General features: G+C 38.2%; 1 protein-coding gene and 1 long non-coding RNA gene across 4 annotated transcripts in view; one reads left to right on the forward strand and one right to left on the reverse strand.

Annotated features, from left to right (window-relative positions):
* Nucleotides 1–14,697: 14,697 nt before the first annotated feature.
* grm7 (glutamate metabotropic receptor 7) lies at nt 14,698–236,118 on the reverse strand. Of its 3 annotated transcripts, XM_082137816.1 has the most exons (12): nt 234,798–236,118; nt 176,682–176,898; nt 132,236–132,371; nt 131,658–131,812; nt 120,519–120,662; nt 110,774–110,911; nt 96,672–96,872; nt 88,755–88,894; nt 66,589–67,524; nt 30,634–30,880; nt 28,790–28,811; nt 14,698–16,108 (listed from the first exon to the last, which is right to left on the reverse strand). In XM_082137816.1, exons 1-11 carry the CDS (start codon nt 235,275–235,277, stop codon nt 28,807–28,809), a joined length of 2,799 nt encoding a protein of 932 aa, XP_081993942.1. In that variant the 5' UTR covers nt 235,278–236,118; the 3' UTR covers nt 14,698–16,108; nt 28,790–28,806. The 3 variants fall into 3 exon arrangements, with proteins under 3 accessions (XP_081993942.1, XP_081993941.1, XP_081993943.1); XM_082137815.1 differs by lacking the exon at nt 28,790–28,811 and having other exon boundaries at nt 234,798–236,117; XM_082137817.1 differs by lacking the exons at nt 28,790–28,811; nt 120,519–120,662 and having other exon boundaries at nt 234,798–236,114.
* Nucleotides 236,119–255,486: 19,368 nt separating this feature from the next.
* Nucleotides 255,487–288,358, forward strand: part of LOC309475250 — a 394,252-nt gene continuing 361,380 nt past the window's right edge. Inside the window, exons 1-2 of the long non-coding RNA XR_014197578.1 lie at nt 255,487–255,700; nt 255,735–256,290. This is a non-coding gene — a long non-coding RNA (uncharacterized lncRNA). The remainder of the gene's footprint in view (nt 255,701–255,734; nt 256,291–288,358) is intronic.

Consider the following 288,358-nt stretch of genomic DNA (forward strand, 5'->3'; position numbering starts at 1 on the left):
GCTGCAGCTGCACACACAGCGTCTGTGTCATGAGACGGTCAAAGAAAGACGCTCTCTCTTGAATGCCAGTCTGGGGTGTTGAAATGCCATCGATGTCATAGTTTGTGACATGTGGCTTCTAACAATTCAATTGTGGGATAAATACAATGCTAGTAAAATAAAACATGGCTTGGAGAAAGTCCTCTTTTAGAAATGTAATGTCTTATACACATAAAACACACATGAAGGCATTATACATTTCTTTGGTTAAAATGCTAAAACTTAAAGTGGTACTTCAATTATACATTTTTAATCAGCGCTACCTGACTAGAGAAAACAGAAAAGGATGTTGTCTTCCATTTTGCCAAATACACTATATTGACAAAAGTTTTGGGACGCCTGGCTTTACGTGCATATGAACTTTGATGACATCCCCTTCTTAATCCGTAGGGTTTAATATGGAGTTGGCCCACCTTTTGCAGCTATAACAGCTTCAACTCTTCTGGGAAGGCTTTCCCCAAGGTTTATGAGTGTGTTTATGGGAATTGACCATTCTTCTAGAAGCGCATTTGTGAGGTCAGACACTGATGTTGGACAAGAAGGCCTGGATCGCAGTCTCCGCTCTAATTCATCCCAAAGGTGATCTACCGGGTTGAGGTTGCAGGCCAGTCAAGTTCCTCCACACCAAACTCACTCATCCATGTCTTTTATGGACCTTGCTTTGTGCAATGGTGCGCAGTCATGTTGTAAGAGGAAGGGAACATCCCCAAACTCTTCCCACAAAGTTGGGAGCATGAAATTGTCCAAAATGTCTTGGTATGCTTAAGCATTAATCAGAATCAGAATCAGAATCAGAATCAGAAAGAGCTTTATTGCCAAGTATGCTTGCGCATACGAGGAATTTGTCTTGGTGACAGTAGCTTCCAGTACACATACAATACAAAGTGACAAGACAAGTGACAAGTAACAGGTATAAATAAAAAAAATAAAAAAAAAATAAAAAAAAAAAAAATAAAAAAAAAAATAAAAAAAAATAGAAAAAATAAAATAAAAAGATTATAAATTATAAATATATATAAAGTTATAAGGTGCTATAATGAAATGTCTGAGGGAAGTATTGCACATGTTTGTTCCACAGTAGGGGAACATTTAAGTGTTCATGAGGTAGATGGCCTGGGGAAAGAAACTTTTCCTGTGTCTGGTTGTTTTTGTGCTCGGTGCTCTGTAGCGTCGACCAGACGGTAACAGTTCAAACAGAAAGTGTGCTGGGTGTGACGGGTCCAGAGTGATTTTGCGAGCCCTTTTACTCACTCTGGATGAGTGCAGTACTTTGAGTGTGGGAAGGGTAGTGCCAGTGATTCGCTCAGCAGTCCGAACTATCCGCTGTAGTCTACGGAGGTCGGTTTTGGTAGCAGAGCCGAACCAGACGGTGATGGAAGTGCAGAGGATGGACTGGATGACAGCTGAGTAGAACTGTACGAGCAGCTCCTGTGGCAGGTTGAATTTCCTCAGCTGACGCAGGAAGTACAGTCTCTGTTGGGCTTTCTTCACAATAGAGTCTATGTGAGTGTCCCACTTCAGATCCTGAGAGATGGTGGTGCCCAGGAACCTGAATGACTCTACTGCAGTCACAGTGCTGTCCATGATGGTGAGTGAAGGGAGTGCAGGGGGGTTTCTCCTGAAGTCCACGATCATCTCCACTGTTTTGAGCGTGTTCAGCTCCAGGTTGTTATAACTGCACCAAAGAGCCAGCTGCTCCACCTCCTGTCTGTACGCAGACTCGTCACCGTTCCGGATGAGTCCGATAACAGTAGTGTCGTCTGCAAACTTCAGGAGCTTGACAGAGGTGTCTTTAGAGGTGCAGTCATTTGTGTACAGGGAGAAGAGCAGTGGTGAGAGAACACATCCCTGTGGAGCACCGGTGCTGATGGTGCGGCTGTCGGACGTGATTTTGCCCATTCTGACTAGCTGTTGTCTGTCTGTCAGAAAGCTGGTGATCCATTGACAGATGGAGCTAGGGACAGAGAGCTGGGTCAGTTTGGTCTGGAGCAGTGATGGGACGATGGTGTTGAAGGCAGAACTAAAGTCCACGAACAGAATCCTTGCATAGGTCCCTGGTTTGTCCAGATGTTGTAGGGTGTAATGCAGTCCCATATTGACCACATCATCCACAGACCGGTTTGCTCTGTAGGCAAACTGCAGGGGGTCCAGCAAGGGTCCAGTGATGTCCTTCAGATATGCTAACACCAGTCTTTCGAGTGACTTCATGGCCACAGATGTTAAGGCAACAGGTCTGTAGTCATTGAGTCCTGTGATCTTTGGTTTCTTCGGGATTGGGATGATGGTGGAGCGTTTAAAGCAGAAAGGGACTTTGCACTGCTCCAGTGATCTGTTGAAGATCAGTGAGAAGATAGAGGCCAGCTGGTCAGCGCAGGTTTTCAGACAGGCTGGTGAAACACCGTCTGGGCCTGGTGCTTTCCTTCTCTTCTGTTTCCTGAAGATCTGACGCACATTATCCTCACTGATCTGAAGTGCAGGGAGGGAGGGGAGGGGGATGGCTGGAGGTGTTGATGGCTGTGTAGAGAGATGGTCAGGGCGGGTATGGGGTGTCTGATCGGGGGTCTCAAATCTACAGTAAAAGACATTCAGCTCGTTCGCAAGATGCTTGTTGCTGTCGATGCTGGGGGATGGTGTCTTGTAGTTGGTAATGTCTTTCAGGCCTTTCCACACTGATGCAGGGTCGTTGGAGGAAAACTGGTTTTCCAGCTTTTTGGCATAGCTCTTCTTAGCCACTTCAATCTCCTTTGTCAATGTGTTCCTGGCCTGATTATACAAGATCCTATCCCCACTCCTGTAGGCATCTTCTTTGACCTGACGAAGCTGTCTGAGTTTTGGTGTGAACCATGGTTTATCATTGTTGAATGATAAGTAAGTCCTGGTAGGGATGCATAAATCCTCACAGAAACTGATGTATGATGTTACAGTCTCTGTGAGCTCGTCCAGATCGCTGGCAGCAGCTTCAAAAACACTCCAGTCAGTGCATTCAAAACAGGCTTGTAAGACCTGCTCTGTGTCGTTGGTCCATCTCTTTACAGTCCTTATTACTGGCTTAGCAGTTTTAAGTTTTTGCCTGTAAGTTGGTAGAAGATGAACCAGGCAGTGATCGGAAAGTCCTAGAGCTGCTCTGGCGACGGAGCGATATGCATCCTTTGTTGTGGTGTAGCAATGGTCCAAAATATTATTGTCTCTGGTGGGGCATGTAATGTGCTGTTTGAATTTAGGCAGCTCACGTGTGAGTTTTGCCTGATTAAAGTCTCCGAGAATGATAAGAACAGAGTCCGGGTGTTGTTGTTCTGTTTCTGTGATCAGATCAGCCAGCTGTTGCAGCGCCGTACTCACGTGTGCTTGCGGTGGAATGTAAACACTGATGAGAACGAGCGAGGAAAACTCCCGCGGCGAGTAGAACGGCTTACAGTTAAGGAAAAGCACTTCCACATCAGGACAGCACATCTTCCTTAACACAGTTACATCAGTACACCACCTTCTGTTGATGTAAAAGCATGTCCCACCACCGCGCGTTTTACCCGTTGACTCCATATCGCGATCCGCTCTGAACAGCTGAAAGTCCGGTAGATGTAACGCGCTGTCCGGAATGGCTTCGTTCAGCCAGGTTTCCGTGAAACAAAGAGCAGCAGAGTTGGTAAAGTCCTTGTTTTTGCGTGAGAGCAGAAGTAGTTCGTCCATTTTGTTAGGGAGAGAGCGGACATTCGCCAGATGGATGCTAGGCAGCGCCGTTCTGAATCCGCGCTGCCTGAGCTTAACGAGTGTGCCGGCTCGCTTCCCACGCCTGCGCGTCTTATACTGTTTCCACAGTGCAGCGGCGCAACCGACGACAATGTTCCGCAAAACGCCAGAAGAATCAAAAACTGGTTGGTGATCAGTTGGTGTGCACTGCCGAATGTTCAGCAGTTCGTCCCTGGTATAACTGATAGCGTATGACAAACATAAAACAGGACAAACTAACAAAAACAGTGTAACAACTGGAGAGCTCAACACCGAGGCAGCCATCCGCGGCGCCATCTTGGATATTCCAGTGAAAGAGTTCCTTTCACTGAAACTAAGGGGCCAAGCCCAACCCCTGAAAAACAACCCCACACCATAATCTCCCCTCCACTAAACTTTACACTTGGCACAATGCAGTCAGGCAAGTCCCGTTCTCCAGGCAACCGCCAAACCCAGACTCGTCCATCGGATTGCCAGACAGAGAAGCGTGATTCATCACTCCAGAGAACACGTCTCCACTGCTCTAGAGTCCAGTTGCTGTTGTTCCCAATTGCTTCCACTTTGTTATAATCCCACTAACAGTTGACCGTGGAATATTTAGTAGTGAGGACATTTCACAAATTGACTTATTGCACAGGTGGCGACCTATAACAGTACCTCACTTGAATTCACTGAGCTCCTGAGAGCGACCCATTCTTTCACAAATGTTTGTAGAAGCGTCTGCAAGTCTAGGTGCTTGATTTGTACAACTGTGGCCATGGAAGTGATTGGAACACCTGAATTCAATTATTTAGAGGGGTGTCCCAATACTTTTGGCAATATAGTGTAGGTAGGAAAACTTCAATACCCATAATACACTGGACATGTTGCCATCCAAGGCCACTCCCTCCAGTCTGTTATTGATCCGCTGACCAGAGTCAAATACTGGTACAAAAAAAAAGTTGGATTGTTCATGGGTGCAAGAATTCAAAGAGTAGCGGGTACCTTCGGTTTCCAGTGATCGGATCCAGCGCGTTGTAGGCAGTGGCTAAAGGCGTCAAATTGTAAATACGGAGAGAACGCCGTGACAAACAATCTGCAAAACCTCAAATCCATCCAACCATCGAGTAAAACGCCGTCACGTTCAGGTAAGAAAGCTGTTGCCTCAGTGTTCTGTCTTTACCTAATGCTGTTTAAAGAGTAGACATAGTACAATACAATTTTCAGTGATAAACTTACCATTACAATAACTGTTTTATTAATAACTCTCTGCCGATCTGACTGTCCGTAGGCGGGGATGCAAAAACGCAGAAGTATAATCTGTAGTTTAGCTGTTTAAAGTACTTTTGCTGACAAATAAACCTAAATTTCTTGGTCCAGGAAACACAGAGAACAATTAAACATTGTTAATTTACGATACATATACTACCGACATTGTATCAATACAAAGCGGGTTTAAAATCGGCGAAGTTACACTTTAAAAGTAAACACTTTAAATGTTGTATTAGTTAGTTAGCTGTTAATGTATGCTAATTTGAGACGACCATACTAAAACTAAATGCTATGTAACCCCTTAACTATCACCCCACTTTTTGAGAATGGATGTGAAAATGCACAATCCAAACCTAAATGGTTGTAATTCAAGAAGAATGCTTTGGACCTAAGACCTAAGTTTGGTCTTGCTTTAAAGGGTAACTCTCGCCAAAATGCAACCTAGAGTCTTTTTGTTAATCTACCCGAGGCAAACTTTCGTTTAAAAGCATAATTAGAATGGAAACGCCACTTTTAAGTTTGACCATATTTTCGTTTTGTCAGTCAAAAATAGTCGATCTCCGAATGTGAATGAACTGACTCTGAATTTTTGTTTTGTTTCTTATGAGGATCCTTTTTCAAAAACAAGGTCAATATTGATTTTCACTAACGACAAAACATTCGGAGATCGACTATTTTTGACAGTCAAAATGCCGGCAGTGAGTTTTTCTAAATTTTTCTTTTTAGTAAACTCTGTGTACACAAACAATGTTCTCAATGCTCGGGTTCATGTGTAGAGCCTCTGGTGATACTTCGAGCAAAGTTTCATGTTGTGTCGAGCCTTCTTGGTGTTTTAAAAATAGTGATTTTTGATGCTATCATAGAAGTGCCCCTAGCACTCCCACTCAACAGGCAATTTGACCGAAAACTTAAAAGTGGAGTTTCCATTCTAATTATGCTTTTAAACGAAAGTTTGCCTCGGGTAGATTAACAAAAATACCCTAGGTTGCATTTTGGCAAGAGTTACCCTATAATGAAAAGGACAATCTCTTCAATACCCCGTTAACACAGGAAAAACATTGTAAAGAAGGCGGCGTGACTGATCCAGACATTTTAAGGTTACACAGGGAAAGCCTTGCTCAACAAGGCTGTAAATACACAAGACAACCTAGTTAATAAATGGCTTTAGCATTTAGGCTGAGATAAATATTCTTGCATTGCCTGCAGAAAAGTAAATAAATAAATACATTTAGGATCATGCAACTTTCTAAATTGCCAAGCTACCAAGAAACCCTCATTAAACCAAACACATCTGGTTGTGCTTCTATAACTGCACTTTATTGCCTCGGTGCGCAATGACAAATGCTGGCAGTTCTCTAAATAGAGCTGGTAATTATAGCCCGAAGTATCAACCCCAGATGAGATTAAAAAAAGGTGAACGGTTGCCCCCTCCGCCCCAGGACAGATGAACAACGCTTTCACCTGCATGAGCAAAAAAAACCTCTGTCCACTAAACTTTAGGCAACTGAGATTTTCATTTTAAACGGTAACCGTCTCTGACATGTGCCTCTAATGGAATTTTCAAGCACTGGGGCATTTTGCCCCCCTCGTTTCATTTGTTAAAGTCAGGCCTATAACGCACACAGGTTGTGCTTCGCGGAGCAAAGAGGATTTCTAATCTTTAAACAAGGGAAGTTAAAAAGCTGAAGAAAAGTGATACATACCTATGGATCTTCTGACTCTTCCCCCGCTGCTGTTAAATTTTACCTGTAGCTCAAGCATAGCTAAAAGAAAACTAAAAGCACACCTAAAGGGAGATTTCCATCTAAATCCCATTTAAACTGCAGTATCACACCTTGGCATTTGTCTAGCTCATGATTTTTCCTGTGAGCGCCTTCCCAGAAGAATGCTTGTTCAGACAATTAAATCACATATATTCACTGTCATATTATCTTCTAGCATGGCTGCCATCATGGGTCCAATGAGACCATATGATAACAACCTGACTTTTCAATTACTTCCTTGACAGTAGTTGATTTAGGGCACCTACACGGGAGAATGCTGCAAATACATTGGTTTCAATGGGGATTTTGCTTCACAAGGAAAAACGCAAAGTGACACTCTGTTATGAGACTAAGATTAATCAAATCTGTGGTTCCAATTCATTGTAATCCCTCTAGGTTTCATATTGAATATGTCAGTTTGAAACAGTTCATTTGCATGCTAAAATAGCTGATTAGCCTGCTAAAATAGCTTTCAATGCTAAAAAAAGAGACAACGAGGATACTATTTTGATTACCTTACAGCTAGCCTCCCAGCTTAGTATATGCTAACTGATATCTGCAAGATTAGCATACAAACAGCTGATTAACTAGCTAACATTCTAAAAAAATTATAACTATTCACTTGTCTGCAAGGTTTACAGATTGATATGTGCACTTAGGTAAGTACTGGCCAAAATAAACATCTGTCATTCAGTTTTTAACAGTTGGTTAAACAGGTTAGCCGATGATAGCTTTGGATTATCCTGCTTGTTTAACTGATTAGCCTTTCCTACCTTACAGTTAGCCTGATAGCATAGCATACTGCTAACTGATTCATCTGTTAGATTGGCATACAAATGTCTAATTAGCCTGAAAAAATAGCTACAACTGCTAAAAGAGGATAACAAAGGGCTATTTTGTGTACCTTACATCTACCCTGACAATAACTCACTGCTAGTTGATGAACTTGCAAGATTACCATACCAATAGCTGACTAGCCTGCAAAACAAGCTAAAGAAAGTTATTTGGTTTATCTTACAGTACACCTGATGGCAGGGCCGGACAGGGACACAATTTCAGGCCGGGAAATCCCACACCCATCCAGGCCATCCCATGGACCCAAATAAAATTTAGAAACACGGACAACCCTATTTTTTCCTAGATTACATTTATTGGTCTAAATCCTTAGGCTGGGGCTGTGTAAAATAATTAAAGGCTTTCTCTTGAACAGTATCCTCACTTCCTTTTTCCTTCTCTTCATTTACCCTAATATCTCTGTCTCTCACTTCCACCAGTATCATCAGCCTCATACACTAAGTAAAGTGGAGTACTAGTGTTATATATATATATATATATATATATATATATATATATATATATATATATATATATATATGTGTGTGTATGTATGCATGTATAAAGTGTGCATATTTTTCTTGTACCTGTCTCTTCTTCACCTGTCACTTGTTCTGGCCTCATGTTACAAACAGAACTGTCCTCCACAGTAAAACAACCACCTTATTGTAATTTGTTTGCCCAGAATCTACATTTATGTTAGTAAAAAATCAAAGTATTATATTTATGACAAAATGTTGTTGTTTTCATCTTAAAATTACTTAAATATCCAACATTTAGCAACACTAGGCTATATTTCATACAATATGTAAAAAAAAAATGAAATCTTATTTTGCTTCTACTGTACATGTAATCTCACTCCCTGGCTGAATGTGTGATCATTGCACCACAGCTAGTGCTAGGTTGACTGTCTCCACCTTCATTTGATTAAATAAATAAATAAATAAAAAACGGAAAAAAGTTTTGAACCTCACAAATGGGCAGACATAATTTTCTAAATTGTCTTATAAAATGTTATTGCATTATTTGTTGTTGATGTCTGCACTATCACTCCTGTCTCCCTGCTCCCAGTACCACATAAATGTTAATATTTGTCTGCTAAATTACTAATGTAACTTTACACTAAATAATATTAATCTCCTTGAGCATACAGTATTTTGAGTGACGATAGTAATAGGGGCGCTACCGCTAACATTTGCTAGCATTTCAATACTAAGTTAACAAAGAAAAAAGTACAGTATTTACAGATGAAACTGACCTGCACTTGAAGCCCTGAACAGGTCATTCATTTTGCAACATTTTGCTGCTTGATCTCTGAGTGCTTTCTTTTTCGTTGTCCTTTCCCTCTCTGCTCCACCTGACCGTTTTCTCTCCATCACCAGGTGATGCTCGCATTTTCTGTTTAACCGTTTGGCGCTGATGCTTAAAGTGGAATCGTAGCCTTGCCAGTCAAGACTAACAGATTCATGATTTTATTTTATTATAATAATTTTATTGAATGACAAATTCGAAAATGATCACTGGACACTGGTAAAGGTAGTAGTATAAAAAAAATATATAATAATATATATTAAAAAAAATAAACGCTGGCTGGCAGCAGGCCAAATTGGTCGGCAGGCCACCGGGAATTGTCCCGGTGCTCCCGATGGCCAGTCCGGGCCTGCCTGATGGCTAAGGCTACTAGTTGATGAACCTGCAAGATTACTATAGCAATAGCTGATTCACCTGTTGAAACAGCTAAACAACTACTATTTGGTTTATCTTACAGTACACCTGATGGCTAAGGCTACTAGTTGATGAACCTGCAAGATTACCGTACCAATAGCTGATTAGCCTGTTAAAACAGCTAGCTGCTACAAAAAAATAACTAGAATTACTATTTTAATTACCTGACAGCTTAGCATACTGCTAGTTGATGAACCTTGCAACATTATCATATCAATAGTTGACTAGCCTGGTAAATTTCCTCTTGATTTTATCCCCCACATGCAGTCTCAAAATGAATCATACTCATTTGTATCCATTACACTACTTGTTTGGCTCTTTTTGGCCAGCGAGCTCGATCAAATGCAGGCCCATACCTTCATTTAAATGCAACTTACTTAAAAAAAAACATATGTATATATCCTTATGTAATATTTATCATGCCATTATTGTGTGCTACTTGATTCAATTAGGAGTGTTATTTGCATGAGAGATTTTCCAAACGAGTCATGTGAATTAATAGCGGATCGAGCAATCCACCGGGGATCTGAATGAGCGTAATGATCCGTGCAATTTCCATCTGATGCATGGCATGTAAATTAGGATGTGACACCTTTTATAAGTGGGGAAATTTGCATTTTCCCATCATTCAAAACGCCAAGCTTTATGGCTGGTCAATGTATAGCAAGGTAATTGCGTAACTACCTTGCCGTACGTTCATGTGTAATTTCCTCAAGTATAAGGCCATTCATTTATATTTTTTCCTGTAGGTCATTGAAGCTGCAGCCTTCAGGATTGACAGAGATTCAGAACATACCAATAATTATTCCTAGGTAAATGTTAGTGCTCAATTGAAACTCATAGAGAAAGTTATGCAGTACCTCATCAGCATTGAGGGCAGCTCACCCAAATATTATCTTGTCATAATTTGCACACCCTCATGTTGTTCCAACCCATTTTTACTGTATTGTATTGATGATGCCTGCAATTACCACACTTAATGCTGGTTTGGAGGTTACACGAGTGTGCTGAATACTAAATAGATACCATGTTAATAAGCTTTCCAGGAATCGTTATTGTTTAACAATTACAGCTAGTGTAATATTACAGATCATTACCAAGTATTACTGAATATCCCACATCCTCCTGTCCTGCTGTTTGCGCTTGTCTGATTTTAAATTGGTTCATAACTAAATTACTAGGCTGTCACATTCACAATTTGATACAGTCTCCGTACTGTGTGCTTTTATTATCATAGTGAGCCAACATTGTCTATGAAGGGTTAGTGTGGAGCAGTCTGAATGAATTACAGTAATAAAGACCCTTAAATTTGAGTTGAGATTTCAGGCATTGTGAGTAATTGTGAATCTTCTGAATGTGGAAGCCCATCTTTGTCTCCTTGGATTACAGATGAAAATAGAATCTTTTATCCATTAATACAATCATAAAAATTCATGCCGAGGGGTCGCCTTGACATTTCCTTCCGTTTTGTGGATCCCGCTCATAACCAAATGTGGAATATCTAATTCTGGAAGGAAGGAGTTAAACATGTTGCGCAGCAGCCTGAAATGCCTGAGAGGAAATGTCAAATACTTACTTAAGATGCAGCTGAAATAGATCAATGTGTCCTGATTCGTATCTCAATATCCTGAGTCCCCCCACTACCAAATGGAAAGGCCAAGACGCAAATACACATTCCCTGGCAAGCAGGTTAATAACTTCCATTCCCGTGGATTGTATAAATTGGGTTCCACTGACACCTGCTATTCCTTGCTTGATAGAGGGAAAGACCTCATCAGATCGGAGACGTATCAATTTGTGACCAAGTCTGTCTTTTTAGGTCTCAATTTTGCTTAGTTTAAGCCCCCATGCCGGGTGGAAATGAAGAGATGCATTGGTTTTACTTCCAAACCTTTGTGAGAATAATCATTTCGATCATGTTCGTGTTCCGTTCCTTGAGAAGGAGGTTACGGGTATCGTTTGATGGCTCCCTTACGTCGATAAACTAAAAAGTCAATAATTTCAGTCGCAGACAGCATGTCCACGGACCACCACGTTCTCAGGCACATGAAGGCAAAAACTTGCTGAAAAAAAGCATCTACAGTCTAAATGGCTGGCTTTTTGCACAGGTTGTTACTCGTCTGCCTGCTAACAAAGGTAAAGAAAAGGATTTTATTACCCCATTATTTTGTATACTAATAACACAAACTTTAAATGATCAAATGTAATGTTTGTTGTTCTGTTTAATCAGTCGGTTTGTAAGATAAGCAAGTGCATTAGCTTGTAAGCTAACTAGTGAACCGACTAGCTTTGAATACAACAAGAAGATTCGCTTTTTAACTTAGCATATGGTTAATTAAGCTTAACATATAGCTAACACCTTAGCCTGTTAGCTTAGCACATAGTTAGCTGATTAGTCTGCTTGATTAACATGGCCATTTGCCAATTAGCCTGCTAATAAAGCAAATCCTAATAGAAACAGTTAATAAGAATGCGATTTTGTTTATATTGAATAAGAAATTGATAAATTAGCATTAAAAATTAAACCAAATTATGACCAAGATTTTACAGCTGACTTCCCAATCTGATTGGCTGGTTGTATGTGTAAGTAAATAAATAAATAAATATAATAAGCAAGTGCATTAACTTGTAAACTACCTGGTTAACACACCGACTTCAGTAGATTAGCTATAGCCTATAGCTTAACGCACAACTAATTTATTAGGGGCTGTTTACACGACACCAGCGTTTTAAAAACAAACCATTTTTTATGCAGTGTGGCCGTTCATTTACACGACAGCGTTTTGGGAGCCTGAAAATGCTAACTTTTGAAAACGGGTTTCAAAGTGCACGTTTTTGAAAATAGTCTCTGTGTAAACAACAAAAACGTGAATCTCTGAAGACGATGACGTGATGCACATGCGTATTACATGTTCAATCTATAGTGTTTCATCGCCATCTAATGGCCTGGAGCAGAATACAGCGTTTTTAGTCGTTTTCGTGGATCTGTGTGAATGGGGATCGTTTTGACAATGGTGTTGTCTGTACGCGGAAAACTCAAAGGTCGTGTAAACATACCCTTAAAATACAACTCAATAGCCTGTTCGCTTGGCACACAATTAGACTGCTTGATTAATATAGAATTAGCCAAATAGCCTGCTAACATAGCTACCTCTGGTAAACAACTAAGAAGAGGACTATTTTGATTACATAGAAGGTGAAATTCATGACCAAAATGTTATTTATCAAATGTGTAATGACCTAATATGCATCAATGTCCTCAGTACATGCTGAGCCACGACATTTGCTGCGGCATAAACAAGTCAAAGACACGTTAGCAAACAGTTGAGCCATGACAGTGGTTTAGCAAATGTGTTTTGCAAGCCACACAGATTTTCTTCCTTCAACCCCTCACTTTCAGAATTAAAGACACTTTAGACTTTCGCTCTCCAGCTGTGATTGAAAGACGTTTCTCTGCCATCATCTGACAGGCCTGAGCTTCCAGCACACAACGCCTTCTGCTGACAGTGCAGTGCTTGTCAACCGCGCACACGCTTGTGCGCTAACGCACCGCCAATCAAACACAGCTTTGATCCCATTTTATAATTCAGAAGATGCTTTCCTACTAGAACTTAAACAGAAGTGTTTCCATCACTGTCCCTTGTGGGATTGTGGTCGACAAGGCTTATGCAAGTAATAGTCTGAACTGAATCTAAATTATAGGGGGTTGCTATTATGCTTTAAAAAATGCAACATTCTTTAGTGTGTGATGTTTCTGTTTGAGCATAAAACAAAGGGCTGCAAAGTTACTAGAATAATATACTTATTCTATATCAGTGTCACTGTTTCTGAACTCCCTGAAACGCCTCAGCTGTAGTCTTGAGTTTTCTTCTTCTACACAAAATAAAGGGGACGAGGCCTGGTTGAGTTGGCTAGTAGTGTGTTGAAATTCACAGTTATGGTGAGTGGCGTGACATTTCCCAAACACACTAAAATCAGTTGACCAATCACAACACATTGGTCCAGGCGACCAATCAGAGCACATTGCACTTTTTGGAAGGAAGGGCTTCATAGAGACAGAAACTAAACAGGGATGCGTTTCCCAAAATCATTGTTAGCCAACTATGGTCGCAAGTTCCATTGTTACCAGCATAGTTCAATGATTCTGTTTTCACGAAACAATAATTCCAAGGAACATTCGCCATCAGCATCGCGAATGAATGAACCATCTGGAAATAAAGCAAAACAATGGAGGACAAAAATAGCGAAGTAGTCGACAGATGCCATGTTCGCTATTTACAGCAATAATCTGACATTAATTTGGTCTAGAACCGATTAATTAGCATGACGTCATTAACAATTGTTGAACAACCAACGTAGTTCGAAGGACGGATGTGCGACAAAGTTACTTTGTTTTCGGACGTGAGTGACTAGCTAGTTAGTTTTTCCAACGATGCATCGTACTATGGTGGTTAAGCAGTGAGTAACGTTGTTGTATGGGAAACATAACCAAGAGCGTTACTGACAGACTGTGAAGAGAGGTGCTGCAACAATGTAAAATATGTGAAATTCTTTTTTTGAGCATTCAAGCGTGAAACCTATTCTAGTAGAGCCCAAAAACAAAATCAAGACTTAGAAAAAGGGCATAACAAGTCCTCTTTAAGAGTTTTTGGTTAGCATAGCACATTTAGCACCTGCTGGCAGATGATGTAACTACAACATCTGAGTACAAAATCATCTTTTTCCATTGACAGCCATTCAAAACTAGCTCTTTTGTTTCTTAAAAGCCACATATATTGCTAGTATATCATTATTATAGAGATATTCCCAATTGCTGTTTCTTTTTGGAGGCTCTTAAAAGCATGAAATGGATTTGTATTTTACAAGTAATACTTAAAAACAAGAATTGTGTTCTGTAATCATTGTGGTGAATACAGTAAAGACATATTCTATAAATGATCTTAACTAGACATTAAAATAGCACAATCAAGCTGTCTGAGAGATTTTTGAAGAAAGATTCCTATGTGCATTTTTATTACAAATATTTTATGCCAATTTCCTTTTGTTCTCTTGAACACATGGGATGGAAACGCTGCTTTATTCTCAAATATTTGATGCGCTATCCCAATTTTGCACAAAGGTTAAATTTGCAACTTTGAATGGAAAGATAGTGCCATGGCTCCAATGTGATTATTTACTTGTTGTTTTAAAATAACCTGTATTTGGAACTGAGTGACTTTGAGCAAATAAATCAACCTAAAAATTGGCTTACTTTTAGTTGTCTCAAGTGGGAACAATTGTAACAAGCACATTCAAGACTAATATACTAATAATACTACTACTAAAAATAATAATAAAGTAATAAAAAATAACCAAATGGTTTTATTTCATGTTGGTACATTCTTGGACAACACCACAGTATAGTTGCATGAGTGGCCAAACATAAAAGTCTTCCACAATATCAGCACATAAGCAGCAAGGGCAACATGAATACTTAGTACAAACAGTATAAAACATACATGCTTTTTATTTTTTTTCATATATTTTTTTAAATATATATTGATATCTTTTGCACAATTTTCTCCATAAGTTCTGGGGCAGTTAAAAATTCCAAGACAAATTAAAGCCATATTCTGCCTTGAGTGAGTGAATGTCTGATTCGTGAGATAGTACTTAAGGAAAAAAGAGAGAAATCAATAAAGGCTTTAAAATTATCTGTAAACAGGCCAGTGTGAGAAAACTGTGGTGAGATTTTCATTTTCTTCAACATCAAACATATCAAGCATGCATTGACAACTGCTACGTGAACACTTTCTTTAAAAAAGAATTCTGAAACACCATCGGTCACCAGGGTTTAGTTACTGTAAAACCAATGCAACATCTCTCAAAGTCACTAACAACACAGTCGATGGTCTACGAACCCTTACAAACATGGTGGAAATGTAGAAAAATGTGAGGCATACGGTCACATTTATCACGTTAAAGGGGGAAATCGAATGGTGTCCCCCAAAATAAAGACCGTAAAACAGAAAATATTCCAGGAATGAGATCTCATAGAGAAGAATATGGCTTTAATACAATGTGCATCCAGAAAGGCAAGGAAAATGAAAGAAAAAAAACTGAAACGTAAAAATCCCGACAGCAAAGGAAAACGGAAATGCTGAAAGAACCACACAAATTTGCACGGAAAATCCCAAAAAACTTGCAGTTTGGAAGTACATGTAAAGATGAGGAGGACCTCTTGGCCCAGCATTCCAAAGCCACGTCGATTCATGAGCGCCCTGAATAAAGTCTGTGATGGATTATCAGAACAAGCGCATTGTCGAAGGTCCATCACGTCAAGTGCAACCTCAATTGTTGATTGACAGGAGGTCAGTCGTGTTGTGCCGCTGTTACACCTCCATCAGAAGAAAAAAAAACCAACAAAAATGTTTTTCTTCCGGTTGTACAATCCGTTGATTCCTGCTACTGTGTTTTTTTTGCAGATGTCAATTTATTTTTGTGTTTTTTTGGGGGGGGGTGGGGGTGGTTTTGCCTTTTTATTTTTCTTAAAGGTGTCGAAAATCAACTGAGATCCTCTGTCGTTGGTTTAGCTGAGGGCCCAGTCACTGTCCTGGCCCTCGGACAAAAGAAGGATGGAAAGAGAGGTACACCGAAAGCCTTTTTCCCGCTTTACTTTTGTGTCAAAGAGCCGAGAGAAACCAGGAACTGCCATCGATCACCTTCCTCCTGTGATGGAGGCCCTCAGATCACAAGGTCATTGTAACTCACGTATTTCTTCTTAGCGGCCGGACCTGAGAGGAGAGAAAGATGAAAGATTGCTTTTCATTTGATATTTCATACTTTTTTTCCTCACTAAAAATGAGAGGAATTCATTGATTGTCAGGAGGCCTGACAGGGACAAATTTTTTGGTATGGAACGAAAAAAGGCTAGAAACTGACTCTTAAAGACATTTCAGTTGCTAGGGTGTTCTGTGTTTGCTTGAAAGTTTTGAGTGGGTTCTTGGATGTTCTGGGTGGTTGCTAGGGTTTTCTGGGTAGCTGTTGGGTGTTTTGATAGATTGCTTGTTGGTTGCTAGGGTGTACTGAGTGGTTGCTAGGGGCTTTTAAAAGGTTGCTAGTTGGCTGCTAGGATATTCTGAGTGGGGTGCTTGGGTGTTGGCTAAAGTGTTTTAATAGGTTACTAGGAGGTTGCTACTGTGTTCTGATTGGTTGTTAGGGTGTTCTGGGAAGTTGTGTTGTGTTTGATAGGTTGCTAGGTGATTGCTACTGTGTTCTGAGTTGTAGTTAGGGTGTTCTGTGTAGTTGAATGGTGTTTTGAGAGGTTGCTATGTGGTTGCTACTGTGTTCTGATTGATTTTTATGGTTTTCTGGGTAGTTGTATGGTGATTTGAGAGGTTGCTATGTGGTTGCTACTGTGTTCTGATTGATTGTTAGGGTGTTCTGGGTAGTGGTGGGGTGTTTTGAGAGGTTGCAAGGTGGTTGCTACTGTGTTCTGAATGATTGTTAGGGTGTTCTGTTAGGGTGTTTTAGGTAGTGGTGGGGTGTTTTGGGAGGTTGCAAGGTGGTTGCTACTTTGTTCTGAGTGGTTGTTAAGGTGTTTTGTGTAGTTGTATGGTGATTTGAGAGGTTGCTAGGTTGTTGCTACTGTGTTCTGAATGATTGTTAGGGTGTTCTGGGTAGTGATGGGGTGTTTTGAGAGGTTGCTAGGTGGTTGCTACTGTGTTCTGATAGATTGTTAGGGTGTTCTGTTATGGTGTTTTAGGTAGTGGTGTTTTTTTTGGGAGGTTGCAAGGTGGTTGCTATTGTGTTCTGAGTGGTTGTTAAGGTGTTTTGTGTAGTTGTATGGTGATTTTAGATGGTTGCTACTGTGTTCTGAGTGGTTGTTATGGTGTTCTGGGTAGTGGTGGGGTGTTTTGAGAGGTTTCTAAGTGGTTGCTACTGTGTTCTGATTGGTTGTTATGGTGTTCTGAGAAGTGGTGGAGTGTTTAGAGAGGTTGCTATGTGGTTGCTACTGTTCTGATTGGTTGTTATGGTGTTCTGGGTAGTGGTGGGGTGTTTAGAGAGGTTGCTATGTGGTTGCTACTGTGTTCCGAGTGGTTGTTAGGGTGTTCTGGGTAGTTGTGGGGTGTTTAGAGAGGTTGCTATGTGGTTGCTACTGTGTTCTGATTGATTGTTAGGGTGTTCTGGGTAGTGGTGGGGTGTTTTGAGAGGTTGCAAGGTGGTTGCTACATTGTTCTGAGTGGTTGTTAAGGTGTTTTGTGTAGTTGTATGGTGATTTGAGAGGTTGCTAGGTTGTTGCTACTGTGTTCTGAATGATTGTTAGGGTGTTCTGGGTAGTGGTGGGGTGTTTTGGGAGGTTGCAAGGTGGTTGCTACTTTGTTCTGAGTGGTTGTAAAGGTGTTTTGTGTAGTTGTATGGTGATTTGAGAGGTTGCTAGGTTGTTGCTACTGTGTTCTGAATGATTGTTAGGGTGTTTTAGGTAGTGGTGGGGTGTTTTGGGAGGTTGCAAGGTGGTTGCTACTTTGTTCTGAGTGGTTGTTAAAGTGTTTTGTGTAGTTGTATGGTGATTTGAGAGGTTGCTAGGTTGTTGCTACTGTGTTCTGAATGATTGTTAGGGTGTCTGGGTAGTGGTGGGGTGTTTTGAGAGGTTGCTAGGTGGTTGCTACTGTGTTCTGATAGATTGTTAGGGTGATCTGTTATGGTGTTTTAAGTAGTGGTGTTTTTTTGGGGAGGTTGCAAGGTGGTTGCGATTGTGTTCTGAGTGGTTGTTAAGGTGTTTTGTGTAGTTGTATGGTGATTTTAGGTGGTTGCTACTGTGTTCTGAGTGTTTGTTATGGTGTTCTGGGTAGTGGTGGGGTGTTTTGAGAGGTTTCTAGGTGGTTGCTACTGTGTTCTGAGTGGTTGTTATGGTGTTCTGGGAAGTGGTGGGGTGTTTTGAGAGGTTTCTAGGTGGTTGCTACTGTGTTCTGAGTGGTTGTTATGGTGTTCTGGGTAGTGGTGGGGTGTTTTGAGAGGTTTCTAGGTGGTTGCTACTGTGTTCTGAGTGGTTGTTAGGGTGTTCTGGGTAGTTGTAGGGTTTTCTGAGAGGTTGTTAGACAGTTGCATTGGTATTTCTGGGTGGTTGCTAAACTGGTTTGAGAGGTTGCTAGGATATTGAGTAGTTGCTTGGGTTTTCTAGGGTGTGGTTGTTTGGGTGGTTGGGCGGTTGGTGGTTTTTAGGGCATTCTGAGAGGTTTACTAAGGATTCTGGGAATCTTCTAGGGTGTTGCTACTTAATACTTTAATAGTTACAGTAAGGGGATCTGATGAATTTCTAACCCACAGTGTGAACTCACAAAAAAGTCAATAGCTGTGTTCATTATATGATGAAAGAGCAACTTAAAATTAAAAAGCAGATGAATATCGCATAAGTCTTATGTAAGAAGCCCTCAAATGTCTTTAGTCATAACAGCGTGACCTTCACAAGCTGCCGATGATGTGTTTGCAGAGACTCTGTGTAACGAAATGACTCCAGTCTTAAATTACAGCGCTTATCCCCGGATGCTTGTTGTGCTCTTTTGCATGTAAATGAACTTCTAAATATTTAAAAGTAAAGGTTACCAAGTAGAGAGATCATTGTGGCCTTTAAGTGTCAGTAGCCCCTTTAGTATTTGAGTTAAATGTCACTCTGAGTGCCATCTATTCAGAAATGTGGGCTTGATGAATGTGGATCGAGGAAAGTGCCCTTAATATGCAAAAACATGTATAAATATATTATAATTATACACATAATAGGAGCTCAGGTAAGGGTGACCTAATTCACACACACACACACACACACACACACACACACACACACACACACACACACACACACACACACACACACACACACACACACACACACACACACACACACACACACACACAATACCAAATAAATACACTTATTGTTTGGACTATTGCCTCCTTTACTAGAGAGTGATGGACTAAATTCTGGCTAAAGGGAGATAGCCAGAATATGGGACTAAGTTGACTGAAGGTGACTGTATTTCCCTGTAAAATAAACTAAAGGTGATGTGAAAGACCTTGTTTGCACCACCAGCTGTGATGCCTCCAGACTACATCTCCCCTGACCGACTGCAGTACACCCTTATAGCCAGTGTTGTGCCTGAACGCGTTCACTGAACGATAGTTCATGAACTCGTTCATATTTTGGGCGAACGTGAACTGAACGTACTCTATTTCTGCCTGATGAACGTTACTGTGAACTCGTTCATTCTGGTGGCTGTGAACGGCAAGCTCTCTCAGTTTAACTTCGTTCATAAGGGTGCAAGATTTCTATAGAAATGTATTTGTCCCGTTCGGAACCTCCGTTGTCCCGTTTATTGACGCTGATCGAACCACTGATGTATGACTGAATCTGATACAACAGCAACACGGCACTTGATCACGACACCGGTCATCATCCAATCACAGTCCCACACTCACGCGCATCAGACCATACGAATAACAAACTCTAAATTGAGAATTAATTATTATTTTGGGACAAATCATTGTTTGATTTGCGCACAGAATCCTCCGCTGTCTGGTCGCTTCGATCCGGACTCGCGCTACCGGCAAATCCCTTTCATTGTCCGACTGGGTTTTGATTTCGGCAAATCAGTTTTAACGAATTCAAACAACGTGATTATTGTGAGTCCAACATACATCCAGCCACGCAAGAAAGCATGAAATCGTCCTGAGGGAATAATATACTGATGTGATTTGCTGGCCAAGAAACATTTCTGATTATTATTAATAAAAAAAGAAAAAAAGAAAAAATCTGGATTCTTTGATGAATAAAAGGTTCAAAGTAAATTTATCCGAAATAAAAAAAAACGTAACATTATAAATGTACTTGCTGAATAAAAGTAGGCTATTAATTTCTTTAATTTCTTTAAAAGTAGTGTATAATTACAAAAGCTTTCTATTTCAGATTTAAATGCTATTATTTTGAACTATGGTTTGTGTGTAATATAACTTTAATCAAAACAAATGTGTTGTCTGAAAACCTTTTAAACACATACGAACCTGAAATGACATATAGGCCTACTGTGTTATGTTGTCCTAGCCTATAGCCTACAAATATTTTGAGTGTCCCTCATTTTCCTGTAAAGAACCATGCACGATTGTCCCGCATTTGTTTAGTTGGCAACCCTACCCTCAATGCTATGTAAACCCTGGTTGGATAAGGATTTTAAAATTGGATATGAAGATGAAATCTGACGCATAGTTTCAGTGTTAAAACTGATAACATAATTGCTGTCTGTGGTTTTATATGGGCTGTGGCAATAATTTTGAAAAATAATAGCTCGCAGCAACATATGGAAAAAAAGAACTGAACTAGTTCATTTTTTGGAACTGTGAACTTTAGTTCAAAATTTTGAAGTTTGAACTATGAACTGAACTAGTTCATTTTAAAATTTGTTAACTGAACTTTGCACTAGTTCATGTAGAAAGTGAACTTTCCCAACACTGCTTATAGCACGGCACACCGAAAACATCTTAATAGCTCTTGTCTCACATCTGCAGTCTTCCTCATGGGATGGGAAGAGTGTTGGAAACATGTGTCTGACAACAGAACGTCAGATATTGATGGAAACCAGGGCATGACGAATGGGGATGGTTTTGGGATTTCTCTTATGTCTAAATGGCTGTGTTAGGCTTCTCATTTGCATAGTACTTGTTTATTATTATTTGTACTGCGCATGCCCACACTGGATTGCATAATATAAAGCAACAATTTTTTGAGGAATTTTATCAACAATAGCCTATAACAAAATTACGTAACAATGTTTGTTTTTGTTTTTTTTGTGACAATTGTGACCCTGGATCACAAAACCAGTCACATGTCGCACGGGTATATTTGTGGCAATAGCCACATACATTGTATGAATAAAAATGATCGATTTTTCTTTTATGCGAAAAATCATTAGGATATTAAGTAAAGATCATGTTCCATGAAAATATTTTGTAAATTTCCGACCATAAATATTTAAAACATTTATTTTTGTGAGTGAATGCAGCACAATCGCCAACATAAATGGACAACTTTAAAGGCGATTTTCTCAATGTTTGATTTTTTTTGCACCCTCAGATTCTAGATTTTCAAATAGTTGTATCTTGGTCAAATATCATCCAAAAAATGTACCCATGTGACTGGTTTTGTGGTCCAGGGTCACAATTATGCCACGTAATGTGGCAATTGCATAAAAATATGTTTTACAAATGATAATGTGGCTGTTACTTAAGTGTGTAAATTAAATCATATGAAAATTGTTCCAAATAATTTTACAAATGACAGCATTACAATTAATGTGCTGTTTACAGGACACCGTTTTCAACTAAAAACGTAAAACTTTTCATGTGGTCTTTTGAACCACATTTGATGTGTTTTTTTTGGCCGTTCGTTTACTCGACAACAGCGTTTTGGGTGCCTGAAAACGGTCTCCGTGTAAACAACAAAAACGCGAATCTTTGAAGACTATGATGTCATGCACATGCGTATTACGTGTTCAGTCTATAGTGTTTCATCGCCATCTAATGGCCTGGAGCAGAATACAGCGTTTTTAGTCATTTTCGTGGATCTGTGTGAATAGGGAACGTTTTGACAATGGTGTCGTCTGTACGCGGGAAAACTCAAAGGAAAAACTTCTCAGATTTAAGCATATCATTGTCATATAAACGTACCCTAAGTCACATAATGCAAATATTCCGTACAAATGGTATTACGAACAATAGCGTTATAATTACGTTGCATAATGCGACAACTGAGCAACAGAGATTTTACAAATGATAGCGCAACAATTAGGTTGCATAATGTAATAATTATGTAAGAATGGTTTTACACAATTCACATAATGCAGAAATTACGCACAAATGTTTATACAAACGATAGCGTTATAATTACATTGCGTAATGTAAGAATTATGTAAGAATGATTTTAAACACGATAACTTCACATAATGCTGAAAATACGCACAAATTGTTGTATGAACGATAGTGTTACAATTATGTTGCACAATGCGACAATTGCGCAACAGTGACTTTACAAATGATAGCATAACAATTACATTGTATAATGTGCGAGAATGGCTTTAAACACAATTCAAGCACTGCAGAAATTACGTACAATGGTTGTACTAACAATAGCGTTACAAATACGTCACTTAATGCGACAATTTGGTAACAGTGGTTTCACGAACTATAGCATGACAATTATATTGTATAATGCAAGAATTATGCAGGAATAAAACAAATGAAATGTGTACAAATAGTTTTACGAACAATAGTGTTACAATTACGTCCCATAATGCAACAACTGCGTGAGAGCAGCTCTTACAAATGAGTGTTACAATTTCGTTACATAATGCAATATTTACGTAAGAATGGTTTAAAATGAAAATTATGTACAATTGGTTTTACGAACAATTACAATTACGTTCCATAATGTGACAACTGCGTGAGAGTGGCTTTACAAACTGTAGCATGACAATTACAGTGCAAAATGCAATAATTATGCAGGAATAAATTGAAACATAAGGTAAAAACTATGTTTAAATGCTAACAAGACAGTTAAGTTGCATGATGCAACAACTTAAGAATATTTTTATGAACGATAACATGACAGTTACATTGAATAATGCAACAACTACCGTACATGTACCAAAGATACCGTGCAAAGTCTTTTGCATGATGCAATAATTGTGAAAGAGTGTTTTTACAAACATAATCAGAATCAGAATCAGAATCAGAAAGAGCTTTATTGCCAAGTGTGCTTGCACCCACAAGGAATTTTTCTTGGTACTGAAGCTTCCAGTGCACATATACAAATACAAATACAACAAGAAACATAGTAATACAAATTCTAAGAATAAAATATATAAAAAAATAAAATAAAATAAAATAGTATAAAAAGTAAAAAAAAGGGGTCACAGTTGGGTTTAGTCTGAATAAACATTTACAGATTATGAACATATTTACAGTATTTTGAGAAGTATGAATAATATAAATATAAATATCACCTGAGTTAGAGAATATTACACTAGACAGTGGGAGTCTCGTGCATGTTACAGATTATGAACATATTTACAGTATTTTGAGTAGCATGAATAATATAAATATAAATATCACCTGAGTTAAGAGAATATTGCACTAGACAGTGGGAGTATTGCACTTGCAGGCATATGCCTTGGGGGGCATGTTAAGTGTTCAGAAGGGAAATGGCCTGTGGAAAGAAACTGTTCCTGTGCCTGGATGTTCTTGTGGCCAGTGATCTGTGTCGCCGTCCTGACGGTAACAGTTCAAACAGGGGGTGTCCAGGGTGAGTGGAGTCTGTGATGATTTTACCTGCTCTCTTCCTCACTCTGGAAGAGTACAGGTCCTGGAGGGTTGGCAGGGGGGCACCAATAATCCTCTCTGCTGTCCGGACTGTCCGTTGTAGTCTCCTGATGTCCGATTTGGTAGCTGAACCAAACCAGACAGTGATGGAAGTGCTTAAAACAGACTCAATGACGGCTGAGTAGAACTGGATCAGCAGCTCCTGTGGCAGATTGAACTTCTTCAGCTGGCGAAGGAAGTACAGTCTCTGCTGGGCCTTTTTCACAATGGAGTCAATGTGATTTGCCCACTTCAGGTCCTGAGAGATGGTAGAGCCCAGGAACCTGAATGACTCCACTGCTTCCACAGTGCTGTTCATGATGGTGAGAGGGGGGAGTGCTGGGGATTTTCTCCTGAAATCCACAATCATCTCCACTGTTTTGAGCGTGTTCAGCTCAAGGTTGTTATAGCTGCACCAGACAGCCAGCTGTTCAACCCCCAGTCTGTAAGCAGACTCGTCACCATTTTGGATGAGACCGATGACGGTGGTGTCGTCTGCAAATTTCAGGAGCTTGACAGAGGGGTCTTTAGAAGTGCAGTCATTAGTGTACAGGGAGAAGAGCAGTGGGGAGAGAACGCACCCTTGGGGTGCGCCAGTGCTGATGGTGAGGGTCCTGGATGTGAGCTTCCCCAGTCTCACTCGCTGCTGCCGGTCTGTCAGGAAGCTGGAGATCCACTGACAGATTGAGGATGGCATGGAGAGCTGGGTCAGTTTGGCTGTGAGAAGATCAGGGATGATGGTATTGAAGGCCGAACTGAAGTCCACAAATAAGATCCGTGCATAAGTCCCAGGTCTGTCAAGATGTTGCAGGATATAGTGCAGTCCCATGTTGACTGCATCATCCACAGACCTGTTTGCTCTGTAAGCAAACTGAAAGGGATCCAGAAGGGGTCCAGTGATGTCCTTCAGATAGGCCAACACCAGTCTTTCAAACGACTTCATGACCACAGACGTGAGAGCGACAGGTCTGTAGTCATTAAGTCCAGTGATTTTAGGTTTTTTGGGAACCGGAATGATAGTGGAGCGTTTGAAGCAGCAGGGAACTTCACACTGCTCCAATGATCTGTTGAAGATCTGCGTGAAGACTGGGGCCAGTTGGTCAGCGCAGGCTTTTAGACAAGCAGATGAGATGCCGTCTGGGCCTGAAGCTTTCCTAGTCTTCTGTTTTTTGAAGACTCGGCTCACGTCCTCCACACAGACCTTAAGCTCAGGTTGGATGGCAGAAGGGGGGAGGAGAGGGGTTGCAGGAGGTGATGGTGGATGTGTGAAGTGCACATCAGAGCGGGTGTGAGGTGTGAGTCTGGGCTTCTCAAACCTGCAATAGAATGCATTGAGAGTGTCAGCCAGTTGTTGATTCTCCACAGATCGGGGGGATGGTGATTTGTAGTTGGTGATGTTCCTCAGGCCTCTCCAGACTGATGCCGGGTCGTTGGCTGAAAACTGGTTTTTCAGCTTTTCAGAGTAGCTTCTTTTAGCAACTCTGATCTCCTTTGTCAGTCTGTTTCTGGCCTGGTTATACAAGATTTTATCCCCACTTCTGTAAGCATCCTCTTTGGCATGACGAAGCTGTTTGAGTTTCCCAGTAAACCATGGTTTATCATTAGTGAATGATAAGAATGTCCTGGTAGGAATGCATGTATCCTCACAGAAACTGATATATGATGTTACAGTATCTGTGAGCTCATCCAGATCGGTGGCTGCAGCTTCAAAAACAGTCCAATCAGTGCAATCGAAGCAGGCCTGTAGATCCTGCTCTGCTTCGTTGGTCCATCTTTTTACAGTCCTTATTACAGGTTTAGCTGATTTCAGTTTCTGCCTGTAGGTCGGTATAAGATGAACCAAACAATGATCAGAGAGCCCCAAAGCTGCCCGTGGGACGGAGTGATACGCATTCTTTATCGTGGTGTAACAGTGGTCCAATATATTACTGTCTCTGGTAGGACATGTAACATGCTGTCTGTATTTTGGCAGTTCACGGGAGAGATTTGCTTTGTTAAAATCCCCAAGAATGATTAAAAGAGAGTCTGGGTACCTTTGTTCCATTTCAGCTATGTGTTCAGCCAGCTGTTGTATCGCCGCGCTCACACACGCGTCTGGAGGAATGTAAACATTCGCGAGAATGAATGAGGAAAACTCCCGCGGCGAGTAGAAAGGTTTACAGTTTATGAAATGTGCCTCTAAATTAGGAGAGCACATCTTCTTCAGTGTTGTTACATCTGAACACCAACTTCCGTTAATGTAGAAACACAATCCACCACCTCTCGTTTTCCCCGTTAGTTCCGCGATGCGATCCGCTCGGAACAGCTGAAAGCCCGGCAGATGTAGTGCGTTGTCCGGTATGGCTTCACTCAGCCAGGTTTCAGTGAAGCACAGAGCAGCGGAGTTTAAAAAATCCTTGTTAGTGCGGGTGAGGAGAAGAAGTTCGTCCATTTTGTTAGGAAGAGATCGGAGATTCGCAAGATGAATACTGGGGAGTGCAGAACGGAGGCCGCGCTCGCGGAGTTTAACCAGCGCGCCAGCGCGCTTCCCGCGTTTGCGTCTGACCGCGCGTTTGAACAACACCGCTGCCCCTCCGACGAGAATGTCCAGTAAAACGTCTGAGTAATCAAAATCTGTAAAAAAGTTGTCTGGTGTGTGTTTCCTAATGTCCAGTAGTTCGTCTTTGGTGAAACTGATAGGAAAAGAATGACTAAACGCAGAACAAACCAACAAAAACAACACAATAACTGGAGAGCTCCACACCGAGGCAGCCATCCGCGGCGCCATCTTGGATAGATTTGAAACATTGATAATGAAACATTTTCAAAGAAATTCTTATTGAAATTAACAAATTCTGGCCACTTTATCGCTACAAATTACTGTGAACATCACTGAAAAAGAGAGAACAGAATTTAGGTGTCTCTGAGCTCTTTGCACAGGGTTATCTTTACAATGGAAGAAAAATTTTATAGTGTTCATTTATATTATTTTATTAGGATGAGATTATAATACGGGCCATTAACATCGGTAATACTGCACACTCTCTCTCTTTATGCAAGGGTATGGATCATTAAGATATTGAATGTTCTGTTGAAAGCTCACAAACGGTTGTGTTTTGTTTTTGCATCAATTTGAAAATTAATAAATAAAATATGAATCATCACTGTTGTCAGAGCAAATCTATACATCGGTTTTGATGCAAACTGTTGCATAAAATCCAGCCGTTTTATTTGCCGTCAAAACTTGTCCTGCGTTCTTGCAGTGAAGTCCAGCGCCAGTGATGAAACTCGCATATCAACTAGACTCGAATTTGCATGTGCCACCAAAATCGTTGGGAATGAGGGCGATGATTACGGCATTCCGCTCTTGGCATTGCCATCTCGGCTCAATAGTTTTAGGGTCTATTCCCCTGGGTGTCAGATATCTCAGGGTTCAGAACATTCATATACATACATATCCATAAAAATAATTTAGAGAGTCAGAGTGTGTTAGATAGCAGAGGAGGGAGAGAGAACAGTGAGTGCACAGGGAAGGCCGACACAGATGGTTCACGGCTCTTTTGGGACCTGCGATAGAGTCTGCCATGCCATCACGGTGGCGTCAGGGGAATTGAGCTGTGGGACTTGTGTTTGAAGCTCGGGATCTTCCACGTGTCATCTGATTACCTCTGACAGTTGAGTTCACCGTTTCATAACCATGTTCAGCTTTTGCTTAGACACTCTTCTTGGACACATTAAATATGTAAAATGCTTGCTGCATGTAGATGAGAAAAACTCATCTGGTTTTGCAAATAATGTCTCCATTCAAAATCTGTTTTTCCTAGATGGCAATGAGACAGCTAAGGTTGAATGTCTATGAGAACTCTATTAAGTCTCCAGAGCTATGAATGAACTACATCTGATAAATGTTTTTTTCCCTATTGTGACATAAATCTGACTGCAAGGGATTATCAAAAAAGAAAAAAATGTGAGGCGGGGACTTGATTTTATGCATCGGTTGAGGATTATTAAGATGTAGGCGCGGCTCTCAAAAGTGGAGGCAGATGAATGTGAGCTTGCACTTTTTTTCTTGTTCAAGAAGCCGTTTCTCTTAGATATACGTCACAATAGGGAAGAAAAGTCTATCGCAACTTTCGTTTCATGCTGAGTTTAAGGTCTTTGCACCCTTTAGTAGTGTTGTAGTCCTCAAGACCAGTAACTTGGTCTTGGTCTTGTCTTGGTCTCAACTCACACTGGTCTTGTCTTGTCTTGTCTTGGTCTCAACACACACTGGTCTTGTCTTGTCTTGTCTTGGTCTCAACACACACGTCTTGGTCTTGTCTTGGTATCAACACACACAGGTCTTGGTCTTGTCTTGGTCTCAACACACACATGTCTTGGTCTTGTCTTGGTCTCAACACACATTGGTCTTGGTCTCAGCACACACTGGTCTTGGTCTCAACCCCTCAAAGTCTTGGTCTTGATCTCAACACATACGATCTTCGTCTTGTCTTTGTTTCAACCCCTCAAAGTCTTAGTCTTGTTTTGGTCTCAACACACACTGGTCTTGGTCTTGTCTTGGTCTCATCCCCTCAAGTCGTGGTCTTGTCTTGGTCTCAACACACACTGTTCTTGGTCTCTACCCCTCAACGTCTTGGTCTTGTCATGGTCTCAACACATACTGGTCTTGGTCTCAACCCCTCAACGTCTTGGTCTTGTGTTGGTCTCAACACACACTGGTCTTGTCCTTGTCTTGGTCTCAACACACACTGGTCTTGGTCTTGTCTTGGTCTCAACTTGTCTTGGTCTTAACACACTGGTCTTGACTTGGTCTCTGCTTAGGTGGTCTTGACTACCCTTCAAATTGTGTAGGGCATATTGACACTGAATTTTGAATTAAATTAAATGTTGATGTCTAACGGCACATGGTACAATAAAGATGATTTTCATTCTCTAGTTCTACTGAGAGACACTGTGGGATTGTCATCACAAGTTGTGAAACTTGTGATTAATGGCCACAAAAGACAGATTATTATTTCCACCTCGTCCTTTCGCCCAGCGTTCAAAAAGCGAGCAAGGTCATAACCAAAGGTAGAAGATTAATTTGGTCTTACCTGATAAATTATGAGAATTAGCCTGTTGGGAAAAAAACAGTACTTGGTGAGCTGTTTCTGATTGGTCCAATAGAAGCAAAGCAGAGGTTCTGATTGGTCCAAACAGTCATGAAATTTAAAATGGCAGTTTAATTTCAAGCTAGGTTAGAAGGTGGGTGTGTTTTAGCATGGATATAATTGCTAAGGTGATTTCTGACTTTGGATATGCCATTTCTCACAACTAAGAATGGCATATCTAATAATGCAAGGAAAGCATTGCCACTGTCAGAAAAAAAACCTTGACGGCGTAATTTTGAAATTGCCATACAACTTTTTTTTTTCTCCTTATGTGCTGTAGCTATTTGAGAATCCCAAAAGCAGCTGAAAGATTGCAAAGACCTGCAATTCCATTCAAAGCCGAATAAACAACACAAAAAGTACTTTTCATCTTTTGGAATTTCATTTCTTTTTCAAAGTCCCATGGCTTTCCTTTGACAGTGATGACATGCTAATCCTCTGGGCTCAAACAAGTCCTGCGCCATTACTCTCTCTCTGCGGTGTACGGACCACCATCTTGTGTTCATTAGAGGAAATGTGGTCATTCTCAGCAGACGACTTCATTCCATTATATCTGACATGAGCTCATGCTGCAACATCAACAGGCCAAAGCAACATCATTTCAGCTCATGGTGACATTCTACAATGAATCTTGCAAGCACTGCACCCTGGGACATGAGCTCGCCATTACATCCCGTGGCTAAAGGGAAAGCAACTTTAAGGGTCAAGCTTGGGGATAATGGTTACACATTTATTAGTGGTTTTAATAAAAGATAACTACTAATTTGTTCGATCTTTACATAAGGACCACGCCTGCACAGCAAATCTATAAATGATAGGAATAAATTAACTTGTAAAATAACATAATACATTCATTAAAGAGTTAGTTCACCCAAATATTTAAAATAAAATCATCAATTACTCACCCTTCTGTTGAGCCTCTGTGTACTGTATGTTCGCTGATCAATGTTTATATGTGAATACAAGCCTAAATTAAATCGGTCCATCATATAAAGCGATCAAGTCTCTTCGGAAAATGTGGACTGAACCGCTCAATTCATATAGATTAGTTTTACAATCTCTTTATGCACTTTTTGAAGCGTCAAAGTTGCATAGCTGTAAATGGAGGGACAGAAATCTCAAATCTTAATCTGTGTTTCAAAGATGAATGAAAGGCTCACGGGTTTGGAACGACATGAGGGTGAGTAATTGATGAAATAATTTTCATTTTTAGGTGAACTTACCCTTTAATAACTAACTTTTAATTATAACATTTACAAACATTATTACATTATGACGCTTAACAGATCATTTGTTAATATGCGTTATTCTTATATATTTGCTTTTTTAATTATCCTCCGAATCTGTAAACGATTAGTTTACAGTTTTAGACTAAACTTTTAGAGTTTAGAGTTTTGTTGATGGCTTATCAATTGAAGTTATTATAAATGAGTAGTATTTTATATATATCAATTTAACATTAATATATAATAAATTCCATTTAAAAAAAAAAAGGTCGAATTAAATTGGTCATCACTTCAGCCAATTTTAACAGTGCCATGATAAGTGCGAAAAGCCAGAAAACATGCATAATAATGTGAAAAATCACATTATTTAGTTTTGATAACTTACATCTGCTCATGTGATCCAAAATCCCAAAAAACAAACTAAAACTAAATTATTTGTATGATTTTAATCAGTCTTTCAGAGTTCACCAGATTTAGTATAAAGACATTAGAATTCATCATGAGCAAATGTACATTATCAACTTCCCCAATGTCCGGCGGATAAAACGTTTTGTTACTTACTGTTGGGATCCACATTTTCACACAGTTCGGTTTTGGCCTCGCCGTTTGGTCGGTCGCTGGGTTTGTGCGATAGACGCGAGGACATGGTGGCCGCCGTCACCACGGCCTTGAAGCTCCGCTTCCGCTTCTGCACGTTGAGCTCCGGGTGGAAGATGATGACGTAGACCTTGGGCATGTAGAGCATTCCCAGAGCAACGGACGCGCTCAGATTCATGGAGATGGTCAGCGTGGTGGTCTGGATGTAGAGCTTTGGAAAGAAAAAAAACATGGAACAATTTAGTTTTATATTGGCATATAACAGCAAGGGAATATTCTCCAAAGAGGCATAACAAATGAAAAACAGCTTCATAAAGATCTTCAAAAAGTGCTATAAAAGTATAATGTTGGTAGTTCATGAATGATGTAGTCCATTAGGTATTTCTGCAAACTTCGGTATGGGATTCAAGATGAAATGAAGAATAAAGTAAAATCTGAGGTCAGTACGAAAGACACTCAATGTTGATGTCCTGGTGGGAGAATTCAAAGCGAAATGGATGATAATAGTCCTTAAAAACTCGAGTAGCTGTCATTGCCTGAGAGCACAGGCTCTTGCACGGATATACTTTTCTTGAATGAAAAAAAAGGAGCTTGTCAAAGTATTATAATGAAGGCTTTCATGCCGCGACCATATCACATTAGTACTACGGCAAAGATTCATTTCATGTGGCAGTTAACGGCACTCTGGCAAGTATGTAATTACCGATATCCTCAGTGTGTTTAATCTTTAATGTTGTGCGAGTTCAAAGCCTGTTAGGAAGGTCACGGGTGTGTTTCAATTAAGGCAACAGGACCCAGTCATGAATGAATTGTGAAAATCATTAAAAATATATTTATTTATTTTCGCAAATTGTCACAGAAATTTGTTCTGCTCGTCTTTCGTGAATGAGGCCCAGCATTTCGACTGCATTTCTACCACAAACATCGATCGGCCAATGAAGCAACTCAAGTTGTGAAACCTAACTGTCTGAAGGTCAGATCCATTTTATAGCTTATTCAGATCAAAAACCATCTCCTTAGACATGAGGAAGTGCCCTTCTGAGGTGTTTCTACTGAGGGTACTTTTGGTCTGTGGACGCCATAGCACTAAATATGTATTTAGCAGGAATTCTGTGATGGAAGTAATAATGGAATAATGTCATTTCATGGTAATGGCAATTTTAATATATATATATTTAAAATAAACGGCTGTTTTCTTGCTTAATTCTAGCATTTTTGTAATCTAACTACTAATTTGACAAAATTACAGCTAGACTGGAAACTACATACATTAACTTTCAAAAAAAAAAAAAAAAATATGCACAACTGTTCATTAAATGATTGGATAAAAACAAAAACAAACCAACTATAAAAATAAAAATAAATAGTGAGTGAGTGAGTGAGTGAGTGAGTGGAATGAGTGAGTGAGCGAGTGAGTGAATCAGTGAGTGAGTGAGTGAGAATAAGTGAGTGAGTGAGTGTGAATCAGTGAGTGAGTGAGTGTGAATCAGTGAGTGAGTGAGTGAGTGAGTGAGTGAGTGAGTGAGTGAGTGAGTGAGTGAGTATCAGTGAGCGAGTGAGTGAGTGAGTGAGTGAGTGAGTGAGTGAGTGAGTGAGTGTGAGTGAATGTGAATGAGTGAGTGAGTGAGTGAGTGAGTATCAGTGAGCGAGTGAGTGAGTGAGTGAGTGAGTGAGTGAGTGAGTGTGAATCAGTGAGTGAGTGAGTGAGTGTGAATCAGTGAGTGAGTGAGTGAGTATCAGTGAGCGAGTGAGTGAGTGAGTGAGTGAGTGAGTGAGTGAGTGAGTGAGTGAGTGAGTGAGTGTGAGTGAGTGAGTGAGTGAGTGTGAGTGAGTGTGAGTGAGTGAGTGAGTGAGTGAGTGAGTGAGTGAGTGAGTGAGTGAGTGAGTGAGTGAGTGAGTGAATGTGAATCAGTGAGCGAGCGAGTGAGTGGAATGAGTGAGTGAGTGAGTGAGTGAGTGAGTGTGAATCAGTGAGTGAGTGAGTGAGTGGGTGGGTGAGTGAGTGAGTGTGTGAGTGAATGTGAATCAGTGAGTGAGTGAGTGAGTGGGTGGGTGAGTGAGTGTGTGAGTGAATGTGAATCAGTGAGCGAGCGAGTGAGTGGAATGAGTGAGTGAGCGAGTGAGTGTGAATCAGTGAGTGAGTGAGTATCAGTGAATAAATACATTTTACACCTTTAGCATAATTTGACAAAATTACAGCTAGACTGAATATGACATTAACTTTCAACACATAATTCATATTTTTATAATTAATTTCATATTTCAAGATTGAACGTAGTAAAAAGACAAGATGTAAAATAAACATTTACAAGTGGCAAAAAAATAAAGCCAGTGTAAAAAACAACAACAACAAAAAAAACATACGTTTTTAAAATGACTTCATATTAAAAATAAAAAATATTAATAAAAATCCACCCTTAGACATAAAAGTGCTAAAATCTGAAGAAAAAAAAACACACCCTCTAATCGAAATCAAGCACAGTTTGTTTTGTTTTACACTGCATTTAAGAGTTGGTTTATCTGAAATCAATCATACCACAACAATATATCACTGGAAAAATGTGTGTAGACTTTCAATGGCCCATATTTGACTTGTACCTTTTCCATTTTTAGCACCTTATGAGAGCAACGATCACAAACCCGAACAGCCGGGATAACTGAATTCCCGTGGGCTCTCAAATCACACAACCTTAAAACTTTCCTAAAGAAAAAGTGTGAAAACCTCTAGGGGTGTCACATTAATTTGCCAAATCCAAAGTGCAAATGCACTGAACTGACACATGATTCTTTCTGTGCCGGAGATCGACACCTAATTCTACAGCTTTTCATTGGCCGCTGAGATGTGTGATGCTGACCCTGGGACAGATGAGAGAACCCAGCATGCTTGACATAACAAAAACCATATTCACTTCCTACACCGTGTCCAAACGAGGTGTGACGTGTCAAAGCAACGAGCGATAAAAGCTAGGCTACTTCTGTTGCATTAATACAAGCTTCTGTCACATTTAAAACAACCCAACTGGAATGGCTTTCTTCAAGGCCCAAATGCACATTTAATGTAATTCACTGCCAAAGTTGCTAATGTATTTTTAAAATAAATTTATATAATTACATACTTTAAAAAAAAATATATATCCTTTTTTTAATATATATATATAAAAACAAGTTGCACTTTACTATAAGTCGCACCAGGTCAAAATTGCATTGTTAAAAGAATAAAAACAGATAAGACGCATCATGTATGTCACATGTATGTTATTAACATGTTATTACATGTTATTCAAATATAAACGTATTTTAGTTCCCCTCACTCCACAACAAATGCTTTAAATTTAACAGTATTCAGAACAGAACAGGAATGAAAAATGCTTTAAATTTAACAGTATTCAGAACAGAACAGGAATGAAAAATATAAGTATAAAACAAACAAATTATAGTGACATTCATTAAAAAATATATATACATTATATATCAATATCAAGTCTGTACACATTTATTTTCGTTTTCAAAAGTTTGCATTTCCAGGCCCCCAAAATGACGCTGTCGTGTGAATGAACGGCCGAGGCGCATAAAAAGCTTCCTGTTTTTAAGTTGAAAATGGTGACGAGTAAAAATAAATAAATGTTTCTTGAAATAAACGCTAACTGAAATAAAATATATGAAAACTTAAACTTATTTTATTTCAGGTAGTTGACAAGGCAACCTTTCCCATTTTCATTTAGTTTACTTGATAAAAAAAAAAAAAAAAAAAAAACGAAATAAAAATTTAATAAACCGATATAGACATATTTGAAAAAACTTATAAAAATGACAAAAACGACAACAAAAAATAAAAAATAAATAACTGAAATTAAAATGGAAACAGAAAATTCAAAATGAAATCGAATTCAAAATATTAATAAAAAACGTTAATAGTGTCTTAATTATATATATATATATATATATATATATATATATATATATATATAACAAATAAATAAATTAATAAACAAAAATACAAAATAAAAAATACAAAATAAATACAAATTACAAAGAAAATGATCTTGTTTTTCAGCTACCTCAAAGTCCTGTGAGTAATCTTATCCCATCTTGCGGTTTATTACTTTTTCAAATATGCTTCTAATTTATTTTGACCTTCACTGAATACCGTAACTAAAGCTAAATGTCTCGTTTCACTGTCTGGTGCACTTCATTATGCAGTTTGACCTCTTTTGCCGATTTTCTGTGTAAAATGAAACCAAATGACATAGACATTAAATATCAATAAGGACAGTTTGATCATAAACTTAGGCATCAGGTTTCTTAATTATATAAATAATATTATAAGTATATATCACATATTGAATGGGTTTCGTGATGCTCACAGCAAATAACCTTGTGTAACGCACGCACACACACACACACACACACACACACACACACACACACACACACACACACACACACACACACACACACACACACACACACACACACACACACACACACACACACACACACACACACACACACACACCCCTCTGGCTGCTGCTTAGCAGTGATCAGCGTTAATTACTGAGGAATAATTCTGAACACTTGCTCTCATCTGAAACGTTTGGATGTGAAGGATGATATGGCGAAGAGGGAGAGTTTTATGGATGTGATTTGGGCTAATAATGGATCAGTCAGAACCGGAGCAGTCTGGACATAAACAGCTCGATATATGAGGAACACCGATTCTACAGAGAAGAGTTTATAAAACATTGCAGAGAGATTGAAAATCGAACGAACAAGAAGTGGTCTAAAACATCCATACTACAGATTCAAGAACTGGGCTGGGCTGTATGACAATATATATATATATATATATATATATATATATATATATATCGTATATACAATGAGACCATAGAAATATGTCCACTGGTACTGATTTATGTGTCAATATGTGGAAGAACTTGTCTCGAAGGGATGTTGTCACGTACCTAGAGGTTGCAACTTGCTGCAATTAAACGTGGCTTATTTTAAATAAAAAATTTAGAGTCAGAATCAATTTTATAATATTAAACCAGAAAATACGATTATTCATTACAAATGAATGTGTGACATCAATACAAAAACATGATGTTTCCCATTATGTAACACTTGAGGATAAAAAGCAGTAAACATAATATTTTAAAATAGATTTTGACTGTAAATTTTTCTTTTGTAAATGTGATGTGTGGGTATATAAAAAAAATATATATAATAATAATAAAAAAAAAATAAAAAAAAAAAAAATAATAATAATAAATATATAAAAAATTAAATATATATGAAGAGTTCAGATGCAAAAGCCTCTAAATGCCATGTGAAATTTTCTCATAGAATGATCATTTTTATCAAGCTCGTATATTTAAATTCAATAATTTCACTTAAATGGCAATGAAGATTACCTATTAATTGTCATTTAAGTGAAATTACTGAACTTAATAATACAAGCTTGATAAAAATGATCATTCTATGAGAAAATTTCAGATGGCATTTAGAGGCTTTTGCATCTGAACTCTTCATATATACAGCGCTTCACTTTTTTGTTACAGCCTTATTCCATTACCCATAATGACAACGTGAAAAAAGTTATGAGGTTTTCCGATGCAATCCTGTCTCGGAGGTCTACAGTCAATTCCTTGGACTTCATGGCTTGGTTTGTGCTCTGACATGCACTGTTAACTGTAGGACCTTACATACACTGTAAAAAATAAATGTTGGTTTAACTTAAAAAAAGTATGTTAACTGGTTGCCTTAAAATTTTGAGCTCATTGAAATACAAAATTTTTGTTAATACAGAGAAGGAGATTGGTTTAATCAACAGAATTTCTAAATATTATGTTATCTGAACCACATTAATTATCTAAGTTGATTTGAAAAAAGAAAAAAAAGTTATAATATTTTTTTTTTACAGTGTAGACAGGTGTGTGTCTTTCCAAATCATGTCCAATCAACTGAATTTACCACAGGTGGACTCCAATCAAGTTGTAGAAACATCTCAAGGATGATCAGTGGAAACAGGAGGCAGTGAAGCGCTTTCCGGATGCACTGTAAATATACAATCAATCAATCAATTCAAAAGGTCAGCAAGGTCCTTTATTGGTATAGTATTGCGGCTATAAAAATAGTTTGTCAAAGCATTTTAACATAAAGTGTCACACACTGTCCCAGAGTCCCAATGCCCGAATTAAAAATCATGTGCCATTGCAATGCAAAGCTTAAACAAACACTGTCCCACACTAAACCGCATTCGTCAGACTAAAACCAATTCCCGCAGTCTTAAATCACCTGAAGACATCAACTACGACAACCTCATTAACACCAGTGACAGACCAATTCACAATCCACCGCCTTATGACAACATGCAATTTAAATAGATAAGAATTCAATTGGTGCGCCGCCCCCCCCCCGCCGTGATCACATGCTAATCCTGGCGATCTATCAGCCAGATCCCTGCAGTCTTTCCACTGTTCTTCCTCCATCAAACAAAGACCAAAAGATCTGGAATGCTGGAATAGGCGCTGGAGATGCATTTCAGTTTTGTGCTGGAACTGAGTCTACAGGTTTCTTCTAAGCAACGTCTTCGCCTTAAAACCCCGTTTTTGAAAATCAATCCTCAAAATGACGGCTTTTGATGCGTTCAGAGAGTCACACCTATAGAGGAAGCAAAACATCCCACGCATGCCACAAGAGAGGCTTCCCGAACGGCACACAAGCGTCAGTCGGCTTCAGATAGGAAGGGACTTATTATATAAAGTGACATACATACAGTAACAGAGGAAGTTGACTCAAACTGCGCTGTGATGTAGTTTACCGTCACACTGGATGAAGGTGACACATTTGGCACTACTGAGAAACGCAATCGCGGGAGACGTACAGTAGGCGGAAAGGCAAGATTTCCACTTGGATCACCTTACATGCAAAAGGACAATGCCTTTTGTCATCTAAAGATCCTTTTCTTTTCCTTGAGAGACTCCTTTTTTTCTAGGTTTGGTGTCAGTGGGTAATTCAGCTTGAAACTAGCAAAGGCATCTACACAAAGACACAATGAGCTTATTGATCGCGTTCTCAAAGACCCACTCATTTTCTCCGCATTCAACTATCCACTGGAAACGTCAAAAAGAGGAACGTTTCTATGGCGGAATGCGGAAAAATAAAGTATTCTGCGGTCGTCACATCAAACATGTTTTTAGCAGCATTTCAGAAGCCGGATCATGATGCGATTTGACATTAGAGTCCTAGTTAGAGCTAGGTTTTTGCATTTCCTAAAGAAAATGTGAGTGGGTTGGAAGCCCATTACTGCCAAAGTTATGACTTTGCTTCTCGTAATTACGTCTTTCTATCTTATATTGTGACTTTAAATCTCACAATTGCAAGTTTGTTACTCATAACTCAGACTTTATACATCTCAATGTGACTTTATATCTCACAACTGCGACTGTTTCTCGTATTTTCAACTTTGTATCTCACAATGTGAATAGATCTTGCAATTCCAACTTTGTTTCTTGTAATTGAGACTATATCAAAATTTGACTATACATCATGCAAATGCGACTATGCTTCTCATAGTTCAGACTTTTACTTGTAGTTGGCCCCTTTATATCTTGCAATTGTGACTTAGTTTATCATAATTGCAAATCTATATTTTACAATGTGACTATATATCTTATAATTGCAACTTTACATCTCTCAAAATGACTTCATATCTCACAATTACAGCTTTGTTTCTCGTAAATGTTACTTTATATCTCAGTGTAACATACTATCTCAACTGTGAATTTGTTTCGACTTTTTCTTGTAGTTGGCCCTTTATATCTTGCAATTGTGACTTTGTTTATTATAGTTGTAAATCTATATTTTACAATGTGACTATATCTCATAATTGCAACTTTCTTGTTACGGCGACTTTATATCTTTCAAAGTTGTAATTGCTACTTTATATCTCAGTGTAACATTATATCTCCCAACTTTGACTTTGTCATATTTCCAATATTATATATTTTGCTATTCCAACCTTTTTTTTCTAGTAATTGAGACTATATATCACAATTTGACTATAAATCATGCATTAGCGACCATGCTTCCCTTTTCCTTGTAATTGTAGTTTTCCTGTAATTCACATCTCTCAATGTGAGTTCATATCTCAAAATTACAACTTTGTTTCTCATAATTGAGACTTTATATATCACAATTTGACTTTATATCAAGCATTTATGATTGTTTCTTGCAATTTCAACTTTTTTCTTGTAATTGGCCCTTTATATCTCTCAGTGTGCCTTTATATCTTGCAATTACAAATTAGTTTTTTCTTAATTATGATTTAATATATTTCAATGTGACTTTATACTGTATTTCAGAATTGTGACTTTGTTTCTCATTACTACAACTTTATATATCAAATGACTTTACATATCGCTGACTTTGTTTCTTGTATTTTAAACTTTATATCTCATAATGCAAATATATATCTTGAAATACCAAACTTGTTTCTCGTAATTTACACTTTATATTGATCACAATTTGTCTATAAATCATCCATTTGTGACTATTCTTCTTGTAATTTCGAATTTTTTTATACAGTAATTGGCCTTTTATATCTCTCAATGTGGCTTTATATGTCACAATTGTGACTTTGTTTATCATAACTGCAACTTTATATCTCTCAAAATGACTTAATATCTTAAAACTGTGACTTTGTTTCTTATATTTTCAACTATATATATATATAGGCTATATCACAACTTGACTAATCATGTATGTGCAACTATGCTTTTTCTTGTAATTGTAGCTTTCTTGTAATTTACATCTTTCAATGTGACTTCATCTCACAATTGCAACTGTTTCTCGTAACTGAGACTTTATATATCACAATTTGACTTTATATACTCACAATCTTTTCTCATAACTGCAACTTTATATCTCTCAAAACTACTTCATATCTCACAATTGCAACTTTGTTTCTCATAATTGCTACTTTAAATCTTGCAATTGCAACTGTTTCTCTTTTTTTATATCTTACAATGAATATATATTTCTTGCAGTTCTGACTGTTATAATTGTGCCAATAATTTGCCTTTACAATGTGCCTATATCTCACAATTGCAACTATATTTCTGTTCATTTAAACTTTTTCTTGCAGTTGGGCCATTTGTTTCATGCAATTACAAGAAAAGAAGTCGCAATTGTTTCCCCCAATCGCTACTTTGTTCTTGACTTAAAAAAAATTATAAAAATATTACTTTTTGTTTGGAATAATATGCACCAAAGAATAAGACCAGCATTGTGCATTAGAAAAAGTAAATGAGGTCTCATCCAGACAAAAGGTCAGTTGCAACACTGCATTTTTCTGAAACCCACCTGACAACACAAAGCAACCCACTTAATTCAGAGTGATGGGTGGATCTATTTGGAATGCATTATGTTTCATTTACATTTAAAATATCTGTAGACGGGGATGTAGCATGTAAGAAGCGGTCTGAAATGCTTAACTGGCATGACTAATTCTAAAAAAAGAACTACGCATGCATTGCAAATTAGCTTGATTGCAATCCAGACTTCCATGCATGCTCAAGAAACAAACAAAGCTAAGCGTTGGCGGTACCAACACATACAAATGGCCCTTTCTGTATGACACACATGTATATGTCTGATCCTACGCTTTGAAGTGCATGCATGTGTACACCGCAGTGTGAAGGAAGAGACAGCATGCCACATCGCTATAAAATCTGAGACACCTGCGTTCACTGACCTAAATCCACATGGGAAGGCCACAGATGGCATAAATAAAACAGCCCCCTGCATTAAACATGGGTCAACACCCATGCATGCACAGTATCCTAAACTCAGCATCGCATGCATTTTCACTGAAACGGCATATTCATTTACAAAAAGCACCTGCTTTGTTGTAGTGTAACAGTACAGTCGAATTTGATTCATATGGATGTTTTTTTTTATTCAATGTACAGATTATTTGCAAGATAGTGGCCATAAGCAGTAAGCTGTGACAATTAATAAATCAATAATTTATATTTGGGTCATTCCTACAGTTTGGTGAATTTGGTAAACAAAATGAAATCTTTTACGGTAACACTTAATTTTACAGTGTAACATTTTTACAATTTTACAGTGTACATGTTACATGTACTTACCATAGTAATAACATTAAATTATGCATAATTACATGCAACTAACTCTCAACCAAACCCTAATCCTACCCTAACCCTATAGTAAGTACATGTAGTTCATTAATATTACTCAGTAGTTATATATATATATATATATATATATAATTACACTGTAACAATGACAGTGATTCCCATTATGATAATTACACTGTAACAATAAACAGATTTAAAACCTTTAGAATCTTAAGCGTATGAACAAAATCACATGACTTACTCAAGAAGTATTAGTCATGAACTTTCCTCTATTCTTTTTCATTTTTAGAATAATAATGATAATTATTATAAGAAGAAGTCTAATATTGTAAAACATAACATGTCCATTTTATTTATCTTTATAAAATAGATTTTATATATCCATTAAAAGTCTTCCTAAATGTTAGACTTCTGCTAGCATGTTGTTCTTTCCTAGCTAGTAACGGGCTTCTAAACTTAAAGCGTCCAGCCTGTTAAGGTCCACCTTGTTACACTGTAACAGGGTGGACAAATTTCCAAGCCCACATGTGAAATATTTGGTCGGAATTATTAAGTAATACTACTAATCTTTTCAACTTTTTTCAACTTTCCCACACAACGGTGTAACTCGCTGCTTCACTACAATAGTACGATGCATCGTTGAAGAAATCAACTAGCTAGTCACGACTGTTTCCCGAAACCGTACTGTCGCAAAGTGGTCGTTCAACCACGTTGGTTAATGATTTCACGCACGTGGTGGAGTAATAACTTCTTTTAATGAAACTGTTTGAGATCGAATTAATGCTAGATGTTTTGCTGTAAATTACAGACATGGCATCCGAGGACTATTTCTCATTTTTCTCAGTTATTTTGCTTTATTTTCAGATTCAATCATAGGCTCGTTCTTACATAGTCGAGCACGTTCACACATGCGCACTCTTCAAAAACAATGCTTTAAATCTCTTGACAAACTAAAAGATGTAAATTACATTTGTATGTATTCTAAATAAAATATTGTCCTGAATGTCAGATAACTTATTTTGCTCACGATAAGGATTTATTGACTCCACATGTCATGCAAACTAGAAACTCTGCTTCTAACCACAGCTCGAGATCTGTCGTTCCAAACACACAACTTTGCGATGCTGTTTGCGAATGTTCGTTGCACGTCAAAACAAGGACTCGTTGAACTATGCTGATAACGACAGAAATTGCGACCATGCTTTCGGGAAACGCACCTCTGCTCAGTCCCAAACCCAACAAACTGTAGGAATGACTATGTAGCTCCTCCCATAAACATATTTTGATTGACTTCAACTTCAACTTTCACTTATTTGTCGCACCTGGTCATGACACAGAAGTCTGTTTACGCAAGTTAATTCAGATCTGACAACAACACCTGCAGGTCAGGCGAACTCTTTGTCCCTTTGTCAACCTTTGTCATTTTCCCACCTGCTCTCCATGTGCATCTTACGTGACTCATCCTCAGCCCAGGTGGCCCATACATGCTGACCACCAGCACAAGCAGATACGAGGCGACTGTTGCTCAGTGGTGCTCCTTAAATCGGCAACGAAGTGAAAATTTGGTGTAGGTTAATCCTTGTGCATTTATAATTACGGATGTTCCAGTCAGAAAGCAAATGTAGGCTGGGATTATGCAAATGAATGCATAAAAGGCACATAATGAGATTTATTGCAACAGCCCGCACCTGCTAGGGGTATGATTGGCGATTATGTTCGGAATCAGTACGCAAGGAAACAAACGCTAACCAGGCTTTTTTTTTAAAGCATATTCAGCAGAGGGAAATGAGAGGCCGTGATTGAACAAATGTGTTATGATTGGATACTTGATGACTCTTTTGGTTTTTTAATAGTTATGCTTGCTCAGATGTCAGCATGGATTAGTGACTCTGCATAGAAAGGCTTCATACCGATTATGGAACGCTTTCCGCACGTTAGGGTTAGGGTTAGTAACTAATAGTTAATAACTCGTTTTTTATTTTTTGTATTTTTTATTTCAACAATAATAGATATTGCTGACACTAAAATCCAAGGTGGGGAAAATGTGATTATTCGGCTGATCGTTTTATAAATCTATATCATTATTGGTATTATTATGAATAAAAAAAAATCAAACAAATTAATAAATAATTTTTTTTTTTTTTAAACAAAAACAAACAAGATGAAATCGATTGATAATAATATATATTTTAATAATAATAATAATAAACATCATCATAAATAAATAAATAAATAAATAAATGATTTAAAGGATTGATTGTGTCATGTGCCAGTGTTTCTTTGTATTAGTCACATGTCTTCCTTTGTTCTGTTTTCCCGCCACTCATTTGTTTCCATGACAACCTTTATCAGTTCATCTGTATCACCTGTGTTTAGTTAATCATCATCATCATCATCATCATCATCATCATCATCTGTATCACCTGTGTCCTTTAAATCAGTATTCATCTGTGTTTGTATTTAGTTCCATTCTGTTCAGTCAGTCCTTGTCCGATCTCCGTCCTACTAAGTGTGTGTGTACCTGTTTGTATTATATTGTTAGTAAAAGTTTGTATTGGAACTTTTGATTCTCCCTCGTCTTCTTCTGCACCACACCGTGACAGATTGATTGATTGATAGCTAATAATAATAATAAAATGTAGATCATTAATTGCTGAAAACTTTACATTAACTTTCCCTGTGGCAAAGCAAAAATGTTCATCCGCCTACACAGCCATAAAACAACTACAAGCTCTAAAATAATGAATGAGCCCTGGGTCACTTCATCCACTCCAGCCTTGAGACCACAGACACAATAAAACACTGGACTTTAGAGAGCTGAAAGCACCGCTGAGAGACAGATGCAGTGTTTCTCTGTTCATTTAAGACAAGAGCGGTTCAGTCGCAGGCTAATGACAGTCTCGCATCTTACAGCACATATTCAGTAGCTGCTCTCATCAAAAATACATTTTCACAGTCTCTTCAAAAACATGTGAGTGATGGTGGCTTGTGTTGAAGGTGTTGCGATTGCAATGCGGCTGCAAAGGTCAGGGATCCCACACTTTATGACCAACCTTTCCAGTTATGATTACTGGATTTTGAATTCTGATTCAGACCAATTAGATAAATTAATGAAAAATGTGTACCTTTCCCATGAGAATAGTTTCCATGATTGATACTGTAAGCCCGTCTAAATCGGTCCAATGGCAGAATCCAATAGAACGGGTGAAGGTCTCTGCGTGTTACTGTTTTTTCCGCGTGGCAAAGTAATTTAGTTCCAATTAAACTTATCTGACTCCATTTTATCATGACCTCAAATTTAGGTTAGAATGCCAATTTGTTAATGGTCATTTTTATAATAGTTTAGCAGCACATTTGATCATTCTTTTCAACTCTTTACTTACATTTTACCCGTTCATATTAGGAAGCAATGTCGCTTTGAGGTCCTCACGCCTTGTTTAACGCGGGTCCCACGATCACAAGCTCGCCAGCTTCGGTCACTAAACAGAGGTAATTGGCTATATACCTGAGATTGGTCACATTCACGCTTACACAAACAGCTATACTTTGGTATAGCCCCCATGATTGCATACACTTGAAATTAAAGTAACGTTTACTTCAGTAGCGGTATGGCCACTATTTTGTGCTTTGGATTGCAGGTCAAATGATTGTGAAATAATGATTATGTTAAAACACAACCAATACCATCAGATAACCTTTTCTATTTGTTCATCTGGCTGTTATAACTCAGATACAGCAGCCAAACAAAATCTACAGTTAATGATTTAAGTGTCAAGAGACCAACTAAAACAAACACTAATCACCATAATGGTGACTTAAAATTACGTTTTTCTCCTTCAGTGATTCTGCTTGTTAACATCAGGTGTATTCAATGTTGGCAATAAAAAATAAAGAGTTCTTAATTCATCTTTGACGTCTGTCTGTTATTCAGATATTTCAGTCGAAATAAAATCAAATGGTTACAATTTATTATGTCATGTAAATGTATCATGCCAATTACATAATCAGTTCAAAGATAATACATACAAAACATCAAATGCTCTGAAATAAAGAGAAAAGATGTGAACCTGACATTAGAAAATACATGATGCAGAGAGTCTCAGCCACTCTCTGCATCACGGGCTAATTTGAGCTACAAATCGCCCTGAGCCTTCTTCAGCATCTCCCTAAATATTCAGACCAAGGCAGAAACCTCTTTTCAAATATAAACATGAGTTCAGAGAGGGAATTTGCTTTAATCACCTTCCCAGACTTACTGGGGACAGAGATTGATTTACATGGGGGCATACCCACAGCAATTATACAATATATCTCTAAATTCTCCACACCTTATTACCTTTTTGGTTTCTTCTGTGGGAATGAGACCTTTGTACCAGTCGCACTGAGACATTTCAAATGATACCAGACATGTATAATAATGTATGATACTTGTTCATATTAAACCATATAGATGTTTGGGTGAATTCAGGTAGGGATGGGTGAAGGGAATGATGTGTAAATTGGGAGGTGATCAACTGAAGTGTGATCGTGTCTCGAATGGGGATGGTAATAAAGCAAGAGAGTTCAAATGTTAATTTCCTTTGTTTTCTCAGAGAGTAGCCCTCTCTTCCAGTTGTTCCAGTTTCTCCAGTCTTACAATACTAATACTGCTATTATTATAGAAAACCAACTATCATCATTAACCTAGCTTGCACAGATTCTAAATCCAGCCCACAAGCACTTGAGTCTTTACAAAAACTGAACATCCTACAATTACCAGCATAATAGGAAAAGTGTTTATTTTGCTGGATACTGGCCGATATGGGATTGGCTGGCAATAAACAGGCAGATAAAGCAGCAAAGGAAGCACTTCAGTTGGAAATGACAGAACGTAATATACCAGCATCTGACGTTAATCCCATATTGAATCTGTACATTTACAATAAATGGCAAATGGAATGGAACGAATGCATTTAACGAACTTTATGAGGTCAATCCAGTACTAAATCAAGGAGTTATTGTTATTATTTTGAAAATAGCCCAGGTTACGAGAAGTCAAATTGGTCACTTCAAGACTCATTCATATTTATTGAAAGAATTTCTTGAATGTAAAACACATTTTAATAGAATGTCCATTTTTAAAATGATATTCGACAACATTTGTATTCAGAAAAAAACATTAATGGACAGTTTTAAAAAGACTTCTCCTGGAATAATTTTAGAATTTCTATCATATATTAAATTTAAATATTCTATATAATTGTTATTTTTACTGTTGTTATATATGTATGTTTTTGTATATTGATTGTTTTTAAGACAAAATTGTTAAATGACTGTAAACAATGTATCGTCATAAGTATTTAAAAAAAAATGTATATTGATTTTGCCATGAATATAGTCATTGCTGCAGATATGGTGCTGAATGAATGAATGAATGAATGAATGAATGAATTAATTAATTAATTAATTAATGAATTAATTAATTATTATTATTAAGAGTGCAGCAACAAAAACAACAACAATAATAATAATAATAATAATAATAATGATAATTATTATTATTATTAACAACAGCAATTATTATTTGGACAACATTATTATGATTATTATTATTACTATGATTAAGAGTGCAGCAGCGAAAACAATAATAATAATAATAAAAATAGTAAAAATAAAAAGTATTATTATTATTATTAGTAACAACAATTATTATTTGGACAACGTTTTTATCATTATTATCAACAACAACAGCAATAATATTATTAGTAGTAGTATTATTAGACAACAACAACTATTATTATTATTATTAACATTATTATAAACAGTGTAGACTGCTTTCGAGTTATCTGGTGTTGTTAATAATAATAATAATAATAATGGAAAATGTATTCAGAGTGTTTTTAAATGCATTAATATGCAGTTGCTCTGGTGTTCTGGGTGGTTTCTAGTTGCCTAATTGTCAAAAGAGTCCCCTACATGATACGGCCCGGGTCCCTCCTTCAATATCCGCCCATTTCAACACCCCTAACCCTAGCAAGCACCACTAAGACAATCAATTGTTTTCACAGCTTAAAACACAATATACATTTTATGCAGCAGTTAGATCACAAATTCAGCCTCTCCGTCTCTGCAATCGGCATCGTCCCGGAAGAGCGTCACTGAAGTGCCTCAGTCCCAAGCCCTCATCAGTGAAATCCCACACAAGACTCTATCAGTGACTCTAATCTGTGTGCTGGTGTCCCGCGTTCACAGCGGCTGATGAAAAACACCCCCAAGGCCACCTTGAGCTAAACACTCACTGTCTGAACCCTTCAGTTGCCGTTTCCCTGCACTGAGCCAGGCTTCACTGGGCCAGGGTGGGGAACTAGGACACTTCAAGAGGAGAAAAGAGACTCAAAGGAAGAAAGATCAACCCGAAATGCAAGCTCCTCTAGCTTTGCTCGGTTCCTTCTTGATGTTTTCTTGTGAGCGAGCAACATTTCTGTGTTTCATGAGTGCAGGGAGCATTGCGCGTACATTTAAAAGGTACTGGCATTGGTGTATAGAGTCCAGTGTTGAGGAAGCTGCTTTACAAACTACAAACTACAAGCTTGTCATTATTTAAAGTAGTCAAAACAACAACAAAAAAAGACACTAAAAGCTATAACTAAAAGGGTTTTATTTGACGTGAAAAAACAAGGGGATCAATTACAGAGCATTAAACTTGCTCACCTTTAAGATTTTCGTTCATTATAACAAAAACAAAATGCAACTTATAAAACTAAACATGCTTATAACTGAATCAAAAATATTCAGAAACAGCAGTTTAACTAAATTTCTATACCATACTTTTCATGAGTAATAAACATAAAAAATATGAATCTGATAACATTATTTAATGGAACTGAGCAAACATGAACCAACAATGAACAGTTATTAACAAATATTAATAAATACGGCAACAAATGTTTTTGTGTTGTTTAGTTAATACATTAACTAATGTTAACTAATGGGACCATTTTTACTAATTAGAATGACAATAATTATTCAAAATGAATAATTATTAACTTTAACACACGTTTTATTATAATATTTGGTAACACTTTATTTCGATAGTCCACTTTAGACATTTTACTAACTATTGGTCAAATGATTGTGAAATAATGATTATGTTAAAACACAACCAACACCATCAGATCACCTTGTCTATTTGTTCATCTGGCTGTTATAACTCGGGTACAGCAGCCAAACAAAATCTAAAGTTAATGATTTATGGGTCAAGAGCCCAACTAAAACAAACACTGATCATCATAATGGTGACATACATTTACGGTTTTCTCCTTCAGTGATTCTGCTTGTTAACATCAGGTGTCTTCAATGTTGGCAAAAATAAATAACGAGCTCTTAATTCATCTTTGATGTGTCTGTTATTCAGATATCTTTGTTTAAAAAAAATTTTTTGTACATTTTACTCATTTTAAATGGCTAACTAACTTTTAAGGAATTAATTTGATTAATAATTAGTCAATTCTAATTTGTTACATTTAATTAATAATATTGCTTGCAAGCTGTTGCCACAATTTTATTGAGTAGATATAGCGTATTCATTTTTACAGTGTAAGTAACTTTGCAGCTACATGTTCTCTAACTCTTATTAGAGTATTAGTAGACTGTTTATAACAATAATAATAATAAATTAAAGTTATTTAAAAATGTTCTAATAATGATCTATATTATTATAAGAATGACAATAATTATTCATAATTATAATATATAAAAAACAGTTTAAAAAGGTTTAGGATATGCTCTCTGAAAAAAAAAAAAAACCTGATTCGTTAAAATGAATCAGACTTTATCTGACTACACATGATAAAAGGCTCACTCACATCAAGAACGATAACTATATTAGCGTCCACACCAACGCGCAATAATGTCCAGTTTATTTTCAGCATGTGCTGCAGCTTTGTCGTCTGTTTTATGCTGCAGTTTAAATGCTCAAGCTCCTTAAAGCAGGATGGATTCTGATTGGCTGTCAATGTTTTTATTGTTCATCAGCTGGAAAAAAAACACTTTAGACGAGTGTGTGATTATTGCCTCAGTTCAATGTAGACTGTTTTTGCACTACAGCACAATTTGTTGGAAAAGTAGTTAGAGGGAAAGCTATGCAATTTAAAAACAACAACAACAAAACACCTGAGCTAAGCTATTTTGCATTGTTACTTTAAGCTAGTTACTCCTCAACCACTGCAGTTTTCATTTACATATTGTTACCTAAAGTTTTGTCAGTGCACAAGTTCCCTGGGAATCAAACCTTGCTACTGCTAGCATAATAGCAGTCGAGCTACAGTAACGACAAGTGTTCAAAACAAATACCCTGAGAAAAAAGAAAAAAAACTATTATCTGTATTTAATTGCAGAAATAAATGCTCATAGCAGCTTTTCTTCACATGCTGTACGTTCAAATGTCCGTATAGTCGGGTTTTAACGGCTTCTGCTTTAAACATGCTAGCGAGCGAGGGAAGCTAATGGAGGCAACGTGCGGCTAATGAATTTGGGTCACACTCCAGCGGAGACGCTCTCTAAGGTCCTCTCCGATGTTCAGAGAGTCAAATACTGAGTTCTGTTTTCAAAAACTGAAAATAAATGGGAACATGTACAGACTGAAATCTTTTTTAGGGCATCACACATCCATTTATTCAATGATGGTAAGTAAACAATTCAAATGCAATACTGTTACAGACTCATTTCACTTGAACTGCTCCTCAATTTCATGTAATACTTTTCAGTCCACCATCAAACCTTCAGTAAATATCAAACATTCATAAATTTCCCTACTTCCTCCCCCCCCCACCCACCAACCCACCCCCGCCCTTCATGCTGTTGCCATGGAGACGGTCATATAAAATAGAGAGATTGACGAGCATCTCTCTTCTACAGCAATGTCAAAGAGTTTTGTACTCCCACGGCAAACCCCTTAAGAACAGATTCTGCAACACAAACCGTTCACAAAGGTTATAGTGGCGAGCTTTTAGTCGTTTTTAGTAAGGGGAAGTGTGAGACTGCCATTACCGCACACTCAAAAAGTGTAAAGCGACAGACACGGAGCCCTGAGGGACGCCCCATTAAACTTAGCTGCTTAGCTTCACTGCTTGCCTGCAGACGCCGGCTCGCAAACAAGACAGATTGTTTACATATAAGACGTTCTTCACGCAAGGCAGGGGTAACAATGCATTTTACGAAATGCAGGGAGAGGATTTTAACAGCCAGCTGGTGACGCCAACTAGACACTTTTCAGGAGAATTCTGCCATTTGTTTCTGAAATCTCAAATGTCGTATTGTGTTTGATTGCATTTTGTGCTGGAAAATAAATGTTTTGGATTAAAATGGCTGACTCTGTAGGAATAAGGCTTATTTCACAGCTAGTATTTTTATCTTGCCACAATACACTGAGAAAATTACTTTCACAATTTTCTCTCAGATTTTGCCAGTAGAATTCACAAATAATTACAAAGACACAGCAAGTAACACATTTAAGTTAAACAAAATGTTATTTTCTTTTAAACATAGACACATACTCTTCATTTACAACTTTGTAACACACTATTATATACATACTACAATATATATATACTTTTTTTTTTTTTTTTTTGCCATAATTTGACAATTTCAGCGTGATAGGACATGACACACACACACACACACACACACAGACACAAAAAACATTTTACTTTTGATTTTGTTTTCTTTACACACACGGCTCATTTCATCTCAATGTTGCAAAAGTATTATTCGGGCAAACTTGTTTGATGTAAAAAAAAAATCTAAATGACTTTTTCATTCTTTGTTTAGATCATCATAGTTTTACATTGTAATTCATATTTTTAATATTACTTTTTATAGTTTTAGAGTGAAAGTTTAGATCTGGGACAAGGGTAAAACAATCCAATCCATCCATCCATCCATCCATACAATCCATCCATCCATTCCAACAAATCCACCCACCCATCCATTCATCCATCTATCCACCCATCCACCCATCCATTCGGGACATAATAAGTGTCTGAATTTGAAGAATAAAACATGATAAACAAACACACAAAACCCATCCATCCATCCATCCATCCATCCAGATATAAAAGTGTCTGAAGTTGAAGAATGAATATAAACAAACAAAGTAAAACAAGAATATATAAGTCTGGAGAACTTTGTGCTTTTTGAAACACTTTGTAAACAACTGAACTTGGCTCAGTGTAACTGTGATACAAATGACATCCATCCATCCATCCATCCAGATATAAAAGTGTCTGAAGTTGAAGAATGAATATAAACATCCATCCATCCATCCATCCAGATATAAAAGTGTCTGAAGTTGAAGAATGAATATAAACATCCATCCATCCATCCATCCAGATATAAAAGTGTCTGAAGTTGAAGAATGAATATAAACATCCATACATCCATCCATCCATCCATCCATCCAGATATAAAAGTGTCTGAAGTTGAAGAATGAATATAAACATCCATCCATCCATCCAGATATAAAAGTGTTTGAAGTTGAAGAATGAATATAAACATCCATCCATCCATCCATCCATCCATCCATCCATCCATCCATCCATCCATCCATCCATCCATCCATCCATCCATCCATCCATCCATCCATCCATCCATCCATCCATCCATCCATCCATCCATCCATCCATCCATCCATCCATCCATCCATCCATCCATCCATCCATCCATCCATCCATCCATCCATCCATCCATCCATCCATCCATCCATCCATCCATCCATCCATCCATCCATCCATCCATCCATCCATCCATCCATCCATCCATCCATCCATCCAGATATAAAAGTGTCTGAAGTTGAAGAATGAATATAAACAAACAAAAAAAGTAAAACAAGAATCTATAAGTCTGGAGCACTTTGTGCTTTTTGAAACACTTTGTAAACAACTGAACTTGGCTCATTGTAACTGTGATACAAATGACACTCAACTTCCAACTGGCTGTAATTATCAACCACAAATTAGAGTCTATGTAGTGCTGATTGAAAGCTGCAGCATTCTGACAAAAGAGGCACAGTTTCATGTCATGCACGCTAATTTTCACTATCTGAAGCATAGCTGACACTCGCTGATACAACTGTAATTTAAGTGGACACTTAGCCCTTAATGGAGTGTTTACAGGATGTTCATTGCATTCCCTCTCTGGCATGAGCTACGTAACATCTTTAAGATTGTGGTCTTGTTCCAAAAGTAGGCACAGATGGAGTTGGGTTTTCTTAAGTCATCATATTGCACCCAAGCCGATTCATTCTGCTCGCCTCGAGAGGGAAACCACAACCTCAGCAATGACACGAGTGTATTTTTTTGATGCCTTGGTGTCTGGTGTACCAAAATGAGTATGATTATTGTGTAATTGCCAAGTCTGGATAATTTGAGAAGCGGAGAGGAGTTCAATTCAGTCTCATTATAGCACAATTACAGTTTTCTAACTGTAATTGGCAATAAACCAAAAGTATTATGTTTAAAATTAACATGAAATTAAACCAACTTACTTTCTTAATCCATGTTCCTGCTGCTATTGTGAACGATTCACTAGTTCACATAATCCTAAAAGAATAAAGTTTTCATAATTTCATGTTGGAATATTCCAGCCTAAATAGTTCATTCAGCGGCTTTTTTTTGGCATAATGTTGTTTATAAAAATAAAATAAAAAAAATGATAAAGATTATAATAATAAAAAAAAGTTGTATAATGTATTTATCCAGCAGCCATATCACCCTGTAGCCCAAGACTGGTTGCCCACTGAAGCTAAGCATGATTTGGGGAAAATGTCATATTGCGATTACTGAGGTCAATATTGCGATTGCGATATAATAAACAAATGGTTTCATGAGTCAACTTGCTTGGTTCTCAAGGAAAATGCACACAAAATGTATTTCTCAACTCAAACTAGCAACAACAACTAAATGCACAGTGTTTTCAAATTAAAATAATATTTTCTTACGTTATGTGACACTGTTCTCCAGCTGTTTTATTGACCTCTTTCCGCGGTTAAAAAACACAGATTGATTGATATTATGTATGAGGCATAAACATTTCGTTAAGTTGTACTGTATCTTTCAACACACCTATTGTTCATTCGTGTTTATTTACTATTAACTAGTAAAGAGTAAGAGATGTTCGGTTCACGACCACGATCTGTCAAGTCACATTTGCAAGCGCCAAAACGCTATTGTTCGAATTTCGTAATAAAATTGACTAAATCTGCAGCACATCGGAAAAAGTGACTGGTCTTCTTTTTATTAGCGGTGTAGAAAATGGGCAAACAGCTCTCAGTGTCCACACATGCCTTTATTTATTTACAAAAATCGCAGCATTTTGAGTCATATAATCACATAGGCTTGACATCGCGATTGCGATATAATTAATCGTGCAGCACTAATATTAACCTTTTAAAAATAAATCACAGACAGCCGGTTTCATTGGCTTATGTAAAACATCATACCTATCCAAGAGAGCGTCTATAAATATCCCTTCTGTTTGGTTAGCCTGTGGAGAGATAAGATAATTTACCATTTAGAGCCTGGGACCCATTGACAGTATCCCTGGCCGCCGCTATGATTAATGGTGTGGTCAAATATAGCCTGCCTATTAGTCTCATGTAAAAAGCATCTGGGCACACGGTGTCATGGAGAAAACAAGGGCGGGAATAGAGAAAGCAAGAGGGTTAATAAACAGTGATGCTACATCAGGCAGAACACAGCTGTAATCTGACCACTGGGTCACATTTTAACCGTAACACAGTGTGCTGTTTGGATTCACACGCGCTCCAGGTCTGACAGATGCTCAAGGGCTTCCCCAGAGGGTGACATATCAAGACGGGGTGATCTATAAAACACCAACCTTGTCTTACCCCAGCTATTGAGATGAAGAAAAATCATTTGAATGAATGGGAAACCTTCCATTACTCTTCAAATAACAAAGTTATTAGACAATTTGAACGTGAAATTAACCTAGTATGAAAAGTAGCTAGTTTCAAACACTCCCACTCATTCAGTCCTGTTACCTGATCTAATAAATATATGTTTTTAGTTTTGAAAATTACAAACAAGACATTTGTATTTGTATATATGTCTTGTTTGTATTTTTACATCTATATATAATGGTTACTATATGTGACCCGATCTGGCGAAATGAGTCGGAAATCGCAACGTTCCATTTTAAGATATGGGCTGATTATGTGGAAAAACAATGCAATAATATTTTTTGTTTTTTTGTGCTAAATTTCAAAGAACAGACATTAAAAAACAATCTCCTAAAGTTTCGTAGTCCAGATAATTGAGTAAAGGTATTTAAATGACTATTGAAGTTTACAAAGTTTTACTAAATTCGCTGGAAATTAATATTGCTTTTCTCAACTCCTCTCGTCACCTCTGAGCATACCCCGGGAATCCCCTCAAACGTCTCTGCTCTCCAAATATGGTGTTACGCGTTGTATAGAACCAATCAAAAAGCTTAGAAATGTACACAAACGCTGATCATTTGTCAATGGGAAGCCCCATTTCGACTGACCGGCACGCGATTGGTCCAGCCATCCTCCTGTCAGACTCGCAGCGCTCTGTGTAAACAAGCTAGCAGATTTCCTCAGAAAGATTAAATATTATTAATTTGAGAAATGTCGCTGTCAAAAGAGAGCAAAGTCGCCAAAAAGTCGCCAAAAGCGTTGAACTCACTGGAGGCTTCTAACCTAAGCTCTGCTGCTGGTCATCAAGAGTGGCTAAGGCTAGTCAATGATTGTTTTGGATCTGGAGACGTGTCATCCTCTGATGACAGAGACAGCCCTGTGGTATTTATCGTGTATGGATGTGAGTGAGTGCAATTATTCTGTGAGTGTATTTATCTGCAAGGAGAATCCATTACAATGTGTTTGATTTATTTTAACCCAATATTTAACTGTTGGCAGAGGTGGGCACAAATACATCAAAAACTATTTTGTTACAAACTACAAATACTGGCTCATGAAATGTATTAAAATAAAATACAAAATACTGATGTGAAAAATGTATTTAAATAAAATACAAGTAATTAGTATTTTGAAAATACAAAAATACTCCCACAATAATCTTAAGTCTTTTTTTTTTTATTATTACTGAAAGGTCAATAACACAAATAGTAGCAATAACACAAATATGAGAAATGTGTAAATTCAAAATGGCGAAGTAGCAAAATAAAAAAGCATGGGCATTTCACCAAGGCCAAGTCCACACGGACACGGGTATTTTTATAACCGGAGTTTTTCCTCCTGCGTTTAAAAGAAAAATCCCGTCCACACATAGCCTGGTAATACCAAACTCTGCTACTTCGCTTTGCTTCGTTGACAGAGTCTGGCATGGCATAATAGAAAAGTGTTTACTTTCTCACGGGGGGGGGCTTGTCTGAAGTTTAAAATCATTGGTTACCCGTAAGCCAATCACATAACGTTTGGTTATGGCGTGTGTTATGCGCATGCTCAACCGCATCAAACTTCCACTGTAAACACATGTATGATGCGAAAACAAAACCATCGAGCGAAATACCGGAGTGAACATGGCTGTGAACGACTTTTGCAGATTATGTGAAGTAAATCTACGCATCCATGGTACAATCAGCGTCTACGTCACGGCTCTCAGCCCGCCCTCTGGTCGTTGATTGGCCGGCTGTTTTGAGGCCGGAGGAAAACGGGGAAAACGGTCGCTATCTCAGACTGAGTACAGAAGCGAACTGAAATTTAGCGTGAGTACGAAGTCTGACGTAGTCAGGCTAGTCCACACATGCTCGGTTTAAAAGAAATCTCCGCCTACATGAAAACGCAAAAACACGCTATCAAGTGCTGTCAAGAGCATGCCAAACCAGCAGGCGGCGATATAACCCTAATCGTAAAGCCACTTTGGCCAATCAGAAGCCTGAATCAGAAGCAAAAACCCCGGTTTTACTGTCTACACGACAACACTGCAACCGGCGTTTCTGAAAATCCTCACCCTGGCAGGGGTTTTCAAAAATGTTCGGTTTCAGTGACCTGATACTGCGTTTCCGTGTGGACGAACGGCCGAACCGCGTAAAAAAAGTCACGGTTATAAAAATACCCGTGTCCGTGTGGACAAGGCCTAAATCTCTACAGGGCCTGAAATAGCTCCCTCTGACGTAAATGGCATGTATAGCTAAGTTCACATCAATGGTGTGGTAGGCTGCCCTTAATAGCAAAACGTGTTTGATGTAGGCTATGTAGCCATATTATCACCGTTACTCTACTCGTGCCTTTAAGGCTTGAATAAGCGTAGAGAGACATTTCCTCACCACTGGCTAAGGGAGGGGAAACAGCTGTAAATCTATATTTATGTTATGTGCACTAACAGCTTTAATTAATGAGGGACTTTATTGAAAGGTCAATGACAGAAATAGTAGCAATAACACAACTATGCTACAAAAGAGAAAACTAAACCATTGTCATTTAGGCTAGTTGTTTTTAAGTACAACCAACTTCTACAATAATTCAGGAGTTAATCCCCTTCTATGAGGGTGGTAGACCATGCCTGCAAAAGAAAAGAGACGCTCAACTGGTGCTGATGATGGCAGAGTGGTGTTGAATCTCACGAAGAGCAGCTTGATTAGTGGATACGAGTCTAGTGAAGCCAGGTCCTTTCTGGGGTCCTCCAGGAAGTGAAGGGTCTCTAACTCTGCTTTGCTATATATGTGTGTGTAGACAGTATATTTTCCACAAAACACTTTACCTTAAAGGAGAACTGCGGTCAATTTTAACATTGAGCTCATTTTTTTGTAAATTTGGAGTGCTGTCAATACAGAGAACAACGACAAAAATCGGTGTTGCCTACACCGTGTTATCCTCTTTTTAAAATTTGCACTCTGTTGACTTCAATGGGGCATATTTTAAACCTGCTTTTACCCTCTTAACATCCTTGATGTGTCATTACAAGTGCCCAGCCAATGTGAGTGATTCCTTTAGAGTTAGCACGGGTGAATCTGACTGCAGTAGATGTGAAAGATATGAAGAAAAATGAAGTTAATTCGGCCAGCGCTCATACCTGTATTTACATCCTGTTTTCGGTTGAAGTCCAAAGTAGTCGATTGTCGAGATCACGCGCATATGTTTAGTTACCTATGATCACGCGGGTGAACTCGACAATCGACTACTTTGGACTTCAACCGAAAACAGGTTGTGAGTGAAAAAAGGAATCACTCACATTGGCTGTGCACTTGTAATGACACATCAAGGATGTTAAGAGGGTAAAAGCAGGTTTAAAATATGCCCCATTGAAGTCAACAGGGTGCAAATTTAAAAAAGAGGATAACACGGTGTAGGCAACACCGATTTTTGTTGTTGGTCTCTGTATTGACAGCACTCCAAATTTACAAAAAAATTAGCTCAATGTTAAAATTGACCGGAGTTCTCCTTTAATGCAGTTTTTAAGAGGAGCAGCGCCACTTCTTCTCCTGTGTTCAAAACTCATTCACTTCTTGGAGGCAGCCTGGTCTACAGGGTGTCACGTGATTTTCGTGCATCTAACCTGGACATTGCCATTGCCAACATCAGACCGAAAATATGGCAAAATCATTTACTATGGTGATAAGCATATGGTGATTTTTCTTAAGTATTTAAGTATTTGAAATACTCTAAATACACTCCCTCAAAATATTTTGTTACAAACTACATTTTATTTTTTCCACACCTGCAAAATACAAATTACATTTACTGCCCATGTCTGACTGTTGGTATCTCAGTTATGAATATGTTACACTGTTATTGTCAACTAGCCTACACAAAGATATGATTGCATGGGCTAACATTATTTGCTCTCTGTTTCCTTGTCTCTCTGCCTCTCTCACTTTCTCTCTCTCTCTCTCTCTCTCTCTCTCTCTCTCTCTCTCTCTCTCTCTCTCTCTCTCACACACACACACACACACACACACACACACACACACACACACACACACACACACACACACACACACACACACACACACACACACACACACACACACACACACACACACACACACCCTCTTTCAAGCAAAACTGTAGCACCTCTGTTCAATCTTTCTGATTTTAGTAAATGTTTGTAAAAGTGCCTTTTAAATTATTTATTCAAATCAAATTTTTTAAATAATTTGAGCTTCAGCCTGGCATAATAGCATATATGAATGTCTTTGGTCAAATTAAGCTGTACAATAAATAGTTCATCCCTTTAAATGCAATGGATTTTGAAAGATATCAACAAAAAACGGGCAAAAAAACTTTAAAAGTGATTTTCTCAGGTTTTCAATAGGAAAAAGAGGGCAGACGACCATAATTCAAATGTGTATATCTTTACAACCATTCAAGGTATGACTTTGACTAGGATATCAGTTGAAAGCTTATGGTCTCCTCTTTCCATTGATACCAAAATCTCAATTTAGAAGTTTGGGTCACTGTGACTCATTTTGCTGGATCAGGTCACATATTATATGCATCAAGTTCAACCATTCAAGCCTGTTAACAAAGGTATTATTTAAACAAAAGGATCTAATAAAGTTTTTATTTTATTTTTTTTAATACAACTAGGATTAATATATTAATATATATGTATTGTTTCTATTTTTCAAAACTAAAAACATATTTATTAGATCAGGTAACAGGATTGAATGAGTGGGGGTGTATATATGTATAAAGAATATGGTGACTGCATCAACCATTCAACCCTATTTACCTATATATATATATATATATATATATATATATATATATATATATATATATATATATATATATATATATATATATGTATGATTTCTTTATTTTTTGAGAAATAAAAAAGATGAATGCAGAATGACCTACAAACCAACACTTGTTCCCCTGAGTTATAGTTAAATTGGCAATCCTGTTGCAGAACTGCTACCTTTATTTATTTATTTATTTGTTTGTTTGTTTGTTTGTTTGTTTGTTTATTTAAATTTTACTTTAATTTGCATTAAATTTTTACTTTATATATATAAAAACAAAATATATGATTAAAAACTGAGGAAACCACAATCTTTGCAATGGTACAAGTTACCTTGGTATCCGGTTTACCAGAATGAGTATGATTATGCCATTTCTGGAAAATTTAAGTTGAGTTTGAGTTTGATGAAAAGTCTCACTGTCGTCCAATTACATTTTTCTAATTCTAATTGACAGTAAACAGAATGTGTAGTGCTTAAAATCAACCTGAAATGTCCCAAATTTGGGGGGCAAGGGGGAAGAATATAAAATGAATATAACATAAAAATTCTCATACAACACTCAGTTTGACCTTATGAGATTGTACATCAAATTTTCTGAAGGTAAAGCCAATTATTTGTTGATTTACATCGTGCACTGCATTCGTAGAAAGCATTCGTTATGAAAGAAACATGGAAGTGGATGTTTTGGTAGACGTGTTGGCCATTTTTATTTTGAGGTTGGGTTTCGATTTGCCCTTACAGACCTTGACTCCTTACTTTGCATATTGCAGCAAATCATCAAGGAAACACCCACTGTCAGTCCCGATCAGCATTAACGGATGCTGTCTATGGCAAATTACAGTGCCCAAAGATATTTCAATGGAGCAAAAACTCAACCTTATTGAATATTCATGAGATGGCTCTCTTCATCATTGAATATTCATCCATATGGTACTCAAGTCCACTACAAATGACCGAAACTTCACACTCAGTATTCCAATATGGAACTGAAAATTGCATAAGTAGATATCTTTACAAATTGAATCAAGTCTTTTGTGCTTCACTTGACCCCAGCAGTTTATTACACATAAAAAAAAACCCATATAATTCTGTCTTCTTAACATGCCTTTACTGCAAGATGTGATTTAGAATAAATTCTTTATGCATTTTTCATCTTCCAGAACACATTACTAATGGATTGTTGTCTCAGCAGTGTGTTTGAATTAATAACTTGTGTTGTCAATAATGTTTTTGAGGAAATTAACAATGCTAAAAGGAGCAGATATGAGACGTGATAGGCCACATGCTTCTCTCACTTCTCAGACCTTATATCCAAGCTGGAAAGGCCTACAGCATTACAGACGTTAGCATAAAATCAACAGACTGCACAAAAAGCTGCTCGGCTTCAAAACAGTCAAAGCCTGTGTGACTTGAAGGGAGAATTTTCAATGGGGGGAAAAAAAAGTCAGGGTTTGTTTGAAGACGACTTGGAAGAGTTTCCTTCAGAGGATTTTTTGTTACTGATATACAGGGATGAAGGTAGAGTGACTTACACTGGCCAGTTGTTGTTGTTTTTAACTTCCAGCGATGTCATTCATAGTATAAAAAATATTTTATTTTAATTTTTTTGCATTGAGATAATATTGAGGTGATTAAATTAAATTACATTAAATATTAAATGTTGTATTAAGACAAGACGCCATAGGTGAATATGGTAAAAATGTTAACTAACAGATACCACCATAATTGACCCTGTTGATTAAATCCCAGTGCATTAAGAGAATTGTTTTATATTAAAAGTTTTCTGAAATGTTATGATGTATGTAGCATTATCTAATTAAATATGCACTAATATGCATGCATTATTTATTTATATATACACATATATTTTGAGTCAAAGGTTTTGAATCTCTTCTTATCACTTTTTATTATCTTTTTATAGAAAATACTGTCAACAGCCAGAAACAAATAACATAATATGTTTATATATTCATATTTTTACAATCCGAGCAGAGTAGACCAATCGAAACAGACTGGGTCATCTGACCAATCAGAGCAGAGTAGACCAATCACAACAGTCTGGGAAATCTGACCAATCAGAGCAGAGTAGACCAATCACAACAGTCTGGGAAATCTGACCAATCAGAGCAGAGTAGACCAATCACAACAGACTGGGTCATCTGACCAATCAGAGCAGAGTAGACCAATCACAACAGACTGGGTCATCTGACCAATCAGAGCAGAGTAGACCAATCACAACAAACTGGGACATTTTTAAACTTTTATTTTGAAGTTCTCATAGTCATGTTTCTTGTCATGTCATGTGATTCCCTTGCCCCTCATGTAATCTTGGCATGTGCTTCCTTTGCTTCATGTGTTTTGCTCTGGTTCATTGTTTGATTGCTTTCAAACATGTCTTGTACGTCATTAGATCTTGAGTATGTATAGCCGTCATGGTGCTCTGCCATAGTCTCTTGTCTAGCTTTGCTGATGTCTTTGTAACCCGCTGTTGATGAGTTTTGTCATGTTCTGTTCAAGTCAAGTTGAAGTCTCCGGTTTATGTCATGTTTTAATCATTTTTCAATAAAACTGCACTTAGGCTTTCATCCTCGACTCGCCATCTGTGGATTAACGTTACAACTGTATTACAGTAATGAGAAAAAAACGTTCTCAATTCTCATTAAAAATAATGCTCTTATCAGTAACTTGAATAGACCTCATTTTATAAATTAACTGAAATTTCTCAACCAAAATTTATTTTCTCATATTTTCTTCATGGGATTCATGGTGATTTTCGTATCATGATGCTATACAGACAAAACTACAACAGTCCAAAATGAAGTCTGCACCCAAAAAATCTTGCCGTACTCCATCATAATGAACCATAACACTGCAGCAGATTCAGCTGCGGTTCCACTCTGCTCAATAAGATCATTTTGTCCACGCTAGATATCTTTTAAAGATTACTGTGGTGTGGATTCGTCATATGTAACAGATAGGCCTTGAGCTAAGACCTTTTTCTCTTTTTTTTTTTTTTTTTTTTTTTTTTTTTTTTTGCGATGTGCGCAGAATGCAAACCTATCACTCTTAGAGAAAGCAGAAAACCCCACATTGATGGCACGTTAGAGAGATGTGATACTGCTGATGGTAAACACACACACACACGCACACGCACACACAAACTGCCTGTTGTGAAATGTTGTGATGTTATTTTCATCAAGAGGTGCATCAATTTATATATATATATATATATATATATATATATATATATATATATACAGTATATATATATATATATATATATATATATACAGTATATATATACTGTATATAATAACACAGAAATACTCCGTTATGTATTCTGATCCACACACAGATCTGAACTGTATCTGTACTCATTCTTAAGATGATAAAGGCTTGAAAAACAATCCTAAGTGCCTTACAGCGCACACAGCGTCATCTACACACGCATGCAGCCGAGTCAAGACATTATTTTCATTTAGGTGAGATCTGGGAAGACTTGCTTACACAAAAAAACCCTTCGCTTTGTGCCTGAAACTCAGCTCTTCCTGCATTCACACACGCTTATACACACACACACACACACACACACACACTTCACAGCATCCGCGTCTCTGCCACAGCGGAAGAGCTTCATTTGTATTCCGCACGACTCTTGCCAGGTAAGTAATGACAAGCAGCAAAGGCCAGCGTGTCACAGCTCCTCTCAGCTGGGACGGCCCGCTGACGTCAGGCCTGCAGATGAGCCTGCTTCCCCTCTAATGAGCCCGACGTTCGCCTCTCAGGATTGTACATCATCTCCTGTGTCCCCTGACCGGGTTCAGGTAATAGTCATGGGAATCCATGGCTATTTCTCTTCTCTCACTGATTCCAGACTCATTTGCATTTGAAAAGCCGCGTTCTTTTGTGGGGTTAAGCATAATGAGGCTGGTGAATTAAGTGATCAAGAAAAATGGGGTGAATTGGTTCAGTGATACAGCGACAAGGGGTATTTGATTCGGCTGCAGAGAGCAACAGTGACTGCATGGCCTTGGTTTCAGCAGGGTTTTTCTCATTCATTTTCTGTAAACTCACTCACTCACTCACTCACTCACTCACTCACTCACTCACTCACTCACTCACTCACTCACTCACTCACTCACTCATGCTACTCATTCACTCTACTCACTCACTCACTCACTCTACTCACTCACTCACTCACTCACTCACTCACTCACTCACTCATCACTCATGCTACTCACTCACTCACTCTACTCACTCACTACTCATGCTACTCACCTACTCTACTCACTCACTCATGCTACTCACTCACTCACTCACTCACTCACTCACTCACTCACTCACTCCATTCACTCTACTCACTCACTCTACTCACTCACTCTACTCACTCTACTCACTCACTCACTCTACTCACTCTACTCACTCTACTCACACACTCACCCATTCTACTCACTCACTCTACTCACTCACTCACTCACTCACTCACTCACTCACTCACTCTACTCACTCATTCTACTCACTCACTCATTCTACTCACTCACTCATTCTACTCACTCACTCATTCCACTCACTCACTCACTCACTCACTCACTCACTCACTCACTCACTCACTCACTCACTCATGCTACTCACTCACTCTACTCACTCACTACTCATGCTACTCACCTACTCTACTCACTCACTCACTCATGCTACTCACTCACTCACTCACTCACTCACTCACTCTACTCACTCACTCTACTCACTCACTCTACTCACTCTACTCACTCACTCACTCTACTCACTCTACTCACTCTACTCACACACTCACCCATTCTACTCACTCACTCACTCACTCACTCACTCACTCACTCACTCACTCACTCACTCACTCACTCACTCACTCACTCACTCTACTCACTCATTCTACTCACTCACTCATTCCACTCACTCATTCCACTCACTCACTCACTCACTCACTCACTCACTCACTCACTCACTCACTCACTCACTCACTCACTCACTCACTCACTCACTAACTCACTAACTCGATAATAATTAATATCTATAATTTTTTATTTGAAAATTATTCAAATATATACAAATATCCTAGCAGATTGAGAGTGTACTGTAGTGTAGATAGACCAACTCGATTATGTTATGATATTCGCAGTGAAATTAAAATTGGAAATGTTGCCTTGGTAACTATCTGAAATAAAATAAGTGTAATTTAAAGTACTAGAATTACCATAACTAAAACAGAAATCAAAATAGAAATATTTTATTATTATTATTATTATTAAATGACAAAAGCACATAATGTAACTAAAAGCTAATTTAAATAAAAGTATTACAATAGTACATTAACAATACTAAAATAACTGATGATTGGTGAATTTGTTTTAGGGATTATGGGCAATGTAGTTTTTCACTGGGAATTGCTCATGATAGGTCTGTGCTTAAAGGTTTGGATGATACTGTTAAAACTAATTTCCTCTAAGAAAAAAAAAAAAATGAATGGGATTTCCAGAACCAGACTGTTGTGCTCTATAGCATGTTTATCAAGGCATAAAGCAGCATCCTCTGTCTTCTTAGAAACGTAATTAAAAGGTTCTAAGAAATAGGAATGTTTTGGTGTCAGAGCCCGTCATCGTATCTGACGTCGGTACAGGCTCAAATCAGCTGGCTCTATTATTTCGGTAATTGCTTTTCAGTCCCGGCACTGAGGAGAAAAACGCAGAGCCGTCCGTCTCATATGCAGATAATGAGCAAATGTCCTTATGCTAAATAAATGTCTTTTAAAAGATTGTTGTGGGACATTGATTCTGATCCTTAACTGTGCTATTAATACCTATTTGCCCTTCTGTTCCCCGAGATGGCAGCGCTCTCCCCGTGATGAAATATAATTTTTCATTTCTTCGGGAAGGGATGAAAAATGGATGATCTTAGAGGTACAAAAGCCGGATTCTAGATTGCCTGCAGCTTGCAAACAGGTATCACAAAATAGAGCCATTACGGCAACATCAGCCTGCAAATGGATTTGAAATTGAGTGGAAAACCATGCGACTCTTAGCTGTCTTGAAGGGAATTATAGAGAGTAAAACATTCACGCCCCGGGAAAATGGCCAAAACTAAATGAAAGAAGGGGTGACACTTACGCGCCAATACGTTTTCAATTGCCTGGACTAAAAAGATGCAAATCAGATTTTTACAAAGAAAAAAAAAAGCCTACTTGTAAAAGATCTACATTAATTCTGCTTCAGTTCATTTTACCTTCACGTTATTGTGCAAGATTCAATCCCCCACGGAAAGCGATTCTATTGGCTAATAGAACTCGCTTTGGGAATTTTATTTGGTGCCTGGCCACAAATCCTATACAACATCGCTGTCCATGTCTTATATGAACAGTTGATTCACTGAATCACTTGTTTCAGATGCTTCATTTAGTTGAAACGGTTAAACAGGATTCATTTCCGAGCTGCAGTATTTTACTACTTTTTCAAAGTTATATATAAATGAGCGATATCACATGAGTAGCAGTACGGCTGTGATTATATATTATATTAAATTAACTACATTCTTGCCGAAAAAACTCTTAAAACTACATTTCGTGACATAAAAACAGTAGTCTTTTTTTTTTTTTTGGGGGGATTTGCTTGACCACCATGACAGTCGCCGCAAGCGGAGTGATACAAACGGTGAAACGGTTAGAGTGCTGATACTGGGAGAATATCGCACGGCTGGAAAACGCTCTCAGCCAATCAGATTCGAGAACCAGACAAAACTGTAGTATAGAATCAAATTAAAGTATTTACAACAAACCATTGTTGTCATTGTTAACTAAAACTAAAATTGCTTTTTTTTATTAATTAAAATTAAGCTTAGGAAATAAAAGTATTACACTGGAAAAAAAAAAGTTAAAAATAAAAGAGTACATTTAACAAGCAATTACAATTTCAGTCTTTCTACTTCAAACATTTAATGTTTAATTCGATGTGTAACTTTCCATTTCTTTGTAATTATGTGTGAAATTTACAAGCAATTTCTAAGTGAAAATTGTTTCCAACACCCTTTTTTTTTCAGTCTAGATGAAAAAGTTAAACTTAAAAACATTAATGAACATTGCAAATGTTGTATTGGTAACTAACTGAAAGTTTAAGTTGAAGAACTAAAACTACTACAACTAAAAGAAAAGGAAAAAGTTTTCTCAGCAATCTTTATTTTCAATGTTATACGGTAGGGGGCGCAGTTACACATCTTCTAATGCGTTGAAGTCCATCCCACTGTCTCGTTCACTCGGATGTGCGTCATTGCTCACGTTGCACGAGTGCCCACTACTGGCGAACCCTTGTAATGGGTTTAAATGGAACGCACTAAGTCTTTGATAATTTGTGGGTAAATCAAGTGCAAGCACGGCAAGTTGCTGTTGACGTCATAATCATGTTGCATTTTGGTCTATGAACTGAAGTGTACATATGAGTAGACTCGCTCTCTCTGTCAAAATTGAGGGGTCGAGGGTCTGTTCAAATAAACCTTCCTCATCCACTTGACGAAGTAGAACGCACTACAAAATGGTGGCAGGGATTCTCCCCAGAGGAAAGTTTGTGAGTGTATGTGTAAAAGTGGAGTTAAACAGCCCAGAAAGAGCAGATAGAAGCATTGCTTACACACAAGTAATCTAACGTGATCATCAAATATTCAAAGCATAGAGATCAAAACTGCCTGACATTGCCAAATGAAAGGTCGAACCCATGAAGAGTTAACGACTGTGAAGCTTTAGGGGTGTTGATGGACGCGATCTACTCTATGATTTGATCATCGTTCCAGAACTTGTCTGGAAAAACTGTGTGAAGATTCTTCAAACTTTCTTCTTTCTCTCTTCCATAGACAAAGTACATGCATTTGGGTTTGGAACGACATGAGGGTGAATAAATAACGAAAGAATTTCAATTCTTTCTGTGAAATATCGACAAACACAAGTGACACGGAAGTACTAGTTGAAGCCGAAAAACTGATGCGTATTGTAAACAAGTACGAAATCAAGCCTTACCTTTTCTGCAGATTGTGCCGTCCCAAAGAAAATGGGAATGAAGGCGAGCCACACGATGCAAGTGGTGTACATGGTAAAGCCGATGGGTTTGGCTTCGTTGAAGTTTTCCGGAACGCCTCGCGTCTTGATGGCATATACCGTACATGTTACCATCAGCAAGATGCTGTATCCTAGAGAGCAAATGATTTGTAGGTCTGTAATGTCACACTTGAGAACCCCTCGGGCCTTGTCGGGGTTTATGGTCTTCTGCTCGTCGTAATCGATTATGGTGTTCGGAGGATCCACTCCGAACCATATGAGGACCCCTAAGAGCTGGAAGGAGATGAGGCTAGACGTGATCGCTAACTGGGACGTCGGGCTGATCAGTTTAGGCGGAGTAACCGACCTCTTCCCTTCCTCGAAGATCCGGTAAATTCGATTGGTCTTAGTGAGCAGAGCGGCGTAGCTGATACACATTCCCAACCCGAGGAAGATTCGTCTAAAGGAGCAAACCGCCACATCCGGTGTGGCGATCATTACAAAGGTGATGATGTAACACAGGAATATCCCGGTCAGCAGGACGTAGCTAAGCTCCCTCCCGGACGCTCTTACGATCGGGGTGTCGTTGTAGCGGATGAACGTCGCCATGACGAAGATGGTGGCGATGATACCGAGCATTGCCAGGAAGACGGGAATGATGGACCAGGGAGAATGCCACTCCAGCTTGACGATGGGGATGGGCTGGCAGGCCGTCCGGTTGGGGTTGGGACGCATGTTGTACGAGCACAGCTTGCAGGACGTCTCGTCGTACTGGTACTGGTAGCCGTCGCAGGGCTCGCAGTGCCAGCAGCACGGCATGCCTTTCACCATCTTCTTGCGTTGACCCGTCTTACAGGGCAGACTGCAGACCGAGCTGGGTATTTCCATCTCACCGTTGGGCCACTGCATGTCATCGATCTAAAGAGATGGAGAGATGGAGACAAATCAGCATGTTGGTCAATGACATTGTCTAGCTTTTCTTCTTTTTTTAAAAAATGAAATTGATAAATCATATACAATGACTTGAATACACCACTTTAATTATGAGTTTCTGAATTTTAAATTATTATTTTTTTATTTTTTTATTTTTTGGTATGAAGCGAACATGTCAGGGTGATACATCGGCCCTTATATCATAATAAAGAACAACAAAATCCTAATCAAAAAAGAAATTCTTGAAAAAAATTTAAATAAATGTATAAATATCACAACAAAAGAAAATTCAAAACAAAAAACTAAACTAAAAACAACAAAACTAAAACTAAATAAATAACCAGAAAACAAAACTAACACAAAACAATATTAAAAACTAAACAAAACAAAAATAAGTTAAAATAAAAAAATAAGTTAAAATAAACAAAACATAACAAACCAAAACACAAAACAATACAAAACAACTAAATGAAATACCAAAAACCACAAAACTTTAAACTAAATTAAACAAAAACAAAACAACAACAACAAAATAAACTAAACAAATAAACAAACAATAGATAAATACATCATAATAGACTCATGTCATGACTGTGTCAGGATCAAAAAGTCTCTGAAAATATCAGATAATTTGACTGGTGGTGCATTTCAAAGTCATGCAAAGCTCTGTTTTTTTTTAAGACTTTATATTACAATTTCAGAAGAAATACTTTAAGAGCAACAGAACCAACATGCCCTTTTTTGTTTTCTTAACAAGTTAATTATACACACCCATTAAAGGGCGTGAATGCTTTTAAGTGTGATCACAGGGAAGAAAAGAAAACTGCACAATTTTGAGCCTGCTCATTGCTTTCCATCCACTCCCTTATACCTCCTTTAATATGCACTTTGAATTTCATGCCTTTCATTCAAACATTGCTGATTGCAGTGTGATTACCAATGATTTCTTTTAGCCCTTCATGGCAACAATCACCATGGAGACGGGTGCATCTTAATGAAAACAGGCAATAAGAGGGTGGCGAGAGAAATGTGGGAAATGCCGCTTTTTGGGAATGCGTGAATAAATCACATAACATAATAAAAGAGCATTACAAACACTGAGTGAACTTCGCAGTGATTACAGGTTTGGATTCAGTGGAGAAAATTCACTTTCAACAAGAGGCCTGCATGAAAATAAAGAATAAATACACAGGATTAGACAAACATGAAATTGTTCATTTAAAGGAACAGTTCACCCAAAATTGAATTTGAGGCCAGGTTTTCTTTTAAGGGGGATCCGGTCCTTTAAGAGCATTCAATTTGCTTACACTTTATTAAACTATCAATGAATAGTTTGACTGAAAACAACTCTAACGCCAAAACTCTGGTGTTGATGGCTTTACCAGAGGATAGCCAGGGGAAATTAGCTGCAGAGTAACATCCTATTACACCTGGCTATTATTGGGTTGTGTCTGCTTTCAGGAGCACAGAGCATTTCGCTGTTTCCGTGGGTGTGAATGTCGGACTGACACCTGGAGACGGCGTAATGAAAAGCCACATCAATCCAGATGACGCACTCCGGAGCCGGGCTGATTGGACACGGAGAGCGTTCTGTCGCCCAAACAAAAGCAGAAAGACAGCGCAGTTAATTTAGCCACTGAATCCCATCTAGGGGTCGGGGTGGAGAGGCACGACAAAGAATGAGAGGACTTTTCGTCTCGTTCATGCTCTCTGAATCTTATTTTAAATTCCTTGCACCATCTTATCTCCTTTCTTGCTGTCGTTTTTTTCTTCTTCTTTTTTTTCGACTCTCTCGCAACAATGCGGCGATCCTTTATCGGGCATCGGGGTTGGATAGATTCAGAATTTAAGAAATGGCTCCTTTTTAATTCATGACAAGTATTTTGAATTAAAATGAGAGGAAGAGGAATTTACTAAAGAAATATAAAGAGATTCAGGGGATACACAAAATGGCTGTGATACATAGATAGACAGACATATAGACAGATAGATAGTTAGATAGACAGAACAATAGATACAACTATAGAACGATGGATGGATGGATGGATGGATGATAGAACGATAGAACAATAGATAGATAGAACGATAGAACAATAGATAGATAGAACGATAGAACAATAGAACGATAGATAGAATGATAGATAGATAGATAGATAGATAGATAGATAGATAGATAGATAGATAGATAAATTGATGCACAGACAAATAGAACAATAGATGGATGGATGGATGAATGGATGGATGGATGGAATGATAGAATGATGGATGGATGGATAGAACAATAGAATGATAGAACGATGGATGGATGAATGATGGATGGATGGATGGAATGATAGAATGATGGATGGATGGATGGATGGATGGATGGATGGATGGATGGATGGATGAATGGATAGATAGAACAATAGAATGATGGATGGAATGATAGAATGATAGAATGATGGATGGATGGATGGAACAATAGAATGATAGAATGATGGATGGATGAATGATGGATGGATGGATGGATGGAATGATAGAATGATGGATGGATGGATAGATAGAACAATAGAATGATAGAACGATGATTGGATGGATGGATGGATGGATGGATGGATGGATGGAATGATAGAATGATGGATGGATGGATAGATAGAACAAAAGAACGATAGAATGATGGATGGATGGATAGAACAATAGAACGATGGATGGATTAATGGATATTACCCAAAAATTGTAAGTGTGTGTTTTTTAACACTAATTACAGTGTCACAGTTAGCTTAGCAACATGCTAAGATCAAAATCTACCAACATCGTTCACTTATAATGTTCCATGAATGAACGGATGCTGCCTTAGAAGTCTTACTTCAGAATCTTAATAACTAAAAACTTCACTTCACGACTCTACATCATGTTTGTTACCAAAATGAATTTCAATTTAAGAAGTCCAATTCCAAATGTCCCTCAACCCTGGCACACAAACACGTGTGCAAAGATTACGCATAAATATCCGCAATTCGATGAGCCTAAAAATCGTGCTATTCCCATCAGCTCCATTAAAAAAAAGCTAGCATGATATCAGATGGCTAAAGCATGACACGTACATGCAAAGATGAAAAACGCATACATCCACACACTCATGAGATCAGCTTGCCAGGAGCAACAGTCGGAGCAGAATCAATTATTTACCCAGAACACCAAATATCTCTCTGATAGAACAGAGACAGCAGTGCTGCTCTAAATTATTGAAGCGTTCGCTCAGATGATGTCACTATCGGGAAAGCAACCTGAGAATTACTCCCCTACGTTCCCATAACACACATTCCTCTGAGCCAGGGTTTTCGTAAACTAAAACTAATGATATAAAACTCGTCTTAAACCAAATCAGAATTAATGCCAAGTAAACTAAAAACAAAGTTGAAAACAAGTTTTAAAATACCAACTGAAGCTAGTGATGAAGATAGCTAATCGAAGAAAGCGAATTGGAAACAATGCTTGTTGCTGAATGATTCCAGGCAGTGTTATGCGTCAAAAGTCTGGCTTTAACTGATCTCAAGTCAATTGTTGTAACAAAATCAGGCATTTATCTCTTTCCCCGCCAGCGGTTTAATTTTTTTTGCCAGCTACCGCTAGTAATATTTATAATTTTCACAAAATCGCCCCCAGAATATTTGATTATGAATATCCGAACATTCAATATATCCAAATAAAGAGCATACCCTCTGCTTTAAAAATAATAATAAAATAAAATAAAAACATAAAATATTTTATTCTATCTTCATGCATAATTTTTTTATCAACACTTGAATTATGGAATTTTTAAATAAAAAAGCGCAATTTTGAGTAAAAAGCTGAGAAAATCACATTTTTTCTGTTAATCGAGTAAATCGAGTCCATCAAAACCCCTAAAGCTTCACAGGTCTAGAGCTCATCCAGGGTCGACATTTCATTCAGTAACATTAGGCAGATTTGATTTATATGCTTTTTAAATGTTGATGATCGCGCTATTTTACATATTAGTGGAATTTTTATTAGAGAATTAGAGAATAATATTTTTATTCAGAATTAGTGCTTACATATGCTATCGATTGTTTCTGCTTCTTCTTCACCTGTGTTTTGATCAGGAGATTCAGTACTCTTGCAGAATATGTGTAATAGCGCCCCCTACTGTATAACAGTGAAAACACGGAATCCGGAATATTCTGTCACTGTCTGGAAAAAAGTTAAAAACTGGTTGAGATTCTGCACTGTGTATTTAAGGTTATTGTAGTTTGTCTGTAGATAAAAAAAAAAAAATTTAATTAAAAAGACAACAATTACAGTCCATATTGCATTTACATGTATTTCACCAGGAAATGTCCTGAGTGTGCATTGTCAAAACACGCTTCCACGCTTCGTAAAAGTGAATCATTTTGCGAAACATTAGTTTCAATTGATATAATGTTTAAAAAAATAAATAAAAAAATATGGTGGAATAATCTGAACGACTGACTGTGCGAAAAGCCATCCAACCAGAAGGTGGCGATATGCTGTTAACACACAGTAAGAAAAAAATCAGTACAAAAACAGAAAATATACTAGTAATTTTCTGCCAGGACATTATCCAATAAGTTTATAGACATTTCCTTTAACCTTAAAACATAACACAATGCAAAATATGCGTAAAACACCAGTGAAAAATCAATCGTAATCCGAATGTACTACATTCATCATGCTGTTGTTGTAGTTGTCATGTGACTTACAGTGGTGGACAGTAACGAAGTAAATGTAATTCGTTACTGTACTTAAGTAGCTTTTTTGCGTATCTGTACTTTACTGAAGTATTTAAATTTGGGAAGACTTTTACTTTAACTCCACTACATTTCAAAGTCAAATATCTTACTTTTTACTCTACTACATTTTCAAAATCAGTCGTTCCTTTTTATTTATGAGTGGATAAAAACTTAACTGGTCAAACGAGCCACCTACAGTATCACAGTAGCCTACAACGTGCGCGCTTTGTTTTGAACTTGCCTTGGTGGTCTCTACTAAGCGCGAACCAGAGCCGTTAAATATGAGAGTTGCGACCATAGACAGTATATAAGAGGTTGCGACACACACGGCTTGTTCGACTTGAACCGGCGCTACACAGACCGATCAGTTTATGACATCAAATTATAGAGCGAAATCGCGAGAGCGATTGAAAAGCATACAGAGCCGTCTACTCTCTAATCGCTCTTGCGGTATTTTAATGTCATTCACCGACTGGTCTGTGCAGTGTGCCGTTTCAAGACCTCGCCGCCGCGCGGTCACGTGATTCGTGTAGCTCTCAATAGTTCCAAACAATTTGTGTTGCCAATAATTTTAAGCGGGGCAGAGAGCAGCAGCTATTATTGCAGCAATTATCGGTAAATACTGACGCATAATGAACATTGCTTATTACCTTGACATTAAAATTACTTGCATATAATAGCTTTTTTTTTTTTTCTGAGGAGTAGCAGAAACACTGCATTAATACGTTTTGGTGTTTAATTTTGTAGGGAAATTGGCTGCTCCCATAATGTAGTGTGTATATATATATTCAATGGCATTGTGCAGGTTTATGTGAATGTATCATAACATTAGGATGTTTATAATTATGACCATAGACGCTTGTGCAAAATATGTACAGTAAATACTGTAAATGTATTATACCTTATGGGATCAGTCCCCTTCCGTCCAAAATTAAACACACAAAAAATGTATTCATTTCAAATATATATATCATTTTATTAATAGATTGATGTGCTAAGAGTGACTGAGTCTTCACGTAGACTGAGTTAAGCAAGAGTCTTGTGACAAAAATTATAATAGGACATTATAGCAATAAAAAAATCATAGTACTTGGATACTTAAGTACATTTGAAGGCAAATACTTTTGTACTTTTACTCAAGTGAATGTTTAAAGGCAGCACTTCTACTTTTACTTGAGTCATATTTCACCTTGAGTATCTTTACTTTAACTCAAGTACATGGTATGTGTACTTCGTCCACCACTGGTGACTTACGGCGTCGGCTGCATTTCACAAATCCTCTCCCGTGGCCTAATCAGTTCAGCACTTATTCCTTGCTGGAAATAGTAGGTATTTTCCAGGTATTTTTCAGCTATTGAATTCCGACACACTGTTTTTCATCTACTTTGTAGATGTAGCCTATATGTTGCCCCAAGCCTTGCCCCACCTTAGAAAGCAGGAAAGGTCACACCTGGAAACTGTCCAGACTGCAGGGAAGTGTGAAACTAACTAAAAGTAAACTGAAATGTACATTAAGAAAGTAGTTAAAAACTAATTTGAAAGTACAACAATAAAAAGTTCACAGCTGAAAAGCTTTGAGCCATCACGCTAGCAGGCTAACAGGTAGGAGTTGTTGTTTTCTGTACTGAAAGGCGTAGCATTATCATTAAAGCTGTTTTCCAGTCAAACAACCTGAATCAAAGCAGAACTAGGAATACATTACAACCCTCAACCCGAGTTCGAAGCACTTTTCAAACCTGAGCTTCCAGCTTCCTCTGACAACCGGTAATTTATTTTTCCGCTAGCTTGAGTTCTTTAATCTGGGCCTCCTTTCTTGTTCAAGAAAAGGTCAAAAACAAAGTTACATGTGAACAAGCCAAAGTCCCCACACTTGATTTGCAGAGCTACAGTTCTATTTAAAGAGCAATCTCTACCTCTGGGCGAATCAGATCTTGTATCATCTGCTATCATTGCTTCCAGTCGGCCGAACATTGGGGGGTTGGTGGCTAGCAGGCACTCACGAAGGAAGGCCATTAGGAGTCATTGGGAAAATGTCGGCTGAGAGATTGAGAAACTCAAACTAACTACAGCAGAACTGACACTGGTACAACAGAAGTCAATTACTTGTCCCTCAGCGACAGATTGCCTCCGCTTTTTCGAAGCATACACACCATGAGGTTCCCAGATTTGACTGATTAGCTGTCTCGCTACACATTTTAAATGTAAACTACTTAGAAAGTACACAAGATGATAAAAAAAAAATATATATAAAAAAAAAAAAAAAACTTGCCAGGCTGCAATCCAAGCAGGAACAGACTGACAAGTGTTTTTTTGTCCCTGAACCAATTTAGTTCAAGCATTTGTCGACTACTGTAACTTTCTGAGTTAGTTTAAAGTGAGCACAGACACATTTCTGCAGGTTTGAAGTTTCCAGTTTCTGGAGTTGAAAGAAAAGTGACTGTTTATAAACACTCCCCCCATCTTTCATTGGTCAAACCAACCGATAGCCACGCCTACAGTTCATCTTATTGGTTGAGCCGCTGTTGCTATGCTGGGCTGGTTGGGCCCATAGATATCATATAATAAAGGCTAGATGTCTCGTCCGTGCTGCTGGCCAATGGAGGTCGACGTCCGCACACGGCGGCCATCTTACCACAGGGCGCTCGCTCACTCGTAACATAGTGCATGTACTTTTAAATAACCATAACTTGCTAAATTTTCTACCGATTTTCAAACGGTTTGGTTTGTTATAAACGTCAGAGATGTAGTTATGACACTGCATACATATGAATAATTATAACAATGGACTTCCATATGAAATAATTATAGCCACGTTAATACCGTTTGTAAGAAACCAAACCGTTTGTAAATCCGTCAAGATTTCAGCGAGATAAGAGGATTTGTGTGCGTGCTGATCACTCACCTTAGTGCACAGCTTCCCTGTGGTAAGATGGACGCCGGTGATGCCGGAAGTGACTCCGCCGTAAGACATCTAGCCTTTATTATATGATATCTATGGTTGGGCCTTTGAAACAAACAATGTTTTGTGGCAGTGTTTACACTTTGGGGGGGATCAACTGACAAATGTGAGTACTTGAATATTTTAATATCAATAAATTATATACATTAGCTTTAAAGTTCAAATGTGGTAAAAAAAAAAGAAAAGTTTTTAATGTTGTTTATATATCTATGTGGTGTTTTTAATATGCTTTAATATGAGACACTACAGGTGAATAGGGTAAAATTGATGAACACCATGAAACTTTCCCAGTTGATTACCTACCATTAAGATAAAAAAATAAATAAAAAAATGTATTACAAGTTTTCTGTAATTGAATGTTTAAATATGCAAATTCGGCATTATCTAATTAAATATGCGCTAATTTGCATATATTTAAAACAACGAAATCTGAGTATTGGATAAAGCCAGGTTCAAAATATTGTTTTCATTGTGTTCACATATTAGATGGGGAAAAAATTACAGAGGGATTTATGGAAATCTACTTTTGTTATCCTGTAAATCAGAATATACTGTCTATAGCCTTAAAAAAAATGTTTTTTCGCCATGTTTTTTTAAATAAAATGTTATATAAATCAGGCTAGGAATAATATATTTACAAATCCCTCGGTAAATGTATTCATAATATAACTAGGTACAAGACTGGAGAGTTTGGTGTATATGGTGCCACTGAAGTGGAGATTTCGGACTTGGAGTATGAGAGAAAAGTCATTTTGAGAAAACGGGCTTTAAAGATTTAAATCAGCCAATGAGATTGCGCATTTAGAGTTAAATCCCCCCTTTTACTTTAACATTCGGTTGTTGATAAAAAGGAAATGACCATATCTGGATCAAAAACACGGTTTGAAATCGCCGGTGTTTCTGACGTCACAAACTACCTTGTAACCAATCAGATCAACGAGTGATCGTCAACGAATGAATCTCTGAGCTGGAGTGAGTGAGTGGAGGCGGGGTTCATTTGCATATTCTAAATGAGGCAAGGGTGTAGAGTTACTTTCAAGCTATTTTAAGGCATGAAGTTTTTTTTTTTTTAAGGAAAAAACGTTTAAATATGTAATTTTGGTGAGTTTTAAGGGATAAAATCATTGACTATATGGGGACTTTAAGAATGATGGCATCAGAGATGAAGAAAGAAGGTAACTACAACTTTTACAAAGTGACAATACACAATAATACGAAGGCGACATGAATGTATTTAGCAGAGCTGACGACTAATTCATATTAATGCTTAATTTTATTCGATTGACAGCCCTGGATTGGCTAAAATACTGAACTGAATGTGTCTCTTTACACATCTCACTCGCACTAAATATGCTGCAAAACATAATTAAATACACCTGACTTAGATTAACCTTGTTTACAGTCATCATAAACACTGATAAACACTGATAAACAGACATGCGTATGCTATAGCCCTATTACTATACCACGCTGCTTCAATTCTTAGGCTAATGAACCTGAACGATTTATTCTATTTATTATAATAGGGCGTCGTCACCCGGCAAGATTAAGATGCCTTTGAATCAAACAACTATCTTTATTTCAGTCTTTTTATTAAATAAATACTTCACGCTGAAATTAAATAATTCTGTCATCATTTTCTCACCCCGAAGTCATTCCAGTTCATGGGAGTTTATGAGAGATGTACTGTAGCTGCTGTAGCAATGCTCCATTCATGAATAAACTGTTTTTTTGAGTCCCAGTTCATAAAAGCAATCTGAATAATTCATTCAAGAATCTGACTGATCCTGTTCTCGACTCAATCTGTGTCGCTGCAGTTCGCCGCCGACGGCAGAGAAAGATTATCAGTTAATAATCACTTAGATTTCAGTCTTTTCCCTCACAGAAAACTGTTGGGATTTGGGATATAGCGCATAATGAGTCATATTAACTATTTTTTATCATACTTTATGGCACTTTATGTCCTTTGATATCTTACATGCACTGCCGTTCAAAAGTTTGGGATGGGAAAGATTGTTAATGTTTTTAAAAGAAGTCTCTTCTGCTCACCAAGGCTGCATTTATTTGATAAAAAAACAAACAAAAAAAAAAACAGTAATATTGTGAAATATTATGACAATTTAAAATAACTGTTTTCTATTTTAACATATTTTAAACTGTAATTTATTCCTGTGATCAAAGCTGAATTTTCAGCATCATTACTCCAGTCTTCAGTGTCACATGATCCTTCAGAAATCATTCTAATATGATGATTTGATGCTCAAGAAACATTTCTCATTATTATTAATGTTGAAAACATTTAATATTTAAGGATTCTATGATGAATAGAAAGTTCAAAAGAACAGCATTCATCTGAAATAGAAAGCATTTGTAACATTACCGTTCAAAAGTTTGTGTTCAGTAAGAATTTTATTTTATTTTTGGGGGGAAAGAAATAAAAGAATCATCAAGGATGAATTAAATGAATCAAAAGTTACAGTAAATACATGTATAATGTTACAAATATTCTATTTCAAATAAATGCTGTTCTTTTTAACTTTCTATTCATCAAAGAATCCTGAAAAAAATGTGTCCACAACTGTTTTCAACATTGATAATAATAATAAATGTTTTTGAGCATCAAATCATCATATTAGAATGATTTCTGAAGGATCATGTGACACTGGAGACAGGAGTAATAATGTTGAAAATTCAGCTTTGATCACAGGAATAAATTACATTTTCAAATATATTAAAATAGAAAACAGTTATTTCAAATTGTCATAATATTTAACAATATTACTGATTTATTTATTTATTTATTTATTTATTTTATCAAATAAATGCAGCCTTGGTGAGCAGAAGAGACTTCTTATAAAAACATAAAACATCTTACCAATCAAAAACTTTTGTGTATATTTAACAATGTATATATTTTTTTTCAATACTCAAATATATTTACAGAGGCGAAAAGTGGAAAAAAAACAACAAAAAAACAACACACTGACAACAACAGGATCAGTTCTTAATATTTCATTGGTTCTCTCTTGTTCTCCACACTATTTGTCCCATTTCATTGCGCTATCACAAGTCACTCAGGTTCAGAACGAGTAAATGACCTATAAATTACACTATTTCTACATTGACAAAAACATCCTAAACCACGTTTCCCCTAAAAATCACCAGCAGCACGTGAGAAATGAACACTGGAAAAGTGTTTGCTAGTGAATTTCACAATTTATGAAAACGGAAAATAACGCATTGAATTAAACATGAAACAAACTGTCTTCTGCGAACCTACAGGGAAACTCAATTGCCTCCTGAAGTCAGGCTGTGTGTGACATTTAAAACTGCGTTGTTTTGTCCCATGGCTGCTGTTCTGTTCTCAAATTCGGGTTTTTTCACGCTCCACCGGATCACTCGGTTCATGCCCCGGCGTTCTGGGAGTGCCGAGGCCGAACGGAAAGCTGGTCCGGAGTGTATTTAGCAGTGCAGAGAGGAGGTGAAGATGGCCCTCATTATTCCCGGAGCCTTCTTCTCTTATCGGGCCCAGCCAGGCCTTTTCTTCCCTTCCCTGCATTTAAATTGTGAGTCAAGCACAATTGTCAATAAATCATGGTGGTGGGCAGGCCAGCGTCATAGCTGGGGTGACAGCTTAAATAACGTTAGCCTGAGGGTAAAGAAAGAGCTAGTGTTTGCCCGGCGGAGAACATCCCGCAAAGTAGACAGGTGGATAATATTATTAAATGTATCCATGTAACCTTGACCTGGGGACTCACAATAGACTTCCCAATGGCTACACAGTAAGACATAATGTTTTTGCATTACATATTAACAACATTTTTATATTTGATTAAGGAAATGTGAGTGGTTTTTGTCTGTGAATGGCCCTTTTTCAGTGTAAGCTAATGATTTTTTTTTTTAAATCAAGTAAAAAGTTAAAAAAAAATTCTTGCACTTTGAATACATGAGTGTAAACACGCACAGTAAAGAAAGTATTTTCTACAAATGTTATGAATTATTCATTTGTAAATATTTGTAGGTGTTTATGGGGGTTCATAGGCTACCATATAACATTTTACAACGTGTAAAAAAAAAAAAAAAAAAAAAAAAACGTATTTATATGATTTTGACACATTCACAATTTACATTTTTTCTCTGAATTTTGAGATATAAACTCAAAATTGTGAGAAAAAACGTTTTTGAGATGTAAACTTGGAGCCGCAAGAAAAAAAGACGGAATTGTGGAATATATATAATTAAAAAAATTAAAGGTCGCCTTGTCAACTAACTGAAACAAATAAGTTGAAGTACTAAAATTAAAAAAAATAAATAAACAAATTAAAACTATATAGAATTATTTTAATAAAAAATTAGAAAAGCCCATGAGAAAATTACTAAAATGTAAATTAAAATAAAAAATTCTAAATAAAAGGTACATACTATAATAGTATATAATTAATACATATTTTTTCACCAAATATATACTTGTTTGAAAACTTGTAACTTTTTTTTTTGCTTTTTTTTTTTTAAAATAGCTGCAAATTTTAGGCGAATAATAATAAAAACAATAACAAAACTTGCTCATGCAATACTCACCACCACATTACAAAGGTGATATGGGCGATTGCCACAATGTTGCAATGCATTTTCTAAGGCGTTTTAGTAGTTTTAATCGTGTTGCCATGCGGTTGCTAGGGCATTCCGGTCTCTAGATATGGCAGGCATCCTTTTCTGTGAGTCTGTGGGATTTCTTTGTCGAATTTAGCCAATTTGAATTATCATTCATGTCAGTAGCACAAACTATTCTAGCTCCAAACAAACCCATACAGATATTGTGTGTAGTAAATCACACAAGGGAGGTTTCAGAGTTTTCCGCAAGGTGCCAAGCAGTCTCTCTAGTTGCTTAGAAACCAGGAATTAAAGCTCTCTCACTCTCGCTTTCTTTCTCATACACAGCATGCAGAAATGCGTCCACTGCGGCACATCTGTGGTCAAGGTTTTCAACTTTGACTCTGTACCTTTGTGACAACCTTCGGGGCTCATCTATTTACTACACAAGCTGGACTAAGCGTGGTTAGCATTGCGCTAACGTTCGCCTTCCTTCCATCACATCTGCAATGAAGGGGCAATAGTAATTAGCTTGATATCTGCTCCCCACCCAAAGCAATTTCCCCACCAGGCTTCATGACGCATGGTTCGTAATTTGGACTTTGGGGGCCACCATACTCGGCCCTGTTACTCGTGGCGATCCTAATGAGATTAACGGCCCTGTTGCTATGGATACTGGACGAGATCTAACTCTTTAGCCTTCGGTCTTGGTTGGTTTCTTAATTTCTTCATCAGCTCACCTCCTCCTCAACACACTCATAGAGCGAGAAACGGCATGCAGATTCGTTCAAGTGTGGGAAGCCGTGTCACAATGCTAATTACGTTACCCTAGTAGCGCTAATGAGAGGCGTGGCAATACTCTATCTCTTTTCCATCCAAACGTTGTCATTATGAGTTTGCAAAACTGTCCGCCGCGGTAATTGTCCCTGGCTTGTGTCACACGGTGCTTACTTTACCAACACTGCCTTCTTGTCAGTTGGCAACGCACATGTGATCTGACACCTCGCGTACGCTTCAGAGCTTCCTCGTTCAAGTGTTTGCTACGCTAATTAACTAGCGTGGAGGAAGACCCCTCTTTTAGCAGGTCCCTCGACACACGGGTGCCACTGCATAAATCTGCAGAGCGCATTAGCGCAACATGGCGTGATTGAAGGGGCGTGATTATGGAAATGTATTATGTGATAGTTTCTTCATGAATCTAGTCTGTTCTTTTGCTTAATGGATCCAGGTCTGAAAGAGGAATTAGCATATTTCATCCATTCTCGGCTCATACTGTTTTGGGTTTTGAATGCTGGAGGCCATGTCTAAAGTGACAGACGTTCATTGGCCTCGATCTTGCTAGGGGGCTGCGGTTGTTGTTAGACAATGAACGCTAAAGCTAATTTAACAGGCTGATATTTCATTCAACAAAAAGGTTTCACAAGAACATCCACGGCGCAATCAACAACATATATATATATATATATATATATATATATATATTTTTTTTTTTAAATAGGCATTTGGCAAGTTGTTTGGAAATATGAGCTCTGTATTGAAACTTCACACTCTACATTAGGGTGCACTTCTATTAACTACGACTTTTGCCTCAATAAACTCCTAATTACTGCTTATTAATAGTTATTAAGTTGTTAAGTTTAGGTATTGGGTGGATTTGTGGATGTAGAAAAAGGTCATGCAGAATAAGGCATTAATATGTGTTTCATAAGTACTAATAAACAGCCAAAATCCCAGTAATATGCATGCTAATAATGAGAATTGAACCCTAAACTAGTGTTATTAAGTTTTTAATATTACACTTTTCATATTTTTCATTTAAATGTCATGCGGTGTAACCGAAGACTTATTAAATAATACATAATTATATAGATAAAAAGAAAAATGAGGTTTTACAAACATAAATCATTGATGTTTTGAAAAGAAAAGTTTATATTTTAATCAAAAGTTTTAATTTAATGTCATGTGGTGTAACCAAGTAATGAGTAATTATTAAATATCAAATAATTATTTATTTAATATTTATGAAAAATGTCAAAACTGTTTTACAAACATACATTATGGATTTTTTTAAATGTAACGAGTAAAGCATTACAAGTAACGTGCGTTACATAATCAGATTACTTTTTAATGTAACAAGTAAAGCATTACAAGTAACATGCGTTACATAATCAGATTACTTTTTTGGACGTACCTAGTAAAGCATTTCAAGTAGTGCACATTATGTTAGCAGATTACTTTTGTGATGTAACTGCAGATTACATTCTAATAACCCAAATACATTTATTTACAGCCAAAAAATTACTACAGACGAAGTATTTTCAAGAGCAACAGTCACAGTAATAATATGAATTGTAGCTGAAATATAACTGCATGATGTCCAATTTAGTGGACTTATGATTAAACAGAACTTCCTCCCAATCTAAAATCAATACATGGAATGATATGATAACAATGATATGACTCCTTAGATGTTACTTGATGTTACAATATGTTTTAAGCTAAATAATTGTATAAGCTTTTTGAATAGCTGTCCACTATAGTGACCTCAGTGTGTGAAATGGTTAATACATGATCATCATAGAGCCTAGTTAATATTAAATCGCAGCATTATACAGTCAAATATGTTTGTACTGTATAAACGGTATAAATGATCTAGGCATCTGAATTAAATTTATTTGCTAATTGCCGTATAATAAGGAGGATAATGCACGGATAGGATAACGCAATGCCTTTCGTGTCCACGTCAGAGTCCAGATCGCTCTGGCAAGGTTTAATTTGAGTTAATGACCAACTGACTTAGATGACATTAACTATTAGATGGGGGGTGGGGGGAGGGGGTCTTGGACGTGATCGCAGAAGATATCCAGTGTGACTCATAACCCAATAAAGTGCAACCATAATCCCTCAAGTGACAGAAGACGCATTGGCTCTATCCCCGAGACAGACATAATTAGCTCGACGTCTATAGGCTCTATTCTCCCAGACTAATCAAAGTTTGAAACTCCGGGGAAGTGCATAATTATACCCTGTTGGTATTAGGGAAAGTATCCAATGATAAGCTAATTAAAAATGAAGAATGGCTGAGCGGTTTTGTTTTCAAACAATGCTCCTTTATATGTCACGCTTGATGTTCAATTTGTGTAAATACCTTCCATTAATTTAGTGTGAACTGAATGAAGTCAACCGAGCCTTTGTTTCCCCATGTTTTCATCGTGGATTGCCGGCCCTCATTGAGTTTTATTGTAAGGAAGGTTGGAAATATGCCCATTTGCAGCTTATTTATGCACTCTGTGACTCATCTGTCATGTTACACCAATAACCATAAAGAATAAGGTGTGTGCCAATCTGCAGGTAAGTGCATTGACATAAAAAAAAAAAAAACAGAAGCATCTCATCTTCCCGTTTTAAAATTCAGAGCTTTTTGCGAAAATGCAAATCCTAGGCAAATCAAGATTGCGTAATGTCATTAAATATTAATACTTCTGCAGCAAGCATAAAACACATTAGAGCTCTTTTCCACAGCACATCCTGATGAAATTCAATAATAACCAACTCCTCCATAATCCAGCGCCTTTTCTGGGAATGGATTCAAACTCTAGCTTTTATCGCAAGCCCACTAAGGAAGAAGGATAAACCCAACAACCCGCTGTTGTCTCCTGCTAGCATTCCGATAAGAGTCAGTAGGTGTGCATTCAGTATCAGCGTTCCCAGTACAGCTCATTGCAACATGACCTTTCATGGCCGTCTGTGCCCAGAGAGTGACGAAAAACCATTACTTGACGCTTTCTGAGACGGCGCCAAAAGCAGGGACGCATTCGTCGTGAGAAGAAAGTGAGGAAAGACAAAGAATCCCTGCAGCTTTGGCCTTGCGGCTCCATTAGCGGGGCTTTCTCTTCAATGCTCTCGGTGGGGAGAACCGGGAATGAGGCGTAAATGACATTTGCTTTGGGAGCTGTAGGCGATCCTTGGAGAAGGATCCTCATCTGCGAATCAGTGGAGTTATTGTTGTGCTAACAAACCTCAGTACTCAAGGGGGCGACAGTGTTAACTTCAAATGTTGTTGAACCAAATGAAAACACGTAAAAACAACAAGATTTTCTGCAAACTGTTGCTATCCACCTTAACGGTAGAGGAAACTGACCACAGAAGCAGACGGTTTATGCTAACGGCTATGATGGCATTCCTTGCTGCAATGCTAAGAACGCAATTAGCACAACATTTCCACCCATTAGCGAATTTTAAAAACATTGATGGATAATTTAGACTGTTTTCTATGGAAGTTTGTTTCCGCCACAGAATGACAAATAAAAAAGATAATTGCGACTTTTTATTTCACAATTCGGTCTTTTTATCTCAGAATTGCGTGATATAAAGTTGTAATCGCGAGTTATAAAGTCAGAATTGCGTGATATAAAGTTGTAATCGCGAGATATAAAGTCAGAATTGCGTGATATAAAGTCACAATGTGAGAAATAAACTCGAAATTCTGACTTTTTTCTCAGAATTGAATTGTTTCTCAGAATTGTTTATATTTCGCAATTCTGACTTTATAACACGCAATTGGGAGATATAAAGTCAGAATTCTGTGATATAAAGTCGCAATTGCAAGAAAACGTTTATATCTCGCAATTCTGACTTTATAACACGCAATTGCGACTTTATTTCACTCAATTCTGATGTTATATCTCACAATTCTGACTTTATTTCTATGTAGACTCGCAATTGTAAGATAAAAAGTCGCAATTATCTTTAAAACTGTTTTATTCTGTGGCGGAAACAAGCTTCCATAGTTTTCGGTCACTTTGTCATAAAATAAAATAATAATCCATCTTGACTATTCTTGACTATTTAGAAACATTCCCACAATATAACATGCTAACAGCTAAAACATGCTAATCTGACATGTTTCTTCACCTTCCAAGCACAAAATAAAATGTTGTGAAAGAGACACAGCGCTTGATAAAAGACAAAAAAAAAAAGTTATTGTTGCAATAAAAATACCTCAAAATTGTGTTCTGACATTTCGTAACGCAACGACGAGTCAAATAAAGCTTTCACATACTTGAGTAGTGTTTAAAATAATAATAAAATAATATAAAAAAATAATACCATTTACTATTATGGCATGAATGTATCCCAGAATGCATCTCGCACCAACCAGCGAGCGTCAATGAAGGAGGAGAAAACCCACATCATTTTCAAAATACTACTATTAGTGCGTACGAAATGTAGTTTTAAGAGTTTTTTCAGGCTAAAATGTATTTGTTTAAAGCTCAAATCTGAAGTTTATTTATAAAGATATGATTTATAAAGATACAATTATAGGCAAATTTGAAAATTTGCACCGACTGCATATGAAGAGTTCAGATGCAAAAGCCTCTAAATGCCATTTGAAATTTTCTTATAGAATGATCATTTTTATCAAGCTCGTATACTTAAAATCAATAATTTCACTTAAATGGCAATGAAGATTATCTATTAATTATCATTTAAGTGAAATTACTGAACTTAAATGTACAAGCTTGATAAAAATGATCATTCTATAAGAAAATTTCAAATGGCATTTAGAGGCTTTTGCATCTGAACTCTTCATATATTCTCTGATTTGTGTGCGATCAGAAGGTTGTTGAGGAAAGCAGTGACGTTTCCTTCGTAAGACGACGGCGGGTAAAGACACCAATGTTTGTGTTTGCGGGATTCTCTCGCCGTCTCCTGGATTTCCCCTGTGCGAAGGGCCCAGGACGGGGGGCTGAGGCGCAAATGACATTTGCTGCGGGAGCCGTAGGCGATCTTTGCAGACGACTGAGTCAGACTTCTTTTCTGTGACTCAACGGAGGCCTGAAGATGTGAATCACAAGTAGACAGCATTCGCACCCTCACTTTCTCCGTTCTTCTCTCCTCTAATAATACAGCTTTTCACAGGCTGCGCATAAAAAAGGATTCCCACAACGCAAGACAAGTCCATTTACAGCGTCATTGAGGCCAAGCGAGAGCACAGCCTGACAAATATTAAGTATGTACGATGAGACGCCTATTTCCAGCGACAAAACAATGATTCTTTGCCTTTATGGAAATAAAATAAAATAAAAAAGAGATCAAACTTTCGGATGAATTAGCACCAGATGTCAGGGAATTAAAAGTAGTTGTTGTGAATGAGATGTAGCAGGCAACCATGGCGCGGATGGCAAGTTCAGACGATGTCACATGACAACATCAAATCCTTTCATAGCATATTTTTTAGAAACTGTTGAGTTTTGGGAATGTCAATATATGAAAAGCAAATGATGACAAGGGTGAAACGGCGATCATCTAATTACAGCGAGAGTGGACCTAAACATAATAACATCATTGAGTCTGATGTGCACTAAACTATACTACTAAACAAAAATAAACATATATATATTAAAATAAATAATATGTAAAAAAATAAAAAAAATAAAAAATAAAAATAAAAAATAAATAAAATAAAATAAAATAAAATAAAATAAAATAAAATAAAATAAAATAAAATAAAATAAAATAAAATAAAATAAAATAAAATAAAATAAAATAAAATAAAATAAAATAAAATACCTTTTAGTGTTATGGCACAAACACATACACAAAGCTAGTGGGACCAGAAGAAACCCCTCATTAATATCAGTATAATCCTTTTGTGTTAATCATGTGACACTGACCTCAACTATAGACCTCTTAGTTATGGCATGGATAAACTGTTTTAATATAACAGTTACCTCATTAGAGATAATAATGTGTAATATATCCTAAGAAATGGGTCATACAAAAACATACAATTCAACCCACTTGCTTAATGACTGCAACAGGACAAAAACCAAAAAACAAAAACAACAACAAAAAACACTAACAATGCAAAGCAAAAAAAAAAAAAAAAAAAACACTAACAAAGCAAAGCAAAAAAAACAAAACAAAAAAACAAACACAAAGCAAAAAAAAAAACTAAACTAAACAAAAAACAAACACAAACAAAGCAAAGCAAAAAAAAACAAAAACAAACACACACAAAAAAAAAAACTAAACAAAAAAACTAACAAAACAAAGCAAAGCAAAACAAAAAAACTAAACAAAACAAAACAAAACAAAACAAACCAAAAAAAAAAAAAAAAAAGAACAAAAAAACAAACAAACATCAGATGTAGTTATCCTGAAAATTATACACAAATGTATTTTAATTGAACTGGTTTCAAGTAGCTGGCTATAAATATGTCTGCAGTTTAACTAACTTTAACTAACATGCTTCTCTTAAAACTGTTGCTCCATCATGACAATATTAGACCTGAAAGACAAAACTGATCATAAAAGTGTTCCTTACAGTAATGCTGAGACTGAGAGTTCATAATCAAACTGTGTATGAAATTAACTTCATTTCACTTCATTTAAACTGCGCTTTATTTATTGCTGCCGTGCACGTGCTCAATAATCCCAGGGTGCATAGGCACGAACAGATTGGTGGTATTATTAATGCACATATAATAACCTGTACACCCCAGAGCAAGGGTTTCTCATACACATTAACGTATAATCTACGGTTCAATCAGAGGTTAAGGTTTTATGAAGCTTTTGCTATTAAGATGAATCTTTGAAATGTCCCTAGCAATTATCTGGACAAAATTATATTATGTTTATCTGTTCTGCTTGGCTGTGCCCAACCGACGGGTGTGGAAAGAGCTTCCTGAACCACCAGAAGGATACTTAAATATTGATAAATTACTTAATATTAAAAATACATGAACAAACAAAGTTAAAACTAAACTAGATGAATACAAAAAAAAAAAAAAAAAGGAAAAAGAAACTTGGTGTTAAAACCATTCACAGATACAGCATTTCTGAAACTAAAAATAAATAATAAAATAAATACATGACCTATTTCGGGGTATATATATATTATATATATATATATATAATTATTTTTTTATTTTATTTTTACTATTTTTACTTTCACTTTATTTTTTACTATACGAACATTTTGAATATTTTTTTTTACTATTTTGTTGCATATATATATATATATATATATATATATATATATATATATACAACAAAATATGCAAAAAAATATTCTAAATGTTCGTATAGTAATCGTATAGTAAAAATAACAATTAAATATATATTTATAAAATCATATACATGATAAATAAACAAACACACACACACACACACACACACACACACACACACACACACACACACACACACACACACATACATACATACTTACATAAATAAATAATAGCCTTAAGCAAAAATAGATACATACAACATATAAAAGTTGCATTAAAAATGCACAGACTTTCCTTAAATTGAATGAATGGACAAATAAATAAATAAATAAATAAATAAATAAATAAATAAATAAGAGCCTAGATATATACACAATAATAATAATAATAATTATATATATATATATATATATTAAAAGTTTCAGATTTTCTGAAACTGAATAGTAAAAATTACAATTATATATAAATAAATAAACAAGCAAGCTTTAAATAATAATAATGATAATGAATAAATAAGTAAATAAGTAAGTAAGTAAGTAAATAAATAAATAAATAAATAAATAAAACCTTCAAACAACATGTGAAATTTTTTTTATAAATAAATTCACCAGTTTTTCTGAAACTGTATAGTGAGTAAATAAACAAACAAATAAGTAAACAAATACAATACGTAAAAATATTTAACAGATTTTTCTTGAGTATTGCGTATGGACCATTAAACAGGTTTCATCGCTTAATGTATGGATGTTTTCATAGTTGGGAACCAGTATAAATTAAAACCACCTAAAATGCAGGTTTCCTCTCTCTAACCTGCCAAAATCAGATCATAAACTTTTGATGTATGAATCAGAAATGCGTTATATCATGACAACTCTTTTGCAAATCAAATATACTCACGTTAAGTTGGAGAGTTTCCGTCCACTGTCCAATAACTTTATATCCGTGAGTGTTGTTGATATTAATCTGGTACTGGAAAAGATCGTAACGTCCCGGTGCGTCACCATTCCGATTGAACGTGACGGACGTTGTAGCGCTCCCTACGAAAGGAAAAATAAGTAAATCATATTTAGAAACGTACAGTCAACATTGTCGGATGAAACTACTGTGCATCAACCACACATCAAGGGGGAAAACAACAACCTGACATGCCTTGCAGACAACAACAACATAAAAAAGAGTTGCACTCCGTAGAGAAAAAAAGTTTGTTTGTTCGTGACAGAAACACAAACAGCGCGTGGCCCTCAGGCCAGGAGCGGAGACTGACACGTCCTGACACTCAATCTCAAGCGATAGTCTGAAGAGCTTTACCTGCAGGGCTTGGCATTCACCATCACAAATCTGCCACAACACAATCAACAGTGTCTTTCTCAAGCTTCCTCTCGCCACACTCACACTCATTACACTGGGAGTCGTGGCTTGTGCCGGGTCGCTCTCAGGAGGACTCTCTGATTGGAGAAGCGTTCCCTCGTAAGGGAAGACCACTGCTTTACTGCGGCCTTTAAATCAGCACTTTTACTGGTTTCGAGCGCTCATCCGTGGACAAACCTAATCGCAAAACAACAAAATATTAAATTACGGATGCCTCCGAATTCTCTCAAACGATTACTTTTCTGCGCTGATCCACAAAGATTATTAATTGGAAAGTTTAATTATGGATAATTCTGTTCATTCCGTTTACAGATGAAGAGACGGACTTAATATCACAGATTGGAGTCATTTATCAGACTACAAGGAGGACCACAGTGGAAATAAGTTTGTAACTTTCTTGTGTTATCCTCGACAGTTCTGATTAATGTATAATGTCACTGTGATGACTTCTTGATATACATTTATTTGTGTTACTGTCTAATAAATCAAATCAAAAATCAAAAAATCTAAATAGATATTAGAAGATAGAAAAATGTATATTCATCAAGGATTGTTTTTGCAGTCACATCCTGTATCTATCTATCACATGTATCTATCTATTGTCCATCTGTCTGTCTGTCTGTCTATCTATTTATCTGTTTGTGTGTCTGTCTATCTATCTATTTAACTGTCATTGTCTATCTATCTATCATCTATCTATCTATCTATCTATCTATCTATCTATCTATCTATCTATCTATCTATTGTCCGTCCGTCTGTCTGTCTATTTATTGTCCGTCTGTCTATCTGTCTGTCTGTCTGTCTGTCTGTCTGTCTGTCTGTCTGTCTGTCTATCTATCTATCTATCTATCTATCCATCCATCTATCTGTCTGTCTATCTATTGTCCGTCTGTCTATCTATCTATCTATCTATCTATCTATCTATCTATCTATCTATCTATCTATCTATCTGTCTGTCTGTCTGTCTGTCTGTCTGTCTGTCTGTCTGTCTATCTATCTATCTATCTATCTATCTATCTATCCATCCATCTATCTGTCTGTCTATCTATTGTCCGTCTGTCTGTCTGTCTGTCTGTCTGTCTGTCTGTCTGTCTGTCTATCTATCTATCTATCTATCTATCCATCTATCTGTCTGTCATTGTATATCTATCTATCTATCCATCCATCTATCTGTCTGTCTATCTATTGTCCGTCTGTCTGTCTGTCTGTCTGTCTGTCTGTCTATCTATCTATCTATCTATCTATCTATCTATCTATCTATTGTCCGTCCGTCTGTCTATCTATTTATTGTCCGTCTGTCTATCTGTCTGTCTGTCTGTCTGTCTGTCTGTCTGTCTGTCTGTCTATCTATCTATCTATCTATCTATCTATCTATCTATCTATCTATCTATCTATCTATCTATCTATCTATCTATCTATCTATCCATCCATCTATCTGTCTGTCTATCTATTGTCCGTCTGTCTGTCTGTCTGTCTGTCTGTCTGTCTGTCTATCTATCTATCTATCTATCTATCTATCCATCTATCTGTCTGTCATTGTATATCTATCTATCTATCCATCCATCTATCTGTCTGTCTATCTATTGTCCGTCTGTCTGTCTGTCTGTCTGTCTGTCTGTCTGTCTATCTATCTATCTATCTATCTATCTATCTATCTATCTATCTATCTGTCTGTCTGTCTGTCTATCTATTGTCCGTCTGTCTGTCTGTCTGTCTGTCTATCTATCTATCTATCTATCTATCTGTCTATCTATTGTCCGTCTGTCTGTCTGTCTGTCTGTCTGTCTGTCTATCCATCCATCCATCCATCTATCTGTCTGTCTATCTATTGTCCGTCTGTCTGTCTGTCTGTCTGTCTGTCTGTCTGTCTATCTATCTATCTATCTATCTGTCTGTCTATCTATTGTCTGTCTGTCTGTCTGTCTGTCTGTCTGTCTGTCTGTCTGTCTGTCTATCTATCTATCTATCTATCTATCCATCTATCTGTCTGTCTATCTATTGTCCGTCTGTCTGTCTGTCTATCCATCCATCCATCCATCCATCCATCCATCCATCCATCCATCCATCCATCCATCCATCCATCCATCCATCCATCCATCCATCCATCCATCCATCCATCCATCTATCTATCTATCTATCTATCTATCTATCTATCTATCTATCTATCTATCTATCTATCTATCTATCTATCTATCTATCTATCTATCTATCTATCTATATATCTATCTATCTATATATCTGTCTGTGTGTCTGTCTGTCCGTCTGTCTGCGGAGGTTATGCTCTGCAATGTAATGTACAGTTTTTTTATTTATTATTATTATTCTGCATGTTTATTGCACCACTTGACTCGGTTAGTCACATGACTTTATTTAGTAGACAACAGTTTGTCCTGCCCCCCTGAAGACAGAAGTACAAAAGATCGACTGTTGCGTCACATTGAGCGACATGGGCGGACACAAAAACGCTCTAGTTTACTTGAGTTCTTTCATTATCCAGTCACTTCAGCGTCGCCCGCTGCCTTTCAGGTTTATGTTGTTTGTTCGAGTTGCTGTTAAAAGGGCATCATGGGAAGAAGGAAGAAATATCTTATTCTACTAATAGACTTTGGGGAGAAAGAAGATGCTGAAAACTACAGGAGCTAAATAACACCGACACGCTAGCAACACTTAAGAGCGGATGAGGGCCTGAAAAAACAGCTGAATGCCACAAATAACAGCTTTCCAGCTTTCAGAGTTCAATGATGGATGCTTTTATGTTCCAGGTGTCGAGTTTTATCATTTATGTTTCATTTTTCACCTCACGCATGTCCCAGTTACGTCACATCACCGCAGTGCATTCTCACAAACTTCTAAGCTACTCAATATTATACAGTAATTGCACTGTAGATTAGATTTGGACAAGACCTTCATAAGTATATTAATTATTAGTATGCGAGGAGCCTCTGAATCTTTTTTTTATGTTTTCGTTGGAGGAACCCTTTGAAAAAATGCCAGAAGCGTCATTCGCCAAACTTCAAGCAGTATGTTCTCTCTCTTTTTTATTTAATTTCCATCTTTCATCCTTTCATCACAAGAGTTAACATGCCTAAATAACCAGCAGACATAAATAGGGCTGCATCATTTCATCAATAAGAGCAGTTATTAGATAAACAAGTAACTGTGTGACATACTCTTCCATCAATTTTGAATTATATCAAAGACTTTAGATATATAAAGACTGTGTGTTTGTATCACTATGAATGGAAGAAAGTGCAATGCGCAAAATGTTGGAATAAGTCCAGCCTTCTAAATAAATGAATCTGAAAAATGCCGTTTTTGGTCATAAGCGTTTAGAAACAAAATGTATGTGACAGTTGTCGTAAGATTTAATTGATGATTTCAAATATGAAATTTAATCATAAGCTTGGTGAACAGCTTTGGAGAATTTGATGTTTCCCTATTCAAAGAGATTGAAGCTGTACTTGCGTTACAATTTTTTCTTTTAAAGATGGCTGCCGAGTGAAATGACTTGCCTGGAAGGGACTTTTATTATGTCTTCTTTAATATATTTTCATATGTGGCAAACTGCTTAAACTGGCTGTATTTATATAGTTCATATATTGTTTGAATTAGATCAGAATTTGCATTTTAATCATAACCTGCGTGTCTCAATGTACAATTTTAAAGTATGGAGAGTAAAGCCAAAACCTTCTTATGCATGTACAATTTCATAGATTTACAAAGGTTTATGATTCCTCTGTCAGTGCAAATGACATATTCATATTTGTATGAAATACAAATGACACTTTTATAAAGGAATTAGCTAAATGTGTGTTAAGGAATTCATTATCATGAGCACAATAAGAAGTTTAAAGCTGAAATTGTGTAAAGTGTAGCGGCATAAATTCCATGATGATTCATGTTCTTACTGTCAAGTCAACAGTTGAACATTGCATTTCACAATAAAAGAAGTCATGCATGAATATACATTCTGGATAAGTATTTGAATTATATATGTATGCCAGAGGGAAGGTTTTCTTATTGTGTAGGCAATGGTCATAAATTATAAACAATGTACAAGTATAACTGTGCTACTGTAAACAATATCAAAAACAATGGAAGCAAAGGTACCAAACTGCCATTTTGCTTCTTTGTGTGTTTGTGTGTGTGTGTGTGTGTGTGTGTGTGTGTGTGTGTGTGTGTGTGTGTGTGTGTGTGTGTGTGTGTGTGTGTGTGTGTGCAAATTTGCATTTTTTTTTATAGATATGACCAACAATAAAATTTGGGTGAAAATGTGAACTGGAATATGTATTAAAAATATGAAATTTAATAATACAGTGTGTGTGTGTGTGTGTGTGTGTGTGTGTGTGTGTGTGTGTGTGTGTGTGTGTGTGTGTGTGTGTGTGTGTGTGTGTGTGTGTGTGTGTGTGTGTGTGTGTGTGTGTGTGTGTGTGTGTGTGTGTGTGCGTAGCTTTGATGCAATACTATTGCAAGATGTTTTTTGTTGTTGTTTCTTTTGGTCATAAAATGAAATGGATACTCATAAGACTTTTCAGTGATAGTAAACATTTGATCAAATGCTTGTTATCAAGATAAGCTCATATGTTGTTTGGCATTGTTGTGCAAACTATAAATATTAGATGTTTTACAAAAATGTAAGTATTTATACAAAACAAACAACATTGACAGCTTGGAAAACAAATATTTTTCGTACTTTGAAGTTTCACAAATAATAAATATTATTGAAAACATTAAATTCATGCAATTCGTAAAAGTATTTGACTATAGTAATAATAAATGAGGTTAACACAATTTAAAAAACAAACAAAAAAAACTATAACTATAATATAACATGTAATTCATGTTATAATTCATGTTTTGTGGTATAACATTCTTGCTGACTTCTTCATTAAAGTTTTTGCCATCATCATTTGCCTTCTAGTGATTAAAAGTAAGTATTTTGAGAATTCTGATTTGAGTATATCAGCAGGCCTTAAGTTAGATCACATATTTACCCGTACTTTCTCACCATCACGCAGACATCAAAGTTGCAGTTACACTTTGATCTAACAGTGCCCTGGTGCAGGACTACAAAAGTTTCACTTCATTAGGATGCATTAATGAGAGATTTCCTTTCTTCTTGAAAGTTTCCTCTTTCAGAGGTCCAACACAAAGGCAGGTTTGGGATATGTGAGATATAAAGAATTCAGGAAATTGGAGTCCCACATAAGAAGTACCAACAAAGGTTGCTTCAAAGAGAAATGTATACATCTGTCCACAGACGAAATCTGCTCGATATTGACAAAAAAACTGTCTGTAACGTCAGAAAAATGCTAATTCCCTCCAACAAAGGAAAAATATTTTAAAAATCTAGAACATGCAAAGTTCTTATAGTCTGTGAATTCATGTTGGTTTCATTAAACCAAGTTTAAACTCGAACCACATTTAAAGTTGTTATAGTTATCTCAAACTAAAATTAAAACCATTAAAAAACCATTAATTGAAATAAAATAAATGTTTACTGATATATATATATATATATATATATATATATATATATATAATTCACTTAGTTGCCAAGGCAGCATCCTAAAATAACTTAAACTAAAAACTTTAATAATTAATAAAAACTGCATAGACATTTTAAAATAATAATAATATTAATAATAATAATAAAAAAATGGCAAAACGCAACTAAATTACTAAAACTTTAACTAAAATTAAATTGACCGTAAAATGTCAAATTAAAAACTAATTCAAAATATTAAGAGAAACCATAGTAGTATCTCAATGATACCAAAATAACACAGATTAGAACTGATAAATTTGAAACTATTTTAAACTGTCATGTTGCGTAACCATTAAGTAAAAATTTATCATTTCTAAAAATAAACAAACAAACATTTATTTAAATATATATATTTACCTGATATTTTTAACATGAGGGTCTGCATGTGTCCTCTCTACGATATCACTTCCTGTTTTATGCCTTTGCTTTGGTCGCACCACATGACTTTGTTTTAGTGGGCAAAAGTTTTTCAAATATTAATAAGCAGTGAATAAATAAGATTTTAATAAAAATATATTTTTTTAAAGAAATAATCATAAATGATTATGCCAAACCAATGTTATGTTTTCCTTTATAGCCCAAAAAGACCAAAATGTTTTTTAATTTACAAATTAAAACATGTTAAGAAGTATTAGTATTAAGTAGTATTTTTTACTGAATTAATGGTAACACTTTATTTTAACATGACAAGGTTACACAAATCATGTACTTAATATAGAAATAACAGTAAATTATCAATCAGTACAAGCAACTAACCCTAAGCCAAACACTAATCTAAGTACATGTAGTTAATTAATAACACTCAGTACGTATTCGTGTAATTACACAGTAACAACGTCACCCTAAAATAATGCACAATATATCGGCCACCATTTCGGTATCTGCCGATATATGTTCATTTTTAATGTTATTGTTATCGGTCCGATAAGCCGATTTATTAAAGCCGATAAATAATGGATTACTTCCTTCAGCTGAGACACTTCAGATGCGCACTGTTCGCCATTTTATTTGAATTTTTTTGGTAACGAATGTTGGCCATAGGAGTGTAAAATTAATTTAAAAAATGACACTGGTTTACACTTTACTTTTTTGTTTGATTTATGTTGAAGTGCTTGGGACATGATTTTAATGGTGACACTTTTGTTTTTGTGTGTATGTATATATATATATATATATATATATGAACATTTTAGCCGATACCGATAACCGATAATTCTTTATATTTGAAAGCAGATAACCGATATATATATATATATATATAAGAACATTTTGGCTTATACCGATAACCGATAAACTAATAAAAAATCATCGGAATTATCGGTATCGGCCAAAATAACCGATAATTCACGAGTTCACACTTACATATAATTTGAAGGGTAAAGTTTAATGCGTATTTGGCGTGCTGTCCGGAGGGAGGGCTCCGAGCTCGGAGTTCGGCCCGAACCCAGAGTACTCCCCCCGTATGTAAGTGTTTAGGACTAGAAGGGTGGAGAAGGGGTGGTGGAGGGATGCTGCAAAACTGTCAATGGAATGAGGTGAGACTGCTGAGTATATATGCACCTCTTACCATTGATCGCTGAGTGCTCTCCACCTGTGTTAATTATCTGAACGTGCTCCTCCCGAACCTTGTTAATAAAACATCATTTCTTTATATTTGAAAGCATTACATATATATATATATATATATATATATATATATATATATATATATATATATATATATATATATATCGGTTATCTGCTTTCAAATATAAAGAATTATTGGTTATCGGTATCGGCCAAAATTTTCATATTGGTGCATCACTACCTAAAATAATGTGCAACTGAGTTAATAGATGTAGACAAAAATGTAATATGATGTGATGGACTCAGTATGTTGTGAGGTTTGGTCAACTCACCATTGAAGCTGACCGACCGGATGTACTTCAGGAGCTTCTTGCCACCAGCGTGCTCCATCTCCTGACAAACGCCCGACTGGTCGGGACAAAGGTCCTTCTGCATGTTGTGCAGGGCGTGGGCCATGGCGTACACCGCGTCGATCACAAACTGCACCTTCCCTTCCTGCTCGTATTTGGAGTCTGATCCTATTCGCTCTTGCCCTGGAAGGAAGAAAGAAAACAAAAAGTCAAAGTAGAGTGAAGACTTTCAAACATCTGTAGCAAGATGTGTGCCTAAATGCTCTCGCAGGAGCACGGAGAAACAAAGGAATAGGATAAATGAAGTCAACTCTGGAAGTTTTTGAAGAAAAATGTGAGGTAAAGTACAAAAGCAATGGAAGTTATCACACTTTAGGAACAATCTTTCATTTGAAAAGCCATGGCGTGTTTTGGCCGCTATCTTTAACACGGTGAAAAGTAATGCCTGAAATTGTAGGTGCTTATCTTACTTTGGTCTCTAATGTTGTCACATTCTTGCTATCTTTATCTTGGGTGGTTTAGAGATTTATTTCCAGCGATAGCTCAAAGGCAGTGTCGAGTGTAACTACCTAAAAGTAGATTCAATAACATGACAAGTTGTCAATTGTGTAGCTTTTTTTTAATAACCTTGTGAAAAAGAAGTGTGCTTAATTGTATTGAATGTGCACTTGTAGTGAACTTTCAGATAATATATGTATAAAATAAAATCCACTCAAGTGTACTTAAAGAGAGTACGCTTTCATGACAGTGTTTCTTAATACACTTTTAAAAAGTGCACTTTTAAATTCAAATTAAAGGTTACTTTAAAATACATTTTAAATCATTGTTTTAATAATATTTTGTTGTGCTTCAAATAAGTACTTATTTGAATGTGTTTACTAACATACTAAAGTACATTTAAGGCACTTAAATAATTAAATAACATTATTTTAACCACAGTGTTTTATTCAATATTATATTTAAAGTTAATATATTTAGAGTCCCACAAATAATTGTATCCCTTAAAACTCACCTTTGATCACCAAAATTACATATTTAAACGTTTTTTCCATGAAAATTCTTCATGCCTTAAAATAGCTTGAATGTAACTCTCCACCCGTGTCTCATTTAGTAATCGCGGTTCTATGAATATGTAAATGAGCCCCGCCTCCACTCCCTCACTCCAGCTCAGAGATCCACTCATTGACGATCACTCGTTGATCTGATTGGTTACAAGGTAGTTTGTGACGTCAGAAACACCAGCGATTTCAAACTGTGTTTTTGAGACTGTCTTTGATTCACTGCAGTTTTAAGGAGAAAATACTCAGCAATGCTGTCGACTTATGAATTTACACATGGTTTGTATTAAAGCATATTAAAAACACCACATAGACATTAGGGCTTGCACAGACTAGTCGAGTAGTCGAGAGATCGACTACTTCAACCACTATTCGGCACTGTCGGAAACAATCGACTACTCGAGCACCCGTTAACCATAAATGAATTCAAAATGGCGAACATCACCAACAGACACCGCACATCAGATGTGTGGAAGTATTTCATCAAGGATGACAAAAATATCGTAATTTGCCAACTCTGTAAGGAGCCGTTCACATCTCGCGTCTAAAACGCTCTCCTTCTTTCCACAAGTGCTTGCGCTCCCATGGCGCCTGTCATTGCTATGCAACCATGAACTGCGCTCTCCATGATGACGAGGAAGTATCAGCAAAGGATTAATGATTTCTAGCCCTTGCATTAGCTTTATTACCACTAGATATATTTATGGAGATGAGTAATAAAAACCCGCCCTGTACAGCTATGATCAGCTGTTCGGCCGAGCTTTCGATGATGTTACGGAAATGCAAGCTTATCGGTTGTTTTTTGTCTCATGACCTGCGCACCGCTTGCAGCATTCTGAAAAGTTGAGATGTTTTCATCTCGCCGCGGCATAGGCGCGCCTGGAAAACGAGCGCGCCGCGACTGCGTCGCTTCCATTATGAGCGCGCTTGCCACACGCCTACATTTGAAATGACAAACTTTAGCACGCAAAAAATGCGATATGTGAACGGCCCCTAAAAGCGGACATTGCGTCAGAAATGAAAGGCAAAAACGGTTATTTATTTGGCTTTACTCTGTGTTACATGAAAATTAAAATATGTAATGTCATACTCATAATTATAATGTTTTAAGAGTTTACATATGTAATTGTTGCATTAGGCTATGAATTGGAACATGTATTGATAATAACTATTTCATGTCTTTTCATTTACAGTCGCATGAACCACGAGTAGTCGAGTAACTCGAATATTGTTTTGATAAGAAATCGACTAGCAGAAATCAGTAGTCGTGCAACCCCTAATAGACATATAAACAACATTACAAGCTTAATTTCACTACAGGAGGGCTTTAAATGCACTAAATTGCAACTTCATCATTAACAAATGTGCAATTATGACATTCAAGTTTCAATAGAAATGGCATTAAAGTATATTTTAGTTTACCATAAATGATTGTCAGTACATTCAGCATTACACTTTAACCATATAGAATAAATTATGGAATTACATATAAAGATGTAAGTGGATAAAAAAGCACTATTAAGTGCCTTTAATATAAATTTAAACTATAATACATTTTCATTCAATTGTAAATAACATGCAGTTAAAGGTATAGCGGAGGATCTTTCCAAATTTTAGATAAGACCCGCCCTCTCCACTTTTTGAAAAGTTTGATTGATTCACCAGAATGATTGACAATTAGGAGGACCAATAGTTTAGACTACCAAGTGTACTTAAAGAGAGTGTGTATTTAGGAAGTAAAACATCCTCCGCTATACCTTTAAGTGACCAAAACATTATTCTTAGTAGTTTCATTTATAATGTCTTTTATATAACACTCTTTTTAAAAGTATGCTAAAGTGTACTTTTTTGCCACAAGAAAAAGTACAACAAAAGTGGCAGGCTGTTTTTATAGCATTAGCCACATTTAGCATGGTTTCCCCGTATACTGTAGAAACTGTGTTAAACAAATTATAAATATAAGACATATATATGTAAAAGGGTAAAATACATATCTGAATAGGTATTTCTTCAATGTAGCTATACAATCTACTTTTGTGAGTAGCGTTTAGTATAGCTTATTTAGCTTTTTTTTGCAGTTAGCTTTTAGCATGGAAGCTACATGGAAGTTTTACAATTTCTTTAAGTGTTGATACATTTTCTGCTGAAAAGGGAAGTTGGGTGAGGCATTTCAAAGGATTCATTCTCTTTATTAAAATATCAAAAAGGCTTTAGCTACATCATAGCCGTTAATCACGGTTTGTTAGCTGCTAATACGCTTTTGTAGGGACACTCACATTCTAGACAGCATTTGATTGGACGAAAATTTGTCTAGTGCAGGATGAGTCATCAATAGTTTGTTTTGTTTTCCCAGAAGAGACTGTCATTTATGAGAGACTGAATCTGCTAAAAGTACATTTTGTCAATTCTATGAACATGTTAGCACATAGATTAGCCTCATGGCGAATAGACAGAGTCTTTCGGTAGGATTTTTTTACTAAATGACTTTTCTCTTCAGAAATGTCACTGAGAGTCAAGATAATTTGCTATGCATTAATGGGAAATGTATTCCACACACAATCTTCTCAGGATCTGACCTAGTGAGTATACCTTTACCTAAAAATTTCTTAACAACAGTGGACAGACTTTAGGCTCACCCTAAACTGCGAGGAAAACCGTGACAGTTCTATTAAGTGCTGCTTTTCCCTGATCCACTGGTGGAAGTTCTCATGGGACATCAATGGAGTTCAGGCAATATTCTAAGCGATTTCTCTCCAATTAGCTCTGCCGTCGTCCAGATCTGACACCCACCTTTAAATGCCAGTCTGGGTTCCCCAGGGACGCTCTTATAGTCTGTCTTTGCACAATAACGCCTTTCATTAAACATACTACAGCTGGCTTAGTCGGCTCTTCTGTCCCGCCAAGCGTGGCTAACTCAAATATGTGTATTTTCGAGACAGCTTCATCATAAATGGCCCTAGTCTGATGGGGAAGGAATGGGTGACTCTAATAGTGCCTGACAGAACAGGAAAACTAGCTTGGGGAAATATCAGCTCATCCAAAAGTGCCATTAGATCTTTTCAGCGAGCTTGAGACATCCCCATCTGGGATTGGACTTCATCCACAATGATTGGATCTCATTATTTACATGATATTTACTTGAAAGATGATTGACCGACGTCTTGAAGACATCCTTTGAAAAAATACCCAACTTGCAGGACGCTACTTTTCTCTTTCTTTCTGTCATTAGTGAAGGGCTATTGAGATGCCAACGGAAGCTTTCTCCAGGTAATATAGACCTCCTTGGTATAAAAAGAAAAGGTTGCATTTCACCTAGACCTGGGGTTTCAATAAAAATGAGATTGTATGCATGTATCCTTAACCATTTGTCAAGATAGATTCTCTAGTTAAAGAGGTTTTACACTTTCTCAACATCTCGATGGCATCAAATTAAAGGTTATGACAATTCATCTCAACATGGTCAGCACAAAAACCTTGAGGGATTCAGATCAATAGACATCAATGACCCCAGGCGGTGACAAAAACCCCATTCTGGCAGAGGTTCGTTCACGCTGAAGGTCACAACAACCATTAGAAAATAATAAGCTGCTCTCATGGTGACAGATATCTTGTTCAACAATACTTCACAATTACACCTAGTTGCCATTGACAGAAATGAGTACTGAGCTCAGAAGCTTTTTAGAAAATTGCCTCAGTCTCTAATTTATCTTTTCTTTTTGTCACAAATTACTACTTCTGAAGGTATCGACCAGAAATGAATTGCGATACATTTGCGTCATCAACGCGAGTACTACATTGCGCACTAGCAGCAGCTGTTTAGCACTTTTAGCTAGGTAAGCATTCAGTAGGAAAAAAGGGCAAATAAAAAAATACAACCAAGTTTGAAGCCAAATTGCATTTAAACATAATTGACTCCACAAAAACCGTACTTGAGGCTATGCCGCTTTGGCATTGTTCACTCATGTGTACACTGTAAACAAAAATCAGCTAATTTTACGGTAAAAAAAAAAAACAGCTAAGGTTGCCAGTAAAAAAAAATAAAAATAAAAAAAAAATTTAGGGTGGAAACATAACTGATTAAATGAAAATAAAAAAACATCAAATTTGAAGTGTCACACGAGGAATTATGGGAATGTCAATTTACGGTTCTTCAATTAAAACTGATTAGATTACTTTTTCACTTCCAAAAAAAAAAAAAAAAAAAATGAAATTATCAAAATGTAAAATTACATGAAATGTCCCATTAGATGTATTACAGTTTTTCACTGTATACAGTAAGGCAACTTTTTTACAGTCTTTTACCCTTAAAATTACACACTTTTTTATTTTCATTTTTTACACAGTATCCCAGTATCCCAAATTTATTATGTTTTTTTTTTTTTTTTTTTTTTTTTTTTGTGTGTGATGAAAACAGGCCAGGTGTTAATGCAGAATAAAACAGACTTGATGTACACATGCACTTAAAAGATTTAAGCAAATGTCATGTTTAATGTCAGGTCATTTCATAATTCCATTGCGTTTAATATTAATAATTGGCTTTTATTCAAATTCTAAATCTAAAGCCCACAACATACTTCAGTTTTGAAGCGAATGCTTATACAGCCGAACGCATAGCCATTCAAACTATACTCCATTTCCCAACACAGGTGATTGACATGTGCACTAGAAAGTTACATCCTTGTTTAATATCTGCGATTTTCTCACCAAAACTATGATAGATTTCAATTCTTTGTACTCTTTTAAATTAGAGTCACGTGTTTCTATTAACCCTTTAATGCATACCTTGTTCTTTAGTGGACCAGGATGTCATTCACTACCCTCCTCCTCATTCATAGACATCAACCTTCTTAGTATTGCTCCATCAATTCATTATAAATAATATAACAAAAAATAAATAAATAAATAGAAAAGAAAGTCTGTTTTCCCATTCATTTTTTGTAAAAATTGTACAGGGTCAATAACGACCTGAGGTATGTAACAGTATGTATATTTTTTTCTGCACAACAATAAGTGAATCTTTGATGATTGAATAACTGCAATTCACCTTTATTCCTCAAGTGTTCCTGAAGTGATGTTTCACTCATAGTTACCGCAGGCAGAAAACAAATGAATAGGAAGTATCATCAGCAAAACTTGAAATGGCTCAGCGATTTACTGCAGAGCAAGTCCTGAATGCAATCAAATATTATTGTCACTGTCACTTGATGGTGGATCTGGTGAAGAAGCTGTCAGCGATCAAAATATTGATTTTGAAGATGTTAAAAATTATAGTTTTGTGAATATGTTTGAGATGGTGAATATGAGCCAGATGCTGAATGTACTGGGTAATGAGCTGATGTTATAAAACATCTGCTCAAACTGAACCCTTCCAAGCTCCAAAAGATAACAAAATATGCTTTATTTTATTCTTCTGTAATTGTTACTCTATATCAGGAGAGTTTTATATTATCGCGACAGGTCCATCCGTGATAGATATAGATGCAGTGCTAAAGACCCGAATATGTAATAATGATTGTCGAAACATTCATAAGGGTTAATGCAGTCATATACACGGGCACCAGTTGTTGTGTTTCCAGTAGTTTCTCGATTTTCCATCTTTTCCGATGTGCCCAGCCAGTGTTGCCACCTTGTGGACAAATTAATTAAACAACTAATGTGCGAGCCTAGCATACACAGTGTGTACGGTTTGAATCTGACTGCAATTTACGTCAAAAAATGTACGTCACATGCTCTGCGCACATACCCTAGCATGTGTGTAAAAAACGACGTTTACTTTAAGCTTTATGCTTATAAAGTAACCATCAAATGTGCACAATTCGTTTTTTTCAGCATTTCACGTCACATTTTCAATACAGCTTGTGAAGATAAAAGTGGTAAAACACATCTCAGGACAATTCCCTTGCATCTAGCGGTTTCCGAATGTAAAGATGTGTTCCATGAGTCTGCGTCTGCACATTGCAAAAGAAAACCGGCTACTTTTAGTTCTCCTTGTAAGAGATAATTAAGAGATGTGGACCCACTGTGGAGCCAGCCTGAGGCAACTCTACCCACAATCCTTTATTCTAAAACAAACCGATGCAGCCATTCATGAGCGCAAACAGAGCGCCTCACCATCCACCCCTCCTCGCAAAAGATTTCTTTTGATCTCCAAAATACCTATTAGGCATTTCAGAGCTAATTAGGTAGCTTGATTGTGTTTAAGTAGGAAATAAAAGTGGTAAAAGGTAACACGTCCCTCCCTATCACTATAAAAGAGACTTCACTGCTGGTGCCACTAAATTAAGGCCCTGTTTACAGCAGGTGTTAAGATGCGTTTTAGTCGATCGGATCACAAGGAGACGAGGGAGACACATTCCCGTTTACACCTGGTGTTTTAATCCGTCTCTTTTGTCCATCCGACCCCTTCTTTCCTGATTTCTTCAAAGTGGGAGGGTAAATGTGTGTGTGTTTTACATATGAACGCGACTGGAGACGACAGAAAAACACACAGAGAACATCAGCTTTAGTTTCTGTTCTGAAACCCATAAGATCACGCCGAACGTGTGTTAGGAATCAGGAATGGTTAGAGAACATTGTGCTTGGTACGTTTTTCCTCTTCAAGCCAAACTTGGGTCTTCAGTCGACAAAGTTTAAATCCCGTCTGACTGGCGCACTTCCCATAATGTTTACGCGTTAGGTCAGTAGGAGGAGAGTACACTGTAAAAAATTTGGAGTAGGATTTACTTGAAAAAAGCTTGCTAATTTTTTTCACTCTGAAAATGCTAGTAAATTTACAAAGTTTGCCAAGTAAAAACCTAAACATTTATTAGTAGCTTTAATTAGAAATCTTTAAGTTAAATTTACTTGGAATATGGAATTAAGTAAACTTTACTTAACCTAGTTAAGTGAAAGTAACAAAGATAATAAGTAATTTTAACTTGGCTAGTAAAAGGTTGATTGATATCGATTTAGTTGAATATTCCTTTGCATTACATTTCACTCAAACAATAATATTGAATTATACCAATCATTTATAGTATGTGCTTTACTTAGATTATCTAAGTAATTTATAAGACATCATGTCAGATGTTAAGTCTCATGTGAATGCAAATACAGTACCTCAATACTTCGTAGACAATACACAATGACGGTAACATTTGATGGATCATTTTTGTGTTTGAATGTGTCATTTTGAGCAGAAAATTTACTCAAAATGTCACAAAATGGCAAGTTACTAATCCTGACAACAAAAGCAATGATAAAACAGTGTAAATACAGCTGGAAAACAGTGAAAAATGAACCTCATTAATTATTCAAGGTCCAGTGCATGATGGGAACCCCAGTATCAGAAAAGTTGAGTAATTTTTACTTAATTTTATTGAGTTGATATTTACGCTTTCATTTCTACTCGCTTGAAATAAGTACTGATATGGAATTTACTTAGTTTTTTAAATTCTTGCCTGGACTAACTTTTTCATGTAAATTACATTGTTTTTTTTCAGTAGTATTTACTTCACCAAAAAATCATTTTTTACAGTGTAGATGGTCTTTTGTGGCTGTTTGAACACATTCGACCACATGAGCGTTTACACTACGAAAGCAATCCGGTTGAATGCCTTTTCAACTACCTCTGGAAGTGGTTGAAAGTGGACGAGCTCAAAACGTTTTAGACCCCGTTTACACCTGTATTTAGCCTCGTCCACTTGTGATCCGATCGACCAAAACGCATCTTAGTACCAAATGTAAACAGGGCCTAAATTAATCCAGAACGTCATTCCGGAACCTTCCGGAAGTGTGTATTCTATTTCAATCGAGAGCTGCTTTGATCTTGTCATGTCAGAACAATAAAGCCTCATTGAGTGGATAGATGGATGGATATATGGTTAGAAGGAAGTAGGGGTGTTTTTTGCCTCTGATACGCAGGGAAATGGCTGTCACTCTCATTATTATCAAGCTATAATTCTGCAAAACCTGCCGCTGAAAATGGAAGCGATCCTGGAGCATGTGCTACATAGATAAACATAGCATGTAATTATGGTGAATAAGATGTCTGTGGGCTGATTGGCGCCTGCTGAAAGAGGTCAAAAAAGGAAAGGAACAAATCCGGTTGTCCCCGTTTCCTCAGAACAGAACATCCTACACAAGAACCGTTTGTTTGTGACCGATACAACACACTGAGACTCACACAAAGAGCAAAACTGTTATGACAATCAATCGATCTGATTGGATGACTAATGTTTATCAAGTCAACGTGAACTCTCTGAGTAAATGTATTTTGAGACACATTTTAAATAGTCAATGCAAATGTCATGTGGGTTCATATGAATGGTATTACCCCCAAAACTTTGTCTTCATAAACTTTCATTAAAAACGTTGCTCCAACGCGGAATGCTCAGTTTTTACAATCCACAAAACAAAAATCTAAATATAAAACCAAATCCTGGCCTATACAGTACTTATACAGTACAAAATGCACCACATTATGGAAGTAAAAGAGGTTTTCACATTTGTTTCCTTGAATATGTTCCAGAATTAGTGTCCCTCAAACAAACAATAAGAAATACTTTTATCTACTTTTACTAGAATGACAAATGCAATGCAGAAATGCTAAAGGTAAATGACAACTTTTCAGTGAAGGAAAATCTTGATTTGCCAATGTGTTGTGAATTATGTTTCATGTCGACTTCGACGCAGTTCACACACAGAATCCAGACCTGTATATTTAAATAAAGAGCATTTAGTACAAGGCTGCAAAAAGTGCGTCATTCTGAACATTTCTATAGAAAACTCTGATGACAGCAATTCCACAGATGGAGTTCGGCAATTTCCCATTTATGTTTTCTTTTGTGACGGAACTTAGAAGCTGTCATTTTCATGAAGTGCCATTGCGAGTCTAAATTCAAGCACTCAGGTGCCCAGAGGACTCTGAACTCCAGCTCTTCACTCCAAAAAGGGCTTTAAATGCATTCCAATGTCACTCCGAAAGAGAGATGAAAGTGTTGGAAAAGCACAGCATAAGCAAACGTTTCTCCGAGCATTTTGTCTTGTTGTGCGGTAAAAGTATTTAGAGACTTTCTTTATGACATATACATGAGAAAGTTCTAATATTAATAATAAATCAAGACTTTTCACAGTACGTTCACATGAAGACTCCACTCATATCAGCAGGCCAGATGTTTTATTTTTATGGAGCGGGTCTCTTGATGGGGGCCGCCATGTTGAGGTCACATGACCAGTAAAAATACTTTGATTTAAAGGTATAGCAGAGGATCTTTCAAAATTTTAGATAAGACCCGCCCTCTCCACTTTTTGAAAAGTTTGATTGATTCACCAGAATGATTGACAATTAGGAGGACCAATAGTTTAGACTACCCACCAGGAAGTAAAACATCCTCCGCTATACCTTTAAGTCTAAACCCCATAGAGTGCAACAGCCGGGTAAAAACTTAATTCATATTCTCCATAGGAAAATAGATTTTTAAGGATAACTTATAAACCTTTTAAGACAGCTTTACTGTGAGCCATGAGGTTGTTTATTGATAGAATTTGCTTCTGTTAAACCCGTCAGCCCGAATTATTTCAACTTAGTTTCAAAATAATCCTGTTTGACCGCGGAATTCCTGGAGGAAAAAACACATTACCCAAGATGCTGTACAGAAAATTTCACCAATCAGACGAAACAATCAAAACGTGCCAAAAGATCTCATTAGCTATGCCCACTTCCATTAGGAAATGATATTGATCTCTCTACGCTCTCAAAATACTATGTATATATGCACATTTTGCAATAAAATATATTGTTTTCATTTATAATATATATATTTTTTAAATTAGTAGTTTTATATTCCTCTATTATTTTTAATTTGATGATACGGTTCATAATGCTTCATGGGATTGTAGTTCTTTCCCTCATTAAAGTGGTTAAATACACAGTCTTGTACCTTTATTCGGATTTTCAAATACCTTTTTGCTTCCAATCAAAGTTTGCAATGTTATGATTCACCTCATATTTGGTTGACTTGGTCTATGGCTTATAACGCTTTAATAATAATACTTTTTTGAAATCCCTATGGGAGAAATGCCAACAGCATATTATCGGACACTTTGTTTCCGATATATATATTATTTTCAAGAAAACATTTTGTAAATTAAACAAAAAAAGTTGTGTAGCTGAAATAAACTACATTAAAGATACATTTTCAAAAAAAAAAACGAATTATCTTACTAAATGAAAATATCTTGTTTTAAAGACATCTAGTTTGACTACAAGTCAAAAGACAAAATATATTGATTAACAAAATGTGTGTTTGTTGCCTGTTAGAATTTTGGCACGAGGTACCAAAAACTGACAGCTATATTGCTGCTAACTATCTCAATACGTCTTACTAATGTTGGAGGTGGAGAACGTGCCATGCATGTAATGACCTGTGTGCAGGAGCACATCAGAGAACCCCAAAATTTGATTACAAATTCACAGTGACTTTCCAATCTAGCCATCTTTAATTGTGTCTTCTCTTGTACAATCGTGATCCTGGACTACAGCCAACTCCTCTCTCGCCTCTCCCATGTCATCCATCAGACCTGACTCTCCTTTGCCCTCTAGCGCACACTGTTGTTCCAGGGACGGCACCATGTGCTTTCTCTCTCATCACATACTCGAGCCCTTGATGTCTGTAAATTGGCCCTCACACCGACGGCGTCTCCGGGCGATATAGAGTGGTGTTGCCAGCTGTCGCTGACAGAAACTGCCGCCACCTCCAGTTCTTGAATATCTCACCTCGTTGTGCAGAGACTCCCGGAGCAGACAGGACACTCGATAAACGAGATTTCCCAATGGCTACATCTCGCAGAGACCACAAACTGATGAATCTAAAACTTTTGGATGACATATATCTCTATCTCTGTGAGTTACCAGAACCACACATGGAAAAAAAAAAACACAACAAATCCAACGCTATCTCACGACCAATCTGTAGGTCAGATTGGAGCAAAGGTGGCTAATTCATATGAATTTGTATGATCTCACTCGTACGAATTTGTACGATTTGTCTAAATCACAGTGATGGGTAGGTTTAGGGGCGGGGTCAGGGGTAGGTCAATTTTTTTACGAATTGCTGTGAGATCGGGTTGAACAAATCACACTAAATAACATATCAGACAACGGTTCGTCTAGTATGCCTGAGTATGTATAGGACTGGCTTTTCTATATGTGAGAAATTGTGACCATTTTGATGAGCCTCCCTAATATGCTATTCGATTTGGTCTCAAATCCATAAAAGAGATAGAAATTTCTACTCAGGTAGCCAGGCTTTTAATAAATTGCCTACAGTCGATTAAATTGCCTAAGTTTGCAACTTAATCTGGCCAAGAATTTTCAGAGTTTTTACGTGCCGTTTAGTGGGCACAACATACAAAAAAGTTGGTACCACAATAATAGACAATCATGGAATACAAAATGCACAAAAAAAGACCAGCAAGGTTAACGATTTTCAGTCAGGTCTTGCCGTCTTTGTGTGCAATGTGCACCAGACGGTTTCCAAACAGACTGTGGGCGATCTGTGGGCGTGCCGGCAGTCCATCTGATGCTACTACGAACTTGATATAATGTGTAGGCGACAGACACATAGTTTCTACCAGATCCAAGTAGGTTCAATGTGGTGTAGATCGCAGATCAGCTCGGCTACCATTTAAAGGGCCTCGTTTGACCTGGTAGACCATTTTGTTGTAGCTGATTAGAGCTGCTAGACCACCTTGGACCTGCAAGAAACCGCTCCAATGTGTTTTGTGACGTGAATTATTGGCTGCCAAGAACATGAAACCACTGAAATTCAATGTTGCACAATAAACAGTTTTGTACTGCATTGGTTACTCACTGTAAAATATGGATCCTGCAGAACCCAAAAGTTGCTGTACGCTTTCCTCAGTTTTTTTTCCTACATGACAGCCGTGCACGTCATTAGTCAATTAACTGAGTTGTCACAGTTTTCATGGGTTCAAATATCAATACATTTCTTTGGACAGGCATCATATTTCTCATGGAAATTTGAAGGGACAGATTATACAATACAGAACAATTATGGGTAACAATTTCTTTGTCATGCTTTTTATTTTGTTAGCATGTAGTCAATAGTATTGATTCTTACATTAATTACTCTAGATACTCCAGAGTGTTTACCCCTTGTGTGGATATTGACTTAACCACAGGCTACAGGACAGAATACAGGCACTATACAATTTCAAAATTATTTTACGAATTAGAAATACAATTTTCAGTAATTATGCATACTATTGCTTAAAATGTAATGTCCTGCTCAATTTTGGATAATTGCCTCCAAAGCTATACCTAAAATATTAAAAATAAGAGATGAAAACTACCTTGTGTGCATGCTTCTTTTATCCTGTTATAAATATTCCCAAATTTTGGTTGACAATCTTCATGCACGTGTACTCTGTCTTGTAGCTGACTGGGAATTGGGAACCAGTCAGCCTGAACTAGCCATGATGAGCTGAGGGAAGATTATGTAATGGGGAGCTCTGTTACAGAGGAGAATGTGCTTTATATTCAGAAACGCAGCACTAATAAGCCGGAGTCAATGAGCCTGACAGGGTTCTTCAGGTTTAGCCAAAAAAAAGCTAGGAAACTGTGGTAACTTTCATATTTTTCATTCACTGCAGCAAGTGTCTTAATAAAGACTGGCAGGTTTGTAATTCATTGCTGGAAAAAACAGCTAAAGCTGGTAGCTATGTTTTTGAACACGGTATCTGGTTATTAGCTGGTCTAAGCTGGTTGTTAGCTGGTCCAAGCTGGTCATTAGGTGGTCAACCAGTTACCATGCACTTAATCAAGTACTGTATTACCAGCCGGTAGCTGGTTTGCTGCTGTTAATAATGCTAAAGTCCAACCTAAGCCAGTTATCATCTACCAAAATTCTGTACAGTTACCAGCTTAAGCAGGATTCCAAGAAGGATGTCGGTACTCACAGACAGAAAACCCGAATTTCAAAGCATGACGTGTTTTTGGACCAAAAAATAGCTATTAACGTTTACCTGTGCACTTTCTACTAGTGTCTTCTTTCTTTGAGGAACTCATGAGCTTGCAGTTGAAGTTCTCCTCCCAGTACTCAGCGAACCAGACGTTTCTTCTGTTGTTCTCCAGTGTGCGTGACATAAAGTAGCCGTCGAAACCTGAAAAGGACAAGGCAGCACCATTAACGATAGCATCAGGTTATCAGTGACTTTCCCTGAGAAGCCATATACCTTAGTACTTCTAATGACGAAACCAGATATCTAACTAGTAATGTCATAACAGTGCCAAGTTTTTCATAATTTCCAACACTCTCATTGTAGGTTACGTACGTAAAAAAACAACAACAAAAACAAAAAAACATACGATCTTCATGCTAACTTGTTTTTCTATAAATTGTACATTTTCATACTAACATCATATCGTATAAATATCTTATATCGCAAAATTGCCACCTCATAAAATAGTTACGTTTTCTCAGGAGATCGGGTTGTTATTTTAGTCGTCATCACCCTGCTGAGAAAAAACTGAATTACTGACCTGTAATAATGTGTTGCTAGTATGCTGGTGTAATTAGTTGTAACTAGCTTAACCATCAAGACTCCAGCTTCTCTAAGCAATTCAATCTCTGCATATGAACTTTTTTTTCTGCTTCCCCAACACAATAATTAGTACCCTTACTTGACATTCTTTACATCAGGTAGCTTAGCATTTAATCAGACCGTTCGCAGACAAACAATAACATTTATCACTCTGGATCCCAAATAGTCTTTTGAGTCTGTCCTTGTTGTTTGGCATCAAGGCTAAAAACATGCCTCATCTAAATAGGTTTGTGGTGTAATGAGGCTTTCATCCACAGTGTAGCTACAAGGACAAAGGTCAGCAGAACATTAATTTTGCCAGAGGCATCGGCTAACCTTACATAGTCATAGCTCATTTAAACTTTGTTTGCTTCTACTCTGTAGACTGCAAAGGAAGTGAGTCCGGGTCTGCCTTGCCCACTAGAAAATAAGTGTTAAGAAAGAGATAAGGTGTTATCATTAAGCTGCTACAGCAGAGCTGCCCTAAGCCAGTCAACAAATGCAGCTGAAGTCTTTAATGCACTCCTGGGCATTGCATACTCTTGAGTCGGAGCAAGCATTCAGTCTATCTGTGGTTCCCAAGTTCCATCCCCTGAGTTGGCATGTTGAGGGCTGTAGCCTGGTGGTGAAGTCAGTCAATTCTTCTGTGATCGGAGGTGAAGACTAAACATTTACTGTTTAATTAAATTTTTTTGTATTATTTTTCTTTATTCATTTTCAAAATAATTTCATAATGTATTTTGTGAGAGTATGTTGTACATGTGTGCTGAGCAGGGAGCTGGGAGAGCTATATTTTGCTTAGAGGTATGTGAGCAATGCAACGTTCACTGAGCAGAGATGTTCCAGTGATGATGATACATTAAATGTGAACAATTGGCATGTTCTTTACAAGGAAAGGAATGTTTCAACTGATGCAATGTACCACAAATGTATACACAGAGGGAAAGTGGATTGAACCATGTATAAACATGAGGTATACGTTCCATTTTTAAACGTAAGCAACATGTTTTTCTACCTTACAAGGAAGTTGTAAATCCCTCAGTGGTGTATATAAGCTCAATGCTTACTGTTCTGACTCAGGGAAACATAGAAGCATGATGGGGTGAGGGAGGAGAAACACTGAGAAACATAGAGGCATGAGGGGATGAGGAAGGAGAAACATAGAGAAACCATTACAGCTGGCATGATGGGGTGAGAGAATAGAGAAATGGGGAACAGAGAAATCTGGAATGAAGACCTCCTGACCTATAGCCTTATTCTGCTATTCCTGTTTCTCTCTGTCTGATACATGTATAAAATAATAAATATAAATCTCTTGGCAAAAGTAACTGGTGTATCTTCCGTGATTCAACCATAACGGGGGGAAAGCATGATTTTCAAATCTACAGGCAGAATCAAGGTACTCAAAGTGCACATAAATCACTTATTGAGAATTATTTTGGCAGAAAGTAGATTGTAGTGTTGGTTTCGAGTCCACCTTAGTCGAGCCCAAGTCGAGTACAAGTCTTAAAACTAATCGAGTCAAGGTCAAGTCCGAGTCCAAAAGGGGCAGAGTCCGAGATGAGTCAGAGTCCAACTAAACAATACTGTATTTCATTAGGTCAATATCTTTTTTTAAACCTCAACAATGTCAACTTTAAATGTAACAAAAGCAAACCTTTATTGCATCTTGCCATTTTGATTTCTTGTCTTCTCATAATTAGTATTCTGTAGTCTGCTCAGCAAACTTAAAGTCATGTAATGGAAGTTATGGCCAACTTGATTTCTATATTGTGACTTTTCTGAGTGAAACAGCTTTTTAAATGCAAAAAGCTAGGGCGGGGTGGGACTTGACTTATGCAGCGATATAAATTTATGAATTCAAGACGGGGGTGGTAATCGGGGTTGCTTGGTGAATGGAAACAGCCTATTGGGACCTGAAGAGCCGAAAATGCAAAGTGGTAAGGGGACAGGGGAGGGGACAGACCTACAGTCTTGCAATGGTATGCACTGTTTTTAAAGCTATAACTCAGGGCCAACTCAAAACTGTTTCATTTTTGAATGCATTTATAATTAACAAATTACATTGGAAGTTTATTGTATGGATCTATGTTTTCAAATTGATGAATATTTTGGTAGTGCTTTGCCCTGCCTGCCTATATACACGCGAAACACCTGCAAATAATTACGGTATATTTCCAAATTTACCATAGTAAAAACTAATTCGTATATAAAACAAAAGGGATTTTGTTGTTGGTGGTGTTTCTGAATGTTGACCCCTGTAAACTACTGCTTCAAAGATGATAGAAACATTATTTTCCTTTGAAACTAGAAGCTGCCACCATGATTTAAAAAAAAATATTCAAAAATAAAAGTAAATTCAAAAAAATAAAAACACACGATTAGGCTACTAGTCAAAATAATGTATGTAAAAATTTAAAAATGACAAATAAACATATTAATCAAAAATACAAATGAAATAATACGTTTTTCATGTAGGTCTACGGTATACTAGTATAGGCTACTACAGAAATAGCCTACTACAGACATTTAAGAAAGTAAATGTAAAAAAAAAACTTAAATCAGATAATCTTCACTCTATGCATTAAATATAAATGATCATTATTATTTAGTCAAGAGAAGTGAATTATGCTCTCTTTTATTTTTTTTATATATATTTTTTTATTATTATGATTAAGGACACAGACAAGAGCAGGTTTATTAGGCTGCTATCACTTTAAGATTTGATGGACAGATCCAATATACTGACACATCTGATTTTACCCAACTGTTTACATTCACTTAAGACATAACTGACTGTTTACGTGAATACTCACTGAGCCGGCCACTGGGAAGCACAATAAGATGTGAAAGAGAATTTAATTTGGTATTCACGCGCTGACTGATGAGCGTGTGTGTGCGCACAGAAACTCATCTTAGACAGCTGGCAAGTATCGAAATGATTGTATAAACAGGTAAGAGGTTAAAAAACAAAACAAAAAAAAACATGTTAATGATTTACTTTCGTGACAATGCAGTACTGACCCGATCTGGCTAGTGACAATTCCGTCTCAAAACTGTCCCGAGCATAATTCACCGAATTCCTGGACTCTGGAACATTTTTTGAGTCAAGTCTGAGAAAAAATGCATCCGAATCTGTGACAAGTCCGTGAAAAGTTGTACTCAAGTCCGAGTTTGAGTACCCCGATAGCGAGAAAGAGTAAAAATAAGCATTTGCCAGCCAGATTCGATTTGACATTTCCCACATGATCACAAGAATGTGCATTTTTGCATTTCTTGTGCAAACAATTGACATAAGAATGGCTTTACAAACTATTTGTGAGCCAGATTTGAATTGAATGCAATTATTCATTGAACTACAATTGAAAAAGCAATAAAAAAAAGATCTACAAATGATTCACACAGAAATTCGAACAGCTCATGTAGGACAGAATGAGCGAATAGAGATAGGGAATGTAACCGTGAACCGTTGCGAGCCAGATTCAAACCCACATTTCCCAAGTGATCACAACAATTAGGCACTACCACTAGGGTTAACATCATACGTCGAGTCAAAGGTCACTTTTCCGCCTGAGCTACTGTAGACGTGTGTACACGCGTTACTTTTTAATATAACTCGGATTGTGTTTGGCTGAAAGATGAAAGTCATATACACCTAGGATGGCTTGAGGGTGAGTACATTATGGGATAGTTTTCATTAGTGGGTGAACTAATTATTGAAGCTAAATTATTCTTCAGGCTGATTGATACATGTTTTCAGTTTATTTGTCAGATGACCTCGAACAAATGTGCTCAACACATCACTTCACAGGCGTACTTGACTCAGAAACTGATCCTCAGCAGGTTTGCGTGCTCGCTCATAAATTCTACTAATTGCAGCTTATTTGTACAAAAGCCTTGTACACAAGAAACTCCCCAAGGCCTGTCTGTGTCATTTTCTCCATGTCTGGAGGACAAAGCTCAGAGCTTCACCTTTTGTTTAACGCGTTGAACAGCTGCTCTTTTGCCGAGCAATTAGCAGGCAGCCCGTGAACCTCCTCCATGGCGGGATTCATGAACTGTCCTTGCTATCCAGTAATGTTACTTTTTTTTAATAAATATTATCAAACTTTACATTACTCAAAAGCCATAGGGGGATTCCATTAGACATGAAAGCCATTAAATAAACCACTAGACATGAAAATATGATGGGGAGACAGTTTGCAACGATCCATTGCATATGGTGTCACATTCATAATGCATCTTCCTAATTTATTTAAATGGAAAGACCCATCAAAAACCCATTTAAAGCATTATATATATATATATATATATATATATATATATATATATATATATATATATATATATACCGCAAATATTGGTTAAGGTGGTAAATATATGTTACATTTACATATTTAGGTGTAATGCACAAGGAATAAACCACAACAAGGTAATAATAATGTCAAGTGTTTCAGGAAATATTGATCTTTTATTTGATGAAAGGGATCGTGGATCAGTGTTGACACATAAACTAGCACAGCTATGTAGGAAAACCATATATATACTCTTCCCTAGGGCACAAATTTAAACCAAAAAGATTGAAGACCAGCATGCATTCCTTTAAAGCGCATGTAGGCAGTCACATGTGTCTTTCCAGCTTTTCAACAGGCAAAGGCATGGAAGATTAATTCAGGCAGGCCTACGCCATTTCCTTCTGACTCCGCAACCCACGTTCAAATCCATTGTCATAGGAACCATGAAAGTAAATGAGAAAATGTTTCCCACTACCACCTCACACATCCTGAACCAATTTATAAAACATTACGTTCAAGTTTTTAGACATCCCAAAGCCTCAAGAGGAACCGTTCCAGTTTGGGACGCTTCTCAGCTACGCCAGAAATCCGAACTGCTTGCGGCATCAAGCCATGCGAGAAACCTCAGGTGACAATCACTAGCTCTGACGACACTTCAAATAAAGCGCCTGAGCCTCGAGTGCCACGCTAGATCTTCGGCTCCTCGCAGCGATTTTATGAACGGTCCGAGGTTAAACGTTGCTCAGAGCCTGTAAGGAGAAAAGGCAAACCAAAGTGATCTCCAAATCAACAAGGATCACACTCCAAGCTGTCACTCTGCTTCGAGTGTCTCTGTGCGGCTGATATAACGTTGCTGCGGAGCGCAACCAGCTAATGCACTCACAATTTGTCTACGTCTCTGAAGTGAGCTCTAGACTGATGGGGGCTGACAACTTCAGATCGATTCTGCTAAAACAAGTCATTGGGGGAGGTGGTGGGAAAATGTATAATAATTTCAATGGTGGTTTTTGTCAGATGAACAGCAAAATAAGGAAACAGGCTTGTTTTTGTTTTGTTTTCAGAAAAAAATGCCAGCATTAGCAGTACCAAATCATTTGCACAGTCTTTGACTAAAAAAATGAATACATTTTTAAAGTAGGCTACCTATGCAAAACTGTAAGTCCTTTGACTCTTTCAATGTCTTGGTTCCAAGTCTAAAATGTTCTGCTCAGTGTGGATTCAACCACTGTAGATAAAATGCTGAAATGCTTCCATTATTTTATTATGTTTAGAAACAGGTCATTAAACCAAACACTCCAATGCTGCAATCTACATTTTATTACTATTTTGTATTACAGTGCTTGCAAAGCACTAGTATATTGATATTACTTAGACATTCTGATTAGGGTTTGTTCTAAGTGTTAAACTTTTGTAATGAATTCTTCCTAAACTTGGAGATTTCATTTAAAGTCAATAATTTTATCCCTTGACACATTTTTTGTCCTGATAAAATAATTTCTTAATGCTTTAATTTCTTGAATGTAACTACACCCTTGCTTCATTTAGTATACAAGTGGAAATACTGGTTTAATTCAGCCTTGTATGTTTAAACCAGAAACTGATTCAGAAGAAGTGGAAAAGTGAATTATACAGGGTCGTATCCAAGTCGATGTATCAGAATGGTAATGCGTTTTATGTATCACTCTCTACAACGTTGGACACATAACGGTTATTAATATGATTAGCCTTTGGCTTGACTATGTTATCAAACAGCTAATAATGTGTTGCTAATGCTACACAAACCATGTTCCTTTTCGAGGGAACATGTCCAATGACAACACTTTGGGGAGCGCCTTCAGCGTGACAGCTCCCGAAGCACATGTGCAACTTAGTTCAATTCTGATTGGTGCAACTTCATCCTGCAACGTGGGCCGGCAGAATATAGATATAAAGGGAGCTGGCAGCTGTTGTCAGCTTTCTGATCTTCAGCAAGAGCTCTTAGTCTGTTAGCAAGCGGTCTTAGTGTAGTCTTAGTTGGTGTTGTCTGTCCCGTAGACCACACACACGCACACACACACACACACACACACACACACACACACACACACACACACACACACATATATATATATATATATATATATATATGGCCGGTGAACAGCAGCAATTCAGAAAGTATGTTCATCCCTGTCCACGTTTCATTCTGGTTTCACGTTTCACACGATCTGAGTGTTAGCTGCTTGGGAGCAGAGCATGCTCCGTCAGCCCTTGAGAGCGTAGATTGCAAGCATTGCGAGCGTATGCCCTTGAGAACACTGCTCTCCCAGCTGGCGTTGTTTGACCAAAGCGACCAGCTCTGCGCTACACGCGGTGCGGGTCCTGCGGTTTCTGAGGCAACCCGGCAGCTTCACTCGTAGGTATTGCAGACGGAGCTAGCGGAGGGGTTAGAGATGGCTTCGGCCCTTTCTCAGCCCTCATCTGCTAGCTCCAGCGCTCACACTCGGGATCCGGAAGCCGGAGGTTGAGGTTGGGCTTGTCTAGCTCAGAGGAGCAAGATGTGCACAACATTGAAACAAATGATTTGGGTGACTCACCAGCCCAGTCACTGCAGTATGAGGAGCTAGTGGAGGTTGTAACTCAAGCTTTGGCAAGGTTGAACATTGAATGGCCAGCTGAGATACAAGAAGTGCAGTCAGCTTCACAACCTCCAAATCGGGGCTTGCCGTTCTTTCAGGATCTCCACACTGAGGTGTCGCCATAAGTTCCATGAGGCTGCTGCCAAGGGGCAGCACCAGCCATCTAAGTCGGGCTTCACGATCACGATGCATACCAATACCGGTTCTTCCATTTGGCCTAGCACTCTTCCCGTGCACTTTCCCGAAATATATGGAAGCAGCCCTAGCACCACTCAGGCTCAAGGGCGTACGAGTTCTCAATTATATAGACGACTGGCTGATATTGGCTCATTCGCAAGAGATGGCAGCACGGCATGATCGTGCTTGAAAACATGAAGCGCTTGGGTCTGAGGCTCAATGCAAAAAAGAGCATGCTCACTCCGGTCCATCAGACAACATATTTGGGAGTTGTATGGGCCTCGGTCACGATGCAGGTACAGCTGTCTCCTGCACATATTGAGTCTCTCCTGGCCATGGTGTCCAGAATAAAGCTAGGCCAACGCATCACTGTGAAACAGTTCCAGAGACTATTAGGGCTCAAGGCAGCTGCATCCAATGCGATACCTTTTGGCCTGCTGCACATGAGACCGCTGCAGTAGTGGCTCAGGTGGCAGCTTGCTAGAAATGTTTCACCTTATTACTCGTTTCCTCCGTGGTATTCTGAGGATGAGGCCTTCGACCCAGGTTAGAATACCTGCATGGGATCTAGTCGTGGTATTAATAATAATAATAATAATAATATTTCATTACATTTATATAGCGCTTTTCTCTGCACTCAAAGCGCTTTACATAGAAGGGGGGAATCTCCTCAACCACCACCAATGTGCAGCATCCACTTGGATGATGCGACGGCAGCCATATTGCACCAGAACGCCCACCACACACCAGCTTACTGGTGGAGAGGAGACAGTGATGAAGCCAATCAGTATATGAGGGTGATTAGGAGGCCATGATGGACAGAGGCCAAGGGGAAAATTTGGCCAGGATGCCGGGGTTACACCCCTACTCTTTAGAAAGACATCCTGGGATTTTTAATGACCACAGAGAGTCAGGACCTCGGTTTTTTTACGTCTCATCCGAAGGACGGTGCTCTTTGACAGTATAGTGTCCCCATCACTATACTGGGGTGTTAGGACCCACACAGACCACAGGGTGAGCGCCCCCTGCTGGCCTCACTAACACCTCTTCCAGCAGCAACCTGGTTTTCTCAGGAGGTCTCCCATCCAGGTACTAACCAGGCTCAGACCTGCTTAGCTTCAGTGGGCAACCTGTCTTGGGCTACAGGGTGATATGACTGCTGATTAAAGGGGTTATTAGAAGGGTTATCCTTGGCAGCCTTAAAGCCTCTGGACGCTGCATCGGACAAGTGTCTAGCCTTAAAGATGGCGTTTCTGCTGGCGATGACGTCTCCCAAGAGAGTAGGAGACTTACATGCTTCGTCGATTGCTCCTTCCTGTTTGGAATTCGCTCCAGGCGGAGTGAAAGCTATTCTTTACCCGAGACCGGGTAATATACCTAAAGTACACAAAGTATGGCATCTTCTAAGGCTTTTTTGTCAGGGGCATCCCTTCAAGATATATGTGATGCGGCAGGGTGGTCCTCCCCACATACCTAAGCTCATGTCCTGAGCTGTGCCTTAATTACTTCACACTAGGACAGGCATTTGTCAGCATGCCAAAGCGGGCATTTTTCCCCAAAAAATATTGTCATTGATGCAGTGCGAGTTCCCTTGAAAGGGAACATCTCAGGTTACACATCTAACCATGGTTCCCTGAAAAGGAAACGAAACGCCTAGTCCCCTTGCTATAATTCCTGCATGCCTGGAATCGGCTTGCTTCAGTCGATCAGAGGCTGACAACAGCTGTGATGCCAGCTCCCTTTATAGCTTCCGCATTTCGCCCGCATGCATCACCGGGATGACGTTGCACCACTCAGAATTGGACTAAGTTGCATACGTGCTTCAGGAGCTGTCATGCTGAAGGCATTCCCCAAAATGTCGGCAAAATGTTCCCCAAAATGACCCAGCGTCTTGTTCTCTTCACAGGCAACCACGGTTACATGCGTAACCTGAAACGTTCCCATTCGTCGTCTGAGAGTCAGACAGCTGCCTTTTAAAAATCAGCATCTTTAGAAATGTTTTGAACAACTTAGAACGTCAGTGGAGAAAGGCATATAGTTCATCATAACATCGTAATATACATCATATACATAATTCACCCGCTATATTGCTAAATGTACCCGATTTTTCCTGTCCCTTCTTAAAGGTGTTCTTGTGCTCCCAGTGGAGAAGCCCATCTCCGCACGTTGGTATTGCTTGCATGTTTGTGACGGTAGGAAACTTGGTTGGTTTCAAGCCGCGTTTTTGAGACTGTCTTTGGTTCACTGCAGTTTTAAAGAGAAAATACTCAGCAATGGTGTTGACTGATGAATTTGCACATGGTTTGTCTTAAAACATATTAAAAACACCACAACGACATATAAACAACATTAAAAACATGATTTTCACCACAGGGGGTGTTTAAATTGGAGACCATGGTAGCCTTTTTTACAGCATGTTTTTTATATATATATATATATATATATATATATTGTAGTGTAGTAGTTTATATTTTACTTTTTTAAACATGCAGTAAAAAAGACTACAATGATCTACATATACTCATATATACATTTACTAGCTATTACTTGTTTATCTCTGCTCATTCAATTTAAAACAAAACTGGTTTTCTACATGAATTATTGAAACCTCAACTCTCTTAATTATTCAGATTTGGTTGAAAATATATCACCCTGAGATTTAACACTAAATAGCCCTGCAGTAGATTTATATAATATAACTGGGTCATAAAATAGCACATTCCCATATCTCTCATTGTGGCATAAACATTGTTGACCTTTATCTTTAATGCGACTGTATTTCTAAAAGTTGCCAATAGTAATGATTAGCAGATACACTGAACAAAAATAGGTTTACTTTGAAGCAATTTTCACTTGGAAATTGCAAGTAAATTTCATAAATAATAAATGTCAAGTAACACTTTAAATTAAAAGATTTTTTGAAGTATGAAGACTGAAATAGTGTTTCCTTGTAAAACACTGCAATGATGTTTGTTTTATTTACATAGTTTACAGTGTATATGCATTTCAAATTTACAGCCTTACTGATGACTCACAGTGCACTCATGGGCATGTCCAATTTTTTGTCCAATCAAATTGCATCTCTATAGAATGAGAATGTCCTTCCCCTAATACCAACTCCTGCTGACTAGCAATGGTAAGTAGCAAACCATGGCTCATAGCTGTGATGTAAACTAAAGGCTTTTGGCTTTTTAGAAAAAAAGGGAAGGGGCCATAATATGTCTCACCCAAACATCCTGTTTAAATGAACACATGAATGAAAAATGCACTTTCAAGCAATTTCATGAGGTTGTTAAAGAAGCAAAAAATCCATACCATTAAAAAAAAAGGTTTATATGAGTATTACTGCTAGGTAAGTGTTCCGATCAAAGCAATCATAAATGGCAATGATCCCAGTCCTTTCAATCTAGCTCTTGTAATGGTATTTTGTGATGGTGGTGATGGTGAAAGGGTTGTCACTGTGAGTTTAGGGTCATAATCAGAAATCCTGGAGTGACAATTCCAGGCTCCCTGCTGTTAGAGAGCCATCTACTACATAACACAATAAGCACCCAAACAAACAAACCCAGTCGGAGGTCACAGCAGAGGCCTGGACACCAGCTGTGAGTCTAATGGCCAAATTAAAACTAAACCAAGAGACTGAAATGCCACATGATGAGGCCGAGATGAACCGCTTTGTGCACAGTTTGATCCAATTACAGGCTGGGCCAAGAATGTCAGATTCCTGCTAGCTCATATGCTAACGTCCGAGTAACAGCAGGTGGAGAAATTTTTATGTATGAAAAGTTCAGGCTCTTTGTTTTTGTGTCTAAGTCACGATTAAGAGTAGCTCTTTAGTGGCAAGTCACGATTCAACATTGAGCTGCAGGTATGTTATGATAATAATAGTGCAAGTAATAATGCAAATGCTAACTTTATAATCCTGTTTCTCAGATGGCATAACATGACAAAACCTAACAAGATATTGTGGCCACATTTTCAGAATTTGTTCCCACAACTAATTAAATTTGTTTCATTGTTGTAGGTAAATCGTTATAACCAAATGAATAGAAGGGAATTGAAGAACAACATGGTCTCAATTTAACCAAAACCATGGAATGAATCAGTACAAAGTGGCCACGATTAACTTAGGGGCCATTTACACAACACCATTTTCAACTAAAAACGTACAGTTTTGGCGCATTTACGCGACAACAGTGTTTCTGGGGCCGGAAAACCCAAACTTTTGATTCAAAGTGCAAGTTTTTGAAAGCGATACCGCTATCGTCTCCGCGTAAACTACAAAAACGTGAATTTGTGAAAACGGTGACGTCATGAGCATGTCTATTACGTGTTCAGTCTATAAGTCGTAGTGTTTCTTTACAAAGTGACATCGCCACCTACTGGCTTGGCATGAATTATACAGCGTTTTCAGTCATTTATACGAATCTGTGTGAACGTGGATCGTTTTGACAATGTTGTCTTCTGTACGTGAAAGACGCAATGGAAAAACTTTCCCATCATACATCATATCCTCGATTTGACTAAGACAATAGAACAGCGAATTAGTAACATATCCTTGTAATTAGTACAACATGGCCACGATTGAACTAAAACAATGGATTGAATTAGTGCAAGGTGGCCACGATATAACTAAAAGCAAGCTCACACTACATGACTTTTGGCAGGATTTTTCTGTCACAGATTTCCAGATTTCACAGATTTCCAAGGTCTACGACAAAACCCCTGGATCCAAATCCGTGCTTGTTGCGGTCGGCGATGCCCGTTAAGTATGAGCAGGTCAGCGACGTGATCTGAGCCAGTCTCGAGCAGCCACATATGCTGCAATATTTTCAAACCTGCTTGATATTATTATGACAAAAGCCGTGTTGTCTAATGTGAGCACCACAGAGACTCAGGTAGCCCTATAGTGCGAGCGTGCCATAAAATGATTGAACGAATTAGCACAACATGGCCACAATTTTATAAATCCTTGAAAACTATTAGCAAAACTTTGCATGAGAAAAGAAAATACGACACCTGACTTCTTTATATATGGGTTACTGAGTTTGCTAATGTATTGGCTCGCTGGGTAAAATTTGAGTTATGAAGCAAAACCTGTTAAGTAGGTTTAAAGTGTGCTGTTAATGCAAAACTTTAAAACCAATATATATTCTAGTAGCTAAACTGCAGGACTGACACTCCTATGATTAACCTTGCATCATACTGTAGCATCTCTAGGCTATTTCCTAAGTGCTCGTCACATCGGAGCGCTTGGAGTATTCTGGAAGAGACGGGCTGCCAGCTAGATTTAACCACGAGTTTCCTGACTGGTGAACGAGTGGCTATTGCACTGCACAGCTATGGGGGTGTTTTAGCCTGTGATGGTTTCATAGCAATAATTCAAGTAAAGATGGGATTTTAATGTAACCATCAGGTTCTGTTGGGGCTTTGAAATCCCTCAAGCACTGTTCGACTTTTCATAATTTTGTGAGGATGGATTATAAACAAGGTTCAAGGTTGATGATAAACGCTTTTATCCGGTGCAAAACATTGGTAGTGTTTCCTAAGGCAATAATTATTATTACAATTACGCATACTTAGGGTTAATGATATGAGCAACAGTCTAGCTACACCCTAGCATCCATATAGCAATTGACTTAAAACACTGTAGGAACTGCACAGCAATACAGTTATTAAAATCACATTGAATCATAAAAATGCAATCCTTTTTGACTGCAAACACCTTTCTAAAACATGCATGTCCACTTTGGAAAAGCTTTCGGTGATCAATATATATTAGTGTTTATTATTTATTTATTTTTTTAGTAGTTATTAATTATTCAAATTAGATTAGAGTTGTCAAAAAGTTGTCAAAAAGTAGATATGTAAAATCTAATTTGCCCATTGTATTCACGCGCTCATCGGTTTTGTCTGTGATTGGTTACACAAGGGTGTTTACGATTATGCTCAACAGCGCTCACAGAGTCACAATTTAAAAGATTTCAGTACCGTTTGGTACCGAAGTCGGTACTTTTTGACAACTCTAATGGCGCTTTTCCACTACACAGTACCAGCTCGCCTCGGCTCGACTCGACTCGACTCGGCTCTGTTTGGTTTTCCACTGTGTAAAAGTTGTACCTGTACCTGCTTCCAGGTACTTTTTTTCGTACCACCTCCGGAAACCTCAGAGGTTCTGAGCGAGATGAGGCGATACTAAAATGTGACGTGAAAACACGGCAGACTGCTGATTGGTCAGAGAGAATCGTCACTATTCACTGCGTCATCATTGCACGCGCCAGATGGAGTATCCTGAATAAAAAACAGCAAAAACAAAAACATCCAAAAACAGCATACACTCGATTTCCTCCATTGTCCTGTGTGTGTGGGTAGCGGGTGTGTCTCGCGTAAAAGATTAAGTCACGGCAGTTTCCTGCGGCGTCGCTATGACGACCAGGTACTATTGTGAAGGTATCTGCAATGGAAAACGGAGCGAAAAGCGAGCCGAGTCGAGTCGAGCTGGTACTGGTAATGGAAAAGCGCCATAAATTAGATTTTACTTATATATTTTCATTTTAACTTTACTTGAAGTTTTAGTCATTTTGTTTTGTGTTTGTATCATGTTTAATTGCATTTTCTGTATTTCCATTTAGCTTAAATTTTTTTTTTTTTTTTTTTACAATTTTAGTTTACTTAAACTTTAACTTATATTCTTTCAGTTAGATGCCAAGGCAACATTTCTAATTTTAAGTTTTTCCATCTAATATTTATATTTTATCTAATATAAGTATCATCTAACATTTATATTTTATTCCAATAGTTATCTTTGTATTACATTGATTTGTTTCATTTGTATAGTAAATCAATTCTATAATAGATTTTAACATACAGTATATGTGTGTGAGTGTGTGTGTGTGTGTGTGTGTGTGTGTGTGTGTGCGTGCGTGCGTGCGTGCGTGCGTGCGTGCGTGCGTGCGTCTGTGCGTGTGTGTGTGTGTTATTTATTTCGTTATTTATTTTGTTTGCCCCCAAATACCAGACAATATTAACAGAACATGAGGGTTAAACTCAGGGAAATAAATAAATAATTAAAAAAGTGGTAGGTACACAGTATAAACCTTTTCAGCTTTGGCTCATGAATATTGAATAGGTGATGTAACTTTCGCCCAGTAAGCCTAACTGATTTGCTGAAAGGCAGTTAAGTGGGAGTTAGCTATAGGAGGATTACCGCTTATCGCTTGTACTTTCGTTCAGTTTACAGCTGATGCAACTGGTTGGCAGGATCTACTTGGTCTTGAAGTCACTGCTTCCCGTGACTAAGGTTTTTTTTTTTTTTTTTTTTTGTCATTGCAACATGGCCAAAATAAAAGAAACTGTCAAAATATATATTTTTAGATGCTTGCCGACACCCCTGGTTAAATCGTAGCTTGTTTTGTCTAGGCGGCATGTTTAGTCTTCTGTGTGGCACAAATAAAAAACATGACACTTTCAGAACATCAGGTTTTGTATACCAACACTCATCAGATCAAAGACAACCATCTGAATAGCTTCCAGCTTCTCGTCTGTTCACAAAGGCAACATCGTTTCACTTCAAAAAAGGGAAGGTAAACGAGAAGCATGGCGTTGTGAATTTTCTCGCGAGCACCTGTTCTTGCAAGGGGTGCCTGTGGTGAGACAAACTCCCTATTTGACTACAGCTTGTGGCAACACTACATTCAATTGTTTTCACAGGTCTTTTTCGAAGAGCACGCTGAAGCTGTAAGTGTGATGCTTTCCCTGATGAGTGCCTTTCAAATTGTTCCATCAGTGCTGTGAAATGCAGGGGCAATTGCTCGACCCGGCAAAGCACCGCTCGACACACTTATCAGCAAATGGCAAACAGCGCAAGCAGAGAGATGCTATCATAGCACTGTGGATACCTGGAAAATGCATTGCACTGTGTGACATGGTTTTGATTCGCAGAGTTGCATCACACGGATTAACTGGCGGGCGGAGTGAAGATGTAAATATGGAATTATCAAGGATAGCATTTTTCCGCGACGGAAAAACACTTTTTTAAACACAAGGGAAGGTGGAAATGGTTGAGAGTATTTTATTTATTTTTTTGCATATTTTTTATTTTTTATTACAGCATTTTTTTCAAACACATAACCTCTGCTTTAGGGTATCGATACAACTTAAAATATTTCACACAAAATGTACATTCTACGGAGCCTCTAAAGGGTCATGGTAGTGGAAAAAAGTATGAGATGGGAGGAGAAAGTCAATGCTTTCGCGTTCCCTCGCAAATGTTTTGCTCTTCCCCAATAACCTTTTAGTTCGCTCGCAAAAACGTTTTGATCTCTTTGCGAGCGAACGCAAAGTTTCTCCACGGAACGCAAAACTTTTTGCGAGGAAACGCAAAAGCATTGACAAAAAATTTTTCTTCCATCTCATAATTTTTTTCTTTATCATGTCCGTAACATTCTTTCAACATTTAGTCACGTTCTCTCTCTCTCTCTCTCTCTCTCTCTCTCTCTCTCGCTCTCTCTCTCTCTAATACAATAAAAGAGATATGTTGAATTTGCATACTCCTCTTTTTTATAAAAGGGCAAAAATACAAATGACACTTGTGTTATTTTAGTATAATTTATTTTGAAAAATAATTCAAAAATGGGTTATCGTTAACTAAAACTAAAACCATTGAAATTAAATTAAATTAAATATAAAACTTACTTTATTTCACCTAATTGGCAAAGCAACATTTCTCATTGTCATTTAGTAAGATGAAGTACTAAAAGAACTAAAACTAAACTAAAACGAACAAACTATAAAGACATTTTTTACGACTAAACCTTCAATTAAAGTGAAAATATAAAGCTAAAATCTATATCAACATATTAATGCAAATATAACACCATGAGTATATATTACCGAGATATATTTGCTTCAACTTCAACTTAAATGAAAATTAGAAATGTTGTCTTGGCAGATAAATGAAATAAAAAGTTTCTCATCTAACATATTTCAACAAAGTATTGCAATATTTTTAGTTAATAACAACACAGTAAAACAAGTTGTTGCCTTCATTTTTTAAGTACAATAAACTTGTATGTTTAAGTCATTTCAACTTAAGTTACATTAAACTGACTTAAAAATGAGCCGAACTTTGTATAACTTACAAAAAATTATAACTTGTATAACTTACAAAAAAAAAGTATGTATCTTATTTTGATTAGTTAAAGCAATGCAAAAACATATGTTATAACTTATTGATCATATTATTTCACAGCGTAGAAAAAGTGTTCAGAAGTCAAACGATAGCTTGGTGTGAAAAGAAAGCTATTCTCTAATAATCTCATACACATTTGAGTTAAAATAAATGCGAGACCAGGCTTGATGTCAATGCCGCTAAGAAACAGATTTTGAAATATTGGGGTGAGTAAAAGTTGACAGTTTTCATTTTTGGGTGAATTATTCCTTTACTGCAACAACATTAAACAACAGGAAGCTTTCTGTCATGGAGAGTCCAACACCTCAAGGCATTTTTCTCCATAGAGGATTCATCTCTCCATACATGCCTCTTGCATCCACAGTGCTCTCTTTATATCATTAGTTTATGTCCGCCACAAAATATAACACCGTAGGGCTTTCATATATTAATCTGGCACTGAGATCAACCCCATGGCAGGGCTGGATGGAAAAGCTTGCCAGCTGGGTCAGTCTGTGTCCAGGCCTCTGGCTGGGTTCACAATCCCCAGTGAACAAAACCAATCCAGACTCTGTTGTGCTCTGTTCTGTCTCCACGCGCACCAAGCGTCATCGCTATCAAACGTGACACAGTTTCGAAGACAGCGGGGAGATGATTTTCTATTATTAGAGCGATGTTCCTTCCATCCATTCAACCTGACATTACTCTGAACAGGAATACATAGCAAGTTTTGCTTGTGCAATCCAATAAGAATTCTTTCTTCAACTTTTGGCTCTTTTGGGCTTGTGGGATGAATTCACACTTTCCACGCTCTTATTAGTGTGCTTAGTTTGATCTAAACATGTCCAACTGTGTGTATACATGTGTACATTTGCCAAAATTTCCATGGAAGAAATCTAGTCATTTCAATAGAAAACTGTGCAATTGGGAATTTCGAATGAATGTGAAAGATTTCCCCATGCAGATTTGCCAACGGGTTAAGGTTTGTCACCTGGAATTTTAAGCAAAATTTGGTAACACTTTATTTTACAGTGTCCTTGTTATATATGTTACATGTAGTAATAACAGTAAAGTATGCATAATTACAAGCAACTAACCCTCAACCCTAATCCTACCCTAACCCTATAGTAAGTGCATGTTGTTAATTATTATTACCCATTACTTAAATATATAATTACACTGTAACAATGACACCTTAAAATAAAGGGTTACACTTTATTTTAAGGTGTCATTGTTATAGAGTAAGTGTATATTTAAGTACTGAGTAATATTAATTAACTACATGCACTTACTATAGGGTTAGGGTTTAGTTGAGGGTTAGTTGCATGTAATTATGCATAATTTACTGTTATTACTATGGTAAGTACATGTAACATGTATCAAGGACACTGTAAAATAAAGTGTTACCAAATAGAGTAATCCAAAATTTGCTACTGTAACCACACCTAAACTCCTCATAATTTCCAAAGTTTCCACTTTATTAGTAACATCCTGTGTTGGAAATGACACTTTAAACATTTCTGAAATAAATGCTAAGTATATATATATATATATATATATATATATATATATATATATGTATATATATATATATATATATATATATATATATATATATTTATTTATTTATTTTTATTTATTTTTTTTATTGCAAAAATTGCAGCTCACCTTGATAAAGTATTATGCAAATATTTAAAAACTTTGTTTGGGTCAATGTTGATTGTCGTGGAAATATCACCACAACTCGTATTTTGTCAAAAAATTTATCACACTATAAATATTGAAATAGTTTATCATTGTTTCATTTATGATTGTTTTGTTAATAGTTTATGATGTATTTTCATATTTAACATATAAAATCTGGGCCTGAGACAAGGGTAAAACTAGAAAGTCTCAAATAAAAGCTATTTGAAAAGTAGCAAAAATAAATGAGGAAGACATTATACAAAGTTTACACGGCACAATCCATGGAACTTGATTATACTAGCTTTCACAAGTTTGGGATCCATACGATTTTTATTTATGTATTTATTTATGTGTTTATATATTTAAGAAATATATATACACCTTTATTTAGAAAGGACACATTAATTTGAAAAGTGACAGTAAATACATTAATAAATTTGCAAAAGATTTCAATTTCAAATAAAAGTTATTTTTATTTAATCTATTCATCAAAGAATCCTGGGGGAAAAAAATTGCATCACAGTTTCCTCAAAAATATTAAGCAGCAAACCTGTCTTCAACATTGATGATAATCATAAATGTTTCTTGAGCATCGAGTCATCATATTAGAATGATTTCTGAAGGATCATGTGACACTGAAGTACTGGAGTAATGATGCTGAAAATTCAGCTTTGACCACAGGAATAAATTACATATATATTACACCATAAAAAAAATTCTGTATCTCTCTCTCTCTCTCTCTCTCTCTCTCTCTCTCTATATATATATATATATATATATATATATATTAAACAATAATATTGTGAAATATTGTGTGTGTGTGTGTGATATATATATACATATTATATATTATATATTATATATACATATTATATATTATATATTATATATATATATATATATATATATATTTTTTTTTTTAATAGATGGACCTTTTGTGCACATAAGAAACTTCTTTTAAAAAAAACATTCAAAGATCTTACCGACCTCAAACTTTTGAATGGAAGTGTTTAACATAAACAGGAGGGAAAAATCTTAATTGAAGTCTTAAAGTCTTATTGCAAATCAACACATAAGCTACCTGTAGATGCTCAAACACCTCTAAATGTTCAGCGCAGAGTCTCTAACTGTGCGTTCACACCGGACGCGAATAGCGCGTCAAATTCGCGTCTACCGCATCTAGTTTGAAAACAAACTAGACAAAAGTTTGAAGCGAAATTTACGCGCGTCAGAGGCGAAAGTTTCGAAACCCGTTGGCGGCCATCTTTTTTAGATGTTTATCGAGCATTAGCATTAATCGAGAGAGTCACCGCTCGTATTTGCTCTGGAGAGCAGAAACAGCTGCGTAGGGGACATCGTCGCTGTACTCGGGTCCACCAGACCCTCCGGAGGGTTTCAGGAGTTTCACAATTTGCTCCAGGAGCTAGGTTTGGTGGACCTAACGGTGAGGACGCTGACGAGGACAGCGTAGGCCGTATAAGGCCTCGGCCTCGAGTGGTCTATGCCTGTCGAGCCCGCGCTCTACAGCCCGGCGCGAGGTTCACCCTCGCCCGCACCCACCTAATCTGTCATTTATTTTTGTTTTGATAATAAATGGAGCCAGCCTCCAAAAGTGAAACCTGTCCTGTGATTTTTGAAAAAGTTTTTATACACTAAATTGTGTTTGTTGTCTTTACATTAGAATAATAATGTTTCATATAATCTAGAATATGGAATAAATAGCATTCAATACAAAATGAGTATCTCTAATATATTGAAATCGAGTTTTTATGTGAAAGATTTGCTTTGCACACCAAGCATTTTAGTCATATTACAAAATAATTTATCGAGGCCAAACATAAAATAACATTATAAACTGTCACTTCACCACGTGACAGCAGCAAGCAGGCTCCTGATTGGTTAACGCGGCGCGAATTGACGCAGAAGTTCAGATTTTTCAACTCGGGCGGCAGACGCAAATTCGCATCAAACACGAGAATGCACAAAAAGCACTACATGAAACATTCGCGCTTAACGCGCCAGACGCTCAATTCGCGCCATTCGCGCAAACTTGATGCGCGAATGAGGCGTATTCGTGTCTACCGCGCCGCGCTCTACGCCTCATTCGCGCCGCAGGAATTTTTTACGCGCGTAACGCGTCTTTGCATTGACTTAACATTGAAATCACTCGCGCCTGACGCGCTATTCGCGTCCGGTGTGAATGCACCATTAGTGTCAAGACATTTTGACACCTAAAGAATAAGAGTTAGCACCCCATCACCAGAATCCACATGAAGCCAGTATACTGGTCTATGTCACACAACAATGAGAGATGTTGGTGTTCCCTGGATATTATTAGCATTATCGTCCCCCCCAAAAATCAATCAATCAAGCTGAAATCTTACCAGGAACAGAGGCTCTTTTTGGCAGGATGGTGACAGCGCCAACGGCGGCATCCTCGAGGCCTTGAATAGGGCTGTTCTTGGCTCCCCAACTATCCGACCCAATCCACAGGAAATGGCCCACTTGATCCGCTCTTTTACTGGCGTTAAGGATCCCCCTGCGAACATTCCCACACATGGAACCATTACCCTGACATTGAGGCCCTCTGTGACTCTTCAAGAGAGCAGGAGAGCAATTGCAATGGCATCCAGATTGAATCGTTATCGAGAATGAAATACAAAATAGCAATTTTGAATCGGTCCGCTGATTGATGACATGTTGATGTCATTAATCAATACCCTTAGTGCCTGAGCTTATCCAGCAAACAAGATATAAACCCCTGAAGTGCACCCTTGAGTTTTATCTAAGTAATAGCTTTCAGGCCAGCAGAGTATTGACTTCTTGTCATCAACAACTTTTACATTGTTATTTTTGGAGGTCAAAAGGGAGCGATTAATTGTTTGAAAATGTAATTTATTGTAGCTCTATCTTGCAATTTCCACTTCCTCTTCCTCGGCTGGCAACGCTGTCAACAGCTTACCGAATATCTTCGTCGTAAGCAAAAATAATGACCGCCCGGGCATGACGTGTCTCCAGCAGCTGTCGGATAATCTTGTCAAAATCAGCCTGCTTGTGGTCATGAGGGATCTTCAGGGACTGAGCGATGCAGATTCCACCTAGATAAAGAAAAGAAACAGGCACATGAGTGAAGCCAGTGATGCATTAAAAATGGATGAACGTTAAATGGTTTCCATTCGGTTATTTTTTGGTGCCAAATAACAACATTCCATGAATGTTCTCTGTTGGTTCCTATTTGGAACCAAAATTAAGCTTCCTAGAATGTTGAAGGCTTTATTGTGACAAGCTAAGGAGAATATAGATTGTTTCCTATACAGAACGTTTCACTGTAAAAAAAAGAAAAAAAAGTCACTGCCTTAAAATTTTAGGTACAATCAACTTGGATTTTTAAGTCATTTCAACTTAAATTACATTAAACTGACTTTAACAAATTAGTTCAATCTTGTATAACATACAAAAAATAAATTGATTAACTTATTTTGATGAGTTAGAGCTATGTAAAAATATATGTTGCCATAACTTTTTTACAGTGTATGGTTATTTTTAGGTTTTGATTTGATATCCATAAACTAACCTTCCAAAAGTGTTGAAGGGAGGTTTTTGTGTAAACCTAAAGAGAGCCGACACAGAACGTTCATCGGGGTTGTAGGTTTTATTTTTCTAACCATTATCTAACCTTCCCAGAACAATGTATACAGAAAAAAATATATATAAAATTTTGTGCTGAGCAACGATTAATCGCGATGAATCGCATCTAAAATAAAAGTTTGTTTACATATTATATGTGTGTGTGTGTGTGTGTATAATTATTCAGCATACAGTATCTAAAAAATACACACATGCATGTATATATTTAAGAAAAATGTGTTATTTAATTATTATTATTTTTTATTTATAATATAAATTATGTATAAATATCTATACAGTATATACAGTACATGCAAATAGTTTTTAAATATATGCACGCGTGTGTGTGTGTGTGTGTGTGTGTGTGTGTGTGTGTGTGTGTGTGTGTGTGTGTGTGTATGTATATATATATATAGATATATATAGATATAGATATAGATATATATATAGGGAGCATATATGTATATATATACACATACAAAATAATTATACACATATATTGTGCAAACACAAACATTTATTTTGGATGCGATTAATCGCGATGAATCATTGCCCAGCACAAATAAAATTGCATCCATATCTATTTAAGACCCCTGAAATAGAAGACTTTCTTATCTGGGAATTTGCAATGAACGTCACAGGGGAAAGATCTTGAACAGCACTGCTATGGAAAAGTATTAGGATATGTCAAAATCCATCAACAGTTCTGCAGGTTTTGAATCAGATAGAAATGGAATATGTCACTCTCTTATATCAACCCATTTCCAAGATATTTTCCCATTTAATATATGAATATTCTACAGGATCACTCAACAAAATTCAAAGCTTCTTGGCAGAGATGTAAGTGAAAGTGAAATACAGCTTCCTCTTTTTTTATGCAGGTTGATGACGAGTCCAAATCTCCCTGGTGATTTATTAGATGGCCGACATCAATATCTGGGTCCGTTCCCATTGCCCCGGAGTGGCACTTTTATGAGCTTGGCATCAGAACATTGGAAATGCGATAAAAAGGGACAGACAAACGATGTAAACCCATCGTAGTCGCTTCAAAACACTGGCTTTTCTGGAAAGAGAGGCACCAAACTTGGCATCACTCCACGTTTGTCTCGATCAAATCCCACAGCAGCGCTCTTCTGTTCCCGTTCATTGCAGTGTACTTAGCCTTGGGAATATTTCCCATTATCTGGAATATTCATTGGGGAACCTCATACTGTTCTGCCATTCTAAGATAGATGAATGCCATGGAGCAGAATGAATGCCAGGATAGCGGATGTTTATTGTGATTTAAATGTATTTCATGAATGCAAGAACACTTTCACAAATGCTAATGCGGTCTAGACGGGTCATCCAAAATATAGTTACCTTTCACGTCGGTCACTCCAACGTTCGTCGGAGGGATCCGACAGAAATGGGATCTTCACAGAGAGACCAATCTACTTCGAGAGAAACTAAATGAGCCAATGCACATTGGCATGCGATAATTGCGCCATCTGCTTCTATCACGCAGTGTGGGTATATAATGAGCAGAAGGTGCAACGCATCTTTGCATTTCGCTTCAATCACTGTCTCACATGCTTGGGCTTAAGCATGCTGAAACTGCGTTCGTGGGTGGTTCATGTTCTCTCAGGAGAATATGGCCACGTCGGTGCGTTGTTCGTCTTGCCTTTCTTGTAAGGGCATGAGCGTTCAGCGCACCGTGTGCCATCGAGTTTGACGGCCACATTCACGGTCTCGCATGCCTGGCAGCTTACTAAGATGGGATTGCATATCATTGTCATGGGGGACCTATAGCGTTTCATTCGGGGCTCCAGCTGAGGACAGATATTGACCGCTGCATCGGAGAGAGGGCTGTTATACTTTGGAAATGATGATACTAATCTTCCCATTAGAGTGGTGTGTGCTCATGCTGAGTTAGAATCAGACTTGACAGCTATGCTTTCCCGGACTGCTCTGGGGGCGCAGCGCAACGCGCAAATCGCCTTGCCCGCCTCCGTGCTGTTTTCCCGGATGTACGTGAAGAACTTTGGCAGTATGGAAATATGTTGGCGCCAATATGGCAAGCCAATCATGCCTAAATCTGCAGAAAAAGTATTTTCTCTCTCACTACCCTCGGTGGTGGGGTGGCAGTGCTACGCGCAGGCCGCCTCTACCCTGCATGTGATGGCCACCCTGAAACTATGGAAGGCCAAAACACTCATAATGCAGAAGGGTAGTTCTGAGCCAGGGTTGAGCTGCGCATGTTGACTGAGATTAAGTCAAAGCGTTGGCCCTCGGCCAGGGATGTCCACCCTGGTGGTCCAGAAGTGCCCCCCTGGCTAAACCTTGCAGAGGTGCGAGATATCACCAAGTGTGCCTTCTCGATGCTCTCATCTCACAAGGTGGCCTTTTCGGCGACACTGTTGAGGACTGGGCCCAGCAGTTATCCGCAGTTCAGAAGCAGGCTGAGGCAAACAAGAGCTTGCCCCTTTGTTCCCCTTAGTCTTGAAGTGTTTTCCCCTCAGTTTGCTCGTCGCCAAGGGCGTCGTTCCCCTGCAAAAAAAAAAAAAAAAAAAAAAAAGGGGACTCTGCCACAGCCAGCTCTACTGTGACGTTGAGCCTCGCAGGGAAACGACTCCGTTCGTTTCAGCTGCCGAGCAGTCAGCGAAAAATCACCTCTGAGCCCGGCCCGGGATGAAGCTGCTCTTTTCCCGGAGGAGGGCCGGGTGCAGAACTTAATTTTTTTCAGCCTCTGGCGGCTCAGCCAGCGGTACCCACACCTTCAATAAAGAGCAGTTTCTGAAATCTCTGGGTGCCACGAGGGTGGGGACGACAGTGTGCGCCGCCATGCCTCGGCGCTCTCGTCCCCTCTCCCCAAGAGGACCAGAATGGCAGCTTGCGACGCTATGCCTCGCAGCTCTCGTTCCCCTCTGGCAACAGGGTGAGAATGACAATGCACGACGCTATTCCTCGGCACTCTTGTTCCCCTCTTCACAAGAAGGCGAGGTCGACAGTGTGCGCCGTTACGAAACCTTGCCACTCTCATCCCCTTCTGCAATCGCCAGCGGACAGCAGCATGTGGTTTGAGAACACAGTCAAGCCTTCCCATGCATTCTCTGTCCACCCGTGGAGCCAGGTGAGTGTTGCACCACACACCCAGACCCCACTCCGAGCCGCCTCAGTGCCTCAGTGCCACAATCTCCCATTCAAAATGCTCTCGCAGAAACGCATTTTCGAATGCATCCGTACCCAAGACTGGGTTGCAGTGATCAACCTGAAGGACGCGTACTTTCACGTCTCGATTCTTCCTCGACAAAGGCCCTTCCTGCACTTTGCTTTTGAGGGTTGTCGTATCAGTACAAAGTCCTTCCCTTCGGGCACCTCAGCCTGTTGGGACGTCGGGTCAACTGGAACAAGAGCAAACTCTCCCTCTCGCAGATGATCTCTTATCTCGGTATGGAGATGGACTCGTCAACCAGACAGCGCGCCTCACCTAGGAGCAGTCGGTGTTGAACTGCTTGAATTCATTCAGACACAGGACAAAAAAGGACGCTGAGGTAAAATATTATTTCCTTATTATAAAATATGATTTCTTTATCTTTGTTTTGCAAAGCAATTTGTGTGAAACATGAAAAAAAATAATGACACTGACAGATTCAGTGACTGATTCGTTAATTTGATTCAAACAAACTAACTCAGGATTCTTTTTGACCATTTTACACGTTCAACAAATCAATACAACTAACAAATTCAAAGCAGAAAACAAGTCAGATAAGAAATGCATAGAGATTTGTTATCTTACACTGAAGTCAGATGATTTTACACACTGACATGACCGAAACGGACTTGCTACGAGTGTTACATAGAAAGCATAATGGTATGATGGATATGTCATTTCCTGCTGTACTGTACTACATCAGATTAACCCGCTACACCTGGAAAGGAAGTGCAAAATCTGAACCTTTCCGGCCTTTCGAGTTGAGTTTATGCGATTGATCTGTCAACTAATGTTAACTGACCAATTAGGATCTTCGGAAGCATGTCACCAAGTGGCAAGACTTGCAGTAAATTGACACGGACAGGCCCTGCAGACACCAATTATAATTAAATCCCTCTTAACCATGGGTTTCAATCCCAACACGTCTTGGAAAATGCACAATGCATGCTGACAATGTATGCAGTATGAATCACCAAAGCGGATACAGCCTGTGTTTTCCCTATACAGCAAGCCGTGAAATCCTTGAAATGTAATCCAGCCATTGTTCATGGGTCTCTCTCTTTGTCTATTCACCAACACTGGCGTTCTTCTGAGTCGAGATATTTTTAAGTGTGTTGGTATGTCATCATTGTTAAACCTGTGCACATCCCCGTCACTAATTTCAGCCCTATAACATATCCCTTTGGGCAGTTTTAAAAATGAAATTCCAGTTACTCCAATGCAAACTTTAATTAACCTTGAAATGAAACACCTTTACGTCTTATCCACCCTGACACATTTACATTTGTATGTATCTAAAGCGATTTACTGTCCAGTACATTCAAGCTGTACATTTTATCAGTGTTTGCAAGCCTGTGAACCTGGGAATGCATATGTGCTGTTCTGTGATGAAGTTGATGGAAAATACTGCAGAATTCTGTGCAATGGATTTAAACTCGGTGAAATGTGCTTAACAGTAGTAAAATAGCTGAAATATACACACCTGTGAGAGACTATCAATTAAATTCTCTATAAAAATATAAAATTATATTTTATTATTATCATTCTTATGATTATTATTGATAGCAATAATAATAACAACAATAATAATAATAATAATTATTATTATTATTATTAGCAGTAGTAGTAATAAATATGTATTAGTTTAATTTGTTTAATAACTATTAAATAAAAATTCTTCTTCTTCTTCTTCTTCTTCTTCTTTACATTTACATTTACATTTAGTCATTTAGCAGACGCCTTTATCCAAGGCGACTTACAAATTAGGACTAAATTCAGCGAGTCATCATAAAGAGGCAAGAGCAACAACAACGCAGGAAGTGCTCAAAATACGAAGTTCAGGTATTATTCAGAGTAGCATAAGCCTGATAAGTGGTGTTTCGAAGGGAAAGGAATTAATTTTTTTTTTTTTTTTTTTTCTATAAGGTTAAGTGCTCACGGAAGAGATTGGTTTTCAGCTGTTTTTTGAATGTTGTCAGGGATTCTGCATTCCGGATGAGGGTGGGGAGAGCGTTCCACCAGCATGGAACTGTAAATGAGAATGTTCTGGAAAGTGATTTTGTGGCTTTCTGTGATGGAACCACGAGACGTCGCTCGTTGACCGATCGTAGGTGTCTGGTAGGTATGTAGACTCGTAGGAGTGAGTGAAAGTAGGAGGGAGCTGAGCCTGTGATAGTTCTGTAAGCAAGCGTCAGTGCCTTGAACTTGATGCGAGCAGCGAGAGGTAGCCAGTGCAGAGAGATGAACAGAGGAGTGACGTGGGCCCTCTTGGGCTCTTGGGCTCGTTCTTCTTCTTCTTCTTCTTCTTCTTCTTCTTCTTCTTCTTCTTCTTCTTATTAAAAACTCTAAATTGCCTCATGTGTTTTACAGCTTTTATTATGATTATAATGATTATGATCATTAAAAATAATAATAATAAAATAATGTAATAATTATTTGTAATTATTATTAAATAATAATGATAATAAAAGCTGTAAGCCAATAAAAGTTGTAGTTGTTGTTGTTGTTGTTGTTGTTGTTATAACTATGAAATGTCATTGTGTATTGAATATTGTTACCTTATATACTGCCGTTGTATTATAAAGCAATAAGCACAGTGATTTTGTTATGATTAAGGGGACGTTTACACGACACCATTAAAAAAAAAAAAAAAGTATAACTTTTAATGCGTTTTGGCCATTAATTTACACAAAAACTGAAAACACAAGCTTTTAAAAACAAGTATCAAAGTTCAAGTTTTTGAAAACGATAGCGTTATCGTCTACGTGTGAACTACAAAACATGACTTTGTGAAAACAGTGACATCATGCGTATGTGTATTACGTGTTTGGTCTATAGACGCGTAGTGTTTCTTTACAAAGTGACACTGCCACCTACTGGCCTGGCATGAATAATACAGTGATTTTTTGTCATTTTACGCGAACGGGATTTGTTTTGACAATGCCGTCGTTTGAACATGAAAAACATAGTTGCCATGTAAACGTGCCCTGAAAGGTTAAGCTTTTCTAATCATGACCAAGAACCTGCCTTAGCAAAATCACAGTCAAATATTTTGTCAGTTAATTAAAAAAAATGTCACATCTATAATGGTTATTCATTTAATATTACTGAATAAACCAATTTAGCTACAGTGGGTTAGAAATACAATATTAATTTTAAGGGTCAGCTCAGGTAAGATTCTGCATGTTGAGTTTTTACGCTGCATGTTCTTAGCTGGAAGCTTGCCTCAAATTTAAGTGGCGCTGACAGTACAAGCTCAAAGGAGATAAAAGTGAACAGACCCCATAAAGTAAAACCAGGTTTAGAAGGAGGACTCTGACATTTCTCCAGGCCAATACTGTTATTCACATCCATAAAGCCGGATGTCACTCCTAAGTTCCGGAGACGATGTCTAACAGACTGTAGTGGCTTGACCTGGATCTAATTCCTAATCGTGTTCCGTCAGAAATGACCACCGTAATCCAGGGCAAACCTCAAGGTGCAAGGATTTTCTCAAAGGAGACCTTTTTCGATCCAAGTTCCCTTGAAGTACTGATGAGATTTTTTTACATATAACAAATAGACATAACAAGCGTACAATTCATTTACCAACTACAATACATAACTTATTTTATAAAAAAAATAAAAAAATAAAATATTGTTTCATAAATCATTGTAATCACTTATAAATCCACTCTGAGAAATATTCACTGGAGTAAAAAGTGTGACAGTTGCCCCACTCTCTCCTATTTAAAAATGAAAATAAGTGTAATTCTGAATTATTTATCTAATGTATATTTACCGACATGGGACAAAGACTCTTGTGGCTTGCGCCTTGTTTATATCAGGAAAAATGGAGTGACCTACAAATGTTTGACTTTTGACTTTCCAGTTTTTCTTTCTGGGCATAAAAGTGAGACAAATGTGTTTATATCAACATATTTTCTTCGTTACAAACCAACACTAAACCCTAAACCGTGCCTGTCGTCGCTTGAAGAGGGTGAACAGAACACCATTTTGATGAACAGCCTCTGGTAATTGGCTCTTCGGAGATTGTTGACGCCTCATCTTTTCATCACGGTGCTTCAACAGCCATCAGAGACACTCAGCGAAGTAGCCTAAATGTTTGAGATTCAAGACACTTCCCATCATTAGGGGGTAATTTGTGCTACATGAATGTGGAGAGGTCTGTTTAAACGAAACACGAAAATGAGGATTTCATTCAACATGCAATCAGACGCTCGGAAGAAGGTGGATTTAAGTTGGAGATCGCAACGGAGATGATGTGCACTGCAAAAACTGATTTTCTTACTCAGAATTTGTTTCTAGTACAAATATCTAAACATTCTTAAATCAAGATACATTTACTTGATAAGCAAAATGAATACAATTTTGAGGCAAACAAGATATCTCCCAATAGGGTAAGAAAACGCATCAACACTTAATTTTGATATTAAAGGAATAGTTTACCCAAAAATTTTAATTATCTCATAATTTACTCACCCTCAAGACATGCTACAGTAGGTGTAGATCACTTTCTTCTTTCAGCCAAACACAATCAGAGTTATATTAAATAATATTCAGATTTTGAAGCCCAAAAAGCGCATCCATCCATCATAAAAGTAATCAATACGACTCCAGTGATGGGTTAAATATCCAAATTTATAAGAAAGATAAGAAAAATATCCATATTTATAACTTTATTTTGGGCTTCAAAATTGCAGGCTCTACTCACTCCCATTGTAAATCTTAGAAGAGCCAGGATATTTTTTTTTATATAAATCCGATTGTGTTTGGCTGAAAGAAGGAAGTCATACACACCTAGGATGGCTTGAGGGTGAGTAAATTATGGGATAATTTTAATTTTGGGTGAAAACTATTCCATTAAAATAAAAAGTGAATCTTTTCTCAAGTGAACGTATCTTGATTTGAAAAACAAGACAAAACTGAGTAAGAAAATAGTTTGCCAAATGTGAAGAATTGAGAGAAAAAGTATTGTACACAAACAATGTCTAAACAATGAAAGTCAATAGAGTCCAATGTTGTTTTTGGTCTCTATTGACCTTCACTGCATGGGCAAAAACAATCATCAAACTGTATTTTATGTTTTGCAGAAGAAAAACGTTTTTACAAAGTACATTTGAGGAACAACATGAGGGTAACATGTTATGAGATTTTTAATTTTGTGGGTGAACGATCCCCTTAAGCTTCTTGCATTGGATCAATGAGCAAGTGTTTGTGTAATGAATCTGTGAGGAACATACTCCAACATATAAGCGCTATATAGTAGTAGATGGACTACTGACAGAGCTAATAAGCATATCTGTGTGATGGTAGCGAATTGAGGAGATTAAGCCCCAAAAATTAGAGTTAATCTGCTTGGTGAATGAGGCTGGCGAGAGAACCGACTAGATTTCACTTACACACATTGATCTCGCTCTAATCCCTCAAAAAAGCCCATTTCCCACTGATTGTATCACTGCGGCCCAGTCCACACTGACATTTCTGTTATTCCAGTTTGTCCATGGTTGTGTTATGGTGTGCCTTGATCCGATTAATCTGGATGGATGGATGGATGGATGGATGGATGGATGGATGGATGGATGGATGGATGGATGGATGGATGGATGGATGGATGGATGGATGGATGGATGGATGGATGGATGGATGGATGGATGGATGGATGGATGGATGGATGGATGGATGGATGGATGGATGGATGGATGGATGGATGGATGGATGGATGGATGGATGGATGGATGGATGGATGGATGGATGGATGGATGGATGGATGGATGGATGGATGGATGGATGGATGGATGGATGGATGGATGGATGGATGGATGGATGGATGGATGGATGGATGGATGGATGGATGGATGGATGGATGGATGGATGGATGGATGGATGGATGGATGGATGGATGGATGGATGGATGGATGGATGGATGGATGGATGGATGGATGGATGGATGGATGGATGGATGGATGGATGGATGGATGGATGGATGGATGGATGGATGGATGGATAGATAGTCGAACCAAAAATTATCCAGACACCATATATTTTTTTTTATATTTTATTACTGGGTGCAGGACACTGCAGTTCATTTATGTAAATTAGGATTACAAGGTGTCTGAAAATGTTTTGGTTTGACTGTATATATAACCTACTTTAAAAAAGGCTTGACATTAATTGAACTACTTTAAATGATGAGAAGGCACTGCTAAAAAGTTCTCTCAATCTAATTCTAAAAAAGTTGTTCTCTAGTGAATGGTCAATGCTCCATCAATACAAATTTTCAATGGCAGCTGTTTGCAAGAGGTTACACTTAAAAGAGTGTGTGGGTTTTGGCTGCTCCTCAGTTTTGAGGATATTAGACACCAGCCTCATAAAGAACTCTAGTTATTGCCCATCTTGGCACTTCAAGGATGAACGGCAAAAATCTATCAGTATCATGAATGACAAAATATTGATCTAGGCAATCATTTTTAGGTTAATTCATGTCTATTCCCTGGCCAGAGCAATGGCCTGAAATATGGCTTCACTCCAGGACCGCTAAATCTAAAAATTACACATGGAGTGTCAGAACTTACAAGGTCAACCTTGAGATCCGGGCTAAACTCTGGCAAGCTTGAGTGATCCGGCTGCAGAAGCTAAATCGCAACTTCAAGGTTGTAATTAAAATTACAGGGCAATTCTACGTGCCACTCAGCAAGCCTCTCTATCATACGGCCTTACAAAAAACTCAATATCCGCGGTGTGAGCCGGCGCGAATCCAATAAGATGCCCCTACAGTTACTCATTTATGTATATTGGTAAGATGGCGTAACCAATCAAGATATCACATCGTCTTAAATGGCCTTGCGTTTGCGTGTTATGTTGATTTGTGGCTTCGAGGGAAAGTTGTTTGCAAGGGCCAGCAATTAATCTCTATTGAATAAGTAACAAAGGCGAAACATTGCGAGGCTGCGGGCAGAGAGACTAAGATCTTTCATCATCCTCTTGTCTCCCATCTTAAGACGGTGAAGCTCCGGTATCTTCATCACTACAGGCACAAATTATCCACTTCAATTCTGCTCTCAAAACTTTGTGATGCACAGAGCCCAGCATCTCTTCAACTTTCTTCAATAATCCACAGTCTAGACTTTCCATTCACCATGCTGACCCAGAAAACAGTCGAGCAAACTGTGCCTCAACAAAGGCAATTTGTTACGACGTAGTCTGTAGGCTTTGCGCACTACTTATATTTACACACTGTAACAATGTCAGACAAGATCATCAGGGCAATCTATCTTCGTTGAGGCAACTCGCATCAAGGTGCATGGGGTTGTTTTCTACAAATGCAGAATAGTGGTAGTGTATGAACGAAAAGGAAAGACTATATTTCAGCACAGTAAAAATATTAGTGATTCATCGTCGGCCAATATTGGATTTGTCATTGTGGATGCTCACTTCCCTTCTTTTACATTGACATAACCTTTGCTGTCTTTACCATTCATTTAAAGTGGAACTTCGTCGATTTTCAACCCGCTTTGTATAAATGAACAATGTTTCAACATTGTTACCTAGACCAAAAAATTCAGGTTTATTTGTCAGCAAAAGTACTTCAGGGCAAAGGACAGTCACATCGGCAGAGGGTTATTAACAAAACAGTTAATGTAAGGCAGGGTTTCTCAAACTCGGTCCTGGAGGGCCACTGTCCTGCACAGTTTAGCTCCAACCCTGATCAAACACACCTAGCTGTGAGTTTCTAGTGATCCTGAAGACATTGATTAGCTTGCTCAGGGTGTGTTTGATCAGGGTTGGAGCTAAACTGTGCAGGACAGTGGCCCTCCAGGACCGAGTTTGAGAAACCCTGATGTAAGGATAGGTTTATCACTGAAACTTGTATCATATGTTGTCTACTCTTTAAACAGCATTTTGGTAAAAACGGAATACTTTCTTTCCTGAACGCGACGGCGTTTTGCTTAGAGCTACACATTGGGCCCTATCTTGCACCCAGCGCAATTGACTTTGTATAGCGACGCATGTATCATTCCTATTTTGCACCCGCGCACAGCGGACTTTTTCCTCCACAGACGCACGTCGGTTAACTAAGAAATACACTTGCGCTCCCGGGGGCGGTTCAGCGCAAAGAGGAGGCGTGTTCCGGCGCAAACGTTCCTTCATGCTATTTTGCACGTTTAGAAAACAATTCCGCCACTAACCGAAAAAATCTAGTTTAAAGTCAGTGGCGCGTTACGCATGTTATTCATATGCTATTTTAAGGGTGCATGCTTGGCCATAATCAATGTAGCATGTGCACAACGCGCATACACTTTGATTCTCTCATCTACACAGAAGCAGCAGTTTTCATTTTTGCAAATCATACATTATTACGATAGATAGATAGATAGATAGATAGATAGATAGATAGATAGATAGATTATTATAAAAGCATACATTCTTACACATTTACCCAAATTATCATACGCCTGTTTAACCGAGGGTTAATTTGGGTGTGTTTCTCCATCCCCAATGTCACTTCTCTGTGTTTTACGGCCCTGACGAGAACGTCGGTCTCCTCGGCTGTGAACCGCTCCTGGCGGGCGCCTGGCAAATCCGCAGTTATAATAGCAATCCGCTATAGAATAAGCGTGTCTGCTCTTAAAGGGAATGTGAGATGACGCTCTGATTGGTTTATTTCATGTTATGCCCAAACCACACCTATGAATAATGAAGCTACTTCAGACCAACCCATTTTAGATCTGCGTCGGGCGCAAGAGTAATTTATCCCGCCGGTATAATAGCAACAGCGCCCGAGACCCGCCCACAAAGTTTCTTGCGTTTCGCGCTTGATACTTGCGTTTCAGATCGTTAAAAAATGGGCCCATTGTGTTTGTGGTCATTCGGTTTGAAATGTTGACAAGAAAACACAGAGGCTAATTAGATTATTCGTCTCAGCGTTCTCTCCGTATTTACGATTCTTTGCGACCTTTAGCCGCTGCCTACAACGTGCTGAATCCTTCACTGGAAACTGAAAGTAACTAAAAGTTTACTCTTTGAATTCTTGCACCAGAGAACAATACAAGCCAACACCATAATGACTAAAAGTTTGCTAAGAAGTATTTCCTACTAAAGCAAGGCGGTATTTGACTCTGGTAAGCGTATCAATAGTGAATGTGAAGCTGACGTCACGTCGTGTTCTGGGTAACTGTGTTGTTTAAACGCAAGGATCACTTAGGAGGATCACTCTGCCTTTCTGCTAGTGAGTTTAAGGCAGTATCGTGATTCTGACGTGATTGTGAAAAATGTCGCCACCGTAGGTCATTCCTGCTGCATCGAGAATAGCCACAGTAACTCACATCATCGGTCAGGGACAAAACTGAACAATTAATAAATGTTTTCGAAGCAGGTTGAGGAGGTGACGGGAGGACACCGGTAGCAAATCTAGTAATAATGTCACTTTTATACCCACAGCCTAACACTTAATAAAATATCACACTGCTGAATGTTTTTGAAAGTTTTGTATTTTGCTTGGTTTGATAATTAATATTAACTACTGATGAGTGTCCCACAATCTCTGATTGAAAGTGAAAATTTACAATGACAACAATAAAACTTCTGTGACATTTAAACGTTTCCAAAGAAATGGATCGGCTTCTGCCAGCTTGTTGAACACATATTTTACCATATGATTGCTGAAGCAGCAGCGAGCGCCCAGCACGTTTTCATGGTAACCTGGTACTTTATGCATAGAATTCTGCAAAACTATGGTGAAAACATCAAATTATCATGCAGTGCGATAAAATAGCTTCTCTTCCTCACAAGCAACACCATGAAGAATGTGAATAAACAAAAGGTAAGCAGGTATCGGTATTAACTTCAGTAAAAGTAGCAGAGGGCGATCTTCCCCAAATAGTGGCGCCGCCCCAGCATGCAACACAGCATGGCGTAGCTTCACACTCTCAATAGCAGACTGGTGGGAGTGGCTTTGGACGGCAACATGCCCAGTGCATTATGGGTATTGAAGTTTTTCTAACTGTTTGGCAAAAGGGAAGACAACAACAGGCTTTTTTTTCCTGTTTCCTCTAGTCAGGTAGCACTGATTAAAAAAAAAAAAATAATAATAAGGCTTGTCTGAAGTTTAAAATCATTGGTTACCCGTAAGCCAATCACATAACGTTTGGTTATGGCGTGTGTTATGCGCATGCTCAGCCGCATCTAACTTCCACTGTAAACACATGTATGATGCGAAAACAAAACCATCGAGCGAAATACCGGAGTGAACATGGCTGTGAACGACTTTTGCAGATTATGTGAAGTAAATCTACGCATCCACGGTACAATCAGCGTCTACGTCACGGCTCTCAGCCCGCCCTCTGTTCGTTGATTGGCCGGCTGTTTTCAGGCCGGAGGAAAACGGAAAGCTATGACGCTGTCTCAGACTGAGTACAGAAGCGAAATGAAATTGAGCGGAAGTACGAAGTCTGACGTAGTCAGGCTAACCGTTTATCGCCATAACATAAAAAAATAATGATCAGCTTGTCAGTACTGGTCAGGATTGTATGATACGTTTTTGGATTAGGCACATTTATATAAACTTTCTGTCAAGTGAAAATATGGAAAAAAATGGAAAAAATGAAAAAAAGGTCTCCAGCCTGTTTTCATTCATTTGGCCTTTACTGACAAAATGGTGTTTGCAATTATCTCATCCTTAAAAAACGAATAATCTCAAAAGCTTTGTATAACGCAAAAGAAATCTGCCCGTGAGCCATTTTCAAATATAATTCTGTGCATATCACAAATTTGGTATGTTATGCATCCCAGATATCCTCAAATCCTCGAAAAATGAAGAGAATAATGAGATGACTGAACACGGTATATATTGTCAAACAAGATTCCTTTCTATGCAAATTAAGCTAGTTATAGATGCATTGGTTTTTATATATACTTTTACGCAATTAATGTCATGCTATTACTTAAAGAACAAAAAAAAAAAAAATCGAGCAGACTTCAGCTTCACACAAATGAGCAGCAACACAAGAAATGCCCTTTATTCTTGTTATTGAGAAACGTCTTTGTGTTACTTGGAAAGATCAACAATGTAGAGGAGACCATTGAAAAGATGACAAGGAAATGTCCAATTTGCACACACACATTTGATTCAGCCTGCTTTTATGCAGCTCATAAACGGATGGATTTCTTTGTGGTGTAAAAGCTTTGTATATCATTCCGATTTCCCGCATCATGGCATTTTCTACATTCACCATGAGAAATGTGATAAAAACCCATTAATATTATAGCAATTCAACTCAGCGCCAGTCAGAACAGGCAATAAACTGTAACAGAAATGCATTTTTGTTTGACAAAACATGAGCTAATTTTGCCTCTAGCAATGACTGATAATACAATTGCACACCCCGTCACCAAAGTTAGTCAAAATTTCAAAAGCTGGTTTATTTGAATGGCAGGCATGTCAGAGCAAGAAGCAATTATTTTGAATTGCGTTCTCACCGTTTTCTGTTTTGCATCTTAAGCCTGTGGAAAAATAATCAAAAGTCTCACTTCTGAGAATATCTGACAGGAAATATCAAGGGACTATGTAAAACATGAGCAAAAGATGTCAATTACTAGAGACTATTGTATTCTATAATCTTAAGGTACTTTGGTGCTAAGTAGATGATATAATTAAAAAAGTATCTTTGTACCTTTACAGTTACTGTTTTAATTCATTCTATTTGCTTTTTCATTCTTTATTTTACTAGAAAGTATTTACTTGAACTATTGAAAAACTGTGATTGAAAAACCATCATTATTATTGAAAAAAATTATGGTTTATTTGGGAAATATTTGAAGGACGTATTTTCATTGATTTAATATGTGTGTTGATTTTTTAAAACAGTTTCTTGAATATCATATACATTTTTGCTGATTAAGAGGTTGATGTAGAGGTTATTGGAGTATATTTCACAAAGAAAAAAAAAATCTTTACTTTAAAATTTCACGTTTAATTCAATGCGTTACTTGACAATTCATTGTAATTATTTGTGAAATTTACTAGAAATTTCTACGTGAAAATTGTTTCTTGAATATCATATTGATTTTTGCTTATTGAGAGGTTGATGTAGAGGTTATTGGAGTATATTTCACAAAGAAAAAAAAATTTATTTACTTTAAAATTTCATGTTTAATTCAATGTGTTACTTGCCAATTCACTGTAGTTATTTGTGAAAATTGTTTCAACACATTTTTTTTTCTGGTGTTACAAAATTTTCCCCAAAAATTATATCTGATAAGCCTCTGTGGTTAGCAATGATAAGTGTTTTTCAAGATTACCAACTGAAAGTCCTAAAAAAAAATCAAACATTTGGATCCATACTTATTCTAATCAGTATTTTGGAGTTGGCTCTCTTGACAACCCAACCCTCGAGAAGCCACAGTATTTGTTTAGCAGATCCCGAGGGAAAACGCTCATTAATATTTTACCTGTGTCCCAGGAAAATCCTCCAGTGACAGTTGTAAAATCTCCCTAGGATCCCATCCGTGAGCAAGCTTTCTGTCAGCGAATCAACAAGGCTCACCTTCTGCAATCCTTCAATAAAAGCATGTTTATATCACATGTCCGCTTCACATTGTTTTCGTCTCCCAAGGAAGCTTTCTTAGTCATTTTAGGGCAATCTCGCATCCTCCTCAGGGCATGACTTCAGCTCTTTTTATTGACGATTCTCAGTGTTGTTAAATGCCACAACCTCATTGGACTGTTTCTAAAGCATTCAACCTATTTCTCATTCTTGAAATGTCTTTCTGGAGAGAAATCAGTGGATAATAGTAACAATCACGACGTCTTTCCGAGTGCTTGCGTGTCACGATTTTCCTCCAAGACGAATTTCATTGACTAATTACCAGTGTCAGTGCTTCCTCATGTGTCTGGAAGATCAAAAACAGAGCCATGTGGAAGGAAATGCTTTGCTGGCGAAGATGAAAGCTGACTGTAGTCTAGTTATTAGTCTGTCATGCCAGGTTACGCTGTTTGCGCCCTTTCGTCTGACGTGTTTGTTATTTGAGTCCTGAGTGACGGGGATGGGTTGGACGAAGCTCTGGATTGCAAGTCTGAAGACTGGATGAACTGACGCAGGCAGTGATTTGTGTCGTTCTCACGCTGTGCACCGCTTCGATCAGTTTGCGGTTTGTTTCTGAACCCCTATGGCTCAGTCACTCAAAGATTGCAACTACTAATCAGTCCCAACATGACCCTCGCTGCCTCGCATGGTCATTTATTGTGAAGGTCATCGTCATTTTTCGTGTCTTTTGGCTGTTGACATTCGTCATTTCTTGTGGCTTTTCTCTGACGAGGTACTGAAGTGGCCTATAGGCTGCATTTTCCAAAAGCATAGTAAGCCTAAGTAGATCTTAGAGACTGTTGGTGCCAACTTTGGGAAAGTCGGTCATTCCAGACTAACAGAGTCTGACAAAACTGACCAAAAATGGAGGCTTCCATCCACTACCCTTGTTACTTGCTTTAAGCAAGATAAAATGGATGTGCAAAATTATTAATCACAAAATATAGATTGAAATCAATTTTCATATAGCTGCTAGCTGACAGTGAATTATATCTGGCTAGTATTAAATTGAGTATCTGCTTTCTTGCGAAAAAGAAAAGCTCAGCTACTTTTAACTTGATATTTTAAAAAAATGATTTTTTTTTTTTTTTTGCAGCAACTCCATAGAAGGATCGTTTTCGCTTCTCCAAAGAACATGTAACAAACTTTAGAATAGTCTAAAGAACCATTTAGAACCTTTTGTGCAATGGAAAGGTTCCTCTAGGATGCCAAGAGTCATTATCTTTAAGAGCGTGTCTTAAAATGTGCCGTACAGCGAGAATATAATAAAATATAAATTATTTTTAAATATAAATATAAAGAATACATACATAAAAACAATAAACCTTGCCTTATGGTGTCTAATGCGTTATAATGCATTAAAATCTTGCATTATAGTGATTTTTCCATAATTCTTGTTTTGAGGTTTCATTATAATCTATTAAATATAATCATATTTATAATTATATTTATAATATGATTTTATTTTACTTCACAGTACTACTTATTCAAGATACACTCTCTGAAAACAAATCTTATTTTCGTAAATTTAGCGTTTTAAGAAAGCTTTAATATTTACCCGGTAACAAGACAAAAATACTGAATCGAAAATGATTTGTTGCAGTGATTTTGTCTCTGTCTCCTATCAAGGGCAAACACGCTGGCACTGAGCAGCATCTGACATTCACCTCTGCATTCTTCCCCTTTCGTTCTATTTTCCCCTGACGCTGAGCTACTGGATGTGCTCCAGTTTTTTATTTTTTAATTCGCTCCCTCCTCAGGACCTGTGACTCAGACACAACCATCTCCAAGGTCGGCGCGCTTTTGCTGTAAATTAATCTATACAACAATACAACCGGTCAAGAGAACAACATGTGTCATAATCTCGGGTCATTGGTTCAATGGGACGGTCACACAAACAAAATCAAATTCAGAATAAAGTTTGTCATGTTATACATCTAAGTTTCATTCTGAATCAACACAACGCATTCTTTATTCTTGACATTTTTTTTTTGTATACCTGACAGATTGGCCTTAACAAGAGAGTGTTCTGTTGAAAAGGAAAAGAAACAGAATATTAAAAAGGTTATTTGGAAAATCCAATCTTTAAGGACTGTTATTTCATAGTTTAATGCTAATTTTGAGATGTTGCATTGAAAATGATTGACGGTAATTCAAGATCAAGATGCAAATAACATTTCTAACAGGTGCATAAAACTTTTTATATACTCTAATTTGCATAAACCAAGAAGGAAACAAATTAAAATTTTATTAAAAAGTGCCATCTTCCCCAAATGCCAACAACTTATATTTCTATTTTGCGCCAATTTGCTCATATGTTTTTTTTTTTTTAAAGGATGAGAATGCAACATTATTAGCAAATAATTTTTTTAATATTCTGATTTTTGATACAAATTAAATATAACCTGAAACTTTTACGTATAAACTAAGAACTTGAAACCAAAAAAACTAAGAAAAGAAATACCTTTTTATAACAAGCCACTTTTAAGCCACTTTCATATTCCATATCACACGGAAACTTCAACCTGAGACATTGAAATAGTTTGTACGACATTATTACGAGAGTCAAGATACTGTATAACTTGGGTCGTGCAAAACATATTACCATCACGTATAAAATCACCAATGTTAGTATATTACTATATGAAAATTAGTCTATTTTGAATGAGTCATTCAATATTATATGATTTTGCCATAGGAATGAATAGTTGCAATATGTCATGTTAGTAACATGGCACAGGACAATTTACAGACTGAAAGTTTATACTAACAACAACCCTAAGTATGTTTTAACAAGCACCATTAATTATATGTTTAATTTATTGATACTAGATTAACAGATCCCGCTCTTAAATCAAATTGCTACAAAGCCAATTCGCAACTTTAATTTCATGCTCCAAATATCAGTATGAATCACTGATATCTTACTCATTATCAGCCCACAGTGATATCTTTTCCGCAATGAGCACCCCCCCGCCCCCGTCCCGTTCGAATTACCCAATTATGTTTAATTTGGCAATCTCTTTGAAATTCGTGCAAAAAACATTCCCGTCCATGGTTTCAGACATCTGTGTTAAGCTATCGGACATGGTTCAGTGCTTTCCAAAAGCATGACTGACTGCGTTTGGGTCTCTCTTGGATTGATCTGCTTAATGTTTTATTGTGTGTTTTGTCACCGATGTTGCTTCAGCACAATAAAACAAAAAGGCGTAGACTAAACACAGCTTTCACCGGTACAAAACACAGCTTTGAAGTTGAGTAGAAACACGGCTTTTAAGTTGAGAAGGAACCCCCCTTTGAACCTACCTCACACGTTTGCTCCCTCAGGAGCTCGGGCGCTTATTTACTTTGTTTACGCTGCGCTCGCTCACCATCTTTCGGCTTCCCTTTCAATTTTTAATGCTATAGACAATAGGCGTTTCTCCTCTGGAGTGATGCAATCGCCTGTTCACACAGGAGTGAAATGCTTCTCGAGCCAAAAAAAATGCAGATGACAAAAACACAGCCAAAAATGGAAGATTGTGGGAATTTGGGAAAGGATATCCATAACCTGAACTGTGATGCAAGCGATTTAGAGGCCTTGTAAGGTTCAAAGTTGTGCTTTGCTTGACAGTGCTGTTAAATGTAACATGTAAAGCAGTGAATTTAAGAGCAAGCGGAAGGCTCTGCCAAACGTTTGGATCAGGAATGAAATGAATGGCCAAAACGGTAAGGGCTAATCCTACTCTGTCTAGCGCCCACTTTACTTGCCTTCCAGCAAATGAAGTGGGCGTATGTTATATCACCTGTTTAATATTCATGAGGTCAGCAGATAAAGTTTAAAATGCGTCCCATCCTATTTTTAAACCATTATATACACATACACATGCAAATATACATCTGTGAAAAAGAAGCACCCTTTAAAATTCTTTTAAAATAGTACTTATTACGGTTATTATAACATACGTACTTAGCATACTTAAATGCAAACTGAATGTGATGTTTTCAGGCACTTAACCCCTTAGAACCTGAAGCTATAGGTGTTTTTCACATAATTAGATTTTTTGACTGTAAAATTCTAAAACAATGTGCTATATTTATGTGCAAGGTGTCATCTTTTTCAGAAAAAAGATAAGCTTTCAACAAATTACAGTTATTGACCATTATTGTGTGTGGTGAGTTTGTAAATAGAATTGAAAAAAAATAATAATAATAAAAAAAAAAAAACGAGAATAAATTTACTGATTTTTATTTAGAAAAAAACAGAAAAAATCATGAACGAAAGAAACTAACACTTTAAAGTTGAAAAATGAACTATAATACTTATATGCATGTCTTTTTTGTGACATTGGGTTGCACAGTTTTCATTTAGGACACTTTTTTTCATACACGCACACATACAAATGCACGCATTCATAGGCACGCACACGCACACATACACGCACACGCACACATACACATGCACGCACTACATGCTTGAAAGAGTAACGGCCATCCGCCTCCCAAATTTCATTAAAAATCATCCCAATCCCGTCTTCTGCTGTCTAACACTTCTTTCGCCATGTATTTGTTCATTTCTTTTATTATTTTATGCAATCCAAAACACTCCAACCTGCCGCGCGTCGTATCTCTCTGTTCAAATCCTTCCATCCCGCACCGCCGTCATTTGCAGACGGAAAGCATAAAATTACCGTAATAAGCTGTATATTGGCGAAAAGCGCATTATGTCTACTTTCAGGATCTATTTGAATTATTTTGATAGTGCAAACGGTTGAAGAGTTACAGTGACATGAATACAGCTTGGTTGGCTGTGTCGTCGACGACACATCCAGTTTTAAAAGTTAATTTAATGTTAATGGCTAATCTAGTACTTAAGGATATCTTAATTATTTCAGTTGTTTATTATTATTACAATATTATCATTGTAAATTATTTTCGGACTTCATAGTGTCCGAATGTACTGGCAAGCAATTGTGGTAAACTAAAATGTACTTTAATGTAAAATCTATTGAAACTTGAATGTCATGTATTTAAATATATTTGTAATTACACAATTGTAATAATGGAGCAATTTAGTACATATTAACATTACATGTAATATCAAATAAGTTCAAATTATAACCAAGTATACTTTACATGTGTTTTAGTATGTTAGTCAACAGTCATGCCAAAATAAGTGCACTTCTTTAAAGTGTGACAGAAGATTTTTACATAATCATTTAGGAAGTAGTTTAAAGTAAAACCTTTAATTTGACATTATTACAAAGTATGTCAAGAAACAGTCATGAAAGAGTTCTCTCATAAATATCATATTATCTGCAAGTAAGTTTTTTTTTATATATATATACTTTGAAATAAGATTTGAAGTACACTACAAGTGTGCATTCAACACAATTCAAAATGTTAGCCTTGTATGAAAATCTTCCAAGATGAAAATACCTCTAGCAACGGTTCTATATACAGAAGCCAAAGCTGGAAATAAGAAAACTGTCAGTAATCACGCAAACGCTGACAGCTGCCAAGAATCCATCATCAACTGAACGTATGAAGAAAAGGCCATCAGCACATCTGACGCACCCGACTCCCAACCAGCCCGTCAGCGCCAAACCAATAGACAGTTGTGGGTCAAAATTTTGACCTTTCGTCTTCTCCCATAGGGCAGATTGTTGACACTTTTCTTGCAATCCAAGCAAAAAACACAACACATATTGTACTGATAAATTCATGTCAATCTTAAAACAAGAGGAAATGTGTTGCTGCAACAAGAAATGGCATTTTGCACACAAAAACATCCTTAAAGTAATGAATTTACAATTCAAATGGGATATTCATGGAACATGTGGTAAAACGGGACCAGATTTTATCCATCAGGAATTGATTTGTTTGTAAAGAGTCCTTTACATACCAAAATGAAGCCAGTTCTTGGTTTTGGTGGCATTATAGCTGAAAGGAAAAGTTGTTCTAGAGACGGAAAACGTTGAAAAACCTGCACAAATATCAAGAACGTGTATGGAGAAAGTAAATAGGGTTCATTTAGATGTCATGTTGACTTTAAAGTGTTACATGTGACATTTTTGTACCAAGTTTTAACTGTAAAAGCAAAGTCGATAAACATCCATCCAGCCTGTTCTTACTAAACCAAACACTTGCCTGAGCAAAACAAACCTTGGCAAAGCATAAGCTGGACATATGTTCTTAGCGCCTGCTTAATCTTGCCTTTGTGAAGCAAGACCTCAAGCGGTCTTTCAAGCCGCTCACCCACCCTCGAGCACTTCGAATTAATATTCCACTGGCCATATTTCCATTTGTTAGGGCACAAAATCTCTGACTACCCACACAGCTCGAGGGACTCTGGGAGAGCTGAAAAGGTCAAATCCCATACGTGAGAAGCAATGAATACTTCACAATATGGGGGGAAAAAAATCTACTAGACTGCTTAAATTTAATAATAGCAAATATATATTCCATTGTTGATACCACAGTTTACAAACTGTGAAAAATGAAATTGCAATCCATGAATTAAAATGAGCCTATTATTTAAAGAGACAATTTGGTGTTGTTTTCCAGTAAAAATAACTAAACATCCTTTAAACAAGATTCAGTACCTGTTTTTTTTAAGTCTCTTCTGTTCACCAAGACTGCATTTGTTTAATCAAAACTAAAGTAAAAACAGTATTTTTGTGAAATATTACTACACAAAATATATAACTGTTTTCTATTTGAATATATTGAAAAATGTCATTTATTCCTGTGATCAAAGCTGAATTTCCAGCATCATTACATCATTGCACTGAATCAGTCTTCAGTGTCACACGATCCTTCAGAAATCGTTCTAATATGATGATTTGATGCTCAATAAACATTTCTGATTATTATCAATGTTGAAAACAGTTGTGCTGCTTAATATTTCTGTTGAAACTGTCATACATTTTATTTTTCAGGATTCTTTGATGAATAAAAATTTCAATGAACAACATTTATTTGCATTTATTAAAGGGATAGTTCACCCAAAAATGAAAATTAGCCCATGATTTACTCACCCTCAAGCCATCCTAGGCAGGGTGGGAATTATGTAATTTTAGGGGCAAGGCCATTTGGCCTCCACCTTTTCTTTTCTTTTAGGGGCACCAAGGCCATATGACAGGGCACAAAGGCCATTGAGTACAATTCGATGGTTTTCCCATTCAGATTGATACCATAACATCCTAATTTGGAATAAGACATGGATTATGACTTTAAAAAAAAAATATAAAAAATAATGAGAGAGAGAGAGAGAGAGAGAGAGAGAGAGAGAGAGAGAGAGAGAGAGAGAGAGAGAGAGAGAGAGAGAGAGAGACATTATATCCGGAAGATATACACCCTCACACAACAATAGAAACAACATAAATGCCAATAAAAGCATTCAGAAACAACACAAATGCCAATAAAAGCATTCAAAATATTCATTCAGTCCTCTATATCATGTGAGAATGTGAGTTATTATTTATGATTATCAAAGTTTACATTCAATATAGGCTATAAACAAATTTTGTGTAAACATGTTATAATTTGCCTATATATATACATACTTACATATACATATATATATATAACATAAATTGTAAGAATATGACTAATAGTAAAGACTAGTACTAATAAATAAACATTAGGCCTATGCTAAAGTTATTAAATAGCAGTCCCAAACTAGTTTTTGTTAATACAATGTTGGTATGAGCCACTACGGTCATTTAAAAATATAAAAAATAGTGGCATTTTGGGGTTAATATGGAAAGGACAGTTACCATGGTGAATACACAATATTAACAATAACTGTTAATGAAACATGGAAACTGCTCCTGGTGAATAGAATAGAATGAAAATCATACCTGCATTACTTTTATTTCGTGTAATTTACAACGTAACGGCGTTGCATGCTCGTAGTTTCTTTTGCACTTGATCAGTGAGGCGATACAGCGCGCGCGCCGCCGCATTTGCGCGTGCAATTGAAGAGTGTGCGCTACGAGAACAGGATAACGGCTGACAGGACAAGAAAGTCCGTTTTTCTGAGGTGAAAAACTTTATCTCAGCGTACACTTATGTCACTGCCTGGTAGTTCCTATTGTGCTGGGTTTTCTGAAGTAGTCATGATTCGCCTCTCATAACATAACATGCTCTAAACACGCACGCAGAGTGGAAAAGGAGGCGCGGGGAGCAAGGATCACAGCGCAAATTTGAACTATATCGATATGCGATATGTCTAATTCCATATCGCATTTCAAAAATATATCGATATATTTTTTTTATCGATATATCGCCCAGCCCTACACTGCACCTGCGCGAATCCACGAACTAATTGAAGTTCAGAGACTACTTGGGTGGCTCTCTGTAATTCAAAGCAAGCCCACTATGCCGCGCTGGCGCTTTATACATGGAACTTGGACAGGGCCAGGGCACACAGGCCACTGTGGCCGTACGATGATTTTTTTTTTCACGGGGCATGAAGGCCAAAGTGTAGGGCAACGGCGGCCATGGCCGCGTGGCCGCGGTATAATTCCCACCCTGATCCTAGGTGTATATGACATTCTTCTTTCAGACTAATACAATCGGAGTTATATTAAAAAACGTCCTGTCTCCTCCAAGCTTTATAATAGCAGTGAATGGCCGTTTCTGTTTTGAAGTCCATCCAAGTGCCTCCATCCATGATAAAAGTGCTCTACTTGGCTCTGGCGGGTTAATAAAGGCCTTCTGAAGTGAAGCGATGCGTTTGTGTAAGAAAAATATCCATATTTAAAACTTTATAGACTAAAATGTACTTTCCGGCAGACGGCCGTACGTAAGTCGATTTACGCCAAAAGATTAACACTTGACGGTGTATGACGTAGGATGTAGGAGTAACGTAAGCTCTGACGCCTCTCGCGGTTCAAACAAACAGGGCTGGGCAACAAACTCAAGCTCCTCCCAAATTTCTCTTTAAAAATTGTCATTTTAGACTTCTAATTCGTGACCGGTGTTTTGTTTTCCTCTGCGCTTCCACATTCGTCATTACGTTGTGCGTCAAGGTCAAGGTTAGTCTTTCACTGTAAATCGATGCGTACGGCCGTCTGCCAGAAGCTAGTTGTTTTAGCTCCTTCAGCCGTGTGGAGCACTTTTATCATGGATGGATGCGCTTTCAAAACAGAAACGGCCATTCACTGCTATTATAAAGCTTGGAGGAGATAGGACATTTTTTAATATAACTCCGATTGTATTCATCTGAAAGAAGAAAGTCATATACACCTAGGATGGCTTGAGGGTGAGTAAATCATGGGGTAATTTTCATTTTTGGGTGAGCTATCCCTTTAAATAGAAATATTTAGTAAAATTATGAATATCTTCACTGTTTCTTTTGATCAATTTAATGCATCCTCAATGAATAAAAACTCTTTTTTTTTTTATCTTGTCGCATATGTTTGAATAGTATCATTGTTTCCACAAAAAAATGTAAGCTGTTTTCCACATTGATAAAAATCCGAAATGTTTCATGAGCATCAAATCTTCATATTAGAATGATTTCTAAAGGGTCATGTGACACTGAAGACTGGTGCAATGATGCTAAAATCACATAAAACCGTGTTAGATACTAAGACTAGTTTTCAAAGAATGTATCTTGAATCAAGTTTATATTAGGAGTCAACAAAAAAGCAGCTAAGTGGAGCGCAGTGGATTTGAACAGATATGCGTTTAATCTTACATTTATGTGTTTTTGCATTTATTCTTGTTTTATGTGAAGTTTAGATATGTTTTTTTTATGGTAAAATGAGAAAAAACACTGATTAAGAAAGAGTTTTAGCCAGTGTCAGCCCAGCACTTTAGCAGCACTTTTGTTACTGTTAATATGCCATTACAATTACGGCTCCAGAGCCATAAATATCGCATTGAAAGGCACTGTTCCTCCCCGTCTCCCAAGATGCACCCTGACATCAGTGCCATTAGGAGCTCATAGATCTGTCCTTAAGACCGTCTGACAGGCTAATCTACATTTACAGCCTCTTTTACAGGTCTGTTCGGAGGGAATCCAACTGAGGAATCCACATCCCTTGATGAAGTGAAAGTTTAGAGACAAGAGCATTGCAAGTAAGAGGGGCACTTCGGCCATCCATTACCCAGTAATGGACTGAGAGAAAAGTGAGAACTGCTCTCTAATGGAGGAAGGGGGGTTGGTTTCCTGTTGGATTGCATCCATAAACTGAAGTGATTGGCTGTTGAAGTCATAGTGCGAACAGAGAGTCAATTTATACATATTCAGATCAACCATCTACCAATACTTCCATCATTATACACCGAAATAAATGTGCTATAGGATTTGATTCGAGACCATTTTCACTCAGAAATTGCTTGTAAATTTTATAGTGTACAACTATGAAGACATTGGCAGTTAATTGCTTGACATTAGATCAAATTTATTTATAATTTAGCCACTAATGCATTTATGTCCCTTGTTTCACTCAGAAATGTGTTGTGAACAGGGGACTTTAAGTATATAGTACTGCATTCTGATAAGCTGTATATTTGTTTGCACACTACACCAAGTGCACTGTGTGATATTTGCATGCTGTTTACACAAATCCCCAGTGAAATCAATCCATTCATTTTGTATAAACTGCCGTTGACTATCAGTGCAGTGCATAGAGCATCTCATTTGCTGACATGTTCTTTTTTTATTATTTCACAATCAAGAAAAACAAAACACACGCACAAATTATAATGCATTAGTGATGTATCAAAACAACCTTGCATCTCTTATAAACCATTTGTATTTGAAAAACAAGAACAACCATTTAATGTTTTCGAAAATTAAACATGTAGCTTACAGAGGCATTAACATTGCGCACAACATCTCGGCTAGCTAAACTTGGGGAAGGCTTGCTCTCCTGGGATTGTAGGCTTGTAAGCTAGCAGAGAATGCTAAAAGGAAATGTGGTCTCTTTAGCTGCTTGTGAATTATTCAGAGCTAATCTGTTTTGGAATGCGCCATTGCTCTACAACGCTATTAATGCTCAACTGAAACAACATGCTTTCAGGAAAAAAACAGCTTCAAATTGAGCTAAATTACTTGGTTTTCCCAAGGCAGAGAGCAGACAGAGGATTTCAAAATGGAAAAGGCATTGGTCAAAAGAATTTTTTAACATTGACTGCAAGGTAACACTTTTTTTAGAGCTCTTTACTGTCATCAGCCATTGCTGATTTGTATTACAGAATTTGAAACTACAAAAGAGTTAAGGCTCACAAACAGACACATCCGACTGGTTCTCGACAACAAAAGGTCTGTAAACAAGGATAACTCTCATCTTTTCATATCAACTACAAATGAATGAATCTGTGTGATAAAAAAACAGACTGTTGAGAGGGGGAAAGGCAACTGGCTACTGGGAAAACTCCCATGACGCATTGCTCATGTTTTAAATATTCTGTTTGAGGAAGTTAGCTACACTGAAGCTTGTCTTTGGGCCTCAGCGTGTGGTATAAATGTGGTAGGATCTGCGGTTCCTCTGTTCCAGCAGTGTATCTGTCTTGGAGATCAGCCTGAGCTGTACTGGGGAACCTGCGGTTTAAAACACTTCCCAAGGCCACAGGTATTCCAGTATGCTGTGCTGCGTTCCTGAATATATTTGCTGTCTCAATAAAAAGAGTCACGCCTCCTTAAACCCAAGCCGGGTGGCTTGTTTTCGATGCTCAGCTCGTAGTTTCGTGTTCAAAGGGCTGGAGGTGAATAATCTGTCTTGAAGATTTATAGTAAACAAACTATGTTGCATAATGAAGTCCTGAGTTGATGATTAACACATTGAGAATTCATTATAAACGAGGAGTATAACCCCACGTGTTCCGTCATAACTGTTTTTTGTAGCGAACAGCAATTTGAGTGACACAAACATTTGGCTAAGCTAACATAAGCAGCAGTTTAAAAAATGGGAAACATAGGCTCTGTTCCAAAAACTGCTTCTTAACTGAAATTAATCCTCATAAGTGGCCAATTTGGAACGGTTTACATCCGCAGCAAAATAGCGCTCTACAACCGAAGAGCATAGGAGAGACAACTCACAATTGATTTTAGCAGAGTTTAGCATTAGCATGTTGCTAACCTAAACATATGATACTCAAATATTTCTATTTGTATAACATATCTCCATAAAATCAACAATTATCTTTCTGCAGCCTCCATCTTGGATGGATTATTTTCATTCATTGCAATATTGCTGCAGGAAATACTTGTAGGCAAACCCGGAAGTTTTAGTTTCCTTGACAAAAGGGAAATATGATTTTCCCATTGGTATGGGTGATGTGCATGGCTAAATTATTTATAATAAGTATTGCAGTATTCCATAAATAAAAAAGAATGGTCAATTTGATCTCATTAAATACAATCTGCAGAAGTAAAACGCTCAAGTTAGACTTCAAACCAACTACACCACAATCGCATGACTTTAACGTCACCATCACTAAGCTTCCAATAACTCTTTCAATCAATTTTTTTAATCTACAAAAAAAAAAAGAAAAAAAAGCAAGTGTATAAATACAATGATTTCACCAAGTACTACATGTTCCTGGATCAACATCTTTTTTGAACCTGGAACAACATTCCAATCTGTCCCAGATTTGAAGGACAAGTTAACATTTTATGTCAAGTTTAGGCTTACAACCAGGGTTAAAGGTGCTTCTATATCAGTGTTATTCACCTATCATTATCCTCTGATTTTAGGGATAAGTTATGGGTAGAGTTAAGTTTAGTGGTAGGGATAGGGTTAGGACAACATTTTCGGACAGGAATGTTGTTCCAGGATTAACAAATGATGATGTTTAATGTCCCTGACAACCTCTGCAGTTCCATTTGGCCACTTGTTAGCAACCAGCTTTTTCAAGGCAAGTAAAAGCTTTTTTTTTTAAATCACAAGTGTGATATTACTTGTAATGTCACACCAAGGTAAGGGAGAGAGCCTGGTGCACTTGTGTCAATACTGATTAAATATAATAATTTGTTACATTTATATAGTGCTTTTCTGGGACCTCAAAGCGCTTCACATATGGAAGGGGGGAATCTCCTCAACCACCACCAATGTGCAGCATCCACCTGGATGATGCGACGGCAGCCATATTGCGCCAGAACGCCCACCACAAACCAGCATACTGGTGGGGAGGAGACAGTGATGAAGCCATTCAGTATATGGGGATTATTAGGAGGCCATGATGGACAGGGGCCAATGGGCAAATTTGTCCAGGATGCCGGGGTTACACCCCTACTCTTTTTCGAAGGACATCCTGGGATTTTTAATGACCACAGAGAGTCAGGACCTCGGTTTAACGTCTCATCCGAAGGACGGTGCTCTTTGACAGTATAGTGTCCCCGTCACTACACTGGGGCGTTAGGACCCACACAGACCACAGTGTGAGCACCCCCTACTGGCCTCACTAACACCAATAATGCATTTTATGTTGTAGAATAAAGCGTGCAAATATCTCTAACTTCTATTAACCACAGACCTTAATTCAGGAATTAAAAAAATTAAATAAATAAAAAGACTGACTTCAGGACAAAAATATGAACTTATTTCCAAGATCTTAAGCTCATTCCTAAAGCCTGTTGGGATTTCCTTCTCCGCATCACATATGCAAAGCTATCTTAGAATTTTGTCAAAAGAAAGTATCTTAGAAGGGATAATCTTGATGCCTACCTTTTGCATCAGGAGTGTCACTGATCCCCTAACATGTATCTTACTCTATACAGACAGCTTAGTAGGTTTTGAAATGGAGCCAAATAACTTATTTTGAATTGCAGCTGTTATGTACCAACAGTCTTGGTAAGTAGAGACCATTACCGTGATATAAAATGACATGATTATATAATATGTTGGTCATATTGCCCACTCCTAAAGTGATGGTTCTCTACTGAGGCAGTGTAGAAGGACGTTGATTTACAAGCTACAAGTGGTGGAAAAATCACACACACTCGCTGCACAAACTCTGACCTGCATCTTGTCTGCAGGTCAATTGCATTGTGTACCCGTGCAATGCAACCGTGCATCTAATTCATTAATCAACGGTTCAGATTACAAACATCAAACAAGCCCTTAACCGTACACCTATTGATCAGGGTGGAGCTCCTGTGACAAGGTCAAGTCACACCTCATTAGTCCATCATTACCATCCTTGATTCAACCGTTTGAGCCTGCTGACTTTTTCTGAGATAGGACAGGGGGAAAATCTGTTCATTCCCAGTGGATGCTTCTCTTTTTCAGGCATTTCAGCTTCCAATGTACTGGCTCACGAAATAGGGCATAGTGGCAAAGAATTCCCTACATGTACAATTTGTGGGCCACTGGTGCTGATGGAAAAGGGTAGAGTTCTGGAAGGGGGATGAATAATGTATTGGCAAAAGGCCTAGCTGTGTGAAAAGCTCTCGTTGATATGTTGGCACTGTGTTCACTGCCTGAGAAGAACAGGGGGAGAGACATCTTAATAACAGCTTTCCCCATTCGACTTGAGACTCCACAGGGCACTAAATTGTTACCTGAGCCCAAGTCGAGTCTATGTGACTGACAAGCTAATAGCCATCTGCCTCTATGTTCTTTTGATCCAGTGCTATTATGAGACTTAAGCCTGAGATCAACCAAGTAATTACAACGAGAACCACAAGGCAAGTGTCTATAGATGCCGTGAGGAACAGCAAGGTCTTTCCAGTGCAATTCATGCCATAGTTTGCAACTCCTGGGCTAATCTGGGCGGTTCGTAGGAGATTGAGAGAAACCGAACCTACCACTTTCAGAGGAGAACTTAAGGCAAGACAACTGTGAAATTAAAGTGACGACCACTTCCACTGGAGATGACACTATGGGCTCTATTTTAACGATCTAAGCGAATGGTCTAAAGCACAGGGTGCAAGTTCACTTAGGGCGTGTCCGAATCCACTTTTGCTAGTTTAACGATGGGAAAATGGTAGGCGCATTGTCTAATGGCGCTTTTCCACTACACAGTACCAGCTCGCCTCGGCTCGGCTCGGCTCGACTCGACTCGGCTCTGTTTGGTTTTCCACTGTGTAAAAGTTGTACCTGTACCTGCTTCCAGGTACTTTTTTTCGTACCACCTCCGGCGCGGTTCTGAGCGAGCTGAGGCGAGCTGAGGCGATACTAAAATGTGACGTGAAAACACAGCAGACTGCTGATTGGTCAGAGAGAATCGTCACTATTCACTGCGTCATCATTGCACGCGCCAGACGGAGTATCCTGAATAAAAAACAGCAAAAACAAAAACAAAAACATCCAAAAACAGTATACACTCGATTTCCTCCATTGTCCTGTGTGTGTGGGTAGCGGGTGTGTCTCGCGCGTCTCGCGTAAAAGATTAAGTCACGGCAGTTTCCTGCGGCGTCGCTATGACGACCAGGTACTATTGTGGAGGTACTATCTGCAATGGAAAATGGAGCGAAAAGCGAGTCGAGTCGAGTCGAGTCGAGCTGGTACTGGTAATGGAAAAGCGCCATAAAAGGGTTGTCCCTATTCTCTTAATGAGTAATGGGTGTGTTTTGGGATTTACGTGCGTTAAACCAATTAGAGTGTCAACTCCCATTCCCTTTAAATGCCAGTTGTGCTCGCGCCATGGCAGATTCGCTATTGACATGGCGGAATTTGATAGAGGAAAGACCGAAGCCGTCTCCAGAGCGCAAACGGATCTGCTTGTGAGTGAGGTAAAAGTGCACAAGCAGACCATCTACGGGACGAGCCAGATTCCACCATATCTTTATGTACACAATAATAATCTTTTATATTGTAATACTTTTATTTTAAATATTTGCCATGTTTGTGTGCTGCTGTGCGCCCCTGTGTGTGTAATAAGCAGAGTGTACGAGCGTTGTGGACCCGCCTATAGGCGCACATTACTAACGCGTTCTTTAAATAACAAAAATAATAATATTGCGGCATTGACTTTAGACTAGGCTTCAGTTGATCAATGGCACAGTAAATTTCTGTTGCCTCAAAATAGCAACGTGCCAACAATGCGCCAGAACACACCTCGTTTTCAGATCAGCACGCCCATGGGCGCACAGATGGGCGCAAATGCATTTGCTATTTAAACAACGTGGCAAAGGACGTGAAAATGATAACTTCGTCGGACTGAAACTAGCAAAAAACACTTGCATTGCGCTTGACGCTGCATTGCGCCGGGTGTAAGATAAGGCCCTAATTGTTGAATTGATTTATTCGAAGCAGGGAACTTTTTCAATCTTGGTCCACTTAGTCCATCTCTTAGATGTAATCCAGGATAGTGACACTCAGACAAATGAATTCCTAAACTAATTAAGACAAATATCAAAAGATATAGATCACATTTCATGAAGACACCTTCTGGGGCAAAGAATAAAACTAGTAATTTAGCAACAATTGAGATTCAAAGAGCTGGAGGCCACAAGCATTTATCATCGGATGTTCAGGCTTTCCTAGATCTTGCAGCTATGGGGAAGAAAAAGTTACAAAACTAGGATTTTCTCTGACATCTGAGATCCACAAATCTTACTCTAGTGCATTTCAGGAATAGAAAACATGTCAGAGCTGCCTGTGTTGACAGTGGTTCTGGATAACGATGAATTTCAGGGAGTAGGTATGGTTCATTTTATCTTCTGGGCCTTGCAGAGGTGTAAACAATATCAAGAAGTTTGCATTCAAATTTATTTAGTCTAAAATAAGCCCAATAATTAATGCATTGCCATATTTGTAATGATCTTGGATAATTTTATGCTGCTCGTAATATTACAAATTCAAATGACCTCGCAGATGTTGCATTCGCATCTAAAAGGATACAATACCACAATTCATGTTGCCAGAAGTGACAGTGTAGCACCAACACTTAAATGTACACCCACCTCATTAATGTTTAGTCCACAGTCTCAATTTCAGTCAACACTTTTGCTATTGTAGTCATTATGTGACAGTGGTCTTGCCAAATGAGATACTGTGCTTCCTAGATGGCATATTTACACAAATCCGGCAAGGGATAATTACTCCATTCGAAAACATAGAGAGCTGCTTTGCTGCCTGCATAGGCAGCTGCCTACTAAGCTGACAGATTTGGAACACTCTACATTTGCAGTATCTTTGCAAGTGAAATGAGTGGGAGATTCATTCCTGTAGCTCAAACAGAAGAACATGGCACTATCAACGGCAAGATCATGGGTTCGACTCCCAAGGACTGCATGAACTGATAAAATTGTTTTATAAATGTATTTACCTTTTTTGGATAAAGGTATCTGCTAAATTAATATATGCAATTGAGACTTACGACTGATTCCAGTACAGTTTTCCATTAGCATGTTGCTAAGCTAATACTGTGATAGGACGGATTCCAATACAGTTTTCCATTAGCATGTTGCTGAGCTAACAATGTGATACGACTGATTCCAGCATAATTTGCTGTTAGGATGTTGCTAAGCTAACAATGTGATACGACTGATTCCAGTACAATTTGCGGTTAGCATGTTGCTAAGCTAACAGTGTGATACGACTGATTCCAGTACAGCTTGCCATTAGCATGTTGCTAAGCTAACACTGTGATAGGACTGATTCCAATAGTTTTCTGCTAGCATGTTGCTAAGCTAACAGTGTGATACGACTGATTCCTGTACAGTTTGCGGTTAGCATGTTGCTAAGCTAACAGTGTGATACGACTGATTCCAGTACAGCTTGCCATTGGCATTTTGCTAAGCTAACACTGTGATAGGACTGATTCCAATACAGTTTTCTGCTAGCATGTTGCTAAGCTAACAGTGTGATACGACTGATTCCAGTACAATTTGTGGTTAGCATGTTGCTAAGCTAATAGTGTGATACGACTGATTCCAGTACAGCTTGCCATTAGCATGTTGCTAAGCTAACACTGTGATAGGACTGATTCCAATACAGTTTTCTGCTAGCATGTTGCTAAGCTAACAGTGTGATACGACTGATTCTAGTAGTTTGCTGGTAACATTTTGCTAAACTAATTACGTGATACAATTGATTCAAGTACAGTTTGCCGTTAACATGTTGCTAAGCTAACAGTGTGATACAACTGATTCCAGTTCAGTTTGCTGCTAGCATGTTGCTAAGCTAACAGTGTGATACGACTGATTCCTGTACAGTTTGCTGTTAGCATGTTGCTAAGCTAACAGTGTGACTCTCTAATAAGCACAGAAACGCACAGTGCATGCACATGATGCCTTAAAATGCTGACTAGGCAGGTTTTGGAACAGAGCGTTTTGTATTTTGCTGTATGATCCAATCCTGGATATGATTAATACCTCAAAAGTAACAAAATGATATGAACACACTGCCATTTTGAATTCACTGATTGATAAATGACTTGAAACTAGTCTGGCGGAGTGCTGTCATCTCCAGGGCCTTTGCATACATTGTGCTTATAAGCTGTAACTGATGAAAACATTGTCTGTGACACTAAAGTTGACGGATCAAAGGTTGCAACCTGATTCTTTTGAGTCTGAACTGCTGCAAGTGATCATTTTCGCAGTTGCAGTTTGGATATCATCCTCCCAAGTCTTCAAAGGAATTTGGAGACATAAAAGATGATGATAGAGAGATTCAAATAGCTCAATTTATTTCCCTTTGTTCCCCGAGCTGATCTAAAATGTGCAGGAAAGTGCAAACAATGGGGATCACAACTTTGAAACTATAAACTATGAAGACATACCCAACACTGGCATCAGGAACTTGCAGAACAGGACAATTAATGACCTCATTACGCATTGATAACACTGTAATGGACACAGCCTAATTAGTGGTATTCGCAAGACTATTACATTTAGTGAAGTACTGAAATTAACATTCTTGCCTAAAACGTGCCGATAAGGATGGAGGTGTTAGGCTCTCACTGCCTGTATACTGCATCGGTCAGACAAGTGCGTGGTGAAGTCATGCTCATTCTGACTGAATTTCTCCATGTGCCTTTTATATCTGTAAACGCTGCACCCAACAAAACTTTTATTTAGATTTCAGGAGTGCCTGTTACACCTCAACAACATCCAAGACCTTGATTACATCTAAACCACAAAAAGCTGTTCAACAAACAAACTCTCATTTAATATGAATCCATCCACTTTCTCCTTGGTTGCCCTCATCTCAGGCATGAGAGTGTTTATTTGGGCAAGAGCATCTGAACACCCCGACTACTCAAAACCAAAGCACAACCTCGGCAGAATCTTTTGATGAGAGATCAGACAACACTTGAAGTCACTTCTCTGCAATATTAAAGACAAGTTAGCCCTAGGGATGTCCTGAATTGTATTTGATGATTTCTTTCAAATGCACACAAAACCTAAGGACAAGGGAAGGGGTTTTATTTTGATTAAAGTTTAAAAACAAATGATGATTTTCACGCTAAACCATTTATGATAATTACTGTGATATTCCATAAAAATAGGTTTCGTCAATTGTGATTTTAATGTATTCTGAGAACATTTTGTTAACGTTGAAAACCTTATTTCCTAATGTTATCTGGACGTTAAAAGGTTTAAAAGTTCTCAAAATGTAATGGTGCGTTCACACCGGACGCGAATAGCGCGTCAAATTCGCGCCTGCCGCGTCTAGTTTGACGCTTGACCACTTTGTGTTAATTTGCGTGTCTAACGCGCGTAAAAACAAAAGTTTGAAGCAAAATTTACGCGCGTCAGAGGTGAAAGTTTTGGCGGCCATCTTTTTTAGATGTTTATCGAGCATTAGCGTTAGCATTAATCGAGAGAGTCACCGCTCGTATATGCTCTGGAGAGCAGAAACAGCTGCGTAGGGGACATCGTCGCTGTACTCGGATCCACCAGACCCTCCGGAGGGTTTCAGGAGTTTCACAATTTGCTCCAGGAGCTAGGTTTGGTGGACCTAACGGTGAGGACGCTGACGAGGACAGCGTAGGCCGTATAAGGCCTCGGCCTCGAGTGGTCGCTGCCTGTCGAGCCCGCGCTCTACAGCCCGGCGCGAGGTTCACCCTCGCCCGCACCCACCTAATCTGTCATTTATTTTTGTTTTGATAATAAATGGAGCCTCCAAAAGTGAAACCTGTCCTGTGATTTTTGTTTTTATACACTAAATTGTGTTTGTTGTCTTTACATTAGAATAATAATGTTTCATATAATCTAGAATAGATATGGAATAAATAGCATTCAATACAAAATGAGTATCTCTCATATATTGAAATCGAGTTTTTATGTGAAAGATTTGCTTTGTTGTGCATTTTAGTCATATTACAAAATAATTTTTGAGGCCAAACATAAAATAACATTGTAAACTGTCACTTCACCACGTGACAGCAGCAAGCAGGCTCCTGATTGGTTAACGCGGCGCGAATTGACGCAGAAGTTCAGATTTTTCAACTCGGGCGGCAGACGCGAATTCGCGTCAAACACGAGAATGCACAAAAAGCACTACATAAAACATTCGCGCGTAACGCGCTTAACGCGCCAGACGCTCAATTCGCGCCATTCGCGCGAACTTGACGCGCGAATGAGGCGTATTCGCGTCTTCCGCGCCGCGCTCTACGCCTCATTCGCGCCGCAGGAATTTTTTACGCGCGTAACGCGTCTTTGCATTGCCTTAACATTGAAATCACTCGCGCCTGACGCGCTATTCGCGTCCGGTGTGAACGCACCATTAAAGTAAAAAAATTAAAATAATTCTTGGTTATACAAACGTTAAGGGAACACTCAATTGAATCATTTTGCAAACATTATGGGAATGTTCTCTGAACGTTCTGAAATACGTAACATTTAAAAAAAAGTTAAGACGAGCGTCCAACTTAAAAGTTTCAGGAAAACATTCCATGATTGATGTATAAATAATGTTCGTGTACTGACATTTTGAGAAGATTTCTTGAACAAATTAGCGTTATTAGAGGAATTTTTTTTTTTTTTTTTTTTTACTGTGAGAGAACCGCTTACCTGGGAATACACCATCCCAAGAGCATTCAACATTCAACGTCTTTTTTAGAAATTCTCTCAGGTGCATCTTCTCCTCTAGTGGATAGAAGTTCAGTGAGCATGTTTAATTCAAATCAAATGAAGCACGTTAAAGTCTTGATGTCAGCGGTTATGTACACACATATATACTGCAAACATACTGTAGCTCAGGATAATGAAGTCGAAGGCATTCCGCATCACACACAGCTGTGTTCTCAACCATATGAAAAAGCGTTTCCGTTGTCTCCCACAGGATAAGCGTAGTGCCACTTGTGTGCCAAAGCAATAAGAGTGATAAACAGTGCGAACTGCCACTCATACAGGATAATCAAATACGCAAATTAGGATCATTAATAACTGTCTCCTCTCTTCAGATCCTGAGTGGACTGTAAATTGCTTCATAAATAAAAATTTATAAACAAGCCGGGGTGGTTGGGAAATCTGGCACGCAACGCTAAGATGACAAATACGTGGAGGTAGGTGTGGACGTAGGTGATAGGTTTGCTTCAGTTTCTGTCTGCAAAATAAACTCTACACATAAATTCACTGGCTACAGAAAGAAGAAGTGAAAAAGGCTTTCGATAAAGTGAGAAATGCTGCTAATCTGAGCTTTCTATACCACACTGACAGAAGAGATATATTCCACCTCATGCAGCGCTAAATCGGACCGTAGGCCCAATTAACAGAATCTGCTGAGTGCTAAAACGTCTCTGAGGTTGTGTGAATCTGGAGGGAATCCATATGCTAGGTGTTACAACATAAAGATAGCTACTCACAGCTTTCTATATGAATTTATCATCATTTTTTTACATTCATATTTGCAATAAGTATAGCAGTTTATAACACACCACCGGTCAAAAGTTTGAAATATTTAACACTTTCCCCGCCAGTGTTTTTGAACAAAAGTTTTTGTGATCATTTCCACAAAAGTTTCATGGCCCCCAGAAAATGTAGTGGTATGAATATCTAAACATGCAATGTATCAAAAGAAAGAACAGACTCTGCTTTTAGACAAATAAACCCTGTTTTATTCTCGCTTCATGCGTTATTTTGTATCGACGCTTGAAAGTGGGTATGTTTCATAAAAAAAAAATAAGCAAAAAGCTGAAAGCTGAGAAAGCTGAGCAAAAAGTTGAAAAAATCACGTTTTTGTCAAAGACTACATCGAGATCGGATTCAGATCGTTGGTCAAAACACAGATGGAGTAAATCGAGTCCATCAACACCCCTAAAGCTTCACAGTCCAAGAGCTCGTCCTGCGTCAACATTTCATCTGTAACATTAGCCAGTTTTGATTTATGCTGTTTAAAGGTTGTATCAGCGATTTCAGGCCCAAAAAAGGCCCAAACATAAATGATCACATTCATCTAATCTTTCCTAACGATCCGCTAGCTGCCCGCCCCATAAGCAGGCCGTCAAAAAAACGTGTCTCTGTAGGCAGCCTAGGCTCTGAGATCTGCACACAAAAACAATTGGTTTCCCCAACCACTCAAAACCAAAATAAATAGTGTTCCAACCAATCACTGACAGGGGGAGGGTGTGAGGTTTTGCGCTCGTGCACGGCTGCACGCGAAGTCACTCCACAGAACTCACAAACACATCCTAAGACATTGCACTGCGCACACACACACACACACGCACCTGACTCCAGTATCTCCACCATTCAAAAGCCTTCCCAATAACTATTCGTGTCTTGGAATAAACACGATGGTATTCCCTCGCCCTCCTCCTCCTCCTCCTCCTCCTCCTCCTCCTCCTCCTCCTCCTCCTCCTCCTCCTCCTCCTCCTCCTCCTCTTGGGGATTGACTCAGCCATGTTCAATTTCTCTTGTTCGTTGATAGACGCTGGCTTCTTCTTCAGCTCCGACTTCGCGTGCACGAGCGCAAAACCTCACAAGACCCACCCCCTGTCGGTGATTGGTTGGAACACTATTTATTTTGGTTTTGAATGGTTGGTGAAACCAATTGTTTTTGTGTGCAGATCTCAGAGCCTAGGCTGCCTACAGAGACGCAGTTTTTTGACGGCCTGCTTATGGGGCGGGCAGCTAGCGGATCGTTAGGAAAGATTAGATGAATGTGATCATTTATGTTTGGGCCTTTTTTGGGCCTGAAATCGCTGATACAACCTTTAATGTTGATGATTGCGTTATTTTACATATGCATATGATAACATATATCGCTTGCTTCTCCTTCTTCTTCTTCGTCTTTTGATCTGGAGCTTCAGTACTCTTTCAGAAAATGCATAATAGCACCCCCTACTGTACAACAGTGAAAACACGGAAAGCCGGAAATTTCCGTCAATGGCAGAAAAGTGTTTTACGCGGGCCAAACAAGTGCAAAAACAAATCACAATTCCGAAAACAAAATAACAAATTAAAAAGGCAATGGAAAGACTAAAAACAAATTAACAAATTAGAAAACACAACAACAATTCCGAAAACATAATAACAAATCAAAAAACACAACAACAAATCTGAAAACAAAATGGCAAGTCAGAAAACACAACGACAAGTCAGACAAAACGGAAAAGGTAGGTATATGTGGCGAATGGAATACTGACCGCTGATTGGACGAGACATATGTCAATCAAGACATGCAAGAAAGTACAGCAGACCGCGGCAGGAGAATTCGCATATGCATGTGTAAATATGACAGCTGTCTATTTAACCGGCTAATTTAGTGCAATTATTATGGAGAAAAAAAAACCTTTTCATATTAAATCTTCCTACCACTATCTGGTTTGGTCAGACAAAATAAAAAAATAACCCGATCTGGTAAAGTGGGAGAGTGCCGTTTAGCTTTTGATGCGAACGACCTGAGTTCGAGACTCCCTTTTCCAGCTTTCTTCTCCCTATACCCATCTCTTATCAATTTCGGAGAGGCATTTCATTTTAAAACGTTATGTAAAGTAATGTAAAATGTAAATAAAGTGTATAACAGGTACTTAATAGACCTACAATATGACAATCTATTTGTACTAAATAGCATCAAGCTCATCTAGAATGGCCTCTGCCAACTTTAAATCTAATACAAGTTTCCATTGGCAAGAAACTGCAGTTTACACAATGCATTACACTGCAGTTATGAGAGTAATGTTTTGTATTATTGGACATGAAATAATTTTTTAATGACATTATATCCTTTAAATATGAAAAACCACCAGTAGGTGGCGGCAGTTGACAGGCTTAATGAATCAGTCATTCAAACGTGTTGCTCGGAGACACAACCGTTTTGCTGTGGCATAGTTTGGAATCGTGTGACACTGAAGACTTTTAAAATACATTCAAATAGAATACAGTATTAATGTTTTTACTTTTATGCAGCCATGGTGAGCATAATAGTCTTCTTTAAAAAACAAAACAAAAAAAAAACAGTCTTCTTTATTTCAAACGCTTGACCGATAATGTATATTATTATAATATAGCAGAAAAAGGCACACAATTATTTTAATTAACCTTTAAAGACAAACTTTCATCCTAGACGTGAACCATTGTGCATTCAAGTTCGAATTTATCAAATGTAATTTCTTAAATCCTTTCTCCTAGAACAACAAATTTATGAATGCAATGTTTTTAAAAATTGTTTTAAAGGGCACCTATTATGCAAAATTCACTTTTACATGGTGTTTGAACATAAATGTGTGTTGGCAGTGTGTGAGCAACACCACCCTAGAATGATAAAAATCCACCCAGTAGTTTTTTTACTATCCCAATAAATCACAAGCACTGTCTCAGAACGCCCTGTTCTAGATTTCCCTCACTGTGACGTAGAAATGCGCTAAGCCCCACCGACGTGATTTGATTGACAGTCTGGTTTTGGCATAGACCCCGCCCTCGGTGATCTGCATCCTCCATTGTTTCAACGACAGCCGGTGTGTAATGTCTCATAAGAAGTGTAACTTAGGTGTTCTGTTGTGGAATTTAAGAATGGACATAGTAGTCTTCACTGACATCAGAGCCACTGAAAACGCAGCGGATGGATTTTATTTATGAAGAAACGGCGCCACTTAAACTTCCTTCATTTTCTGACTGACTGTTTAGTGAATGAGGGTCAAAGTTAATCAAGTGTGGATCATTGCCTACAGTTCGCGATTCAACGTCACCTCCAGAAGTATATTTTATGATTTTTGAGCAAATAGTCATTTCAATCGATGTCAGCCAGTTCAACAACAAATGCGTCTAAAGCTATTTATTGTCGTCGTCATAGATGTCTCAACAAACAATGTCAGACAGTTTTATGTCACGTAGGCTATCATTTTTGCAGCAATTACAAATGTAAATAAATTAAGGTCTGCTCTATCTCCATAGACAGTATATAAACGTCTATCTCCCTCCCCTTAAGAAAAAAATAAATAAATCGTTTGTACTTAGCAAACGTTATCACAGTATTTGTGTGTGTGTGTGTGTGTTGCACATCCATAATTGCAAAGGGGACGCGAATGCGATTAAAACTTTGTAAGTACATAAATGTATCAAATAACCATTCCGAGACGTTTAGTCCATTCTCATTCGTGTCTCTTCATCATCTGGGTCCAGCAGCAGGGCGGGGATATGCAGCTCATTAACATTTAAGGTGGTACACTCCAAAACAGCTCTTTTTAAAACAGGCCCCAAAAATGACATTTTCAAATGGTTATAATAAATTAACTGTGGGGTATTTTGTGCTGAAACTTCACAAATGCATTCTGGGGACACCCAAGACCAATATTACATCTTGTAAAAAGGGGCATAATAGGTGCCCTTTAACAAACAATTAACAATTTCCTTCTGTTGTGTTTCATGAATGAGGCTCAATGTCCCTATCAGTACAAGTAGAACATTCATTATCCGCATACATTTGTAACCATAAAGTAACCACAGCGAAATGCCCTGCCAAACAGCTGAGCACTGTTGTTTTTGCCAACACACTGACCTCTGTGCCAAAGGCTCCTTGGAAAGTCTAAACACATATCATAGGAAGTCTTTCCCTCGAGCACTTAAAGCACTTTACACTCAAACTCCGGTGCATTTTAAAATATTTACATAATACATTTCACCAAAGAAAGAAAGAAACAGAGTGTTTAATCTCCCCTTACTCTCCTAAAATCAACACAAAATGACATTCAGAATCCATTTTACTTCCATAATGCAACATATTTCAGCAAGCAACATGATACTGAATAAAATCAAAACTAGAATGGGATTTTTTTTTGTTCCATCTGAAACTTATGAAATGTGGTTATTAGTAAGTCCAAAAGTAAAGTTCTTTTAAGGTTACAAGGACACATTTTTTCTTAAAAATGCGCTGATGAATTGTTCATAATAAGACTAGGAATTTGTATTAAGGAATTATGGTCAATTTTCAATTGCACACAAAATCGGTGGAATATTAGCATAAATCTTCATGTTAATATGACTGATCTCCACAAATCAGTTGAATTCGTTCAAAGAACTGGTTCAATGTTATTGGTTTAATAAGTCTTTAGTAAGTCTGTGAATTGAAGAACCACTCGGACCGTTTCAGTTTAGTTTATCCCAGATCCTGCCAAACAGATATGAGCACAAACTGATTCTTTGAACTGATTCAAACGATTCATTAAAAAAATATCTGACTCAAGAGACCGATTCGTTTACAAATTGACCAACCACAAGACTTCACATATTTTTAAGAAGCGTGAAACAATCATGAGGTTATTTGGTCGATATACCAACCCCAATTTCCCTTCATGTCAGGTTACACCTTCCCATCTAATTTAAGTTAAGGTCTAGTAATTGGCTTCACTTACTACTGAGGGCGATGTTTGGAATGAATCCTCTTTCCTTGGGTCGCTTTGTTTTGTGTGAAAAGTGTCTCAGAGACACAACATCTCCACCATTGATAGACATCTGTGTTGTTTACATATCAATTTATTTGATAGGTGAAAATTTTGTTGGGTAAACACTACAAATTTCCTATTGATGGTTCACAGCGGTCTTAAGCGATCAATGTGTGTTGCAGAAATAAATGAGTAACATAATCCAAACATTTCACAATGAATAAGGCTTGTATTTAAAAATATTAAGGCGAGACACTACAGGTGAATAGGGTAAAGATTTTAACTAGCAGATATCACCATGAAACTTTCCCAGTTGATTACCTACATTAAGATGAGAAAAAAAAATGTATTACAAGTTTTCTGTAATTGAATGTTTAAATATGCAAATTAGGCATTATATAATTAAATATGCGCTAATTTGCATATATATATTTAAAAAAACTAAATCTGAGTATTGGATAAAGCCAGGTTCAAAATTATTTTTTCATTGTGTTCACATATTATTAGATGGGGAAAAAAATGACAGAGGGATTTATGGATATCTACTTTTGTTATCCTGTAAATCAGAATATTCTGTCAAAAGCCTTAAAAAATTGATTTTCGCCATGTTTTTTGGAATAAAATGTTATATAAATCAGGCTAGGAATAATATATTTCCAAATCCCTCTGTAAATGTCTTTATAATATAACTAGGTACAAGACTGGAAAGTGTGGTGTATAAAGGTGCTCCTGAAGTGGAGATTTCGGACTTGGAGTATGAGAGAAAAGTAATTTTGAGAAAACGGGCTTTAAAGATTTATATCAGCCAATGAGATTGCACATTTAGAGTTAAATCCCCCCTTTTACTTTCATGATCGGTTGCTGATAAAAAGGAAATAACAGCATTGTACAGGAGAGAGAGAGCTTTCTAACGGTGTGTGTGATGACAGGGTGGTGGAGCAGCGGGATGATTTACAAGGCCAACTTTTGTTGAATTTATGAGAAATCTACAGACGCAAACAGACAAAGTGTAGTCAAATAAAGACCTAAATGTGTATTTCGGACTTTTTTTCACCACAAGTCTGAAAGAAGACATGTTATTGAAGACAAATATCCCAAAATCTCAAAATTCACCAGTGTTTTTGCCTGCCGTGTCTCGCCTTAAACTGTAAACACTGATTAAACTGACAGGCTGCTATTAAAACAAGCAAAAAGGAGTCTTTGCAACACTTGTTTACTCATGCAGAGACTGCTTTGAGTTCTTCAGGACTTTATCTTCAAAGACTTGTTGTCTATTGTTTTGCCTGACTCACCCGCTTCTCTGGAAATCTGCATGAAGGCCTCGACTCCTTTCTCGCCGTAGCTTCCCTCCGAGGCAACCGTGGACACGTAGTTCCATCCCATCGATTTCACTATATCCACCATGGCCTGGGCCTGGAAGGAGTCGGGAGGCACGACGCGAGAGAAGAAGTCGTAGCGGCGGTCATCGCTCAGTTCTGGAGCGGTGGAGGCGTAGCTGATCTGCGGAATCTGAAACCAGATGAAAACACAGTGGTTAGATCTGCGGTCGCCGCGGTTGGAAAGCTCCTATAATGGAAAATGACAGACTGTTCCCCGTCATGATTCCGTATTGAATGTCAATTACTCAAACTTTCACAGGCAATTGTATCTGCCGTCTGTCTCTTTGACGTGGTCATAATATGAATGCTGGTCTGCAGCGGGTTCTTGCAATGAATCTTATATGAAATGAAAATTGAGACAAGCCTGCACTGACTTTGAATCTCTCTCTAATAATGTAAGGGTAGCACTTTTTTTAAACTTTATTTTGCAGTCCTGTTCCCCATGTATGTACTTATTATAGTTATTATAATAACTGGGTTAATAACTAGGTACTAACCTACACCTAAACCTAAAATGAACCCATGTAGTTACCTTATATTAACCAGTACTTTCTTAGGTAAGTGTACAAGTGCATGCACTGTAAAATAAAGTGCAACCAAACTGAGCTAATGTGGCACTATTATTGAAATGTTTGCTTCAACCCTATTACAATATATATATATATATATATATATATATATATATATATATATATATATATATATATATAATATGGTTGTTGTGTCAAATATTTCTTTGTAAGAAAAAAAGTTAACCACTTCAAATTAATTAATGCAAAACACTTTTGAGTTTATATTCAGTATTGTTAGGTAAGGCATTAACTAATTAACTCTTTACCCGCTACTGACGGAAATTTCCAGCTTTCCGTATTTTCACTGTTATATGGTAGGGGGCGCTATGACACATTTTCAGAAAGAGGACTGAACCTCCTGATCAAAACACAATACATGTAAAATATATTTACGTACATGTAAAATAACGCGATCATCAACATTAAGCAGCATTTAAATCAAAACTGCATAATGTTACTAAATGAAATGCCGACCCATGACAAACTATAGGACTGTGAAGCTTTGGAGGTGTTGATGGATTCAATTTACTCCATCTATGTTCGTTTGTGAATCCGAATAAAACGTTTTTTTTAAGCGGAGGGCCTGATCTTTCTTTTGATATATTGCATATTCAGGTATTCATACAAGAAAATAGTCTGGGGGCCATGACATTTTTGGGAAATGGTCAAAAACACTGGCGGTGACTGGCATCTTTTTAAAAGAAATGCTGGCAGGGAAAGAGTCAATGTGGCTTTATTGGCAGCAATAATTTTGAATAAAAAAAAAAACACACATATACTTTAAGTATTTTAAAAGCACTTAATACTGATATATATATATACTTTAAGTATGTTCTCAAAATATTGTATCTAGACGTATTTTTAGCTACATCACCCATCCCTAATCCTGCCTGACTGTATTGTATGGCAAAAAGACTCATCCACTGCAGTTTGGCGTGTGCATAACATTTTTTTTTTTTTTTATATAAAAAATTGGCAGATATCAGAAACAAACCGAAATAGACTTTCACTTCACCCACCAGCTGTCGGCGCAGGCCACAGCGACACATTTATCATCTTGGACAAGCTGCATAATATCCTGATTGTTTTTTTGAGTTATGTAATGAAACAGGGAGTGCTGCATTTAAGTCGTTCACCTCAGAAGAGGTCATGCTGAGAATTTACACAAACACTAAACGGTCACTTAACACAGTTTAGCATAAAATCACACAGATTCTACTCCTATGCCCTCATAATGTAAGGATCAAGGATGACTTCAGCTCTAAAACTTGATGATTCAACCTCTCGAAATGATGAACTGCCTCCAGGAACAAAAGCTTGTTATGAAGTTATGAAAATATCCTTGGCTGAGGCATTGGACCCCAGATGATCATCAATGAGGGCCAACAGCGTACGGGTTATTTTTCAGTGTGTTCAATAACCACTTGCCATGAGTCAAATTTCAGTATTAAGGGGAACTGAATATGTAAATGATTTCACACAATTTCAGATAAGCAAGCTAACAATATCCTGCATTATCTGCCAAAGTCCAGACTTGTTTTCTGACAGATGTTTTGTCACGTCTTCTGCGTAAGAAGTCTTGCACTTAAATTCTGACCAAATCCCAGTTATATCAAGCCATCAAAATCACGCTTCATGCCCAGGCTTCATGTGACACTTTTCTCTGTTTACTCAGTAAACGCAGTAAAGTAACCTTGCAATGACAACTCAAAAGGCTAGTGAATAGAAAGAAAACCGTATGTCCTTTTCAAGACAAATACGATAGACTTTATTTGAAGGAGTCGATGGGACACAGAACCACTTTTTCCACCTGCCACTGGTGGGTGATTTGAGAAAACTGACTGGCTGTGAATAATCATTACATTCCATGAAATTGTACTAAAAAGGGACTTAGCAAATATTCAGTCAAGTCGGGCGATAAGCTAGTTCCTAGTAAAACACAATCTTAAAAGGTCAATGACCCAGTAGCCATCTAAGAAATTCAACATATCCTTTGATAACTTCAAAATGAGTTTGACTCAACTTGTGCTCAGGGTTTTCTTTGCAATTATCTTCATGCCTTTCCTCCATTTGACACAGGTCTAGGATTACTTGATCTTTGACCAAGTTGGGCCAGATGGATTCTTCTCAAAGTTAATTACCTCCTCTGAAGAGGGCTTCTTGCACATCAGCAAGCAAAGTTTAGCAAAATGCTGTTTTATTTCAGTTAGCCTTTTGATCTCGCTTGATTTAATGGTGAGCTAAGCTCTTCCATTAAACAATATGGTAAGCAGGAACATATATAAGGGACAGAAACATGGAGGTGGGCGTGAGAACTGTGTGCTTTTGAGAGAAAAACACTAGCATATGTAGCGGTACATAAGGTTAAAGTAAAGAACAGTAACGATCATGTTGCAAAGAAAATGGAAGCCCTTAATTACTGCATTGAAACAACTCTGTGCTGCATTGAAAAATGCTTTGTCCTAAAACTATTTTGCAAGCTGTCAGTTTATTTGCTAATTCTTTCTCCTGGCACGCATTTATGTTGGCTCTCACAGCGTGAATGCAATTTTGGGAAATCTCAGAAACTTTTGGAAAGAAAAAGGCAGAACAAAGCATGTTTATGCAATGAATATTAAACTTTAATTATGTTATTGCAATGATGAAAGAAAATACAACGTGGAAAGGACAAGGAATTATGGGAAAGAAGAGAAAAGAATGGGAGCTGAAAAAGTCATGAGGTTGCGTCAAACTTTTCTCGTCCGTGTCTTGTACTCAAGTCTCAAGAAGTCAGAGAGTTCATGCTAACTAGACCACAAAAAGAATGTCATGTTTGATTAAAGTTACTACCCAGTCACAAAAGCTTAAAGTTTCAATAAGTATATATATATGACAGTATGCAAGTGTCACAGTTCACCCTTGTCACCATCCTCTTCACTACACTTCCCAGCATCCATCCTGGTTCCCTCCTGCACGCCATTCTACATCACACACACCTGCATCTCATCATCACCCTCATTACCTCCACTATAAATGCACTCATCTCACCACAGTTCCTTGTCCGACCTTGTTCGTTTTATGTATGTGGACTCTTCCCCTTGTACTCCAGAGATCTCCCTGTCTCCAGCATCTTCCTTTCCTCTGTGTCTCCGTCAAGATCTCTCTCTCTTTCTCTCTCTCTCGACTCCACCACCCTTCTCACCTCATCCCTGCACCTTGTTGTTCAATAAATATCACTATTCACCACCCATCTTCCTCTCCTGTGGTATTTATTGATGGTATTTACCACAAGCACTTCAAAAAATCCAGTACTTTTGTCTTACTTGCATTCCCAATAAAATGTCTAAATTAAATAATACAACTTTTTTTAAGAGATTGTGTCTTAAAATAAATGGGGAAAATGCTGCTCTACACTTGTATTAAAGTATCCACAATTACAAATCATATTTCTACAATTACAGACATAGAACTTCCATGGAAAAGTAAAAATGTGAAAGTTGTGAAATTTATATGTCAAAAGATATGGGGAACCTTTGGTAAGCCTGTGTTTACCAAAAAGTGTTAATTCCTCTCAGCCATCCTGAAAAACTTCATTTCATGAGACCAACACACAAACAATGTCTTAATTATATTTTTCTTAAAAGGCAATGAGACAATCCACAACTTTCCATTCCCCAGAGTAACCTCTTCATTTAATTATAAAGTTTCATAGTTAAAAAAGTATGAGTCATTCAGAAATTTTATATATATGTATTACTGTTGTTGTTTGTTTCATGAAAGACATTTTTTGCACTCCTATCACCGGCTAAAACTGTTTTTTATGTTTCATGAAAGACATTTTTGCACTCCTATCACCGGCTAAAACAATTACAGTTTGCTTCTTTCAACTCAAGTCGAGTCCTGAAGCAAGAACTCGGCATTTAAACTGTTTCTATCTGCTTAAGGAGTCAGAAGGAACAGATCTCGTTAGCCCCCAAACAGGACATATCAGAGATCGGCTTGAGGTGAGGCCTAGAGCTTTCAGGAGCAAAACCCCTTCTCTTTCCTCCATCTTTCTTTCACACTCTTGTCTTTCACACTCTCTCACAGACACACAAATAATATCAAGGATCTGGATCGTAGCCTTAGCCCTTGTAAGCTGTCAACTGCGTATTTATGTGTCTGTGCGGATGACAGGAAGGGCCGTGATGAACATTGTTCGGCTTAGGGATGGCGCCCCATTATCGGACTCCATTATCTTGTCTATCAGGGTGACTGATCTGAAGGTGGCTGCTACTGTGTCCCAGCAATCCAGAGGGCCTGTCTTGTGTCAAGTCAGGAGGTGTAAGAATAAGGTGTCCTGTTGGGCCATCCGTCAGGTGAAGGTGTCTTTTATTCAGCCCCACAAACAGAGCTCGAAGATTTTTGTGGCACATCATGGCCTTCTCATTCTGAGGTGATTACTGGTGTCACAGAAACAGTTGGCGCCTAAAGTGGGATGATCCGTGTGATGATCAGATAATTCTGAGACTGAGAAACTTAAAATCGTTTAACCAATGCATTTTGCTTAGTAGGATCCCTCCTGAATAAGAAACAAACAAAACAAAACAAAAAACACTTTTTAAATATTGGACAGTCTGCCAAAATGTATGCCAATTTATTGCCAATTATGCCACATTTACAAAATGCCGACTTCATACCACCTTGCACTTCTACCATCTCTGTTCTGAATTACGATCTAACCCCTCCGAAAGTACTCAATCCATAAATAAAGGTCTGTATTTGAAGAACCATATTGAGTGGAGCTTCTTCAAATACATGTATGGACCAAGCCACTAGAACAGGGGTCTCCAACACGTCGCTCGCGAGCTACCAGTAGCTCGTGGCCTGATTGGAGGTAGCTCGCCAAGAGGCCGTTCACATATCGCGTCTTTTGCGCTCAAGTTCGTTAAAATGTAGGCGCGCGGGAAGCGCGCTCATAATTGAAGCGACGCGCTCATTTTTTCCAGGCGCAGCGAGATGAAAAAAATCGCAACTTTTCAGAATGCCACAAACGCACCGCGGTCATATGACAAGAACCAACCAATCAGCTTCACCCTCTCCGTAACAACATTGAAAGCTCCGTCAACAGGGAGGATGGGGGTGCACCCAAACACTACAGGTGTTTTTCTCTTCTCCGTAAATGAATCTTGTAGCAGAGCTACAGCAAGCGTTTCTCGGTGGTGGAAATCCATTAGCTACTAAAACTTCTTTGTTATTGTGGAGAGCGCAGTGCTTGGTTGCATAGTAACGAAAGACGCCACGGGCAAATCGGACCGAATCTTACTATTAATAATAAAAGATAAGCTAATCATGTGCATTGTAAATGTCAGTAATTTATCTTTTTTGACTTTTGATTTAAAGGCTGAAATATGTGAGGTTTATCTTTTTATAAAACCTTTTTTTTTTTTGTCAAAACTTTATTTGAACTTGTAGTACATAACATGTTGCAAGAAGACACTTTTAAAATCTGGCTATCATTTTTAATGTTATTATTTTAATGTTTATGTAAACATATTGATGCTAATTTCATTTGTTATTTGCTGGTTTTCGACATAAAACTTGGTGAATTGATGTCATTGTGTAGTATTAGTACTTTTTGATCAGGATTCTGTGATAACTGTGATAATTTTTGTCACTATAACCATGAAACTATAATTGTGTTTTTACAGTATAATATGCAAAGTACAATTTTCTATTAAAAAAAATCTCTTATTCTGTTCTTTTCTCTGACATTTAAGGGTGACATATATAGGCCTACAAAAACTATTTTAGGTCTAAAACAGTTTGGATAGTTGTTAATATGAGAGTTATGAGACATTATTTAAGAGATTTAAGTATTGTATTACATGAGTAGCTCTCGTCCACTTTCATTTTTAAAAAGTAGCTCTCAAATGAAAAAAGGTTGGAGACCCCTGCACTAGAAGTAAGGCAGCATATCTCTTCACACCATAATTTTCATTAATTTATTTAGTATTGATATAATTTTTATCTAAAGCTTCCTTGTGAGCTAGTAAACACCTGCCAGTGCTTAATACGGTCACGACCCTGGAGTCCTCTGCCTGGGCCAAAGACAGATGAGTTTCAGGATAATAGATCCGCCTTATGACCACTGGGGGTATTTTTTTGCATCCACTCGAAAGGTCAGGTGTGTTGACAGAACTCATAAAAAGAAACAGATGAGGTATTTGACAATGGGCTGACCCCGCATTGATCGGAGGTGGAGTTGTCTCTACCTGAGTGAAATGGAGAATCACTGCGGGTAGAGGCTACAGCATTGGACGTGTGACATGGTAGATGACATTTCCAGTGACATTTTCTCCACCTCCATTTTCCACCCACAACACGAGCAGAACTGGTGACATTAACTTTTATGGTGGTTGAGAACTTAATAGAAGTGGCACCATTAGAAGGGTGAATTTGTAACTGGAGAGAGATCAAGATAAGAAAGAGATTGCCATGTCATTCCAAACTTTTTTCCGGTGAAGTTTTGACAAACGCTGCTCATTACCATTCGACAAACGGAAATAGTCACCAGGGACTGAATGAATGTGGTAACTTTTTTTGTGAGGAACAGGCCAGAATTTAAGCCATAATTCACTGAAAAACTTTGCAAGAAATGCTTCAACTAATGTTTTGTTGCATAACTGAACCTAGTGCAAAATACATTCACTGTATGCATGGAAAAGAGTAGCATGAACATTCTTCAAAACTTCTTATTTTGTATTCAGTGAAAGACAGTCATACTGCTTGAAACAACTTGCATGAATGGTTTTAGGATTGAACAAATGGCTATTCTTGATGAAATGTTGTTTCTTTATATCACATCACGCACTTGACTGTGCCATTAACATTGAACTACCACCAGAAGTATTACACCATCAACCACCCATTTCAGTAGACGTTCACACAAGGAATCTGCCAGTGCCAACTGGTTTGAAGCTGACAAACAGGCACCGCCGAAAGTTAGTGATTACCTGCACACAACTGAGCTTTAATCGCAGGCCTCTGCATTCCCAAGTCAGCTCAATCCTTGACCCTTAATTTGAAGGGCTAGATAAATCAAAAGAGAAATGCTTGGGCTTCTAAAGGCTGGTGGAAAAGAACACAGCCTTGACAATCATGTAACGCAGCTGTGCCTCATGACTCAGGTCTCTGACAAATGTCTCTGTCAACAAATCTAGAATTACAAAACGAATGTAACGACCATGCCACATGCTGGCTTCTCTAATGTTCTAATATGTGACACAAGGACCCCGAATGAGTCAAGCTCTGGAAATCAAATTAATATGCAGCGAGTGCCATTGATGTGAAGTTCATTTGCCTGGTTCTTAGCGGCGGTGGATTTTAATCACTCTGACCCACTGCATGGAGATGCAGTAAATCACTGATTTCATTACAAGTGCCCATTCTTCCACGTCCGCTGCTGATTGTCAGCTGAAAGAAAAGCAGCACGCTTTCAATTCCTTGACACGGTTTATACGGCATGGACAATAGCGCATGGCATTCCCTGGGGTGAAGTAGAGGGGAGCAAAACATCATAATGTCAATAATCACTACAGTGAAAATAATTTAGCTGAAGAATGCTTAGAGCGCAGGCATTCAGTCGGTGCTCTGGAGGACCTAAAGAATTTATTTCCCCTCCTTTGTTAATGTTAAAGTTGTTGCACTAACACTCTTACAGGGAGTTAATCCTACCAAGCGCACTCAAATGGCATAATTCATCACATGTGAGTCTACTGTCATGGAGTAGATTATTCCTGTTTAATCAGGTGGTTTTAATTCGTCTGTTCTACATGTCTCAGGAATCCAGCGATGAGATCCGCAAGCAAATTTGGAGAAAATCGTCATTGTTTAACAGCATTTATCCTTTGTCTCACCAAATGAATGACTAAAAGAGTCTCTCACCTCCTACACTTCATAATAAGGAGTCTATTGTGTATGTGGATATCGAACGGTGCCGCAGGGGAAAAAAGCTTAACAATTAGGTCAACAAGAAAGGTATGAATCTTTCACTAATTAAAGGCTGCACAGTACAATAGGCTCCAACTATGTATTTTTTGTCAAGTAAGCTATATGTTAGCAGTTTTGCTAACTTCCACACAACTTGGCCAGACTTAGCCTCCTCTCTGCAAAATCCTCCCTCTAAAGATATGAAAAATCCAATGTCAGCAAAACCTGAATGCTCAAAATGACTGACGGCTCAATGTCTTCTGATTGGCTAAACAATAGCGCCTAAAGAAAAGCTCACTTTTGCTGTGTACAAGATAGTATGGACAGTTTATGCATGCTTTTCAATAATAATAAAAAAGAATGCTCAAAAACTTTTCAATGAAACAATGTCTTTCTTTAAAAGTTCACATTTAATATAATACGTCACTTGCCATTTACTAGTGAAATTTATTAGCAATTTCTGAATGACAATTGTTTAGTAAGTCAATCTTACCACAAACAACAGTTCACTCTTACCACAAACAACAGTTCACTCCTAAACGGCTTAGCTCCAGTCTATTTAACGGATCTTCTATCGCCCTATAATCCATCGCGCTCTTTGAGATCACTAAATTCAAGGCTTTTGGTCATACCTAGGATATCCAGAACCACCAAAGGAGGGAGAGCATTTTCACATTTGGCTCCAAAACTCTGGAATAGTCTTCCTGATACTGTTCGTTGCTCAGACTCGCTCTCCCAGTTTAAAACTAGATTAAAGTCGCATCTCTTCAGCCAGGCATTCATATAATCCTACAGTTCAAACTACAATCCGGCCTCTATCCAATGCCAGAGGAGAACTGGCCCCCGACTGAGCCTGGGTTCTCCCAAGGTTTTTTTTCTCCATTAAGGCACCTGATGGAGTTTTAGGACACCATTAGGTCACTTGATGGAGTTTTTCGGTTCCTTGCCACTGTTGCCTTTGGCTTGCTCAGTTGGGGATATTTTGGGGATATTTAATTTAATTTTATCAATCAATAAATTCCTCTTGAAACAAACTTTGTTGTATTATTATAATTTAATACTGTGAAGCTGCTTTGATGCAATCTGTATTGTGAAAAGCGCTATACAAATAAACTTGACTTGACTTGACTTGACTCTCAAACGTCAAAAGATTCCCACTGCTAGAAACCAAAACCACATAAACTGAGCAAACTCCAGACACTATCTCCTAATACCACCGCTGAGCCCTACACAAACACGCTCAGGTCCTACTGAACGAGGAGAAATATGTATTTCCCTCTAAAACATGGTTTATTAGCTTACAGCATTTGTTTACGGCGAGCTGATACAATTTCCACACTACATCCTGGTATTAATTATGGACTTATTTTTCAATTAGGAAGCATAATTAGTCACAGTTCTTTGACACTTAAGCAAAACTGAGGATAATGGGAAATTGCTCATGGACGGGGACAAATTATAAAATATTGTTGACATAATAACATTGAAGGAGACATGGAAACTGTCTTAAAAGTGTCGTGTGTAGATATTTTCTAATCACAAGAACAGAAAATCCCCCATCCATTAAGTGTATGTGGAAGCTAGCCAATAATAACAAAGGTCATTTACATATATGTCTTAAAGATACAGTAGCCGGATTAATTCCAGCAATTTCTACACCAGAAGTGGGATGCTCAGGAACTTAAACACTTCATTCTTTCCAGAAATACAATTATTTTAATCAAGATATAAAAATGAAGTAAGATATCCAAACTATTTATTTTATATAAATGAAAACAATCATAATAATTGTATTTCCTTGTCTTACTGTTAGTTAGTTTTTTTTTTTATCCCATAAGGATCTTTGCTCAAAATAAAGTTCACCCACTGTTCGATTGCTGAAGTACATCCTCAAACTTAGAGCTTTGACATTTCCAGTAGAAATAGCCTCAGTCGCTGCGGCAAAATGGTTGCTTCCAGTGCAGACACAAGTGTCAGAGAGAGAGAGAGAGAGAGAGAGAGAGAGAGAGAGAGAGAGAGAGAGAGAGAGAGAGAGAGAGAGAGAGAGAGAGAGAGAGAGAGAGAGAGGAAAATGGCCCTGAAAAATTTAATTACAACTTTAGCGATGCTACAAACGGTGTCCCATTTAATAATATTTATGTAGAAAGATGATGAATAAGCATTAAGCCTTATGTTGCGTCCACGTGTGCAGTTATAATAGCCGTTTTGTACTAAATGTATGCCACCAAGCACTTTAATAGTAATTGCCACCAAGTAGAGTATTTAAAACTTTTAAAAACAGCACCGGCATTACAAACAACGGAGAACACGGCTTAAAATACCTCTTGCCGACTTCGTCAAAATTGAGATCCTGTCCTCTTCTGTTTGGCAGATGAGCACGGGTTTCTCTGTATTATATCGGCTGGGGACTTCAGGACCATGTAAATGACTCTATTTCTAGTTAGTTCGCTTTGTTCCTTATTTTGCTGTCTGTGAACAAGGAATGCAGTGCGGCTTAAAATAAGTCACCTATCCCATCATGCACGCCTGTGCACACACACACACACACACACACACACACACACACACACACACACACACACACACACACACACACACACACACACACACACACACACACACACACACACACACACACACACACGCTTCAACTACAAAGGCCCTGAAAACCCAAAGCACCAGACCCACAAACATCAGTGATGCAGTCGTTTGTGTACAGAGGTCTATGCTGAAATAAAGGCTTCTGGGATCCAGTATCTTTAACCGCAAGACTCACTCCTTCACATTTTGTAGCGTCACAACTATGCTTTTTTAAACCCAACATAGACTCATAGGGGGTGAAAAAGGGCATATATAGCAACATTTTTGCAAAACTCAAAACACATACCAGTACAATTCACTGCAGTTTCCAGCTGAAATGAACACTAGTGGCAGTAAAATACCAACAACTTCAATTCCTTTACACACAAATTAAGATTACGGGGCAGATTATCAATTAATAAAGATTATTTTCTCATGGTTTCTTGCACAATACTATGTTATGATCTCAAAACACGTTTACCACAATTCATGGTAATGAATTCGACACAGTAAACTTGCTCGGTAGCTCACCTAATACAGCATTGCACTTGCAATGAGTCGCGTGAAACATGACGATAAAAGAGCTAAATAACGTATAGAATAGATCTAAAATGGCATGATTGCTTCAGCAAATATGTTTTTCAATTTTCTTTTCTTTTGGTAACACTATCGGGTGGGTTTAGTGTATGTGGTATGATATTTGTGCCACTCACTGGACATTTTATTTCCAAACTGCTGTGATATGACAACAACCAAACTAATAAAACGTTGCCAGATTCACATTCATCTGTTTTAATGTGCTTTTAGCGCCATTCACTGGACATTTCACATTGACAGTGTTAACAACTTGCAAGATTCAACGTAATATAATTTTGCAGAAATGTCACCAAAGGCCTGTTTTTCTAATGATCTTTCAATGGCTAACATTTTTAGCCATTGAAACCATTAGTTATTGGGTTAAATATTCGTTGTCCTAAATTCCAGAATTAATCTAGGTTGAGAATGCAATTTCATGTTGACTTTCTCTAAGTAGCAACCATAGTTTGAATGTCCCACTCTGAGGAAAACACATTTCCAGTTTACTTTCTCATAGACTTTCCTCAGCACCAAAATCCCATCTAAATGCCGTGCAATCTGTCTCTTCAAACTGACTTGCATCTCTCCTGTGTGTGCTGTGACGATACCCTTCAGAGGCTCGCAAACAAATGAGTCTGAAACTTCCAATTCTGGGTTGATGCTAGATGCCACACAATATCCACCAAAGGATATTTTGTTGTAATTAATTTGGGACAGAGAAATGCGCCATTGAATTTGAGAGTCTTTCCCTGGGGTAAGGAGACAGTGGAATTGGGAAAAGGCTGATGTGTCCATCTTTGCCCTTCTGAGTGAAAAGAAAAAAAAAGCCTTTGGGCTCATGAGGACACCGGCTGCAATACCTGAGCCTCATCTGGTGAGCGCAGAGTGGACAGCCAAACCTTTTACCCACAGGACAACTATGTAATTGGATCACGGTGTTGTAGGTTCTACTGTCATATTAAAGTGTGAAAGATTAAACCTGTTGCCACCTCTTCAAAGCCAGTCTAAGCCTTGCAAGATCAGGCCAAGGAAAGTAACCACCCAAATAGTGTTTTGTAAGTCATGTATTAATTTGCCTTTTTACAATTAGTTTTATTATACAAAAGTGTTCAAGTCAAGTCAAAGTTGTTTATTACATTTACTGCGCATAAAGGAAATCATACTTGAATGCCTCTTCACAGACTATAGACAAGCCAGTATTGCTATACAAAAAGACATACACTGTAAAAAAAAAAATATATATATATAAGTTATGACAATATATGTTTTTACATTGCTTTAACTCATCAAAATGAAAAATGAAAAAAATTATACAAGATTCAACTCATTTTTTAAGTCAGTTTAATGTAATTTAAGCTGAAACTAATTTTAGTCTATTCATGTAGCATTTATTATTTAGAATTAGTCGTTTTTATATTTTAAGTTTTCATTTTAATTTTAGTTTACATTTTTGTAATTTTGTTATGTGCTTATTTTTATTATGTTGTTGTTTTTTAATATGTAGATTTCTATGTAATTTATTTGTATTTCAACTTTTGTCATTTTAGGACTTCATGTTAAACTTATTTTATGTCTGGTAGTTGCCAAGGTTTTTTAAAGTTTCAGTTTTTCATCTAATATTTGAAAATATGATATAGAAAATCCCTATCTAAAATATAAAGGCAAAACATTTTCATGTATTTTCAAATACATTGTGTATTATCCGTAAAATATGTACAAAATATTTACTTGGTAAGTTGAACTACTAAACTTGTCAATGTATAAAACCAAAGAAATGCATAAAACAATCGTGATTAATAGTTTAGAATGAAATAGCAATAATGTCAATTTGGTCAATTTTTAATCAAGGCAAATGCATGTCCAAATATGGATAAAGCTTAAAGGTTAAATTGCATTTATGTTTACGCAGTATTTACGTATGCAAACCCATTACTTATGCAAAATCCACAAAAACAGTTACATATTCGACCAATGAGAGACTTAATTACCATTTTCAAAATATACCAGAACATTGTCTTCATAAACAAATAAAAAAATAAAAACGAAATTATATGTTCAGTTGCCCCTTTCTTCTTATTTATGTCAAGATGTATAGTGACTGTAAAATAGCACTGCTAAAAGTCTGAATCCAATGGAGGGCAAAACTTTGATAGCAGACAGGCTGTTCCTCTCATAGAGGGACACATTTCCATTGCCAGTGGAGAGAGAGACAGCTGGTCCTGTCACCGAGCCCGGCCATCCTGCAGTAGGTGGTAAAAACTCCGGAGAGGGATATTTTTCCAGCTCAAGCTAATTACTGAGCCCGCATGCTCTCATCGGACTTTGAATGACATTGATGCAGAAGGCATTTAGCTTTATTGCAATTTAACAACCTGTTCATGAGTTTTAAATACACATGTGATTTATAAAGTGGGTATAATGTGTTTATTTCAGATTAGTTACTAAGTTAGTTAGTACTAGTATAGCACAATTGCCAACGACACAAGTTTAGTAGTATAGCACAAGTATTATTGCCCAACCACACTGACAAATGGCAACTTAAAGGGACAGTTCACCTGAAAATGAAATTTCTGTCCTCATTTACTCACCCTTAAAGGTATAGCGGAGGATCTTTCCAAATTTTAGATAAGACCCGCCCTCTCCACTTTTTGAAAAGTTTGATTGATTCACCAGGATGATTGACAATTAGGAGGACCAATAGTTTAGACTACCCACCAGGAAGTAAAACATCCTCCGCTATACCTTTAAGTTGTTCCAAACCTGTTTGCATTTATGTGTAACCAAACAGTTGATTTAACCACTGACTTCCATAGTATGGAAATATATATATTGCTAATATTGCTGATTCAACCAAAATGCATTAATTTGTACCACCAACATTTGTATGGCTTAAATCAAGTAAACAAACAGCTTTAACTTTTCACATTGTAGTGTAAGTATCAAAGCTGACTTCAAAACAAAATCGCATGTTTCTTGTGAGATTAAACTTTAGCAGCTTATTCTAATAAAAGAACCCACTATTATTGTTACCAAAGCAACTCGGCTATGATAAAGCTCGGCTATCCGATGCCAGATGATTCCGGAGCCTCCTGCCAACAGCAACATGACACATTCAGTGGTCATTAGCCAGAGACTGCTGAGATGCCTGCCTGCGTCAATACTCACCAGACACATACTACTAACTAAAGCTAGCTATGCAAAAGCCTCCAAAACCGCATTCTGTAGCACATTCTCTAACCAGGACACAAAAACCTCGAGTGTGTGTGACTGACATTATGGAGAGATATAAAGAGAAAAGAAGTGGTGGCATGAGACAGGAGAGAAATGAGAAACGCCCTGCCAGGAATTCTTCTGCCATCACTGAACCGTGAGGAGCTCGGGATGCTGCCGAGACTGACCACTGAGAACAAACTGTAGTCGTAGCGGTGTATTTTAAGAAGAAGAAAACAGCATGCCATCACACCCCAAAATGAAAATCTGTTTCATCAGTAAATGACAAACAAAATGGAGTGCACCTGTACACCAAGATAAATGACCTGTCTTATCCTGTATTCTGTGTAAGGGAGTCAACAATAGATCAGTATACCGCTTGTGTCTGCATAATATCAAAAAGGTAGCGCTAGTATAGTTGTATAGCACTAGGGTGAACCTGATTTCACCAAGTGTAACATGTTCCTGGATTAACTTTGTTGAACATGGAACAACATTCCAATCAACCAATCAGATTTGAGTGACATGTTTACAGTTTATGCCAATTGTAGTCTTACAACAAAAGTTAGGTTCTTCTACATCAGTGTTATTCGCCTATCATTTCCCTTTGATTTTAGGGATAAGTTATGGGTAGGGCCAAATGTTCTTACTTACATTGACCATAGCACTAGTACTGGTATGTGCGCAATTCAGAAATAATGCTTTATCGCAATATATCTAGCATTTTCTTTGAACTTCAGTTGGCCAGTTCAATTGAAATCCACACTTGTGAATCAAAAGAGCCAATTCTTCAATTCTGAGTATCGGTATAGCTATATATCAGTATTACTACAAGCTCAAAACACCTCGGGTGATTTTGATAAAGTCAGTTGGCATGAAATTGCATGGGCCTATAAACCACCTATTTTACCTTAGGATATGAATGCATTTAGAAGCATAGACGTGAATCCCTAATGATATCCATATAAACTGCCATTGCGTTATATGCGGCATAACCTGATTCTGCATTTTCTTATGCAGAGGTGCAGCTTATTCGACCCTCCCTTCCCATCCGCTGCTACAAAATGAGGATGAAAGTATAAATAAACAGCTGAATAATGCACAATATGAATATTATCAGCGTCTGTTGATTCCATCTGAAGGCAGCAACCCTGGCAAGACCGACACGTTATTGATGACATGATATGATTTCATAATAGCGCCGCAGTTAGGAGATCATCACAGCCTGCACTCCGAATTGGTGTTGTGCGGAAAAAAGATAAGACAAACAAACACAATCCCTTCCCAACAGACCCTGAGGGGAACATTAGGGCTACGAGGCATGGCGATGTACTAGTTACCGATGCGCTGGATTCAGTTTATCCACAATGTCAAGTAGTTCAGCCTTAAAGTCGTAGTAACCTGGTGTGTGTTTTGCTATGTTGTTGTGCAGCAAAGTGTATCTAGATTGAGCAAATCGACTGTGGCGTTCGGCCCTACAGTATATTACACAAATTTGGAGCGTTTGACCCCACTCACTTGCAGTTCTCAAAAGGTTAAATACTCAAACAACTACCTTTTTAACCTCATGTTTGAGTTTTGCACCTCACACCATCTGGTAAACACGGCTCCTGTAAGCTTTAATAAATGCATTTTCGAAATCATAGCATGGTATAACATGCTATGTTGACTTTAATAATGCATCGCAACCTGGCACATGCAAGTGTGACAGACTGAACCTACCTTAAATTCCTCAAGTCATTATAGGAAGTCAAGTGAATTAATTTTGGCACCGGTTAAAACAGACATCCATTCCATGACCTCAAAAGCTAATTCAGCTCTTAAGAGTGGCACAATTTCTGCCAGATGCTCTTCTTCAGTCTGCTGAGCTGAGTAAAATAGTCAGACTTGGCAACATGTTGAAGCGAAACATTAAAGTTTTATAGTTTGCTTACGATTGTTTTCCCCAAGCTTCAATTCCAATACTGATCTGGATATTAACTACTCTTCTGCATTGCATTGGATGAAATGGCATAAATAAAGTAATTAAACATTTATGGATCTCATCAAACATGTAAAGAACATGTCCAGGCTGGCTCCAAAATCAAAACAAAGAAATGAGAAATGATATTTTGCCTAAACAAGCTATTTTTTTTTTAAACCATACAACTTTTTGTACGATTAAGCATGTTTACCCCCAAAATCTCATTATTGTAATGCAGACGATAATGATTGCAAGTTTTTATACATCATTTGCTGTAGAGAAGGTAATTTATTCTGTTTTAAATAAAAGTTAAAAACATCATTGTATTAGTTCAGAGCTGGGAGATATGATCATAAAATATGATTACATTTTTTTTTTTACACTGACTCTCTTCTAAAACTAGCTTCTAAACTAAAACAAAGAGGTTAACATGGTGTGTTATTGGCTAATGCGTGTCCAATCAATTTGTATGACCATCTTTCCGTCGAGTAAATAGAGTTGACTCGTGTTCCATAAACTTAATTTATTTATTGCAAACAAGTAAAGGAAATCAGAGACCGATCTAAACTCCCGCACGGCCTCAAAACTGTGTTCCCCAACTGGCCACATCCCCACCTGACTACCGTCTAACTAAAACAAACCTCATTACATCATTAGAGAAACTTACATAATACATACAAATTCATACACATATAACATTTAAACAAAATAATCCACAGGCTCCTACATCGCAACCCCTAATAGTCCATTAAAGGGCAATTATTACCTATTCAAATCGGAGCCAAAAATGTCAATTTTCATTTAAATAGTGCATCCAAAAAGGAGAAAAAAATGAATAAAAAAACCAAAAGTCGTTGGCGATAATGCTTTCTAGTTCTGATGGCTGGGGGCTTGGTCCTCAATGTCAGGTCACTGGCTGAGAAAAGCACATGCTCTGACCCCCAGGGGTGAAGTCGCCATCTGTGTAGCCATCATTAAACTAATGAACCATGCTCCCTAAACAAGAGAACTAACAGAGAAACACTAAGCAGAAGATAAGTGATGATTTTTTTTAAGCTTGTGTTGATTAACAATCCGTTTGTTCGGCCCTCGTGTGTAACCGTCAAACAGTTTGTACTTATTCCGTTCACTTTGTCACCGATCGCAGCGCTCTGTTTCTGGCTCCAGTTTGCTTGTGCTACCGCTAAGTAGCATCAGTTACGAGATAACATTAGCACTCTGCCTGAAGTGGTCGTATTAAAGGCTTACATGAGTGCATGATTAGGTGGAGCATGAAACTCTTGGCCCCTTTGATTTGGCTTTTTCCACCACGTCTGGCAAGAGGAAAAAGCGAGCGGTCTGAGCCGCTACATGCATTTGATCTAGTAAGACGGCCAATAAATTTCACAAGAGCTGGATATTGGACTCTTGATGTGCCGAATAAGTAGGGCCTCATCTGAATGTAAATGTGCCTCCGAAATGTCATTTCATGGGACTTGGAGACCTGTGCAGGATTGATGTAGAATTCCAGCTCTGCCAGTAGTACTGAGGGGCAAAAAAAGGCTACGATAACGTCAACGGATGTAATAAACTAACCTCTTTCAACCAGGTGATTACATTCTTCGAAGAAGTTATAAAAACCACAAGTTCTCAACTGGTTTTGCTTCCATTTTTTTTTTTTAAGATGAGGAGGTCTTTCAACCTTAGCCCATAGTTTGAGAGACAACCTTTTTATGTCAACAACAAAAGTTATGAGAAGTGTTTGTAAAAGTTGATATGACTAGTTGTTTTGCCATCACATGGGATGTCCAATCCTGGCCCTTTTTATGCAGAGTTTAGCTCCAACACGCCTGCCTGGAAGCTTCTAGTGATCCTGAAGACCTTCACTAATATAGTCCACTGAATAAATGAATGAAAACAAGTGAGCGAATCGGGATACTGAGTGTGGGAATCTTCTGGTGGCAATTCGTTCTGCATGACACTCAAATTGTATGGGAATTCTCTAGCGCAGGGATTGGGAACATCGGTCCTGGAGGAGTTTAGCTCCAACCCTGAAACCCTTTTTTTTTTTTTCGTTTCGTGGGTTGTTTAAGAATGTACTGTAAGGGAATATTTATATTTTTAAAGTTTTTAAAAACTATTACAATTATGACAATGTTTTGGTGAGTTTATATATTATACATACATTTCTAATAATTTAAATATTTGCATTACATTATGAGCTCAAGTTTTTATACAATTTTGAGAAAATTATTAAAACTTGTTTTACAATAATAATGTAATACTTACTACATTATGTGCAGTTATTACATTATGAGTTGCTACAATGCGTAACAGTATTTTCTTTTATATTACTCTTGCCAAGTTCTTATTCTGAGAGATTCACAGAGACAGCAACGTGACATAAAGTTTACACTCACTTACACATTCACTTCACACACTGATTATTGCGTTTATGTATAATATCATGCTATGCTATCCCCTGGCTAAACTGTTATCCTACAAACATGAGGGGAGTGACCGTGTCTGGGGACAGATTTTTTCTAGGATATTATTCAGTAGAATTCGTTTTGAAGCCATTGTCCGTGAATTTCCGAATAAGGTGTTAGGATTCGTGCACATCCCTAATTACAAACAACTTAACCACACAACTGTTGTCCAAATCCATAGTTTTAAAATCAATAATATAATTTACATATGATGGCATATACAGTACCGTGCAATATAGATATGTGGTATACATTACATATTTTGCACCCCTGACATCTGAGCATGGACACACACATCCAATAGCTTATAAATGATCTAAAAGCTGCCATTTCTACTCCTCCTTCACACCCGTATCTGTTTGGATTACATATTTCACATGTAACCTGCTAGCACCAGTATTTGTTTCCCCTCTTCAGTTTCTCCTTCCTTGCATAAGAAGCACTGCGTGTTTTCAGAGCTCAACTCCCTCCGGCAGAATTTCAATGGCCTTCTCCACTGTTACGTTTCCTGCTTAGGGATCAGTGCACAGCACTGCTGCATCTACCCAACAACACACTTCAAAAGTAAAATATCTCAATGTTCGCATTCTCGCTTTGATGCTGTTGGTTAATCCTGGACTGTACGGAGCAAAACCTGCAAAGATAAAACGAGACCATCGATTGGATTCCCTTGTAAACAGCTCCATCGAAATGCCTTGAGATATGTATAGCATGTTCTCCTTTCTAGCTCATTATCCACAGCAGAGCTGAGAATATGAACATCAGCTGATAATGATATCTCTAGCATGGCTGGAGAGATCAGGAGATTTCCGCCCTTGTACACAGACACAATTAGTCAGTGTTGCTGACAAAACAGACGAGGCATAACCCAGGCTGTTGTTATGATGTGTAAGCTCATGAAATCTGGGTTAATTAGTGGGGCTTGCTAAGAAAAGCATCACTACTGCTCATACTCAGCTCAGGGTTAGGACTGTAGACGAATAATAATATGAGCCATAATAATAGTTATGCATGTCTTCGTGAATACCACAAACTAGTTAATGTAAATGGTATTGCACATACCAAAAACACAGTTCTGGTTGGTGCAATGAGGTTAAATAAAAAAAAATATAATGTAAATGACTTAAACATAAATGGCAATGCACATCTAAGTCCCCATGAAATCAAAATGTAAGTTTTTTGGTATGAATATGTTAGCCATAAGGTTATCTATAAGCTAGTGTTCTCCAAAACAATGACAAAATATAATATATAAGCTTTCAAAACTCACAGTCTCTCACTTCCGCCAATATGGATCAATGATTTTGATGACATCACTGTGAACTTCAGATTATGTCCAATCAAATGCTCTCTAGAATCAGAAGCTCCACCTCCTACATTATATACAGACGCTGAAGCTGTGGCTAAAATCGGTCACTTGTTCACACATTTACTATTTTCTACATGGTGAATGGCATATAGTGCACTATATAGGGGATAGGGATCGATTCAGACAGTGTAAATATGCTTTCCATTGGGGCGAATGGTTAGTGTCACGCGAACAGCCGCAGCTCCGGTTCAGAGAGACGATAGCACAGAGCGGATCATATGCGCGAGTCTGTGTTAGGAGGAAACTGCGGCTTTACTGAGCTCAACAGCTCTGGCCGAGCTCAACAGCTCTGGCCGGACTGTGATATAAACTAAACGCTATTGGCTATTTAACAAAAGGGGAGGAGCTGTTCGATTTGTCAAGCCCTGTCTTCCTGTTTCAGTGGAAATTACATCAAAACATTGAGTAACGCTGCGTGTTTCAACTCACTTCAGTGGGCCTTTAACTTTTGAATGAAAATTCTGTTTGATATTTTTTGGAGGTCAAAAATGTCAGGATGGTACAACTGCCCTAAAGTTGTAATACATGTAATACATAAAAATAGAATCATTAAAAGGTTGAAACTCTTGAAAGGAAATCCTTAATAAATATTTGGACATTTTTTATTAGTATTATTATATATTATAAATAGTTGGGTTTCACTTTATTTTGATGGTCCCTTTAACACATTCTGTTGACTATAAGTAACGTTGCACCTACATGTCTACTAACTCTCATTAGAGTGTTAGTAGAGTATTAGTAGACTGTTATGGTTAGAATAAGTTGACATGTAGTTGCAAAGTTACTTATTGTCTGTAAAATGTCTGTTGGAGGACCATCACAATAAAGAGTTAGAAGATATTAAGAAGACAGTCAACTAATACTCTAATGAGAGTTAGTGAACATGTAGTTGCAAAGTTACTTAGTCAACACAATATTCAAAAGGGACCATCAAAATAAAGTGTTACCAATAGTTGAACTTTCGTACAAATCAAAGTCATGTGGTGGAACCAACATACAGAAATATGCAGGAATGAAAGACAAAAAATAAATAAATATAAAAATAGTAAATTATATACCAGAGGACTTGTCGTCTTGCCGATTTTTTGGCCTTTTTATGACAAGGCATGTCATATAGTACAACCACTTAAAGTCCCCCTTTAGTCAATAATTGTATCCCTTAAATCTCATCTTTGATCACCAAAATTACATATTTAAACGTTTCTTCCTTGAAAAAAGTTTTTCTTCATGCCTTAGCTTGAATGTAACTCTACACCCTTGCTTAATTTAGTATACACGGTTCTATGAATATGCAAATGAGCCCTGCCTCCACCCACTCACACCAGCTCAGAGATCCACTCGTTGACGATCACTCGTTGACCTGATTGGTTACAAGGTATTTTGTGATGTCAGAAACATCAGCGATTTCAAACCGTGTTTTTGAGACTGTCTTTGGTTCACTGCAGTTTTAAGAAGAAAATACTCAGCAATGGTGTCGACTTATGAATTTGCACATTGTTTGTCTTAAAGCATATTAAAAACACCACATAAACAACATTAAAGGCCTGATTTTCACCACAGGGGGACTTTAATTATTATTATTATTAAATCTTGGACACTCATTGTCCCTGAAATCATACAGTTCGTTAGGGTGTGCTATTGATTGGCTTGTACAATGTACAAAAAATCAACACTGCATGATACCTTCATGACCGTATCGTAATGCCCTTTCAACCTCCTAAAACACTATCATGGTGGCGATTTTTGTAGGAGGAACACACCACATGCTGAATCATCTGATTCAGTACATTCAGAAAGTTTGGAGCAGCTGTCTGGAGCCTTACTTGGTTTTCACAGCTCCACAGCTTCTTTGAAAGAGGTGTGACTTCACCCTCCCAGTGGCATCTATCATAAGGTAAAATCCTCCACACTTGCAAGTGCATTTCTCAAATAAAACAAGTCATATTTCTTTTTATGGCAGCAGGAGAACCTCGCAGGCTGCCGCTGCGCTAATTTTAAAACCTGACAGTGTTTCTCGACAGTGCTGGCTGACAGAAAACACATCTACAACACAAATCCTCTGGTATTCCTCTTTTTGTCTTGCTTCAGAACTTAGTCTTAATGAATGGCAGTTGAAACCTTCATCCTTGTAATTTGTCAGAAGAAGAGATGACTCAGTTAAAGGCCAAATACAATATCCGCTTTGTAGGGAAATATGTCAGACGCCGAGAGGTAAAATCACAACGAGAAAACTGGAGCGCTGTGACAGCTTCTTTCTCGGCTCACCTCATTTGAGGACTTCAAGGTTACGCAGATGTCCCAGACTCCAGCGCTTGTGTTCCTTCAAGTCTCAGAGCTGTAATGAGCTCATTACACACTCTCTGAAAATGTCATGGACTCGGGCTACGAGCACAGTTATATTTTTCCTTCTAGAATAGCATGTGGTTGAAGGTTCTTTGCTCCAGTGCATTTGAGGCGAGACACACACAATGGACCGAGTGCTTACCCAAACGTGATTCAAATGTCACGTTTTACATTACGGTAAGATCCGTGAAAAGTCATTTGGTACAGTGTCTTTCAAAGGGTCAACTGTATGAAACAGCCATGTTCCATAAGATAAGGCTGTGTCAAGCATTCAATATCACGTTGCTAACATTTATATGAGTTACAACAATCCAAGAAAGAGGCTGATATTTCGTAAAAGGATAGTTCACCCTAAAACTATTTCAGCCTGAATGAGTTTCCTTCGTCCAGTATACAGTATTTCGAAACACGTCTCAGTGGGATTTTTTTTTTTTGGTCCGTACAATGAAAGTCAATGGGGTCCAATGTTGTTGCAGTGTGTACACAAGCAGTTGATTCTGTTGACTTTGTTCTGAAGAAGAAAGTAAGTCATTCAGGTTTGGAACGACAGGTTTGGAGGGTGAGTAAACGATGACATATTTTTATGTATGGATGAAATATCGCTTTATGTAAATTGGAAAAAAGGTGTAACATTCACTCTTGAATAAATACTACTTTATTTATTAAATAAATGTGTGGTATTTCAGGCATTGCCAAGGCCTTCATCAGACATCATGATGATTGTTTGATGTCTAATGAAGGCCTTATTAATGGCCAAAACGTCACAAGTTTCTTCAACAGTGAATGTTGCACCTTTTCCAATTTACATGTTTTTTTTTATTTTTGGTTGTGCCTCCTCGTGTTGGTAGAGCATCTCTTTTAATTTATTTTTTATTTTTTAAATATCACTTTAAAAATTCGTTTAAGGGTTTATTTTAAACTTTTAACCCTAAGTGTTCAACTTAAAAGAAAAAAAAAGAAAAAAAAAAGCCTTAGGTGTATTTTTGAATTGTGCACTATTACATTTTTTTTTTTTATATCTTAAATCTTTTATATAATATTCAACTATCAAAATGTAACCAAAACTGATAAAAAAAAATATTATTTGAATGCGGAGCTGCAATTGGTCGTCTTTATTGCATCTACATATTTAATCGTTATTGTCTTCATTGCACAAATTTACATTTATATCCAAAATTAGAAATGTAAAGGTCATGGGTTCGATTCCCAGAGAATGCTAGAATTGATGTATTGATGTACCTTGAATGTAAAGTCACTTAGGCCTATACTGTAGAATCATGTAAATGTACAGAAAACCAGATGCTTCAATTGACAATAGCAAAGTGGTTATTGTGGCATTCAAATTATGCAGAACTAAAGTTGACGGTAAAACTAACACAATTATTTTGTTGCCTTGCTAAAAAATTATATGTTTTGTCTCAGTACTTCTTTCATTTGGTTGTACTGTAATCCCTTGATTTTGTACATAAACCCTTCATCTTGGCACACTTGTAACAACAGTACCTCACCACCTTAAGGACCAAATTATGTAAAGCTTTATTACACTGAAAATTAGAGGTTTTGTAGTGAAACTCCATCTCAGCCTTGGGGAATTAAACATACTGACGCAAAAACACCGTAATTAAACAGTTTGATTAAAAGTCACAGGGACAGATGAGTAATTACAAAGTATTTTGGGAAATCTTTGAAGCTGTTGATCTCTCCCTGCTGTGGGGAAAAAGAGCTGCACGCGTGCGACATGGAAAAAGGTTGTGGTTATAGGTCACACCCCACATTATGTCTCTATTTGTAGCAATTAAAGATTTGTCCATCACTATACGCAGATGGAAATGGGCTTCTCCAGTAATTGAGGTGTAATTGCTACGTATTCACTCAGTGAAGTATTCATTGATTCGAGTGTAATTAGGTTAATGCTTGATGCCGGGTCAAGAGTTAGAGGTGAGGTTTGTGAATTTGTACTGGGAAGTATGGAAATTATCAGTCTTGGGAGTAAGGGATGTTACATTTCTGCTTCAAAAAGCTAAGTATTTCCCCCTCTTCCTTTAAATGTAGTTATGGCACTGGGTAAGATAAATTAAGGTAGATATTCTCTGAAAACAAGTTTTATCATTATAAACCATTTTGAATTTCAGAATCATTTCATATCTTTCATGGAAGTCAAGGAGACCTTGAAAAAAAAATATATATCACACTATATGACAGACAAAGAGATTCATTGCAGCACATTTCAGCATTAGTATATGAGAGAAAATGGGTTTTTAAGCTAAGGGTGTTGGGAGTTGGCTGAAAATCATCAGAACAGAGATGATCAAACTTCATTTCGCTTTAGGCTGAGGATGGATGAACCTGCCAGTCGTACGGTATCTCTGAGGGCTCTGAGGGTATGTCTGTTTTAAATCGAGGTTAGCTGCACACACAATTGCACCTTGCTTGCATTGTAGTTCCACTACAGCTATTTCTGAAAGAATAAATAAAGCGCATGAAAGAACTTGCCTCATTTTTGTTAGCACATTGGTAAGCTAACAATCTTATTAGCATGTTCCTAAGATAACAACATGTTAGCATGCTGCTAAGCTAACAACATGTTAGTATGTGGCTAAGCTAACAATATGTCAATACATCATTAAACTAACAATGTTACAGTGTTGCTAAGCTAACATGTTAACACACTCTAGCATGTTGCTAATTAAGCTAACATTGTGTTATTTGTCCTTCAAGTGGAATTAGAAATACCGTAGTTACGAGTTTCGGGCACATGGATGACCAAGCAAAATCATATTTACAATATACATGAGTTCCTAAGTTGTGACGTTAGAACTGGCATGTCAATTTGAAACATTGTGGAAACGCAGATCTATAATATGGATTATGTCTTTAGCCCTATTCGCACGGGATTAGTATTACCCCTGGACCTCTGTAATTAAGAAATTACCCCCTGACGTCTGTGTTTTTGGTGGCTCATTAACACGGGCAAATAAATGTTCGTAATTCCCTCGAGTTTACGGACTTTACAGCGTGCGCCCACCCATTCACACTTCACTAGCTGAACGTGCTGAAACGAAGATCACGCTGCAGTATTGCAATTCAAAAAAAGAACTTATTTAAAACCAATTTATTAGAGAAATATATGATATATATTATAGAATATGATATTATTGTATAAATATATAATATATCTTCTTTTTCTTTTATTCTTTGTCCATATTTACAACAAGCCTGCCTGAAGAAGGTATTATTATAAATACCGAAACGTCGCGATAGGCTTGTTTTTCTATTCATTTTATTTGGTTTATTTCATTTTATATAATTTTTACTCTTTCACACTTTGATTTCTTGAGATACTTACAGGATGGACGTCTTTAGAGGCCGTGTGAGACAAAGAAATGCTCCACGATACAGACTACTAAATTACACTACCACAAAAAGCGTCCAAACTTTCCAAAAGAGCTTCCATGTTGCTCCAAAATACTTAATTTGACGTTTCCATGACAACGGTCCGAGTAGAGCTTCCGGATCACGTCTTTACTGTAGTTTGTTTTCTCTTTTGCAGCACTTCATAGTTTTTATTGGAGAAAAACTATAATCGGATTGGAGTAGAGCATATCGAGAGATTTTATTGTTAATATAGTTTTAATACAGAGGTAAAATGGACTGTTAAACGGCCCATAATGGTTATTACGTTCTTTAGGAAACGATAGGCTCACAGAAAAACAGCCCAAATCACAGACATGGGGATTCGCACGGGACTGGTATTATCAGAGGACCCCTGTGTTGGCCGAAATACGGTAGGTCATTTTCGGGGGAATTTTTACAGACATTTTTACAGACATGGCAGATTCGCACGGGGATAAAAATCACAGACGACCTCTGCGATTATTACAAATTACCGGAGGTCCCTAGGTAATACTAATCCCGTGCGAATAGGGCTTTTAACAGTCATCTTGGAGACGTACATGTGCTATATCTATATTCTATATATTGAGATCAGTAAGCGAAAAGTACCTGTAGAGAATGGTGTTAATCACTCATTTATTTAATTTTTTTCAAGGTGTTGATAAATCAGTGATAGAAAGATGTAGTTATTTGGGTTTATTGTACACAATGTAATTCTTTAGTTTTGTTTAGGCTACTTCCAAGTCCAAATATTTCCAACTTGAATGTGCGACATGTTGTGATACCGAAACACCCGAGGTACGAGTTTCCCAGGTGTGCTCGAAGGAAGCATTAATATATTGCTAAGCTAACAACGTGTTAACATGTTGCTAAGTTAACTTGTTACCATTAGTATTAGCATGTTGCTAAGCTAACATTTCTAAAAGTGGGAGGGGGGTTTATGTAAATATATAAATAAAAACACTTAAATGTGTCATTTCGCAATTACATTTCCTGATCATTCGGTCTTATTGTGATTGGTGCACTTTATCCTGAGGGAAAAAAGTTTGGCTTTGAATGTTTACATGGAAAAGTTTTTCCTTCACGTTTTTCGCGTACAGACGACAACATTGTCAAAATGATCCCCGTTCATGGACCCGCGAAAACAACAAAAAACACTGTATTATTCATGCTAGGCCAGTAGTTGGTGATGTCACTTGTTAAGGAAAACACAACACTCTTTGCACCTTGTGACCAGTTCCTCTTATTTTTCTTCTCCCATTCAACCACCTGCCTTCATTGTTACCTAACACCCATTTTTCACAATCCAATCAATTCCTGATGGTTAAAATAAAGTCCTGTCCTACATTTTTCCCATTGAACATCCTATTTCACTTAGAAATACATCACATTACAGAGGTAAAATGGTTTACGAACGCCATTTCATTCAACTATTAATTACAGGAGGAAAAAGGAGCAGCACAAATAGGTCAATGATTCCGCCTTCATGCCTTTTTTCCACCGTTGGCGAATGTTCCTCTTTCAAGCAAGGAGAGAGACTCTGAGCCCAGAACACCACCTATTAGCCATCAACCAGCACAGCACGTCACCCATCGGTTAAATCAAAAGTGACGCAATGATCCAATCTCGTAACACAACACAAGATGTGGCATTCCAATTAGCGGCAGAGCAAACTAACAAGCAGAAAAAGCATCATTCTCTTAATTCCGAATCACATAACATGTCAAGATGCAAGCCGGAAAACAAGTGACAAGCAATTACGAAGTTGCACACAAAAAATAACAAAGAAAATTAAAGGCCCCTGACACAAAATTTCAGGTTTTCATTATTGGACACAAAGACGATATGAGTAAAGAATCAGCCTGTCATGGCTAAATTGCTGTGTTGGCTGTCTGTTTAGACATGTGATTGTTGTAGTCTTTGTTGGTAACAATATTCAGCATGAGACTCACGCAATTGACACTTTTCACACGTGGTCACGCCACGCGAAGCAAAGAGGACACTGACACCGCGACAAATTGAATCGAAATTCAAACAATAAATACCGTTTTGGCGCTTGTAAATGTGACGTGATGTGATAGATCGTTGTAGTGCCTCAGTTCAAGCGGCACGTGAACCGATCATCTAGTTAACAAACACGAATGAACAATGGGTATGTTGAAAGAGACAGTACAACTTACCGAAATGTTTATGCCTCATACATCATTTCGATCAATCAGTGTTTTTCAACCGCGGAAAGAGGTCAATAAAACTGCTGGAGAAACACGTTAGTTGGCTAGAAAAGTTAGCTATAGAGAGGAGTAGCTATATTACTATATTACATATTTATTGTACTATCATTAAAATATTATAACATTGTTTTTATAATAAAAACTGCATTATATTATTGAGTTATTTTTAACCTTTAATAATAATTCCAGCTGACAGTGCTCTCTCTGTATAGCATTAGGTGATTTTTTTTCTTGAGAAAAATTTACATGTATCTACTGTACCTAATATGTATCCAAATGAATCGATATTGAATCAAGATCGGAATCAAATCACAAGAATTGAACTGAAATCGTGATATTGTGTCAAGCAATAATAAAAACAGTAACCTTCTAGTCATTGTACCATGTAAACATTGTAACATGTTGTCACTAAACCTAGTAAAATTATGTTTAGTTACCAAATGTTTTGACAATCACAATACATTTATCGTGATGTATTATGAGATGAGTGGTATACTAACAATAAATAGAAGAAATGGTTCATTCTAAAATTAAAAATGTCATAAAAAAAATTAAAGAATTACAAAAGGAGATATTTAGTACAATGTTCAAACTGCACTTTTCTATTCAACAAAATTATATAATTTAAAAAAATCTCAGCATAAAATTTGCTCATAAAATAAATAAATAAATAAATATATATATTTGTATAGTAATAATTACTTCTTTTTAACCTATTAATACCAAAAACTTGCATACATATGGAAATCCAGTAAATACATATGGGACTCTGCCAACAAGACTATTCTTCTATAATATACTATCAATGAAACGTTTGCTAAATGATAAGTAACTTTGTCCATTCATTAACAGACTTCATTATTGATGTTGCAATCCAGTTCTCCTAACACACCTTTTCCTGAGATGTTCCTGATTCAGCATTAGGGGAATGAGGAATGTTTGGGATTGAGGAAGAATTCAGTGCATGTTCTAAGTAGCATTTACATGCATGAACGCTTTGGGGACCAAAGCACTCAACGACTTTCACAAGTTTGCCATTCTGAAGTCTGCACACACTTTCAAATAATATCATGCCACGGTAGGCAGAACAGAGCGTGCAAATTTGATAGTGAATTCAACATTTTGCTGTGCATCACAAAATTATGAAACATCACTTGGGAAAAATCCTCTCTTTGTGTAATTTCCATGAAGTGCAGTGCACTCAGGGCTTTCAATATTGCAAACCCAAATTTGTTTCTCTCCTGGATTGACTATTTCTATGTGTGAAATGAAAGGGATCTATAAATTCTTCTGACAAGATTGTTTGAGGAACTTTTAATGAAATTCCACAGTGATCTTATTTGTGTCAGCAAGGGATTGCAAAAAAGTTGTTTTTTTTGCAAAAGGATTTATTTGCAAACAGTTTTTTTGATTTGTCTATTTGCAACAACTATTGTGATATAAGATCTGACAAAGAACAACTGAAAATAAGCACTATAGGCCTATGCAGAGAGAAACACTATGGAATAAACAAGGCATTTAACTAGACAGAGTGTGACATATGAGGGCAAGTCAAAAACCATGGTAACTCATGAACTTTGGTACGTTTATATGACAACGATGTGCTTAAAAACTGAACAAAATATATATATTTAGCATTTTTGAAAAGTTTCATGTACAGACGACAACGTTGTGAAAGCAATCCCTGTTCACACGGATTCGTGAAAAACACTAAACGCTGTATTATTCATGCCAGGCCAGTAGATGGCGATATCACTTTGCAAAGAGACACACTGCATCTATAGACTGAACATGTAATACACATGCGCATGATGTCACCGTTGTCATAAATTCACGTGTTTGTAGTTTACTTGAAGATGATAACGGTATAATTACAAAAACTTGCACTTCGAATCCACCGTGCTTTATTGAGTCCAGAGTCAACGCAGCCGTCTACCAGGACATTTTAGAGCACTTCATGCTTCCTTCAGCAGACAAGCTTTATGGAGATGCTGACTTCATTTTCCAACAGGACTTGGCACCTGCCCACACTGTCAAAAGAACCAAAACCTGGTTCAATGACCATGGGATTACTGTGCTTGATTGGCCAGCAAACTCGCCTGACCTGAACCCCATAGAGAATCTATGGGGCATTGCCAAGAGAAATATGAGAGACATGAGACAGAACAATGCAGAAGAGCTGAAGGCCACTATTGAAGCATCCTGGTCTTCCATAACACCTCAGCAATGCCACAGGCTTATAGCATCCATGCCACGCCGCATCGAGGCAGTAATTCATGCAAAAGGGGCCCAAACCAAGTACTGAGTACATAATGTGATGGATTTTAATTAATAGACTTGAATTAATCAACTAACATTTGTTTTTCTTGCAGGAATGACATTCATATGCTTTTAAATGTTTCCAAACTCTTTGGGGAAAACTTGTGACTTTGAGTATGTGTGTGTGTGTGTGTGTGTGTGTGTGTGTGTGTGTGTGTGTGTGTGTATAAATAACAAATAGGGGAAGTGAAACTAGATAGATTACTAGTTCTCAAACCTTGTGATAAGTCATCATTAAAACAGAGTTTGCTTGTGCCAGTGACAGAGGGAAAAGGTTGGGCTTTTGAACCAATTGAACCAATTATATTGAAGGTGACATGTTAGTCTTATTTGCTTTCTCGATTCTATAAAAACTATTGTATCCGTGTTTTACGGTGGGATTCTCAATGGAGTTTGTCTGAGATCATCCGGCCTTGCTTCTTGGGAGAGATTCTCTGAGAACTGCTCGGGAAGATCTCCTGGCCGTGATTAAAGCATTTAAAGGACATGTGCAGGTCTGTTTGTCGATTTATTCCTGCACAGGGAACTAGTTTAGGAGGCTAGTTTAGGCAGGAAACTAGTTTAGGAAGTTTAGGAAGGAAGCTAGTTTAGGGAAGCAAGTTAGTTAAGAGTAAGACTCGGCCAGTTGTAGACTGAAGACGCAAGAGCTAGAGTATAAAGGTATTGGGTGTCGATTAGTAGACGCCCCAGTTTAAGATATTGGTGTCGATTTGGAGACGCCTCAGGTAATAAGATCAATTGGGTGTCGATTTGGAGACGCCCCAGATAGTTAGGTTTAGGGAAAAAACTACCACAATATGCATGATTATTATACTTTTCAAAGGGCCGACATTTCTGTATTTAAAATCCTTTTTTTTAATTGATTTCATGTAATATTCCAATTTTCTGAGATTTTGAATTTGGGGTTTTCATAAGCTGTAAGCCTTAATCATCACAATTATAACAAATAAAGGCTTGAAATATCTCACTTTGCATGAAATGAGTCTATATATTAGTTTCACCTTTTAAGTTGAATTACTGAAATAAATGAACTTTTGCACGATATTCAAATTTTTTGAGTTTCACCTGTATGTATTCATAAATTTAAACCATTTATATATTTTTTGTATTTTGGTGTAAAAATGTTTTCAAATCCTCTATCCTGTCAATGAGAGGCTGGTGGGAACTATGCACTATGGTGCAAAACATTATAGCCCATTTCACCAAATAAAAAATCTAAATGGCCTTTATTGTCATGATATAAGTGTTCCTTCAAAAACAATATAGATTTCATGCTGACTGTTTCACCTATGAGTCAAAATTACAATCCATCTGTTCTCAAATGCACATCATTTGAATATGTCTGTTAGAAAACAACGTACACAATAGTGTTTACAAGAAGCAGAAATCCAGCGAGTACACGCATTTCCTGGAAAAAACAGATGTTTTGACTACGTCATCGCTTTCCGAGAAGAGGGAGAAAATGGCGACCTGAGCCGCTTCAACATGCTGTTTGTCAGAGACAATAGCGTGCATAATGAGGTGTAATATGTTCTTCACTTGCTGAAATTGAATCAGAATGATCAGGGAAATGAGTGAAATACTTCACACTGCATGCTGAAGAGAATAAACGGCAAACCGCTTGAAAAACTTTGCGAACATTAGTGAACATCGTTCAACGTGTTGTACGTTATATTTTGACAGAAACTTTTAATGCAAAAACTATGCATTCTGATTCTGACATTCCTGATTTGAATATTTTCAATATTCTATTATTGACTGGTCTTTTCTTCATATTTGTAGCAATAGAACTGTTAAAATGAGTCCTTGTGGTCATCAAAATTGACTTTAATATGTAAGACTTGGGAACTTGACAGGTGATTTTGTATAAAATGTAGTTTGATCACAATTTTTTCAGTTGTTTAAAAGATTAAGGCAATTAATTAAAGTCTGATCAAATGTTTCATTTTCCAATAAAAGATGATTGATTTTTACCAGATTTGTTCCATTTAATTACCCCTTAGCATATTTTGACTCCTATAGTATACAGCTCTGAACATGAATGAAACTGAAACAATTCTATCCATTGAGATTCCTAGTCAGAAAACTCAGACCAAATAGACAAGACTTGGGACGTGAATGTTCTGAACATGCATCTTTCTAGGGAATTCTTGACCTCAGGCTGACTTTTCAGTGCATGCATATTTAGACTTTAGATCATCATTTAGGCCTAATTTATGACTCGAAACCCTCACAGGAGACTTAGTGACAATAATCAGACCAGACTAGCACCGTCTGAGAGTCTACGAAACAGATGCTGATCCATAATTGATTCATGAGAGAAATGCCATCGAAAAACAAGAAAAGAATGGAAAGCAAAAAAAAAAAAAAAAAAAAAAATGCAATGTCAGGATGTGCAAATAAATAAATAATGCATAAAAAGGCAAAAAGTTCAGGTAATTTATATTTTTAAAATTCTGGCAAGATGAAAAGTGCTAGGGTTGGGTTTGTAGAAAGGCTAATTTTACAATGTCACAAATTATAAGCCAGGTTCTGCATAGAAGGAGCCATCCAAGGACAAATGAAAAAGACAAAAAGAACAGCAAGGAGAAAGTGGCTTGATCGCTTTAAGAGGCAAATATTGTAAAATACAGAGAAATGGCTGGCACTTGTTCATCAGGGTCGCAATATGAACATGGATCAATTATCACATTATGAAATATTTAAGTCTCTACCTTGTAATACAGGATTTCGAGGACAGAAAATAAAAATTAAAAACTGCAGCCAAAAATAAAAACTGCAGCCAACATTATAAGGTTGTCGCTCTTTAATATTTTAAGTATGTGACTAGTCGTCAAAACGTCAATCACCAATGCCCTTTCTCACTTGTGAGAAATGCTTTGAATAGCCAAACACGCTAAGATTTGACATTGTCTGCAATAAGGAGCAATAAAACAAGCTATAATAAACAGCAATATGCGCAACCTAAGGATTTATAAGAATATGTTAGAGCATTTAATATGCCACAGGGGAATATTAGGGAACCCATAATTATGTAATAACGTAAAAGAATCGCGGCACCATTTTTTGCACCACTGCATTAATATTTAAATGTTCCAAATCGATTTGATTCAAAATGAGTCAGATTTTCTATCATTAATCTATATTTTTGCCTCTTTTTTTTTACTTTTTGCTGTGCAGAAATAATGTAAAAACTACCATGAAATATGTCATTGCGATTGTTTGCGAACCAAATTTTTAGGATTGTAGCTTCAGTTGTAGAGAAGAACTATCAATTAACTTAATAGTCAACACAAAGAACTGAATAATGTAAATTAGGAGTGTCAAACATACCAGTATCAGGGAGTACAAATTTTTTTAAGTTGACGGTACCAGAATTTCTGTAGTACAAAGTACAGAGTGCCCGGTATCTGCTGATAGACGCTACTTTCAAGTGCTACACTCATTCCTGTTTGTTTGAGCGCTCTCTGAGCGTTAAAGATTTATATTTACGGCGTGTTTTTACAAGTGTTGAGCATTGCAGCCAATCACAATCATATCTGTTGAGCACTTGAACGCAATAGCCTATCAGATGTTCTAGTCAGCAAGTTAGTGAGAATCCACTCAACACCACTGAAAAAAAAGCTCAAGGTTTTGTTTTGTTCAATGCGAGCCGAACGTTCACGAATCCTTTCATTGTAACCAACAAAGTGTAAACACAATGTAAGTAAAAGATTCACTGTAGAATTAATTATAAGTGGAGTTTTTTTGCGAGTCTGCAGAATTTAGTGAGCTTGCACTTGAGATTGACAGCCTTAGTGATTATAAAGGCTGTTCTCTTGCTTTCTGTTTATTACCCATTCACAATCTGAATACAAGTTTAGTTTTTCATGCTGCTCAGAACACTGCAAAGTTTCTGGATTGACAAACGTATTTAAAATGCGTGATTGAATCGGAAACTGCAATGATTGGCAGCGATAACCAACAAACGACACAAAAACGGACAAAAAATTAAGTACCTAATTTAACATTTATTGCTCTGATACCGACTACTGAAATTTTGGTACCGTGACAACCCAAATGTAAAATAGTCGACACAAAAGAAAAAAACCAAACAAGAGACTGTATTTAAATGTGTGCACTATATGACAAGATTCTGTCTTGTAGAAGCCTACTGGTGATTTGTTGTCAATTTATTGTCATTTACAAAATATTTTGCTTTAAAATCAAGCACCAAAGTCAGCGTCCTTGTAATTGGTGGACAACTTCCATGAATTTGTCCGGACTATGCAGGTGTATCATGCTCTACATAAACTAAGGAGTTCGAATTATTAGTTCATTGACACTGTAGCGTCATTGCGAATGCAAAGTAGAGCACCAGTAGCTACGCCAAGGAGAAGCTTCACTTGACTGGCCGACCCCGACCAGCAACTTGGGGCAACAAGGGACGAAATGGCCTGAAGCTACGAGTCCCAGAAGCTATTAAGATCCGCTACAGAGAACAGGCAGTGAAATCGTACATGTTGTTCCAACTGGGTCAAAGTTGCTGCAAAGTTGGTTTGAACGCAAATATGCAGGGATTTGAAAACATCTGAGACCACACTGAAAATATGAGATTTCTTTGTCCATTTAAACCAGAAAACCCCAAAAGGTACAGGAATTTGAACATAAAAAATATATATATATATATATATATATATATATATATATATATATATATATATATATATAAGATTCTGATGGATAATGTGATCATCAGGTTTAGTACAAGCTCTCTTGAGTTGAGACATTACGATGTATTTATTGTCATTCTTTATACTCAAATTGTTTAGCTGATCATGTTTTTTTTAATAAAGAATTTAAAAGATCTTGAAATTCCCAAACCAGATTTTTCATGCACTTTATAGTTTCATGGAGAATGCTACATCTACGTGATGCCCTACTTTCAAACCAGAAACACAATAGACTGGTTAGACTCTCAAACACATTATCCTCTGAATTGAAATGGACTTCCTGTGATCGATGGAGTTACAGCAGGGAAATCCACTCATGGTAATGGAGGAAACCCAACACTCTTGAATCAGTGAGTGGGATGCCATGTTCATGTCAAAGTAATATTCATCCAGGCAACACCCAGTCTAAAGATGTAATGCAGATGTAGGAGAATATTTGAGAATCGTTCAACCAATATTTCCCATAACATTTCATACATTTAGAAATGTGGTCTGTAAAATTAAATGGGAAATTTCAAGATAGACTATAAAAAAAATAAAAAAAATAAAAAAAAGTCTTCACAGCATATTATCTTTATAATAAATGAACAAATGCACTGATGAATCGTACACAAAACCAGCGGCATTATGAAGAAAGTTAAGTCCTGGGGTAGAGTTTTTGGGGTTATTTTTACAAGAGAATAGTATTTCAGTCTTTCTACTTCAAAATTAAATGTTTATTTCAATGTGTAACTTGTCATTTCTTTGTAATTATTTGTGACATTTACTATCAGTTTCAGAGTGACAACTGTTTAAAAGTAAATCGTACACCAATATTTTTCTTTTTTCAGTTTAGCATCACCGAATTGCAAAAATAAAGATTGCTTTCAAACAGACTTCCTAATCACTGCCATTGGTCGAACAAACAGAGAGCCCCGCCCAAAACTCACACTATTGGTTCAGTCGTGTTGCTGTTGTCAGGCAGGATAATCAAACCGAACTGCAAAAATAATGATTGTTTTCAAATAGATTCCCTAATCGCTGGCATTGGTTGAACAGAGAGCCCCGCCCAAAACTCACACTATTGGTTCAGCCAGTGTTGCTGTTGTCAGGCAGGATACTCTAACCAAACAGCAAAAATAATGATGGTTTTCAAACAGGTTTCCTAAACGCTGCCATTGGTCGAACAAACAGAGAGCCCCACCCAAAACTCACACTATAGGTTAAGTCAGTGTTTCTGTTGTCTGGCAGGACACACAAAAAAAAAATTAGCGCAATGTTTTGAAAGTTCAATGGATTTTACATTTTTCAGGGAAATCAACCTATGCATGGCTTATTTAGTCGTCTCTGAACATTAAACTGGGATAAGAACGATTTTAACATTGATAACATTACACATATCACCTTTAAAACCTTGCAACTCCATCTCGGAAAACATTTTTGGAGAGGGTGTCTTGCCGCCTCAGGCACAACAGGTTCCTCAAAGGCCCGTGACGAAGAACAGACAAGAAATGTGCTGCCCTCTGTAGCACAAGCGCATCAATAGATGCTCTGAACGGCCTCCCCTCAGGGGCAGAAGAGAAAAGAGGCAAACAAACGAGTGAGAAACTTTGAGAACGTTATAGAATAAGGATGGTGACACATCAGTAAGTCAGTATATAAATAACTGGTAGACAGTGGAACACAGAATTTAGTAAGATGGTGAAGGACATAGAGAGGACAAACACAGAAGTGACGTGTAATGCATTTCATGAAGGTTAACCAAGCGTGAGAAGCCTCCCAAAAACATGACCAGAAAGGAAGAGAGGTTCATGTCAGTCAATTCAACATCCATGCCAAAACAGTTTTTGTCAGTAAAAAAAAAAAAAAAAATGTTATATTAGCAGCTGTCTAAAGAAAGTATTTCCTCCGAGTCGTTATGACATACAAAGTCAAATTTATGACATACAAAGTCAAATTTATGAGATTAAAAAGTCAAAATTATGACTTACAAAATAAAAATGACAAGATACTAAATTGAAATATGACGTGAAAAGTCATAATTATGATATAAAAAAAAGTATTAAGACCTAAAAAGTCAAAATTCTGACATGATTTGAGATTTTATGTCACAATTTCGAAATTTTTATCTCAATTTCAATTTCGAATGTCCCTTTCGACATCTTATCTTGTAATTGTGACTTTCTGTCATAATTTTAATTTAATCTCAATTTCTATTTATTTTTAAGTCATAATTTTGACTTGGTATTTCATAATTTCGACTTTATATCCTGTAACTATGACTTTGTCATAATTTAAGTCATGATTTTAAATCTCAATTTCGACTTGAATCATGATTTCAATTTAGTATGTCAATTTTGAATTTGAATCATATTATGATGACTTTGTCATAATTTATACTTTTTTAGAAGTTTAACATAATGTTGACTTTAAGTCATAATTTTGACTTTTTATATCAAATATGATTTACCAGAGCATGATTTTCCCCCATAAGTGTGACAGAAATGGACCTCCATTGTAAATAACAGATTAAAACAAATTTACAAAATGCATTGTACACTGTGATGATGCATTAACTGATTTATAATGTCAACATTTAGATTCTTGTAGATAAATGTATTGTTTGTTTATATCTGCATTCATACAATATTCTTATTCCCTTTCTAATTAATATAGTCATTGCTGTTGAAGCAATTGATGACTCAAAATATGCATCACAGCATATTATGAGGTAGGTAGATATACTCGCCCTGCTGATTAGTTCAAGTACACTGAAAACTGCTCCCAAAATGCACTGCAAATGCAAAACACATGACAGCGTGGTACCACTTTGTCTCTTTAAAATGTTGGACCCCTTACTGATTAAAAAAGTACCTAATGTGAAGAAAAAACAAAGAGCATTAGCATAAAAGCAACAATTTGCAGTCAACAATACTGGATTGTCAAAAGCGATCACCCAAATATGAACCAACACAGTGTTTTGCAACAAAAATACCACATTGAAATGAAAACCCAGGTGTGCGTTTGAAATCCACTTTACATCCAAAAGACAAAAATGTCCCTCTATGACTCCGATTAACTGCGCCATGCATGTTGTCACAACTTCAAACCATTGCATAGAGTTATCCACTTCCCTAGGTACAATATTACCATGGTAACATGATCTAGCACAATTACCCTCAGTCACGTGAACCAGATTTACAGAGCAGTGGAAAAGTCTGAGTGCAGAACTGGGTTGTCAAGTATTTCACTTTTGGAAAATGAGAAATGTATGCCTCACTCTGCTGAGTAGTCTCATTAAAAGAGAGAAGATTGTGTTTTTCATCAAACATATTGCATTATTGGTTTTAAAAGGAATAGTTCATCCAAAAAAAATTAAAATCAACCTCATTGCTCCAAATCCATATGCTATTTTTATTTGTATTTCATCCAGTGGAACACATAAAAGAGAAATTCATAAGAATCTTCACACTCATCAGAGCTACTCCAGTGGCTGAAATGAAATATTTTTTATCTTTTTTATTGTTTCCGAAGTCTATAATGCTTCTAGTGTGGACAGACTCAAGCTGTTGTGACATGTTATAGGCTGCGTCTGTTGTAGTCTGTGTTTGTGAATCAGGTGTTAATACAATTCATTCTTAGTGAAGAATGATTTCCAATCTCAGCCAGATTCCCTCCAAAATGAAAAGGCTTCCACTGGCTGTTCATGTAGCTGTGCGTAATCTATAATCTTTGGAATTTGCTCCAAATTGAGCGAGTGATTCCCATCACTGCATTTTTATCTGGACCGCTGGTCATTAGACTCTGCCTGCAGTTCTCGATATGCCCTGACATAATGCAGATGATCATTATTAGCCCTGACCAACTCCCCAAGACCCCAACCAATCACACGCCCGGTCAAGCATCCCAAATCAGTCCGGGTCAAGATGAGCGGCCAGAACTGGAGAGGAAAGAGGAAATTGCAGCTTCTTCTTACGAGGCTTCATTTCTCAAGCGCAGATCGAGAGGGATAACGCTAAGTGGCAGCTCGGTCAACTGTATTCATATAGCCAAACAGTACTTGGGGAAAATCACTTACCACTTAGCCCCTTTCGCCAACAGAGCAGAAGTGTTCAAGTGGAACGAGTGTGTCAATCAACGAGACTTCCAACATTTGACGTGGATTCATGCAACACAAGTCCCATGAGCAAGGGACCTGGTGTATTAGTAACATAATGCTAATAAGCTACTACGGACACTGTTACAATTTGAATAATATTTAAAAGTGACCCACTTTAGCATGGGTTACTGATTCCATGATATCTTAATTTTAGCCACTAGCGAAAAAAGTCTTGACGGTTACAACCACTGACAAAAGGCCAATTAAACTAGTCTAGCTTAAATAATGCAGACATGCCCTGTACAAATGAGTCAGTGTGAGTACCAGTACCAAAAAACCTTATAATATCTTTGAAATCATCAGCATGAAATTAAAAATAATACTAATTACTATCTTAAAACATATTCCAGTGCTCATTCTGCAATACCTAGATAGCACTACTTGTTAGCATTGTCATCTGAGTAAACAAAAAACAAAAAAATCTAATTCCTAATGAAACCTCCACTAGAATATAATTAAAAATGGTCGGAGGATCCTGTTGTGGAGCAAGAAACACACACACACACACACACACACACTGCAAAGCATGGACACACACACACCCAGAGCAGTGGGCAGCCATTTTGCTGTGGCGCCTGGGGAACGACTGGGGGTAAGGTGCCTTGCTCAAGGGAACCGTAGTCATTTCCTGCCGGTATTGGGATTCGAACTTTGGGTTCCAGTCTGATTCTCTAACCCAGTGGTCTCAAACTCAATTCATAGAGGGCCACAGCTCTGCACAGTTTAGGTCCAACCAGCTCCAACTTACAACTGCAAGGAAGTTTCTAGTAATCCCGAAGACCGTGATTAGCTGGATTAGGTGTGTTTGATTAGGGTTGGAGCAAACCTGTGCAGAGCTGTGGCCCTCTAGTAATTGAGTTTGAGACCACTGCTCTAACCATTAGGCCACAACTGCCCAATGGTCCCAATCAATACAAGATGGATGAAGTCAAGTCTTCATCGATTTGTTTATATTTTTACTTACATTGTGGGAAATGGTGCTATTTTCATCCTGTTTACCTGTAAATGTCCAGTTACACAATAACTGTTTCAATCCAACTTTGTTTATGTAATAAATTGGAATATCGCATAAAACAGTTGTGAATAAAGCACCGTTTCCATCGCAGATTTAGACCAAAATCATCACTTCCTAGGAAATTGGTGCAAAATAGCTGTAATAAAAATAGAAGTTGCTTCAATCGGGGAAGACACTGTGGCTCTTCTAATCAACTTCATAAATGACTTGCGACTCAGAGCGCGCAGACAAAACGCAATAAATGCTGACATGTTATCTTGCGTTCGGATGCCTGGTTTGTAAACGCAATTGTATGAGATGCTTCTTGGAGGGAATTCTACCAAAATATTTTGATTATAGTCTCCGGCTAATCTCAGAAAATAGGAACAAAAGCTGTCACTGGGGCGGCACCCTTTCAAAAAGGTCCTAATATGTACACTTTAGGTACTAATATGTACCTTTTAGGGGTAAATAAGGTACAAAGGTGTACCTTTTGAAAGGTGTTTCACATTGACTTTAAGCCTTTCAATTTACATTTTCTACCATTGACATGTTTTTCAGGTTCATTCACAGCAACTTATACAAATTCATTCCTCTGAGGTTGTTTGAAACGTCACAATATGTAAGTGAAATGCAAGAGACATGTTATGTTGACCCTTTAGGGGCTGTTTGGACAGACCACGATGTTCTCCAGAAATATGCCATGTTGCCAACACACGGTGCCCATTCCGATTGCACATCTCTTCTGGACAACCCAAATCCAAGAACACCTTGGGCGCCACTCTTGTCTGCTGGTGCTAGCCTCTGCCTCTCTCATCCCGTCTTTCCACTTGACTTCTTCGCCTTTGGACATATATGTCAAGAGTATGTCAAGAGTACCATTCACTTTTTACCAGTAAAACTGCCACCTAGGGCTGTGCTTGAGAATGTAACACCAACCTACTGAGCCAACGGTGAGGAACAAATGATAATGTCGATTCTTTCAGACAAGGTGAGGATTAGGTTGTGGACTGAGTAATAGTTTGTGGATTTGGATGGAAGACAGGTGGGATGGATAGACGCAACGGTTGCAGAGGGAAAAGCGGGAGACTGTTATTTAGTAAGTGACCTCAAACTGCCATAACTGGTTTTCCAATTTACTGGAATCCTAACGGTAGGCTTCTCATGCTGTGACTACTAGAAGAAAATTTAAGTCTTAAGTACAGGTCATTCACAGGTCACGCAACACTTTTTTTTTTCTTTTTTCAAAACATATCCAAGCCTTTTTTGAACAGGGAATGGGGAGTTTTAAACACATGCTGCCAAAAAGAAAGCAGTTTTTGCCTTCACAAAAGTGCTTTGTTCTGGCACAATAATATCTGGCGTAGAGATATACTACGGTTCAGTTCCAACATAGCCAGCCTTCCGATGTGAAAACTGTTCCAGAAGGTTCCTTGTTTTGGCTAAATTCTTCGAAGTAGTATACAAATCTGTAAAAATATGTTAATATGAAGGATTTTTCACAGGTGTTTACCCGTATTTTGAATGGCAGTGACCATTCATTGGGGCAATAAAGCCCTCCGTACACCTACCCCAAACCTTATACTTAAAAAAATAAAAATAAAATAAACACTAGTTAGCCTTTCCAATATAAAATGTGATGGGAAAAGGGAGAAGAGCAAGTTTCGGCAAAAGGTGGATTCGAACTTGGGTCGATAGCGGCAACAGTAACTTCCATGCATACTCCCTACACCATTGAGGCTGTTGCGTGGCGGGCAATTTTTATTTTATTTTGTGTGGCCCACCAATTGGTGGGCGAAGCAGTTAGTGTAAATAGCCAACAAGACGGGCTAATACCAACTAAAAATTTACCGGTTAATTTCTGCCAGGACATTATCTGTTTTTTCTTTTTGTTTGGAAAAATTATTTTGTCAGAAAAATATCTTAATCAAGTAGTGTTTTGTTCTTCCCTCTTATTTAACATATTTAAAAATACAAAAATATTTTCCTCATATTTTAATGGTTTAATCGAACTTGTAGGGTCATTAAAACCTAATATCCCCACCAGACATCACTTTTGACCACAACTGTACACTGAAAAATCTTGCCAGGAATTTACAGGATTGACGAGTATTATTTTAATAAATTACTGTAGTCAGATATTTACTGTGAAATCAATGCCTGCTGGGTTATTTTCTTATGAATTACTGGTAATCAACAACGAAATGATGCTGACATCACAGTCATTTATTGCTCTTGTTCTTTTTAGATCCCACAAATTTTTCCCCCCTTCACTGTCAGCTCTGAAATCTTCTAGGTTTTTTTTTTTGTTGTTTTTTTTACCAAGCTGTCAAGACTGATTTCACAGATATTGCCAGAGTCTCATTTCTGCAGTTTGTAGTTATGAGAAGAACGTTTCAGATTTCGGCTAAATTATGTATTTTCATTATCGAGGGTTCAGTTTCACACAGATCATACAAAGGTTAAAAGCAGGATCTTAATGTACAGTATGGAATATTGAACGTATATAATTATCTTTAAGAGTCAATATGATCTATGAGAAGAATTAAAAATAAATCTCAGTACTTCAAGAACAGTGGACCCAAGAGCTCTCTGAAAAATCCAATAATACAAAAGGAAATATGCTACACTCTGTTAGAATTAAAGAAAGTAAATCAAATTATCCCCTTTAAGCCCAGTTAAACATCCTGCTTTGAATGGTGCCAGCTGAAAACTTTTCTCCATATTTCCTGTGGGGCTGTAAAGCTGAATTAGTCCTTAGCTCATGTCTGTTGTTAACCTTAAAGATTTGACTGGAGTTGAATATAAATTGCCACAAAGAGCTTCTCAAACCATAAGCTGATTATTCAGCAAAGCAAAATGCTCACTTCAATTCACTTTCCTGCAAAGGAAATTACATATCTGTTGTTGTAATGGCGGTAAATGCAAAAAGAAATGCTTAAATCACAGCACCCTTCCGGTTCTAGACAGTGCTATACTATGGCGAGCTGTCTTACTTACAATGTTTCAAAGATAAAAGAGGACATTGGGTAATTCTTTAAGTTAATGTTAGGAGAAGCGAGGCACCATAAAGTCATCTAACATCAGTCTCGCCGCGCCAATCCATTTCATGAAGACCAAACAAAACCCCAGTGACGAGGGTTAGAACTTGACAGACGATGCCAATAAACAACATACCATCTATATAGCAGCATTAGACTAATTTATGCTAGCAACACAAGTGAGCAACACTGTCATTAAAGACATAACATGTGATGTATGGCACAATCTGCATTGTATGCTAGAATGAGACTGTCTCTAACGGTACCTTTTGTGTCATTTTTTTTTTTTTTTTTATATTTCAAGTGGAACAGTTTGCAGGCATGTTAAATGAACTGTTAAATATATAGTGTGTAAATGAAGATGTTATTCATGAGAGTACGCCTTTCAATATGATTTCAATGGTGAGGGTAAACAAATAATTAAATCTTCATGAGGGGAGAGATGCTGTCCGTTAACCGTGGGTCTTTGAATAAAACACCTCCTTCTCAAAACCTCGGCTTGACGCTGCTTCTCAAGCTCTCAAGCTGTTTCTGATGATTTACTTCTCTTACAAATGCTGTGAGAAAGTTGAGATGTGTTAGCTATTCTATGCATAGCTGTCTTTGTGACGGGTAATCCATTTGTTTATAATGGTCTTTTCGGTTTTGACAGGGCTAAATTAATTACCGTTTGATCTGAATGTGGGACATAATTAGAACCCTCTTAAAGCTGCAGCCAACCCTCACATCCCTTCTGCCAAAAGGGATCATCCTGCACTGTAATTAAACTTCAGCTCATCTGTCAGAGAGTCGATGTTTTCGTTACTAGAAGTAAAAGAGCAGCAGGTATGTTAGCCTACTTTGTTTAGAGTAAAGTGGTTTAACTCAGCACAAAGGGTGTGTGTGTGTGTGTGTGTGTGTGTGTGTGTGTGTTAATGCTTAGAAAAGCTTCATTGGTCAATGTGAGCGGGTTAGTTCAGTCACCATTTACATTCATGTCATTCCAAAACCGTAAGACGTTCATCTTCGGAACACAAATAAAGATATTTTTAATGAAATCTGAGATATTTCTGTCCCTCCATTGACAGCTATGCAACTACCGCTTTGATGCTTCAAAAAGTTCATAAAGATATGAATAGAGTGATTGAATCCAAATGTTCTAAAGAGATATGATCGCTTAACATGATTAACAGATTGAAATTTGGCTTTTATTAACATATAAGCATTGATCAGCAAACATCAGGTCAACCTGCTTCACATGTGAGAACAAACCTCATTGGTTCTTGCTGAAGCTCAAACGTGCTGCGTAACACGAGAATTAACCTCATTGGTTCTTTCTAAAGCTCAAACGTGCTGCGTAACACGAGAATTAACCTCATTGGTTCTTGCTGAAGCTCAAACGTGCTGCGTAACACGAGAATTAACCTCATTGGTTCTTTCTAAAGCTCAAACGTGCTGCGTAACACAAGAATGAACCTCATTGGTTCTTGCAGAAGCTCAAACGTGCTGCGTAACATGAGAATTAACCTCATTGGTTCTTTCTAAAGCTCAAACGTGCTGCGTAACACGAGAATTAACCTCATTGGTTCTTTCTAAAGCTCAAACGTGCTGCGTAACACGAGAATGAACCTCATTGGTTCTTGCTGAAGCTCAAACGTGCTGCGTAACACAAGAATGAACCTCATTGGTTCTTGCTGAAGCTCAAACGTGCTGCGTAACATGAGAATTAACCTCATTGGTTCTTTCTAAAGCTCAAACGTGCTGCGTAACACAAGAATTAACCTCATTGGTTCTTGCAGAAGCTCAAACGTGCTGCGTAACACGAGAATGAACCTCATTGGTTCTTGCAGAAGCTCAAACGTGCTGCGTAACACGATAATGAACCTCATTGGTTCTTGCAGAAGCTCAAACGTGCTGCGTAACACGAGAATGAACCTCATTGGTTCTTACAGAAGCTCAAACGTGCTGCGTAACATGAGAATGAACCTCAGTGGTTCTTGCACATCAAGTGGCTTTTTATAGCCTATGTGAATAAAAGCCTAAATTAAATCTGTTCATCATATTAGAAAATAAGCCGCTCAATTCATATGGATTAGTTTTAGGATCACTTCATGAACTTTTTGAAGTGTCAAACATGGTTACATGGATTATCAATGGTTTTTTTATCAAACGATTTTATTTAAAATATCTTAATTTGTGTTTCGAAGATGAGCAAAAGTCTAACGGGTTTGGAACGACATGAGGGTGAGTAAATGATGACAGAATTTCTGCACATTTCAGTGAGTGAAAAAGGATATTGAAGGGAATTAACATAAATCAAATCCCACAATTGCACTACGCTACAAAAGCGAACTAAGCTGTCTAAACAAGCAGGAATGTAAGAGATATATTCTCATCGTTTCTGGTCAGTAGACATTGGCAGTAAACAGCTTATGGGAAACCATGCAAGACGTTTCAAGCAAGCGTGCCTTGAAGTGAATCTCTGCTGTCGCACAGACGGGAAACTCTCAAAGCCGCCTCCTTCCCACAACTGACAAGGTTCTGAGCAAGTCAAATGAAACTTGCTGATCCAAGAAAGTTCCTCAAGTCACTGGCTGAGTGGTCAGCTCAGTTTCACTTGAGTTCCTCACGTCCCTCTACTGTAATTAGTAACAACATTCAAATATCCATTTTGAATATGTGTAAATGAGTGTCATATAAAGGTTCCAAAAAGCCAGAGAAGAACCATTTGGGTTCCAAAAAGAACCTTTCACTGAACAGTTCTTAAAAGAAAAAAGAAAAAGTCTTAATTTGAAGAACATTTTAATAATCCAAAGAGCGTTTTTTCGACTATAAAAAAAAAACATTTTGTGCAATGGAGAGGTTCCATAAATGTTAAAGGTTTTTCATAGATGCCAATAAAGAACCTTTTTTTTTTTTTAAAGTGTAGAATGGGGAAATCATAAAAGCTTCACACATTTTGGGTTCCCGTCTCTGTCTGCTTTGCTCCTTTGCCTGTCTTGAAACCTTTATCTCGGAAATGGTTTTGCTATGTGTTTTGATCCAGACTGAACTTACTGGAGAACAGACATGGTTAGTTGATGTTTTGGAGGTCTCTACTACACCATATCCCCCATGCGCTCCAAGAAATAAGGCTGCAAGACCTGCCATTCTTGTTCACTTGAACATGAAGGGCCTGTCGGGGCTACACGCATCCCATAATAAAAAGACTGACTGAACCCGTTGCTCACTCAGTTCTGTTCACCTTCATGACGTGAATGAACCGGTATGAATTCTACGGAACACAAAAAAATGTCTCTTTACCATAAAATGAAAGCATATTGTCAGCACATCTCCAGAAAAGTAGTCCATATGACTAAATTCCATTTCTTATTGAAGACATGCAAAAGCTTTGTGTGAAAAACAGATTGAAGTTATTGACAATCTTCCCCTTCAGCTGTAGCCCTTTGTGCAACACATGGGGCCAGATTTACTGACAGCTTGCACCAGCGTTAAAAAACTACTGTCAGGATTTACTAAAGACATGCAGTGAAAAATTTGCGCTGAAAAGGCGTGAACAGGGTTATTTTTTTGCGGCTGACTTGCATATGCATTTGTAGGAGTTTCCTTTTCAGATGAAGTATTCATTGGAGAGTATTTAAATGAATGCACAAGTCAATTTACTGGTATTTGCGCCATTTTCAACGCTCAAAGAAAGCATGTCTTTTTGCACCAGTGTTGTTAGTAGATCACAAGCTGCTGATTATCATCGGCTCTGCTTGTTCGCGACCCTACGTGAATTTGCACTGATCTTGATGGACTGCGTTGGTCATTATGGAAATGATCCGGGTGCGTCTGTGTTCTTTAATGTGTACGTTATCAGTAGATCAGCAGCAGAACTTTCAACTCCCATCGGCTCTTTTATTGAATTGCGGTCTCACGCTAATTTGCCCTGTTTAGTAAATCTGGCCCATGGAGTTTAAATATGTACATGTGCAAATGGTCACAAAATGCTTTCATTGTAATGAAAAGAGCAGCATGGATTTTGAGAAGAAAGGCATGGAGGTTTGGAACAACATGAGGATGGATAAATAACAGAATTTTTGTATGATCAAGTTCCCCTGTGGTGAAAATCAAGCTTTTAATGTTGTTTATTTGTATGTGGTGTTTTTGATATCATTTAATACAAACCATGTGTAAATTCATAAGTCAACACCATTGCTGAGTATTTTCTCCTTGAAACTGCAATGATCTAAAGACGCGGTTTGAAATCGCTGGTGTTTCTGACGTCACATACTACCTTGTAACCAATCACGTCAACGTGTGACCAGCATCTGGACCAAACAAATTTGGAAAATTTTTGGGGGATAAAACAAAACAAGACAAAAAAAAAACAACACAAAACAAGCCATATCAAATCAAATGGATAAAACAAAAAGTAAAAATACATTAAAAAAAATTTATAACTTTAAAAAAAAGTCAATTAATTTTTAGGTAATTAAATTATTAATTAATAAAAAAATTATTAAAATGTATTATTTTCAAATTCAATTCAAATTATTTTATTATTATTATTAATTATCTTTCTTTAGGATATCACAGGGACTAAAGTAACTGTTGGTTTAACAGTTAAAAACATGCACACATTAGCTGTGCCAAAATTGTTTAAACAAAATAAATAAAAGGATTTTAAGAAGTCTAAACTTTTTGGTTTTGCACTGTTTGTGTCACACACGGTTCTAAATAAAAGTCCATAAATGAAAATTAGAATGTTTTCCCGACACTAATGCACTTGAGTCTAAAATTCCACTCATATTAGTGAAAGCATAGGACTCTCGGGGGCTCAAACACCTATATTCTCAGAGAGAGATTCAGGAACCTCTCTGATTGGTAGATCTCACATCGGATCCCGGCAGGTCATCATACACTAAATTCTACCATTATATTTAGCATTACAACATAATAACCAGTCATAAAAGCTTGTGCTTTCTGTTTTTTTACATGATGATGAATTGCATTTTAAGTAATTAACCTCAAAATCATCATTCAAATCAGCAAGAGACAACACTCATGGAAAGTGTGGTTGGTAATGTATTTTGCAGTGCGTTTCTCTTCGCAAGACACAAATAACTTTTGTTTAATGAATTAATCAAGTGCACGAAAAGAAAAACTGCACTCTTGAAAAACTAACTAAGGTATGGCATGTGTAGAATGGGGAAAATCATAAAAGCTTCACACATTTTGGGCTTCACCCACCGACAGAAACATAAATCGGCGCCTATTCAGAGCCCAATTGTCATCAAATTTCCTCACTTCATACATATATACCACTATGCATCAATGTCACACTCAGGGTGCAAACCCTCCACATTAATGTGTCACACTTGAAAATCATCAGTAACCTCAATGTGAAGCAAAGAACTTATTAGCAACATCTACTCTATCTGCGACAATCTGAAGTGATCTCCACTAAATAACCAGCATTGAAGTACTCTTGGTTGGTATTCTATAGTCTTCTGATATGAGAGTGATAGATCATTCAGACACATTATTCCTTCTCATGTTGAGGTAATGGCAATACAAATTAATCAGTTGCACTCGATGTGATAAATGTCAACGAAGTCTGCGGGGAAGCTGAAGTATCTATTGATTGGAGAGAAGAAATTATTTCAATAATTACTGGTATGTATATCATTGACGCTTCCTAAATGAGAAAAAAAAGATCCGCGCTCATAATGATTTATGGCAGCTCGCCCAGCGGGACTCTCTCATTTAACGAGCTCCGAGATGAGCCAATGGCAGACGTGCTTTATGACATCAACCGAGGATTTTTTCCTGGCTTCACGCTGAGCAACTTCACAGACAGGCATTGAACATGAGATAAGAGAGAGCACTGGGAGTAACTTAAAGCTCATCCTCAACTGGCAATATACCAAACTAATGTGATTATGAAGTTCGGAATTAAGATTAGCGGAATGGCTGATGAGATGCCGCGTATAAAAATACCTGCCTCGTGGGATGTGTTGAAGAAATGAGGGGTGACATGATACTCCAACACAAATGGATTCGGTACATGTTAGTGTATATGAAGATGCCTCCTGGTTGCAGACCTGCTGCCAAGGCAACATGTCATATCTAATTCATCCAGAACAAATTCAAACGAGCTTTAGAGGAAATTTCAATAATATACACACACTATATACGTGAGTATTCCATTAAATAAATAAAAAAATAGGTTTTTGTGAAATATACTTCACAAAAAAAGTACTGTGAAAATACCTTGATGGTATAATATGGCAATATCACAGTACTCAATGATTACCATACTTTCATATGAGTGTTTTTAATGACATATATTTCTGTAATGACAACTGACATGGTAATGGATATGACAATGACATGCTTGGTCTTAGCGGAGATCTGCTATGCTGCTGCTGAGCAAGTATGGACTTGCTACGGCCAGTACTTACACGACACACCGCTGTGAGCAAGTAAGACGTGCTGTTGCTGTACTATATAGCGTACATGTATTACCCGTAGCAGATCTATACAGGTGGAGCTGGGGAAGATGGAGGGTTTCTGAAAGCGCACTGCAAACTGCTACAGCAAATGCTGACCAGTATTTGAAGGATGCGCAGCGAGCTCATTGGCTACTGATACAGCAGGAACCAATCAGCTGTGCCCTATTGAGAATGATGAGATTGCAAACAGTTTGAGTTAAGGACCTATTAGCCTGCGCCATCTAGAGTCTCACGACAGAACTTTGTATTAATACTTGGTTTCTTATAATGCTATTTTATTTTTTACATTCAATCAAATCCGTTATGCTTTGTGCTTCATGAATGAGGCCTATTGAGAGTAGCATATCATTTGGTAACACATTTCCAGGTAATGCCTTATAACTTCAGCCAACATGATATTAATTATCAGTATTATCGATCAAACACATTACCTGAACTAATACAAGATCCTTTCAAAAGTAAATTCTCCAATAGAACAAATTTAATATTGCATAACAAAAAGTTGCAATTTGGCAAAGCTGCAGTCAGGTTTTTGGCAGGCTCAGGCGTACACAAGCGGCCAATATTGATAAATAGGCTGGGATTTCTCACGCTGAAAAGAAGCCAACCCTCGAGGGAGGAGTAGCCAATCGGAAGCCAAAAGATGGAGACGGCTGATAAAAAAAGAGAGCAAAGAGGTTATCAGAGCACAATGACCTCCAGGTGGGCCGAGTCTTCCATCAGCGTGTGCCGCCATGCCAGGCCCTTCCTTCCCTGGAACTATTGTCCTAACAAGATTTGTGGGTGGCCTAAACTCCAAAATACTCTGTTTATAGAGCTCTTGGGTGTTGATCATCTAATGCAATAAAAGCTCCTTATGTGGGAAAAATAGAGGCTTTTGTGAAATACACTTCACAAAAAAAGTACTGTAAAAATCCGCAATCAGATAACAATACCATGGTACTCAAAAGTAATGTTTCCATCCACCTATTTGTATGCAAATTTTGGGATATCGCATAAAATCTAAAAATGTGCAAAAACATATGCACTCAATTGAGCTGGATGATTTTTTTTTTTTAAAGATATGCGCATAAACTATGATAGAAACACATTGGAAACACATGTGATATTTTGCCTCAACAGAGGATGTGATTGGGAAACTAACCAGTGGACCAATTTCCTTTCACAGCATCTCAAATGTTGGGTTGGTCATTCTGAAAACGCCTGATCCAAAGTCAGTCATCAAAATGATTTGTTCTATTCCCTCCCAGAAGCGTCTCACATGATTGTGTTCCCAAACACCAGGAATCCGAACGTTTTATGCGATATTCCAATTATTCCAACTTTGGATGGAAACATAGCTAATGACTAGTACCATATAGATGTACATGGTATTTACATTTCCACCAAGGTGTTCTGGATCAACCTTTAAGTCTCTAAGGTATATTGAGTTACATTTGCAGTGTTTTAAACCCGCTAATAATAATTACAGTAATACTGGGAAGAAATGCCATTTTAAGGCTTGCTTCTCACTGGTTTAAAAAAAAAATCTATGCTGAAGAATTCCTGGGTTTGTAGGTTATGGCTTCTGTGAGAAATGAGTCCCACAGCACTGATATTTTTAGACTTCTGTCACTGTGGCTGTTGTCACTTTTATGTTGGTGGCCTAAGAGTGAGTGATAGCAAACATATACTGTATTTACTAGAGCTCAAGGCAGCAAACCTCCTGGGCCAGCACACCAGCGAGACGTCAGAGAAATCAATAGTCACTGACAGACTATGGAGAATCATTATGACAAGAAGCGTCCTGTTATTCCGGAGTCATTTTAGTCATTGTTTTAATGGCGAAACACGGACGTTTCTGTATTTCAATCCATAAAAATAACACTGCTTCTGTTTCCAGATGCAAATGAGTGTGTCAACATTCATCTGCCTGTAGTATTAAAGTCAACATGAAATACATTTGCAACCCATTTCACTTCTGTAATGCGAGGCATTTACAATTTATTTTCTTCTTTACCATATGACAATAGTTAAGGGGATCGTTACCACTTCAGAATGAGTAGCCTACATAAATAAATAAATAATTACAAATTTATATCTTACAATGTCAGTTTAAAACTTAAAATGTGACGTTAAATGATAACTTTTTATCTCGCAAAAGCAAATTTATCTCATAATTTTGACATTTGCTGCAATTTCAACTTTATTTTGCGAAATGTGGGATTTATACCCAACTATGTGACTTTTGGGCTGTTTACACGACACTGTTTTCAACTAAAAATGCAAAACTTTTTATGCGTTTTGGCCGTTCATGTACATGATGGGGGCCTAAAAATTTTGAAAGTGGGATTCAAAATGCAAGTTTATGAAAACGATACCGTTTTCATTTGCGTGTAAACTACAAAAACGTGAATTTGTGAAAACGATGATGTCATGCGAATGCGTATTACGTGTTCAGTCTATGGGTATGTAGTGTTTCTTTACAAAGTGACATCGCCATCTACTGGCCTGGCATGAATAATACAGCATTTTTTGTCATTTTCGCAGATCCATGTGAACGGTGATCGTTTTGACGACGGCTTTTAAACAACTTTTAAACATAAACTTCTGCAAATATGCTTCACATTTGAATTTCAAAGATGCCATTACGCAATTTCGACTATATCTCACAATGTGACTTTATACCTAACAACGTGACTTTTTCTTGCAATTTTAGTTTAGTTTTAGTTTAGTTTATATCTCACGATGAGAGTTTAAAACTATGAGTGAAACTTTTTAGCAAGTCATTTTATGCGCTGATGCTTCACATTCAAAGTTCGATAATGCCATTACGTAATTTGCGACTTTATATCTCACAATGTGACTTTTTTAGGTGGAAACAGGCTTCTTTACATTAAGACCAGTAATGTTTATTTAGAAAATCAATGAGGTCGATTTTAATTTCATGTTGTCTTCAAACCCAAAAGCCTATGACTTGACGTACACTTGCCATGGCCATGTCCTGAATTGTACTTCCCCTCACTTTCCTGCTAAAAACAAACTATAAACCACTAAAGCAATGGAGTATTTATATATAGTATTAAAAGCAACATATCATGAGCTCCATCAGAACCAAATGAAATTTGGGGCCTGTTGCGTCACAAGTGTTTTGAGTCAAAATGTGTTCAAATTGCTTGTATGCCTCATGAATTGTGTCAGAGTGCATTGCCCTCTTCACATTAACTCTCATCACCGCAGCTCTCATCGCACTCGGGAAAAGCTTGCGGCCAACGGGGATGCTTTGTGAAATCCCAGCCCTGGAGCATATAAAAGCAGTCAGAGACTCAGAGCAAGTGTGAGGCCACAGGGAAATAAGCAAACACTTTTCTGAAAGGATGCAGGTGGCTAGCGGGCCGCAACATGGGCTTTTAAATGTGTTTCTTAATGCTCACAACTGAGGGTCTGTGACACAGGCCGGCTGGCATAATGTCCCATGCGTATGGGTGTATTTCCGTAAATACTTTATAAACAGTCTATGAAGGGCAAAAAGTCAAGCTCTAAGAACAGATCTGTGAGGTCTGCTGAAACCGCTCTAGCCATTAGCCGTGTGGTAGGAAGCTGGAGGAAAGTGACATAAATATTGCAGTTTCACATGTGAGTGCATGTAGCTAATGCCATTTACTGTAAAAGTATTAATGCAACAACACACGAGCGACTAATAAATCCATGTCTACATTTTGTGAGCTCTTGTAGTGCAATAGAGCACATCGGTCCATATTTAGTTTTTATAAAACTAAAGGGTTGTGAACACTTCATGTAAACTCTCGATAACCACACACACTCACAAGTACCCAAGATGTCTGACATGAATAATACCTCAATGTTCATTTAGTTCTTAGTTTAGGGCTTTAAATACTGTAAAGATCCAACACAATCTCATGACGGTTTGTAACTATTTAGCATTTTGGTGAATTGGTGACAAATTTTTGTACAATCTGCTTACACCCCCATACAGGTAGGCCTGTAACGATAACTACATTTTGTTGGCCGATATATTGTCCCGGAAATAATTGCGCTAAACGATATTATTGTCATTTTAAAACCATTTTATGCCACTGAATCATAATATAACAGCATAATAATGCAAGTAAGCCTACACACTTTTAAATGGCAATGAAGTTTGAATTCTTAAGAATATTTAGGTAATGGAAGTACTGTCAAAAAATTTATATCCTACATGAACAAACCTTGAAAAACTAATAAACATTTTCTAACTAAAAGTGCACAATTAGCAAGTAGGGGGGAAAACACACACCTGCAAATGCATAGAAGGCACTTGTATGGATATTTCTCTTTATTTCCAGATTCAATCATAGGCTCGTTCTTACTTAGTAGAGCACGTTCGCACATGCGCAGTCTTCAAAAACAGTGCTTTAAGTCTCTTGACAAACTCAAAGACGTAATTGACATTTGTATGTATTCTAAATAAAAGACACAGGTTGTACTGAATGTCAGCTTGCTTATTTTGCTCAAGATAAGGATTTTTTAAGTCCACATGTCATGCAATCTAGAAACTCTGCTTCTAACCACAGCTCGAGAGCTGTCATTCCAGCCACACAACTTTGCGATGCTGTTTGCGAATGTTCGTTGGAACGATGGTTTCGGGAAACACTGACTCGTTGAACTATGCTGATAACGACGGAACTTGCGACCATAGTTGGCTATGCTTTCGGGAAACGCACCCCTGTGTAGAAGAAGCTGCCATAGCCTCGCTTTCGCCTCTGTCATGGAGAGCAGACGAGATAACAGAGGGATCGGAAAAATTTAAACATAATGGGCAAAAATTATCGAGGTCATATACATATATTGTGTGATAAGTCGATATATGGATTATAGTATGTTGCTACTACTTACATGTTTCAAATGACAAGCCATATTTGAGGTTGATGGATGATAGGTGAACATTTGGATTTCCTGCCCGACATGCTGTAATTCCCACAAGGACCCGCCGTTAACGATCTGTCCCTTTCTGACTGCGCCACTTGGAGAGGATTTTATTTTCCTTCGACTACCCGACTAATAAAATTGGTCGACAAACGTTTAGTCAACTATTAGGGGGCAGCTCTAGTTGACATAGGCTAATGGAAGTCATCTGGACAAGTCACTTCCCTGATAGCACAAGTACATCTCGAAGACGTCTATTTGATGTCTGCAAGATGTTTTTTTTAATGTTTTTTTTATGGTTGCTCATAAGGAATAGGATGTTTCCTGTTAGATGTCATATAGACATTTAGAAGATGTCTTTAAGATGTTTAAGATTTAGAATGCATGCAAAACGCTTATCAGATGTTTTTACACAGCAGATGATTTCCAGATTAACAGATCTTTAGCAGACATCTTACAGATGTACCTGTGTTATTCTTTCTTGTATTATGTTGTATAAATTGTCATTAGTAGTAGGAATACTGTTCTAAGTGGTTTCATTTTTAGTTAATTATTGAGTTATATTTAACTGATCTTTTAAATGTAATAAGTAATTTTAAAGTTTACAGGGCTTACCAACTTTACGTGGTCATGATAGGATGTAGAAAGCCAACATTCTCCCTCCCGACTCATCATTCTTCTGATTTTTCGACGTGCACGGTACGCCATTGCATTCAGTTGTTTGCATTATGCGTCAGATTAAGACACAGTCAATTCTTTGCATTTGTAAAAGTAGAAATTGAGTAGGTTTAGGGGTGGTGTTGGGTTACATGCTCAAACATGTCTAAATAGTGTAAATGAAATAAATGTAAATAAAATTACGCTGGTTGATTAAATTGAAAATCACACCCCAACATACTGGCAACATTATAACCCAATTTATGGCGATAAAAGTGTATGATCCCAAAGCTTTGTCATTTAAAGCAATGGTGCAGCGTGCACGTCGAAAAATTACAGTACCCTGCGCATTAAAAAGTGAAGCCGAGATGTCCTGAACAAGCGTCAATATGTGACGAGCTGGGAGTAAGAATGTGTTGAATACGCAGGTGCACACTAATGTCATCTTAACATGTATAAAGTCTTGTGGCTATACTTTTATTGTGTTGCCCCATTTACTTCCATTCTCAGTGTTTTACTGTAACCACAATTTTTGCTTGTGTTTACAAGTGAAAATTATTGACAGAAAGCCGCAAATAGACCTTGTAATGAACCTGTAACATTCAAGTTTCACCACCCAGATTTGATGCTTAGAGATCTTAAACTACCCGTGTATAAGACCAAAAGAGAACATTGGTAAACAGAGCAAAAAATGATGGAGAAGAATGAGGTTTGCATTATCCTAGTAGACCAGTGGGATGTCATTAGCTGTGTTTATCTCTGATGCAGAACATAGATAAGGCTGAATAATCCTCTCACATCATTACAGGCAACTGTATAGACTGTTACTGTTTTAATTGCTGTATCAGTGATCACACACTTCAGAACCAAGGGGCGGGACGCAATTATCACTTCACATGCCATATTTGGACACGTTTACGTTTTGGATACTGCAAGTAGTTCATTTAAGTCCCTGCAAGGATTGATTTTGATAAATTAGGCTGGGGATTGTACATATTCTCGTTTGTGGTTTATTGTACATTCCAAATAATTTGTTCTCAGATCTTTTACATGTTCCCGGTGTATCTGCCAAAATGTACGATTTAAGATCATCTGACTGAATTAGATAATCTAATTTCCTAATGTTGTGGGAACAGAGAACGAAATAGAACATTTCTTTCAATGCAGGAATGGTGGGCAAACACAGCATCCAGTTTATTGTATGGAATCTATAGAGTGACCTGCCTCCAGAAAGCTGAATTTAATAATAATAATAATAATAATAATAATAATAATACAAAACATTGGAAAGAAGAACACAGATAAATACAGAGCAAAATGTTAAATTTGTACTCTATTGAATTATATTTTAATTCTATGGCATCAAAATGTGTTATTTAATATAATATACATAGCAAGGATGCCAATAAAGAACTTGAAATTGAAGATTAATTAAGATATACATAAGCATTTATCTTTTTTATTGCATATTAATACAATTTTAATACTAAATACGATTAGAAATTAGAATATATTGATGCATTGGTAATCTAGAACAGAATAGAATAGCATAGAATAGAATAGAATAGAATAGAATAGAATAGAATAGAATAGAATAGGATGGAATGGAATGGAAAAGAATAGAATAGAATAGAATAGAATAGAATGGAATGGAATAGAATAGAATAGAATAGAATAGAATAGAATAGAATAGAATAGAATGGAATGAATGGAATAGAATAGAATAGAATAGAATAGAATAGAATAGAAGCGTTGGTAATATTGATTGCAGCAAGCAAACTTGCCAGTAAAGATCTTTGAAATTAAAAATGAATAGAGAGCGAAAGACAAAGAAACCTGTTAAAAAGCCTCTCTGCCTGTGCGAAGAGTCGATGCCTGATCGATTCATTGATTTTGACTAACAACCTCCTCTGGCTACACAAATGATTTACAAACGCATAATGCTTTTACACACTAACAACTCATTATATTGTACTGTGTTATGCAGTGAGGTGTTTTAAATCATACGCGTTGTTGTAAATCATATGTCATGTAATCATACGGGGTGAAATTACATGAAAGCATGACGCAAAGACTCATTCCAGCACATGTGGTATAGGCTACTATTGGGCACTTCAGCTCAGACTCACCTGGAACAGTCGCAGTATATTAGCGACCATGATGGACACTGAACTCGCCGAAGCCCCTATGACTCCAATCACCTTTTCGGGTTTGACAAACACCGGGGGCTCGCCGTTCGTACACCTCACATCCGACGTGTCTTTCTGTATGAGAGCTTGCACAAAAGTAAGCGATTGCTCCAAAGCGTACGTGTCTCGCGAACATGTGTCTAAAACCCGAGCACCTAAAGTGATGTTGGGCAAAAGCTCGTCGTCACTGTTGATTTGGTCCAAGGCGTAAAGCATCGCCTCCAACCGGTGTATCCCGTTCTCCTTCTTGATATCTCCACACGGTTCCCCGGAGACCCCACGGGCATGGACCGGGAAAAGGCCACCCAGGGTCAAATCTCCCTCAATTCTGATGGAATGAGGAGCGTAAATTTCCTGCGAAAGTGTCACATCCACAAGCGCTTGAATTATCCAAAATACCCGCCATGGAAAGCAAGCCATGGTCTCCTTGTCGTTAGGAAACGGAAAAAGGCACTTTTCACAGTATTTACAGGTAAACAAAAACAGATTTGATCTTAATAACGACCATAGACCTTATCAAAGTAAGATTGATGTGGGAATACGTTGAGGTTTTCTCCAAAAACACCGCGCAAGAAGGATGCGTTATTCCTTGGGAAAGTGCGCATCGTATGGCGACGCTTGTTGCTTAGATATTCTGCATTATTTCTTTTAACAAAGAAAAAGACAGGCAAACAAACTAAAATGCATACAGTACCTTTCAATAATGACAAGTCCTTAAATCAGACACACTTCCACGCAAAACGGATTAAAGTGCAGCGATATTCGACTAAAAAGCGTCCAATCCACGCTGATGTCATAACGCCGCTGTAAAACCATCTCGACTGAGTTGTAACCGATGTATTTTTTAAAAAGAAATAAAGGCGGCAAAAAGTTTTCGTTCTGAATAACGCGTTGCGTATAACGGTCAGGGGAAAATGTTGCCGAAAATCGATGTCAGGTGAGATATCCGTAACATCCTCCCCGTCGAGGACTTCGCGGAGGCTTTTCGCTCGGAGCAGGTTCTGCTTATTACATTTGAGAGAAAGAAAGAAAGCTTAGGCGATAATACGTCTTTTGGTCTTGCAAAAATCCTCACAAGAGACAAGAAGACAAGCCCGCGAGTCTCCTCCTCTCTCTCTCTCTCTCTCTCTCTCTCTCTCTCTCTCTCTCTCTCTCTCTCTCTCTCTCTCTCTCCACCCAGAATCAAATATGGATTTGTCAAATGACTCAACGCACGATCGATGTCGTGTTACTCATCCTGGTCAGCCCTCAAAGAAAATACGCTTCTGTGTGACGCGAATAATAAAGCCATACAGTCATTAAAGACAACGATTAATCGTGAGGAATCAAGGGAGGGATGTTGCAGTGGAGGTTTTCCAACATAAGTTTCAACCTCCGTTCAAATGCAGGTTTAACGTTAAGATATTCAACATACATGTTTTGTTATAAGGAAAGAAGGCTTCTCAAACGTTTAGCCTTATTTGAACAAACTCCTCGTTCCGTCTGCTTGTGTTCTGACAAAACGGCATTCCGCACGACATTCATCGATGTGGGTTTATATGGAATATGTTTCAACTCTAGAGACTCCCGTTGTTTTTCCTGTTGAATGCAGCGACAGAGGAAATGAATTCTGTCAACATCAATTCATGATTTTACCGCCCCTCTCTCTCTCTCTCTCTCTCTCTCTCTCTCTCTCTCTATATATATATATATATATATATATATATATATATATACATACAAAATGGAAAGAATATCTTATGGTTTCTGATTATCTTGCTCGTTCTTGAAGGCACTTGTATAAATCCGTCCAAACTGTTCTGGAGATTTGATGTTGAGAATATTGCACAGTGTGTTTATTTCTCAATATGGCTGTTTTATCAACCTGTAATTTTTGTCTTGACTTTTTTTTTTTTTTTTTTTTTTTTTGCAGAATGTTCCAAGAATATTGCAGAATACTTAGAATACAGGTATTTGAAAACACGGAGAACAGTGTGGCGAATTGTATAGCTGGACAAGCTAAATTGGATGATCTGTAGAAAGGCTGATGAGGTGAAAAACGTAAGTTTTATCAAAATTATGTGTGAATGGTGCGTACTTGTCAATATGAAGATGGGACTATAGTGTTTAACTGGGGATGTCTGATGGTAAATTGTAATATTTTTTATGATTTTGAGATTTGCACATGCACACCCTGCAGCACTGCATCGGTAGAATATATTGTATTGCAAAGTCTCTGTCTCTCTCTCTTTCTGTCTCTCTCACACACGCACACACACTTGTCATTCTATTATGGTAGGGAAGTTCCAGTGACTTAAATTGTTTTTATATTGAACTAATGATGCGAACACACACGCACATCATGTTCTATTTCCTAAACCAAACCCTCACAAACCTTTAAGCATTTCTACATTTTCATTGTGACATTACTTATCTTTATTACTTAGTATTTTTTTATTATTATTTTCCTCACAAGGGTAGTTGGCTAGTCCTTAAAATGTAAGTGCAAGTGATTTTTTTTCTATCCTTGTGGGGACATTTGGTCCAGATATATCATAGATTATTTAAACTGTAGTTTTTACATATATCATGGAATAATCTGTTATACTATCTTATACTATCTTACATGCTTAAAAAAAAGACAGTAACACTTTAATTTAAGGTGACATAGTTACACGTTACTACATGTACTATAGTAATAACAGTAAATGATACACAATTACAAGTAACTAACCCTCAACCATAACCTAACTTTAACCGTAACTCTATAGTATGTGTAGTTAATTAATATTACTTAGTACTTATTTGAGTATGTAACTACATCACCTTAAAATTAAGGGTTACACTTTATTTTAAGGTGACATTGTTACAGTGTAATTATACATTTAAGTACCAAGTAATATTAACAACATGTACTTACTATAGGGTTAAAGTAGGACTAGTTTGGTTGAGGGTTCGTTGCTTGTAATTATGCATAATTTACTGTGATTTATATGGTGAGTACATGTAACATATGTAACAAGGACACTGTAAAATAAAGTGTTACCAAATAAAGTGTAACCAAAAATTCTGTAATAACAATCTACAGGGAATCACCATTGATAAGAATAACAAAACGAAAATGCGACTAAACCCAAAACCAAAAAGCCATAATGTTAACTAATGAACTTCATGTAAATGTTACCAAATTGTATTTGCTTTATTTGTGAATCATTCAACATCTCTCATGGGAATTTGTAACTATTTTACATTTTTGCGAACAGGGGGCTAAACTGTATGCATGTGTACAGTCTCATGTGAACATATCCATACTAACATCTTACGCCCCACAGGTGGTTAGGTTTAGGGGTTGACCTTCACGCTTACCTTTTTCCAAAAATCCAATTTTTTGTACAAATCGCCACCTCGTTTTGTCATGAGATCCATTTTAACTTTGAGGAAATTCCCAAAGAATGCCTTTGCCAGATTTAGCACACTTCTGGGGACGCCCGGCCTTTGTCTTCCAGGTTGTGGTCCTCACTAAATTAATTTTGCAGACCAGTAAATGCGTGTGTCAAGGACTGAGGCGAAAAGTTAATTCCCCAAAAGGGCCAGACGTGACGAAACATGACTCATGCGGATTATTTATGAGATTCAGTGGTGTTGTTGATCTACTGCGTTCCACCAGTCAAACAGTCAAAGGTATGAGAGAGTGTGTATTGATTTGTATGGTGAAGCAGTCAAGTACAGTGAGGGACGGAGATTCAGGTTTCATGTATTCAACCATGTTAACCTTGCATTCCTATTTTCTATGCTAATCTATTGTCAAACGTACAAAAAGTTATGAATGTTGGAATGAACTTTCTAGAAATAAATAAATTCAAGTCTCAAAGTCTATTGAGGATAAGAGATCACAACACTTTAGTACATTGATTATGTGATGATGCGAGAAATATCATGAGCTTGTGTTGTTCATTTAAACCTTCCTTTTGTGTCCTTGATATTTTAATAACCATTTCTTTCTGACAGCTGTATACATCTTTCAACCCTTTTATGAACATTTTATTAACATTTTCATAAAAGTGTTGAAAACTTCAAAAATCTATACAGCTGTCTGAAAGAAATGGTTATTAAAATAAGAAAGACACAAAAGTAAGGTTTAAATGAACAACACAAGCTCATGATATTTCTGCAGCTCATTGGGTCTAATAAATGTCACATAATCAATGTACTTAAGAGTTTTACTTGAGACAGCTGTATAGATTTTTGAAGTTTTCAACACTTTTATGAAAATGTTAATAAAATGTTCATAAACGTGTTGAAAACGTCAAAAATCATCGGTCTCATGAAAAACACAAGCTCATGATATTTCTCAAAAGTTGAAGTTTGAATTCTTAAAGGGATGGCCAAACAGCTTATTGGTGGAGAGGAGACAGTGATGAAGCCAATTAGTTAACACTAAGTTGTCAACACTTCGGAAAAACACTTCGTTGTTACACTACATCCTTATACATCGCTTTCTGCCAGGACTTTTACGTGCTTTTCCCAAATCACGGAAGTGACCTCGACGTGCGGCAAGTGTTATTTAAATAAACTCCTGATGTACTTACAAACTTTCCAATGCCCCGTTTTATGAGTACAGAACCTATTTGCACTACTGTAGAAGATTGGTATCATTCTGGGCATTATTAGTGGGGTAATTTACGAGATACAACCTTGGATCCGTTAGCACCTGCACTAAGCCATCCGGCTGATATCTCTGAATAAGCTCTAACTTTAATAATGTTCGACCAAGGGAAAAAAGGCTTCTGTGGGAGTGTTTGGCTCGAGGTCATGGTGCAAAGGACCCTAGGTTGAAATTACTCCGAACCATCAATTTAAGAATATTTAGATGATGAAAGTGCTGTCAAAATTTTTTATATCCCACATAAAAACCATGAAAAAATAATAACATTTTCTAATAAAAAGTGCACAAGTAACAAGTAGGGGAAAAACACACACCTGCAAATGCATAGAAGGTGTAAAGTGTAAATATAAAAAGTGTAACCCTTTATTTTAAGGTGATTATGTTACATACCCCCGAGAAACTTCGCATTCGCTCGCAAAACTTTTGAGTCCTTCTAAAACATGGGTGTAAATTTCATCTAACAGTTGGGGAGGGACAATAAAAACATAAAATAACAAAAGGGGACACAAATAATACAGCCAAAATTGTACTTGTAAGGATATGTGTACTTAGGCCAACAACACAAAGCGATAGTTGTTTAAATATAAGCTAGGTTCATAGGTTCAACACGCAGTCGTATTATCATTTTTAAATGATCTTGCACATAGTATTTTAGGTTTTGTCTGGAACAGCAAGCCCACTGATCTGCCACTTTACATCATAAATATTGCGTTAACCCATCGCTAAATATCGCGTTATTGGTGTCGCTTCAAACCGTGGACTCAGTGTAAAAGTATCCCAATTCCAGGGGAAAACTGCAGACTTGGCAACACGGGAAAGCCGGCGGTGGACCAAAGCACTGTGAGGCAAGGGAGGGGGGGACTTAAAACTTAAAAAGTTTTTTTTTAAACTCCCCTTTTGCATTTGTATTGTTTTACTTACCCAATTATTTTTAGGTATATATCATTATATTATTTACAATACACAGCGTGTTTTTTAAAGGAACACTCTACCGTCTTTTGAAATAGGGCTTATTCACCGTCTTTCCTACATTTAGATAGGTGGGCAAACGCATTTTTGTCTCAGTGCATGCATTGTTTTAGTGTGGCAGCGCCGCCGCTAGCTTAGCTTAGCATAATGAATGGAATCCTTTGTTGCCAGCTAGCATGTCGTGAGTAAAAGTGATCAAAACATAATAATAAAAATAAAAAAACGAATTACTTCTTGTGGACTGCATATTCACAACGAGTACAAATAGCAATGTAGATTAAGACTTGGCGATTTCCTAGGCAGATATTGACATGGGACTACAATGATAATAATTTGATCACTTTTACTCATGACATGCTAGCTGGCAACAAAGGATTCCATTAATTATGCTAAGCTAAGCTAGCGGCGGCGCTGCCAAACTAAAACAATGCATGCACTGAGACAAAAATGTGTTTGCCTAAATGTAGGAAAGACGGAAGACATAAGCCCTATTTCAAAAAACGGTGTGTGTTCCTTTGATGATATTTTTAGGGGGGGGCAAGGACCCCTCCGACCCCCCAGTGATTTCCGCCTGTGTTCTAAAAGTTTCTTGTGAGAACGCAAAAGTTTTGCCAGGGAAAGCAAAAGCATTAAAATCTAATTTTTCCTCCCATCTCATATTTTCCCCTCACCATGTCCATTTAGGGGTGTTACGAACCGCGCTGTTAAAGTGCTCGTTATAAGGGGTAAGCAACATAAAGACACGCGATGACAAGATAACAATTAGAAATAGTTTATTATGGGATCAACTCACGTATCAGCAGGCAACTGATAAAGGACAGAGATAGACAAACATAGACCAACGCAACATAGAAACAAACAACATTCAAACACAGCTGAACAGCGGCTGGCGGAAACATCATGACGCACACAGGACTCCTCGTCAATCCTCTCAAGCCCTTCTCCCTCAGTGAACGTCAAGCTCTTCACAGAGCTAAAACAGTGATCGCAACGATCACGCCGCTGTGGAAAACAAACGTATCCCTCAAGTTCCGCCCCTTCTCTCTTCACTCTGATGTTATATAGGCTATCCAGCCTAGATACTAAACCGGCTGCAGGTGCGCAGGGGCGGAGCCTATTAGGAAAGAGAGAACTGGATCAATGAAAGAGATACACACAAATAAACATAACTCTGGCCGTAACACTTCACCCCTGAAAACAGAAACAGTTTTTTTCGTTCTCCCCTTTTCTCGTACTGAGAAATGAAAAAGGTGAAAAACTGATTCTGAAAATCAGAGAAAAGTATATAGACCTAAACCCTCGACAACGCATCGGCCACTACATTCTCAGATCCTTTCTTGTAACGGATCTCTAAGTTATATGGTTGCACAATTAGTGCCCATCGCATCAGACGTTGATTGTGATTGTACATCTTACTCAAGAAAATTTACGGATTGTGGTCCGTATAAACAATAACAGGAAACATACTGGCCCCCACATAAACATCAAAATGCTGTAGTGCCAGCAAAAGAGCTAACGTTTCCTTCTCTATTGTAGAGTAATTAAACTGATGACGATTAAACTTAGCAGAGAAGTAGGACACAGGATGAGGTATTCCGTCAGCACCCTCCTGTAGAAGAACAGCTCCCGCTCCCACAGCACTGGCATCTACCTCCATCTGGAACGGAGAAAACACGTCCGGGGCAGATAACACTGGAGCACTGCAAAGAAGAGACTTTGCAGACAAAAATGCCTGTTGGCACTCATTAGTCCAAATAAAATCAACTTTCGGACTACATAATCGAGTTAAGGGAGCTACAACACTCGAAAAATTTCTACAAAAACACCGGTAGTACCCTACCATTCCAAGAAATCTACGCAGCTCTCGCCTTGTAGAAGGTACTGGATATTCTAGTACGACAGACACTTTTCCCTCTAATGGCCGTACGTGACCATTTCCTACCTGCTTTCCCAGGTATGTAACAGAGGCCTTAGCGAATTCACATTTTCTCAAATTCAATGTTAAAGACGCAGCAGCTAAACGACAGAACACATCATATAGCGTCGACAGATGTTCAGCCCATGTAGACGAGTAAATAACTACATCATCCAAATAGACGTTACAATTAGAAACATCACCTAAAACCATGGACATCAATCTCTGAAACGTTGCTGGAGCGTTCCGGAGACCAAACGCCATACGTGTATACTGAAGAAAAGAATCAGGAGTTACAAATGCAGAAATCTCAGAAGCGCGCTCGGTTAGAGGCACCTGCCAGTAACCCTTCAACAGATCTAACTTCGTAATGTATTTCGCTGCCCCAAGAGTGTCAATACAGTCATCGATACACGGAAGAGGAAAAGCGTCGGGTACAGTAACGGAATTAACTTTCCTAAAATCAGTGCAAAAACGAGAAGATCCATCCGCCTTTGGCACTAAAATACATGGTGAGCTCCATGGGCTACCACTCGGAACAGCAAATCGTTTTTTTAGTAGATATTCTACTTCAAGTTTCATTGCCTCTCTTTTACTCACCGGGCAGCGATATGCATGCTGCTTTATGGGCCGTGCATTACCGACATCAATGTCATGTCGAATGACAGAAGTACCAGGAGGGACATCCCTGAAAAGACTCGGGAAACTGTCTAACAGTTTCCTTATATCCTTCAGCTGTTCGCTAGACAAATATGACAGTTGAGAGGAAAGAGTTGACAACACCTCAGAGTTTTTCAAACAACCGCCATTTAAGACCTCCATAGATACGTTTAACCCATCATCCACATCGGTAAGCAAATTGGTAGGCAAAGTATAAGTAAGCAATGAAACTCGCTCTTTCACCGGTGCCACTGTTTCAGGAACGTTAACGATCTCGTCTTTATGATCACGACCTAAATATGACTTAAGCATGTTTACGTGACATAAACGAGTTTTTCGCCTCCGTTCTGGAGTATGTATGATGTAGTCTGTGTCACTCACCTTATTTTTAACTAGATAAGGACCTGAAAAACGCGCAGAAAGAGCAGATCCAGGGTTAGGAATCAATACTAAAACCTTTTCCCCAGGTAAAAAATTGCGCACAACTGCCTTCTTATCAAAACAGCGTTTCATTTTCACCTGCGAAAGAGAAAGAGCTTCTTTTGCTACTGCGCAAGCATTTCGTAAACGTTCACGAGAGCGAGAGATAAAATCAAGAGTGTTGATCTTCTCAGAAGGACCTGAATCGAGAAATTCTTCCTTCAGCATTTTTAAAGGTCCTCGAACATTGTGACCGAACACCAACTCTGAAGGGCTAAAACCAAGCGACTCCTGTCGCGCCTCACGCACCGCGAATAACACTAGAGGAACTCCTTCATCCCACTCATTCGCAGTCTCAACACAGTACTTGCGCAGTGAAGATTTTAAAGTCTGGTGCCAGCGCTCCAACGCTCCTTGAGACTGGGGGTGAAAAGCACTTGACACTACATGTGAAACTTTAAGAGCCTTCAATGAATTACGAAACACCCGAGATAAAAAATTTGATCCCTGGTCTGTTTGGACCGTTTTCGGTAAGCCGAAAGTCGTAAAAAATTTCGTAAGCGCTTTTGTCACAGTTTTAGCAGTTATATTCCTTAATGGAATAGCTTCTGGATATCGAGTAGCTACGCACATTATCGTCAGTAAATACTGACAACCAGATTTGGCACGAGGAAGTGGACCCACACAATCCACGAGAACACGTTCAAACGGTTCACCTACCGCAGGTATCGGGCAAAGCGGAGCAGGCGGCACGAGCTGGTTAGGTTTGCCACCCACCTGACAGAGGTGGCATGTTTTACAGTACCTAGAGACATCAGCTTTTAACCCTGGCCAGAAAAAATGCTGGAGTACCCGGTCATAAGTCTTATTTATCCCAAGGTGTCCAGACCAAAAATGGTCATGGGCTAAACTCAAAACATGTTGTCGAAATTTTAAAGGCACCACTACCTGCTGCACCACATTCCAATCATCTGCCTGCTCAACATTTATAGTTCTACTCCACTTAATCATCAAAACATTGTCATTCCAGTAAAACTGTTGATTACGCGAAGACGACAAACCATTCTCAGCACTCACGCGACATTTCTCTAACGTCTGATCATTCTTCTGAGCGTCAATTAAAGTCTCCCGTGAAATGGATACATCTGAAACGAGATCAAAACAAACAGGTAAACTCGCAGTCATTTCAGCATCATTCAAAGACTCCGGAAACGTATTGTCTCTCAAGATTTCTGAGAAAACAGAATCACTGAGGTTATTCTCTTGCATATCACGTTTTCCTTGTGCTCGTGTAGTAACAGCGCTAGCTGAAAACACATCTGGAAAACTTTTAATTAGTACATCAGAATGCGGCTCAATGTGCGGATCATCGGTCACATGCACAACCGGCATTACCTTACCACCAGCAATGTCGTTTCCCATTATAAAATCAATACCTGTCACTGGTAGAGAAGAACGAACTGCTACTTCAAAACACCCAGATGCCAGATCAGACGTAACCCATACGCGATGAAGAGGAACGGTTAAAAACCCCATCTCAATGCCTTGTACAATCGTACTGGTGTTACACGCAGAATCGGCGCAAAAATCTAAAGTGTCTGATAAAATAAAGGATTGAGATCCTCCGGTGTCACGCAAAATTCGTACTGGTTTGCGATTTTCAACACTCTCATTCAAAGACACAAATCCGTCAAACACGAATGGTTGGAAACATACATCAGGTGCTGTAGAAGTAGAAAGTGGCGAAGATAAAGTTTTGACCAAAACAGTCCCTCGAGGCTGAATAGAAGACTCCTGTCGCTCTTGCTTTCGTTTAAGTACACGACACTCAGTCATTATATGTCCCAATTTATGACAGTAACTACATTCCTTGCGAGTTTTTGAGCTAAAAGAAACCCATTTGTTCTTAAAATCAGAGATATTCTCATTATCTTTCCGTACGGGGCCTCCAAAATCACTGGAAGGTTTAACAAACACTGTTTTGTGCATCAAAGCATACTCGTCTGCTAATACCGCAGCCTGCTGCACTGCACTGACTTTTTGTTCATTTAAATACAGAGCAGTACGCTCAGGAACACAGTTCTTAAACTCTTCAATCAACATAAGCTCACGCAAAGAATTATAATCTGTCACTTTACACGCTTTAATCCATCGATCAAACAATATGCCTTTCTCACGAGCAAACTCAACATAGGTTTGAGACACAGGTTTTTTCGTAGTACGAAACCGCTGTCTGTAATGCTCAGGGACTAATTCATACGCTCGAAGAATCGCAATTTTCACAGCATCATACTGCACACTTTCTTCCAACGAAAGCGATGCACACACTTCTTGCGCCTTGCCGACTAATTTACACTGCAACATTAATGCCCAAACTTCAGTTGGCCATTTTAAAGCACTCGCGATTCGTTCAAATGCTTGAAAATATGCCTCTACTTCTCTTTCACGAAAAGGTGGAACGATAGCAATATTTTTAGCCACGTCAAAATGTATAGATGACACAGCTGCAGACTCGGATTCAGCACCAGCTGAACCAGGACTAGCAGACACAATACTCGAATCTAACAACCCAGGAGCTGTCTGAGAACCATCATCCGAACTAATTGCTGTTTGAACAATCGTTCGTGAGTCTGAAGCAGCCTGCAACTCCAACTCCCGTAGTCGTACTTTTGTATAAGCATCGATTCGATACATTTCTAACTCACGTTTTAAATTATTCTGTCTTGCCTGAGCACGATCTTGATTCTCCAACTGTAAACGAGCGAGCCGAATCTTTAACCGCACATCAGAACGAAAATCAGGTGATGCTTCAGTAGACAGTGAAATCGGTTCAAATCTAGGAATTGAAAAAGGTGGTCCTACCTCAGCAGTTACTATGCCTGGAGTAGCCAGCAAACCAACCAGCCCTCGTGACGGAGAACTTCCTGCAGCACTTGTCATCACTGGATCAGGTACTTGTCGAGAAACAGAAGGAAATACCCCCTGATCAGTCAAATGAGACAATACACAACGTTTTATTTCCTCTTTGCGCTGTGTTTTAGAGACTGAAATCTCATAGTGCTGAGCTATTAAAAACAAGTCATTTTTCCGACATGCATCTAACCCCTCAACACTAGGTTGATCTATAAATCTGTCCAAATCAAAAGTTGCCATTCTATAATTTTGCTTTAATTAAGCGGAGTAATTTAAATAAGAAAAACCCATACGCAAAACCCGGACCTACCTACCTAACCAGAAAACTAGCTACAACCTAGCTAGTCTTCAGAGGGTACCGATTAAGAGATTTCTCTCTCCCCCGGAGTACCTCCAAAAACAACAAACTAACATAAAAAAGAAAAACAACAAACAGTAAACCGTTGCCAGAACTGGCGCTAAGCACAGCCCTGTTGGCTTACTCTAACCGGGAAATGCGTAGGATAAACTTGATCCACACAAAGCAAATCAAGTTAATTACTTAGCTCAATTCTCAGAACAAAGTACTTACAGCTATCAACTATCCCGGACGAGCCCCCATTTATGTTACGAACCCCGTTGTTAAAGTGCTCGTTATAAGGGGTAAGCAACATAAAGACACGCGATGACAAGATAACAATTCGAAATAGTTTATTATGGGATCAACTCACGTATCAGCAGGCAACTGATAAAGGACAGAGATAGACAAACATAGACCAACGCAACATAGAAACAAACAACATTCAAACACAGCTGAACAGCGGCTGGCGGAAACATCATGACGCACACAGGACTCCTCGTCAATCCTCTCAAGCCCTTCTCCCTCAGTGAACGTCAAGCTCTTCACAGAGCTAAAACAGTGATCGCAACGATCACGCCGCTGTGGAAAACAAACGTATCCCTCAAGTTCCGCCCCTTCTCTCTTCACTCTGATGTTATATAGGCTATCCAGCCTAGATACTAAACCGGCTGCAGGTGCGCAGGGGCGGAGCCTATTAGGAAAGAGAGAACTGGATCAATGAAAGAGATACACACAAATAAACATAACTCTGGCCGTAACAAGGGGCTCCACAGAGGAGAAACGCAGAGAAAACAAAATGTGTTTGTCCAAATTTGCATATGACTGCCTCCAGATCAAGACATCAATGAATAGTTATCCATCATCGCACCATAGTACACAATAATAATGATGAAATCTGATGAAAACAATCATAAACCATTTAGCTATAGTCGCTATCATTTACATGCTTTCTTTTTTATCCATATTGTATAATATACAATCAGATGAAAATAATTCTCAGTAATGGCCACACAACAGTCAACACTCCCCTCCCCACAGGATCATGCATCACATTGTCCGTGAATAGAGACTCAGGATATTATAGTGTACAAGTCCAGGAAAAGTATGCTTCCTTAATACTTACAAGACTTAATATTTCATGCGGCTTTAATCTAAAATGGTTACAAACACAAACTCCCTGTAAGATATGGATTTCATTTATTCATAATACAATCATGTGACATACTCAGACTTTTATAAGGCAGGAATGAATTATTCCTTGTCTTAAATTATCAATAAGCCGAACACGTCCATGATAGCAGAGCGTGATCTATAGCAGCAGATGTCATATTACTGCCGCCATAGGATCATCTATTAGGAAATTATGCAAAACCGTACAAAATAATAATAAACACCATCTTTCAAGATTAGCATGGAAATACAGATTACATACGCCTGGATAAAATTACACATTCACACTTCCTGCAGGTATCCGTATCAACTCAAAAATGCATCACCGTTGGGGTAGAAAAAACATCAATAACTGTGACCCAGGTGTTGTTTGGACTGGAGATCCTCCTCAAGTGTTCATTTAATTAAACTGCTATCAACGTGAATAGGACGTCTGATCATCGGCATGACAGTTAACTACAGCGTAATGTATTAGCATAATTAATCAAGAAAACCTGTTTTAAGGTCCCCATCAGAACGTTGGCAGGTCCCTTTCCTATTTATTAGCTAGTTAGTTTGCTGGCAGCGCTCCACCGGCAACCCCATTGCTCACAACTGTAACAAGGTAATTTAGTTCTTCGAGTATTGTTAGATAGCATAGAGCCGAGCCAAAAGTGTCTTAGGAGAGGGATGGGGACAGAGAAAGCGAACGCAGATCTGTTCTTAGAGGTTTTAGGCCAAATACGTTCAGCGAAAGCAAACCGGAAGAATGAATGCAGCTTGTATAAAAAGTTTTGAAATGTTCTTTCATTTGATATATTCCACGTTCATATACAACAAAATATTCTGGGAGCCATGAATTTTTGTGAAAATTATATAAAAAATGCAGCCGGTGACTGGCAACTTAATAAAAAAAAAAAAATATATATATTTTAAAAAACTGGCGGGAAAGAGTTAATGTACGGTATGTGCGTAGGGTACAGTATGACTTTCATTGCATTTGATAAACAATTTTTCCCATCATAAATGCCTTAATATATTTGACGATGCTTAAAGAAATAATATATTATTATCTTGAATCTTGGTTTGAGGTGATATGCACAAACTTCCATATGAGTGTGTGTGTGTGTGTGTGTGTGTGTGTGTGTGTGTGTGTGTGTGTGTGTGTGTGTGTGTGTGTGTACTATTTCTATAATAAATCTAATGGCATTCAATTTGTATTCTAAGTCATGGCTAATAAATAGCAATAAATTGGACATTTTACTAATTAATTGGTGTATCTTGTAATACATTTAATTACATTTTTTGTATCCCTTGAAAATCCTAATTGGAAAAAAAAATTATCCAAGGGAGATAAACTCCTGGCCATAAACTACCAAATAAAATGTGACATGAAAAATATTTAATGTTTTCAAATGATCTAAAATCTAATAGAAAATCGAATTATATAATAAAATTCATTAGAAGATACCCTGATTAACTATTCAAATGTCCAAATTATTGCTTGTATCAATATTTCCCGAGGAGAGCCAGAAGTCCCGCATTTCGACTGATGGCACATGAGTCTCAATGAACTGCATTTTCCTGGAGAGTCAGTTTTACCCAGGAGACAAACATGCCGGCCTCCCAGTTTAATAAGCGCTGGATGAGAAAGATTGCTTTTACAAGCCAGTGTGGAATCGTTCATCACTTTAGACCTCTTTAACACAGCTCAGCCGCTGACAAGAAACAGCAGGTAACCAATTCATGTCCTGCTGGTGCTGATGAGGGCCTGGGGAAACCCTCTACAAACCAGATCCCAAAACAAGGACATCCTCTTTTACACCAAAACACAATCCATTAGCAGGTGATTTGTGAGTGGACAATAAAGCAGTGGACGTCCGTTGTATTGACTTATTTAGTTTATTCCATATTTTATTCCATATTTGATTTAAAAACCATCTTCTTTACACAAATGTCTGCTTTGTGGAAGCAAAATGGCTTCTTGGCCCTGAAACACTCAGGTTCTCAGAATCTCTACAGAGTTTTAAGACCCAGTTTTAAGATGTTTCCTGCATAAATATAGGCTAAAGGTATAGTTCACCCAAAAATGATTTATTTTTATTTATTGATTGATTAATTCACTTCTTGATTCATTTATCTGTGATCACTATACAACATTTTTTATTCAAACATCTACAGAAAAAACAATTTTTTTTCAATAATTACATAATTTTCATTTTGGTGAAACTTCTTCATATTCAGTGGCAGATTTCTGTTTCATATGGCTTTATTGAAGTACCACAAACAGTTTAGTTATCCACTTTACAAGGTAGGCTGTATGGAATAATTGATGATGGGGCGTTGAATTATTAGAAAAATAATGCACACCTGAGGTGGTAATGCGGACACGGTGTGCATTATTATAATTCTTTTAATAATTCAATGGCCCGGAGTCAATTATTATGTAAAGCTAAAAATCATGTAGAGATATTCACCTTATTTTTCAATTAAGTAAGTTATTTCCTTTGGATGTGTGAGACTTCCGATTCATTTGCTGCTGTAAATAACTAGAAGAAAAGCAAAGTGCCACAAACCAGTGTGTTTTTATAACAAAAAAAAGTATAATACATTTTTATAAGCTTCCGAACCGTAAAAGCCAGCCTTTAAGGAGACAAAAGTGGATACAGGCAATAAGAAGTGAAGCATCAGCAGGAAGAAGGGGTAAATTGTGGGATCCTGACACTCAGTATGTCTACGTGTGCAGTAAACATTTTTTACTGAAATACACATCGACATGGTTAAAATTCTGAATGTTTTTTATTATTTTTGTACAATATCATGTCGCGTTCCAGTGGGCGTAGTTCTCAGAGTAGTTCGATAACTAGTTGCGCTCTGTCTCAATTGATCCACTTTTATGTCCTGAAACAACCGTTTTTGGGGGTCGACGGCTTATAAAAATGTATTTCTGGGTTATTTAGCTTGTTTGCTGTACACCTTGTCACATAGCAGCTTTTAGACATTGTTTTGTTTTTTGTTATAAGTCATAAATGACAAGGAGGCAGCCTCTCGCAATGCAAAGTCAATGGAGACGGTTGGATTGTTTTCCCCCCCGGTGTGGACGTGGCCTAAATACGCTCTGTCTCTATACAGCTTCATAGTTCAGCTCTACTCGCGCCTCCCTATTCATGTGCACTTTTATATTGGCTAGACTGAGAATTGAGAACAGTTTTACAGCCACGCAAACTAAGGTAGTAATGAAACACGCACTCACCTAAAATATATGCGTCTCAAATGAACTTGTGAAGAAGTATGAAGTCTGATTCATTTGGAGAACGGGGTCCATTAATCTGAAGTGCTTCAAAGTAAAAGACTTTTTAAACGCTTTATTTACTCTTTTTCCCCACTGATAAAGCATTTCCCCCCTCAACCTTTTTGTTAAATAAATAGTCATATTTTTTTTGTAAAAAGAGAGAGAGAGAGAGAGAGAGAGAGAGAGTCATGTTTTTGTGAATGTTTTTGAGTATTATAAATTATGTTTTTTTTTTGGGGGGGGGGGGGGGGGGGATCCTTGATTTGTGTCAGAAAATGAATGACTTTGGCTGTAATAAGAAAAATAATAATCATTATAAATATTATTATGTTGCATATCAAAAGTGTGCATTCATATTTCAGAACTGTTGGAAACAAGTGTCACATGACCAACATGCTAAATAATTCAGTAATCCATTTTAAAAGTGGGTTATGTTCTCCAGAGGAGGCTTAATGGTAAATCTGGTCTCAAGAAAATAAACCTGGTCTAACAGCCCACAAGATATTGTTAAAAAAACAATATAAATCATTCATGAACAGATCAAACAAAAGCTTTTCTTCTGTCAGAGTGTAACATGGAAAGTGGGGTTAATGGTCACAGGTTACTCACGGTAAAGGGTAGATCTTAGATCACACTGCAGAAGGCCTGTCAAAACACCACCATTAAAATCAACACGAAACTGCATTCACAAACCATTTTAGCTCATTCGGGTGTGACGTGATTTAATATTAATAATAACTCATGAAACACTTTATCTGGAACCTTACTTTTATACTTTTATAGATATTTGAGTCAGTTGAACAGGTGTACCTAATAAAGTGGCCAGCGAGTGTACAGTATAACACATTAGTCTTCATTGTTGGGAGAACAAACAAAGTCAAAATACTGTGTTTTAGTAGGTATTTTTCATACAGAGCTGCTAAGTGCGGGTGAAACATAAATATAAACATATTTGGGTTGTAACGTCGACACTATTCACATTCATACTTTAATTTTTGGTTCAACAGTGCCCACATTTTTCATTCTCTTCCTATAACTGTGCTTATTTAGTGTGATTTGGCAAGCAGTGTAATCTCCACTGTAATCTCAGCTGTCTGCACTGTCATAATACACCACTAGCACTCGCCTTCTTATCCATGATTGAAAAGCGTGTACAAGTAACAAATCGCCAAACTCTTTTCTTCGTCTGTATCTATGAAGAAAATCCCCAAATCCATCTTACTCATGCATGAGCCTTTAAATCCCCCCGCAATCTTTCCTGAGGGGCCAGGGAGGTTGTTTATGTGGGTGGCTTTGGCAAAATCACAGTATTCATTTGATTTAATGAAAACCTCAAGTTTTACGCCTCTAGCAAAGAGCACAGAATTTGGAGCATAATTGAACAATACAACAGCGTCTGTGAGAATAGCTGCCGTTCGTCAGCGTTAGAGTAATTAAGCGAAACTCCACCGCGGGGCAGCAGGTAAATAGCCTGGCCTTATACTCCAACACGCATTTAATTACTTTGCATGGATAAAATGCTTGTAAACTTGCATGAAATTTTTAAAACATGAGTGGTTTATGAGGTTTAGCCAATGCATTTGAGATGATTGTGAGTTCAAAGACCCCATGAAATTGCTTGACGAGCGCAGTTTCATTTTCTGTGTCAACGTAATCATTTGTGTGAAGACTGACAAAAATTGATATGTTGGTTTTGAAAAATTTGAATGCTATCTTTCAAGAAAAGTTTCAATTGTATGGCTATAACAATTTAATCTGGTGTAACAATCATGTAAAAAGTATATTACAGTAACCTTACAATAACCTTACAATAAGGTTTCATTTGTTAACATTAGCTAACTACATTGGTTAATATGAAAAATACATATACAGCATTTATTAATTTTAGTTAATGTTAATATCAACATTTGCTAATAAGTTTTTAGATCAAAAGTGATATCTGTTAACATTAGTTAATGCATTTTAAACTAACATGAACATGAAAGTTCTTATTAAACAAACGGTTAGTTATTGTTAGTTAATGCATTAACTTGTTAAAAAATGAGACCTTATTGTAAAGTGTTACCCATTTGCACTATTGATTACAATTGAGTGTACACATCTTAATAATTATTTTAAACAAATATATTAAATATAACAAATAAAAGGTAAAATGTATTTTTATCCTATTAATTATTCACTCAAATGAATCGTCATACCACATGACATTCCAAAATGTCACACCACATGACTGTCACATTCATGTTCTGTTTCTCTGTTTTGTTTAGTTTCCAGTCATATGTTGCGTCCCAACTCAGCAAACACAGAATGTTGGCACAACGTACCCAACCTTCTAACAACGTTTTAACAACATGGCCAAAAGGTTGCTATAACTACATTGTGTGGTGAAGATTGTTACAGCGTTGTCACAATGTTGAACCACCGTTCAGGGCCATTGCTTAAAGGGATACTTCAACTCTGGAAAGATGAATGTGTATTTAAAATGGGTCATTTATGTAGTAGAAATGTGAAAATATTTTTGAATTTGGAGCTTTCTAGACTGAGATAAGACAGAAAATGTATTTTTGGCTTATGTGGATGAAAGACAACAACTCCCAGAATGCACTTGCTTCGCTGCCCTAGGAGGCCACTCCCAAGCCATGCCTACCGGTAAGAGCGTGCAGTTAAACAACAAGGCTAAGCTACTAGTGAGTCTCCGTGATGACTCGAGTCTGCCCAGGATTTCGAGATCACCCAAAATGTCCGGAATTCGGCTTTTGCGTTCTACAGTCGCCATTCATTCAAGTTTACTGTGGCGAGCAGGACGAGGCTGAGGGGCGCGGGAGAATGGCGCGAGGCCGGTGGCGTGATTACTGATGAGCGACGGAGGTGCTGGAATTTTCTTAGCAATGTTAAAAAGCACATCAACCGATCACTGGTTTAGCGTTCATGTAAACACTTCATTCAGATTCACCAATCGGAATGAATTCAGTTAGATTGAAACAAAAGGTGTGCATGTAAACAATGAATGGCGACTGCAGAAAGCAAAAGCCGAATCCCGGACATTTTGGACGATCTCGACGGCCGGACATGTCTGGGAAAAAGAGGATGGTATTGGTAACCCCTACTACTCAGAGCTGCGTGTGTGCTTCAATTGTGTTTACGTGTTTGTTTTTGTTCTGTTTTTAATCTTTGTATCGTTTTTAAAACTTTTTAAGTGAAGATGATAAGTCTGTGGAAGTTAGTGTTCCTGATGCTGCTGATTAGCTGGGGATATGCGACCGTTTTGGTGAATGCCGGAGTTTTGGTGGAGAGCGTGCCAGTGATGACCAGGGAATTCCTGTTGGGTCTGCGTTCTAATGCCGGTTCTGTCGGCCCTGCCTGGGAAATTCCCGAAGAAATACTTCGGCCTTCTGCGAACACCCAGGAATCGAAAAGGAGAACAAGGAGGAAAAGCGGGAAGCGAGGTGGAGTTCGACGCAGAGAGCTCAAAGATTTACCCCGCTGCCTGGAATACTCTTAGGAAATGTACGCTCGCTTCGCCACAAACTTGATGAAATGCAAGTCAATGTGAGTTTTAAGTGAAGTTAAGTAAAATCCTGGATAGATGTTATGGTCCGATCCCGGGAGCATACAGGTCTCTGTACGTCTTTACCTCCTCTTGGTTCAGCTGATCATAATATGGTTTAACTGACTTCTGTATACATTCCAATTGTAAAGCAAGTGAAGAAAGAAATACGTTATGTGAAAGAATGGTCACCTTCTAATATTGAAGTTTTGAAGGGTTGTTTTGATTACACCGATTGGAATATGTTCTTGAACGCATGTTCTGATTTGAACGATCAGGTGGTTACCATTTCTAATTATATCACTTTCTGTGTTGATTCTGCTATACCTACAAAAAAGATCACTCTGTATCCTAATAACAAACCTTGGGTTACGAAGGAGTTAAAATGTATATTGAACATGAAGAAGGGAGTATTTATTGTGGGACTAATGAGGAGAAAAAACAGACAAATGGGGAAGTTAAAAGGGCAATTAAAATTGCAAAAAAAAATTACAAGAATAAGATAGAGTGTGTGTTCATGCAAGGTAATCTTAAAGCTGCCTGGAAAGGAATTAAGAATATGGCTGCAGTGAGTACATTAGTACCAAATCAACATGTACCAATTGGAAATTATGACACTGATCTAATTTTATCTAAAGAGTTTAATGATTTTTTTTCTCGTTTGGATACATCCTCTGTTGTTGATGAGATAACTTTTAAAGAGATCTTGAGTTTTTCTAATAATTTTAAAATTAATCCATTTAACATATCAAGACAGTTGAAGGCCACACCGCTTAAAGGGTAACTAAACCAACTTTTTTTAGTTAATGATCTGTAAGAATGGGGCTTTGTTAGTGTTGTTCATTGATTCAAGTAACTTTTTTGACATTTGGGTATAAAGTGTTTTAATTCTACAATATGTGGTGTAAAAACGTCTGAGTGCTGCCCTCTTAAGGTTGAACGGTGGCTACTGCAGTTGAATTTTCCTATTGGATGTTTGCGGTACTACGTGACGTAAGCGGTACTACGTGATGTAAGCAGGTTCCAGCTCACCACGCCCCTGGTACGAGCTCACCACGCCCTCGGTATGAGCTAGCGTAGATTTATCTGTATTTAGTACAGTGGTCAGGAGGGTACGTAGGTGTAGTGTTGCTGGTTGCAACAGCACTGCTGGACTGCATAGCTTTCCAGCAGACTTGGAAATTAGGCACCAGTGGTTGCATGCACTTGGCCTGAAAGACCGTGAGTGTGAAACCTGCATTTTACACGGAATTGCTTTTCCAACGCAATAGAGGTGGAAATGGGCTTCTCCACACAGCTCGCGCTGAAAAGCGACTGCTCCTCCTGCATGGACTCCACCACCGCATCGGCGTCTTGATGTGAGTGATCATATATATTTTAATCACAATTTATGGTTAGGCTAAAGTTAATCCTCTGGGGTCGACAAACGCGCCGGCGCATTTTGCTGGATTTTTTCACATAGCGGCAAAATATGAAAATGCCTATAGAGAGCGCGCGCTATTGACATCAGCTCGATAAAACTCATCAGATGCATGTACTTTACGTCGTCTTGCGACCCTGTGAGTCACTCTCCATTTTAGAGAGTCTGACAGCAGGTCTCAGGTGCACGCCCCGCTCACGGTTCGTCCCCTCTATCTCCGCTGGGGTCTGCCCACTTTTCTAGCATTTTTCAAATATTGCCAGTGGTTGGAGTCAGGCTCTGACCAGGGGTTTAGTTACCCTTTAATAAGGCCCTAGGCCCAGACGGTATATGTGGCAGAACACTGAGATACTGCGCCGCCGATCAGCTCAGTGGAGTTCTCCACTTACTTTTTCAGTCGTCCTTAGATCAAGGGTTGGTACCTGATTTGTGGAAAAGTTCGATTATTGTACCAATACCTAAAAAACCTAAACCAGATTCTTTGAACGACTACCGTCCTATTGCCTTGACCTCTTTGGTTATGAAGGTTTTTGAAAAAGAGATCAAGAGGTGTATAATGACAGTTGCTGAACCACTCCATTGCAGTTTGCATATCGCGCTAGAAGAGGCGTAGATGATGCAAAAGTGTTTTTGCTAAATACTCTTAGTCGTCATCTGGAAAATAGTGGGGCTTTTGCCCGGCTTTTGTTTGTGGACTTCTCATCTGCATTTCATCTTTTGCAACCTGTTATGTTAGGGCAAAAACGTTTTAGTCAGTTTAATTTTGATCATGGTTTAGTTTTATGGATCATTATTTTTTTAACAGAAAGGCAACAGAGGGTTAGGATTAATGGGGTGTTATCAGATATTGTAAATCTCTCCACAGGTACACCTCAAGGATGTGTGCTTTCTCCTAACTTGTTTATATTGTATACAAATGACTGTCAGAGTTTACAAGATAATAGTTATTTGGTTAAAGGGATAGTTCACTTTGAAATTAATTTTTGGTATGTTTTAGCTTACCTCAAGGGCATCCAAGATGTAGTTGTCTTTTTTTCCACAGTAGTTTCAATTTTGATATTTTTAGGTCAAACCGTTCTTGTCTGTCAGTCATATAATGCAGGTCGATGGTCACTGTCTCAAAGAGCAAACACAGAGTCCAAATTAAACAATTCCCCATCGTAAGTACACATTGATGGCCTAAGACACGAAACGAGCGGTTTGTGTGAGAAAACAAACAGTATTTATATCGTTTTTACCACTTATACGCAGCCATGTCCAAGTGATCTGATCTGACGTCTACGCAGACTGGTGCATAGATATATACACTAGATGTCGCCTTAAAGACATTCGTTCCAATGAACTGCCGTAGACAAGGCGACATCTAGTGTGTATATATCTATGCACCAGTCTGCGTAGACGTCAGATCAGATCACTTGGACATGGCTGTGTATAAGTGGTAAAAACGATATAAATACTGTTCGTTTTCTCACACAAACTGCTCGTTTCGTGTCTTAGGCCATCAATGTGTACTTACGATGGGGAATTGTTTCATTTGGACGACGGGGAATTGTTTTAATTTGGACTCTGTGCATGCTCTTTGAGACAGTGACCATCGACCTGCATTATATGACTGACAGACAAGAATGGTTTGACCTAAAAATATCAAAATTGAAACTACTGCGGAAAAAAAGACACCTACATCTTGGATGCCCTTGAGGTAAGCTAAAACATACCAAAATTTATTTCAAAGTGAACTATCCCTTTAAATATGCGGATGGTACTGTGTTGCTTTCCTTGCTTTCATATTCAGATCAGGAATATGGTTCTGTTTTGTACAATTTTATTTCTTGGTGTAGTAGTATGAAACTAGATCTGAATGTTTCAAAAACTAAAGAGATGATAATTAATTTTAGTAGGAGAACATTGGCACTTCAACCTATTGTCATTAATGGCACACATGTGGAGGAAGTAGAGCAATATAAGTACCTAGGAACGTTTTTTTGATAACAAGTTAAAGTTTGACCAAAATTCTGATGCAATTATCAAAAAGTCACACCAAAGACTGTTCGTGCTGAGAAAGCTTAATTCTTTTAATGTACAGAGAGTTGTTCTTAAGTCATTTTATAATTCATTTGTTGAAAGTATTCTGTCTTTTTCTTTTATTTGTTGGTTTTCATCATTGTCTATAAAGAACAAAAATCGGTTGCAGAGTATTGTTAACATGTGCTCTAAAATTATGGGTCTTCCCTTACGAAGCCTTACATCTTATTACAAACAGCAGGTGCTGAGGATGGCTCATAAAATAATAGGAGATAGTACACACCCGCTACATTTGGACTTTGAGTGGATGCCCCTGGGGCGACGTCTACGGGCAATTAAATGTTCAACAAATCGCTATCAATTTACTTTTCTGCCTGAAGCAATACGTCTATGTAATAAATGTAGGTGATTTTTTAGATTTTTTATGTATTTATGTATTTATATGTATGAGATCAGTGTTTTATGTGAGGCACCATGTAAGCTCAAACTAATTGCCCCACGGGGATAAATAATAATAATAGTTTTGACAACACAATGAGCCCAACGGGTGGTTGAAATTTATAAGACTGATTTTCGCGCTTCGGGGCAGTGACGAGTACATATGTAGTCCAGTGGTTGTCCAGACACCCTAGGCACAACCTCAATGGCAATGGCCAATGGCTCTGAACGCGTTGGTTTAATGTCAACATTGTGACAACGCTGTAACAACCTTCACCACACAACGTAGTTATAGCAACCTTTTGGCCATGTTGTTAAAACGTTGTTAGAAGGTTGGGTATGTTGTGCCAACGTTCTGTGTTTGCTGGGTATTGCATCTGCAGCAGCATTGTAAACTTTTGTAAAGATACGTTTAGCCATTAACTTTTAAATGCATCATTAGCCTATATACAGTCTCCGCATGAAAGACCCCCGACTGGCAGATGAACATGCTACTAGATTTCTCTCCAAAACGGTAGGAAATTCAATTAGATTGAATGGAGGATTTTAACTGTGACAAGATGATTGACAGGGCAGTTTACGGTGATAGGATGTACGCGACAGATCTGTCCGTTAAGATGACGAAGTAGTATGTCCCAAAGCTTGCCTACTCTTTTGCTACACACTCAAAAGTATGTAGGCTACTTTTTCTTCACAGAGTACATGCTTTTAGGGCGTAGTATAAGTAGGCGAATTGGGACGCAGCAATAGTTTTCATGGTCACCATTGGCTGGGTTCTAGTCATTCATTAGTTGGCATGTTTTCTCATTAGTTCTCACCTGTTCCCTTTTCGTTGATTGTCATCCTCCTGTGCATGTAAGCCCTCAGTGTCTTCAGTTCATTGTCTTGTGTTAACTTTATGTGGTGTGTTGTAATCTTCGTCTCGCTGTTTATTAAAATCTCGTATTATTGTTTATTCTCTGTTACGCATCGTCTTTTGATTTTAACTATACATGCAACTGATGTATCACGGCTCACCTTTCACTGTCTGCCCTGTTGAGGAAGACCTCGCCAGCCTCAATCCTGACCCAGAGAGAGCAGGCTGTTTGCGTCCCGGGGCCGAGCACAGGTATGTGAGCCAGCAACAGCGTCCATCATGGCATGAATTGGAGCCTCACCCACACTCCTGAGGCTGAGGTGCACAATGAAAGCTCGAGCTCAACTGATTTAATACTGGATTAGGATTCATTGTGTGATGAGCTGGATGATGAGATGCTTACTGGTCTTCAGTCACCACCACTGGTCCCATCCAGTTCCATGTGTTTTAGTCATCGCTTGATATGCCCAGTTCAAGACATCCAAAGGCGGGCAAACACTGTGCAATGTCTATGCGATTTCAGCAAGGTTTCCAACTCACACTGAACGAGTAGATCTCATGCGATCGATGTAAAGCCAAACCTCGAACTATGTGCTCACACTATACGAGCTGCGACTTGGCTGTTCACACTACACGTGTGAAATATGCGCAATATTGTCAAAACAAGCATCAGCTATCAATATCAAGAGTATTTAGCATTTCCAATTTATGTATTCAATTATTATTACTATTGTTATTAAGGAAGCTACTTTTAAATTGCTAGGCTATTATAATTAATTTGCCACTCAATAATTTCATAGCGACATGCCGTGAAGATTACATGGAAGCTAAACCTCCTCATTGAAAATTGTCTAAACATATTTAGGTCGATTACAATGAATTATAGGCCTATGATTAAAATTATTGACAGTATATAACATGTCCGAACACTGCAATAATCACCCATCCTTAAAAATTAAAAACAGCTTTATTTCAAAAACGGACATGAACATGTATTGTATGAACAGATGCATTGTGTCATTTTAATTTGGGGGGGAACGCCACGAACGCCATGTCACTGACTCTGACACAATATCTGCTCTTTATCAACTTTTTTCAGTATACTACAGTTGTTATTGTTAATTCAAACTTACAATGTTACATTTTTTTTTTTTTTTTTTTACTTTTTTTTTTTTACTAAAAACTTAAAGTTGGAAAAATAAAATATATGAATTGTTGCCTTGGCATCTAACTGATATAAAATAAGTTTAAGTTGTTAAGAATTACTAAAAACCTAATGAAAATAAATTACAGCTAAATAGAATTGAACTAATAAACTACAAACACACATACATTTACATTTAGTCATTTAGCAGACGCTTTTATCCAAAGCGACTTACAAATTAGGACTAATTGAAGCGAGTCATCATAAAGAGGCAAAAAACAACAACAACACAAGAAGTGCTCAAAATACGAAGTTCAGGTATTATTCAGAGTAGCATAAGCCTGATAAGTGATGTTTCAAAGGGAAAAACATCGGGGTTTTTTTTATTAATTTTTTTATGAGGATAAGTGCTCACGGAAGAGATGGGTTTTTAGCTGTCTTTTGAATGTTGTCAGGGATTCTGCATTCCGGATGAGGGTGGGGAGAGCGTTCCACCAGCATGGAACTGTGAATGAGAATGTTCTGGAAAGTGATTTTGTGGCTTTCTGTGATGGAACCACGAGACGTCGCTCGTTGACCGATCGTAGGTGTCTGGTAGGGATGTAGACTCGTAGTAGTGAGTGAAAGTAGGAGGGAGCTGAGCCTGTGATGGATCTGTAAGCAAGCGTCAATGCCTTGAACTTGATGCGAGCAGCGAGAGGTAGCCAGTGTAGAGAGATGAACAGAGGAGTGACGTGGGCCCTTTTGGGCTCGTTGAAGACAAGACGAGCTGCAGCATTCTGTAATACATACTGTAACAAAATGACTAAAAGCTAATTCAAAATATGAATAAATACTACAATAGTAAATATATAATACTTTGATGACCTCAAAGCTAACAGGCATTGACTAACACCCACAAAACTGCCTATTTTTTATTTCTTGAGGTCTTTAATAAGCTCTGGCAGACCTAGGTGTAAATTCCTGCACTGGCACAAGAGGAAGTTGGTTTCAGGAAAGCAAAGAGTATTTACCATTTTTTCCGTTATGAAGCAGTTACATGCTTTTATGATTCTGCTCATTGGCACCAGCTGTTCGACAATCTGTTCTTTTCCAGACAAGTGCCGTTGTGTTTATTTATTTATCCGCAAACCAAATTGAGGCCTACGAGGTCTGCTTGGAAACCTGTCGTCCGTTCAAATAAGTGTGGCGTCCTGTGTCTGACGCTGACGTTGATGGATCGCCATCAATCGGATTAGGGCTCTGATATTCCATTATCGAGTCAAGAACTGGGGACGCAAATTTGATCAAGCGAGTCGCAAGACTGTACAGTGAATGCACACTGAGACCATGACTGGCTCGATTATGAAACCTGGCTCCATAGAAAAACTGAGGTGCGTTCGATATACCGTCATTATCTGTGTGACCATGTGGAATATTCATGACTGTATGTGTTCAGATGTACATGATTCATTTCCTACCAGAGCATATGCTTACCAAATCCATGTGTTTTATGTCTAACTATATTTATTCCCCAGCAGTTCTTAAATATCATAAATGATGTACGTTCATGAACTGAAATACATTGGAAAAACTGCAACATCTAATCACTCTTGTGCTTTCATATACATACAGTCACATATCATCCACAATCCGCATATTGCAGCATCTTTGAGACCTTAAAGCGCTGCAATATGCCACAGTTTTTCAGTTTTTTTTTTTTTTTGTGAGGCATATTTTACATGATCATTATGGTTCATTTATAATCATCATGTCTGCACAATGTGACTAGGTGGTTTCTCTAAATGATAAGTTGCTGGTTACAAAAGAGAGAGAGAAAAAAAACGGCTTAAAAACAAGTTAAATAGCATTTTCACACATTAATAGGTTTTTAAAGAAATTATGCAAATTAAAATGAAATAAAGTGGGAAAATGTGTTCCATTTTATAAATAAAGTATACATTTATTTCAGCTCTCTCATTGTAAGTGATAATTGTAGCTATTTGTTTAGAAAAATCACTATGTGAAAAAAAAAAAGGTTAATGGGAAAGGCAAAATGCTTAGATTTCCATGTATTAATTTAGGTGTAAAACATGCTAATCTTTTTTATTGTTAAAGATAATTGCATATATTTTCCCCCCTGCACATACACATTTTTGCAACTCAAGCCTGTGGTTGCATTTCTGTAAATGTTCAGTTCTAAGATATCATGTTGCTTTTTCCACGATTCGCAGCACTTTCAAATTGAAATATGCAGTGGGTGGCGCTGAAACCGTGTTTCATTTTCTTTGAAATAGATGAATGTGCATGTGGACACTATTTATGACGTTGGTGGTTGTACATATCACGGCAGTTCGAAAATGAAATGTTCGTGGAGTGGCACTAAAAGGTTAATGCTCCATCGTGTTTGAGAATAACGCACCACCCACACTAAACCTTACCGATAATGAAAAACAAAATGTTGCTGAAGAAATCATTCTATTTTAGATTGTTGCTTCAAATCTTTGAACTCTTTTATCATGTTTCACAGGACTCTCTCCACATCACAGATGCAATACTGTACCAGGTGAGTTCTCTTACGAGAGGAAACGAGTACTGCGTAATATCTTACGCTAGGGGGAAATCTCTTTTCCGCGAGATACTGAAGCCAAAAAATTATCCTTAATTTTGAAATAATGTAAAACGCGTTGCGGCAGCATGCAGACATAGGCGAGACAGCTCGCGCGCCTATTGGCTGCCCTGCGGCAACTGCAGCAGCCTATCGATAAGGCCCTATCGTGACGTCATCACCAATGGGGGCGCTTCGCGCCCCATACGTCACGTCCCGCCGAAACGGGCGTGGCCTGGGGCTATAAATATAGCATCGAAAGGCTAGCTTACCGATTTTTCATCTCTTCAGCGGAGCTCACGCATCGCTGGATCCAGAGAGAAGAAGCCGCGCCGTGGAAACAGCATTTCAGCGGGACGAGTTCGGTACCTGGAGTCGCTGGCCGCGCCGCCTTCAACCACCGTTCCTGCTACGCTATCCGGCGTTATATCCTTTCATTGCTTTGTGTGTGTTCGCCGCCGCGACTCACACTCCCTTTCTAAAAGAGCAGAGCGTCTTTTTCAAGATGTCTCGTCCATCCTGTGGCTCGTGCCGAGCCCCACTCAGCGACGGGGACCGCCATGTCATCTGCGTTTCCTGCCTGGGTGAAGGACATGCGGCTCTAGCGCTCGCTGACGGCGGATGCCCTCACTGCGAGCTTATGCCTATGGCGACTCTGAGGACTCGCATGGCAACTTTCCACGAGCCTGCACCCCCCGCTTCGACGCCGCGCCGTAAAAAGCGCCGTGCTCAGCGGATCCCTGAGCCTCCCACCGAGAAAAGCTCGCCGGTGCGCCTGCCAGCTTCGCCGTCTGCTTCTCTCGAGTCTCTCACTCCCGGACAGTGGCCGCCGCTGGCCGCCGCTTCCGCCGGAGATGACAAGGAAGAAGCGGCAGTTTTCGAGGAGGACAACTGCTCTATCCTGGCTTCGGACAGCGAGGATTGGGCGAGCTCTGTGGACCTCGCCCCTTCTTCTGCCCGCGAGTCGTCAGGAAAACGGGCCAGCATTGAAGCTGAGCTGATGCGTCTGCTCACACAGGCCACAGAGAGCCTCGGCCTCGAGTGGTCCGCGCCCGCCGAGCCTACACGCAACCGTCTGGACGGCTGTTTTCTGCAAGGGGACCGCGTTTCCACGCCCTCAAGACCCGCCCCGTTTCTTCCTGAGCTTCATGAAGAACTGGCAAAGTCTTGGAGCGCCCCTTTTTCAGCCAGGCTACGTTCCTCTGCTTCGGCGGCATTCTCCGTGGTGGACGGTGCCAAAGACAGAGGATACCTCGCTCTCCCTCTAGTGGAGGAGGCGGTAGCAGCCCATCTTTGCCCGCCCTCTGCTGGACGGCGGACTAAGACGGCGCTACCTTCAAAAGCCTGCCGCGCTACTTCCACCCTGCACAGTCGCGCTTACACCGCCGCTGGGCAGGCTGCATCAGCGCTACACACTATGGCCACTCTCCAGATCTTCCAAGCTAACCTTCTCCGAAAGCTGGACGAGGAAGGCACGGAAGCAATCAACGTGGCGGATTTAAGGAGCGCTACGGACCTCGCACTCCGCGCTACGAAATCCGCTGCACAGGCCATAGGGCGGAACATGGCCTCTCTCACCGTTGCTGAGAGACACCTCTGGCTGACGCTTTCAGAAATGCCGGACTCGGAGCGCTCTGTGTTCCTCGACGCCCCCGTTTCTGCTACTGGCCTCTTTGGATCGTCCGTCAAAGATTTCGCGGACAGATTCGCTGAGGTACAAAAGACGTCGCAGGCCATGAAGCACTTTTTGCCAAAGCGCTCTAGCTCCGCATCAGGCCGCTCTAAACAGCCGTCTGCTCGCAGCTCGCAGCCACCGCCCCCCGCCGCCGCTTCACAGCGTCGACAGGCCCGGGACCAGAGACCACGCTCTCGCTCTGCCGGCCGCCGCCCCCCACAGCGTGGGACTCGGCCGAAGGTTGAGATGAAGCCCGAGGCCTCAAAGTCTTCCTAGCCAGCTTAGGAAAACGACGGTGTCCAAGCCCCGCTGCGGCCGGGTTTCCACCAAAACTTCCCGCTCGTCCAGTTCCATTACATGCGACTGTTCCAGTGTACTCTGCAGTAAACAAGTCGGTTGCATTACCCGCTTGCCTGTACACAAACGCCGTTTTCACGGCGACCCAGATAAATCCTGTAAAGAGCGTATTTTCTGGTATTCCGGCCACGGCCGACGGTGTTATGAGTGTAGTAAAAATGCCCACTGCCCAGTGCCCATTCCTACACACAGACACAGCCCGCCCCACAGGGCTCGCGCACATAAAATCGACTCATGTCGATTGCGCACAGAATGTAGTGAACGTGCCCACGTCCCAGTGCCCACAAACACTACACGCTGCATGTCTCTTGGTTTCTGTAAAAACGAAACCAACACACATACAACCGACTCAGGTCGATGGTGTTTTCAGTGCAAATGTGCCCGCTGTCCTGCGCCCACATTCACTCACAGACATGACGAATCCCTCGGTTTCCCCCACGCTCGCCGTCTCTCAGCTACCTGCCGTGAGAGAGCCGAGCGCGGGCGGACCGCCCGCTGTGATCAAAACACTCCCCGCCTCGAGCGCTGCAAATGCGGTGTCTATAATACAGCATACCGAAGCTCCCCGGTCACCACTATGTCACGACCAGAGCTCCAATCTCATTCAACCCTTAGCTATGCACGCACATGCGTGGGCAAAGCTTCCCGGTGTATCAGAATGGGTGCTGAACATTATAAAAAGAGGCTATTCGCTACAGTTCGCTCGACGTCCCCGCCGTTGTGCGGTGCGAGTCGAAACCACGGTAGAAAAGGAAGTAGCAAGTGTACTTCGTACCGAAATTGCGAAGCTGTTGAGCAAAGGGGCAATAGAGCCTTTATCTCAAGCTCAGAGCGAAGGGGGGCTATACAGCAGATATTTTCTGGTTCCGAAAAAAGACGGGGGTCTCAGACCCATTCTAGATCTAAGACAACTGAACGTAGCGCTTTCAAAACGCAGGTTCAGAATGCTCACAACCAAGAAAATCCTCGCGCAAATTCGCCACGGGGACTGGTTTGTGTCAATAGATCTGAAAGACGCGTATTTCCAAATACAAATAGCGTCACGTCACAGGCGATTTTTGAGATTCGCCTTCGAGGGCCAGGCTTATCAATACACAGTCCTACCGTTTGGCCTGTCCCTAGCACCCCGTACATTCACGAAGTGCATGGACGCAGCCCTCGCTCCCCTGAAACTTCGGGGAATGCGAGTTTTGAACTACTTGGACGATTGGCTGGTTCTAGCTCAGTCACATACGGAGCTCATAGAACACAGAACCATTTTACTCGAACATCTCGAGAATCTGGGTCTCAAAGTCAACTGGGCGAAAAGTTCACTGTCTCCCAGTCAGAGAATATCTTTCCTGGGCACAGAACTGGACTCGCTGTCAATGACAGCTCAAATATCGCTACAGCGCAGATTGACTATTCAGCGCATGACAGAAACCTTCCGCCGCGGCACTATAGTCCCGCTAAAGAAGTTTCAAAGGATGCTCGGTCTCATGGCAGCAGCATCCACAGTTCTCCAGCTGGGTCTGCTTCGCATGCGCCCACTGCAGTTCTGGCTACAAGCGCAAGTACCGCGTCGAGCATGGACTTCAGGTCTCTTTCGTCTCAAGGTCGATCAGGAATGCGTCTCAGCACTGATACCCTGGAGAGCGACCGACTGGTACCAGTCAGGTGTAAGCCTGGGGACTTCCTCGAGTGTGAAGGTGGTGTCCACGGACGCCTCCACCTCGGGATGGGGAGCACTGCTCGAGGGCAGACCGTTTTTTGGCCAGTGGTCAGAACGGGAAAAGCTTCTGCACATAAACTGCCTGGAAATGATGGCAGTCGACAACGCGCTGAGGCGCTTTCGTCCCCAAATAGCAGGACACCACGTCTTGGTCCGCTCGGACAACATGTCAGTGGTAGCCTACATAAATCGCCAGGGAGGCATCACATCCCGAAACCTATACAGGTTAGCGAAACGCCTCCTGGTATGGGCTCAGCACAATTTGCGCTCGCTCAGAGCAGCGCATGTGCCTGGCCACCTGAATGTGGGACCAGACAGACTGTCCAGGAACAATGTTCCAGCAGGAGAATGGTCACTGCATCCGCAGACAGTCCAACTGCTGTGGCAGACATTCGGCAGAGCAAAGATAGACCTGTTTGCGTCTCAAGAAAACGCTCACTGCCCGGAATTTTTCTCAAAGAGCAGGGATGCGCTGGCCCACGTCTGGCCCCGCTGCCCGCTCTATGCCTTTCCCCCCATCACGCTCATACCTCAGGTATTAGAGCGGATCAGGGAAAGCAGATGCTCAGTGTTACTGGTTGCTCCGTTCTGGAAGAACCAGGCTTGGTTCCCAGTTCTTATGCAGCTGACGAGCACTGCCCCATGGCCAATACCAGTGAGGAGGGACCTCCTCTCTCAAGCCAGGGGCTCGATCTGGCATCCTCGCCCGGAGCTTTGGTCCCTACATGCGTGGGCCATCAACGGGTACCCTCTGATATCCCAGAGGGAGTGTTAAACACGATCATGCAGGCTAGAGCTCCCTCTACGAGACGGCTCTATTCCTCAAAATGGTCAGTGTTCTCCAGCTGGTGCACAGCACGCGGCTTTTCACCCCTGGACTGTGGAGTGACGGAGGTTCTCTCCTTCCTACAAGAGCTACTGGATGAAGGCAGAGCCCCATCCACGCTCAAAGTCTATGTGGCGGCTATAGCAGCGTTTTCCAAACCAACGCTTGGTCAGTCACTAGGAAGGAACGATCTGGTCATTCGGTTCCTTAGAGGAGCTAAGAGGTTAAATCCTCCCAGACCTCCCTCAGTCCCCATATGGGACCTTTCTACGGTCTTGGAGGCCATGAAGGGTGCCCCATTTGAGCCTATCCAGTCAGTAGATATCAAACACTTGTCTTTCAAAACGGTGTTTCTTCTGGCTCTCGCTTCAGTGAAGCGCATAGGGGACTTACAAGCGCTCTCAGTGAGCGCGACGTGTATGGAGTTTGGGCCAAATGACTCGAAAGTCATACTCAAACCAAGGCACGGGTACGTCCCAAAATCCCTCAATACACCGTTCAGGGCCCAGGTAATTTCCCTGTCTGCCCTGCCGGTCTCTAACGAGGAGAAGGACGCCAGCTTCCTTTGCCCAGTCAGGGCGCTAAGGGCTTATGTGTCCCGCACGTCTGTTTTCAGACAGACGGAGCAGCTCTTTGTTTCACTCTACGGACGTTCTAAGGGACTCGCCGTTTCGAAACAGAGCCTATCCAGATGGATAGTCGATGCTATAGCGCTGGCTTACACCTCTAAGGGCTTGCAGTGCCCATTGGGTGTCAGAGCGCACTCCACGAGAGGCGTGGCCTCGTCGTGGGCTTGGTCTAGTGGGATTGCCTTGCAAGATATCTGTATGGCGGCAGGCTGGGCCTCCCCGTCTACATTTATAAGGTTTTATAACCTAGAGGTTCCCGCTCTGCAAGCTAAGCTGCTTTCAGTCTAGAAATCGGTACTGTCTGCCCCGAGTACGTCCGGCCCAGAATACCAAAATAGCGCGAGCAACGCTCGTTTAGATCGCGCAGCTCTATGGGCAATGTGTAAGACCCACTATATTCATCAGTCCAGGCCGGGGTCGCCCTGACTGAGTAAATACCATCACTATAACTGTTCTTATAGGATGCTGCATTACAGGAATGATGCTATTCTAACCACTCTTCCTGGGCTCTCTGTGAGTCACTTATGATCATGTACTACATGAGCCCGAGCACCTGCCCTTGGGACTTTGGTGCTGGATCATAGCATGCACGGCGTTTTACACTGTTTCCCCTAGCGTAAGATATTACGCAGTACGAGAGTACCTCTCGTAAGAGAACGTACTCGGTTACTAACGTAACCTCGGTTCTCTCTAGAGAGGAAACGAGTACTGCGTATCTTGCCGTGCCTGCGCACGCTCCGGTTCGCTCCGGCGATGAAAAACCGGTAAGCTAGCCTTTCGATGCTATATTTATAGCCCCAGGCCACGCCCGTTTCGGCGGGACGTGACGTATGGGGCGCGAAGCGCCCCCATTGGTGATGACGTCACGATAGGGCCTTATCGATAGGCTGCTGCAGTTGCCGCAGGGCAGCCAATAGGCGCGCGAGCTGTCTCGCCTATGTCTGCATGCTGCCGCAACGCGTTTTACATTATTTCAAAATTAAGGATAATTTTTTGGCTTCAGTATCTCGCGGAAAAGAGATTTCCCCCTAGCGTAAGATATTACGCAGTACTCGTTTCCTCTCTAGAGAGAACCGAGGTTACGTTAGTAACCGAGTACGATACCCAGCAAGTTTACTATGTCAGAAAATCTATATATGGAGCTGGTTATGTGATTCAAATGTCAAAATGTATTAGTTTAGAAATCATGCACTTTGGTAAAAGTGTGCTGTGTTCAAAACAGTTTTGTCCAAGGAACCTCTTTATCAATTGATAATCTGCTCTTGTAATAATAATTTTTTGTGAAAAGAAAAACAAGCTGTTGGTGTTTCTGTTTTTCACAGCTGGAAACTGTAGTGAATTGTATGCATGGATATGTTTTTGGAGTTTTGAAAAAAATTAAGGTAGAGGCTTTTTTTCAATAACTTAAAATGTGGTCTGTTTCTCACAGAAAGTTATTGAATAACTTTAAAAGACTTAGAATAAAGCATAGAGTGGACTACTTTTATTTTTATTTTTATTTTTTTGGAGCTGATCACTATTCACTTTCATTGTGTTGAAAAAAAAACTTATTTTGTGTTCTACAGAAGAGGGAATGTCATGCAGGTTTTTGGAAAAACACAAGGGTGAGTAAATTACGACAGAATTGTCATTTTGTGTACACAATCATTTTGCCTAACTTTTCAAACCATATTTGCTTGAACTTAAGATTCCTTAAAATGCTGTCACAGTTTATCGTAGGTGGCCTTAACTACGACGTAAGATGAAATACCTACAAAAAAAGATTTACTATGTAACGATACATTGTTTTCACATTTACTGCTAATGATTTTGAGGTATAGTTAGGTTTAGGAGGAAGTGTTGGGTTAAGGTTCATTCACACCAAGAACAAGAACTACTGTATAACACTAACTATATTAGCATCCACACCAACTAATGATATTGTTCTGTTTATTCTAAGCACATGCAGCAGTTTTCATCTGCCGCTTTAAATGCTCAAGCTTTATAAAGCAGGATGGATTTTGATTGGCTGTCCATGTTTTTATCGTTCATCAGCAGGAAACAAATCAATCTGAAAGTGATTCCACTGATATTGTTTCTCTGTGCCGTTTTCGTTGTAGTTGTGGTGTGAACTCTGCTATTCTTTTACATTTAGAATGATTTTAGAACTAAATCTTTATCGTTATTGTTATCCTTGATGTGAACAGGCCTTTAGGGTAAGGATTTAAGGGGTTTGTCAGATCAGGACACAAGCTCAGTCTGTAGGCACCCAAAAAAAAAAGGCAATTTCTTTCAAAAAGGCAACACAAAAGCCTGTCAATAATCCAGACAGGAACTCAATAATCCAGACAGGAACAATTTCAGTGGAACTTCTGTGGTAGCATTCTCTGGAGATGGACGCTATGGCTGAAGATGATCCGCGATCGGAGATCGAGACCAGGGCTGAATGCAGTGGGGAACTGCCTGGGGAAATCAGGAGGGGAGTAGAGAAAACAAAACTAAAAGATGAAATCCAAACTGGTAAAGTATCCAAAATGACACGGGAAGGCGGGTACGAAACACAGGCTTGACCCGACAAATATGGAAAATTGGGTGTACCTAACCAAGTGTGGGAGGTTGCCATACCGGACTCGACACCTTGGTGATCTAGTATGGCCCAATGAACTTGCGAGAGCCCCCCCCCCCCCGGAGAGGTTGGTCCTTGGTAGACAGCTATACCTTCTGAACACATATGTAGCGGGGAGCAGGAGTTCGGTGACGGTCGGCCGCCACCTTGGTTCATCTGGAAGCCCGGGCCAATGCTTCCTCAACCCTCTTCCAGGTGCGACAACACTGGCGGACGAAGGCTTAGGCAGACGGAACAGCGGCATCGGGCTCCTGTGAGGGGAACAAAGGAGATTGAAACCCAGTTGTGGGCGTACTCAATCCAGGATAGCTGTTGACTCCAATAGCTTGGATTCTGGGACCTCCGGCGGGGGAGAGATCCTGGTTTGCCCGCTCGGACTGCCCATTGGTCTGAGGATGAAAACGTAATGACAAACTCGTATAGGCCCAGATCTGCAGACAGAACTCCTTCCAGAACTGGGAGACAAACTGTGGCCTCCTATTGGAGACCACATCTACTGGAAGATCATGAATCCGAAAGACTTATTCAATCACCACTTGAGCAGTCTCCTTGGCTGAGGCCAATTTGGGAACCTGACTAAAGTTCTGTATGTAACGGCAATAAAAGTTAGCTAATCCCAGAAACCGCTGCAGAGCCTTGCGTGAATCTCGAGTCGGCCATTCAGCCGATATCCCCTCTGCCGAAAAAATGTAGCCCAGGAACGAAACTGACTCTGCGTGGAAGACACACTTCTCTGTTTTAACATACAGTTGGTTCTCCCACAGCCATTGTAGCACCTGACGTATGTGCTGAGTGTGTGCTGAGAGGAGAAAAAATAAGAATGTCATAAAGGTACACAAAGACACATTTTTTAACCATGTCCCTTAGCACGTCATTGACCAGGACCTGGAAGACAGCTGTGGTGTTGGTCAGGCTAAACGGTAGGACCCTGTAGGCGTCCCAACCTCATGGGTTTGTGGTCAGCTGGGAAAGGCGAGGGCATAATCACATAATGTTTACGCATTAGGTTAGGAGGCGGAGAGTAAGCAGTCTTTTTTGGCTGTTCGAACACATTCGACCACATGAGCAATTACACTTCAAAAGCAATCCGGTCAAATGTGTTTTCGACTACCTCTGGAAGTGGTAGAAAGTGGACAAGCTCAAAATGTTTTAGACCCGTTTAGAATTTAGCGTTGTCAACTTGTGATACGATCGACCAAAACGCATCTTAACCCTCTGGGGTCGACAAACGCGCCGGCGCGTTTTGCTGAATTTTTTTCACAAAGCAGCAAAATAGACTTAAAATACTCCATTTATGGTCATACAGACATAAGAAATATGAAAAAATAAACTGTTAAATGTCTACTATTTATGTGTCCACTTACAATCGAAACAAAACATTGTAAAGAAAATAAACAGGGTGTGATTTCTGCCTCTCCGTCTCCGTGAACTTTTTCTGTAGCACGTGTCTAAACTTACACAACTCAGCGAATACTAGTCACACAGGCAAGAGCAGCGGCGGTTCGTTCATTAGGGCGATCAGGCGACGCACCACCAAAGTGTGAAAGGGACTTTTTCAATCACAATCTCATTCAACCACAGAGTTACGCTAGCAGTCACTCACTGTTGTTCTGCCTCTGGATATAGTCCAATCAGCGCCAAGTCACGTTCTGTGGAGTACCACCTCTTTTTGGGCGATTTCACTATGGCTGAAAATCGCCCTGAGTGTTCCCATAGACTTACATTCAAAGATTTTTTTTTTTCGAACTGCAGGCACTGCAATGCATTCTCTATGGGTTCCGGGAGGGCTCGCACTAAACTTTTCTTTTGCAGCGATTGGTGGAAACAAATATACCTCTAATAATATTTAGCCATAAGCTGAAGTGACATCCAATCATTTCCGCAGTGCATAACTTACATTTCACGGACATATTCTCCATCTGTAAATGTTAGAAAGTCAATATTTCCAGTTTGCTGTCATGAGTGGGCGAGCTTTCTGCAAGCTAATCTTCCGTGAACGAGCGCCGCCGCGTGCATGAGCGCCGAACAGACGGAGCGCAATTATTCTGACTAAAATATACATTAGCACTAAATTATAAATATATTTAGCTAAAATATTTGTTGTTGTTGGTGAACATAAATGTGCTAGAGATTTCAAACCTACATGTGTATTTTGATATTAGCTTTGTTTTTATTTTTTATTTTAAGTTTAGTAAATTTAACTACTTCTTTTAAAAGCATTATTTTGTTTTTAGATTGTAATGTTAGAATGTAATGTGATTTGACCCCTTTTTTGGATAGACTGCAGATAGACAGCAAGGTTACACTATGTTTGTTTTTATAACCTTCAATATGAACATTGTTTGTAGGACAATATTGATCAGGATATTAAATATATAAAATAAAAAAAAATACAGTTTTTATTTTTTTTATTCAAATAGAAAAATAATCATTAAATACTCAGATTATACCATACATCGCCATTTAGCCCAAAAATTCAGATTTATTTGGCAATTGGCTATTTCCCAACCCTACCGGCTGAAGTTTTAGCTAAACGGCTAATGATAGCTATCACTGTTAAATTGTTGTTTAACAATTAGCCTACATTCAGTCCTGGATTAATAATTCAGTTTGTTGCGCCCCCCCCCAATTTTTTTTTAGCACCAGCCGCCACTGGGCAAGAGCTATATATATATATATATATATAATCATTTAAGTGTCTACTTTTAAATGATGTAATTCAAAACGAAAACAAATATTCTCTGTTTATGTAAACTGTATGAAAAGAGAGAGATGTCAGTCGTTCTCATGGCAACTCATTATCTGCTAATATGAACATGCCTACGGAGAGCGCGCGCTATCGAAACGCAAATGATCTGAGGCAATCCATGCAATCCTGTCAACGGCCACATCAACTCAATAAAACACATCAAGTTTAATCAGATTCATGAAATGTACTTTACGTCGCCTTGCAACGCTGTGATTAATAATAATAGCGTAATAGTAATAGAATCCTGGAAAAATTTACCTCAGACGTGGTGGTTTCAGTTTCATTTCGAGGAGCAGCGGATCCAGCTGATGATTGTGAATAGTAAGTTCTTTATTCTTAAGTGCCTTGTTTTAATTGCAATATAGTGTATGTAAACCGCAAAAAGACGGTTTAAATATGAATCGCTTGTCTATGTGTGAATGAACGGCACAGATGCGCGCTGTTGTTTACTACAGGCACTTACAACATGCTTTGTTGTAGCAATCAAACTAGTTTCCATTCTCCGCTGAAGCTCAGCGCAAGCTTTTTTTCCTGCATTCCCCATCGGGATATTTTGCGCCGAATGCTGCATGGTGCGTCTCAAAATGTCTCTTAACATTTTGACTTTTTGAGCGACGCAATACGATCATTGCAAATGAGACACACTGCGGACCCCGACTTCTCCACAAATGGGCTGGAATGAACGGTAATCGTCGTCTTTTTTTATTTTCGCCATTTTCGCTTTTAATCTAGCTAGCTAGGTAGTTGTTTAACTTGATCTGGGCCGTATTCACAAAGCATTTTATCTTACCACTAGGAGTACTCCTAAATCGCACTAAAAGATTTTAGCTAGGAGTTTTCTCTTAAAAGTTATTCACAACGCCTTTCAGACCTACTCTTAGTAAAGAAAAATGACAACTCCTAAACTAAGAGTGAGTCTTCGTTGCTATGGATGACGTCATTACTCATGCACGAGCTTGACTGAAGTGACCACCTTGATTGGCTGATGATTGTAACGCGGGAATGATTCCAAACACCTCCCCTACGATGATGAGTGACAGGTGACAGGTCTGAGAATGCGTGCGCTACACAAGTAGTGCAAAGGACGGAAGATGATGAATAACTGAATAAATAGCCTAAATGAATAAAGAGTAAGGCAAAACAAATAGCCTAGAAGCCTAATGAAACATATGGATTGATGCAATATCTTTGCAACATTATTTAATTAATCTGTCACTATGTGCCTCTGCCTACGTTTGCAAAGAGAAGAACATTTTAATTTGATTCACAATGAAACGTGACAATTAGTTTACATGCAATGAGTAGCCTAGTTTTGGTTGTTGTTGGTGGCGTTATTGCATCCCTAGTTATGCCTACAATGCAAAATTGTTCCCTCGCGATTGGAAGCTCCTGTAGCCGCCGCATACGCATTTCAAAACATCGCGACGTGAAATGCCACAAAAAGCAGTTTGTGAACAGGTCTTAGTGAGTTAGGAGTCCTCTCGACTTCTTTTAAGCTGTCCCAGACTTGGGTGCTACTTTTAGGGTTAAAATGCTTCGTGAATTACTCTTAGTGAAAAAAATTAGGAGTCCTAAAGTTAGGAGTGACACGCCCATTATTTTTAGGAGTTGCTCCTAAATTCGCCAGTTAGGAGCTACTTTTAGCCTTAAAATTCTTTGTGAATACGGCCCCTGGACATGATGCAGGCCTAACCACGTTGTCCAATTAAAATTCAGCTCTCTGAAAGGCAGGCTAGCTACAGGCCAAATGCCGCTGTCAATTATATTAAGCTGCTAGTTAGTTAGTTAGTTAGTTAGTTAGTTAGTTTATTTGTATAGCACATTTAAAAACAACATGAGTCGGCCAAAGTGCTTTCCATTTAAAACAATATTCCAACAGCATAAATAGCCAAAATACAAAAAACATTAAACATGACACCAAACCAAATACACTCAACTACTAGCTCAACCATAAGCCTGGGCAAGCAAATTAAACCTCAACCGTGATTTAAAAACACTCATTTTCAAGCTTCGAGTCTCTTACCTAAATATTTTTAACACATTCTATTTAATTTGACACATTCATAATTATACATGAATCAGGTATGCTAATAGTTTAAAAATAATTTTATCATCATGTTCGAGGGTGTATTTTCAGTCAACATTTGAAAATTGGAGAGCCATATCAAATCCTGAACAGAGTCATATATGGCTCGTGAGCCATAGATTCCCGACCCCAGATATAAACCATCCATCAACCTTTAGAGAACCCACCCCCCACCATGCACCTTTCACAGGATTCACACCGCCAATGACCCTTAAAGTTATGTGTCGAAAGGTCTAGTTCCCACCCCCATAAGACCAAGAGAGATCACTATCTGCTAGTTATGGGGAAATGCTGTGTACAGTTCAGGCAGCGTAACCTCAGATAAAATATTTGCTCTGTGGTATTTACCCTTTCCCAACGGACACCTGAATGTCAGGGCATTTGAGATTGGAAGGACCACAAGCAAAGCGGGTCTTGGTTGACACATTACGGTGATGGCGAACCTACACTGGGGACTGATTTTGTCAAGTAGGACACGTTGCTGGATCAACATCTCGTGTTGGGTCTGGATCAACAAACCTTTCCCTAAACTTATCACTGAAATCATAATTCATTGATAGGAATATTGTTGAATGACCAACCAAAATAGTTGCCCACAAGTGACCTACATCCGATCTCTATGATGAATTACATTGTCAGTGAAAGGTCAACAACCAGCTGTTTAGCCTCAGTGTAGTTTGGCCAAATAGCAAAAAAAAAAAAAAAAATATATATATATATATATATATATATATATGTATGTAATGAAAAGGATTGATCTATCTATCATCTGTCTGTCTGTCTATCTACATATTTAGGAAACCAATGCTATTATCTGAATATATATAAAAAAAAAACCTTATGGCAATTCATAATAACAATAATAATACATGTATTCTTTAATTATTGGTTGTTGGTTACGGAAATGATGTAGAATGAAAATGTTTGAATACTCAATTTTCAGACACTAGATATTTTACCTTTCTTCAAACATACATTTTGTTCATAACTTAACTGGCTTTACATAGGAAAAGTCACTGAGATATAAAAAGTCATCTTCTCATTAGTACGAACAACCATTTCAGATAATAGCATTGGTTTCAGTCGAACAATAACAGAACTTTCATATCTTCCACACGAGCTAGCCTTGTACTGATGTACTGATTATTCTTTAAGCCTTTCCTGCGTCATAGAAACCAGGGATTCAGGGACCATCCAAATCTGCATCACGGGAACTTTGAAATGGAGAAATATTAAAATGTACATCGCAAGACAGAAAAACATACCAAATTAGTCCGAGGCCATGCAAAACATTTAGGCAATCTACAGGGCTACAGATGGCATGTGTAATTTGTACTTAGTATTGCTGGCACAAATCCCCTCAGATACCTCTTGGGAGGGAAACGACATTTTGACACACAAAAAAATGACTTTTTAGTCATAAACCTGTTGAGACATGCAGGGTTCACCTTTTACATTGGTATTCAATTATGTCCTTGTTAAATTGCAATTGATTTGTTCATTCATACGTCTGCCACATAGGTATAATAAAAGACTGCAAATGTTCATTCAACTGAGACGTGCCGTTGGAATGGCTTATGTTGTGTTACAGTGATTGAAAGCAAGAGCTTTCTATGACCTTCACCAACATATAAACATGCACATATAACATATACAGGTCATGGAAATAAGCTCTACAATGGCTAACGTGTTAACTCACCAATTTGTAGGTGACATTTGGAGAGTGCAGTCAGGTTATGTTGCGAAGAGAACAATAATGCTGCTTCAACCGAGGACGACGTGCACTTCAAGCAGAACTATAAACATAAAGGCCTTTTACTGAAATGTCAGTATTTAGAATGTAATAACAGAGCTGCACTTGCGATATCTGAAAGAGTACCTAAACCAATGACACCTATTAAAGTCACCATGAAATATGTATGTGTGTGTGTATGTGTGTATATATATATATATATATATATATATATATATATATATATATATATATATATATATATATATATTTTTTTATTACGTACAGTACATACAGTATATATTGCACAATTTTTTTTAATAAATAATTTGTATGTGCAATTTTTTTTTTATTAATGTGTAATGGAAAAAGTACCTTTCCCTTCCTCTTGCAGGGGCATCTCTTCTTTTCCCTGATGAAGTGTTTACTGGAGCGAGGGTGGGGCAACCTGTCACTCATATGAGTGACATATGAGTGATACCAATAACAAACGATTTAACTAAAAGATTGTGTTAAGTTTAAGTTAAGTTTAAAAATGTTCGATGTCATGATCATGTCATGTTTAGGTTCTGTATCTTGATCAGTTTTGTTTTATTGTAATGTTCTGTTTCATATTCCTGTCACCATTTCCCAGAGTTCTCCTTCATAGTTTATTACATGGTTTCTAATTGGTTTCACACCTGTTGCCTGTTCTGTTGATTACCATCCTCCATGTATTTCAGCCTTTAATTCCCTTAGTTCATTGTTCGGTGTCGTCTATGTGTGGTGTGTATTGGTAATTCTTGGTGTTTATTAAACATATTCTATCGTTCATTCTGCGTCATGCATCTCTTTGCATATGAACTCAGCCCCAGACAGTCAGCCGCACTTTGATACATAACATTATTATAAAAACATCAACTCGAAAACATTTTGATAGCTAACTAATCTGCAAATTACTTTACAAAAATATTAGCTAAGCTGACTGCTACCCTTCAGAGATAGTTGTTTATACTACAAAGTATCTTGCTATTTAAATGTAAGCTATTTTTAACAGGCTATAAGTCAGACGTGATTAATGCATATATATATATTTGGGAAAAACATGCAGTAGTGTTGAGTAAGCTATTCAAAAATGTTGCTAGCTTGCTTTGCTGCTTACTACTGTACAAAAAATATTAGCTAAGCTAAAAGCTATGCCCTTCAGAGAAAGTAGCTACAATATAAGCTACATGGAAATCTTGGCTTTCTACATTCATACTATTTCCTTAGAAAATATGAGATATTAAAAAAGAAACCTCATGTAAAGATTGTTCAGGTTTTTATTGTGAGATAATCTTTAAGTTAAGTGTGTGTTTATATGCACAACAAAAACCTGATGATACCATGCTAGGAAGCAATGTTTCAGTTTGCTCTGGGCTGTTAGTTTAACAAATGTTGTGGCATTTGATCTGCTGTGGATTAAAACAGCAAAATCAACTATATCCCTCTCCAAACTGCTGGTGTCTCAATCCCAAGGCTGAGGTTGACCTTTAACGGTGGTTCAGCTTGAACTGCGCCTGCCCCACTCCTGATTAACTGGAGAGGAAGGGAGCGTGAATTCAGCCTTGGTTCCCTGAAGAAAAAGGAAGGCGATACAGCTAATTTCAGCTATTGATAAGTACAAGCAAACAATGAGATCAGTGCCAGAGCTGGAGTCAATACAGTTGCACCAGAGAAAGATGTCCTTTAAAATGTGTTATTAAGCCCCATTTACACCAGCAGCAACAAAGCAACTGGTACCAATTAATTTTCAGGCAGTTGCTAGCGACAATTAGTGACAACAAAGTTGAGAAAAGTTTAACTTTACATGCAACTGAACAGTGATGAAGACTCAATTTAGTCCACTTGGTTGTAACGCCTCCCTTGTGTAAAAGAAGTGCTCTTAATTGTATTGAATGTGCACTTCAAATCGACATGTGGGAGCACTTCTTTACACAGCTTTCAAACATGGCAAAATGAAATAGAGATGATGGTATTGTGCTGCCAATTCTGACAACAGACTGTGCAATATATATATATATATATATATATATATATATATATATATATATATACATATACATATACATATACATATACATGTATTTTTTTTTTGGTGAAAACATTTTCAAAAGCTAGTCAGTTACACAGCCCACCAACATTAGGGCATCCAGCTGTAAGAACGCCTGCTGCAGGTCGCAGTTGAACCTGGTGACCTGCAGCAATAAAATCGCTGTCAGTTTGAACAGGACATATGTTACAATACTCGACATATGTTGTAAAATTTAAAGCGAGGGAAACATCTGCTGGAAGGCAGAAGCATCTTTCTGTGCTCAGCCAGAGTATCACAGAAACCAATCAATGGCTCTTGCTGTGGTGCTATTTTAGATTTTAGGGCTTCAAATCTAACAAGACCATCTGCGAAATATGTGTGAGACCACAGTGGAACTTTGAGCAAGACTATAGTGCATTTTTGATGGATTGATGATGTGAGGTATCCTATAATTTGGATGAAAAGTCCTATCAAACCATCACTGAGTCCAGCCAGTACTTACTGCTTTAGGGATTGAATAGATCTTAACCTGAACTGATCTGTACTGTCCTCCTTTCAGAGTTCCTAGCAACCAAAATAATCATACAATTACAATAAAACAGCCTGAACCCAAAATTGACAAATAAGATTACCAAAACTTACCACATTTAAGCCATTAGCTTCTTTATCTACTGTAATGCAGTATCACTGTAAAGTCAAGCAAATTATTCTTTGTATTTCTAGATTACCATGAACCTTGACAGTAATGTGTGCATTTTGCTACCCTCAAGCCCAACAGATTTATATTTCAAAACTCTTTTACTGTGACACATGGCTCCTAAAACCCTTTTCCTGGTTTCTATGGGAACCATGTTTGGCGGCGTCTGCGCAGTCAAGGCCGGCCAGAATATGCTTTGTTTAAAGGCCTAGGAAATGTCAACAGGTGTGCGAATGACATTGAGACAAAAAAAAAAAAAAAAAAAAAGTTCCTTGAGCTGTTGTCATGTTTACAAGTACATATTTTAATGCCTTCTTGTTTGTCAAATGATATGTTATTTTAATTGAATGTGTAAGTGGGTGGTAGATGTTTATTTGATTGATTTATAACCTTGGATTTCCAAAACATTTATTCATGAATATTTTCTAATATTCAACAAATTCTACAGTCTTTTCCAATCTGTGACAATGCTGTGTTGTAAAACACTCACAAACACGATAATGAGGGAAAAGGTTATCTTTAATAAATCCACAGGAAGACAAATCACACAAAGAGAATGGCTTACAACGCATATCACAGACGAGACCCGAAAGCAAATTAATAGACACAGAGGACTTAAGTGTACAAGCAAATGAGGATGATTAACACACACCTGAACTAATTGACAACTAATCAGAAACCATGACAACTTACTTAAAACAAAGTCCAAACTAAGTGAGAGTGTGACGGTATGCCTCCTCCTAGAAGGCGCGACCATGGGCCGACAGATGGATAGAGGCTTAGCTGGAGGACGAACAACTGGGAGAGGGCCAAACAAAAGAGTCCAGGGTGGTGCAGAAGGTGGGCTGATCCAGCGGGTGGCCCTGAACACAGAACGGCAGATGGTATCTCAGTGCCCAAACAGGACTGCGCTCCACGGCGGCAGGGCCGGAGGGAGGTGCCATGGAGGAAGACAGCCAGATGATACCATGGCGACAACAGGAGGCAAGGGAGATATTGGAGGTGGAGCCCACCGCGTAGCTGGAGAGCCGATGAAGCGAAGCGACCCCGATGGCGTTGGTGGCCGCAACGGAGCCTCAGCTACGACCCCCCCCCCCGAGGTGGAAGCAGGGATCCGGAGCGACCAAGGGCTGAGATGAAGCCTAAGGGAGGGCGGAGCTAGCCGCAACTGAAGGGGTGGAGGGCAGCGAACAGCCCGCAAGTCCGCAGCGAAGGTGGTGCAATGACCATCCCAGGCAGAGCCGATGTACCAAGGGAGCCTGGCGAGGCCGAATGCCCGACGGTCACTGCTGGAGTCGAGGGAGGAAGGCGGGCAGGCACAGGAGCCAGGGCGACGGGTCGAGGGGGAGTGCTCTGAGGCCAGAGGCGGAGCCACGCCACTGAGAGGAGGCTGAAGTGGTACAGAGGTGCTGATGGGAGACAGGAATGACTGGGTGGCAGGAGTGGCTGAAGACTGAGGGGGAGACTGAAAAAAATGCCAAAAAACAAAGCATTCCACATGGCAAATTTAAGAGAGTGAGGCTGGGTGGGGTTAGCACAGCTGATGATGAAGAGTCTCATGTGGGCATAATGAAGGAACACAGGGAATTCATCTCTCCACACACTTAAAAGGTCCATTAAATCCAGCCAGTACTCACTCTCAGTGGCAGTGTGGTGAACAAATGAGTCCTACTGAAGAGATGAGTCCGAGCTTAGGACCCAAGCAATCCGATTGGTTCAAAGCACGTTTTATGGGTAATCGCTTTAGTGCCTGGTTACAAATCATACAAAATCAGTTTATTATAGAAGATGTTTTTACTACGTTATAACGAGTCATTAATGTATTTTAACTTATATGTTTCAAATACTAGTATTTAACCGAAGCTATAGATTGTGAAATTAAACATTTATCGTTGTTAGTGTGTTGTTGTTGTTGTTTACCTTAATAAACAACATATTTGAGCTTCAAACAACTACATTCTCGACTGAGAAACTCTTAAAACTACATTTCGTGACACAATAACAGTAGTATTTAAAAATTTCGCGGTCTTTCTCCTCTGCTATTGACGCAACTTGAGATTTTAAATATTAGCTATAGAATATATACCATTTACATATACAACATACAATTTAATTGAATCTTACCTTGTATATAGCAGCGGGATTTAGCATTCTACATAAAGCTACCACATACAGTAATAGCTCTAAAACAGCTCACGTTACAAGTTTTCGCGAGAACAGATTTAGATCAGGCATACTACTGGCATACTAATGTGGTCCCAAGCTCGGACTCATCTCTTCAATAGGACTCATTTGTTCACCACAGCGGAAGGGTGGGCGGGGCTCGCTTCCATCCCCTCGTACTCCACAAAGAATCCCACGGCGATGGATTGTACAGCTGGCTCGCACACCTGGTCAAATGGGCTCCCCTCATGCTCGTAGATGATGTCACTCGCGGGCTCAAACATCATGGCTGAGGCACTCTCTTTGTTTGCGGTGGGCTCATGCCGTTCCTCCTCGCAATGGGATGGTACTGGGCTGGGCACTTGTTTAGGAGTGGGAGTGGCGTCTTTGTCGATGGGTCCGATAGTGAGCAGCGATCCACAAGACGCCAGCACCCAAAGTCAGCAAAGCTCCATCGAGGACCCTCCCCGGACAACTGCTTTTTGGTGGCGGTGATAAGGCTGGTATACAGAAACGTGCAAAGGCAGTCGTCAGGGAAGCTTGATAGGTTGGCCAGAAATATTAAATCTTCCAAGTGTTCCTCGAGGGAGCGATTACCTTGCTCGAGGCCAATTAAAAAAAAAAAACAGGATTGTCCATGATGAACAAAAACAAAAAAAACAAACAAAAAAAAAACGTTGACAATACGCAACGCGTAACGAAATCACTTCTCGATCGGGTCTTCTTTCACAACGCTGTGTTGTTGAACACGATGATAAAGGAAAAGGTTATCTTTAATAAATCCACAGGAACATAAATCACACAAAGAGAACGGCTTACAACACATATATCACAGACGAGACCCGACAGAAAATGAATAGACACAAATGAAGATAATTAAAAACACACACATGACCTAAATGACAACTAATCAGAAACCATCACAACTAACTCAACAGTGGAAACGGTGAAACCTGAAAACAAAGTCCAAACTAAGAAAGAGTGTGAAATATACATCCTAGTGGCGTTATTGCAAAGAAAAAAAAAAAAAATCATCAAAATGTAATTAGGATGATATGCAGAGGAGCTATGAGCGAGGATGCACAGGTGTATCGGTCTGTCAGTAACGCTCTGAGGTGCGTTTCCCAAAAAGCATCGTTAACCAACTATGGTTGCAAGTTCCGCCGTTATCAGCATAGTTCATGTTTCTCAAAATCATAGTTCCAATTAAACATTCGCAAACAGCATCTCAAAGTTGTGTAGTTGGAACGACAGCTTTCGACCTGTAGTTAGAAGCTTAGTTTCTTGTTTGCATGACGTGGACTTAATAAATCATTATCTTGAGTAAAATAAGCAAGCTGACATTTAGTACAATCTATATATTTTATTTTGAATATATACATATGTCATTTATGACTTTTAGTTTGTCAAGAGATGTAAACCGCATGTTCTCTAGTACATAAGAACAAGCCTATGATTGAATCTGGAAATACAGCAAAATAACTTTGAAAATGAGAATTAGTCCTCAGATGTCCATGTCCGTCATTTATAGCAACAATTTCGCATTAATTTGATCTCAAACAAATTAATTAAAATGAGTTATTACTCAACCACCTGTGTTACATCATTAACCATAGTGGTTGAAAGACAAAACTGCGACAATACGGTTTCGGGAAACAGTTGTGCCTAGCTAATTGATTTATTCAACGATGCATCGCACTATGGGAGTTAAGCAGCGGGTTACATCATTGTTTCGGGAAACGCACACTTCTGTTTAGTTCCTGGCTCTATGAAACCCCTCCTTCCAAAAAGCACAGTGTGCTCTGATTGGTCGGCTGGACAAGTGTGTTGTGATTGGTCAATCAATTCGAGCGTGTTTGGGAAATGTCACGCCTCTTACCATAACCTCAAGTTTCAACACACTACTAACTAACTCCAACAGGCTCCGCCCCTTTATTTTGTGTATACCTTGGGAATTATTTAAAATGAGGGATATCGTGACATGTTCATTCTCAGAAGAAAACTCATGATTACAATGGAGACGTTTCTGCGAGACAGTGCCCCCAAAGTGGCTTTGGAGTGACTTTGTGCGTTTGGAACTGTGCAACACCAACATTACACACTGAAGAAAATTCAAATAGTAAAAAAATTATCAAATAATAATTGGGCCTCTTTAATATTTTTTTTTAACTCTATTTAAAGTGATATTTTTTTGGTTTCATCATCATCACAGCATCTGGGCTACTTTTTGAGTTTGAGTATGTTAAGATTGTAATTTCTGATTTTCAGGGAATTGTTGGCTTCACCTTGTGTAGCTGATGAACTGGACAGACCATAACCTCCCTATGGCTCTTCACAGCAGGACGGGCATCATCTTCCCCCGACACCCTCAACCCACCGTGGGGATGGCAATCATGCAAGCACATTGATTTCCTGAGCCGACACTCAGATGCCTGTTCCCTCTCATAAATGAGTATTAACCCCTGTGTAGATGGAAGCTTGTCAATAGTTGACCTCTCGGGAGCAGAGAACACCAATGCTGCAACCTGCATTATTATTATATTTTCTTCTGCTTAAACACTATTGCTTCTGTTAATTAGAAATATGACCAACATTCATTCCCACAAATAATGAATCACAGTGTTGGTGACAGTGAGGCAATTTCCCTTAATGATGCACAAATATCATGTGAAAAACAAACTGGCATTGTTCATTTGTAAAATTAATTTTTACAACCAAGTTGTGTACTGTTGATGAAAAATAACAAAGGTAAAATAAGCAAATTTCTGAAACTTGCCGAACAACGGTAAACTTCACCACACATTAAAGCTTTATTGAAATACCAGTCATTTAGCCATTTAATGAGGTAACAATTTTATTTGACAAAACTACATGTCCCATTATTCTCTTTAGCTGCTTAAGAATGATTATAAATACATAAAAACATGAATTACGCACCTTGTGTCAAAATTGTCTCTTAAATATCCGAATAGCCAATACATCAAAAGAAAAAAACGGAGCCTGCTTTTAAACAAACAAAGACAATGTTTTATTCTAGCTTCATGCATTCCTCTTTTATATAAACACTTGAATGTGGTTTTGAATGTAAGTTTCATAAAAAAAAAACATTTTGAGCAAAAAGCTGAGAAAAACACGTTTTTGTCAAAGACTTCATACAGATTAGATTCAGAACGATGATCAAAAAGATGGAGTAGATCGAGTTCATCAACACCACCAAAGCTTCACAGGCCTATAACTCGTTCTGGGTCGACATTTTATTCAGTAACATTAGTCCTTTCATGCATGAATTATGATAACCTCAGTCAGGATTTTTTTCCTATGTGTTTTTATTGCTCTTAGGGCATGAAAAACAAGAATTGATTTTTATTTTATTTGTTTACAAATTTTTCAAAGAGATCTTCAGATGTCCACTTGAGTGGACAGCATGCGGTTATGGTTTAAACTTAAGATATACTATATTAAATATAAGACAATAATCAAACAGATAAAGTATGTGAATTTAACAAACTAATCAATACAATTATATCAAATCATGTGAAAACTATAAAATATATACAAAAAATATAAATGCAAAATATTGCAAAGGCTTCATACAACTTCATACAAGTTGCACTTCGCGTATCTTTGATATCAGAACATGAGGACGTGATTCCATCAGAATTTTCTACAGTCTGTCAAGGTACAACTGTGGAAACCACTCAGATGCTCCCTCCAGTGCACCAGAGTATGGAGATTTACCCTTATTAGCTGATAATTCTGATTATGTTCAAGATGGACATGCACATTTCTATCATAGCCCTCCTCTGAGAATCCCCTAGCGATACGTTCTTTCAATCTCATCTGAAATGATCAGTGTTGGGGGAAACGCATTACAAGTAACATGCATAACGCATTCAGATTACTTTTTTGATGTTACAAGTAAAGTAATGTGTTACAAGTAACATGCATTACCTAATCAGATTACTTTTTGATCTAACAAGTAATTAACTACAAGTAATGTGCATTACCTAATCAGATTACTTTTTGATGTAACGAGTAAAGAAACGCATTACAAGTAACATGCATTACGTAATCAGATTACTTTTTGATGTTATGAGTAAAGAAATGCATTACAATAACGCACATTACATTATCAGATTACTTTTTGATGTTATGAGTAAGGAAACGCATTATAAGTAACATGCATTACGTAATCAGATTACTTTCTGATGTTATGAGTAAAGAAACGCATTACAAGTAACATGCATTACGTAATCAGATTACTTTTTGATGTTATGAGTAAAGAAACGCATTACAAGTAACATGCATTACGTAATCAGATTACTTTTTGATGTTATGAGTAAAAAAACGCATTACAATAACATGCATTACGAAATCAGATTACTTTTTGATCTAACAAGTAAAGTAATGCATTACAAGTGTCATACATTATGTAATCACATGACTTTTTTCGATGTCAATGAAAATTACATTCTAATAATACAAGTACATTTATTTACAGTAAAAAAATTCACTGCAGATTAAGTTAAGTTTTAAATTTAAAAAACAATATTCACAATATAATTATGAATTGTAGCTGAAATATAGCAATTGATGCATGACGTCCACTACAGTGGACATGTGATTAATCAGAGTTTTCTCTCAATCTAAAATCAAAACTTGGAAAATTTGACTGTGATATGACTCATTAGATATTGCTTGATGCTGCAATATTTTTTTTTACCTACAAGAGTCTCCTAGGATAGAAGGAATGGGTGGATATTCCGGAGCAACTTGGCATGTCTGATTGACCCTTGGCCATCTTGGCTTGGAGGGGGAATAAAACGAAACACAACGGCTTGCCACTTGGTTGCAATTTATAGGATGATGCACCAGGGTCCAATGAAGAGGCTGATGTGCAACTTTGCCATAAAAACCCGTGCAAATTCAAGAAAATGCTTTTTTAATAGCTGTCCACTGTAGTGACCACTATGCGTGAAAGGGTTAGTTAGTTTTGGTTACTATGATGTTTTATGTTGATGATCGTGAAATTTTACATTATGCAATTGCTTGTTTCTGCTACTTCTCCTGTGTTTTGATCAAGAGATTCAGTACAGATTCAGAATCTACACATCTTTCAGAAGATGTGTAAAAGCGCCCCCTACCGTAAAACAGTGAAAACACGGAAATGTCCGTCAATGGCTGGGAAAGAGATAAGTAAATATATTGCTAATATATTGACAAAAACGATGTAAATATCCTATCTGCGATTTAAACCGCCAATTTACTAAAATCAATTTACTTCTCAACACTAGGAGTTGTCTCAATCAGTCCTTCCAGAAAAATGTTTTTTTTTCTGTGATTGTTGCAGGCAAAAATCCTTGATAATGCGGCACGTTGTCTAAAAAATGCGATGGAATATGTGGGATATTTATGCAATTTTATGCGCTGAAATTGCGGGAACTTGCAAAAAATTGCAAATATAAAAATATTTAGAAAAATACAAATATTTAAAAATAAAAATAAAATAAAATGTGTGCTTCCTGTTTTACAGCGGTAGCTATACAAAACAGAAATCTTCTGTTAAAATAAGTGCTTCCAATGCACAAAGTGCAATCTCTTACTGTAACGTAAATTTGCATGCTACTAATATACTTACAACTGTAAGGTTTTTGAAACTAGTATGATTTAACCCACTGGTAACAAAAAAGTGCTTCATAACGTTCCCATGGCAACGGGAAAATGGCTGCTCTTGTGGGAAGTAAACGCAACGTTTTTCAACTTTCTGCTAAGATACATGTGACTTTTTTCACGTGTCAAATCATGCAAGCCCCGCGTATTTTGCGCGCGGAAATCGGCAATTTATGCGGCGAAAGTGCGGCGCATTTGAAAAAATCCGGCCCCCGCATAAATATGCGGAGT

The sequence above is a fragment of the Leuciscus leuciscus genome (genome assembly GCF_965113295.1).
Source record: "Leuciscus leuciscus genome assembly, chromosome: 15".
Classification (NCBI taxonomy): Eukaryota; Metazoa; Chordata; class Actinopteri; order Cypriniformes; family Leuciscidae; genus Leuciscus; species Leuciscus leuciscus.

Excerpts from the sequence above, each read along its gene's own strand:
- grm7 (XM_082137815.1), bottom strand. The coding sequence starts at position 235,277 with ATGGCTTGCTTTCCATGGCGGGTATTTTGGATAATTCAAGCGCTTGTG. Across the intron at positions 120,663-131,657 it reads AAAAAGAGCCTCTGTTCCTG|TGAACCAAAGACAGTCTCAA; the intron begins GTAAGATTTCAG and ends TTAAAACTGCAG. Across the intron at positions 67,525-88,754 it reads CGGAAACTCTCCAACTTAAC|ATCGATGACATGCAGTGGCC; the intron begins GTGAGTATATTT and ends CCATCTCTTTAG.